Source organism: Microtus oregoni, unplaced genomic scaffold, assembly GCF_018167655.1.
Source record: "Microtus oregoni isolate MIOR12 unplaced genomic scaffold, Mior012 000000F_ref0000247, whole genome shotgun sequence".
Lineage (NCBI taxonomy): Eukaryota > Metazoa > Chordata > Mammalia > Rodentia > Cricetidae > Microtus > Microtus oregoni.
Genome location: NW_024543059.1, coordinates 2606664 through 2857309, shown reverse-complemented (window position 1 = coordinate 2857309; position 250646 = coordinate 2606664). Strand labels below are relative to the sequence as shown.

The 250646-nt window shown below is 45.0% G+C and overlaps 6 protein-coding genes across 7 annotated transcripts; 4 read left to right on the top strand and 2 right to left on the bottom strand.

The window, feature by feature from the left end:
* The first annotated feature begins 20952 nt into the window (after nt 1-20952).
* LOC121449500 (BTB/POZ domain-containing protein KCTD14-like) lies at nt 20953-27318 on the top strand. The gene is made up of 3 exons (XM_041653970.1): nt 20953-21158; nt 21565-21676; nt 26196-27318. The coding sequence occupies exons 2-3, from the start codon at nt 21566-21568 to the stop codon at nt 26844-26846; spliced, it is 762 nt and encodes a 253-aa protein (XP_041509904.1). The 5' UTR covers nt 20953-21158; nt 21565; the 3' UTR covers nt 26847-27318.
* Nucleotides 27319-32444: 5126 nt separating this feature from the next.
* Nucleotides 32445-89554, top strand: LOC121446933 (integrator complex subunit 4). Its single transcript, XM_041649835.1, has 23 exons — nt 32445-32632; nt 35732-35926; nt 38551-38668; nt 41742-41848; nt 46298-46483; nt 47408-47458; nt 48435-48523; nt 49735-49855; nt 51924-51995; nt 52525-52699; nt 54399-54604; nt 58610-58752; nt 62720-62835; nt 64885-65018; nt 66231-66388; nt 73641-73734; nt 78066-78146; nt 79117-79247; nt 80176-80235; nt 83477-83636; nt 83797-83940; nt 86818-86938; nt 89165-89554. Exons 1-23 carry the CDS (start codon nt 32579-32581, stop codon nt 89341-89343), a joined length of 2895 nt encoding a protein of 964 aa, XP_041505769.1. The 5' UTR covers nt 32445-32578; the 3' UTR covers nt 89344-89554.
* Nucleotides 89555-96238: 6684 nt separating this feature from the next.
* On the bottom strand, nt 96239-114452 carry LOC121449828 (mth938 domain-containing protein). 2 transcript variants are annotated; one of them, XM_041654503.1, is made up of 4 exons: nt 114339-114452; nt 105734-105883; nt 97631-97726; nt 96239-96416 (listed from the first exon to the last, which is right to left on the bottom strand). In XM_041654503.1, exons 2-4 carry the CDS (start codon nt 105863-105865, stop codon nt 96276-96278), a joined length of 369 nt encoding a protein of 122 aa, XP_041510437.1. In that variant the 5' UTR covers nt 105866-105883; nt 114339-114452; the 3' UTR covers nt 96239-96275. The 2 variants fall into 2 exon arrangements, with proteins under 2 accessions (XP_041510437.1, XP_041510444.1); XM_041654510.1 differs by having other exon boundaries at nt 114275-114410.
* Nucleotides 114453-114560: 108 nt separating this feature from the next.
* Nucleotides 114561-216834, top strand: LOC121438835 (remodeling and spacing factor 1-like). The gene is made up of 16 exons (XM_041639343.1): nt 114561-115071; nt 150236-150327; nt 170547-170639; nt 173344-173549; nt 182125-182279; nt 190865-192639; nt 194748-194951; nt 200332-200436; nt 201621-201700; nt 202937-202991; nt 204327-204436; nt 206011-206078; nt 207906-208113; nt 209510-209739; nt 212415-212603; nt 215831-216834. The coding sequence occupies exons 1-16, from the start codon at nt 114882-114884 to the stop codon at nt 216397-216399; spliced, it is 4329 nt and encodes a 1442-aa protein (XP_041495277.1). The 5' UTR covers nt 114561-114881; the 3' UTR covers nt 216400-216834.
* On the bottom strand, nt 137682-138836 carry LOC121438915 (high mobility group nucleosome-binding domain-containing protein 5-like). Its single transcript, XM_041639455.1, has one exon. The coding sequence runs from the start codon at nt 138834-138836 to the stop codon at nt 137955-137957; it is 882 nt and encodes a 293-aa protein (XP_041495389.1). The 3' UTR covers nt 137682-137954.
* A 10404-nt stretch (nt 216835-227238) lies between the features above and the next one.
* LOC121452793 (methylosome subunit pICln) lies at nt 227239-248505 on the top strand. Its single transcript, XM_041659054.1, has 7 exons — nt 227239-227477; nt 233825-233961; nt 240416-240517; nt 241295-241402; nt 242458-242631; nt 245300-245391; nt 247828-248505. The coding sequence occupies exons 1-6, from the start codon at nt 227353-227355 to the stop codon at nt 245365-245367; spliced, it is 714 nt and encodes a 237-aa protein (XP_041514988.1). The 5' UTR covers nt 227239-227352; the 3' UTR covers nt 245368-245391; nt 247828-248505.
* The last annotated feature ends 2141 nt before the right edge of the window (nt 248506-250646 follow it).

Here is a 250646-nt window from a genome sequence, read left to right as displayed (position 1 = left end):
ACACACACGCACGCGCACACACACAGGTACAGGAGCACCCTATGGGTAAAACAAACAGTGCCGTCACACCTATCTGCCCACAGAGGACTTCTGGAGATGGTTTGAAAGAAGAACATCTCAGAAATGGGCTTCAGAGCATTTAAAATGGGGGCGGCACACCCAGCCTTAGCATAAAGATGACTGACCCCACCTCAGACCCTCTGGTGAGTTTGGGTCCCAAAACACTCTCACTTCAGCATTGTGACCCGAGGCCCCACAGCAGGAAGCATGGTGATCCTGCCGTGCCGCTGGGCTCCCTGTTTGGAATCTTAAACCCACACAGGTGGAGAAAGTCCGCTCCCTACTGCCCTGTGCCTCATGAGTCATCAACACGGTGTGATAAAGCCGGGGTGACAAAGCCTCCAGACAAGCTGACTCCTGGAAGCTCAGACTGCCTACGTCCTGCTGGGTTGGCTCTCCGTTCTATAATCTGTTAGCACTGCCTTGGGAGAGGCAAGATCACCTTCGTTTAATTCCCAATTCCCCAGGCTGGCTGGTCTCTTGTAGAAACAGTGACTCACGCAGAAGTGGTAGGAGAGGACAAGGAGCTGCAGGGAAGGAAAAGAAAGAAGGGTGGATCCAAGGGAGAACACAGTGAAAGGAGAAGGAGACAGAGAAGGGGCTTGGGGGAGGCAGAACACACAGAGAAAAGAGCCTGGCGGGCAAAGACCAGAGTTAAAGCAGTAGGGGAAGCCAGTCCTGGTGACACACATTTTTTTTATTGATTTTTATTGAGCCATACATTTTTCTCTGTTCCCCTCCGCACCTCTCCCCTCCCCTTCTATCTTCCCGCAAGGTTCCCATGCTCCCAATTTACTCAGGAGATCTTGTCTTTCTACTTCCCATGTAGATTAGATCCACAAATGTCTCTCTTAAGGTCCTCATCATTGTCTAGGTTCTCTGGGATTGGTGCCACACATTCTTTTCTTTTTTTAATTATTTAACTTTATTTTAAAAGTACATTGGTGTGAGGATGTCAGATCTGGAACTTGAGCTACAGACAGTTGTGAGCACCATGTGGGTGCTGGGAATCGAACCTGGATCCTCTGGAAGTGCAGCCAGAGCTCTTAACCACTAAGCCATCTCTCCAGCCCCGGTGCCACACATTCTTAATGCCACATTTGAGAGGCAGAGGCAGGCGGATCTCTGTGAATTCAAAGGCAGCCTGGTCTGCATATCAAGTTCCAGGCCAGTCAGGGCTACACAGTGAGACCCTGTCACAAGAAACAAACAAACAAACAAACAATCAGAAAACACCCCCCCCATACACACACACACAAACCAAGCAAAATCATTAAAACAAAAAATTAAAGGGAGAAAGAGAAAACAGAAAAGAGAGGAAAAGGAAGCGTGGGCACTGGGGAGGACTGTGGGCCTGGACGTTGGAGTCCTCCACAAGAATGCTCCTGCAGCAGATCCAGCAAATCACTAGAGACAGGTGGGGAAAGCTTTGGCTTGGCTGTTGGTCTGGCTGTCAGCCAACCTGGCTTGCAGTGCATCCCTGTGAGGGTCAGTTTGTAGGGATTGGTTCTTCCGGGTCCTGAACTCAGATGGCGAGGCTTGAAGGCAGCACCTTTACCCACAGAGCCATCCTTCTGGCCCAGATAAACCGATGTGAAAACAATTGTCTGTGTGGTACCAGAACATGAGGCAAAAACAGAAACAGGGATGTCCGCACGCTGTGTCCCCAGAGGGTGGCATAGCAGTCCTAGGAATTTTTTTCTTTTCTTTTTTTCTTTTGAGACAAAGTTTCTCTTTGTAGCCTTTAAACTCACTTTTGTTGTTGGTGGGTTTTTTTTTTTATATTTATTTTTTATGTATACAATATTCTGTCTGCCTATATTCCTGCTGGCCAGAAGAGGGCACCAGACCTCATTACAGATGATTGTGAGCCACCATGTGGTAGCCGGAAATTGAACTCAGGACCTTTGGAAGAGCAAGCAATGCTCTTAACTGCTGAGCCACCTCTCCAGCCCTGTTGTTGGTTTTTTTTGTTTTTTGTTTCTTTTCCAAAGACAAGGTTTCTCTGTAGCTTTGGAGCCTGTCCTGGAACTAGCTCTTGTAGACCAGGCTGGCCTCAAACTTCACAAAGATCCGCCTGCCTCTGCCTCCCGAGTGCTGGAATTAAAGACGTGTGCCACCACCGGGCAGTAGTCCTAGTAATTTAGCAACAGGATAAGGCCCTCAAAAAAGTGCACACTCTCTGCACAGGCACTTAGACATAAGGAATGCTGATTGCGTTGCTGCATACGCTACAAGGAAAGGGAGAAAATAGGAAGAAATGAAATGTAGCTTCATCCATTTAAGACAGATTCATGTAACACAGCCATATAGGTACAGTGTTGGTGCAGAGTTGGGGCTGGGGCTGGGGCTGGGGCTCATGTTATGTCTCGGACTTGGAAAAAATGGCTTGCTGGGGTGTTCATTAACTTGTCAAAATGGATGCTGACCACCAGGTTCTCCCTGCATCCCTCAACCCCTACCTGTCACAGGGTATGGCTGGCATACCCTGCCCCCTACCCTAAACTTCTCCAGCCCAAGCACTGGCCTTTCCCTTCCCCCTGCTGCCCTTCCCTATATAATCCAACCATTTTTATTACCTGTTCTTTTTCATCCACCCCTCACCCTCCTGGCCCCTTGGTCTGGCTCTCCCCTCCCCCATCTCCTCACATGGCTCAGGTCATGTCCACTCTGGACTCTCCCAGATGTCCCTGCCTCTGGCTATATCCCCCTTTTATCTACTAAAAATCTTCTCCACCATACCTAGGAGCCGTCATGTCCTTCCTTTTTATTCCTTTTTATTTTTCCTTTCAGCTCAATTGGTAGAATGCTTGCTTGCCTAGCATGTGTGAAAACCTGGGCTTAATCCCTGGCACCCAGTGGCACATGTCTGCAATGCCAGGACTTTGGAAGGTCATCCTCAGCTCTGTAGTGAACTGAAGGCCAGCCTGAGCTACATGAGACCCTGTCTCAAAGCCTAAGGATAAAGGTGGGGAGTAATTCAGAGGGATACGGACACCCTGGCTTCCACGTTCGTGCTCACACAAACACACATGTAGGTGCATGCGCACCCACACACCCACGCCACATATGTGTACCAAAAGATAACGTTTCTAGTTTAAAAGATTTTACTTATTTTTATTATTTTAAAATTTAGTGGGAGCTGGGCAGTGGTGGCGCATGCCTTTAATCCCAGCACTAGGGAGGTAGAGGCAGGCGGATCTCTGTGAGTTCAAGACCAGCCTGGTCTACAAGAGCTAGTTCCAGGACAGGCTCCAAAACCACAGAGAAACCCTGTCTCAAAAAACCAAAAAAAAAAAAAAAAAAAAAAAATTTAGTGGGCCTGGGGAGATGGCTCAGCAGTTAAGAGCACAGGCTGCTCTTCCAGAGGACCCGGGTTCAAATTCCAGTGCCCACATGGCAGCTCACAGCTGTCTGTAATTCCAGGTGCAGGGGATCTGATATCCTCATAAGGACATACATGCAGGCAAAAACATGAACACCCAAGAAATATATATATATATATATGTGTGTGTGTGTGTGTGTGTGTGTGTGTGTGTGTGTGTGTGTGTATAGTGAGGAGGGTTATGTACCTAGGAGGCCAGAGGCCCCGCACCCCAGGAATTGGTGTAGTAAGCTGATGGGACTCTCTGATCAAGGTGCTGGGAATCAAACCCAGGTCCACTGGAAGAGTGCTGTATGCTCCTGAACTAATCATGTATTTCTCTAGCCCCAAATCAATATTTTTTTCAAATAAAAATAAGGAGGTCAGACGTGGTGGTACATATCTTTAATTCCAGCACTCAGGAGGCAGAAAGAGGTGAATCTCTGAGTCCGAGGCCAGCCTGGTCTACAGAGAGTTCCAGGACAGCCAGGGCTACACAGAGAAACCCTGTCTCAATAGAGATAATAAAGTTCTGGGGAAATGTCTTAGTGGTCAAGAGTGTGTCCTGCTCTTACAGAGGACTGGGGTTCATCCCCCAGCACCCACGCCAGCAGCTCACACAGGCCTGTAACCCTAGCTCCTCAGAGTTCTGATCCCTCCGTGGGCACCTGAAGACACACACAGACACACACACACACAATTAAAAGCAATAAAAATAGAAGTGCTGCCAGGTGGTAGTGGTACACCCCTTTAATCCCAGGGCTCAGGAAGCAGAGGTAGGCAGATCACTGTGAGTTCGAGGCCAGCCTGGTCTACAGAGGGAGTTTCAGGACAGACAGGGCTACAAAGAGAAACGCTCACATCGAAAAATCAACACCAAAAAGTGTTGACACAGGTTTGGTAAGTCCTCTGTTCACGTACTTGCAGGACAAGAACAGTACAGTGCCAGGCGCAGGGGCAGATGCCCATAATCCCAGCTCTTGGAAGGCTGGGACAGAAGGGGTGGGAGTTTGAAGTCAGCCCAGGGTACATAGTAAGGGCCCTTTCATAAATATGTAAACAGATGACTAAACAGAAATAAAGAAAAAGAAAAGAGAAAGATCCTTCAAGACATGGGGAAATCCCGTGTGACTAGGTGAGGAAATAAACGTGCACCCGTATGTATGTGTGCCTTTAAAACCGCATGATTCAAATGTTCCGTGACAGGGTGTCACTAACTTCCATCTCCCCACCCTGCTCAGAGTCATCTTGAATTTCAGCTCCATTCCACCCTTGGTAAATTGTTTTAATCATCTAAAATCCAGATTGGTTCCTCCCTAGGAGCCCGGTGCTTTCCCTGTGGAGTGAATTTTCTCCAAGTCTCTGGCAGGAGGCCAACTCCCGCTCTTGGCTCTCACTGTGAAGTCCAGTAATTGAATTCACCAGAAAACTGCCTGTCTCCATAGCAGCGGGGGTCATCAGCTATGAGCCAGGTCAGGGCTTTGCCCCTGGGGCATCTTGGGTTGCCGTTCTCCAAGAAAACAGCTTACAAACATCTTCATGACGGTTCCATCGGAGCAAGCAGTGACCCTCCCCAGCTATGGTGACTAACCCTACGATGAGCAGTGTGGAACAATATTCCCGAGGGTAAAATTAGTGGCATCTGTCCTTTAGCAGTAGCCACAGCTCTCAAATTGGGTTTTAAGGCCACAAAACAAGGAGGAAACCATGTCTGCTACTGGAAACCTAGTTAACCACCCCAGACTCGTGGATCAAGGGGAGCCTGACACCTACCACTTTATGAAACCAGTACAGTGCCTAACTACATTCTAAATATTTGTCCTGATGCTCTCAGATAAGTATAGCTCTCTCCCCTCATCAAAACAACGTCTCCTGGCAACAGATAGGGACCATGACAAGAAACCACACGAGATCTAAGAACACAGAACACGTGACAGCGTGCTCCAACCCAACAGGTAAAACTGTAAGAGTCACCCTGTCTCGAAAAACCAAAAAAAAAAAAAAAAAACTGTAAGAGGAGTCAGAGAAGCTGTGCCCATGAAGTCTTAGCAACATGGCTGATGTGGGAGTGTCATATAGCAATCTGTTGATTTCACTGGTTAAGCAATAAAGAAACTGCTTGGCCCTCATAGGTTAAAACATAGGTGGGAGGAGTAAACAGAACAGAATGCTGGGAGAAAGAAGCTGAGTCAGGGAGTCGCCATGATTCTCCCACTCCAGACAGACGCAGGTTAAGATCTTCTCTGGTAAGCCACCTCGGGGGCTACATACATTATTAGAAATGGGCTAGTCCAGGTGTGAGAGTTAGACGAGAAAAGGCTAGATATAATGGACCAAGCCGTGTTTAAAAGAATACAGTTTCCGTGTAATTATTTCGGGGCATAAGCTAGCCATGTAGGCAGCCGGGGTGCCAGGGATGCAGCACCGCCGCTCCTACTACAACACATGGCCGCCTAAACACGACCTGAGCAGGGATGGCATCACTGGACTTGATAACAAGGAATGTGGTGGCTCCTGGGGCAGTGGTTCTCAGCTTGTGGGTCATGAGTCCTTTGGGTCATAGGAATTGCATATCAGATATCGTGCATATCAGATATTTACATTATGATCCATAACAGTAGCAAAATTACAGTTCTGAAGTAGCAATGAAAGTAATTTTATGGTTGCAGGGTCACCATACCATGAGGAACTGTATTAAAGGATCCCAGCATCAGGAAGAGAACCACTGTCGTGGAGCCTCAATCCTAGACTGAGAACTACAAGCTAACTACTAAGGTGTGATGAGAGCAGGAAAATTAGTTTTACTCAAGGAAGAGCCTCCAAATTGGTTAACCAAGCCAAATGGTCATCTCCCAAAAACACACACACATATATAACTATATGAACCAAGCAGATTGTATTCATATATTTAGGAATACACACATATATTTATTTATGTACATATATATTTATATATATATAACTTTTATGTGTTTATCTATATAAAAGTTTATATATATATAAAACACTATATGTGTGTGTATAGTGTACATGTGCGCTTGTGACAACAACAATTAAAGAAATAGAGGTCATGAAAACAAGGAGATGCCAGACAGTGGTGGTGCACGCCTTTAATCCCAGCACTTGGGAGGCAGAGGCAGGCAGATCTCTGTGAGTTCAAGGCCAACCTGGTCTACAGAGCGAGTTCCAGGGCAGGCTCTAAAACTACAGTGAAACCCTGTCTCGAAAAACCAAAAAAAAAAAAAAAAAAAAAAAAAAGAAAAGAAAAGCAGGCTAGAACCAAGTCAACCTAAAACTCTGTGAGATTTATTTGGGAGCTAGGTGGCAGTGTCCCCTCTGAAAGAAGAGTAAGAACAAACAAGATTCTCCTGCCTTCACCCAATAGTAACATTACTCTGGCTATTGTCTTTAAGAAAGCTGCACCCCTGAGCCTTGGTGCTGAGAGTTTTCAGGGGCAAAATCCCGTTCTGGTGCCAACTAATAAAGTACTTTAATTCAGTTCTCTATTTGTGGAGATCTGTGACTTTCTCACCTGGATTATTTGACAGTGAGCTGCCATGTGGGTGCTGGGAATTGAACCTGGGTCCTCTGGAAGGGCAGCCAGTGCTCTTAGCCACTGAGCCATCTCTCCAGCCCCTGTAGACAGGTTTCAATGGCACAGCTTCCTAACCTTTTTTTTTTTTACCTGTAATCCCTTTCTGCCCAAGAAATTTTTACAGGACCTTGGTGTGCAAATATATAAAATAGGTATATGAATTAAAACATTTGTTACTACCATTACTGAACATAAAGAATTATTAATCATAAATAATTATTTATTGAAGTAACCCTTCAAATGTATTTATTTTGTGTGTTTATGGTTGTGTGTGTTATAACATGCATGTGGAGGTCAGGACAGCTTTGAGAAAACAACTCTTCCGGGCTCCAACTCTGGCCATCAGTTTCAAAGCTAAGCTCCTTCATCTACTGAGCCATCTTGCCTGTCCAAATAAATTTATTTTAAATCAATTATTTGTCATGCATACAGTTTTATTGCTCATTAAAGATAAAAACAGATTTTCATATCAGTGAAACAGATTTCATTGTCTTTATGCGAGAAATTAAATTATGGCTAAAGTTTGTACTGTAAGATACAGAACACTGTCAAGTTTCCAGGTGACTGATATTTTGATTTTTTTTTTAACTGTTGATGCTGAGAATGTCACTTTGCATAAATGTATATGAAGACTATGTTTAGGGCCACTTCTGAATTTGTTGGAAATTCTTACTTAATCCTAGCATTTAAGAGGAGGTTTTAAGCATTTGAGCCAGGAGGATTTCAAATTGGAGATCTGCCTTGGCCACACAGTAAGACGCTATCTTGAAAATAAGCAACCCAGCATTGCTTAGCATCTCAGAAACTCACCTGAGAGGCAGAGTTTAATTTTTGCTTGTTTGTTTGTTTTTTGAGACAGGGTTTCTCTGTGTAGCCCTGCTGTCCTGGCACTCACTCTGCAGACCAGGCTGGCCTTGAGCTCTCAAAGATCCACCTGCCTCTGCCTCCTGAGTACTGGGACTAAAGGTGTGCACCACCAATGATGAACCATTTTATTATTATTATTAATGTGTCTATGTGTGTATATGATGTATATGTTTCTCTTCATGTGTGTGAATATGGGTACAAATGTGTCATGTCTGGTGACACCTTCACCCCTATCTTGTTTGAATCGGTCTCTTCGCCCACTGCTATGTATGCCTGCAAGTGTCTTAGGAATTCCCACCTCTCCGTAGAAGTGCTGGACTAATAGACACACCACCAAGACCTCCAGCTTCACATGGGTTATGGGGATCCAAACTTAGGTCCTCACACTTCAAGGCAAGCATTTTACCCACTAAACCGTTCCTCCAGCCCCAGGCAATGATTCTGGTTCTTTGAGATAGGGTCTCACATAGCCCAAGCTGGCCTTGAACTCACTAAGAAGACAAGGAGGACCTGGAGTTCCCGACCCGGCTGTCTCTGTCTTCCAAGTGCCAGGATTACAGGGATGTGCCAGCAAGTTTAGGCTTTTAAAAGAGGACATTGCAGGTTCTGAGAGCCAGAAAAGGAAAGAAAAGACCACCCCCCCCTCCACCCCAGGTTCCAGCTTGGGCTTATGTACATGTCTGGGGACTTAGTAGAAATCCCCCCCCTTTTTTTTAAATCATCAGAATTTGGTAAGTTGTCCTGCATGTTGGACTTGGAGTCCTAGGAGCACCATGCCCAGTATCTGGGGTTTAGGTCCAGCCCTTGGGAACTTGGTGAGTAGGTTGCTCATAAAATAGCCCTGAAAAGAGAGCTGAGAATCCTTACAGGTCACAGACCAGGTGGACTCGGACCTAGAGACTGAGAGCAAACAGGGGAGAGTTTAGGTGCCTGGCCTGGCTTGGGATGGTCTGGGAGTGGCTGACTAGAGGAGAGTGTCCACAGTGGACACTGTTTGCTCTCCAGGTTTCTGTTTGTCCAAGAATGAGTCACAGGACTTCCATTGGCCAGCCCTGCCTCTTGTATCGTGGTCAACCCTGAGTGAGGGACAGGAGAATGAAGCGTTTGTGACAGTAGAGGGGCTGGTGTTTGCAAGCCAGCTCACAGCTGTGTGGCTGTCTTAGTCGCTGTTCTACTGCTGTGAGGAGACACAATAACCAAGGCAAGTCTCATCAAAGGAAGTGTTTAATGGGGGGGGGGGTTGCAGTTGGGAGGGTTCATCCATGATCATCATGGTGGGGAACAGTCAGGCATGGATGGCATTGTGACAGGAGCTGAGAGCTTGAGAGAGAGAGAGAGAGAGAGAGAGAGAGAGAGAGAGAGAGAGACAGAGAGAGAGACAGAGAGAGATTGCTGGCCTGGTGTGGGCTTCTGACACCTCAAAGACCACCCCCAGTGACATACCTCCTCCAACAAGGCCACTCCTCCTGATCCTCCCCAAGCAGTTGCACCAACTAGAAACAGGGTACTCAAACATGTGAGCTATGGGCACCTTCTCATTCAAACCGCCACAGCGGCATACCATACAGGATATGGAGCCAATAGGGCAAAGCCTGTAAAACGGTTGGCACACACAGGCACCCCAGTATTTCTTCCTTTCCTTGCCATTTTGAGCTTACTGGGGTGGTCTGAATGAGAGTGGGCCCCATAGGCTCATGTTTGAATACTCGGTCCCCAGTTGGTAGAACTGTTTGGGAATGATTGGAAGGGTGTGGCCTCATTGGAGGAGATCGGGAGTGGGTGCTGAGGGTTGAAAAGTCTCACACAATTTAAGTGATTTTCTCTGCCTTGTGCTGGTAGATCAGGTTGTAAGCTCTCAGCTACTGGCCCAGGGCCGTGCCTGCCTGCTGCATGTTTCCTGCCGTGACGATCATAGACTCCCATTCCTGGAACCGTAAGCCCCTAATAAACTCTTCTATAACTGGTCAGAGTTGTAGTGTCTTATCGCAGCAAGAGAAAAGCAGCCAAGACACTTAGCAAGTGTTTCTCTGAGGCCTGACTATAGCAAGACCAAGCCCTAAGACGAGAGCAGAAAGGAAAGTTTGCTATCTACCTTATATAGTTCAGGATTAGTCAGGGAACACTGAAACCCACAATGGCCTCACACTCTGTTTCTTTTTTCTTTTTCTTTCTTTTCTTTTCTTTTCTTTTTTTTTTTTTTTGGTTTTTCAAGACAGGGTTTCTCTGTGGATTTTTGGAGCCTGTCCTGGAACTAGCTCTTGTAGACCAGGCTGGTCTTGAACTCACAGAGATCCGCCTGCCTCTGCCTCCCGAGTGCTGGGATTAAAGGCGTGCGCCACCACCGCCCGGCTCACGCTCTGTTTCTTAACGTCACTGAGAGGATCCTTTAGTGGCGTGTCCAGAAGCCCACCTCTCCGGTGATTCTGGGTTGTGCTAATAATTGACAGTAGCCATCACAGACACGTAGAGCCAGGGATATGTGGGTTTCCAATCATAATTCCACTGCTTAGCCAGTTGTGGAACACTAAGTAAATATTTTCAGCTCTTGTGCTAGGAATAGAGCCCAGGGTTACATACATGCTGGACCAGAGCTTATCCCTGAGCTGGGAATAGAACCTGGGGTTAAACGCGTGCTGGACCAGCGCTTACCCCTGAGCTGGGAATAGAACCCGGGGTTACATACATGCTGGACAAGTACTTTACCGCTGAGCTGTAGCCTTGGTGAGTCCCTTCACCTGCTTAGGCCTCAGTTTTATCTCTTATAATATGTAGCTAAAAGTTCTACTTTACAGAATTGTGATGATGGAACCAAGCCATGTACATAAAGGACCCTCCTAGGGACTGACATAAAGTGAGCACCCAGTGAAGATCTATTTCAGATCTGGAGAGATGGCTCAGCAGGGAACTGTGTTTGCTGAGCTGGATTTCTGAAACCCATGTCAAGACAGAGAGAACAGACTCCATGGGTTGTCCTCTGATTCCCATATGTATTCTGCAGCCCACAAGGCCCCCATAATAATAGCGGATAATAATACAGTAACTTCAGATAATAATGTTCAGAAGGATCGTTAGACTTTTCTGTTGCCTTGATAAAATACCACCACCAAAAGCAACTTACATATGTTCATTTTGTTTATATATGTTTATGTTGGCCTAGGGCTCCAGAGGGCTAGATGTCCAGGTGGAGAAGGCATGATGACGAGAGATCAGAGCAGGAAGCTGAGATCACATCTCAACCTTTCTACAGGAAGCAGAGCAAACCAGAAGTGGAGGGAGGCTAAAAACTATCAAAGCCGGTCCCTCGTGGAATTCTTCAGAGAAGCTTCATGTCTTAACTATTCTGTAGCTTCCCACGCCCTGGGGACCAGCTGTTAAATGAGACTATGGGGGACATTTCTCACTCAAACCACAACAGCAGATTACAGGGATCTGCTGGTCAGTTGCCAAAAAAAAAAAGCCTCGCAACTACAAATGTGCATCCTTACAGTCTGGGGCCTTTGTCCAGGACAGGAGACCCATCCTAACAGTAAGCACGTTGGGCTGCTGTGATGGCTCAGCAGATAAGGGCGTTGATTGCTCTTCCAGAGGACCCAGATGTCATTCCCAGCACCCACATGGTGACTCTCAACCATCTGTACCTCCAGTTCCAGGGCATCCAATGCCTTCTCCGGCCTCCAAAGGCAGCAGGCACACATGCTGTGCATAGATATACATGCAGACAAAGTGTAGTACACGTAAAATAAAAATTGAAGAAAAAGGGCTGGAGAGATGGCTCAAAGGTTAGAAGCACTGGCTGCTCTTACAGGTCCTGAGTTCAATTCCCGGCAACCACATGGTGGCTCACAACCATCTATAATGAGATCTGGTGTCCTCTTCTGGTGTGTGTGCGTGCAGGCATGCAGGCTAAATGAATAAATAAATAAATAAATAATTTTTTTAAAAAAAAAATTGAAGAAAGCCGGGCGATGGTGGCGCACGCCTTTAATCCCAGCACTTGGGAGGCAGAGGCAGGCGGATCTCTGTGAGTTCGAGACCAGCCTGGTCTACAGAGCTAGTTCCAGGACAGGCTCCAAAGCCACAGAGAAACCCTGTCTCGAAAACCCCCCCAAAAAAATTGAAGAAAGAAAAGGCTTTAGTCTCTAAGACTGTTAGAACTGAGTCCTCACTTTGGTGACTATCAGCCAACGAACACAGCTGGCTTTGTCTCATTTACAGTAATCTTTGGTACTTTTAGTTTCTATCTCTGAGGCTGCATCCTTTTCACCATCTTTAAAAATCCCTAGTATTAGCTGGGCGGTGGTGGCCCACGCCTTTAATCCCAGCACTTGGGAGTTAGAGACAGGTGGGCCTCTGTGAGTTCAAGGCCAGCCTGGTCTACAGAGCAGGTTCCATTACAGGACAGGCTCCAAAGCTACATTGAAACCCTGTCTCGAAAAACCAAAAAAAAAACCTAATAATAATCCCTAGTACTGTGGCAGTGGTGGAACACCCACCTTTAACCCCAGCACTTGGGAGGAAGAGGCGGGTGGATCTCTGTGACTCTAGGATGAGGCTGGTCTACATAAAGAGTTCTAGCTCAAACAAACCTCTAGTAGTAGAGGTCAGGCAGCTGAGCCGTACACATCCATCTCCTACCAGCTTTGCTGTCCCTTCAGTATGTGGTCATGATGATGACGGTTGCCTAGGTTACCGTGGGTCATGATGATGACGGTTGCCTAGGTTACTGTGGGTCATGATGATGATGGTTGCCTAGGTTACTGTGGGTCATGATGATGACGGTTGTCTAGGTTACTGTGGATTGTGATGGCGATGGCAGCTCCCGGGTAACTAACTCTACAGGGACTGGAAAGTTGCTTTTAAAACATTGATTCTTTACCTGTGATGGGAAACCTTTTGATACCAGAAGCTGAATCTCAACCTTAAGTCATACCAAGGCTACCTACCACATCTGAGCTTGCATCCCATGATCAGGAATGAAAACTGACCACAAATATGCAGGTCTCTGATGACTTCATCTCCACATCTCACCTTTCCCCATGCCTTAATTTACCTCTTTGTTTATTTCACAGATATCCTAAAACCATACCCTGAATGTCTCCCTCGGGAAGACAGGAGTGAGTACTGGTCTCCCACCTCAGGTGCTCACTCACGCTGCCTTGCTCACAAATAAACTCTTTCCAAAAGCTCATTCCGGCGATTGTCTTGCTTCATGACGCATAAAATCGGCTAGGATCGTTAGCAGGAATGCTATTTTCTTAAGCTCCTTTATTAATTTGTTGCAAAGACTAAATAAGATAATACATGTAAACAGATAAAACAAAAGACAACACCCGTGAAACAAAGGGTAACACACCGGGCATTTTGAATTCTCCTGGCAAGGGTGTTCTTAAGTGTAACAGGCCCATAGGCATAGGAGTACCCGCGACCTCCCAGCCACGTTCTGTTTTTCTAGCCAAGGCTAAACTGACCAAGCTATTAATTGACATTAGTGCTGGTGACTGAGCCTAGCTTTTAGTACGTGCTAAACAGGCGCTCTATCACTGAGTTACATCCCTTACCCAAAGACCCGCTTCTCCAGAGGGGACCTCGCTAGATCTGGGGCCTTTGGAGAGGATGCTCAGACGTTCTTTCTATGGCAGCCTATGTGGATGCCTGTCTGTACCTGGGCACTGACAGTACGTGCTCCCCAGATTCCTCCCAGATATTCTGTAGGGGTATCACCAAAGAGAGTGAGGTCCCATAGGTGTGTGTGCGTGTGTGTGTGTGTGATGTGTGTGTGTGTGTATGTGAGAGAGAGAGAGAGAGAGAGAGAGAGAGAGAGAGAGAGATTTGTGGGGTAGTGAGTGACCAAACGCTACTGTGCATATTCAAAGGTGAGAGGGCAGCGGTATAGACCTGACTCTCTCTATCTGCCTTAACTGGGTTTCAGGGCTCGAAATCAGTTCGCCAGGCTTGTCAGCAAGTGCCTTTTCCCACTGAGCCGTTTTGCCAGCCCAGAACTTCCCAGATCTAAAAGGATATTAAGATTGTAGGTAAAAAAAAATCCCCAGGCAGGGTGCGTGGGCTTTCCTGGGAGAATAGAGGACCCTCTGATGTGATGATGGTTCACAGGAACCCTACATGGTTTGGGTTCACGTACGGCCTTTCTGGACAGAGGCTGCCTCAGCCAAAGGTGATCAAAAGAGAGTGCACACATTTCTTCATCTCCCACCACAGACTTGCTCTTTCTCTTCCTCCGAACTTAGCACCTCCCTCCTGCCTCAGGACTCCGAGTCTTATGTGCCCCCACCCAGCTTTTCCACTTAGCATCTCTTCCCTTTTGAGACCTCACCTCCCAGAAGTCCTCACTGCTCTGCCTCACGGCTAGCCCATCTTTAAAGGACATCACAGGTTATGTTCTGAGCTGACTGCTAGATTTACAATGATAAGGTAAAGCCGTGGGTTACGAGTAGAAGCTGAAACATGATTCTACTGTAAACTGTAGTCTTGCTTCTAAGAGTCTCAGAAAACTGCGTTTGGAATTATGTATCTGGAAAAAGCGTAGGCCATGACTGAAGGTCATGTACACTCAGGCATGGCCCATTGTGGGGTTTTTTTTTTAAGATTTATTTATTTATTTATTATATGTACAGTATTCTCAGTATTCTGTCTGCATGTACGCTGCAGGCCAGAAGAGGGCAACAGATTTCATTACAGATAGTTGTGAGCCACCATGTGGTTGCTGGTAATTGAACTCAGGACCTTTGGAAGAGCAGGCAGTGCTCTTAACCTCTGAGCCATCTCTCCAGCCCCTCCACTGTGGTCTTAACACTATTATTTAAAATGTCTCTGTATAAAAGCAACGTTCGCATTGTGTAGGCAAATTTCACACCATTTTATTAGTTGTGCTTGGATTCTTGATTCCCTGCTGGTGTGAGACTTCAGACTCCAGAGTGAGGGGCGCCTTTCTTTTCCTGTGCCATCTCTGTTTTCCCTGTCCTTCAGGTCACCTCTGCAGACACTCAGGTGTCTGTGCTCTTCCTCTTTTAAAATAGAGATACACCTGTAAGAGCTCACACCTGTAATCCCAGCACTTGGGAGATGGAGGCAGGAGGTACAAGAGTTCAAGGACAGCCAGGGCTATGTGAAACCCTCTCTCAAAAATAGTAAATAAAAAATAAAAGTAAAAAAGAAGGAAGAAAGGAGAAAGCGTTCTAGTACCCAGTACCCAGGAGGTGGAAGCAGGCAGGTGAATCTCTGTGAGTTTAAGGCCAATCTGGTCTACATAGAATATTCCAGGACAGCTGGGATTACATTGACTCTGTTTTAAAAGGAGGCGGGTGGGGGGCTTGCTTAGCTTGTAAGAAGCCTGAGTGTGAACCCCAATACCTCATAAGCCAGATGTGGTGACATGCCTGAGTCCAAGAGGCAGGAGGATCAGAAGTTCAAGATCATCCTCAGCTACATCGTAAAGTTTAAGACTAGCCAAGGCTAAAGACCCTATCTCAAAAAGAAGGGGGGCAAAGGAAGAGGAATAGCAAAAGGAGAGGGGAGAGAAGGGGAAGAGGATGGGGGGATACAGAAGGGGGGAGAGAGAGAGAGAGAGAGAGAGAGAGAGAGAGAGGATTGCAAATGAATCTCGATTTCAATGGTGGCCTGATCTGTGGTGCACGGTATAGTCCAAGCATCCAGAAGGTTGAGGAAGGAGACTTGCAAATTCAAGACTAATTGGGTTACCTAACAAGCCAGACCCTGCCTAAAACAGAAAACGGAAAAAGACAGTACTTGCTACCTGCGCAGTTCTGAAGATTAAATGGGGTAAGACGTTCCTGGCTCCTACGCACAAGGGCAGGACAACCTGATCTAAGCCCGAAGCACTCCCTAAGGGCTATTTCTCAAACTATTATCGAACAGAGGAAAGGGAAGTGGGTAGCCGGGGGTTGGCAGGGTTGTGTCCCTCAGTGAGGCTCACAAAGAGAGCCTTGTGTGGGAGTGGTGGACACGATGCCTCTTGAGGCATCTGGGCTCAAAGCTGCCGAGCCTGGGCTGGGCATTTTGCCACAGGTAGCTTTCTGAGGGCCCTTTCATCTGAGCCCCAGCTGCCACTTGACTGGCTGGCATGAAGCCCAACTGCTTGGGGAGTATCGGGACTGGCAGCTTTGTCTCGGGAAGAAGAACAAAGGGCTGGGGTCGGTGGGAGGAGGGCAGAAGGGAGCAGCGCTGTTCGCTTGTTCTCGGAACTAGGCCAGAGGGAAAGAAGACCCAGTCACAGACAAGGGCATGCAGCATTTTGAATTCTTTTGTGGCCAGAGCACGAACCAAGATGAGATTACAAGGACGCGCTTTCAGATAATGCCCCAACCTCTACCGTGTTATACAGGTAGAGAACAAAAAACAGGGACTGCCAAAATACTGAGACCCAGTGGCAAAGCCAGAGGCAACACTCAGGTCTCTTGTTTGCTACAGACTCTGAGAGAGGGGTCACGGCAACAGAGGTGTATCTGAACTGTGAGGTTAAATGCGCTAATGAATACAAAAGTTGGGACGGGGCGGGGGGGAGGGGGGCGACTAAATCCATTTTCAAAGCTCACTCTGAGCTTTCTAGGCAAAGGACACTCAAAGTAGAAGGGGCAGCAGGAACAAAGGCAAGGAGAGCAGACAGCTGGATTGGGGGAGACAGGAAATGAAGCTAAAAGCTGTTACTCAGTGTTGCGCCCTCCACTCAGGGTTGAAGGTCCTGGCGACTGCTGGCTCCCTGCGGGAATCATCCCAGTCTGCCATTAATCCCTCTGGGAGTCCAAATGCTTAAAGCAACGTGCTCTGTGGACTGTATAAATCAGGGAATCGTGACTCTAGGAGATCATAGCCCCGGTCTACGCGGCTTGGCCATTTTTGCCGAGGGATGTTGCTGGAGACGCATACCTTGCCTGTGGCTGTGGATTGGGTATGAGTGGTGTGAGCAAACGTGGCTTCAAGTGGCGATGTTAGCAGTTGGTTGAATCTTTAAAAGCTAGGACCTGAAAGGAGGCAGAGACAGAGACCCACATGGGAGCACCGGACAGAAATCTCAAGGTCCAAATCAGGAGCAGAAGGAGACGGAGCACGAGCAAGGAACTCAGGACCACGAGGGGTGCACCCACACACTAAGACAATGGGGATGTTCTATTGGGATCTCACCAAGGCCAGCTGGCCTAGGTCTGAAAAAGCATGGGATAAATCCGGACTAGCTGAACATAGCGGACAATGAGGAATACTGAGAATTCAAGAACAATTGCAGTGGGTTTTTGATCCTACTGCACGTACTGGCTTTGTGGGAGCCTAGGCAGTTTGGATGCTCACCTTATGAGACCTGGATAGAGGTGGGCAGTCCTTGGGCTTCCCACAGGTCAGGGAACCCTGATTGCTCTTCGAGCAGATGAGGGAGGGGGACTTGATCGGGGGAGGGGGAGGGAAATGGGAAGCGGTTGTGGGGACGAGGCAGAAATCCTTAATAAATAAATAAATTTAAAAAATAAAAAAAAAAGTAAAAAAAAAATATATATATATACATAAAAAAAAAAAAGCTAGGACCTCCCTACTGGAGGTCGTTGCTGACCTCTGCCTGGTCTCTCTCTGGGTTTTGTGTGTAAAGTGTGATCTCTCCCGTCTCACGTGTTCCCCTGGCGCCATGCACCATAATGTGACCCAGCCAGGGGAGTCCTCACCCGAGACTGAATCAATAGGGATTTCTCATCTAGCGTCCTCCAAAACTGTGAGCTGAATAAATCTCTTTTCTTTTTTCTTTTCTTTTCTTTCTTTCTTTTTTTTTCTTTTCTTTTTTGAGACAGGGTTTCTCTGTGGTTTTGGAGCCTGTCCTGGAACTAGCTCTTGTAGATCAGGCTAGTCTCGAACTCACAGAGATCCGCCTGCCTCTGCCTCCCAAGTGCTGGGATTAAAGACGTGCGCCACCACCTTTTCTTTTCTTTTCTTTTATTTCTTCCTTCCTTCCTTCCTTTCTTTTTTTGTTTTTGTTTCTTTGGAGCCTGTCCTGGAACTAGCTCTTGTAGCCCAGGCTGGCCTCAAACTCACAGAGATCCACCTGCCTCTGCCTCCCAAGTACTGGGATTAAAGGCATGTGCCAAACTACCACCAACCAGGCAAGTCTCTTTTCTTTATAGAACACCTAACTTCAGAAAGTTGGCTATAGTGACAGAAAATGGATCAATGCACTGTGATACAAAGTAATTAACTCTTCATGGTCAAGAGAGAGGACGAGTGAGAGAGAAAAGTCATTGTCACAGTAACTTTTGTTTTGATAAAACTCTGACAAAGGCAAGCTAAAAGAGGGTTTATCTGGCACCCAGTTCAGGTTGCAGTCCATAGTAGAGGGGAAGTCACAAAGACAGGAGCCCATCTAGGCTAATGACCAACTGATTTCTCAGTCTTATGCAGTGGAGGATCCCTTGCCTAGGGGATGGTGGCACCCATAGTGGGGGGATCGTTTTACTTCAAGCTACTCATCTCAATTCCAAGGTCGTCCTAATGTCTGTCTAGCAACAGAATTACAGTCACAGAGCTCAAAGTTGGCTCTGGAAATCTATATGGTCTTCATTTCATTTCTTCACACTTCATTTCCTTGCCCATAGATATTTGTTACATAAGACACAGCGTTCAAACCGGGCATGGTGGCACACACCTTTGATCCCAGCACTCAGGAGGCAGAGGCAGGGGGATCTCTGTGACTTCGAGGCCAGACAAGAGCAAGCAGTCTACATAGTGAGTCCCAGGACAGTCAGGACTATAGATATACCTTGTCTCTCCTTCTCTTGTACAACATTCTAATGAAAAATCTATTCGGGTCTCTCAAAAGTGAATATCATCCTCCATCAAGACCGAGCTTCCCTGCCACTCTTCTCATCAGCCTTTCTAGATTGTTCACGTTGAAAAGCTGACTTCTTGCTTTTTCGTTTTTTCACCTTTTTACTGTAACTAATGTCAATGCAAAGATATATTAACAACAAAAAGTCTCTCCATTCCTACACCCAACCAACTGGATAACGGCAGTTAACACTGGTTTCTATTATTTCGATAAAGACCATGATCAAAAGCAGCTTGGGGAAGAAAGGTTTTATTTGGCTTATCTATCCCAAGTCACAGTTTATTGAGGGAAGCCACCACCACAGAAACTCAAGGCAGAAAACTGGAGACAGGAACTAAAACAGAAGCCGCGGAGGAACACTGCTTACATTCATTTAACTTAATTGGCTTGCTCTGCCAGGCTTGCTCAATTTGATTTCTTATATACCCCAGGACCACCTGCCTGGGGATGCTATCACCCATAGTGGGCTGGGTTCTTCCGCATTTACCATCAGTAAAGAAAATCCCCCACAGACTTGTCTGCAGGTCAATCTGATGGAGGCATTTTCTCAATTAAGTCCCCTCTCTCCTGCTAGAAGAGGACAGCAGAGTCCCCGGAACTGAAGTTAACAGGTAGTTGTGAGTGTCCTGATGTGGGTGCTGGGAACCAAACTCTAGTTCTCTGAAAAAGCAACAAGCGCTCTTAATTGCTGAGCCGCCTCCCCAGTCCCTCCCTATCTTCTCAACAGACACACAGCATTGCAGGGCAAAGATAGACTGAGGTTTACTCAGCTGCTAACTGTAGCTAATCTGGCTAACACAAACAGATCAGTGGTAAATATATTCATACAAAATGGGCCTTTTTTTTCTGTTGGGTGGATAACCAAAAGTGGGTTTTTTGTTTTGTTTCGTTTTGTTTTAGATGTTGTGCCCAAGTTGAGAACCCTCAGAGAGACCACCACCGGAATCCAGTCAAGTCAAAAACGCAAAAGCAGGGTTTACTCAGCACACTCTCCAGCCAGGCTGGGGACCACAACACTAGATGCAGTGCAGTAGGGAGGAGACCCCCCTCATCATCTGGGGTTGACATTATGAACTGCAAACTAGGTTCATTTAGGGTCAGTTCACTAGACGCAAGGTGTGGGCTACTTCTGCTAGGGACATTTCATAGTTTGTGCTTTTGCAAAGGTTTCTGTTTCCAGCTAACTCTTGATGCTATAAAGTATCTTGAACCCAGAGCCCTAACCAACTCCTGATCAAGCAAAGTTTCTTAAAATTTTCCATGTCTTTACATAGAGTCGGTTATATTAACGTCTAAAGATTACAGCAGTTCACATTCCAACCAGCAAAGTTTGAACACTCCTTTTCCTGCCTCCCAGACTTCACAGGCTTTCGCTCTCACAGTTCCCAGAAGAGGAGGGAGTGGGTGTGGCTTGTCTCTTAAAGGGACAGGACAGATCATTACACACATCATTGCTCCTTCAACTGCGTTAGTTTAAATCCTTCTAAGCTGCAGAAGGGCTTATTTTGGCTACCTTAGTGTTGCATTTTTAGAGGTTTTATTGGGCTCAAAAAATCTCCCTACTCAGCCAGGTGGTGGTGGCGCACGCCTTTAATCCCAGCACTCGGGGGAGGCAGAGGCAGGTAGATCTCTGTGAGTTCGAGGCCAGCCTGGTCTAGAAGAGCTAGTTCCAGGACAGGAACCAAAAGCTACGGAGAAACCCTGTCTCGAAAATAAAAATAATAATAATAAAAATCTCCCTGGTCTTTTAAAACATTGTATTTTCTTATTCTTTACTCACGTTTGGGTTTAGGTGTGGTTTTGATTCTGTAGATGTGTTTAGGACGGGGTCCGGTGCATGTTAGGCAATGCACTACCACATACCCACACCTGCAGCCCGTGTTTTAGATGCGCTCTTTCATTTATCTCATGACATTAAATCCGTTCACCCTGTACATGAGGGGCCCGGGCTTGTTTCTTTTGACTTTTGTTTCCTATGACGGACACTTTGTTTCTTTTAGTGGTTGTTTGTGGTTTTGGACAGTGAGCTTCTTTGAGGACTCCTTGCTATCTGTGTACATTCTTTGAAAATTGGTTTTATTATCTTTTTATGGGACACACACACACGGCGGGACACGAACACGGTGGGACACGAACACGGTGGGTGTCATTTTCTCCTTCCTTCCCGCTTTCCTAGCTCTCTTCTTTGTGGGTATTGTATGTTTTGCTATGGCTCAAACCAGACTTCATACAGGCTAAGCAGTGTGCTGTCACTGAACCATGCTCCAGTCTCTTGGGTTTTATTTCCTTTGCCAAGTGTGTGATTGCAGCGTCTAATCAGTTTCATTTGAATCAAGTGTCTGGCTGTTGTCGCTGCTGATGACCGTACTGGGCTCCCGTAGTGTAAATATGTTTTAGAGAAGACTTTTCTCACTCAGAACTAAGGCATGGAACAGGTAAGTTTCACAGCGCTTGCCTTGAGTGGCAGCATTTTTTTTTTTCTTCTTCTTACTTACCGTTTTATAGTCTCTGGTCTGACATCTACCCTCTGAGAGCCCCGGGATTGTCTCCTAGTACCACTTCCCTAAAAGATTATAGATTACTTGAAGTTGATGACAGTTCAAAGACCCAGTGGGGTCGGTGCTCAACACCTCAGAGGGCTTTTAAGCCAGCTAAACAAGCAAGTACTACAGATGTTTCACAAAGGAGGCAAGGGGAGGCACAGAGTTTCTCAGGGGCGTGGAGTCACGAGCCTCTCTGGCTGGGAAGTTTTCGACACGTGGCAGGACTGTGTTTCCCGCCCATAAGTTATCAGCATAAGGCGGTGCTGTGTGGTCATTCCGAGCTGTCCTTTCCCACCAGGATGAGCCTGCCGGCAAACCAACTCAAGGAGCTCAGCCAGGAGTCTCTGCCCGCCAACCAACTCAAGGAACGCAGCCAGGAGTCCAGGATCTTGGGCTTTGACCCGGACATTGTAAGTGCGCTCAGGGCTGCTCCTGTCGTCCTGAACGCCCCACCTCCAACCCCCGCCAGATGCTTTCCTAGCTCCGTTCCGTTTTCATTCGCCCACCCTCCAGTAGTCCCCCTACCCCCACCCCGGGGAGCATCTTCTTACGCCTGTCAGTAAACTCCTTTGATACCTGTGCGGTCCCCCCTCCCGCTCCACCAAGCTTTGTGCCTTCTCTCACTTGCTCTTTTCTTCCCTGGCTCACCTCACTTAGTCTGTGTTAGCTCCTCTGTGTGTCCCCTCTGAAAACCTCTGGCTCTGCATAGTCCGGGGGTGGGGTGGGGAGGGTACTTCAGTCAGTCCTTTATTCTGCCTGATAGGGGTAGCCTGGCCAGCTCCCGTACTGTCCCTCTGCCCCAAAGAGTGCCCTGCTTACTTGCCTTCTCTCATGGGCTGGGTGACAGGACTTTGGGAGCACAATGGCATTTGCTGTGTGCAAAGCCAGGAGGAGGAGAAGGGAGAAAGAGTAACTAATGAGGATAACACTGGGGCTATTCTCACAGTAGTGCTAGACCCCAAGAAGGAAGGGTGGGCATTTTATTGAAGAAGTCTATACATGTCCACACAGGAGAGCACACACTCAGTTTTAGTTCATAGATCAAACGCTCAAAGGCTCAGGATGTGGCTCAGTGGGAGGATCAGGACATAATCTCCAGCACTGTCAACAAAACAGGAACAAGAATTAATAAGAATCATTCTTTAACTGAATTCCACAGCACATACCCACAATCCTGCTTGGGCTTCTGGAGACTGTCTTTAAAAACAAAAACCAAGCCAGGTGGTGGTGGCACAGGCCTTTTATCCCAGCACTCGGGAGGCAGAGGCAGGTGGGTCTCTGTGAGTTCAAGACCAGCCTGGTTCACAGAGGAAACCCTGCCTAGAAAAACTAAAAAACAACAAAAACAAGCAAACAAAAGACCAAACCAACCAAACAACAACAAAACAAAGGCCAATGTGAACTCTGTCAGGACACGCTCACTCTGTCAGGACACGCTCACTCTGTCAGGACACGCTCACTCTGTCAGGACACGCTCACTCTGTTAGGACATGCTCACTCTGTTAGGGTGGTTGCCTAAAATAAATAAATAAATCAGAAAACTCAATGAACTTCCCCAGAGTTTTAGTTGAAATTAAAGAAGAGACAGCTTTGAGAATGTGGTAAGTAGGTGGCATGCCACCCCCCCCCCCCATTTAGTGTAGAAGTTAGCCCCTAAAGGTGCCTGCCTCACTTAGTAGCTAACAGTAAGTCTGGGTGCACACTGAGAGAATAAAATTCTTATTCTCAACAGCACTGAGTCAGGGGAGAGAGCAGACCCAGAAGCAGGGCAAGTGGCTCCTTCCAATAGTGTGATGATTATGTCATTGCCGGCTGTTTTCAAAGCTACCTGCCTAGTGTCAAGAGGCAAGAGGTTCAGCACTCAGGGTGTCCATCGTTCCTGCTCAAGAAGGGCTTTAGTAGCTGGGTGATGGTGGCGCAGAACGCCTTTAATCCCAGCACTTGGGAGGCAGAGGCAGGAGGATCTCTGTGAGTTCAAGACCAGCCTGGTCTACAAGAGCTAGTTCCAGGACAGGCTCCAAAATCACAGAGAAACCCTGTCTCGAAAAACCAAAAAAAAAAAAAAAAAAAAAAAAAAAGAAAAAGGGCTTTAGTGAGTTCCTGGGTGAAGGCCTTTCAGGGAGCCAGCACTGAGCTTGATGCCAGGTAGGGCAAGATCTGCGTTTATCAGAATACCAGGTCCTGCTGCGGATTGGGGCCAAGGGTAAACTTCCTTCATTCTAACAGGTATTCATCGAGTGTCTCTGGTATGCTGAGCCCTGCTAGTGGGTGCTAGTGTCTCTGGTGTGCTGAGCCCTGCTAGTGGGTGCTGGTGACTCGTATGGCAGAGAGGAATAGCGTTCCCCTTTCAAACCTCCCAGTCTAATGGAGGATGAGGACACAGGAGATCCCAAGGGAGAGGCTACTGTAAACTTAGAATGACTTGTCACTCTGGGATCATAAGACCACCGTTCTGGAAGGCCCCTGGGGAACCTTTAATCCCAGGTAGAGGCACAAGTATCTCTGAGTTCAAGGTCAGCCTGGTCTACAGAGTGAGTTCTAGAATAAACAGGACTATACAGAAATGCTGTCTCAAAAAAAAAAAAAAAGAAAGAAAGAAAAAAGAATTGAAAAGAGAAAGAAAAGAAAGATGGGTAGACTCAGTGATAGGAAGCAAGCCGTAAGAGAGTGAAGTCCTGAGGGCTTGGGACCCCAACCCACCATGTATAGAGGGAGGGCTGCAGTAGGTGATTTTGTTCTGCTTTGCTAGAGGCCAAGCAGTAGGCCTGTTGCAAAGAGCATGGGTAACCTCAAGCTATTCAAGTGTTTAGTGCAGGAGACTCAGGTTTGCTTCAGAGAAAAGGAAATCTGGTTTGAGTGTGCAGAATCGATCCAGGGGCAGGCCCTAGCAAGGGCCACAGAACTTAGCAAAGCAACAGGACTGCCAGGACTTGGTGGTGAGTAAGTGTGTAGGGGAGACTAAGATCAAGGAAAAACCACATTATGCTGGGCTTCTGACTCAGCTAACTGGGAAACAGCAGAAGGGGTCAATGTTGGGGGCCTGAGAACATCTGAGTGGAGATGCCACTCATTCACTCAGCTGGGGGAGGGGAGGCTCAGATAATGTATAAATGCTGGGTAGACCCAGGAAGGTGTAGGGACCCTTCTGACCAAACTGGGTGAGAGATTAGCCAGGTCCCTCCCTGCATCTCCATGGCTGTCACAGACTCCACACCCAGCAGGTTCCCCCCAGAGGCAAAGTCTCTGCCAGCCACTCACCAAGGCTTTCCCACCCACCCAGGAACTGGCAAGGGGATTGGTAATAAAGATGAAAAGGGGCCTTCCTCCAGAGAGTAAAAAGAAGTTCATCGTTCTAGGAGCACACTGGGCAGTGTGTATGGATGAGATAGGAAGCTAAGATTTGCACAGAGGCTGGGAACTTTGCGGAGAAAGAATTTTTTTTTAAAAAAAAAGACACAAGTCACAATCCCGGAGAACCTAGACAACAATGAGGACCCTAAGAGAGACATACATGGATCTAATCTGCATGGGAAGTAGAAAAAGACAAGATCTCCTGAGTAAATTGAGAGCATGGGGACCATGGGAGAGGGTTTAAGGGGAGGGGAGAAGCAGGGAGGGCAACAGAGAAAAATGTAGAGCTCAATAAAATCAATAAAAGTAAAATAAAATAAAATAAAAAAAAGACACAGAATAAAGAAGCTTGTGGACAGGGCTGAGGTCTTATAAGATAAACTAAACAGCGTCGCGCAGGGTGGTAGAGTAGGAAACTAGTTTTGCTTTGTTTGAAATGGGGTCTTGTTGTATAGCCACGGCACAAACACTCCTGAGCCTCCTGAGTGCTGAATGACATTCGGGCTACCACAGCTTAGCTAGGAAAATGGTTTCTGTAAATTAGCTTCAGAAAGGACTCCTTTGGGTTATTGCTTTAGTTTTTTGAAACAGGATTTCACTGTGTAGTCCTGGCTGTCCTGGAATTCACTCTGTGGACCAAGCTGAATTTGAACTCAGCGAGATCCGTCTGCCTCAGCTTCCCGAGTGCTAGGATTAAAGGTGAGCACCACCACTGCCCGGCTGGAGAGGACTTTTGAGGCGACTGGGTGGATTAGACTTTGAGAGTTGGAAAGATTTGAGTTCTCTGTGTCCATCTTGCTTCCGTTTTCACAGAGGTCAAGGCTTAAGGTAAGGAGTGAGCTTCCTTCCCCAGGCAGGTTGCTAACATGGGCTTCAGTGAGGCAGGACTTGGCATGGGCTGGGCTGGAACACCCACCCTGACGTGAGTTAGACCGTCTGGTGGGCATTTGATCCTAGCTGCACTTCATCACTTCCCTGGTCTATGCATCTTTCCTCTGGGTTTTCTTTATCTGTAAAATGAGGGCACTGAGAGGACCTAGAAGCTGAGCGTCTGCAGAATAGGAACTGCCAGCAGAGTGATTTATTCAAGGTTTAGTCTGTAGCTCCTTGAGAACTCCCTGCTCTTTCGAGGTGATCTCAAGGTTAACCAAACAGCCTTGCCAAGGGGCCTTGAAGTCTAGGGGAGGCAGACATTCTGAGTTTCCTTTCCTCAGCTGTATGATCTGGCTCCTTCTTCTCCTGCCACCACCCCCACACAGCTGAAATAGCCCCTGTAGGACTTGTTGACTTGGTAACTCAGTGCTCCCCACCCCAGCAGCTGGCTTGTTTTGGGGTCTCCTAATTCCAGGACAGTACTTAAATCCTAAGAGGCTGTGAGACAGACAGGTTGAGAATGAGGCCATGCCTACCTCAAAATGAAGGACCGTCCCCATCACTGGCCCCCACCCTGATCTGTACTTGAACCTTCAGGTTGGAAATGCAGCCTTCACTTTTATCACTGCAGACAGCACCTCCCCTGGTAGGTTGTCGCAGTGTGTCTCCTCGACTGTTGGTTCACGCCGCCGTTTGTGTCTGCAGGTAGTGGAGCTGAACGTAGGTGGACAGTTCTACACCACCACTATGGGCACCCTGATGAAACATCCAGGCTCAAAGTTCTCTGAGATATTATCCCGATCAGCAAAATTCTACAAGGATGCCCACGGCCGCTTCTTCATTGATCGCCCTGGCACCTACTTCGGGCCTATCCTGGACTACCTACGCACTGGGCAAGTGCCCACAGAGAACATTCCTGAGGTTTACCACGAGGCTAAGTTCTACCAGATCCATCTCTTGGTGAAGGTTTTGGAGGATATGCCCCAGATCTTCGGTGAGCAGGTGGCTCGCATGCAGTTCTTGCTGGGAGTGCCAAACTACAGGGAGAACCTGGAGGTCCTGTTACACCTGGCTCGGGCAGAGGCCGTGGCAATGCGCTCGTCCAAGGTGGTGGTGTGTGTGGTGCACACGGAGGAGGAGGAGGCCAAGTGCGTGGAGCCGCTGCATATCCTGGAGGCCAAAAAGACACCCGTCGTCAAATTTGGGCCCTGGAAGGCAGGCCCTGGGTCGGAGGACTTTGTGTACTGCCTGGAGAAGGACATTAGAGCCAAGGGGTATATGGTGTCCCCTCAGAGGTACCATCTGAGCAAGGACCCCTATACATGCTTCTGGATATTCATCTTCACTTGGTGGTGATCCCTAGGAGTGGGGGCTGTTTGTTGGTGGAACTTGTGAAACCAGGTGCCACCACAAGCCAAGTTCTAAAGCTGGGCCTGTAGCTCCAGTACTTAGGAGGCTGAGGAAGACTAACCACCATGAGTTCAAAGCTAGCCTTGGATATAGATTGAGACCCCACCGAGACAGCTCAGGAGAGGTCAGACTGTCCTGACTCCACACCTGTTCCCCTCTGGAGCCTCATCCTGCTGCCTGGAATAAAGTAGGGTTTCTCCTGTCTTCTGGGAAATGAAGCTTATCAAATGTTTAACAGATCAAAGGGTTCCTCCTTGCTTGCTGGGAAATAACCCTGATACAAAAACTCCTCTAGCCTGCACCTGGTGTGATGTCACTGTGTTTTGTCTTTATAAATCCTGTAGTGCTCAAGTTAGGGGCCAAAAGTTCTTTGCGGCAGGACTGTCACCACAGCCACAGATTAAATAAAGGATTCTGATCTGGCCTCGTGTCTGTAACTTCCTCCAGTGGATTGTAACAGTATTTTTAACACAGTAGACCTTGCCTGGTGGTCCATACCTTTAATCCCAGCAGGTAGGCAGAGGCAGGTGGATCTCTGGAGTTCAAGGTCAACCTAGACTACTGAGGGAGTTCCAGAGCAACCAGAGCCAGACAGAGAGCCCTGTGTCAAAGAAAAATAACCACAAAAACAAGCTGGGCAATGGTGGCACATGCCTTTATTCCCAGCACTCTGGAGGCAGAGACAGGCGGATCTCTGTGAGTTCCAGGCCAACTGGGTCTATAGAGCAAGTTCCAGTACAGTCAAAAGCTACACAGAGAAGCCGGGTGGTGGTGGCTTTTGACTGTACTGGGGAGGCAGAGGCAGGAGGATCTATGTGAGTTCAAGGCCAGCCTGGTCTACAAGAGCTAGTTCCAGGACAGGCTCCAAAGCCACAGAGAAACCCTGTCTCGAAAAACAAAAACAAAAACAAAACAAAACAACAAAAAAAAAAGGCATGAGCTACAGCATCTAACTCACTTTAGTCCTTTCAGGGATAAAAGAGGAAAACTTATTTCCTGGCTTATTAGTTGCTTTCCCGTTCCTACACTAAAACCACAGGGACCAAGGCAACTCATAGAGTCTTACGGTTCCAGAGGGATAAGAGTCCACTGGGACACGGAACTGTGGTAGGAGGCAGCATATGCAGTGACAGGGACAGCTGAGCTCACGCCTGGAACCGCAAGCAAAAAAAAAAACAGAGTGATCCGGGAATGGTGCATGGCATCTAAAACCTCCCAGTGACACACTTCCTGGAGGAATCCAGGAAGACCACACCTCCTTAATCTATCCAGTTGGTCTCTTCGACCGGTTCCTTGCATGCTTGCTTTATGAAGTAATGGATGAGCAAAATGACACAAAGGCAGGTTGGAGGTTAGGTTCTGCAGTGTGGACTTCAACCTTGCCACTGACATGTCTAACCTGCCCACAGCGAACACTGAGGCTTACCTTCTGAGAGTACATCACTTTGCAGGGGACTCTTATATATATATATATATTTATTATGTATACAATATTCTGTCTGCATGTATGCCTGAAAGCCAGAAGAGGGCACCAGACCTCATTACTGATGGTTGTGAGCCACCATGTGGTTGCTGGGAATTGAACTCAGGACTTTTGGAAGAGCAGGCAATGCTCTTAACCTCTGAGCCATCTCTCCAGTCCTGCAGGGGACTCTTTAGCAACAACGCTGACCTCAAACTTGCTGTCGCTAAGGACGACTTTGAACTCCTGACTCTCCTGGTTCCTCCTCCCAAAAGCTGGTATTCTGGGCATGGGGCACCACACCTGGTTCCTTTGGGGATGATGTGGATTGAACAGAATGCTTCCCACATGATAGACACCCATTCTACCAAGAGAGCTACCTCTCCATTCCACAGGCGCTCTGTGGTGGCAGATTTATTTCACTGCCAATCAGTCAGCTCTGCTAACTCTTAACAAACTGTTGGGAGACATGCCGGCATTTCTGAGCAAATGGCACTGACAGCTTTGTTTGATGATGTTTACAGATCTGCTGAGAGGCTCGGAGCAGTTTTACTTTCCATAACGGGGTAATAAAACCAGCACAACCCTCCCTTCTTGGAGCTCTTTCAGGGTGCTATGACTCTTTGCCATGGGTGGGAAGGCATGGTTGTTTCTGGGCAGTATAACAAAGTCTGTCTCCAAAGGTGTGCGTTAATGCTCAAGTCAAATCTATTATATCGTTACTTCTGCTACATTCTGCCTGCAATTTTTAATGCCAACCAGAATTCAAAGGCTGGGGAGATGGAGTCTACTTTTCTTTTCTTTTGTTTCAGTGAGCCGGGTCTTACTGAATGGCCAGAAACTCCTTATATAAACCAGACTGGTCTCAAACTCTCACAGAAATCTGTTTGCCCCTGTCTCTGGAGTGCTGAAATTAAAGGTGTGTGCCACCCCACCCGGATGACCCTATCTTTTAATGGAAGAAGTCTTAAAGTCACATCGACAGGGTTACACATAGAGCTAGCAGCAGGATCTTTGCTGAGAGAGCACACATGTAAACACACACACACACACAGAGTGAAGTCTAAGGAAATGGAGCTTTTATGCTTTTTAGACAAAGAACAATAAATCTGTGAAGGATGGCCTGATAATTGAAGACACAGATCAGATGACAAGCCCTAGAGACGTTCCTCAGAGACATGTCAGGGAAGAACGGAAAGCTAAGAGAAGAGGAAGGCTACTTCACAGTTTACTCCAGTTCACCGCAGTTCCAATTGCCAGTTTCTAGTGGCTAAAGCTTGGCACATGAGTGACATTCCTCCTATGGTGTTCGTTAGTGCGGCTTTTTACAGAGGTGTGTGTGTGTGTGTGCGCCCGCGCGTTCGAGTGTGCTTTTGAGACAGGTACTCTCACTGGACTTATTGATAATTTGGCTAGGCTGACTGCCCCGTAAGCGCTAGGGTTCTGCTTGTCTTTGACTTCCTAGAGCTGAGGATACGGATTCCCACCTCTGTGCCTGGCTCTTGTATCGGTTCAGGGGTTCCAGTGTGCGGTAGGTACATAACTGACTGGGCCATCTCCTTAGTATCTTCTACTCGGCTGTGTGTGTGTGTACACACACACATGAGAAGGCCAGAAAATAACCTTGGGTGTCCTTCCTTCAAATGACCAGGACCTAGATTTAGACATCCGGTACCCAGAACCGGTGTGGTGAAGCACGCCTGTGATGTCACCGCTGGATTCGGAGTCAGTCTAGCCAAAACAGCATCAGGGTCAGGGGTCAGTGAGAGATACTGTCTCAAGAAGCAAGGTGGAACCGGTTGAGGAAGATACCCAACACTGACCTTCGGCTTCTATAGCTATCCATGGACACACCACTCATACACACAAGAATTTCACTGTTAATTTTAGTGTTTGCCACTAATTCGAGGAGCTGAAACCTTCGAAATCTTTTCCTTAGGCTGCTTTAATAATATGGAACGCTTCACGAATCTGCATGTGCTCAGCTCAGTATCATTCCAATTTTATCCTGAGGTTGTTTGGTTTCCCATCCGTAGGATGGCCTTGAATTCACTATACCGAGAGGGCCTTGAGTTCTCCAGCTCCTGGGGGCTGAGGTTACAGATTGAGGCACCACACTTTGTTTTGCTTGGCATGCAAATGGTTTTCAGCATGGCATTTCCATAATCGTGTCATTGTGTTTTGACTGTATTAATTTTTTGAACCACTACTTTTAGTTTCAGTTTTGTTAATTTTCCACATAAAATTATGGTTAGCACATGCTTGCCTTAAACTTCTTATAAAGCTCAGGCTAGCCACTAAGAGTCTCCCTGTGGTTGGGAGTATGGGACAAATCCATCTAGCTAGTGGTCTTACATTTATTAGCAATTGGGTTTGAGAGGATAGCCAAATATTGGAATAGTAAGAACAGCTACTATTTATTCAAGAAACGGTTTGCTATTTCCTTTGACACAGCATATGCTCTGCTGTCTCTGAAGTCTGAGATATCGTCTTTTTCTATGGAAAATTTACCCTTAAAAAAAAAGGGGGATCTCTGTGAGTTCAAGGCCAGCCTGGTCTACAGAGCGAGTTCCAGGACAGGCTCCAAAGCCACAGAGAAACCCTGTCTCGAAAAACGAAAAAAAAAAAAAAAAAGGGCTGGAGAGATGGCTCTGCAGTTAAGAGCACTGGCTGCTCTTCCAGAGGTCCTGAGTTCAATTCCCAGTAACCACATGGTGGCTCACAACCACCTGTAATGAGATCTGGTGCCCTCTTTTGGCCTGCAGCATACATGCAGATAGAACATTGTATACATGAGAAATAAATCTTTTTTTTTTCTTTTTGGTTTTTGAAGACAGGGTTTCTCTGTAGCTTTGGAGCCTGTCCTGGAACTAGCTCTTGTAGACCAGGCTGGCCTTGAACTCACAAAGATCGGTCCACCTGCCTCTGCTTCCTGAGCGTGTATCGCCACTTCTCTGTGGCTTACCAGCTAAAGTTCCAGTGTCTTGTCTCCAGTGGAGCTACATGGCTTCTTCTAACTCTGCCTCCTTTCTCCAAGCATTCAGTTTAGTTTTCCCCGCCTACCTAAGTTCCACCCAATCAACAGTTCAAGGCAGTTTCTTTATTCACCAATGGTATTCATAGCATAGAGGGGAATCCCACATCAACAGAGCAAGTTCCAGGACAGCCAAGGCTACACAATAAAATCCTGTCTCAAAAACAAAATTACAAAGAGAGGGAGAGGGAAATGGGAGGTGGTGGCGGGGAGGAGACAGAAATCTTTAATAAATAAATAAAATTACAAAGAGAGAGAGAGGGAGAGAAAGAAGATAACCTTTGATGTGTTTGGGTCCTTGTACTTACTAACCTCCTGTTTCCTCCCCTAAATATCCCATATTAACTTTCTTTTCTTATAAGTTGTAAAACTTCACAGTACCACATACATTAGCTTATAGGTTGTTCTGGTTTCTCTACTGTTTCATTCCATTGTAAGCATGTTTTTGTCGGGTTACGCATGATCGGTACGTTTGTACCAGAGGCTCAGAGGGACTTTGGCTTCCTCCTCAGACTCAAGATTCTTTCCACTCCTCCACAGCTATCAGAGGAAGTGTTGGTTCCTCTCCAGAGACACGGGGAGCACAGCACGCTGACCCGTCCGACAGAGGCTTGGTCCCAGCATTCTTGAATCTTTTATTTACTTTTTAATCTACTTATTATATGCATGTCTGCCGGCCAGAAGAGGACGCCATATCTCATTACAGATGGTTGTGAGCCACCATGTGGGTGCTGGGAATTGAACTCGGGTCCTCCAGGAAAGCAGCCGTTGAACCATCTCTCCAGCCCAGCATTCTTAAATCTTTAGTCTTATAGTAGTATCATTCAGGAAAATGATCTCAAACCTTTCACTAATGCTCCAGGAAGCTTTTGCCTATATTTTGTGTGGTTTCCAGGTTTTCTTGTTTCTCAGGACACACCTCAGAGTTTGACGTCCAGCTCTGCACCGCCCGCCTCAGCCTTCGACTCGGTCCCGCCTTCAGGACGCGCCCGGACTTCCGTTTCCGCTGGAGCCAAGGCAGCCGGGTGGCCGGGGAGTCGAGCTTCAGGAAGCGGCCTCTCTATCCTGGAGCTGCAGTGCCTTGTGGGATCGCGGCGGAGTTTGGGGTGACAGAAGGGATCCCCCCGCCCCCGCCACGCGCGCTCGCCCAGAGTACGGAAGCCGAGAGGGTCTGGCGCAGCCATGGCGGCGCACCTGAAAAAGCGGGTGTATGAGGAGTTCACGAAAGTGGTTCAGGTAAGCGCTGGCAGTCGGCGCGGGAAGGTCGTCCTCGCCTCAGGCTGTGCTTCCACAGGGGCGTCCAGGCTCACGTGACCCGGTCCGGTTCCGGCTGCGCGTCGGGGGCGTGTGAGGTTGAGGCCGCTGGTCTCGCGTTTAGTCTGACTTTTTTTTTTTCTTCTTTCTTTTTTCTTTATTTTTGTTCTGGGGATAGAATTCAGGGTCCTACGCGTACTAAGCATCACTCTACCTCTGAATCACACTCCCAGCCCACTTTAGAAACAAGTCACACACACCAAAAACCACACACCATCACCAAGATTATTATTAGGAGAAATAAAGTGCCGTGTAATTTTTCAAACTCCCTTCTCGGTTACCTTACTCTGATCTCTCACCGCTCGGTCGTGCCAGATCGGGTTCCGTCTGCATCCTCCTGTCCTCAGCTGGTGGCAGAATCCCCCTAACTCTCGCTCCCTCGCTTCAGAGACAAATGGGAAAATAAACCAAGGAGTCTGTAGAATTCTGGCCCCAGACAGAGCAGGCGAGAGTCACAGGACTGCCTCTTCGTCCTCCTCCGTCGGAGTTTTTGAAAGATAGGTGGACCAAGCCCTGTCAGGACAGTCACTGTTCTGTAGCGTGTCTGTAGAAGAGGTGAATCTTCATTCTGCATCTCAACCTTCCGTATCTATACATGTATATATAAAATGTGATGCAGCATTTAGATATTTTTCTTTTCTTTCTTTTTTATTTATTTTTATTTCTATATTTGTTTTTTAGAGGCAGAGTTTCTCTGTGTAGCTTTGGAGCCTTTCCTGGAACTCACTCTGTACGCCAGGCTGGCTTAGAACTCACAGAGAGCCAGAACAGTGTGTCAGCGCCCCTGGAACCGGAGACTGGAGTTACAGACTGTTGTGGGGCACCGTGTGGGTGCTGGGAGTGTGAGAACAAGTGCTCTTAGCCCTCAGTCATCTCTCGGCCAGGCGGTGTTGACACACACCTCTAATCCTAAAACAGGAAGCAGAGGCAGGCAGATTTCTGAGTTCAAGGCCAGCCTGGTCTACAGAGCAAGTTCCAGAACAGCCAGGGCTACATAGAAAATCTCTCTTGGAAAACAAAAAACCAACCAACTAAAGACAAAGTCCTTATAGAGCTCGGGTGCCTCAGACTTGCTGTGTAGCTGAGGTTGACTATTAGCTTCTAAGCCTGCCTGCACTCCTGTTTATGCAGGGTTGTGGATTGAACCTAGGGTCTCGAACATTCTAGGCTTTACTCTACAAACTGAGCTACATTCCCAGCAGCCTCTTGTGATAGCTTCCAGGGAAATTAGTTCTGAACTTTGGGTCAGGGGGTCCAGCTTTCCAGAGCTTCCGCACCCATGGCTTCCTTTCTGGAATTTTTGATTCTGTATTCCTCCCTTCCCTCTCCCCGTATCTTTTTTTTTTTTTAAACTATTTATTTACTTATACAATATTCTGTCTGTGTGTATGCCTGCAGGCCAGAAGAGGGCACCAGACCCCATTACAGATGGTTGTGAGCCACCATGTGGTTGCTGGTAATTGAACTCAGGACCTTTGGAAGAGTAGGCAATGCTCTTAACCACTGAGCCATCTCTCCAGCCCCCTCCCCGTATCTTCATTAAAGGGTTATTTCTATTTGTGTATATGTCTGTGTGAATGTGTCCCATGTGTTTGCATACCACTGCAGCTGGAGTTAAACATACTTGTGAGCCACCTGACCCGGGTGCTGGGAACTGCACTTGGGTCCTCTGAATGACAGCCAGTGCTCCAAATCACCAAGCATCTCTCTAGCCCCACCCCAGTTCCTTTCTGTTGTGGAAAGTATAGGTGGAGCCTAACAAGGTTGATTGCTTTGTTTTGCTTTTTTTTTGTTTGTTTGTTTTGTTTTTTACGTTGGAGGCATTCAAAGCAATTATGTTGTTACATAGTGTCGCTGCTTTCTCCCCTACATCTCTGAACTTATGCAGATGTCTGTTTTACACAAAATGTATGCCATTCTCCATTTCTTTGTGTCCTGTATTCCGAGTGGCTCTGTGTTTTTGCTTCAAGACCTGACTGAAGGTTCAGGTTAGTTTCTGCTGCTGCTCCCATGCCGCTGTGCTGTGCTCTCCTGTTGGCTCCTGTCACCCGGTGCTGCTCAGGTGTCAGTGTACGTGCGTCCCCACCAGCATGTTCCCTGATGGCAGGAGTAATGGGACCTGGCTCCCTAAAACAGTACTGACCACGGCAGAGATTATTCCCTTCCTTACATATCCCCTGAGAGAAAGTCAGTCCTCGGTTTTGAGCCAGCTGCAGTCCAGGTAACTCTGAGAACTAAATCTGGTGTCAGAGCCTCCCACCTCTGCCTCCCAGGCGCCGAGGTCGCAGGTGTCCACACGCAGCCGGCAGAAAACTCACTTTAAAGTGTTGTGTGCACAGTTAGCACAGAGCGAGGAAGTGAAATCTTTGTCCTCTTGGTGCTTCTTTCTTTGTTAGGAAAATGAGGAGGAAGAGGGGACCCGTGTGTGTCTAGTGCTTATCACATGTATGTACAGTCAAACAGAGTAATTTACGTTTCTCACGGAACCCCTTGAAAGGGTATTGGCATGCTCTTCATAGAGAGGAGAAAGCGTCAAGGAAGTAGAATACTCATGATTTCAGAGCTGCTTTGTTCATGTCATATAATGTTCCTGACTACAATTTTCCTGATAGAGCAAATTTGAGGGAGATGATTGCCACCTGCCCTAAAATAATATGTTAGAGAATAAAGAAAATTAGTGATTATGACATTTTTCTATACCTGCATATTTTGTTAGGACTTAAGGAACTATAGCAGCATTTTTTTAAACATTTACTTCTTTTGTACCTCTGTGTGTGTGTGTGTGTGTGTGTGTGTGTGTGTGTGTGTAAGAGTGGGTTCTGGTGATGGAACTCAGGTCACTGGCAGGCTTGGTAACAAGCACTTTTACCGACTGGGCCATCTCACTGGCCTTATGATACTGTGTTTCTGAAGTTCCATTAGCTAAGCGCGTGTGTTAGAGAGGAAAAATTATTTCCATCCGACGAGCCCAAGTTAAATTTGCGGTCTCTGTTTTCACATCTTCTCTTTGCCTTCTTACAGCAACAGCAGGAGGAAATCGCCACCAAGAAGCTCCGGCTGACAAAGCCTAGCAAGTCTGCCGCCCTCCACATCGACCTGTGCAAAGCCAGCTCCCCAGCAGACGCTCTGCAGTACCTCCTCCAGTTTGCCAGGAAGCCCGTGGAGGCTGAAAGCGTGGAGGGGGTAGTCAGGATTCTCCTGGAGCATTATTATAAGGTAAGCAGTTGGTGGGGTCCCTTGTCAGAGCTGGGCTGTGCCTGCTTGCAGAGTGGGTTCGCAGTGCCAAGAAGCAGGAAGGTATTCCTCTTCGAGGCACCATGGATGCCAAGATGGAGGCGAGGTGCGCAGTCTGCAGAAGCTTGCAGGGTGGTTAAGTGGAGACAGACATGCAAATGGCTTGCCCAGAGGACAGTGAACTCTACGTAGAGCGGAGTGAGGGCACAAAGGAAGAGTTGGTGTCAGCCGTGTCTCTTCTGTGTTCCGCCCATTATCCTGCTGTCCTGTTGATTTAAGGCCTTCACACCTGCTCTAGTCGCCCTCTTAACAGCGCAGGGTGGCGTCAGACCCCCTAGGACTGGAGTTATCAGAGGTCCTCTGTAAGAGCCGCAGCTGCTCTTAACTGCCTAGCCATCTCTAGCTCCTATTTATATTCATTTTGGTTTTTCGAGACAGGGTTTCTCTGTAGCTTTTGGAGCCTGTCCTGGAACTAGCTCTTGTAGACCAGGCTGTCCTCGCACTCACAGAGATCTGCCTGCCTCTACCTCCCAAGAGCTGGGATTAAAGGCGTGTACCACCACTGCCTGGCTATATTCATTTTTGCAATGTGTTTGTCTTTATACTAGCTCTGGCTGGCTTCAAAGTACAAAGTACTGTCTCTTTCTCTCTCTCTTTTTAATTTTATTGATTGTTATTGAGCTCTACATTTTTCTCTGCTCCCCTTTCTGCCTCTCTCTTCCCCTTCCACCCTCTTCCAAGGTCCCCTTGCTCCCAATTTACTCAGGAGATCTTGTCTTTTTCTACTTCCCATGTAGACTGTCTCTTTTTTTTGCACTTATACTTTAAGATTAATTTTACAAAAATGATGATTTCAAAATAATGTCATACTAAATGCATAGCATGCAGGATCTTCGGTCTTCTAACCATATCTGTTTCCTTCCCCTTGCTTGAGGCCTAGTTGTGTCTGGTTGCTTCCTCACAAAATAGATGGGCTGGGTGTGGTGGTGTATGCCTGTAATCCCAGTGCTGGGAAGGTTGAGGCAGGGGGATTAAGAGATTGTGGCCAGCCTGGCTACACAGTGAGCTTCAGGACATCTTGAGCTATAGAAGCAGACCTTATCTCAGAAAACCAAAACCTAGGCCAGGGAGGTTGGTTTAGTGGGGTAAAGGCACTTGCTATGTAAACCTGATGTCCTGAATTTAATTCCCAGAATCCACATAAAGAAGCTGGATGCTGGCAGGGCGGTAGTGGCGCACACCTTTAATCCCAGCACGTGGGAGGCAGAGGCAGGTGAATCTCTGTAAATTCGAGGCCATTCTGTGCTACAGACCAAGTTCCAGGACAGCCAGGGCTATTACATAGAGAAACGCTGTCTCAAAAAACCAAACCAAGCCAACCAACCAAACAAACAAACAAACAGAAGCTGGATGCCGTGGCACATCTGTAATCCCAGCACTCCTATGGAGAAATGGAGGCAGAAGCAGGAGAACCATCTAGAAGTTTGTAGACCCATTAGCTTGCAGTGTGTAGCACAACAGAAACAAGAGAGACCCATTTTCAACAAGGTGAAAGCAGTGAGCCAACTCAGAAGTTGTCTTCTGACCCCCACACATGTGCTGTGGTGCACTTGTACCTACATAACACACACAAATAAATGGGAAATAAAGAAGGAAAGCACAACCCCAAATATGTAGGTGAGGGGTCGGGTGGTGTGATCACATGTGGATGGCAGTCTGATTTCTTCCAACCCCGGTTTAAATACTTTGGTCACTGGCATAGAAAGATGATTTAATGTCAACACTGATGAGGCACCCCCCCCCCCAAGTTTGTATCTTCATTTATCTTCTTCTCAGTGCTGGTGTTGCACCTCACTCTTGACTGTACAGTGTGGGGAAGAAAGGGGAGAAACTTCCTACCACAGCCGCCTTGGCGACTGACCCCCTGCTCGTCAAGCTGACAAGACATCTTGTTGTTGTTTTTCCTTTGCAGCTGATCAGTTCCACTCTCCTGTCCCAACCTTCTAAACAGGATCTGGTGATCCGCAAATGTTGGTGATGTGGGTTCTTCCTAGTGATCACGGTGGTGGACGTCACTCCCACTTTTTTTTTTAATCTGTTTCTTATGTATAGTGTTCTGCCTGCATATATGCTGCAAGCCAGAAGAGGGCACCAGATCTCATTACAGGTGGCTGTGAGCCACCATGTGGGTGCTGGGAATTGAACTCAGGACCTCAGGAAGAGCAGCCATTGCTCTTAGCCTCAGAGCCATCTCTCCAGCCCCTGGTCACTCCCACTCTCTATGACACTCCATGAGCTGTGGTTCCAGCAGCGATGGTATCCAGTGCCTGCCTTGTCCATGGGGAAAGCGGCTCTGACATCCATGTCAGCTGCACGCTCTTTTAGTGGTAGTAGTTAGCAACATTAGGAAGACATAAGCATTTTCACTTGCAGTACGGGGTGTCACAGTGGTAGAGGACGTGTCTTGAGTTGTATGAGTTATTTTTCAGAAGGGAAGCTCTAGTATAGCTGGATCTGTGAATTTCCTCTGGGTGTGGGTTTCCCATGTTCTGTGTGTTCAATAGCTCAGAGCAGAACAGCAAATGACAGTTGCTTTTTTTTTCTAGGAAAATGATCCATCTGTGAGACTGAAAATTGCATCATTGTTGGGCTTGTTATCAAAGACGGCAGGATTCTCTCCAGACTGCATAATGGATGACACCATTAACATCCTACAGAATGAAAGTACGTTGTCACTTAAAGGCTGTGTGGTCAGAGCAGAAGTCTAGTTCTTTACATACATAAGAATTTACAACCAAGTTTTGTGTTGGTTGTTATTAAAAGAAACTTTTTTTTTTTTTTAAGATAGGGTCTTGTCTGGATGGTGGTGGCGCACACCTTTAATCCCAGCACTGGGAGGCAGAGGCAGACCAATCTCTGTGAGTTCTGGGCTACAGAATGAGTTCCATGACAGGCACCAAAGCTATACAGAGAAACCTTGTCTCAAATAAAAAAATAAAAATAAATAAAAAATAACTCCAAGTATTCTATGAGAGGGGTGGTTTTGGTTTTGTTTGTTTTGGTTTTTTTTTGTTGTTGTTGTTTTGGTGTTTTTAAGACATGGTCTTACTGTGTAACTCTAGCTGGCCTTGTACACACTATGTAAACTAGGTGGGCCTTACACTCACTTACTCTCCTGCCTCCTTCTCTGAGTGGTAGGATTAAGTGTGGTTGTGTGACTTGACACAGGCTTGAGTCTTCAGAGAGGAACGAGCCTCAGTTGAGGAAATGCCATGAGATTCAGCTTTAAGACATTTTCTTATTTCGTAATCAGTGAGGTTGCGGGGAGGGGGGCAGCCCATGGTAGGTGGTGCCATCCCTGGACAGGTGGTCCTGGGTTCTGTAAGAAGGTGGGCTAAACAAGCCATGGGAAGCAAGCTAGTAAGCAGCTCCCTGCCCCCATGGCCTCCGCATCAGCTCCTGCCTCTGGTGATTATGCCCTGCATGAGTTCCTGCCCTGGCTTCCTTCAGTGATGAACAGCAATGCTGAAGTATAAGCCAAATAAACCCTTTTCTTCCCAACTTTGTTTGGGTCGTGGTGTTTTGTTGCAGCAATAGGAACCCTAACCAAGAGAGGTGGAGTCAGGTGTGGAGGCTAAGTCCTAGAGGGAGGGTGGACCTGGAGCTCAAGGTCACCCTTAGCTAGGGGTGTGTCCCAGGTCAGCCTGGGCTGTGGGAGGTAGGGTAACAAGTCTATGAAAGGCAGAGATCTGGGGATGTTTAAGGAACTGAATCGCATTTTTTGACACATCAGCAGAGAGTGGTAAGATACTTTGAAGTCAGATGTTGGTCTTGAGAGTTGAGGAATTGAATGGTATTTTAGAGGGTGGACAATGTGAAGGTTTTAGTTGAGGGCTTACAATGACCAAACCAAATTTTGTAAAGTATTTGGTACCTCTGGGGAATTTGGTTTGATATTGGGGCATCATTTACTGTCCCTGTGGAAATGTCCAGACTGTAGTGGCATTGTTGTGTGTGTATGTGTGTATGCCACACGTGTGCAGGTGTCCTTGGAGGCCAGAAATGGGTGTTGGCTCCCTGGGAGCAGAATTACAGGCAGGCAGTTCTGAGCTGCCTGATAGGGGTGCTGGGAAATGAGTTTCAGTCCCTGGGGTGGGAGTACACTCTCTAGCCCAGGATTCAAGATTTAGATTTGATTTTTGATTTGTTAGCTTTTCATGGATGTTATATAAAGTTGTCTTTCTAAGGAAATAAATCCGTTTGGTGGCAGTGGGGATGTTTTTGCCTCTTGTGTTTCCTGACATTTCCTTTCGTATCTATGGCTTGTGTCACACTTGAGCCCTTTCTGCAGTTTGAACTGAGGGCCTTGACATGGTGGACAAGTGTCCACCACAGAACTAAACTCCTGACATGCGCAGGAACATTGAACTACCTGAAATCCCTTATAGCCACCAACATGATGAGGACTGCATTCTGAAGACGGAAGGACATGCACACATGTGTGTGCTTTGTGTGTTTGCTCAAGTTTTACTACTGCTTTCACATGTTTTCCTTATGAAACAACTCCTGGTCACCTTAGGCAGTGATTTCAGCCGGCAGCAGATCTGTGTAATATTCACTGTCAGACACCCAATCCATCAGGACATGCACACAAGTAAAGACGTTCCAGAAGGGCCTGCTCGGAAAGAGGATGATCTGGTTGAGAAAACTGACACAGAGTTTGTTTGTTAGCTGTGTTACTTTTAATTCGGCTCTTTGCCTTTGACTGGGTATTTATTGAGCACATGATGAGTTGTTGAGATTTTGAGACCGTGGAGGGGTCTGAAGCATGGTCTTTGTCTTCAAGTGTCTTTCTGTTTCTGGTTCATGTGGTAGGAAAGAGAGTGAAGAAGAGATGGGCAGTTCTCTTGGGGAGCAGGACAGACTCTAGACGGAGTCACACTCAGGATTATTAGGATCCCCTGAAGACTGGGAGGACACCTCTGGGTAGTCAGGAGGTTGTACTAGATGGCACCCCTGTAATCCTGTGCAGGAGGCAGAGGCAGCAGGATCGGGAGTTCTGCATCTTCTGTTTTAACTGGGAGTCGGCTGCCCCATGAGACCCTGTCTCAGGCAAGGGGAAGAGTTGAAAACGTGAAGAGAGAGCTACCCAGGGCAGGGTAGGTGCCGTGGGAGGCCTGTTGTTTTGTTGTAAAGTCTCTTTCTCTCCTCACATGACCCCCACCCCTCATTTTTTTCCAGAGCTGAGGATTGAACCCACGGCCTTGTGCTTGCTAGGCAAGAGCTCTATCACTGAAGCTATATCCCCAGCCCCATCATGTACCTTTTTTTGTTTTCTTTTGTTTTTGTTCTTCCAAACAGGATTTCAAACTCAGAGATCTGCCTGCCTCTGCCTCCCAAGTGCTGTAATTAAAGTCGTGACCTCCATACCCAGCTCAGAGTACCTTGTTTGTTTGTTTGAGTTTTGACACAGGGATGTTTTCCTGCTTTAGTCAACCTTTCTGATTCACCAGCCAAGCCCTAGTTCCTTGTGGAAGGCTATTGAATTCATCACATACTAAATGTTTTTGGAGGACCTGCTTTGTGCACGGGACTATGCCCAGTCCTGTGGAAGTCTCAGATTTTCAAGACTAGGTTCCTTTGAATATTTAGCTTTTAGTTGAAGGGATGAAAGTAGGCAGTAGAATATACGTGACAAATTTTAATAAATAAATAAGAATCAACATTTCTCCCAAAATCAGTTAGTGTTGGCAATGATCTCTAGGAGTTTTGTAACCCAGCCTTTTCTCTTTCCTAGAGTCTCACCAAGTCCTGGCTCAACTGTTAGACTCTCTGCTTGCAATAGGCAGTAAACTACCAGACAATCAAGCTACCCAGGTGCGCTTAGTGGATGTGGCCTGCAAGGTAAGAGTATACTGGTCTTTGTTCTTGAACCAAGAGCCTGTGGGAGCTTTGTGAACGCCGCTGGTGTAGTCTCTGAGCGAGAAGGGTAGGGCTCACGCTCTGACTGTGAACACTTCCCGGTGTAGTCTCCAGAGGAGGGAAGGACGCTCTGACTGTGAACACTGCCCGGTGTAGTCTCCAGAGGAGGGAAGGACGCTCTGACTGTGAACACTGCCCGGTGTAGTCTCCAGAGGAGGGAAGGACGCTCTGACTGTGAACACTGCCCGGTGTAGTCTCCAGAGGAGGGAAGGACGCTCTGACTGTGAACACTGCCCGGTGTAGTCTCCAGAGGAGGGGAGGACGCTCTGACTGTGAACACTGCCCGGTGTAGTCTCCAGAGGAGGGAAGGACGCTCTGACTGTGAACACTGCCCGGTGTAGTCTCCAGAGGAGGGAAGGACACTCAGTGGCTGAATGCTGCTCTCTTTAGTCGTTGGTGTTGGGGGGAAGTAAAGCTAAGTGCGGTAGTTATTCCTTAAAACAAGCGTGTTTATGTGTGTGTTAGGTGGGGAACAGGAGAGTCATGGCACATACTGGAAGTCAGAGGACACCTTGTAAGCGTTGGCTTTCTCCTTCCACCTTGTTGTTTTCAAGATTGGTATTGAACTTGGCTGCCACAGCCTTTGAGCCAACCTACTGGCCCCACTGTAATGATTCTTGTGAGAAATCACAGTAATTGGGTTAAAGCAGCGGAAAGATGGACCATGTGGGTAGATTGTGAGAATCATTTAGAAAGTTGTCTTAAATTGATTTAGTTTATTTATTTATTTTTTTCTGACCCAGGCTGTTCTAGAACTTGCTCTGTAGACTAGGCTGGCCTCAAACTCACAGAGTGTCATTGCCTATGCCTTCCAAGTGCTGGGATTAGGACGTGGACCACCATACCAACCTGTCCTTACTTTTGATATAGACTACTGCTGTTACTCAAGATGTGGTTTGGGTATTTACTGTTAATGTGGAAATGGTGGCACTTTGTGACCTGACAGAGTGCACAACAGGCGACTGGCACCTGGGTGTCCTAAAGTGTGTGTGTGTGGTTGGGGAGGTGCATTGCCTGTGTGTGCCCGTGGTTGGGGAGGTGCGTTTGCCTGTGTGTGCCCGTGGTTGGGGAGGTGCATTTGCCTGTGTGTGCCCGTGGTTGGGGAGGTGCATTTTCCTGTGTGTGCCCGTGGTTGGGGAGGTGCATTTGCCTGTGTGTGCCCGTGGTTGGGGAGGTGCATTTGCCTGTGTGTGCCTGTGAGTGAGAGGTCCCGCCCAGGTGTCCTTGCCTGGCTGCTCTCTACTTTATTGTTGAGACAAGGTCTTTTACTTGGAGTTGTCTCTTCTGGCCTGTGAGCCCCTCGGACCCACCTGTCTGTGCCCTGCTCACCGGGTGCCCCTACAGGGCGGATTGGAACTCGGGTCTCCGTGCTTGTGTGGCAGTCAGTTTATTCACTTAGCCATTGCCCCAGGTCCGCTTGGCAGGCTTTGATGATGACCTTTCGGGAAGGACGTCATCATAGAATTCTGTTTGCTGCCTGAAGGTATGGTTCAGTGTGCTAAGATGGAGTAATATGTTGGTTCTGTACCGCTGTTGCCTGGCGGCCTTGATCGGCTAAGGTGTCAGTGCAGACAGATGAGGTGTGGGTAACAGGTGTGACTCACCTTTCAGGGGTGATTCCGTTACCAGTTTGGCTGTGAAAAATGAAGCTTCTATGCGCAGTATAAATAAGTCACTTTGAAAAACTGATGGTCATTATCTGGGTTTTACTCTTCTGTTCCACTGTCGTATTTTCATGGATATTTTGACCATTTCTATGTGGGGCTTTGTGGAGACATAAGGGTAGGGTTTAACATTTACAAAAATATTTCTCTGTGTGTGGGGGGGACATGCACAAAGGTCAAGTCAATAATTTGTGGAGCTGGTTCTCTCCTCCCAATTTTTTTTGTTTTGCTTTGTTTTATTTTTTTTTTTATTTTTTGAGACAGTGTTTCTCTGTAGCTTTGGAGCCTGCCCTGGAACTCACTCTTGTAGCCCAGGCTGGCCTCGAACTCACAGAGATCCGCCTGCCTCTGCCTCCAGAGTGCTGGGATTAAAGGCATGTGCCACCACCACCCAGCTTGGATTTTTTTTTTCTGATGAACCATTTGAAAGTAAAATGTCAACATGATGCCTCATTGATCTAGAACACTCAAGTGTGTGTCCATGAAGACCCTGGGAGTGCCCCAGAGTCAGCACTGACTGTGCGTATAGATCTAGAACACTCAAGTGTGTATCCGTGAAGATACCGGGAGTGCCTCAGAGTCAGCACTGACTGTGCGTATTGCTAGTGTGTAAGCTCCAGGCTCTGGGATTTGCCTGCATAAATGTCTCTTAGAGAAAGAATCAAGCACTCTAGAGAGCAAGCTCCAGTACAGCCAGGGCTACACAGAGAAACCCTGTCTCAAAAATCAAGCCTGGAAGTGGTGGTAGTGTTGGACTCTAGCGCCCAAACACCGAGAAGGAGTCGCCCCCAGAGACCATCTCACACACCACAGCCGATGCAAAAGCATGAGGATTTTATTAATTCTGTCATGACAGGGTCCCCCAGCATTCGGGAAGCCAAGGGACCCCGAATAGCTGGTACAGTCTACTTTTAAAGGGGCCACAGAAGCAAGGGGGGTTGTTCTTTGACTATTCTGATTGGCTTATTTGAAAGGACTATTACCAATAATTGACTGGAGAGCTGTTGCCAGATCAGATGAGGTAAGAGGTCATTTTGACCCCATTTCCCAGGGGACTGAATCAAAACATACATATATGGGTAATTGTTCAGGAACTGAGTATGTGCGAGTGTAGCTGTTAGGTCCTTGGTTCCCAGGGGAGGAGGGGAAGCACTATGGCACAGAGGCTGAGAGGATTCAGAATTGTCAAAAATGGCTTCAGGATTGTCTTAAAGTCTTACATTTGGTGCGTTGGCCGGGAAGCCGAGGGACCCTGTCATGACAGAATTAATAAAATCCTCATGCTTTTACATCGGCTGTGGTGTGTGAGATGGTCTCTGGGGGCGACTCCTTCTCGGTGTTTGGACGCTAGAGTCCAACAGTAGCTTATGCTGGGAGTGGATCTCTGTGAGTTTAAGGACAGCCTAGCCTATAGAGCAAGTTCGAGGACAGCCAAGGCTACTGAGAGAAGCCCTGTCTCAAAAAGGAAAAACAAACGAAGAAATAAAAAGGATTGGTTCAGAGTACCTTTAACTCTCACATGTTAATGGTCATCTTGAGTTTGGAATAATTCCTGAGTATCTTCTTGATTTTATAACTTGGACATTTTGATAACTTAGGAACTATTACTTTGTAGAACATCCTTGAATTTGTATTTGCCTAATGAGTTCTCTTGATTATATTAAAACTGCCTTATCTTTCACAAAAATGCTGTAGCCCTGAAGCAGTCATCACTGCATAGTCTTAGGGATACATTGCTTTAATTGCTCAGTGCTGATGATGTTTACTTTGGCTTTGGTTCACTAGTTCTCTGCTGGCTGCCTTCTCCGCTGTCAAGTTACTCTCTTCCCTTTGAAATTGTGTGTTCTGATGCCAAAGTTTCAGTTTTCATAAGTTTTGAACTTATTATTTCTACTCAGTGGAATGTAATCTCTTACTGTTATTTCTCCGATTTGACTAAGTGGGCAGCTCTTCAAGCTTGTGTGTGTCCTTTTGACTTCTCAACACTGTTGTATAGAAGTTACTTACGGGAGTTACGGGAGATACTCGGATATGTCTGTGCTGTGTCTGCGCTAGCCCTTTTATCGGCTTCTCTCCTAGTGGAGAATCAGCGTCTGGAGATTTGTCTCCTGTGTCTTTCCAGATCCTGCCATATTGCAGTCAGTATCAGCTGTCACTGTCCTTTGTCCTGTTTCAGTATCGCAGGCTGTGACAGCTGACACTACCTTTGCATGGGCTGTGCTGGACAGGATTGAGCCCACAGCCATGCAAAGCCAGCCAAGTGTTCTGCTGCCGAGCTAAACCCTGGCCCTAGAACTGAAGAGACTCTATGCCACATCAGAGAGAGAAGGAGACAGTGACAGAGACGTGGGATGGGCAGAGGACGAGAAAGAAGGTGAAGGGGAACTGTAGTGCTTATTTTATTTTTTTTTTTTTTTTTTTTTTTTTGTTTTTTTGTTTTTTCGAGACAGGGTTTCTCTGTGGTTTTGGAGCCTGTCCTGGAACTAGCTCTTGTAGACCAGGCTGGTCTCGAACTCACAGAGATCCGCCTGCCTCTGCCTCCCGAGTGCTGGGATTAAAGGCGTGCGCCACCACTGCCCGGCATGTAGTGCTTATTTTAAATCAGTGACTTCACACAGAGGAAAAAATTAAAAATTTGGACTTGAAGGAAGTAGGTAATTTGTTTCCTTCTTTCCTTCCTTTCTCTCTTTCTTCCCTTCTTTTGTAGCACCTGACAGATACATCCCACGGTGTAAGAAATAAGTGCCTGCAGTTACTTGGCAACCTTGGCTCTTTGGAGAAAAATGTCACAAAAGATGCTGAAGGCTTAACTGCCAGAGATGTCCAGAAGATTATCGGGGATTACTTTAGTGACCAGGACCCACGTGTCAGAACAGCAGCTATAAAAGCCATGGTAAACATAATTAAAAAAAAAAAAAGTAATCGGGGACAGTTCCATTTCCTTTGTTTTTTTGTTTTCTTTTTGTTTTGTTTTTTCAAGATGGGGTTTCTCTGTGAATCTATGTAGCCCTGGCTGTCCTGGAACTCACTCTGTAGATCTTGTCTACCTCCGCCTCCCAAGTGCTGGGATTAAAGGCGTGAGCCACCCTTGCCCAGCTTTCTCTCTCTCTCTCTCTCTCTCTCTCTCTCTCTCTCTCTGTCTCTCTCTCTCTCAGTAGGGACTGACTTTGTAGCCCTAACTGGCCTTGAACTTGGGTCTGTCCTCTTGATTTAGCCTCACACCTGGTTCATCTCAAGATTATGCCATATGCTACTTTGGATATATTCTGAAATCCCCTAGTGCACTCCTTATTGGTGGTGGCCTTATAGAATTGAAGACACAGGTTCCCGTATGCCAAGTGTGCTTTTCTTTTGGCTCCTTTGGGCCCCTTCATCTCTATCTCTGAAGGAAGGAAGATAGAATCTGTGTCGGAGCTCTCCTTCAGCTCTCCTGGTTCCAGCAGGAAGGTGTATGACTTGGTTTTATGGACAGTAGGCATCCCCTAGGTGGCCCTTCAGAAAGGGCGATGGGATCCGAGGGAAGTTGCGGTGACCGTTTGTTCCCTGGGGTTCTTTCTCCTTGGACCCAGGACTTTGTAAATGCTAGGCAAGTATTCTACCGCTGAGCTGCAAGCCCGGCCTTCTCCCTTTTCTTTCTCACCATTATTTTATGCTTCTCTAACATTTTTGAGATTGTCCTTGGGTTGGAGTTAAGTGTCTGAGTGTTTATGCAGGAAATGTCTCTGTTGAGTACTGATTCTGTTAGTCTGATCTGACGTGATACCCTTGGGAATGTGTGGAGATGCCGGGGAGACTTAACTGCATTTTTATTCTCTAGCTGCAGCTCCATGAAAGAGGACTGAAGCTACACCAGACGATTTATAATCAGGTACCTTCAGGTGATCGGTGGCCTTCTGGAAGGGGAGGAGGGTCATGAAGTTGGGGGGGGTGGTCTTGCACCATTTCTCAGAATTTGAACTCATGAGGGTGATCAGTGGCCACATTTGTTGGGTGGCTGTGAAGCTATATCTAAAACATACTTTTGAGAGCAATATGGGATATATATGTAATTAAATAGTGCTAATGCATGTAAAAAGACTTGTCTGTGCATGAATACTAAACACATGGAGAAAGTATGATTAGAAGTAAGGAAAGTGGGCTGGGGATGTAACTCCATGGTAAAAAGCCTGCCTAGCATGCCCAAGGTCCTGGGTTCAATTACGTACTAAAAAGTAATAATAATTAGGGCAAGTTTTAGTCTTCCTGATCTCTCTTTGGCTGGGCCATAGTCCACATCAGTTCTGGCACCAGTGTGGTAAACTGGAATGTTTCTGGAGGGTGACTAAGACCACAGATGGCACATGAGTGTAGTATCGGATTATAAACAGGAAAAAGGCGTGATGGAGTGGTGGACAGGCTGTTTGACAGCTTAAACAGATGCCTTAGAATGTGATGTTTCTGCTGGAGGATAATTGAGTGAGTCTAGGGATCAGCAGGCTAAATCCACGCTCAGGTTTTGTTAGCTTACTGACTAGCTTCATCTCTGTGAAAATTACAATTGTCTACATCTCTGGGACTGATGTGTAAATGTCGTTGTAGTACTATGGGCCTTGAGTACTCTGACTTCACACGGTTGGATGTTATTTAGATGTCTGTCCCTCTGTGTGGTTCTGCTTTCCACATGGGGCGTGATATTATACCTGAGATTACGAATGCCAAGATTCCTTTGTTAGGCGGGGGTTTAAGAAATGAGAAGCACTCTGAAGTACTTTGATTGGCACCCTTACCCTGCCATCCTGTCTTCACTTGGGAAGTATTTGGAATCACCCTGAGAACAGAGACTGACGGCCACTCCTCCTTTGCAGGCCTGTAAGCTGCTGTCAGATGACTACGAGCAGGTGCGCAGTGCTGCGGTGCAGCTCATCTGGGTTGTCAGTCAGCTCTACCCCGAGAGGTCAGCACACAAAAGCTACCTGCAGAAAAGTGGGAATAGAGGGGGCGGACACAGGCCTTGACTGCAGACTACCATGCACTGTGTACTGTGTGAAAGATGCCTTTGGGTCCCTGCATCCTCATCTGCAACTGAAGGAACTGAACTGTGTCTCTCAAGTGCCTCTCTATCATTTTTTTTTGAAATAGGCAGATATGCCGGGTGGAGGTGGCTCACGCCTTTAATCCCAGCACTCGGGAGGCAGAGGCAGGCGGATCTCTGTGAGTTCGAGGCCAGCCTGGTCTACAAGAGCTAGTTCCAGGACAGGCTCCAAAGCTACAGAGAAACCCTGTCTCGAAAAAACAAAACAAAACAAAAATAACAAAAAACAAAAAAGGCAGATAGATAGAGAATGAGAATAAGATTTTGGTGTAGTTTGATTTAGGCCAAATGTCATAAGTAAAAGATACCAGGTATGTATGTTTGTGGGCATGTGTGCCACATGCATGTGGAGAGCAGAGGACACGGTGTAGGAATCATTTCTCCTTCCACCATGGAGATTCTGGGGGTGAAGCTCAGGTGGTCAGGTGGCAACAAGCACCCTTACTTTCTGAGCCATCTACTGGCTCTGGCTTAAAATATTTTCATAGCACTGAAATTATTCACAGTGATTCCTCGAGATGGAGATTTATATTTATTCTATTTAATAGAAGGGTATTTTCTGTAGGAGAAAAAGGGGTGGTCATTTCCTTTGCATTAAACTGTTATCCAGAATTGGAAAGCCGGAATGGATTGATAAACCTATAGGAATGAGCTCCATTTATAGTTATTGGGGTCTCTCTCTCTCTCTCTCTCTCTCTCTCTCCCTCTCTCTCTCTCTCTCTCACACACACACACACACACACACGTCTATCTAGAATTAGCTTTATTCGGATTCAGGCGTATAGTTCTGTGTTATGTAGGTGCTAGGGATTGAATGAGGGCTAGCACGCACTCTACCACCGACCTGTAACCCTTCCCCCACCAAGTTCTTGGTTTCTTCATGAATCTGAAAACTGAACGCACTGAAAGTTTGCAGTGCAACTGAAAGCCGCTGGATGTTCTCCCTGGGTGTGTGTGGTGTCTTCAGTCGAGGATTTCCTACATACGGTTTTCACTGGTCTCCTCAGAGCACCGAGCCTGCAGGCTCATGTTTTGTCATATGTGGTTTCTCCCCACCTTTATTTTTTATTTAGTATTGTTCCAATACCTTCCTCTAATGAAGAAATTCGCTTAGTTGATGATGCATTCGGGAAAATTTGCCACATGGTCAGTGATGGCTCCTGGGTAGTTCGTGTTCAAGCGGCAAAGCTATTGGTAAGTTACAGTTTCTTTTTCTATTTTTTTTTTCAGACTTATTTTACTTATTAATGTGTGCAGTATTCTGTCTACATGTATGCTTGTATGCCAGATCTTATTACAGATGGTTGTGAGCCACCATGTGGGTGCTGGGATTTCAACTCAGGACCTCTGGAAGAGCAGGCGGTGCTCTTAACCTCTGAGCCATCTCAGCAGCCCAAGTTACACTTTCTTTAATGAACACAATGCTTGTTAATTTTTACAGACATTCTGAGAAACTGTAGATAGGGTCAGATATGTTGTATTTTTAGAAACCACATAATTTCTCCAATAGCTTACCCCCCCTCCTTTTTTATGCTGTACGCTTCATTACTGTGTTTATTTGTGCAAATAGGACTTACAAAGCAAGCATCGGTTCACACTCTAAGCCTAGACTGTGATACTACCATACCCACTTCCCTGCAAAAGTTCTGGGCATGAGGCGGGGTCAGTGAACAAACAAATGTGAAAAGGAAAGGTAGCTAAACCCTTTCCACTCAAGATCAAGAGCACTCAATGTCCTTTGCCATGTGGAGCCAGGGACTGAACTCAGGGCTACAGACTTGATGGTAAATGTCCTACCCAGTGAACTATCTCATTAGCCCATACATTTTAGTTTTCTTGCCTATAAAATAAAAAATGTAATACCAGATTGAGAGTTTAAAAGGGTTAAAGATTGCCTACAGAAAGTATACCTATGAGAGAGTGTGTGTGTGTGTGTGTGTGTGTGTGTGTGTGTGTGTTTCTAGCTGGGCGGTGATGGTACACACCTTTAATCCCAGCACTCAGGAGGCAGAGGCAGGTAGATCTTTCTATTGAGGCCAGCCTGGTCTAGAGTGGGTTCCAGGACAGTCAGGGCTAAACAGAGAAGCCCTGTCTCAAAAAACCAAAAATAAATAAATGAATAAACAAATAAGGTGTGTTTCTATATAAGAAAGAGGCATAACTATGTGTAAATATGTACATTTATGAATGCTAATATATATGACTAAAAGCCTAGTTGTCTAGAAATGTTATAGATAGTAGCAACTGTAATTGCCAGTGTTGTTAGCAAGATTGGATTATTAGTCATTTTTTAATACCAACACAGTTACTTAATTTGGAGCTGTGTAGATTTAAAGTCATTAAAGCAGGGTTATAGAGATGGCTCAGGGAAGCGGCTGAGCTTGTTGAATTACGGGAAGGGTATGAATTGACTAGAGTAGCAGGGGAAGAAGACAGAGGTTCCGCGTGCTAATAGGCCAGACAGAAAACCTACCAGTGGTGGTGAGATGCTTGAGGAGAAAGCAGGTTCCTAAGAGGTTAAAATGAAACAATAAGGTGTTAGAATTGTCTGTGCTGCACAAAAATGAAAAATTCCAATCCTCATTATAGTAAAACAAAAAAATTCCACACATAGGTTGTTTTGGAAATTGAAGACCATTCGAGAGAGATTGGGTTATTATCATTATTTATAACTCCTCAAAGAGGTCTTTTTGGTCTCCCAAAGTGTGACTGCCAAGTATATAGGAAGGATAGAATAAGAAGGAATGGAAGTTAGGCCTGCTGGGAAGTGGAAACACGAGCATCAGGAGTTCAAGACCAGCCTCTAGTAGTGTGTTCCAGCCTGGACTCTATGAGACCTTGACCAAAAAGAAGGAAGGAAGAAATGGAAAAAGACAATGTGGAAGGATGGCCAAACCAAAGGGTTCCTGCAACTTAGGTTTATATTCCAGCTCTGGAATTTGTGATGTTAGTTACTTAATATTTGCATGCCCCTTCCCCATGCATAAAATAGTGGCGTTTACTTCATACTGTGCTACTGAGGATTAAATGGGTTGAGATAGGTAGAAAACTTTCAGAACAGTATGTAGAACAGAGTAATTTCTACCTAAGTCAGAGGTAGCTTCTATTACTGTTGTTCATATTTTTTACAGTATATTCCTGATGATTTAGAACCTATAGGCATCTTTACTGGCAAGAATCACGTTACCTCTATGCATTTCCTTGTAAACTTTGAATGTTAAGGCGATGGCTAGAATATGCTTTGGGTTCTTTCTTTTTACAGGGCTCTATGGAGCAAGTCAGTTCTCATTTCCTGGAGCAGACTCTTGACAAGAAGCTGATGTCAGATCTAAGGGTAACTTGAACTCTTTGTTTACACTGGGTTTCTATAATCGATATCAGTGTAGATATATGGTGGGTGGTGTTGATTTAATTTAGCAGTCCATGTATTTGCTGCATTAATATAGTTTACTAGATTATATTTTAATTCAAAATCACAGTACCAAATTACAAGCTACATCATGAATTTTATCCTGTAAAATAATTTGTAAAGGTTATGTTAAACCAAAAAGAGGTAGGATTTACTTTCTGCTCCTTAGACACTGCTGGAGACAGTGTTTGAAGAGGCACTGCTCTTGCCTGGCTCTCTGGCTCTCCTTTTTGATGTCTAATGTAAGCACAACCACCTGTCCAGTCAACACTTTGTCTAGGTTACCGGAAACTATTACAGACTTGTGAACTTTTGTCTCATTTTAAGTTGGGTTTGCATTTCTCTGCTCTGAACTGTCTGGTTTCTCCAAGAGCAGTTTTGTTGCCTACTTTCTCTCGGCTTTAGGTGCACCTTGGTGTTCTTGGCAAGTAGTAATTATCGTCATCTTCTACAGAGGAAACGCACTGCACACGAGCGTGCCAAGGAACTCTACAGTTCAGGAGAGTTTTCCAGCGGCAGGAAATGGGGAGATGATGCTCCCAAGGAAGAGATAGATACAGGGGCTGTGAACTTGATAGAGTCGGGAGCGTGTGGAGCCTTTGTCCATGGGCTGGAAGATGAGATGTACGGTAAGTACGGCTTTGATTACCAGGAGTTCTCGTAGGAGTCCTCGTAGGAGTCCTCGTAGGAGTCCTCGCGTGCTTTGCTTTGTGTCAGGGTAGGAGAGGACGAGCGTGGCTGAGACATCTGTCCTGCCGTACGGCTCAGCAGGTGCAGGTGCTTCCCACACGAGCTTGGAGACCTGAGCATGAGCTCCAGAGCCCGCATAAAAGGTGGGAGGAGAGCTCTGACTCCATAACCGTCCTTTCACCTCTACACACAGATAAAATTTATAAAGTGTATCTTTTCATTTAGCCTTTCCTTTCGAGACAGGGTTTCTCTGTAGCTTCGGAGCCTGTCCTAGTACTTGCTCTTATAGACCAGCCTGGCCTCGAACTCACAGAGATCCTCCTGCTTCTGTTTCCTGAGTGTTGGGGTTAAAGGCGTGCACCACCACCTCCCTCATTTAGCCTTTTGATCACTGTGTAAAGAACCTACTATGAAGGAGAGGCTGAGGCCAAGCAGTATGATGCAGTGGTTAAATTCAGATGTCAGCGTCCTATAAAATGGGGATGGTGATGATAATAAGCTTCTTTCCAAGCTATAGAAATTAAATTAGATTCCATGTGCATAAAACACTTGGCATGATGCATGATCTATTTGTAATAAGTACTTATTAATAAAAGTCTTATTAATAATAATATTTAGTTACTCAGTAAGACAACAGGATTTCAATTCAGTTGTGACCACAAAATCTTTCTTCTATCTTCCTTTTGCTTTTGTGAAAATTTTTGTGTCATATTATCTGTCTATCTATCTATCTACCTACCTACCTACCTACCTACTTACCTACCTACCTACCTACCTACCATCTACCTATCTGTCATCACTCAGTCTATCTAGTGGAGTCTCGGTGTATAGCCCTGGCTCACAGAGATCAGCCTGGGATTAAAGGTGTGCATAGCCACTCTTGTCCAGCTGTTATTCCTTTAAAGGTTTTCTGGTTCCACAAATGCATACGATCCTGAGGTTTTCTGCAGTGCCCTCTGCACCTCTCCTTTCCGCTGTGTTTCACCGTGAGATGTAGCTTCCCGCTTCCACTTCCCGCTTCTCCCCCTTCAACTCCTTTCCTACCCCTTTCCTGCTCCCTGTCCCGTCTTCCTTTTCTCTCTCTTTTTGTAATTCTAACCTTAGAACAATTCGGTTAGAGAGGTGAAGGTGTAGCTTGAGTTTGCAGAATACATGCATCAGGTCCCTCCACATGGTTTGTGCTGAGTCCTGTCTACATAGGAGCAGCAAATCCCTTAACCACACACAGGATGATGCTAGCCTGGGATTACAGGTGTGGGTCCTGGGGTTTTCTCTTCCCTCGTTGACTTTGTGATAAGTAAATTCATTTTGTCAATTCTTTGCTCTAAGATGGTAGCAGCTAGCATCAGTTACCTAGCACCTGACGCTTCAGTGGTTTTCGTGTAGTCGAAACACTGAGATAAGGCGACACCCTGTGGGCAGATGTGTGACTTGATCACTTGCACATGGAGTAAGATGGGCCTTAGTCCTTGGGACACAAAGCCCATGTTTGTGCATCGCTGTGATGGTGGCAGAAGAAGATGCCACAGGGAGACTCTAGGGTGAGAGGCGAGTAGAGAATAAAAATGCACGTGCGAGAAGGAGTCTGTTTTTCTGGCTCTTGAATAACGTTCAGTTCAATTTTTGTTCATTTGTTAGAGGTTCGCATTGCTGCTGTGGAGGCTCTCTGCATGCTGGCTCAGTCTTCACCCTCCTTTGCTGAGAAGTGCCTTGACTTCCTAGTTGACATGTTTAATGATGAAATTGAGGAAGTGCGTCTGCAGTCCATACATACCATGAGGAAAATCTCTAACAATATCACCCTCCGAGAAGACCAGCTTGATACCGTCCTGGCTGTATTAGAGGTGGGTGTTTCTATTGTCATTTCTTTTTTTTTTTTTTTTTTTTTTTTTTTTTTTGGTTTCTCGAGACAGGGTTTCTCTGTGGCTTTGGAGCCTGTCCTGGAACTCGCTCTGTAGACCAGGCTGGTCTCGAACTCACAGAGATCCGCCTACCTCTGCCTCCCGAGTGCTGGGATTAAAGGTGTGCGCCACCATCGCCCGGCTCTATTGTCATTTCTTCGTCAGATACCTGTGAGGCCATCCCCCTTTAAAACCAGGTATTGTGTTGGGCACTGGTCAGTACATCAGGTGGCAAAGCTGTGCCTTCATATCCGACTCCTAAAGTGGGGCTGGAGAGTAGCAGGAAATCTGAGTAAGCTTATTATCTCTGTGACCAGGGAAGGGACTGAAAAGAGCATCTAACTTGAGGTGCTGAGTCAAGGAGACCAAGCACAATGCACCGAGGACATTTTAAGGAGGAAGGGTAGGAGGTGTTTACTGTTGAGGAGGAAGTGGTACCCTTGCCTAGGCAGAGGGAAAACAGTGTGATGGTCTCCAAAGATCCAGAGGCTGTAAAGTATGACAACAGGAATTCAGAGACGTTCACTGCAGTGTAGTGTACAATTGAAGACCTGAAGAGAGGGCAGGGGAGCATTTGTAGATGAGGCAGGGGAGCACCTGTAGATGAGGCAGGGGAGCACCTGTAGATGAGGCAGGGGAATACCTGTAGATGAGGTGGGGAGCACCTGTAGATGAGGTGGGGAGCATCTGTAGATGAGGCAGGGGAGCACCTGTAGATGAGGCAGGGGAGCACCTATAGATGAGGTGGGGAGCACCTGTAGATGAGGCAGGGGAGCATTTGTAGATGAGGCAGGGGAGCACCTGTAGATGAGGTTGGGAGCACCTGTAGATGAGGCAGGGGAGCATTTGTAGATGAGGCAGGGGAGCACCTGTAGATGAGGTGGGGAGCACCTGTAGATGAGGCAGGGAGCACCTGTAGATGAGGCAGGGGAGCACCTGTAGATGAGGCAGGGGAGCATTTGTAGATGAGGCAGGGGAGCACCTGTAGATGAGGCAGGAGAGCACCTGTAGATGAGGTGGGGAGCACCTGTAGATGAGGCAGGGGAGCATTTGTAGATGAGGCAGGGGAGCACCTGTAGATGAGGCAGGGAGCACCTGTAGATGAGGCAGGGAGCACCTGTAGTTTTGTAGAGAAAGAGTAATTTGTCTGAAGCCACATAGTCAGTTACATGGTTGCTTTGGGTATACAAAGACTCACTCCCCAGGCTGTAGAACTCATGGTCTGGAGTTATTTTTCTTTTCTTTTTTTTTTTTAATATATATTTATTTATTAATTTATTATGTATACAATATTCTGTCTGTGTGTATGCCTGCAGGCCATTAGAGGGCACCAGACCTCGTTACAGATGGTTGTGAGCCACCATATGGTTGCTGGGAATTGAACTCAGGACCTTTGGAAGAGCAGGCAATGCTCTTAACCGCTGAGCCATCTCTCCAGCCCCTGGAGTTATTTTTCTGAAGTGCCTGGATCTTTTCGTTGCTGTATTTCGAGACAGGGTTTCTCTGTGTAGCCCTGGCTGTCCTGGAACTCACTCTGTAGACCACGCTAGCCTGGAACTCAGAGAGGTCTGGCCTGTCTCTGCCTCCTGAGTGCTGGGATTAAAGGCCTGCGCCACCACTGCCCAGCTCCATGTCTTTGTGATTCTAAGAAGGCAAATTTATGCTGTTTGTGTTTCCTGTCATCAGAGGCCTTTATTCTTTTTAGTTTCTTGGGTTTTTTGTTTGTTTATTTGAGACCAGGCCTTACTCTCCTAGCCAGACTGCTCAGAACTCACTGACCTTGAACCCAAGGACATCATTCAGCCTCCTCAGTGAAGGGATTACAAACTATTCTTCACTCTGCTGGTCCCGGCTCCCGCACATTCACTGTCCTGTCAGTGATTGGAACGGTGTCAGAAGCAGATCCCTGTTCTCACGGAGCATAATTTCAGTCTCGAGGGGTGAACATTTCAGGTGGTGACAGATCTGTGCAGAAGATAAGCAGTCTACACGTGTGGGGGTTTTAAGATACATCATCTGGTTACTCAAGCTTCTGAGGAGAGGATCCTTACAGGGCAGAGCAGCCTTTCCTGTGCAGACCGAGGCAGAGAACTGCTCCTGGAACAGCTAAGGGACAACAGAGTAAGAGTTCGGTCTTGGTGGAACCTGGTGAGAAAGGAGAGGTCGTGAAGTGGATAGGCAGGGGCAAGCGGCTTGTGCGCACTGAATCTCACTCTAAGCATTATGGGAAATTGTTGTGCAGAGAAGATGACTATAGACTTGCCTCTCTTTCAGCTTTCCTCATTCTTAAAGCCTTTATGGAATTTATAGCAGATACATTGTTACATCCTGTCAATCATTTGATGCATATTAAATACCAGTCCCACGTGTCTCCCCTTTAGTCTTCTTAGTTTATCATGTCTAGCATGTTGGTCTGTCTTATCTCCCTGATGAGATCATTAACTCTGTAGTGGAGTCTCTAGGTGATTCCTTTTGTTATGTTCTTTTCAGGCTCCACCTGGTGACGTAGTCATAGTGAGTGCACAGCAAGTATTTCCAGAAACAAACCTGCACAAGTTATTCCTAAAACTGGCTATTATATAGTGCTTAAGAAAGACATCAGTACAGCTTCCTGCTGTCAGCAGTGGAGATTCACTCATCTGGGAAACGTTACCTTGTGGTTAAGTTGACAGTGTTTAGAGTCAGGCAGATCTGAGTCAGCTCCTCAGTCCCTCTCTTCAGTCTTTACTTTGTCTGTTGTGTGCCAGGCACTGCTGTAGGGGAGTTAAGACAGTGAGTGGAAGCCATGGTCCTGCTCTCATGGGAATACAGCAGTCAGGAAAAGGATCTAAAGTTGAACTCAAAGAGGAAGGAACTAGGCACCATTTTTGCAAGACTTGTCCACGGTGGAAGAACATTCGAGGCAGAAGAGGAGCAGATTTAGACCTGTGGAGAATGGCACAGCTGTCAGTGTGCTGTGACGTGTGCTGGAGGGAGGGAGCAGCTCATGCAGTCTTGGTGCTCATCTGTTGGTCTGTATGGCCACACAGATGTCCACACTGTTTTATATATGATATTATATGCCTTTATGGTTTTTATTCCTTTAATTATAAAACACTCACCTCATCCTAATGGTCTTTCTTTTTTTAAACTTGTTCCCCCTCCTTTAGTATGGGTTCTGTTATATGTCTTAGGCCGCCCTCAAAGTCATGATCTACCTGTGACTCTCACGTGCTGGGACTGCAGGTGTGTGAGACCACATTCAGCATGACAGTTGTCATGGAAGGTTTCAGACAGGGAGGAAACGGAAGGTTAAAGAGCAAAAGGCCGGGCATGGTGGGTCAAAGCTGTAATCCCAGTACTTAGGAAGAAGAGGCAGGAAGATCAAGAGTTCAGGGTGAACCTGGACTATATGATATATGAGACCCTGCCTCAAAACATGGAGAAGCCAGGTGACGTAATGCATGCCTTTAATTCCAGCTCTGAGGAGGCTGAAGCAGTTGGGTCTCTATAATTCGAGGTTAACGTGGTCTACATAACAAGGTCTAGACCTACCAAGACTACATAGTGAGAGAGACCGTGCCTTATAAATAAACAAGCAAACAAACAGAAAGAAAATAGAAGAAGGCAAGGCCCCTTCTTAGATCAATAAAATGAGGTCTTTCCCTGGAGTTTTTTTTTTTTTTCGAGACAGGGTTTCTCTGTGGCTTTGGAGCCTCTCCTGGAACTAGCTCTGTAGACCAGGCTGGTCTCGAACTCACAGAGATCCGCCTACCTCGGCCTCCCGAGTGCTGGGATTAAAGGCGTGCGCCACCACCGCCCGGCTTTCCCTGGAATTTTAGTTAGCAAATTTCTAAATATTTTTTCGAATGCACACCCTATGTGGAAAGGTAGTTATAGACAGGGGAAGGTAGGTGGAGCCTGAGTTTGCTAGCAATCTCTATTGTTAATTATTTCCTTTCTTTTAAGGACTCGTCCAGGGATATTAGAGAGGCCCTCCACGAACTCTTGTGCTGTACCAACGTTTCAACAAAGGAAGGCATTCATCTTGCCCTAGTGGAGCTGCTGAAAAACCTAACCAAGTACCCTACCGACAGGGACTCCATATGGAAGTAAGGGCACTTACCTCATTTACCGAGTCCGTCATACGGTAGTAACCAACTGTACCGCTTACATGACTAGGTGCGGTCCTCAATCTCACCTCTGATAGACGCTTGGTTCATCTTTTTTTATTTGGTTTTTCAAGACAAGGTTTCTTTGTGTAGTCCTGGCTGTGCTGGAATTCACACTGCCTCAGACTCCACCTGCCTCTAATTTCTGAGTGCTGGGATTAAAGGCATGCGCTACCATCACCTGGCTAGCTTTTCCGAACTCTTATTAAAAATCTGCTTCCTAAAATGAATATCCCATATCAGGTTCCCACCCATCCACCTGGTAAGTATGTCGGGTAAGGTCAGACTTTAGGGTTGGAGAGCTGACGCCGAGGTTCCCTTTTCTCGTACACTGCCCTTGTCTGTCTGCACATGTCCAGCACTACAGCCATCAGCATTGCGCTCAGGCAGAGCTTGCACTTGACCTACAAACAAAAAATTCTATTTGATCTACGAGTAGAAAATTTCAGTTTTTTCTCCACTAGCTTCACTGGCTTCAGCCACACTATTAATACTGTTTATTAACCTCTCTCTCTCTCTCTCTCTCTCTCTCTCTCTATATATATATATATATATATATATATATGTATGTATATGTATGTATATGTATATATGTATATATATGTATATGTATGCATGCATACCTGTATGTGTGCACTGTATATGTGCAATATAAAATATATGTTTCAGGTTTTTACATATTTCACTGGACTTATCTGATGAAGTCATTCCAAAAGGGGGGATTCATGTTAAAAGAAAAACTACTGAGCTGGCGAGATGGCTCAGCAGTTAAGACCACTGGTTGCTCTTCCTGAGGTCCTGAGTTAAATTCCCGGCAACCACACGGTGGTTCACAACCATCTGTAATGAAATGTGGTGCCCTCTTCTAGCACAAAGTTGAACATGCAGATAGAGCACTCATATACATTAAACAACAAACAAATAAAAGTTTTTTGGAAGTGGGGAGAAAAAGGAAAAACTGCTAAGTTGGCTGTGGTAGCACATGCCTTTAATACCAGCAGAGGCTGGTGGATCTCTGAGTTCTAGGCCACCCTGGTCTACAGACTAAGTTTCAGGACAATCAGAACTACACAAAGAAACCATATTTGACAAAACAAAAAAGAAAAGAAAAGGAAAACTCTTAATGATTACCCGTGGGTTAAGTAAGGTGCTGGAGGGTATGTACACACAGACCTCTATTGATGTCAGTGTCAGGTAGATGGTAGAGAGCCTGTCTTTGCCGTGTGGTAGCCAGGCAGTCTGCCACCCCGCCACATCCTCAGCTCCTGGCAGATGCAGGCTGTGGTGTCTCATTCTAGATCACGTTTTAAAAATTGTAGTTTGTATTTTTGTGTTTGTGTGTGTGTGTGCGCGCGCGCCATCGTGAGTGTGGGAAGGCCAAGGGACATCTGTGGGAGTCATTCTCTTCTTCCACCACGTGGTTCTGGGGATTGAACTTGGATTGTATTTCAGTGGCTGTAGATCACAGTTCTGATGACCGCTTTTCTGTTTACCGTTTCCCTGTGTTTGTGCAGCCCGATTAAGCTCAGTTCAGCATGGGGTGGATACATGGTGGTTCCCAGCTCTGTTGGGAAGTGCGGGACCCACAGTGAAGGATGGCCGCACGGTGGAAGCTGTTATTGGGAGATGTTTGTATTAAATAAGATTTGTCAGGGCTGGAGAGCTGGCCTTTGTGCTTCCTTGGGACTTGGCTTCTATTCCCGGCACCCACATGGTGCTCACAGCTGTCTGCACTCCAGTCCTCAGGCGTCTGGTGCCCTCGTGTGGCCTCCGGGGTCCTCGTGGTGCGTGGTCGTCCATGTAGGCAGAACAGCCCATGCACATGAAACCATTTAAAAAAAGTTAAAGCAGAAACAAAAGTTTAAGTAAAATATAAAAATAAAAAATATTTGTGACTTGGCACTTGTGACTCATGCCTTTAATCCCAGCACTTGGGAGGCAGAGGCAGGCAGATCTGAGTCCGAGGCCAGTGTGTTCTACAGAGTTACTTCCAGGACAGCTAGGGCTGTGTAGAAAAACCTTATCTTAAAACTCCAAAAGAAACAAAAGAAGAAATATGATGCTGAAAAAGTACTTTCTGTTTTTTTGTTTGTTTTGCTTTTTTTTTTTTTTTTTTAACAAATGGTCCCTAAAGCGTTTTTTGTTTTTAGGGTATTTTTTTTTTAATGTATATGAGGGTGTTGTCTACATGTGTGTATATCCCATGTAACCCTGGTGTCAGAAGAGAGTGTCAGATCTCCTGGAACTAGAGTTGCAGATGGTTGTAAGCTTCATTGTGGGTGCTGATAAAGTCAGGTCCTCTGAGAGAAGAGATGTTCTAACCAGCCCTGGTCCTGGTGTTTCCTCTCTTCTGCCAATCCATCCGCTCCTGGTCTCTGAGTCCTGTCGCGCGCGCACGTGTGTGTGTGTGTGTGTGTGTGTGTGTGTGTGTGTGTGAAAGTCAGTGTTGGGTATCTTCCTCAGTGTTGCTTCCACTTTATGTAAAATTTTAAAATTATTTTATATATTGATGTTTTGCCAGTATGTATGTATGTCTCCATACCACATGCATGCCTGGTGCCCTTAGAGGTCCTTAAAATTCCTGGAACTGGAAGGTGCCCTGTGGGTGCTGGACTCAAACCCTGAGTTGTCTGGAAGAGCAGCCAGTACTTTTAACCATTGAGCCATCTCTCTGACTCCCTTCACTTTATTTTTTTGTGACAGGGTATCTTACAGAATCTGGACCTTGTTACCTGGATTCTCTGTCCAACAAGCTCTCAGGGATCAGCCTGATTAAGTCTGCTAAGTGCTGGGATTACAGGCACTAACTGTTCAGTTTTGTGTTTCGTTATTGTTTGCGTGGGTGTTCAAGGCATCCATCCAGGCTGTGTGCCAAGCTCTTTACCACCTCTTCAGCCCTCTTTGTAATTCAGTTTAGCCAAACTGTTAGCAGGTCTAACCCAAAACTTATAAAAAAAAATAAAAACACACAGTTTCCCAGCACTCGGGAGGCAGAGGCAGGCGGATCTCTGTGAGTTCGAGACCAGCCTGGTCTACAAGAGCTAGTTCCAGGACAGGCTCCAAAACCATATAGAAACCTTGTCTCGAAAAATCAAAACAAACAAACAAACAAACAAACAAAAAAACACACAGTTGCCTCGTGTGTAGTTTTACACAGCTTGGAAAAGTCCGCCCCTTTCACTGTAATAGCTATTTTTTTTAACTGGGTTCTTACTAATGACACTCTTAAAAACTTTGCATTTTTTTTTCTCATTTAAACCCTGCTTTATGAACAGCCTGCCCAAGGCTGCATGGTTTTAGGACATCCCCTAGGATATCAGTTGTGTTGTTTTGACTTCAAGTTAAAAATCAAAAAACAGAAAACCTGGCTCAAAACATCTTAATAAATCTAATCTTTACATAGCAATCCATGAGTGAGCTTCAGGACTGACCATCTCGTCAGGCTGAGAGTCCTGGTTGATGAGCTCACAGTTGCCAAACGGTTGCTTCATAAGCCAGCCTCGGAAGACCCAGAGAAAGAGATGCCCTCGTGTGCTTCTGTGTGTGGTTAGAAAGTCATTACTGACAGCTCCCAGCAGACTTCTCATCTTGCCCCAGTGACCAGAACTGAGTTACTTGACTGTTAGCGGACCAGCTGCTGGGAAATGGGCGGGTTGAGCCGAAGCGGACAGCCCTGGAACTGGATGGTCTTTGTCTTAGCATCTTACCGTTGCCCTGGTACCTAAGGAGTCAGTTTTCTTGACAGGAAAGCTGGAGGAACTGCATTTGAGCTCCTCTGTTCTGTAAACGCCGTTTCTAGAGGAGCCAGCTGAGTTCCTGAGGGATTGGTGATGTGCCTGAAGTTGTAGAGTGTGGAATGTGGATGAGACACTCGCTAATGTGCTGATGTCGTTCCTGTTCGTTTCAGGTGCTTGAAGTTCCTGGGGAGCCGGCATCCGACCCTTGTGCTTCCTTTGGTGCCCGAGCTCTTGAGCACCCACCCGTTTTTTGACACTGCTGAGCCAGACATGGATGACCCGGCGTGTATCCTCTTTGCTGGGCTCAGGTGGGCCCTGCAGTCGTAGCAGAGATCTGAATTGTACTGGTAGTGCCAGAGAGAGAGGTGGCCATTCTCAGCCTTCATTGCTTTCATCTTTGCCATTTAATAGCAACAAGCATTTTTGCCTTTTATTTACCCCTTCTCGCATTTCACATATTCATTATATATTTTGTACATTTTATCACTAATTTGCCACACAATTTTATCTTTGTTATTATTTTATTTCTTTATTTCTTTTAGTTTTTCAAGACACAGTTTCTCTATATAGTCTTGGCTGTCCTGGAATTTGATTTGTAGACCAGGCTGGCCTCATCAAACTGCCTCTGCCTCTTGAGTGCTGGGATTCAAGGTGTGTGTACCAGGCCTTTTCTTTTGGGCCACCAGGCAGCTCCCAAATCGTGACACAGAGACTACTTATTAGTTATGGATGCTCGGCCTGGCTTAGGTTTGTTTCTGGCTAATTCTTTTAACTTAAATTAACCTGTTTCTCTTTATCTACCTTTTGGCTCTGGCTTTTTCTCTTTCTTACTCTCTTTCTGTCTGCCTTGCTTTCCTGGCGGCTGCTGGGCCTCTGCCTGGGCCTATCCCTCGTTCTCTCGTTCCTCCTCCAAGCCTCGATTTCTCCTCCCATTTATTCTCTCTGCCTGGCAGCCCTGCCTGACCTCTCCTGCCTAGCTATTGACCGTTCAGCTTTTTATTAGACCAATCAGGTGCCTTATGCAGGCAAGGTGAAACAAATGGAACTCTTCTTTTCATAATTAAACACACATCCTACATCGTTAAACAAATGCAGCATAAAAGATGTAACGCAGCTCGACATAGTTAAGGTGATCTCCACAACAGGTGTGTGCCACCACTGACCCTTGAAAAAATTTAAGTTCTGTTGTTATTTTTAGTTTTATTTATTTCTATGTGCATTGGTGTTTTGCCTGCGTGTAGATCCGTGTGAGGGTGTTAGAAGCCCTGGAACCAGAGTTACGGAGAGGCAAGAGCAGCCATGTGGGTCTGGGAATTGAACCGGGTCCCTGGAAGAGCAGCCAGGGCTCTTAACCGCTCAGCCTTCTCTCCAGCCCCAAGAAACTGAGTTACTGAAAGTAACTCAAAAAGATCAGATCTGGGGGGCTGGAGAGATGCTGCTCACCCTTGTTTGTAACTCTAGTTACAGAGAATCTGGCAGCCTCACAGAGACATAGCTGCAGGCAAAACAAATTCAGTACACAAAAAATACATAAATATATTTTTAAAGGCAATTTGCCTATTAAAAAGAATGAGATCTATCCCAGCTGTTGACATCACACCTGTGAAGTGATGTAGGACTTTCCCATGAGGCAAGCCACATCGTGAGGCTGTACAGGTCTGCCCCTAAAGCTTACACGTCTGATTTTACAGCCTGTGTAATCCGCTGTGTCTTGAGCCATGCTTCGTTTGGCCCGAGGGAGGCGCAGTTCTGAGCTAGGCTGCATGCTCACTATGCTTGTAGTTCAAGTTCAGTGGGTTTTGATTTCCTCGTGTAGCATGATGTGGACTTGGATTGTTTTCTAGTAACGGTAGTGTGTTTACCCCAGTACATTATCACTCTCCCTAGGCTCCTTTTGCTTCATATGCAGACCCAGATCCTCCATGAGTTTTAGGGATCCTTATTGGAACATAGGACACACTGAAACTAGTGAGGACAAGGGGACCATTGCATCCTCCCCTAAGTCTGCTTGTTTTCACCATCTCTTGGAGTTGGTGTATTTGCTTAGACAGGTATTATCTGCCTCACTTTGGCCTCGAGCCTGGCATCTGCCTCGACCTCCTGAGTTCACAGGCACACCCCAGTACGTTGTGTGGTTCTGAGGATTGAACCCAGGGCTTCTTGCCTGTTAGGCACGCACTCTACCTACTGGGTCGTACCTAGCCCTGAACTGCAAATCAAAATTGTTTTGATTATTGGGAAATTGTGGCCTTAATGGGAACTTTGGCGGTGGGAATTAAGGCAGCAGACTATGTATGTATGGGTTTCTAAACTCACTTAACCCACTGTGCACCAGACATTGCAGTTTTAGTTCTTATCTTCAATGCTGCTAAAACCTGCCCTACAATGCCGGCGCTGTTCTCCGACCACACCTTCAGGCACTACGCCTACCTGCGAGACAGCCTCTCTCATCTGGTTCCTGCCCTGAGGGTAAGCTGAAAGTATTCTGCTTTGTTGATTTACGGTGCCTTGTGGTGGTTAAATAGCAGACTATATGGTCTACAAAAATTCATCCGTCCACCATTCTCTTTTTATCTTGGACTTTCTTATTGTGCTTTAAACAGTTTTTGAGATGATCTCTGTTGCTTAGCTCAAATTTAAAATCCTTTTTTTTTTTTTTCCAGGATAGGATTTCTCTGTGTAAATAGTCCTAGCTGTCCTGGAACTCACTCTGTAGACCAGGCTGGCCTCGAACTCACAGAGACCTGCCTGCCTCTGCCTCCCGAGTTCCACCCCTGCCCAGCAAACTTGCAATCCTTTTCCCTCAGTCTTCCTATACTAGGGTTATAGGCGTATGCTGCCGCGCTGGACTTCTGTGCCTGTGCTTCTATGTTCACATCCTCCAACCATGTCCCCCTTCCCCGCTCCCTCCTTCACTCACTTCTCTCTGTGCTGAGCGTGCAATTAAGGATTAGTTACATAATGTTAGGCAAGAAAAAAAATATATTTTAGACTGGAGTAAACTTGTAATATTTATTTTTACATTATGTAATTTGTGTGTGTGCAGAGCACACACATGCTGGGCATGCGTGTGGAGAAGCCAGCTGGTTAGTGGGAATCAGTTCTCCCTAGGGTCTCTGTATGTGGGTAGTCAAAAGACGTTTTGGAAGTTGCCTCTCCTGCCATGTCAGGGACAAACTCAAGATCTCAGACTTGACGGTCAGTTTCTTTACTTACTAAGCCTTCTCACTGGCCCTCCATCTCTTTCTTAAATCTTAGAAGTTACTACTTCTAACGATTAGAACAGGAATTACAATTACCTTCCTATAAAACATTTTACAGCATGCTTCATAAGCTGATTTGGGAATAAGTCATCACACTCCCATGAAATGAAACACAAGTCTTAAAAATAAATGTAACACACAGATTAACTTTTAGTACTATTCCTAAGCTCAGCAACAGAAATATGATATAATTCTCTTTTCCTACTATGGTATTGGATAGGCTGGGTTAGCATTCTCATTTATATTGGTGCTCGCCTTCCTAGTCTTTTGCCTTGTGTTCTTCCCCTCCTTTTTTTCCCTCCATCTTTCCTCTCGGCCTCTGTTGCGTGTCTGCGTGTGTGCGTGCGTGTGTGAGTGATTGGCCATGCCATAAGCCGACCACAGGATTTGCTGATACTGCTGTTCCACTATTTTTTAGTTGCCAGGGAGAAAACTGGTGTCATCAGCCGTCTCTCCTGCCATCACCCCCCATGAAGACCCTTCCCAGCAGTTCCTGCAGCAGAGCCTCGACAGGGTGTACAGTGTTCAGCACCTAGACCCGCAGGGGGCCCAGGAGCTGCTGGAGTTCACCATCAGGTGAGCCATCCTTGTCTGCTTCCTCTGACAGCTAGCGTTTCTGTCCTGCTCAGCCTGATGGCTTTGAATTCCATTGTTAGTTATCCAGATTCTCTGAGTGTTGGCCTTTACTCCTGAGTGGTTTTGAGATTTTATTTATACTTAGGTTAGATTGTAATTTTTTTTTAATATTTATTTATTATGTATACAATATTCTTTCTGCATGTATGCCTGAAGGCCAGAAGAGGGCACCAGACCTCATTACAGATGGTTGTGAGCCACTATGTGGTTGCTGGGAATTGAACTCAGGACCTTTGGAAGAGCAGGCAATGCTCTTAACCACTGAGCCGTCTCTCCAGCCCCTGTAATTGTTTGTTTATTATTTTTTAGTGATGTTTTATTCATGAGTCAAAGAGTAGAGCAAATAGAAAAAGTTACAAAGAGCTTACACCTTTCATCCCAGCTCTTGGGAGGAAGATCCAGGCAGATCTCTGTGAGTTCAAGGCTAGCCTGGTTTTTATAGTGAGTTCTAGGACAGCCAGGGCTACATAGAAATCCTGTCTCAGGAAAAAAACAAAAACAGTTAAAAAGCAGGTATTTTAAACTTTTCTTTCTTGTTAGATGAGTAACAGAAATGCAGAGAAGCAGTGGTTTGACGAGGCAGGAGTTTCACCCTCCCTTGGGCCTGCAGGGCTGAGATCATCATGGATCCAGGCTCACTTTTCCTGTCTGTCCTCTGTTCCTTGTCTTCCCTTGCCTGACAGTTCACTCTCCTTCTTTCTAGTCTGCTTTTGCCTGTGAGAGAAAGGAAAGGGCAAGAAAGGGGCTTCATTCTGTTTGGCTTATTTTGAAAGGTAGGCCCCAGAGGTGCCTTTAGTGTTCTGTGTTGACTGGAATATAAATCATGTGGTTATATCTAGCGTTGGCGAGTCTGGATCAGTAGTTTTTGTCCTAGCTGACTAGTATCTGGGTAATAATGGCACTAGTATCTGGTAATAAAGGAAGGTCCTGGGGAATACCCGATACGCTCTGCTAGACCACGTGACCCATATCTGACCAACCCTTTTGTACACTGTGGGCGGCCATGATTGGGAGCCACGCTCCCCTGCTCTTGATAGCTCATGTGCAGTGAGCCTCAGCGCTGTGTTTTTCTCTTCTCCATGATAGTGTTTAGTTTTGGAGGCCACTAAAAGAGGCTGCTGGCCCTGAGCCCAGGAAAATAAGCTGATTCCTGACTCATTCCCATCTAATTAAGCATTTAGGGCTTGTCCTTGACAGTTTTGTTTTATTGGCACTAAAGCAAATGCAGAACGCATAAAAACAAGTCGATTTAGTTTTTAGCTGTGCTGTGACTGTTAGTAGGTTCTCGGTAAACACCTGCTGGGGTGCGTTCCCTTCGTGATCTGGTGTTTTTATTTATTTGTGGTTTTTCATGTGTGTGTGTGCGTACTCCATCCCACATGTGGAGATCAAAGGCTAGCACGCAGGAGCTGGTTCTTTTTCCACTCTGAGTCCTGTGGACTGAACCCACATCATCTGCAGTAGCCCTTGTATCTTTAAGTGACGGCCCACTGCGCTAGTGCTGTGGCTAGCCCTGGGCACTCCCCGGAGAACTTGGGAGAGAAAGCAGCTGTGAGCCCACTCTGCTCAACAGGCATCCCAGTTTGCTAGACATGTCAGGGCCAGGGTCTGACTCCCAAGTTTGTGTTGAGGATTATGCAGTCATGAAAGATTTCCTGTGTTAAGTAGAGATTAGGTCAGATGATCCCTGAGGTAAGGGCCTGAACTCAATGCCCAGACCCTTAGACCAGTGCTGGGTGTTGGTGAGCTAGGGACAGTCAGAGCCCTGGGTCTAACCTAATTGGTGAGCTCCAGGCCAAAGACAGACTCTGTCTCAAAGGAGGTGAATGGTGCTGTGGATGACACCCGGAACACACCTGTGCACATATGTAAGCACGCGTATGTACATTCAAAGAGTGATGATTCCTTGAGACAGGGTCTCTCAACATAGTCCTGGCTATCCTAGAACTTACTATGTAAACTAGGCTGGCCTCAAACTCACAGAGATTCCTGTCTCCATCTCTCAAGTGCTAGGAATAAAGGCACCAACACACCCAACTTCAAAAATTACTATTTTTATAGTTGCTAAAAAGTGTTAATTGGCTTTTTATACAGAATAGTCAACCAGGGCCACGTTTTTGTTACTGTTGATGTAAAACAACTTTCCTGTCGTAGTCACTGCCCTTGCAGCCAAGTTCTTGTATCTGTGGAAATTTGGACATGGTCCAGTACGAGTGCAGGGAAATCTTATTTTATTTTATTTTATTTTATTTTATTTTATTGAGCTTTGCATAACTACTTTGTCTTCACCACTGTGTCTGGGGTGCCTTCTAGGAACTTGGAAATGCTTGTTATAAACAATAGTGATGACTTCAGCAGAGCGATGCCGTTTTAGAGACATGGTTTACTGCTTTGTGTCTAGATGCTCAGATGATGACTTACAAAGGCCTGATCTCCTGGATTCTGTGATGTCACCAGTGCCCATGAGTAGACCAGGCTGGCCTCAAACTCACTGACATCCACCTGCTTCTGCCTCCCAAGTGCTAAGATTAAAGGCGCGTGCCGTCACTGCCTGCCTGGCTCTCAGAGCTTTTTAAAAAATTAATTATTGGGCTGGAGAGATGGCTCAGCGGTTAAGAGCATTGACTGATCTTCCAGAGGTCCTGAGTTCAATTCCCAGCAACCACATGGTGGCTCACAACCATCTGTAATGAGATCTGGTGCCCTCTTCTGGCCTACAGGCAGGATACTGTATGTGTGTATGTATGTATAAATAAATAAATAAATAAATCTTTTAAAAAAATAGTTTAAAAAAAATTAATTACTCATTTATATGTGCATTGGTGTTGGGTCACCTGAAACTGGAACCACAGATGGGTGTGAGCTGCCATGTGGGAATTGGGAATTGTGTATTTACATTCAGCATGACAGCACTTCTATAAAAGAGCTGGGGTTTATTCATGCACACCCTGTATTTTCTTTTGCCAGGTATTATGTTAGTAGGAGAGGCATAGTGGTAAACAGATAGTCCCTATTATGAGGGCTCTTAGTTTCGTGAGAGTTAGTTGGATAAATAGAAAATATAGAATTGTACTTTGCTACTATAGTAGATAAGCAGGGTCTCTAGAAGAAAGGAAGGTTCACCTAAGCCTTCTTTGAATGGGAAGCAGTTCTCGACCTATAGGTCGTGACCCCTTTGGAGGTTGAATGACCTTTTCACAGGGGTTGCCTAGGACCATCGGAAAACACAGATATTTACTTTACGATTCATAGCAGTAACAAAAGTACAATTATGAAGTAGCTACAGAAATCATTTTATGGTTGGAGTCAGCACACCATGAGGAACTGTATTAAAGGGTCACAGCATCAGGAAGGTTGAGAACCACTGATCTAAGAGATGACCTGAAGTCAATCAGGTGAGGGAGGGAAGAGTATCACTAACCAGATGTGGAGTCCTGAACTAAAACACGGCCTTTCTAGCTTCCTATCTGGTTAACGGTTTGTCCGGAGTTCAAACCTTCAGCATAAGGAGAGGTGAAATCCAAAGCACAAGCTCAGATCACAAAGAGAACGACTGTAACCTTGATTTTTAGAGCGTAGAAGAGGTTGAAAGGAAAGTGTAGCCAAAGACATTTGATCTGTACATCCAGAGTATTTTGTTTTTGAGACGAGATCTCTGTTGTGTAGCCCTGGATATTGGAGCTTGCCATGTAGATCAGACTGGACTTGAATTCATAGAGGTCTGCCTACCTCTAACCATCTCCTGAGTGCTGGCATTAAAGGTGTGCACCACCATGCCTGGCTTTTTTAAATGTTTATTGCCTTTATGGACCAGGGGTTGCTAATGTGTGTTCTGAGAGGGGCATTGTTGCCCTGCCAGATCACATTGTAGAAATATGGTTCATTATAGCTGTTTTTCGGTTTGTTTTGTCTCATTATTATTTGATATGTTTCATAAATTTAAAAAATTAATAGCAAATAAATAAATGGAGTGTTTATTATAGGTTAATGATCAAAAGAAGAGAGTTTTAGACTCAGACAGGCCTGGTTTGTGTCCTCTTTTTGACATTTTTTAACTCTGACATTGGGCAGACCACATAATGTTAGTGTTTGGTTTCATGCTCAGTGGAACGGATTAGCTACAGCTCCTGGAGTGAGGAGTAAATGAACTCCGATAAGGAAATGCCTAGCTCAGTACAGCTGCCCACAGAAGGTGCTCTTTGTGCCATCCGCTGAGAGAATCCCGTCTTCTGATGGGCGTCTAGACTGCGGCTTCCTGAGGCTTGTGGGCAAGAGAGGTGCACAGAGGAAACCCGGGGACACAGAGCGTTGTGCCGGGGGCCAGCAAGTTTCCACTTTGCCTGTCCTGTAGGTGAGGCTTCTTGTGGCTGATTGGGTTGCACTGAGAGCAGCGGTTTACACCGCAGGGCAGGAGACTAGCGTCAGCACATGATCAGCCTGGCAGTGTTCTTCTAGTAGTAACAGGGCAGAATCTTGCTGACAGTAATTGCTTCAGAAATAGAGTGGTTCTGAACGTCTCTGTGATAAGGGAACTGCAGAGACTAGCTGGCCACCAGAATCCTGCTTCATGGATGCGGATAGCCCAGAGTCTTTTGTTTTGCGTGACTGACATCAGGATGGACCAGGCCACTCAAACACATGAGATGATGTTATCCATGGACACTCATTTCTTCAGTCCTGGCTATCAGTTGCTCTGTGCGTGCTTGTGGGCACTTCCTTCTAGTAGCAAGGCCTCTAGGAAGCAGCATCAATTATCCTGGGTTGCCGTTGAGGTTGCGTAAGGTTGAAGAGAGGGGCTGGTTCAATGGACAGTTGTGTACAGCCACAAAAGTCTGCTGTGTCCAAAGCAGCTTCTCAAGTGATCCAAGCCTTCAGCTTTCCTACGGTTTCTGTTTTTATACAGAATTTTTATTTTGCCATTGAAAAATAATGAGGCACCAGATGGTGGTAATGCAGGTCTTTAATCTCAGTACTTGGAGTTGGGGGCAAAGGCAGGTAGATTTCTGTGAGTTTGAGGCCAGCCTGGTCTGCAGATCGAGTTCTAGGACAGGCTCTAGAGCTACAGATAAACCCTGTCTCAAAAAAAAAATCTTAAAAACAAACAAACAAAAACCCCATAAAACTAGGAGTCAGCTCTATAACCCTAAAACCTGACTGTCCATTTCCAACAGAGAACATGGTATTTACCCGGTGGGTGAGTGGGAGTCTCTAATCTAATATATGATATTCATTTTAGGAAGCGGATTTTTAAGAGTTTGGAAAAATTAGCCAGGTGGTGGTGGCACATGCCTTTAATCCCAGCACTCAAGAAGTAGAGGCAGGAGAATGAGTTTTGAGGCTCGCCAAGGCTACACGGAGAAACCCTGTCACGAAGAAAAAGAAGGAACAGAAAAATAGCTAGGGAGATAACTTTCTTGCTTTCTGTGCAGGAAAGATCCTGAGTGTAGATCTCTAGCATTTATATATATATATATATATATATATATATATATATATATATATATTGAGATGTAGTTCATGTGCCTGTAACCCTAGCTTTTTTTTTAAATATTTTTTTATTATGTATACAATAGTCTGTCTGTGTGTATGCCTGCAGGCCAGAAGAGGGCACCAAACCTCATTACAGATGGTTGTGAGCCACCATGTGGTTGCTAGGAATTGAACTCAGGACCTTTGGAAGAGCAGGCAATGCTCTTAACCTCTGAGCCATCTCTCCAGCCCAACCCTAGCTTTTGAGAGCACAGACAGGAGGGTCCCAGGGGCTCATCCATAGGATGAGATGTACTAGATGACTTAGTTGGATCTGACTCACTACCTAGAAGTGGATTCGAGGATGTCTTCCCTTAAACAAAATCAGGTCAATTAGTAATGAAGTGGAGAATGGCTGAGTATGTATGCATAATGTTTATAGATTTTATCTTTCATGTGTGCATGTTTTGCTTGCATATATCTGTGTGTGTGTGTGTGTGTGTGTGTGTGTGTGTGTGTGTGTGTGTATATATATATATATATATTATATGTACTACTTTTGTGCTGCTGTTTTCTGGAGGTTATAAGAGGTTGTTGGGTTCCTAGAACTACAATTAAGGATGGTTGTGCACACACCTTTAATCCCAGCACTTGGGAGGCAGACTGATCTCTGTGAGTTTGAGGCCAGCCTGGTCCACAGAGTGAGTTCCAGGACAGCCAGGGCTATACAGAGAAACCCTACCTAGGCGGGGAAAAAGAGGATGATTGTGAGCTACCATTTCGGTGCTGAGAACCAAACTTGGATCCTCTGCAAGAGCAACAAAAGCTTTTACCCGCTGAACCAGCTGTCCCCTGTGTATTTTTACCCATGGAACTTTGAAGCTGTTTTACTGATGATAGTTTACTTTTGTGTATGGGGTAACTTTTGGGAATTGGTTCTATCCTTCCACCATGTAGGTAGGTCCTAGGGATCAAACTCGGGTAGTCAGGCTTGGTGACAGGTGCCTTGTAACCTCCTCAGCCGTCTCTCTGGCCCTCTCCTCATGTACAGTTCCTACATAGTTGGGGTCTTATACTTTATTATCAACTTTTGTTTTGCTTTGTTTTTTGAGACTGTTTTATAATCCTGGCTGTCCTAGGACCAAGCCGACCTCAAACTCACAGAGCTCTGCCTGCCTCTGCCTCCAAAGTGCTAGCATTAAAGGCATGCGCCATCACATAGCATTATCAACTTGTTTTTTAATAGCTGTAAAATATATACATACATACACATATATATACATACATATATAAATATATATATATATATATATATATATATATATATATATATATTTCTTTTTCGAGACAGGGTTTCTCTGTGGTTTTGGAGCCTGTCCTGGAGCTAGCTCTTGTAGACCAGGCTGGTCTCAAACTCACAGAGATCCGCCTGCCTCTGCCTCCCAAGTGCTGGGATTAAAGGCATGAGCCACCACCGCCCAGCTAGCTGTAAAATATTTTATTGGATGTACCATAGTATACTTAGTATTTCTGTCATAGATCTTTAGTCACTGCGGTTCAATGCAATAGTCCACATGGCAATGAATATTGTGGGGCATAGGTAATTTCTGCTGTGTGGTCAAACAGTGTGACGTGATCTCCACATTACTTGTTACCCTCTGCACTGTCTGACTTGCTGTTTTGTGTCTGAGTTGTTTGTGTTCTGGTTTTGTTTTTACTATAGAGATCTGCAGAGACTTGGAGAACTTCAGTCTGAATTGGCAGGGGTGGCCGACTTCTCTGCTGCCTATCTTCAGTGTCAGCTGCTCCTTATTAAGGTTTGCTTGGATTCAGTGTTTATGGATTCTGATGCGAAGAATGGACTTGAATGATCAGCAGTGTTTGAGACCCTAAGTGGAAAAACTGTTCTGTGAAGCCATCCAGCAGTGGGAAAATCACATGTCTCTATTGAAATAAGTGTGAACACATACAGTGTCTTAGGTAGGCTTCCTCTTGCTGTGAGGAAAGACCATGACCAGAAGGAGGAAAAGGTTTGTGTGGCTTGCACTTCCATCTTGTTATCACCGTTCACCATTGAAGGAAGTCAGGACAGGAACTAAACAGGGCAGGAACCTGGAGGCAGGAGCTGATGCGGAGGCCACAGAGAAGCTCTGCTTTCATGGCTTGTTCAGCTCCTTTCTTATAGAATCCAGGACCACCAGCCCAGGGATGGCACCACTCACAATGGACTGGGCCCTCCGTCATATATTAAGAAAATGCAGCTGGGCAGTGGTGGCGCATGTCATTAATCCCAGCACTCGGGAGGCAGAGGCCAGTGGATCTCTGAGTTCGAGGCCAGCATGGTTTACAGAGAGAGAGGGAGGCAGAGACAGCAAAACCAAAAAGAAAATGCCCTACAGCCTTGCCTACACCTATGAAAGCATTTTCTCAATCAGGGTTCCCTCCTCTCAGATGACTCTAGCTTGTGTCAAGTTGACATAAAACTATCCAGCACATATGGGAAATTTAATTTTAGGAGAAATCTTTTATCGTTCTCAAATTAGAACAATAGGTGTGGTGCTGCACGCCTTTAATCCCAGGACTCTGAGCCTGAGGCCAGCCTGGTCTGCACAGAGAAACCCTGTCTTGAAAAACCAAACAACAACAAATTAGGGCGGATTTTAAGTTTTAAATCCTGAAGATTGGAGCAAAGGCTACATAGCTTAGATGGTAGAATACCTGCTTAGCATTCCCAAGCCCCGGGCTTGATCTCAGCACCAGATAAACAGGAACACTATAGTCCCAGCATTTGGACCGATGGGAATTGGAGACAGGAGGATTCGGAGTTTCAGGACAATAGACAGGTCCTTATAAAACCCTGTTTCCAAAAGAGAAGGATACTAGGGTCATTAAGTGTTTGATTTAGTGGGATTAGCCTCATATTTAAACTTTCATACTATTTTCTTTCTGTTATGCCCAAATCCGCGAAGTTCCCGCAAAAACCAGCAAGGAAACTGAGTCCCATATGTAAAAACAAAGAGCCTTTATTTTAGTCAAGTTTGCGAACTTGGTCTCTCCATGTCCAACGTATTGGAATAACTGGAGAGCCCTGAGCTCAATTAGAATAGGGTTTTTATAGTAGTAAAGATGGGGGTGAGGGTTTTCTGAGGTTCCGGACTTCTGATTGGCTGACATTTGTCTAGGGGTGTCCTGGTGAATGTGCACTGGCAGGTGATCCTATCTACAGCGGTTGGAATGTTAGGCATTTCCTTTTCTAAAAAAAAAAAATCATTCATTCATTCATTCATTTATTATGTCTGCATGTATGCCTGCCCGCCAGAAGAGGGCACCAGATCTCATAGATGGTTGTGAGCCACCATGTGGTTGCTGGGAATTGAACTCAGGACCTCCGGAAGAGCAGCCAGTGCTCTTAACCTCTGAGCCATCTCTCCAGCTCTAGGTATTTCCTTTGAATGGTCTATTCTTGGGCGGTGGTCAGGTCCTGGCACCAGGTATTGCCTCAGGGTAAACTACCGAGACTCAGGCCTCTTATTAAATTTATCCAGTGCCGAGTTCTACTCTGGCATGTGATAGCGGTTGGAAATAAGAACTTGCCTTGGGTGACCTGTCCTTTCTTAGCTTATCATGGCTGGCCCCCACACTTTCTTTCTTTTTTGGTGAAGAGGGGATGGTGGTGTTTGAGACAGGGTTTCCCTGTGTAGCCCTGGCTGTCTTGAAATTCTCTTTCTGTAGACCAGGCTGACCTCAAACTCACAAAGATCTGCCTGCCTCTGCCTCCCGAGTGCAGGAATTGAAGGTGTGCACCACCACCTGGCATGCTATTTTCTGAACTTGCTTTTGATTTTGTTTGTCAAAGGCTAATTCATTTCTCTTAAAAGGGCCAACCTCCCAGGCCTTTGTTGGCACAGACCTGTAATCTGCCCGTTTGGGGGACCAAAGCAGCAGGATTCATTGCCAGCCTGGGCATCTTAGTGAAACTACCTCCATACTAAACTTGGCTGGCGATAGAAATGAGCAGCAGAACGTTTCCTTTGCCTGGCGCATGTGAGAGCCACTTGGAGACAGGAGAGTGGGAAAGGGAATAAAGGACAGGTTGCTGGCGCGAGGCCCTGTCTTATTGAAAAAAGCAAAACAAAATCCACTTTTGTTAGTAGCAAAAGAGGGGATTGAGAAGACATTGCTCAACTGTGCTGATCACTCTTGTTAGCCTAGAACCTGAGCCAGGAGTGTGTTTGTGATAGGGAGGAGCTAATAAATTGTGGCTATTCTCAGCCGTATGGTCTGTGGTGGGCGGGAAAATACTTACAGTATAATATTATGTACTCAAAAAAAAAATACAGAAGCATTCTGCTCCAACCACACTTATGTAGAAACTTGCACATGAGAAATAATTGGAAGTAACAGTTTTCTACTGCTGTTCAGTGTGGTGCTTCCAAATAGGTGTGGCCACTGATCCTTGGTGCAAAGTACCCACTGGACTGTTGAGACTTACTTTACGTTGCAGGTGTGAAAGGGAAGCCAGCTTGAGGTAGCATAGGGTAGAAAGTACTGAGTTATTGATTTATTTAGCAGTTCACTTAAAGCATTGCTTACACTACCAAGCATGTCTTCACTCGCTACCTGGAACCGAATGACCTAGAGAAATAGCTAAAGTAACTGGTCATTGCCCTTAACAACCTGCTGACTGCCACCTACTCTTCTGTAAAGTCTTGCTTGTTGGCCCCAGCTTGTGGTTTTAGAATATGAATTGAGAATACCAACTGGGCCCTGCATCGGAGCCTTTCAGGACCTGTCCTGGCTTCGGTCCACTGATGACATCTCCTGTCTTCTTCTCTCGATGGTGCCAGCACTTGTTCTTCTCAGAGAACCCAGGTTCAGTTCCTAGTGCCCACAGTACCCATAGGTTGCTCTCAACTGTCTAGAACTCCAGTTCCAGGAGAGCCAGTGCCCTTTTCTGCCCTCTAAAGCCACCAGGCGTGTGTGTGGTGCACAGACACAAAACAACAATAACAAAACAGAAAAAGGTACCACTTTTGTTAAAATGGCAGTATACTGAATTAAATAGACTCTATACATATTCTTAATTTTTCTTTTCTTTTTTCTTTTTTCTTTTTTTTTTTTTTTGAGGCAGGGTCTCTATGCTGGCCAGGATGGCCTTGAACTCACAGAGATCCACCTGTCTCTGCCTCCTGTGTGCTGGGACTAAAGGTGTGTGCTACACACCTGGCCCAAGTAGACTATATTTATTTTAAACATTTTTACTGAGCTGGGCATAATATTTCATACCTGCAATCCCAGTACTCAGGAGTCTGAGGCAGGAAGGTTGCCAAGTTCAAGGCCAGCTTGGACTATAGGATGAGACCATGTTGAAATAAACACCCCCAAAATTTAGTTTGCCAGTGTGTTTTCTGTTATAAACGTGCCTACTAGAAAATTGAAAATGACGTGTGTGACTTGCGTTTTTTAGACAGGGTTAGTCTGGTTTCTATGAAGTCATTCATTGCGCTGTTAGAAGGTCCTTGGAAGCCAAGTTTGATGGTGCCTACTAGAGAAGTTGAGACAGGAGGATCATGAGTTTGAGGCAGCCTGGGCTGCATCCATAAGGTCACCCTTTCTGAAGAAAAGAACAGGAAATCAAAAGATGGAGAAGAAACTCCCTGAAATAAACCCACAGCAGAGATAGGTGGAATTGGTACCCAGACCTGCGTAGGTGATAGAGAGGGGTGGGGAGTGACACCTGTGGCTCTCAGTGAGCGCTCTGATTGGAGAGAAGCTGGGAGAGGAGGCTCTAGGAAAGCTGCCCGGCTGGGAGTTTTACACATTGGATAGTGGTAGGGTGTGTCAAAGGACACCACACATGGGTTGGAATCTCAGTTGGAAGCCGGACAGTTTAGGCTGCTCGGGTTAATGCAGTGACCCTGTGAACAAGGCCCCAGGGCCCAGCGTGCAGCAGCTGATTGTCCTGCTAGTCATCTGAGCGCCAGCTGTCGCACACCTCTGCGGTAGGTAGGCAAGGCTTACTCGCTTTTAGACAGTGCAAGGAATGGGAGGAAACCCGCAGTATGCTAAATTCTCAATCAAAGCACAGATCTCAATTCTGTGTCCCTTTTGTGACCGCTGTGCCTGTCTCTCTCGTTTGTCTGAGTAGGCTTTGCAGGAGAAGCTGTGGAATGTGGCTGCCCCCCTATATCTAAAGCAGAGTGATTTGGCCTCAGCAGCAGCAAAACAGGTAAGCATATGGAGAATCCTCAGTCGGACGTCTGTCTGGGATCACTGGGCTTCTGTGACTTCCAGGTCTAATAGAAGTTAGTGAAGGGTTGTGCGGTGACTGTGCCCAGCGCTGGGCTCCAGAAGACCAGGGCTCGAGTTCAGGTCTCCTCCACCTTACGGGCTGATAAATGAACAAGTTATCTGAGTCTCTTGGAGTTTCATCCTCTGTACAGTGTGGCGGCTGAATTGTGTGATTTCTGAAATTGTTCTAACATATCAGTTTGTGGGCCTGGGGCGTGGCTCAGCAGGTCGAAGTATGTAGGCCTGATGACCTGAATTCAGGACCTGGAACCCATATACAGAACCCACACTCTCTCACACAGTTTATGTGATGCCATTTATATTATTGCATGTTTCAAACATATTAAAATCTAATAAAAATAGTTGTAGATCTTTTCTCTAAAGTGCATGTAAAATAATTTTGAGGTGGGATTTTGGTTTTTTGCTTTGTTTTGTTATTTAAGTCGGTTTCCCTGGGGCTTTTGTTGTCCTGGAGCTTGCTCTGTAGACCAGGCTGACCTCAAATTCACAGAGATCCACCTGCCTCTGCGTCGCAAGTGCTGGGATTAAAGGTGTGCGCCACCAACGCCTGGCAATTTTGAGGTTATTTTAATATTTTTAATTCTTTAATACTTTCATAGAGTGTATTTTTATATTCATCCATACTCCTCTTCCTAACTTTTCCTAAAACTATCCCCACCTCTCTACCATCCGATTTTGTTTCTCCTTTTTTAAAAAAATAACCTGTTGAGTCTTGTTTGTGCTCTGTCCATACCAGGGTTAGGGCCACCCACAAGAGTGTCACTAGCCTGCCAGGAGCCACACCCTTCCTCAGAAGCCATCAGCTGTCTGTAGCTCCTCAGCTAGGGTTGGAAGCTTGTGCAGCCCTCTCTCTCCTGTGATCTTTTACTGATTGTCTTTCCTTACAGATCATGGAAGAAACCTATAAAATGGAGTTTATGTACAGCGGGGTGGAGAATAAGCAGGTGGTGATCATACACCACATGAGGCTCCAGGCCAAAGCCCTGCAACTGATAGTCACTGCACGGACCACACGAGGGTAAGGGGCAGCTGATAGTCACTGCACGGACCACGCGAGGGTAACGGGCAGCTGATAGTCACTGCACGGACCACACGAGGGTAAGGGGCAGCTGATAGTCACTGCACGGACCACGCGAGGGTAAGGTGCAGCTGATAGTCACTGCATGGACCACGCGAGGGTAAGGTGCAGCTGACAGTCACTGCACGGACCACGCGAGGGTAAGGCGCAGCTGATAGTCACTGCACGGACCACGCGAGGGTAAGGTGCAGCTGATAGTCACTGCACGGACCACACGAGGGTAAGGTGCATGTTGTATGGAGAGGGCCTGCTTTGGTCCCACCTGGCTAGCTTACACCCGAAATAATCACACAGAAATTATATTAATCAAACACTGCCTGGCCCATTAGCTCTAGCTTCCTATAGCTAACTCTCACATCTTGATTCGACCCATTTCTAATAATCTGTATGACACCACTGGGAAAGATTCAACATGTCTGACCTGGCAGCTCCATGGCGGCTCTCTCTCTGCCCTTCCCAGCATTCAGTTCTGTACTCCGCCTATCTAAGTGCTGCCCTATCAAAAGGCCAAGGCAGTTTCTTTATTCAACCAATGAAAGCAACACATAGACAGAAGGACAGGTGCACACTGGACAGAACAGGTGTTCTCCTGAGGACACCGTGGATACAGTCACCGCTCTCTTAAGGCAAATGATGAGGAAGATATAGGGAAGTCAGCTAAGAGATGTGCAGTCTGCTTCTTTCACTTTCAGGAAGTCTCAGATCAGACCCGTGCCTGACCTCTAGCCACAGATACGACTCCTGGCCTTGTGTTCCTCAGAGAGTCTAGGAGCTTGTCCATCTTACAGTGCTTGGGTTTCGGGGTTCTTGTCCTCACTCCTTCGTTCATGGAGTGACAGGTTTTTTACACTTTGCTTTTTTCCTGCAGAGTTGACCCCTTATTTGGAATGTGTGAAAAGTTTTTACAGGAAGTGGATTTTTTTCAGAGGTGAGTATTTTGTAACTCTTACGATGGTTTCTTCATCTTGTTTATGCAGAAAGTAACCTAACAGACGCCAAACGAGATCACGTCTTTTACGTGCTGCTGAGCTGCCCATCACCTGTTGTCAGTGTTTTCCTTAGTGGTGTATAAACGTTGTGAGTCTAGAGCTTCGAAGTAATAAATAATAAAAACATCAGGGCCATTTGGATTCAGCCCTTAGCTGAGCTACAGAAAACAAGTATGAATCTCTACAAACAACAACAAATTATTCTTTTAATTCCTTTTATATTTTTGTTTGAGATAGGATCTCACTGTGTTGCCCGGACTGGTCTTGAATTATTGATCCTCCTGCCTCACCTCTTGAATGGTAGGATTGCTGATATGTACCAGTGTGCCTGGCATTGTTCTTTTGCCTTTTTGAGACAGGGTCTCATGTACTCTGGGCAGGCCTTGAACTTGTATAGCTAAAGCTGGCTTGAACTCCTGATCCTCCTGCCTGTACCTCCCAAGTGCTGGGATTATGGCAGTTGTTCTTTAATTCCGTAGGTAAATAATAACAAGCCAGGTGTACTGACACATACCTTTAATGCCAGCATGGAGACAGAGGCATGGGGATTTGAGGCCAGCTTGGTCAACATAGTAAGTTCCATGCTAGCCATTGCTGCATAGTGAGACCATAGAGAGATGGAGAGAGAGAGAGAAGAAATAAGTAGGAGTTAGAGAAATGGTTAAGAGTAGTCACTGTTCTTTCAGTGAAATTGAGTTTGGTTCCCAGCACCCATACAGAGTGCCTCACAATTACCTGTAACTCTAGTTCCAGGGCTTTGATGCCCTCTTCTGGCTGCTGCCAGCCCCTGCATTCATGTGCACATACCCACACACAGAAATATGCACACATAATTAAAAATATATGTGAATCTTCTAAAATAACAGAATGAATGTGTGGAATAAATGTGTCTCAAGATGGGCACCATAGGGCACGTCTGTAATCCCAGCTGATCTGGATGCTAAGGCAGAAGAATCACTTGAGCCTATTATTTCAAGACTAGCTTGGGCGAAATATTGATTGATTATGTGCATGCATGCTTGCGTGTGTGTGTGTGTGTGTGTGTGTGTGTGTGTGTGTGTGCACACTCAAGCATAGGGGATCCAGGGGCTAATGTTAGGTGTGTGCTTAACAGATGTTACTGTCCACCTTATTTTCTGCAACAGTCTCACACTGGACCTGGAGGACGTTGGTTTATCTAGGCCAGTGGCCAGCAAGCTCCAGGGAGCCTCCTGTCTTAACCTTCCCAACACTAGGGTTACAGGGGTCACTGCCACTCCCTACCTTTTTACTTGGGTTCTGGGGGAGTGGAACCCAGGTTCTTGTCACTTTAAAATGTTTCTCGGGGGCTAGCGAGAGGGCTCAGAGGTTAAGAGCACTGCCTGCTCTTCCAAAGGTCCTGAGTTCAATTCCAGCAACCACATGGTGGCTCACAACCATCTATGAGACCTGGTGCCCTCTTCTGGTGGACAGGCATACATGCAGACAGAACATTGTATACATAATAAATAAATAATAATAAAAAGTGGGTATCAGGTCCATCTACTATCGTCTGGATCTACTCTTAAAACATGCAGTAGATGATCAGAGGGCTTGATGGAGTTAAAGTAGTGAGACTGAGCTTGTTTCATGTGAACAGTTGGGTTTTTCATGGCGGGGAGCATAGTAGCCAACAGGCAAGCATAGTGCTGGAGCTGTACCCTAGGTCTCACATCTTAAGACACGATTACAAAGTCTATAACTCCAGTCACAAGGGATCTGACACCTACTTCTGTCCTCAGTGGACCAAATACACACATGGTACACAGATATACAAGCAGATAAAACACCCATACATGTAAAAAAATAAAATTTAAATATTAGAATAAAAACAAATTTTTCCCCCTTTCACCATGTAACTGTGGCTGTTACAGAACACTGTGTATACCAGGCTGACCTCAAACACACAGATATCTGCCTGCTTCTGCCTCCTGAGTGGTAGGATTAAAGGTGTGTGCCACCATAATCTGTCAAAAATAAATCTTAGCAAAGTCCTTTCACACTTGATGGAGGACACTGCTATACTCTCAGCAGTTGAAAGACCAAGGCAGGAGGATTGCATTTCCCTGGGCTATAGTGAGACACTCTCTCAAACCACAGCAAATCATAGCAAACCCCCGGGGCTGGGATACAGTTCGGTGGGAGAGGCCCAGGGCTCAATCCCCAGTGCTACAAATGGGTCGACAAAAACCCAGCTGTTCCTCTTGCTTATTATTATTAGCACGATCCCCAGACTTAGAGTAGTACCTGGCACTTGATGGAGCCTCCTGTATAACATTTCCAATTAATTAGCGAATCTATGAAAAGAATGATAATAGCGTAATGATCAAATACACTCATATAAAGCTCTCAGGTGTATGCCTGACACTCATGGTTACTCATTAACAGAGCCTCAAATTATAGCCCAGGCTGGCCTTGATCTCTCAATAGTCCTCCTGCCTTAGCAGAATCCCCCAAATTCTGAGATTATAAACATTAACCACCATACCAGTGAAACAGGCTGTTAAACAAAAAACCAATTTTCTGTGTGTGTGTGTACATGTTTTATATGTGCCAGATGTTGATGTAGAGTGTTTTTTAATGATTTATGATATGTACAGTGCTCTATCTGCATGTATGCTGCAGGCCAGAAGAGGGCACCAGATCTCATTACAGATGGTTGTGAGTCACCATGTCATTGCTGGGAATTGAACTCAGGACCTCTGGAAGAGCAGGCAGTGCTCTTAACCTCTGAGCCATCTCTCCAGCTCTGAGTGTTTCCATCAAACACTTTCCACCTTATTTACTGAAGCAGGGGCACTTACTAAACCTGGAGTTTGCCAGTGAGCTTGATCTGCTGGCCAACAAGCCCTGGGGATCCTCTTACTTCTGCCTTCCCAGTGCTGGGATACAGGTTCATGCTACTGCTCCTGTCTTTGTTACAGATTCTGGGGGTTAGGTTTAGGTCCTCATGCCTGCAAGGCTAGGGCGTTATTGACTCAGCTGTGGCTCTTTGGCTGATCATGGTGCCCCGGCAGGCTGATCACTGTCCCTGTCAATTTCAGGCACGATCCTAAAGCTCCTCCCATTTCATTCCTCTTCCTGCTTCAGGGCTGGCAGAAGTGTGGGCTTAGCTAGCCTGGTGAACGAGTGTGTGGTCAGTGCTTCTGTGTGTTCACACAGGTGCTTCGTTGCCGATTTGCCCCAACTTCATGACAGCTTTGTGGACAAACTTCTTGATATTATGCCCCGACTCATGGCGTCTAAACCTCTGGAAGTGATCAAAATTCTGCAAACAATGCTGCGGCAGAGCACCTTCCTCCATCTCCCACTGCCGGAGCAGGTCAGAGTCCACGTGCCCTCGCCCATCTGTCCTGACACTTAAAGCCACTTAGTTCAGTGAGCTTCTGTGACCAGGGGAGCAGTGAGCTAGGGTCCTTCCTCGGACCACCCCTCTGAGCTTTCTCACTGGCCTGAACATGACCATATTTTCTTGTTTACAGATCCACAAAGCCTCGGCCACCATCATCGAGCCCGCAGGCGAGTCAGACAACCCTTTGCGGTTTACGTCTGGGTTGGTGGTAGCCTTGGATGTGGACGCAACCCTGGAACATGTGCAAGACCCTCAGAACACTGTTAAGGTCCAGGTGTGTTGGGTGTGGGCTCCGTGGTGTTTACACTGACACTGTGTTGAAGCCTTTAACTTTGGTTCTTTTGTCATCTACTTGAGGGACCAAGACTGAAAAGGGACAAAAAGAGGTGCCATGGCAGGAGCCAACTCTGCTCTTGAGCAAATTAAACTCTAAACCTCAGATTCTACATCTGAAAATAGGAATAGCAGACATTAGCATGAAATGTGTATAATGCCCTCAGAATCCAGGAAGGTTTTACTTACTAAGGATCTGTATAATGCAGACTTTAGATTTAATCCTTTCTACACACACACACGCTGAATGTATCAGTTGTAATAAACAAGTTCTATTGGTTGGTCAGGTGGCAGACAAAACTCATAGATGGGAAGAAATGATCATGATCAGGAGAACACATTTTTCCAGCATTAGATAAGCTAGAATCACATGAGAGATGGGGTAAAGCCGAGCCCACAATCCCAGCTTCCTCCACCTCTCCGTCCTTCCTGCCGTCCATCTGTGCATTTCGTGCTTGCTTCAGTGCAGTGCTCAGTGCGGAGGTTGTGGGTCGGGCTGTGTGGTGCGCTCAGTTTCACTGGGAGCCGGATCAAGGGGCCGGCAGTTAGAAGTGGAGGTAGGTGCTTCAGCAGGCACAGTTAAGCCTACTGTGCTGAAGGTGCTGATGCGGTACCGCCTGACAGGGGACTGGCAGAGGGTGAGGAAAAGCGGAGAGTGAGCCCCTGTTGGTGCAGGTCATGAGAGGAGAGGGCGGTCTGAGTTACTGTATTTTAGCCACGGCAAAAGGAAATACATTTTTAAGTTGTTCTGGAATTCAGAATATGATTCATGCTGGCCATTTTCTTCCCCTCACCTGCTTGGGCCACAGGTTTTTAAACTCCTGAAGGAATGTTTCCGGCAGCTGTTAGACAGCAGAGTCCAGACTTTGACAGGGAACTTGGTTCTGTTGCTTTGTGCCACTCCTTTCTTCCTTACCCCCACCCACTTTTACTACAGAATCTCTAGACCAGGCTGACCTCCAAGTCTCTAAGAATGACCTTGACCTTCCAATCCTCCCATCTCTGCTCACAAGGGCAGTATTGTGGGCATATGCTGTTTGGGGTCATGTATGAAATGATAATTCATATAAAACAGGCAAGCATTCCACCAGCTGAGCCTTATCTGTAGTCCCTTCCCTTTTAGAAGTCATTTTTTGGTTATTTCAGACATGGATGCATTGCCCTATTCCAGTTCCTCCTAGACACTTACTCCATTATCCTCCCAACTTCTCCTCTTCTTTTAAGTTAACCCACTGAGCTGTTAAAGATAACGGAGTTCTGGAAACTAGGGCCCCTACAGCTTTCTTCTGCCCTAGGATGGGGCCGCAGAGCCTAGAAGCAGAGTAGAGAGAAACAGCTTGTAATTATCTTTGCTGTGACCAAATACCTGAGAAAAGCAACTTGAGATGGAAGGAGTTGATTTAGCTCGTGGTTTCGAAGGTTTCAGCCTGCAGTTGCCTGGCTCCATCCCTGTAGGCCTCAGGTGAGGCTACAGCCTCATAGCAGGGGGTCCAAAGAGGACAAAGCTGTTCAGCTCATGACTTGGAGCAAGCTGGAACGGAGGAGGGGCTGGGGACATGACAGGCTCAGCCTTGCCCCAGAATACATGAAATTACAAATCTCTCAGGGGTTTGAGCCCTTGGTTAGGTCAGAGTCCTAATGATCCAGTCATTTCCCCAAAACCCTGCTTCTGAACACTACTTTACGGACTAAGCTTTCAGTATACAAGTTTAAGGCTAGTGTAGGCTACGTAACAAGATTGGATCTCAAAACAGTCACAAAGATGGCTTAGTGAACAAGAAGCTAAAAATCACTGGAGCATAAAAATCTCGGTATAGCCACACATTCCTGCACGCTGCCCAGGGGGTGAGGGAAATGCCTTGAAAACAAGGTGGAGGGCATTCTGGTCTCTGCAGTATCCCCTCCCCCCATACCCAAACACAGCAGAGAGAGGGAGAGAAAAATAAACATAGACCTGTCAGTCCTTGGGAGGGCCCAAGATGCTCAGAGAGATGAAAGATTTGAGCCAGCAGACAAGACACAAACTTCCCTGGATTTCGTGGTTGAAAGGATGATCCGAGTCCTCTCTGTGTGCACAGAGCTGGTCCAGTCCGTCCTCCTGTCTGCTTGTCCCTGTGTCCTGTAATAGACTCTGCACAGGCAGCTAGGGCCTCAAGCTATTGAGGGAAGAATTCTGTGTCCCTTGGAGAGATGTGAAGATTTGGCTAACGATGCAAACAGACCCCCTCTTTCTTTGAGTGCTCTCTGGAGACTGCTTCAGAGCCGAGGAGGGAAGTCCTTCCAGCGCTGTGACATTGTTCTCTTTAAGAAATATTTACGGGGGCTGGAGAGATGGCTCAGAGGTTAAGAGCACTGCCTGCTCTTCCAAAGGTCCTGATTTCAATTCCCAGCAACCACATGGTAGCTCACAACCATCTGTAATGAGGTCTGGTGCCCTCTTCTGGCCTTCAGGCACAATGCAGAAAGAATATTATATACATAATAAATAAATACTTTTAAAAAAAAAGAAATATTTACCGCATACTGCTTCTAGTATTGCCTACCACCACCACCCTATTTTTTTTTTTTTTTTTTTTTTGTCAAATTTTTGAGACGGGGCTTCACTGTGCTGCCCTGGCTGTCCTGGAGTTCACTTTATAGACCAGGCTGGCCTCGCCTCTGCCTCCCGAGTGCACCACCACTGCCCGACATGCCTTGTTCCCACTTAAGAAGCAGATTTTTATGATGGCTAGGGTCACCTTTCTACTGCTGACTTGGGGTTCACATCTGTTTTCTTGGCTCATGTGTCTTCTGTGGTCCCATTTCTGTAATGCTTTAGGTCTTGTACCCTGATGGCCAGGCTCAGATGATCCACCCGAAGCCAGCAGACTTTCGGAACCCTGGCCCCGGCCGGCACCGCCTCATCACTCAGGTGTACCTATCCCACACTGCCTGGACAGGTGAGTCGGCGGGCTGGGGGAGCAGGAGCATCTCCGCACTAATCTCGCTCTCTGCCCGTTATGATTGTTTAGAGTGTCACTGGGCAGCCCTGGCTGGCCCAGAATTCTGTGTAGGCCAGGCTGGCCTCCAGCTCTGCCTCCCAAGTACTGGGATTAAAGGCATGTGCCGGCCAGGCATGGAGGCAGAGGCAGGCGGGTCTCAGTGAGTTCGAGGCCAGCCTGGTCTACAGAGTGAGTTCCAGGACAGCGAGAGCTACAGAGAAACCCTGTCCTGGGGGCTACTCTGAGTGAACTGGATCTCTTTTACGGAAGGATGTCATAAGCTCAAACATTAATATGTTTGGACTGATTTGCTGTTTGCACGAGGAACAAGGTTCCATTAGAAGACATAGGGGACTGTAGAGCCGAGTCTCATGGGGATAGACTGGGCTGCACACGAGGAGACTAACTTTCCTGCTCTAACTATTGCAGGAAGTGGAGTCCATAGCTGCTTTGGAGGTCAGGATGCTACCTTGTAGAGAGCTAGGACTCAGAGTCGGGGGTTCAGATCCTCCTTTATGTGTGATTCTGTCGACCTTACTTGATTTCTCCTTTTCTTTAGGATGGGAACCATTCTTCTAGGAAAAACGGATGCGTTGTAGGGCTTGTCTCGGGTGACTTTCACTTCTCCTCTCCACCATTGCCTCTCTTTCTCTCTCTCTTCTCCCTTCTCAGTGGCATTGGCTTGAATTGCCATTCCTATCAGAAGATGGTAAGGGAAGGCAGAATGGCTCTCTGCCCTCCCGACTTGCCCAGGATTTGGCTCCTTGAAGTGCTGTGGTGCTCTCTGAGATAGACCAGGAGTCCTGATGACAGAGCTGATGCTGGGCTTGCCCTGGCTGCACCCCGAGTGGGAGATAGTTCTGGAAGTCTGGGATTGGCATAGTGCTTATGTCATGACCACACTCATGACTGAGAGGCCCTGTGGTGTGGGTGTGTACGCTGCATGGCTGGAGCTGAGGCTGCACTTAGTACTCCTGCTGAACTCAATGGGCCCAGGAGGAGAGCAATGTAGACCTCGAGAGACCAGAAAGAGTTGGAGAGGCATTCGGAGTCCTGGAGCCTTTGTCCTGGTTGATTGTGAACCGTCCAGCTCATTCTTACCCTCCGAACTTTTAGCTGGAAGCTGATCTTTAACCCTTACACCTAAGTAGGGTGCATGCAAGTTGATTGTGTTCTGTGCCTTGCAGTTGCCAGTAGGTCCTTCTGAATGTCTCTCCCTCTCCTTTGTGGAAGCCATGTGGTTAGCAAAAGACCAAACTCAGCTCAGTTGCTCACAGGGTGGATCTGAGCAGCCACTTAGAGCTATCTGAGCTCCTGAACTTTTTTCAAGATTGTGACTCTTTTTTTCATGGTGTGGCAAGAAAAGAAGTCCTGGGGTTTTATGCTTGGCACAGAGTGGGTTTCTATTCCAAAGCCTCCCTGCCTTCTTCCCTCAGTGCATTCAAGCTCAATTAGAGCATGTCCTATACTCCTTGTCACTCAGCCGAAACAGCCAATGACTCACAAGGGGTTTGTTTACTCTCAGGAGGCCTGCCACAGACAGGCGGCCGATCTGCAGTGTAGTGTGTGAAAGAATCAGAAGGACTCTGCTGTTTTAAATCCCCGAAACAGGTTCCTTTCCACTGGTAACAAATTTTCTGCCAGAACTGTTTCTACCTTGAACCTTTCCTTTCCACTAGAAAAGGCAGGTCCAAGATGCACACAGACCACAGTCACAGCACCGACTGCGTATCCAGCACTGTGGCCTCCTGCAGATTTCTCTCTGGTGCCCTCGGCAGCTGTGGCTCTGAGTGGCAGAAGCTCACATGGAGGCAGTGGCATTACATCTGCAGCCTTGGGGCCAGCCTCAAATGATTCGGCTAGAAAACTGGTTTCGTGTTTGAGGATGAAAAGGGATGCAGACATAGGAAAAGCCCATCTTTTGTTTTTTGAGATAGCATCTCACTATGTAGCTCTGGTTATCCTGTAACTCACTATGTTGACTAGGCTGGCCTTAAACTCACAGAGAGATTTGCTCGCCTCTGCCTCCAGGGTGCTGAGATGAAAGGTGTGGGCCACCTCCATTTGATGTGCTCCTCCCCCAGCCATGCAGCCGGCTTTGATGGCCCTTCATTTGCAGCTTCATTTGAATTCCTAGAAGTTACCGAGTGGTGGAGGATTTCTTGTTTTATTTTTGTTTTCCAGAGCCATGCCAAGTGGAAGTGCGGCTGCTGCTGGCCTACAACTCTGGTGCACGCATCCCAAAATCTCCATGGATGGAGGGTGGCGAGATGTTACCACAGGTGGAGACCAGCATTGAGGGCACCATCCCTTTCAGTAAGCCCGTGAAAGTTTACATCATGCCCAAGCCTGCAAGACGCTGACCCCAACCAGTTTTCACAGCCATGGCCTAGGAGCCCTTTCCGGGTACCCGTGAGCAGAAGCCTGTTGCGTCACCTGGAAGTGTGTAGGTATGAAGAACATGCCAGCCTTACAATCCCTTTCAGTACCGTACACAGGGTCAATCATTTTTACATTAATAACAGAAATATTCTGGTTTATCTCTTCCGTTCCCATAATAAAGTTGAGAAAACACCTAGCTGTTCTAGTTTCTAGTCTTAAAAAAAAGCCCATAGCAGTAATAACACCTGTTAGTTCTGAAATGTAAGACATATGGTCTGATTTTCCAGGCATTTACAACTCCTGGTTATTCAAACCATGGTCTTGTTTCTTGAAGTAACAATTTCTTTGCCAGAGTCAATGCCAAAGCCATTTAACAGCTGTATATCACCACTGAAAGGTTCTGAAGGGCCTTGGACATCTGTTCAGGCAATGGACGGGTGAAGAAAGGACAGAATAGCAGGACAGTAAGTCATTTTTATCCTGGATGAAGTCTCGATCTTGCCTGCATTGCCCTTGGAATCCCTTCGCCTTTAATAAAGGCATGAGGACCATATTTGGGGAAAGCAGGCCGTGCTGTGGGAAGAAAGGAAGTCCTGTCTGGCAGCACCTCTGCTGCATTGGAGCTGCAGGAAAGTCCAGGTGAGGTGGACTAAGTGGGTGCTGCAGAGAGGCTGACTGGGAAGCAGGCCCGTGCTGTGTGCGTGTGCCATCCACATAAGGTTGGGAAACTGTGCTGTTAATAGTCAAACTTGTATTCGTTCAAATCTAAAAGGATTCCAGAGGCCCCAGCTGTTCTGCTCTACTGCCCCGCTATGGGGGAAGTATACAGGTACTCTGGGCACGTGGGGAACCACATCCACAAGGCAGCATTGCTGGCAGCAGGCCCAGCAGGGGTGTTGCCGGCAATGTGTGAGCCTTGTCTTAGAATTGGGCATTATGATGGGAATGGGCTACTTAGCATGGTGGTGCTTACCTGTGATCCTAGCACTCTGCAAGCAGAGGCAAGTTAGATCTCTGTGAGTTCAAGACCAGCCTGGGCACATAGTGAGTTCTAGGACAGCCAAAGCTATATAGTGAGGCCTTGTCTCAAAAAAAAAAAAAAAAAAAAAAAAAAAACAAGATCTGTGGGGGTCTTTTGGAGGGGGGTGTGATGAGCTGTGCAAGCATGAGTTTAATTCTCAGCACCCCATAAAAGCTGGGCGTGGTGGCGGTGCAGCCTAGGCAGGAAGGTCCCTGCAGATTCTGTCTCAAAACTAAGGTGGGTGGGTATGGCGTAGTAAGCCTTAAATCCCAGCACTCTGACCCACCTGAGCAGATGGGTCTCAGGGTTCAAGGACAGCCTGACTGAATTCAAGGCCCATGAGAGTTACATAGTAACACCCTGTCTTGGAAATAACAAACACTGAGATGGCTCACAGTATAAAAGTACAACCCAAGCCTGACATCTCAGTTTGATCCTGGATATGGTGGCTCACATCTGTAATCCTAGCCCTCCTAGTGCAAGACAGGCAGAGACAGGATCACCCAGAAGCTCAAGGGCCGACGCACTATGTACAGTGTGGAAGAAATGACAGAGTAAAGAAGAGAGCCAACTCCTGCCAGCCTCCTCTGCTCTCCACACGCACACTGTGGGACCTGCGTGGGCACACTCAAACCATACACATATACGATGATAAACACATTTTAAAATAGATTGGAGGGACTGGAGAGACGGCTCAGTGGTTAAGAGCATTGCCTGCTCTTCCAAAGGTCCTGAGTTCAATTCCCAGCAACCACATGGTGGCTCACAACCATCTGTAATGAGGTCTGGTGCCCTCTTCTGGCCTGCAGGCATACACACAGAATACTATATACATAATAAATAAATAAATAAATATTAAAAAAAAAATAAAATAAGCCTGGCGGTGGTGGCGCATGCCTTTAATCCCAGCACTCAGGAGGCAGAGGCAGGCGGATCTCTGTGAGTTCGAGACCAGCCTGGTCTACAAGAGCTAGTTCCAGGACAGGCTCCAAAACCACAGAGAAACCCTGTCTCGAAAAACAAAAAAATAAATAAATAAATAAAATAAAATAAAATCGATTGCATTTGTAGGGTATATGTGACTACCTGTGTGCCCGGTGCTCTCCAGTCCCCTGGAACTGGAGTTAAAAACAACTGTGAGTCCATGTGAACCAGCTCCTCCGCAGCCAGGGCTCTTCATTACTGAGCCATCTCCCCAGCTCCCAATACATGTTTTTTTTGTTTTGTTTTGTTTTGTTTTTTTAAGATGGGAAGCAATTGAGAACACTGAAATCACCTCTGGCCTCCACATGTATGCGTTAATCCTAGCACTTGGGAGACAGAGGCAGCCTGGTCTACACAGAATTCCAGGACAACCAGGGCCACACAGAGAAACCCTGTCTTGAAAATTAAAAAAAAAAAAAAAAAGACTTCACACGATGGCTGTCCAGCCATCCGGTGTGTTGTAAAGCAGGAATGAGCACATGTGCTGGCTAGTTTTGTGTCCACTCGACACAAGCTGGAGTCACCTCAGGAGGGAGCCTCAGCTGAGAGAATGGAGCTGTAGGAAGCAACAGAGCATTTCTTAGTGGCTGAGGGGGAGGGCACAGTGCACTGTGGGTAGGGACATTCCTGGGTTCCGTAAGAGCAAGTTGAGCAAGCCTCCATGAGCTCCTGTTTCCGGGTTCCCACCCAATGTGAGTTCCTGCTGTGCCTCTCCTCAGTGGACTGTGACTTGGGATCTGTAGGCCAAATAAAACAAACCCTTCACTCCCCAAGTTGCTTTTGGTCATGGCTCACCGCAGCAATAGCAACTCTAACTAGGACATAGGTCAAGCAAGGGCCATTGAATGAGATGGATTCGGTGACACGGGCAGTTCCTGCATCCACAGCCTGTCTTTTTTTTTTAATATTTATTTATTTATTATGTATACAGTATACAATATTCTGTCTGTGTGTATGTCTGCAGACCAGAAGAGGGCAGCAGATCTCATTACAGATGGTTGTGAGCCACCATGTGGTTGCCGGGAATTGAACTCAGGACCTTTGGAAGAGCAGGCAATGCTCTTAACCACAGAGCCATCTCTCCAGCCCCCTCCACAGCCTGTCTTGATCACATTTGGAACGCGGAGAGCTTAGACAAGTAATAGCAAAAGTAAGTGCACCACGAAGAGGTGAAGCTGGAACTTAGCAGCACGCGACTTTCCAGTTGTGCTTGGCGCTGTAACTCTTTACACGAACTAACTTCCAACTGCTCTACAAAGTAGTTACTCCTACCTTCATTTGGTAAACAAAATAATTAAAATTTAGAGAAACCAGGCCAGTGAGATGGCTCTTTCCATCAGGACAGCGTCTTAAGTTCTTTGGGACCCAAATTGTGAAAGGAAAGGACCTGCTCCTCCAGGTTGTGTTCTGACCTCCGTGTTCCCCTTCATGTGTGTGCCTGCTCTTCACCCCACTTATATATTAATCAAATTCTTAAAAACCCAATCAAAACTGAAATTACCTAACTTGCCCTGTGTCCCATAGCTCCCAGCTTGCACGCCTGGGACTTGTAGCCTGGTCACGCTGTCCAGCTCCGAGAGGCAGTAACTGCTATGGAGGTGGGAGGTGGGAGGGGAGCATCCAGGGAGTGGACTTTCCCCATCGGGCTTTCGTGTCAGAATGGTACAATACCCAGAAAAGACACCTACCATAGGAGATGGAGTTTAAAGACATGCTGAATGACAGCTCCTTGACCCTGAGCTGATGACCGGCTGGATGGTGGCAAAGATGAAGCGTTAAGACCCGTGGCTGCTGACTGAGCCCGTTATGGTGTAACATTTGAAGATCTAATGGAATAATACGCTGTAAATGGCTCCCTTTTAAAACTTCCTGCCAGGAGCTGGAGAGGTAGCTCTGGTCTGGTATGCTGCTTGTCCCTCCCAGCACACTTAACCGCAGGAGTGTGGATCCCACTATTATTTGGGTGACTCAAACACCTGTGGCTCCAGCTCCAATGACGCCGAAGCCTCTTTTGGCCTCCACAGGTGTCGGCACAATTTCACAGACAGGTGCACACACAAGCTTAAAAATGTTCAAATTTCCTTCCAGCTTCTCTCCATTACAGCTGGGAAACAGGCTTCTAGTGTTTCCTCAGAGTCCAGGCCAGGTCGTGTACTTTTCTTAAAGCCCCAGATAGACTTTGTGTCGAGGTGGACATACATTATAGGTATTATACTAGGTTTTGCCCTAGTGGCAGGATGCCTTTTTCAAAGCTGTGAGAACTGTGGGCTGCACTAGGATCTGTGAGTTTGCCGTGCTGGTGGAGTTTAGAGACATTGAGCAAATCCCGACAAGCCTGTGGCTGAGGAATTCAATTATTTGATGAGGTAGGCTCAACCTTGCACTCAGAAATGTCTGGTTCTAGGAAACACGAGAGCCTTTAGTTTCCTACATCTTCCTCCACACGTTCACTGACGGGAGACGATCATGGTGGCGTGTCTTTAGCCCAGCTCTTCAAAGCAAATCCTGAGTCCAGGCTTCTGAAGAGTTCACATGACACATGGCTGATTCTTGTCTTAGGAACCACTCAGGCCTCAGGCTAGAACAAATGAGAGCTGTGCTTCCTGCAAACTGAATCAAAGACTTAGAAGATTAATAGAGGGGACTAAGTATAACTCCACAGAACAGCTTCTCTCCGTGTTCTGTATCCAGCATTGGCCATACAGACTGGATTGGAAGCGGGTATTATTTATTAGCAGCTTTTATATGAAGGCTAATGACCCGACTGCCAGACACTTCTCAGTCAAAGAAGTTTTGTTTTTAAAGATTTATTTATTTATTTAATATGTATACAGTGTTTTGCCTGCATATCTGCCTGCAGGCCAGAAGAGGGCATCAAATCTCATTACAGATGGTTGAGAGCCACCATGTGGTTGCTGGGAATTGAACTCAGGACCTTTGGAAAAGCAGTCAGTGCGCTTAACCACTGAGCCATCTCTCCAGCCCCAGTCAAGGAAGTTTTTACTGCTTCCCCCACCCCCTTATGATTTCTTATTAATTCCATAATGACAATGCAGGTTGTGATGCAGTTATAACCATACCTGACTCAGTACCCACTGGAGCCATCTTAATTTAGACTGGGGGCGGGGATTACATTACCAGACATCCCTCATACCCACCCAGGACTGGCTTTATAAGCCGAGGGTACATAGTAGGAAGGTTCTGTCAGTCATCTGACAAGGGTACTAGGGAGGACCTCCCCAGATCTGCAGGGGCTGTCAAGTCCGTGAGGAACTCGCAGTGACCAGGGCACTAGGATTGCTTGACAGAGATGAAGACGCATGAGTAGAGCTAACCTGACCTGCTCACTTCCTGCTTCACTCTAGTTGTTTTTTCCTATAAAGTCCACCTTAAATTGCTCTCTAATCCACAGCCTGGCTAACAGCTAATACAGACGCCTAGCTGCACAGCCTGGGTAACAGCTAATACAGACGCCTAGCTGCACAGCCTGGGTAACAGCTAATACAGACGCCTAGCTGCACAGCCTGGGTAACAGCTAATACAGACGCCTAGCTGCACAGCCTGGGTAACAGCTAATACAGACGCCTAGCTGCACAGCCTGGGTAACAGCTAATACAGACGCCTAGCTGCACAGACTGGGTAACAGTAATCTACGGATGCCTAGGTGCACAGCCTGGCTAACAGTAATCTACGGATGCCTAGCTGCACAGACTGGCTAACAGTAATCTACGGGTGCCTAGCTGCACAGCCTGGCTAACAGTAATCTACGGATGCCTAGCTGCACAGCCTGGGTAACAGCTAATACAGACACCTAGCTGCACAGCCTGGGTAACAGCTAATACAGACGCCTAGCTGCACAGACTGGCTAACAGTAATCTACAGATGCCTAGCTGCACAGCCTGGGTAACAGTAATCTATGGATGCCTAGCTGCACAGCCTGGGTAACAGCTAATACAGACGCCTAGCTGCACAGCCTGGCTAACAGTAATCTACGGATGCCTAGCTGCACAGCCTGGGTAACAGCTAATACAGACGCCTAGCTGCACAGACTGGCTAACAGTAATCTACAGATGCCTAGCTGCACAGCCTGGGTAACAGTAATCTATGGATGCCTAGCTGCACAGACTGGCTAACAGTAATCTACAGATGCCTAGCTGCACAGACTGGGTAACAGTAATCTACGGATGCCTAGCTGCACAGACTGGCTAACAGTAATCTACGGATGCCTAGCTGCACAGCCTGGCTAACAGTAATCTACAGATGCCTAGCTGGAGGCATCCATCACCAGCAGCTGCTGCTTCTCCATCAGGTCATCCTTTCCCAGCTCCCCTCCTTGTGCTCCTGCTGGGCTTCTGGTACGTAGACCATGCTAGTCTGGAATTTGTGGTTTCCCCTCCCCTCTGCAGTGCTGGATTACAATTGTGTATTGCCCTGCCTGGCTCTCCCACACATCCTTAAGATTAAAAACTAAACTGGGCAGTGGTGGCGCACGCCTTTAATCCCAGCACTCACAAGGCAGAGGCAGGAGAAGTCTATAAAGCAAGTTCCAGGACTCTACATAGGCATGGCCATGTAAGTGATTCCATCTTGAATCCACCCTGCCCAAGCCCACCAACAAAAGTTGGCTTTATGGATAAAGGTTCCAAGGCATCAACTGTGATGAGACCTTTAATGCTCTGAACTTTTCCAACCTTTTCTGTATGAACCTAACAGGCTGCACTACTGAATTTCAGTAAGCTTTCTGATCTGAGCAACCCGGAGGGCAGGAACTCCGCCTTACTCTTCTGTCAGTCCAGCCCCAGACATAACCCCATGCTCAGAATGCACGGTGGGGGCTGCAGTGGAGAACGGTAAGAGAGACAGGCAAGGCATCATTGCTTAGTGATTTATTCCCCTCCGTGGGCTCCATCAGCAGGTGGAATGGAAGACGCCTCCCACTCTGACCCCTTGGGTAACCAAGGCATTATACTCCTTCACCGCCTGCTCCGTCTGGAGGACCCGCACATCAATGCCTTGTTTCTCGAGGTACTCCACAGTGGATGGCGGCACCTGGAGAGAAGGGAGAGAGATGACTAAGAAGGGGGAAAGGGGCCCCAGAGACTTCTTTCCTGTCCTAAGGCAAGTGTACTTCGAAGAATCAGAGCACCTGTCACTTCTCAGTCACCTGGAGCGTCATCACTCCAGCATGGGGCAGGGAGCCCCAGTGAGCTTCAGAAAAGCCTCTGAGGAGCTGGAGTCACAGTGGTTCAGAGTGTGTGCATGCGTGTGGCCGAGTTCACTCCCAATACCAGGGTGGGAAAAACAGACCACAGTCACGTGCTCAAAGGGTCTCATACCCATGCTTTAGCCCTGGTGAAAAGAAAAGGGGGATACGACATTTTGACTCAGCCCTGGATTGAAGCCTTTCCAGCAGTGTAACTCTGGGTAAGGAATCTAACTCAGCACTTATTTCTCTTAATTCTGTGTTTATGAATCAGGGATAGGGTTGTAGGCTATGATTTTAACATGCGTTACATTTATTGATGTTGTGGAACATTTGTTTAATGATGCAAAGATGGGTTGCAGTTTTTAATGTGTTTGTTTAACTCCCTGAAGCTGTGGTTCTTTGCCTGTCCAAAGCACCTGATTGGTCTGATAAAGAGCAGAACAGTCAATAGCAAAGCAGGAGCAAGGATAGGTGGGGCTGCCAGGCAGAGAGGGTAAACAAAAGGAGAAATCTGAGAGGAGGAGAAGGAGGAGCAGGAACAAGGGGAAGAGGACGCTAGGGGTCAGCCACACAGCCAGCAGAGGCGTAAGAGTGAAAATAAGGTATACAGAAATAGAAAAAGATAAAAGCCCAGAGGCGAAAGGTAGATTCAAGTTAAGAAAAGCTGGCTAAGCCGGGCAGTGGTGATGCAGGCCTTTCATCCCAACACACAGGAGGCAGAGGCAGGAGGATCTCCGTGAGTTCCAGGCCAGCCTGGTCTACAAGAGCTAGTTCCAGGACAGGCACCAAAAACTACAGAGAAACCCTGTCTCAAAAATCAAAACAAACAAACAAAAAACCAAAACCAAAAAACCACAGTCAGGGCTGGGCACAGACTTGGAAATCCCCTTCTGACAAAGTGGAATCATGTACACAGTCTCACGCATCCTCGGTCTCTTACTGCTCAGCAACGAGAGGGCATGACATGGAGCTGAACTCCAGCGAAGGAGGTATGTGTAAAGCTACGGTCCAAGAGACAATGTCTGTCCTCAGGAATGTTGCGGACACCAGAACCTACCTTCAGGGCCTCACTCATCCCTCTGCCAATCACCAGGGTTTGCACGCCCTTCTCAGCGACTTCCTTCACGTCTGCAGGCTGCACTCCAGGGGAATGCTGGGTATGGAGGAGAGAACAGAGGTACCAAGCTTTCTTCACAATAGAATTATTTTTTAATTTTTTTGGCCAGGCAGTGGTGATGCACACCTTTAATCCCAGCACTCGAGAAGCAGAGACAGGTGGATCTCTGTGAGTTCGCGGCCAACCTGGTCTACAAGAGTGAGTTCCAGGACAGGCTCCAAAGCTACAGAGAAACCTTTTCTAGAAAAACAAAACAAAACAAAAAAAAAAAAAAAGAAAAAAGAAAAAAACAACAAAAACCCAAACAAATGAGAGAGAGAGAGAGTGTGTGTGTGTGTGTGTGTGTGTGTGTGCTGCCTGTCTCAGAGGAGCCACGGGAAAATGCACACACAGGAGGTGTGATTACAGACTCTAGGTTTGTTTTTTCAATTTTAATGAAGTAATTTTAAATATTTTATTCTGTCCCCTCTCTTAGCCTTTTAGCTCTCCAGTGGAGGAAGGAGAGGAAAAGAAGATTTTCCTGTGGGGACTCTATAGAGCAATCACAGCTGTATCTAGTCATTAGGTTTCAGCCTTTCAGACTTCAAGGCTGCTCCTCAGCACTGGAGTCCAGAAAGAGCCTTCAGTAGAGCAGAAGCAGTGTGTGTCTGAGTTCAAATCCCAGCTCTACCACTGCCAGCTGGGTCCTCTGCGCCCAGGTCAGATTCCTTCTCTGTGCAGTGAGAATGAAGGCTTTGGTGCTTGCACTTCCCTGTTCTTCCCGCTTTTATTATTTATTTGCTTGCTTGTTTTGAGGCAGGGTTTCTTTATGGTTCCTTCCTGATGTGGGAGTAATTTCTTATTAATAAAGAAACTGCCTAGACCCATTTGATAGGCCAACCCTTAGGTAGGCGGAGTAAACAGAACGGAATGCTGGGAGAAAGAAGCTGAGTCAGGGAGTCGCCATGATTCTCCCACTCCAGACAGATGCAGGTTAAGATCATTCCTGGTAAGCCAGCTCGTGGGCTACACAGATTAATAGAGATGGGTTAGATTAATATGTAAAAGCTAGCCAATAAGAAACTGAAACTAATGGGTCAGGCAGTGTTTAAAAGAATACAGTTTCCGTGTAATTATTTTGGGTAAAGCTAGCCGGGTGGCGGGACACAGCCCGCCGCTCTGTATTTCAACAGAGTGGCGCCCAACATGCTAATGAACTCCACATAAAACCTGAGAGGGCTTAAAAAGGAGAGAGAGAGAATTTAAGACAGCTTTTTGCTGTTTGTGGGTTGCGTGCCGCAAAGAAATTGTCCTGACTCAACAGCAGGAAAAAAACTGGCTGTTTTAAAATGCCGGCTTTCTGGGCTGTGCCGCCATTGCGATCTCTGTCTGGCTCCTGTGGGAGACAAAGCTTTTAAATGGAACATTTGGAATAAAGCTCTACGGCTTGCTTGATGGCAATGTGGACTGCTGTGTGCCTAGAACTGTGTGTGGCTCAGGGGCACCAAATGGCTCTAAGGCAGGAGCGGCTTGGCTCAGTTCTGCCATGCTAAACTGTGCTGGTCTCAGGCAGGAACTACCGTAATTACCATAAAAACAGCGCAGTTAAGGTTTCAACTGGGCAGGACACAGGCGGTACCGTATTACCTGTACATGGCGCAACTTAAGTTTTTAAGAACTGCTTAACATTTTAAGAAATGCTCCTGGATAGTAAAAAAATGTTACAGATTCACAATAAAACAGATTCAGACATAAAAGACCACACTGTTGGATGAATACACATAGACTTGAGAGACAGAAGAAAAACAATATAAAAAATAAAGTTAATGGTTTAAAAAAAAAAGGTAAAGTCTTTAAAGAGACAGAGTACAGATAGTTAAGAGATTAAAAGAAATAAAGAAAAATAAGCCACGTAAAAATGAAAAATTCACAGAGAGTCTGGATTATGTACATTGTGTTTTCTTTAAAATTTTTGACTGTGAAGGAGCTAAGTACAGAGAGACATTTCATTCTATGGGCTGCCAAGTGGAACCAAAACGGATATCATGAGGGTATGACTTCAGAATTTGGGTCTAAGGATATGATGCTTTGGAAAGGGTCTTCTTTTGTTTTCACAGAGGACCAGACCCTATGGATTGCATCTATCCCGATATGGTATGATAGACCACGACCTCCCGAAAAGTTCCTGTGAACACCCTCAAAAAATTACTTCACTCAACTGGCAACTGAGATAAACCTGACACACAGGTTACACCCTAAATGATCTGATTAACAGCGCCCCCATTCAGCAGGAAGCAGTTTGGAGAGAAAAAACTGCGCCCATGTTCCCAAAATATTGTTTATAAATGTTCTTTTACATTTAAAGGGGGAAATGATATAGGTATGAGTAATTTGCATTGGTGTGGATTTTACAGTCAATTTTGTTATATGTATATGTATTTCTGATCTTGATTAAGGTATTATGATTGTGTAGTTCATTTAAAAATGTAATGTATAATTAAGAAATATAGGTTAATGGTTAATCATCGATAATAGTAAAGCTTGTAGTCATGTTAGTTAGATTTTCTAGATATATAGAGATACATTTCAGTTAGATAGACATTCTTCATATCTTTCAAAGACTGCAGAATATGGCATTTAATGTTTTAATAACTTAGGACTTTTCATGACAATGAGACATATCTGCTCCTGGTGGCACCAATCTACTTCGAGAGGAAGATGGGCATCGAAGAGGATCCTTATGGAGTTGGATAGCCATTTGGGCAAGAAACTGCTCTTGCCTGGACTGTTGCATAAAATGGACACAGAGAACCCGCAGAGAGAGGACTGCTGAACTTGCCTAAAGGTGAGACGGTCTTTTGGGGTTCATGACTCATGAAAGAGTCTGCGAGACATTCTGCAGAACACAGCAGATAGTGACTGAACTGTCTTTGAAATTTCCTGCTTCATGAAAATGTCTGCTGGATACTATGGGCCTGAAGGCTGAAGATGGATGCCCCAACCGTACAAAAGAACTTTGGGTGACTGTCCAGGCAGCGAGATGTCTCTGTCATTTCTAGAGTTTTCTTATTTCTTGTTTACTTAGGTAGTATTATATCCTTCTGGAGTCTTTGATGGAGTTGAAGAATGAATAGACAGTTATAGTTTTCCTTAGTTATGATAAAAGATAAAATAGATATAAATATTGAAACTGTAATTCTTGCTTGATAACTGTTTTGCTATATGTAATTTTACTATGTTAAAGTTAAAGCCTTTCTTTTTTGTTTAAACAGAAAAAGGGGAAATGATGTGGGAGTAATTTCTTATTAATAAAGAAACTGCCTAGACCCATTTGATAGGCCAACCCTTAGGTAGGCGGAGTAAACAGAACGGAATGCTGGGAGAAAGAAGCTGAGTCAGGGAGTCGCCATGATTCTCCCACTCCAGACAGATGCAGGTTAAGATCATTCCTGGTAAGCCAGCTCGTGGGCTACACAGATTAATAGAGATGGGTTAGATTAATATGTAAAAGCTAGCCAATAAGAAACTGAAACTAATGGGTCAGGCAGTGTTTAAAAGAATACAGTTTCCGTGTAATTATTTCGGGTAAAGCTAGCTGGGTGGCGGGACACAGCCCGCCGCTCCGTATTTCAACACCTTCCACCCCCAGCTCCAGGATTTTTTTTTTTTTTAAGATTTATTTAAAATAGCTATACAGTGTTCTGCCTGCAGGTCTACTTGCAGGCCAGAAGAGGGCACCAGATCTCATTACAAACGGTTTTGACCTACCATGTGGTTACTGAGAACTGAACTCAGTACCTTTGCAAGAGCAGCCAGTGCTCTGAATTGCTGAGCCTTTTCCCCAGCCCCCAAATATACTCCCCCTTCTCTCTCTCCTCTTCCACACTTCCACAGCTCCTGTTCCCAGAGGCTAGTCTCCCCCATCCCCTCCCTCCTTTTTTTTTTTTTATGACTTTTCTCTCAATTAAACCCCACCAAAGCGAAAAAAAGAAATCTTGAAATGAAAATTCATGTTCATACAAAAACTTTTTCAGCCTGGTCAACACAACAAGCTCCATGACATCCAGGGCTGCTACATAGAGAAGCCCTGCCTCAAAAAACCAAAATACTGTCCCTGGTGCATGAGCTGGCTTTTTGAAGCCCACTCCATATGGCAGGATGCCTTCCTCAGCCTTGATGCAGAGGGGAGGGGCTTGATCCTGCCTTGACTAAATGTGCCAGGCTTTGTTGACTCCCCATGGAAGGCCTTACCCTTTCTGAGGAGTGGATGAGGTGTGTGTGTGTGTGTGTGTGTGGTTTGGAGGGTGATGAGGAGGGAGTGGAAGGAGGGGAGGGAGGGAGAACTGTGGTTGGTATGTGAAATAAATAAAAACAACAACAACAGAACACTGGTTCTTTTCCAGAGGACCCAGTTTGGAGTTCCGGCATATATGGTGGCTCAGAACTGCCTGTAACTCCAGTCAAGGGGTCCAACGCCTTTGGACACTGCATGCAAGTGTTGCACAGAGATGCATGCAGGCAAAACACCTATACACACAAAATAAAATAAAAAATAGAAAAGTATTTGAGACTTTAAAAAGTTTATGGATTTGGTTTTATGTGTGTTTTGCATGTGTTTTGCCTACATGAATATCTGTGTACCAGGAGCATGTCTAGTGTCTGGAGGTCAGAAAGGGGTGTCAGATCCCCAGAAATGGAGTTACAGACAATTGTAAACCGGGTCCCCTAGAAGAGAAACAAGCGCTGACAACTTCTGAGGCATCTCTTCAGCTGCAGATTTTAATGTTTAAATACTGAACTTTTTTTTTTTTTTGATTTTTCGAGACAGGGTTTCTCTGTGTTTTTGGAGCCTGTCCTGGAACTAGCTCTTGTAGACCAGGTTGGTCTCGAACTCACAGAGATCCACCTGCCTCTGCCTCCCAAGTGCTGGGATTAAAGGCGTGCGCCACCACCGCCGGCAATACTGAACATTTTTAAGGACAAACTGGAAAAGGGACATACATGATCACAACTTTTTTTTGTTTTGCTTTTTTGAGACAGGGTTTCTCTGTAGCTTTGGACCCTGTCCTGGAACTAGCTCTTGTAGACCAGGCTGGCCTCGAACTCACAGAGATCTGCCTGCCTTTGCCTCCCACGTGCTGGGATTGATCACAACTATTTATTAAGACTATAAAAGAATTAATCAGACGCTCTTCTCAGGCCACACTCTCTGATCAATCTCAGATCCACCGTGAACTAAACTAATAAACATGATTTAAAAAAATTTAGTGTTTTTTTTTTTTTTTCTGGAGCTATAACCACAGTGAACATTTACTAGAATTACAGGCCAGGGTTGGAGAACTTCACCTTCCTTAAATAAATGCACTTATGCAAATTCCTGGACAGTTACTTCATTTAACAACGACTCGCAACTGTTTTGAACAGAGCCACGACCCCACCCCCTCCCCGACTCTTGGGGCGCACGTTGTTTCAGGGCAGTGGCTATCATGAAACAGGACCGCTGGCGGCTGGAAGTGCAGGGAGGTTGTCAGCAGGCAACACTGTGATCCTCGGCAGTCAGACTAGAGCTAGCGGGAACCCAGCAGAGCTGCTGCTTCAGTGAAACGCACTGACGGGTTCAGCCGTGCTGACCTGCAGGCCTACAGTGTCGTGCGCCAAGCAGTAAAAGATAACAGCAGGGGCCAGTGGATCCAGGCGCGGACAGCAATTACTCTCAGCTTCTCTGGGAACCTGGAATCGGAGCGGTGCTGTTTTCCACCTGCCCTCAGCTCCTGTATGCTTCCAGGTCCTCAAGGCAACCGAGGCTCTCACAGAGCATGATTCTGTTCTCTATTAAGAGGCTTTTTATCACACAGCCTAGGGCTGTGAAGCTCAGGTTTTTCTTGGGGGAAAGCTAATAATCGTAGCAGTGTGTTGACTGCTACCCAGTAGAGCAGCTAGACAAGAGGATTTCATCCTTTGTGGCTCAGAAATTTTATGATTAAACTGAAAAGGAAACATGGCTAAATTAAGCTTTCAAAGAACCTTTCCCTTCTGCACAGTAACAGGCTTGCATGGACAGCAGGAGTACTAGTCGCTGGCTGTACTGCGGTAAAGATGGCGGGAGTCTATGCCCTCTAGATATTGTCTGGGTTGTGTTCTCATTGTCCCTCGCCTGAGTGCCAGCCTCTCTGCCAATCTCGACTCTCCCAGGGCCCTGGCTCCTTTTCTGCCACAGTAAGGGTGAAACTTCTGACCACAGTTCTCCACAGTGATCTTAGCCTCCCTCCCTCCAGCTTCTGGCTATGGGAGCCCTGAGTGTCAGCAACCTTCCCACTGTCTCACTAAGAAGGCGGGTTGAAAAGGGTCTTCTGTTACATGCTTGCCCATGGCCGGCATGCCCAGGAATGGGGGATTCTGTGGGGCAGTGCATAAGATTCAGACCCAAACCGCACTGGCCTAACCCTGCTGCACTTGTAATACGGGATCGCCAGGCCCACATACAGCTTTGTTCTGAGGGCAAACCACGTCAGAAAGGAGCTGGAAGTCCAGTCCCGATGCCCACCTCTCCTTTCAACATGTGTGTCTAGGTCTCTTTCCTCTCAACCAAGCTGGTGTGGGAGGTCTCTCTGTCTCTGTGTTGCTCTTATTGGTTAATGGATAAAGAACGGCTTTGAGCCTACGGCAGGGAAGAACAAACCTAGGTGGGGAAAGGCAGGCTGTATGCTGGGAGGAAGAAGGGTGGAGTCAGAGAGTAGCCATGGAGCCACTGCTGGAGACAGACACAGACGTGCTGAAACTTTGCTGTTAGGCTACGACCTCGTGGTGATGCACAGATTAATGGAGATGGGTTAAGTGAATATGTAGGAGTTAGCCAATAAGAAGCTAGAGCTAATGGGCCAAGCAGTGATTTAATTTTTCTGTGTGATTATTTTGGGGCTAAGTGGCCAGGTGTTACAAGCGGCCCCTCCTGTAACACCAAGCCAGTAGCCTGATCTTGCCTATAGTTTTGCCGCTTTAGGACTGAATTCCCAAACAAATAAAAAGTCATTCCAGGAGCTGGACGTGCAGACGGAGAAAGTGGCATTGGCTGTTCACGGTTGCAGGGGCTCTCTTGGGGGTTAATAAATATATCCCAGAATTCCGAGAATAGCAACTGTACAAGTTCATGAATATGAGTGGAATTTTGGGTCCATTACATTGCATTGTGTAGTCTGTTGTGTGTGTGTGAGTGGGGGTTTTGCCTACATGTATGTCTGTACACCATCATGGGTGTTTTGCCTACATGTATGTCTGTACGGATGCTGGAGTGACAGATGGTTGTGAGTCGCCGTGAGAGCGCTAATCGAATCAGATCTTCCGGAAGAGTAGTCGGTATTCTCAACCAGCTTTCAGCCTTGCATTATGTACTTCAAAAGGGGCAGTTCAACGGTGATGAACATTCTTGGCAGAGAAGAGGAGGTAAGAAGTTACTTGGTCAACCTCCTGGAGGTCAGCCAGTCTATCACTGCAGCCTACTGGTCAACCTCCTGAGGTCAGCCAATCTATCACTGCAGCCTACTGGTCAACCTCCTGGAGGTCAGCCAGTCTATCACTGCAGCCTACTGGTCAACCTACTGAGGTCAGCCAATCTATCACTACAGCCTACTGGTCAACCTCCTAAGGTCAGCCAATCTATCACTGCAGCCTACTGGTCAACCTTCTGAGGTCAGCCAATCTATCACTGCAGCCTACTGGTCCACCTCCTGAGGTCAGCCAATCTATCACTGCAGCCTACTGGTCAACCTCCTGAGGTCAGCCAATCTATCACTGCAGCCTACTGGTCAACCTCCTGAGGTCAGCCAATCTATCACTGCAGCCTACTGGTCAACCTCCTGAAGGTCAGCCAGTCTATCACTGCAGCCTACTGGTCAACCTCCTGAGGTCAGCCAATCTATCATTGCAGCCTACTGGTCAACCTCCTGAGGTCAGCCAGTCTATCACTGCAGCCTACTGGTCAACCTCCTGGAGCGTCAGCCAGTCTCATCACAGAATCTCACTGGTCAGCCTCCTGGAGCGTCAGCCAGTCTCATCACAGAATCTTACCTCAGTTCCTGTTTCTCTCCAGTCCCAAGCCCGACTGCCTCCGGGCCATACTTTGCAATCCTTGTAGGTTGAGGTAGAGCCTTGCACTTTCATTTGCCCCCAAGAGAGGGAAGCAATTTTAGGGGAAGCCATCAGTAACCAAGCTGCAATCTGAAGTTAAAGAAAAAGGCGCCAAGTCAGTCACTAAGGAATGTTGAAAACACTCCAAAATCCAGAGATAGATGCCCCAATTCTCCACACGAGGTACCCTTCTCTAACAAGATTCTCACCCCATTGTAAATCCTCTCTCTCTCTCTCTCTCTCTCTCTCTCTCTCTCTCTTGTTTTTTGGGACAGGGTTTCTCTGTGTAGCACTGGCTGTTCTGGAACTCACTCTGTAGACAAGGCTGGCCTCAAATTTACAGAGATCCACCTGCCTCTGTCTTCTGAGAGCTGGGATTAAAGGTGTGCGCCACCACTGCCCAGTTACTGAGCATTTCTCTAAGACATAGACATTATTCTTGGGATCCAGAATCACGAAAGCACAGAGAGCAGAGATGACAAGTATTCTAAAGACTCCAGAGGTAACCCTCAGGATAAAGTCTGGAAATGGAGATTTAGTGACGTGTGGTGGTGTTCTAGGCAGAGTTCAAGACCACCCTGCTCTAGGAAGTGAGTTCTAGGACAGCCAAGGCTGGTGCAATGGCTCAGAGGTTAAGAACACTAGCTGTTCTTCTGGAGGACCTGAGTTCAATTCCCAGTAACTACATGGTGGGATCTGATGCCTACTTCTGGCATAAAGGCACTCATATACATAAAATAAACCAATCTTTAAAAAAAACTTAAAACAACAATGAAACCAAAACAAAATAATTAAAGTGGAAAAAAAGCTCAACACCTTGCTTTTGAAAATAAAGCATTTACTTGTCCCTCCACAATTAAAACTACTAAGTGCCTATTTATACACACCACTGAGTTCCCAGCTCCCAGGAAGTCCCCTATCCACATTCTGTAGGCACCTAAGTGCAACTGTGGGAGCCAGCCATGATAAGCTAAGTACGGGCAGGTCACCCAAAGGAAGTTCTTTACTTCCAACCATTATCACTTGCCATCTGTAAATTTATTTATTTATTTATTTGTTTGGTTTTTTTTCAAGACAGGGTTTCTCTGTGGTTTTGGAGCTTGTCCTGGAACTAGCTCTGTAGATCAGGCTGCAGGCTGGTCTCGAACTCACAGAGATCCGCCTGCCTCTGCCTCCCGAGTGCTGGGATTAAAGGCGTGCGCCACTGTTATTCCTTTGCGGAACTACAGTTCCCAGCGTTCCCCTGGACCACGGACACATTTCCCAGAAGCCTTTGCATTCCTCGTTAAAAGGCGAGGGTCGCTATGACCCTGTCCCTTTTTCCTCCCCCCCTCTCCTGTCGTGTCCACACACCTTTACCTGCCCGCTGTTACCCCTCCCCCATTAAAAGTGCACCCACGTAATGTCTTTACCCTCTAACCCGCAGACAAGAAAGCCAGTCAGAAATTAGGAACAACAGCCACCACCTCCCGGCTGTAAATTTAATTTAAATGGAGGCCAGGGCTACATAGAAGGATCCTGTCTCATCCAACCAATCAATCAACCAACAAATAACTAAATAATCCAACAAAGTAGTTCCTTTTTCAGAAACACAAGATAATTTTTTAAAACCTAAAACTACTGAGCATGATGGTGTAACCTTTGCCCTCGGCAGTCAGCGGAGGCAGCTAACTGAGGCCACCCAGGGCCACGCAGTGAGACCCGTCAAAAAATTGTTATTATTTTTACAGTCTGTGTGTGCAAGTCACATCGTGTTTATGTCGAGGTTAGACCTGCTTCTTTCCGGCCACCTCGTGGGATCCCAGGATGGAATCCAGGTGGTCAACCTCTATCCACTTAGCTGTCCCCTGTCCCTAAGAAAACTTTTGAGGAGCAGCAAAATGAATTATGGGAAATAGTAAACTGGTGTGAGCAGAGGATGCCTGTATCTGTGCCTTGGGACATGTGCTATGGCTTCTAACACAAAATGCCACAGGTGGCTTCAATGGCAGAACTTTCTTCTCTCACTTTGGAAAGCCAGAATGTAAGATAAATATGCCAGCATGGTTGGTTCATGGTGAGACCCTTTTATGACTTGCAAATGGTCACCTTGCTACACTCTCAGGTGGCCCTTTCTACAGCCACGCACATTTCAGTGCTGCTCCCTACCCTTTGTTAAAAAAAAAAAAAGGTTTATCTTTGTTTATGTGTGTGGACATAGGCTTGCACGAGCAAACTGCACCACCTGCATGCAGGAGCCCATAGTGGCCAGTAGAGGGCACTGGAGCCTTTGGAATTAGAGTTTCACATGGTTGTGAGACACTTTGCTTGCTGGGAACCAAACCGGGGTCTTCCGCAAGAGCAGTAGGCACTCTTATCTGATGCACCATCTCTTTAACTCCTTCCTGTCTGTAGGGAAAGGAGGAAGCCGAGTGCGGGATACTCTGAATGTACAGCCATTACAGGGATCAAGGCCTCAGACTCATGGGGAATTGGCAAAGTCTTCTTTCTTCTCCAAGTGTTGACGGACAACTGATCAGTGTGCATACTAGCAATGGTAGCATCCTTCTCCCTTCTTCCTGTTTCCTACAGAGAGTAGCTGACCCCTGCCCCGGGCTGTACATAACAACCACCACCCTGAAGTCCAGAAGTGCTGAGGTAGTTGTTGCTGCTGCTGGAGTACCGCCCACCTGCCCCAGCTTTTCTGTGTCCTGTGTGGGTCACTTTGGTATTATTGTCCTCTCCCCATTCTCTAGCCATCCCCAGCCAGCTTTCTAGATCTAAGCCAGAAGCTTCTCTGCACTTCTTTAAGACTGGGTCTCACTATGTAGTCATGACTGGACCAGAACTCGAACAGAAACTTGCTATATAGACCACTCTGGCCTAGAACTGACAGAGATGCTCCCGCTTCTGTGTCCTGAACTCTGGGATTAAAGGTCTGTACCACCATGCTCATTATTATTATTAAATTTTATGTGTATGGGTGTTTTGTCTGCATGCGTTTCTGTGCACCATGAACATGCTTGGTGCCTACAGAGGACAAAGAGCCCCTGGAACTGGAGTTACAGGCTGATGTGAGCTGCCATGTGGGTGCTGGGAATCAAAACCAGGTTCTCTGGAAGAGCAGCCAGTGCTCTTAATCACTGAGCCATCTCTCCAGTCCCCATTTTACATTTACATTGTAGCAAACATTACAAAGATGTTTGAAATCCTTCTGGTTTGAAATTAATGTTTAAACATCCTCATGGCTCAAAAGCCAATGTGTAAAATATATCCTAATGTAATGATATCAACATGAACAACGAACCAATTTCAGGATACTACAAGAGGCAGACCACAGTTCCATTTTCTGGTATGGACAGTAACTCTGTGAGGTTGAGCAGCTTGAAGAGGGTGGTGACTGCAACCTGGTCCGTCAGCCCATCTTCTCACCACACTGTCTGGATACTACAGACATTCTTCTGCAAGTCCATCAACTGCCCCGATTCCATCTCCTCTGCACTAAAGAGGTAGTGGCTTCCTCCTTCCATTCAGTTTGATAGAAATAGGAATGAGGGCTTCTTGGCTCTTCCTTAGTTGCTACTCTAGTTTCTTTGAGACAGGGTTTCTCTCTGTAGCCCTGGCTGGCTTTGAACTCGCAGAGATCCGCCTGCCTCTGACTCCCGAGTTTAGCTGGGACTAAAGGTGTGCACGCACCACCACACCTGGCCAAAGGTTTTTTTTTTTTTTTTCTGCATGCATTGAAATGAATGGTCCTTTCTCTTTATTCTGTTAATATGATGTAATATAGAGACTGATTTTTGTATGTTAAAGCAAATTTTGTATGCTTGGGATAAATTCCATTAGTTACTGTGTATATCATTACTGTGAAGTTGTTAATCCCAAAGATGGGAGGAGACACTGACCCAAATCATCAAGGCTAAATTAATTAAAACAAACAATTAATTAAAGTGATCTTTTGCTTTAATTAATAATAATAAAACAGGTTTTTTATTCACGTACATGGGGCTCAAGAGGCTGGACATGAGGAAGACAAGTTTTTATAGCTCGGGGTAGGAGATTTCCAGTTGAGGAATTTGGTGGGCACCCTGACTGGGTTATAGGAGCAGAATATAAGCAGAGTTAGTTCTAAGGACCTGCTCAAACAAAGGCATGACTGCAAGGTGGTTGAATCAAGGTAGTAATAGTAACAGGCAGTCATAAAAACGCTTTGACACAAAAACATGGTTACTGTTTCCTGGAACAAAAACCATTTGTAGTTAAAGTTACAGGTAGTGCATAGCCGGGTCCTTGAGAAACAGACTTAGTCATAAACAGGAATGAGCCAAGTTTGTTTTTACTATAAGATGGCTTTTTAAGGGGGCTGGAGGGATGGCTCAGGGTTTTAAGGGCACTGAAGGCTCCTCCAGGGCACCAGGTTCAAGTTTCCACATGCAGCTCACAACCGTCTGTAACTCTAGTTCCAGGGGATCCAGCACCCTCACAAAGACAAACATGGAGGCAACACACAGATGCTCATTTAAAGAAGAAGAAAAAGAAAAGATGACTTTTAAACCTAAAATGGAGGCAGACTGGTTCTTCAAAACAATACTTATGCTTAGTATTTTGGGATCCTGTTGAGAGACTAGGAGATGGACCTCCTGGTAGGCAGACAGACAGGGAGGGGGCCATGGCTAGTTAACAAAGGTGGCGAATTCAGAAGATGGCCAGAGTCTTTCTCACCTCTGACTGGAATAAAAACCCTACAGCTTATAACAAAGGCACCGTAGGCTTCTGCCTCTCACAGCAGGCACCCTGTGAGGGACTGGCCCAACAAGTTCAAGGCCTGCTCAGGACCTGCCACACAATGGTTCTCAGTCAACCATCCTAGCTTCCTACAAACTGACCAATCCTAAATTAGGGAGGAAGGCTCTTCAGAGGCTTTACCCTCCTCGCCCCCCTTCCCCCCTCCCCAGCACACAGAGAGACTGCATTTTTCAGCTTCCTGAGTCCTTCTTCTGCTTTATGGGGGCTTTCTTCTTTTCTGTGCCTGCTGTGTGTGTGTTTCCAACCCTCACTCAAAGTCTTTCTTCAGCTGCTGATTCTGTCGGTGGTGTTTAGATTTCTCTCTTGCTTCTTACCTGTTGCACCTCAGATTTTTCCTGCCTTGTAATTCCTTAACTGGGAGAAAAAAAATGACCTGATCAAGGCCCTAGACTGTGTCACTTCAGGACCCCAGACTGTGTCACTTCAGGACCCCAGACTGTGTCACTTCAGGACCCCTAGACTGTGTGTGTCACTTCAGGACCCCTAGACTGACTGCATTATTTCCCTTTTTAAAAATTCTCTTTCATTTTTAGTATAATTTTGATCTTGACGCACTAAATTGATGGTGAAAACACGCCAATGAGTCATGAGTCACAGTTTGAATCTACGGCTGTCAGCTGGGGGCATATTAGAAATATTTAAGAATGAGGCAGCATAAACACAGATTACATAGAAACGAAAGTGGTGTGCTGGGAGAAGTTCTCTTGGTATCTGTGTTGATATCCTATGGCTGCAGCTCACCGGAGCAGCACTGGACAACAAGAACGGCAGAGGGCAGAGGCATGCTTCGGAGGAGGCTCAGGGCAGGGGCTCCTCTACCACTAACATGTTAGCAGCTCTGTGGTCCACATCAGTGTGTAGGCCCCCAAACAGCAACAGTATCGTGGGCGTGTGCTGTTTACTGTTTTTCAACAACAGACTTCGTGAAAGCATGACCTTAATTTTGCTTTGTAGCAAGACATCTCTTATCCTTGGATGGATCTAATTTTCAGATCCACGCCCAAGGGCTGTGCTCTCATTCCAGTCTGGGTTAGAAAAGCAGAAGCCCCAGCCTTAGTTATCAGTCCCCTTTGGATAAGGCTGTGAATTAAGTATAGTAAAGAAAACGACAGCATCAAAGCCTATGCTTTTCTGGGATTTTTCAAGACAGGGTTTCTTTGTGTAGTCTTGACTGTCCTGGAACTCACTGGAGACTGGGCTGCCTCGAACTCATTAAAGGTGGAAGGAGTTAGGCAGTGGTGGCACACACCCTTAATCCCAAAACTCGGGAGGCAGAGGCAGGTGTATCTCTGTGAGTACGAAGCCAGCCTAGACTACAAGAGGAAGTTTCAGGACAGCCAGGGCTGTTACACAGAGAAATCCTGTCTCAAAATACCAAGAAAAAAAAAAAAAAGGTGGAAGGAGAGAAGGGATTCCATGAAGTTGTCTTCTGACCTCCAGGCATGCAGCACAAAAGTCTGCACACAAATGATATCTTAAAAGAATCATTATTCTAGGTAATAACTTTCTTTCAGAGAAATTTTTTCTTTTTTTTTAATATTTATTTATTTATTTATTATGTATACAATATTCTGTCTGTGTGTGTGTGCCTACAGGCCAGAAGAGGGCACCAGACCTCTTTACAGATGGTTATGAGCCACCATGTGGTTGCTGGGAATTGAACTCAGGACCTTTAGAAGAGAAGGCAATGCTCTTAACCTCTGAGCCATCTCTCCAGCCCCAATTTTTTTTCTCTTTAAAAACAAGTTTCTTTGATAATGAAAATGATACAGACCTTTATGATTTTTCCCTCTTTTTACCTGGAAATGTATAACAAGATTCAATGATTATCTCTGAAGCCCTTTTCCATGTTCCTGGCATAATCATCTGCCCATTAAAAGAAATCTATATTTAGTCATTCATTTTCTTATTTTATATGATTCATAATATATGTAGCTTTATATTAGCTTTAGGTAGTAGATATTACATAAGTTTTAAATATACCTTTATAACTTTGGCTTAAAGTAATAAATTGTAGGCTAAATATAGCTGCATTCAACTTAAATGATAGGAACACCTTTTCTTTATTTTTTATTTTTTTGAGTCAAGGTTTCTCTGTAATTTTGGCGCCTGCCCTGGATCTTACTCTGTAGACCAGGCTGGCCTCAAATTCACAGAGATTCGCCTGCCTTTGCCTCCCAAGTGCTGGCATGAGCCACCACCGCCCTACTGGAACGTCTTTTTTTGATAACAAGAAAGATTTGTTTATTTGAAACAGACTCTCACTACGTAGCCCTATCTGGCCTCAACTCAGAGCTCGCTCTTTCTGCTTCTGCTCACTGTCGGCTGGGATTAAAGGAGTGAGTGTATTTTAAAGTACATACAATGTGGCAGGGAATTACACTAACCACTTTATTGGGAATTATCCATGCTGGAGATACTATCACTTCTCTTTAGCGATGTTTGAAGTAATGGAGGAACTTCAGAAGGTTATAAAGTATTTAGGAGTAGGACTCAGGTGTGCCTCAATCCAAAATTCCGGCTGCTAGCATACATACATTGTTTCCCAAGCAGCACTGGGATTCTTTCTGGGAGAATGTTACATCTTACTCCTCAGTGGAATGGAACTCGACTTCCTATCAAACTTGCCGTTCTACGGTCTCCCAGTCCTGTACTTAGAGTCCTAGCTCACTCTCAGAGCCTGAGTTGAGCCCAGAGTCTTTCCTCCAGTAGAGCTTGGTTTCTCAGATTCTGTCGTGTGTGTGTGTGTGTGTGTGTGTGTTTCCTCACTAATGATTCCCCGCTGGTGAGCCCTGGGACTCTGTTGAGATTCGTGCGCTTCAATATTGTATAAGTTTCCACTAGGCAAGGAAGCTCTTTAAACAGGAAAGTAAAACAAAAATCGCATCAGGAAGTCCCTGAAACCGGCCAGATTCACCAGGTCCCTCCCTGCCAGAGTTAGCGATAAAAGCTGAGAACACCCCTCAGACTGAAGGAAGCTGGGCTTCACAGAAGACTCTGGGATCAGACCAGCTGCCTGGAAGAATTAGAAACCATCAGCTGAAGGGGTTCAGAGCAGAGTCTCTGGGAAACCACACTACTCTCCAACCTGCTGAGCTGTCTGCAGACTGTGCAGGGTGCTCCAGATGTTGGGAGCTGTCACCCATGCAGGGCTCCCAGCTTTCGGGATCTGTCACCGTGCTGGGTTCCCAGCTTTCGGGATCTGTCACCGTGCAGGGTTCCCAGCTTTTGGGATCTGTCACCAGTGCAGGGTTCCCAGCTTTCGGGATCTGTCACCCATGCTGGGTTCCCAGCTTTTGGGAGCTGTCACCGTGCTGGGTTCCCAGCTTTGGGAGCTGTCACCCGAGCTGTTGTGTGTCTTACAGATGCAGCTGTCTTTGAGTCATTTCTGCTCCTGTACGTAAACCCTCACCCATACAGACTCCTGTAAAAATAAAACTCATGGGTTCACCAAGTTGGACTTTGGTGCTATCTGTACTTTGGTCTGTCTGTGGGAGCCCTACCAGGGGCGAGGAGACCTGTGTAGTGTCTCCCCAGGAACAGCTCAGTCACACAACCCTCCGCAGAGGGCAAGAGCCCCTGGCGACCTTCCCGAGAGACTTTCCTCCACGGTCCCGCACCCGGCCACAACCGCACCTTCCTCCACTTTCTCTAACCGCTCCCCACAATCGCACTCCCAGCCGCCATTCTCTTTACCCTCCGTCCAACTTCCCCTCCTTCTCCCGGTCGCCTCCGTCCCCGGGTCCCGGAGATCACTCACGGAGCGCCGCTGCTCCCCGCTACTCCCCGCGGCTCCCGGAGTCCGCCAGTCCGGGCGCTTTCCCTCTTCCCCGCCGCTCAGCTCCCAGGCCTGGGGCGAGGCTAGTCGAGCGCCCCGCCCCTCACTCCCCATTGGCTGCCGTCCCGGCGAGTCCCGCCCCCCGGGCTCGCCGCCCGCCCCTCCGCCCCGCTCCCCTTGTTTTCATTCCCCCTGTCACACGAGGCCGCGGCGACCCCGAAGTGGGAGGGGAGAAGAAGTCGGCGAGGGCCGGGGACGGGAAGAGGGCGGAGAGCGGAGGCCCCGGAGCGCCTCTCTGGCCCCCCTAGCGCACGCGCTTCTCGACTGCTCCGGGCCGGCGTGGTATTGTGGGATCGCGGCGCCCGGGCCTGAGACGCTCGCCGCCGCCGGGCCGTCCACTCGAGAGAGCGATCGAGCGCCTCCTGTCGTCCGCACGGCGGCCCTGCCGGCCCTTGGCTCCCCCCGAACTCCTCCCGCCGCCGCCGCTCCCCCCCCATCCCCTCCTCCTCCATCCTCCAGTTCAAAATGGCGACGGCGGCGGCGGCGGCGGCGGCGGCGATGGCTCCTCCGGGCTGCCCGGGTTCGTGCCCCAACTTCGCCGTCGTCTGCTCCTTCCTGGAACGCTACGGGCCGCTGCTGGACCTGCCCGAGCTGCCCTTCCCCGAGCTAGAGCGGGTGCTGCAGGCGCCACCGCCGGACATCGGCCACGGAGAAGGTGAGCGATCGGCCCGAACGCCCGGCGGGAAGCGGCCCTGGCGCGCTCTGCCTCTCCGTAGACCTCCCGGGGCTCTGCGACCGGCTCCCCCTTCTCCAGGGACCGGGCTCCGCTCCGCGGATCCCGGGGAGAAGGGGGGGTCCCGGGTGCTGGGGAGGCGGGGCGGAGGCCCCCCCTCTAGAGCCACTGTGCCCCGCGGGGACGGAGGTGGGGGCGTCGCGGGCCCGGTGGGGGCCGGGGCCCGGGAGGGATCATTGTGCTGGGCAGACGCCCTGGGGCCGGGTCCCCCGCGCCGGTGTGGGCCCCCCCAGTTCTGATCCCCTTAGGTGGCGGGGGAAGGGGAGAGCAGGTTCCGGCCAGCCTTGCGCTTTTCTCCTCCCCCTCCTCCCTCCGATCCTCCCCACTGTCTCCGGGGAGGCCGGGCCCATCTTCTCCCGGCGCCCCCTCGGCTCACTCCACCTGAGTGGGCGGGGGCCGACGGACACTCCACTCTCCCTGTGGTGGGAACTCCCCTGAGAGAGTCGGTTCCCGTCTCTTCCCGTGCCCTGGAGGGCTGGTCTAAACCCCCAAACTCCTTCCTGGCCTTAGGGAGAGCTTCTCCGCTCAGGGAAGGGGGCTTCCCCCAGTCCCTCATCAGGAGGGGAAATGAAGTCGGCTCAGCTTCTCCACTCTGGGGAGGCAAGGGTTAATTTCTCCTCCTCCATAGTTTTCCTCCTCACCACCTCCCCCAAAATAATAGAAAAGCATCTCCCACTTTTCTCTCTCCCTTCCCCCCTATCGCAGCTACAGGGCTTAGGGGAAGAAGAAGTCACTCTTCCATTTGCAGGGTGGGGTGGGGTGGTTAGTCTGTAGGCTGGAGGAGGGGCGCAGACGGTAGGAGAAACAGTTGAAGAAGGTGCTTGTTGCTCATGTTTCTCTCTCTGGTGCCGCTGGTCTATTATTGGTGTTCGCAAGTGGTGCTCCTTCCACATAAGGCCACCGCGCGGGTGCAGGGCGCATGCTCTGCCCGGCCCCATTGAAACTTCCTGCTGCTGGTTCTTTTGCTGGAGCATCTCGAGCGCTGTGCTTGCGGCTTGCAACCCTCACGCACCGAGCGCTCACACTCTTCCCCTCCATTAATCCTGATCCATGCCGCTCCTTTTCTAGCACTTTATTTCCCTCGGAGAAGGCTTATTTGAGTACTCCGAACATTGCCTTTGTCTGGGTACAGCCCTTGGCAGAAGAAACGTTTTCCAAATAGGTCTTTCTCTGCTCCCCCCTCCCCATTCTTTTTCTTTTGATCTGAGTGTAGATGACCAGGGTGGGCTGGGTATTTTACAAGATATGATAGCTATGACCTTTCTAAGAAAGCAGAGTCGATTTTCTGTTCTCCATGAAAATGAAGTTCCCGATATGATGGATTTACATAGCTAGGGAAAGGCCCGAATATGAAGTTCTTCAAAGTAACCTGTAGTGAAAATGCGTAATATACGATGTTATCGAAGATTAACCCTAAGGCGGTTCTTAAGCTGCTCTTCACCTGTCTCTTCTGAGAAACGTCTCAGTGTTGCTTTGTCTGCCTTGGAACTCTGCACATCATGCTGGCCTGGAACTCCTAAAAGTCCTCCTGCCTCTGTCTCCTCCCATGTGCTAGGATTAAGGCGTTTGCGACGTGCCCGATACATCTCTTTACCGGTTCGCATTTTTTACACTCTCTCTGGCTAAAAAAAGGCTAATTTTTTAAAACTATGAAATTGGTGGACTTCATATTAAGATTTTCTGCAGAATTTCTTTAATCATTAAGCTTCTGATGTATTAATTTCGTTATTAAATTATATTTACATTCTTTTTTGAAGGAAATAGTTACTGTGAAGTAGGATACCTTAAGTTAAGTTTTAGGATACTTTAGAAATAATAGTAATTTATTTGTCAGAGAGAAAAATGTGAGAATTTTAGGGAAACTGATGGTAAATTGTTTTTAGAATTTATTTGGACGAAGTTAAGAGGCAGGCATGGGTGCCACTGCAGTTTGAATAGCAGGTAAGCCTGAGTTCCCCTGAATTTTGACCAGTGTACTTATTTTGTATTAATACTGGAAGAGGATGGTTTGATATATCTAGCGTTGAGCTTTGGGCCATCAGCTAAGCAAAAACGCAACAGAAGTTGGACTAAGGAATCATTTGCCTCAGCATTGCCATTGATATAGTTGCTAAGGATTGATAATAGATTGGGTCAAAATCTAAGAATAATTGTTAATTAATGTCACACTGTTCAAGACACATGGCAAATGAAAAGTCTCTCTGAAGGTGGAAGTTTTTCCTGTGCAGGAAAAAGATTTTCAGAATTTTGATGATGTCTCAGACAACTTACAATAGTTAAGCAGATAAGATTGACTCAGTCTTTTTTGAGAAAGAGTTTGGTAAGAGCTGAAAGACTGGGCTTTTGTGTTGAGCAATGTGATGTATGGTGGTAGAGCAGTTGTTTGGGTAATATGGACCTCAGTTTCTTTAGTAGACAAAGGTAATGGCATAGGACCAAATGAGGTGTTTCAGAAAACCCTTTCAGGAACCAGGCTCTTACAAATACTCCTGTATTACAAATCACACTAAAGATGTTTTTCAGATAAAAGATGCATATTACATTTGTAACTAGCCTTAAGTTTTTGATAGGTTGGGAGTGCGTAGCGGTGTCTGTGATATAGTCAAACAAATTTTGCTTTGTCTAAGTTTTATTTAAAAAAACAGTTCTAAGGGGGCTGGAGTGATGGCTCAGAGGTTAAGAGCATTGCCTGCTCTTCCAAAGGTCCTGAGTTCAATTCCCAGCAACCACATGGTGGCTCACAACCATCTGTAATGGGGTCTGGTGCCCTCTTCTGGCCTGCAGGCATACATACAGACAGAACATTGTATACATGATAAATAAATAAATATTTAAAAAAAAACAGTTCTAGGGCTGGAGAGATGGCTCAGAGGTAAAGAGCACTGGCTGCTCTTCCAGAGGTCCTGAGTTCAATTCCCAGCAATCACATGGTGGCTCACAACCATCTGTACTGAGATCTGGCGCCCTCCTCTGGTGTGTGGGCATACATCGAAGCAGAATGTTATATACATAATAAATAAATAAATAAATAAATAAATCTTTAAAAAATAACAAAACAAACAGTTCTAGTGCCATTTAAAAAGTTCTAATTGGGCCGGCCGGGATAGCTCAGGGTTTACTGCAAGCTGTCCTCTAACCTCTGCATGTGGTTTGGCACACAAATGCACACAGTAAATAAAAAGTTCTAATTTATATAAGTTTTATTTTTTCATAGTGTTGAGCGGCTCTTAGACTGTGTGTGTTTGTAAAGATTTATTTATTTATTATGTGCAGTGTTCTGCCTGCATGTATGCTGCGGGCCAGAAGAGGGCACTAAATCCCATTACAGAGGGTTGTGAGCCACCACGTGGTTGCTGGGAATTGAACACAGGACCCCTGGAAAAGCAGCCAGTGCTCCTAACCGCTGAGCCATCTTTCCAGGCCTTAGAGGATGGTTTTATGTGTCTTTTCCAGTCCTCTGCTCCCCCAGCTGGGATATGGAAGGAAGATAGTTCAGTTCTTGAATGCAGCATTTATTGAAGTAGAGTTAGCAGCAAGTTTACCAATTTGTCCATTTAGATGCTTTGTGACCTTTTTCCTAAAAAGTCGTTTGCAAGCTTTAATTTGGTACTGTGGCTTCAGATTAGGATGCCTTGTTCCTTAGTCAAGGAAGCTGCCATGGAACGGAAAATAGAGCCAGTCTCCATTCTAATTCCAAACATGACAAGTTTGTCCTGTGCCCCATAGTAAGATTCCATAGGTTATTCTGGTTGCTTAAAGATAAAATAAAACCATGAAAAATTTCAATTTTGTTAGATTCATTTTTCTTTTTTAGAAAGGAATTGTGTGCGTCTTGAGGGTTTTGCCTACCTGTTTCCACATGAGTGCATTTGGGCCTGGAGTACTTGGAGGTCGGAAGAAGGCGTCAGGTCCCTTGGAACTAGAGTTATAGATGGTTGGGAGCCACCATGTGAGTGCTGGAAATCAAACCCGGGTCCTCTGCAAGAGCAAGGAATGCTCTTACCCACTGAGTCATCTCCCCTGCCCCAAGATTCCCTTTTCAAATGGTTTCCAAGGACCTAATGAGTGGAGCTGGTGTTATTTTATTTTATTTTTTGGTAGAGGGCTGCTTCAAGGAGATTACTGAGACACCAAGGGTACCATGAATCTAAAAGCTTGGGAATCTGCTCTAGAGACTGTCGTTACCCTTTGGGTCTAGAAAGAAGCAATGACTGTCACTTTATTTTATACGGAGGAGAAACTTAGACGCAGGATAGATTTCAAGCACATCCCCTGACCATTGGTGTTACTCAGACTGTGGTTTGGAAAGCCCACGGAAAGTATCAACCATGATGAATTCATAGTTGAGACAGGGTTTCTCTTGTTTGTGACTCTGTGCAGCTTTGGGACAGTTTTTCTGTCTCGGCCTCCCACGTTGTCATTGGAGGGCTCCGGTTATAGATGTCACACCTGCCTTCTGTGGGTTCAGGTGATGGAACTCACTTCATGTACGGCCACCTCCTGGTCCCGGAAGGGGGGTCTCACTGTGGAATGCTAGCATTTATTTATTTACTTACTTATTTATTTAGAGGCAGGGTTTCGCTGTGTAGCTTTGAAGCCTGTCCTGGAACTCACTATATAGATCAGGCTGGCCTCATTCACAGAGATTTGGCTGCCTCTGTCTTCCAAGTTCTGGGATTAAAGGTGTGTGCTATGGTCTGGTGAGAATTATTTGTAATAATTCTTTGTGCAGGTGTGGTTTGAGAAGTGACTTATCTAATAATGATATTGAATAATGGTACAATGTAGCCATGTGTTTTTTGCATGATATTAAATTGAATTTTTTATTTTTGAGATGCTCTCATTATGTAGCTTGGTTAATTTGAGATTTCTGTGTATCTTAGACTGGCTTGGAGCTCTATAAATAGCTGAGAGTGGTATTGAACTTGTGATTCTCCTGCCTCAGTCTCCCTAGTTCTGAGAATGTGGCCATGCTTTTTGCTTGTTTTACTCTTTCCTTGCTGGGGCTCTAACCCGGGGCTTTCTGCATGGTGGGCAACTCTCTGCCGCCAAGCCACCCCCTAGCTGAAGCTCCATATATAGTCTAGTTCTGCAGTCAGACACGTATGTCACTGTATGTCATGTATGAAAGGGTGTGTCTTGAGCTGGAGAGATGGCTCAGAGGGTAAGAAGAGCACAGTGGGCTGCTCCTCAAGAGCTCCTGAGTTCAGTTCCTGGCACCCACTTGGTGACTCACAGCCATCTATAATGGGATCTGGTGACCTCTTCTGGCACGCAGGCACAAAACTGCGTACATAATAAATAAATCTTTAAAAAAAGGGTATGTCTTTTATATTTAATTCTAACTTTGTATTTCTGGTGCTTAATCAAATTCTGCGATAGTCCTTTTTTTGCATGCATTTAATGAGGTGAGAAGATGACCATTGTAACCAGTAATGCCATCTGCTTTTTTGAGGGGAGAGGAAGGGTTTTGAGACAGGATTTCTCTGTGTAGCTTTGGCTGTCCTGAATTCACTCTGTAAACTAGGCTGGCCATGAACTTACAGAGATCTGCCTGCCTATGTCTCCCAAGTGTTGGGATTAAAGATGTGTACTGCCCAGCCACCACCTCTTAATTTAAGCAGCTCTCAGGAAGTGGACCACGTGGGTTTATAATGGCAAGTCCGTGGCTTTACTGCAGACCGACCTGGGTTGGTTGAGAATTCCCAGACTATTTCTCCTAGCGGTCTGCTCTGTTGAGCCTGGGTGTCTCGTGTCTGACTGTGCAGTGTCATTTTATTTGTCATGGGATTGAGGTGGCCGGCAGTGACAAAGGTGGCGAGGAGGCTGTTAGCGTGGTCCTAGGGCAGGAGTCAGTTGCAACAGAAGAACTTTCTGCTAATGTGAGACTCTTAATGCAAAGTGGCCTGCTTTTCCAGTCTTCCAGTTGTTCAGATGTTTACTGTGAAGTTTACTGTAATCTGTCTTTTGGGGCTGTCCTGGTGACCCAGCAGTTAAGAGCACTGACTGCTCTTCAAAAGACCCAGGTTCAAGTCCTAGCACCCTCACCATTTGTAACTACAGTTCAGGGAATCTGACATCCTCTCTGGTCTCTGTAGGTAGTAGGCATACACGCAATACACAGATATACATGTAGATGAAACACTCATACACATTAACAGGGTCCTAAGGGACTAACTAGCTCATGGCATGAGGACCTTAGTTTATACCCTGAACACCCACATGAAAGCCTCGAGTATGGTGCAAACCTACAGCTCTAGTGCTGGTGGAGATAAAGGGGGCGGGGTGATGGGTGTGTCCCTGGGATTTGTTGGATAGCCCCAGTGAGTTCCAGCTTCAGTGAGAAACCTTGTTGAAAAATACGGTGGGGACCTATAGAGGAACACACATGACGTTCACCTCTGGCCAACACATGCACACTGGCCACACCAATAAGAAAGGTCTAATTTGTTTTTGTTTTTTTTGTTGTTGTTGTTGTTTTGTTTTTTTGTTTTTTGAGACAGGGTTTCTCTGTAGCTTTGGAGCCTGTCCTGGAACTAGCTCTTGTAGACCACGCTGGCCTCAAACTCACAGAGATCCACCTGCCTCTGCCTCCGAGTGCTGGAATTACTGGGATTAAAGGCGCCACCACCGCTGGCTCAAGGTCTCATTTGTTACTCACTTCATTAGTTAATGTGCATACTGAGCATCTGTTGCACGGTAGTTTTAGCAAATAACGTAAGGATATAAAAGAAAGCAAAAAATGTTAGAAATGGGTCTATTTTAAAAGATTTTCTCACTTAATAAGAAGCTAAACTGAGTTTGTATGCTGTCCTCTAAAGCATTTTCCCTCTGGGATTTTATTGAGTGGAGTCTTGGTCATAGTCTATACGCTGTAAACTAGAATCATCCCTCACGACTTTGGTGAGGCCCTGTGTGTGATGGGAAAGTAAGAGTAACTGGGCGTAAGGAGCATGTCCTCTGACCATGTCTTCGGGGAGGCTGTTGATGTGTGTTGCTAGACTTGAGAACAGATTTCTACTCTCTGCTTTATGGGGATGGGCTTTAACATAATTGTCTTTCATCTCCCGACTTTACTGTAATATAGATGCCATAAAAGATGATGCCAGGAGGCTTTTTCTGTTTTCCACCCAGGTCAGAACGTACATATTATCAAATACAGCTTGAGAAAATAGCTCCATGTAAGAAGTTATTTCTTGCCAGGAGGCAGAGGCAGGCAGATCTCTGGCAGCTCAAGGCCAGTCTGATCTGCTTAGTGAGTTTTAGGGCAGACAACGCTAAGTAGAGAGACCCTATCTACAAACAAAAAAAAACTAGTTATTTCTTTCAGTAAGTAGTCCTTGATTGCTAACTATGTGCGTAAATAAACTCTTGGAATGTGTTATTAAGCCACACAACTAATGTACTTGCATTTGGTGAGCTTATAGTTTAATAGTGAAGATAAACAATGAAGCTGTAAGATTGTTACAGGAAGTTACAGGATAGCCAAGGCTACAGAAATCTCAAAAAACCAAGAGCAATAAAAAGAAGATATATGACTCCAATTGAGTTATAGTAGCAACTCTACAGCTCGGTGTGTGCACTGTGGGAGGTACTTTTGTGTGCTTATGGATTTTTTTCTCTCTAGACAGTGTTTCTCTGTAGTATTGGGGCCTGTCCTGTAACTAGCTCTTGTAGACCAGGCTGGCCTTGTGTTATGGTAAAATTAAAATGCTGCAGGTCCCCAGTAGCTGCTGCAGGCAGCGGGTTCCCAGAGCAGCCAGTCCCAGGCAGGGACAGCACAGTTCCCCAAGTGACTGCAGTGGGCCACTTGCAGTGGGTTGCAGAGGGGCAGAGAGCCTTATGGTGGGTGAGAGACCTTGATGGGGCAGCGAGTCCCACGAGGAGAGACAGACAGATGGGCACGCCACGGGTGAGACAGACTGATAGGCATGCCATGCAGAGTGAGGTTGGATATTTATTTTTATATTTAATGTGTTATGGAGGGGAAAAGGGAGAAGGGCAGAGAGAGAGGGAGAAAGGGAGAAAGAGAAACAGGTGGGGGGGGCACAGCAGCAGCTACCTCTCTGAGAGAGAGACAGAAAAGGGAGGGACTCAGATTGGAAGCTAAAGATCAGCTTGCCTACACTTCGAATCACGGAGATCTGCTTGCCACTGCCTCCCGAGTGCTGGGACTAAAGGCGTGCGCCACCACTGCCCGGCTTGTGTTTATGGATTTCAAGTGGCAGCCTTGCCTATTTTCTATGCATCTTAAATACTTTTTGTCTCAAAAATTTCTCAGAATTAAGTAATTTTTAAAATGTTCTCTTTATGTGTGTGAGTGTTTTGCCTGAATGTATGTATGTATGTACCATATACAAGCAGTGCCCGCAGAGACCATCAGATCTCCCGGAATTATAGATGGTTGTGGGCCACCATATGGCTGCTGGGAGTTCAGCCTGGGTCATCTGGAAGAGTAACTGCTGACCCATATCTCCAGCCTCCAAAATAAATAAATTTAAATTCTGATTTTAAAATGCCTTGTAAATTTGGTCTCTTCTCAAATAAGGTCTTAAGGGTAATTTTTTTTTTTTTTGTTTCTCTCTCTCTGGAACTTACTCTGTAGGCCAGGCTGGCCTCTAACTCAGAGATCCACCTGCCTCTGCCTCCCGAGTGCTGGGATTAAAGGTGTGCATCATCACTGCCTGACCTAATGGTACTTTAAAAAAATAATTTGTGGCTTGTGTTTATTTTCTTAAACCTTTAACAAGTAATTTATTTCATGTGTGTCTCTGTATATGCAAATACAGCCACACTCATGGAGGTCAGAGGGCAACATGTAGGAATCAGTTCTCCTGTCTTGTCTGTTCCGGGGATTGAACTCAGGTTCTCAGGCTTGGCAGCAGGCGCCTTTACTTGCTGAGCCATCTTACTGACCCTCCAACTTTGAAAATGAGCGCTTATTTGTGGGCCAGTGGGTGGGCCCAGCTTTGCCTCTGCGCTTTATTTTTGTGATCTGCCCGGTCCTGTCCTGTTGATTAGGACCACAATTTTCTGAAAAGGCAGAGGAGGGGGCAGACATGGCTAGAGAAGCGTGCTAGTCTTCCCATCACTGTGACAAAGATACCTGAGTAAGCAACTTGAAAGACAGATGATTTTGGCTCATGGTTTGTAAGTTTCAGCCGTGGTCCTCTGGCTTCGTTGTTCTGGGCTGGTTGGTGGTCAGGCCTCATGAGGGAATGGGATTGTGGTGAGCAAAGCTGTTCTCTTCCTGTCAGCCAGGAAGAACAGGGTTGGCGGGGGGGGGGGGGAGGGGGGGATCTGTAGCACAAACCCAACAAGAAGTCCTCTCCAAAGACATGCCCCAAGTGAACCACTTCTTTCCCTTGGGTCCCAGTTCCTGACTGCTCGTTCAGCTGTGAATTCATTAATGCTTTAGTCCATTAGTGCTCTCATGATCCAGTCACCTCAGTGAGGGGAGGTATAATACCAGGCATATTAACACAATAAAAAATATGCATTAGGGGGCTGGAGAGATGGCTCATTGGTTAAGAGCACTGGCTGCTCTTCAGAGGACCTGAGTTCAATTCCCAGTACCCACATGGTAGCTCACAATCATCTGTAATGAGATCTGGCGCCCTCTTCTGGCGTGCTGGCATACATGGAGACAGAACACTGTATGCATAATAAAGAAATATATCTTTAAAAAATATGCATTAGGAAAGCCTCTGTTCTGTTCAGGGGACCTTTCCCATATGAGAACACGGGAGGGAAGTGCTCCAAGTAGAAGCAGCAGTGAACTGACGGCAGGAAAGGAGAGGATGAGGGCAGACCTCGACACAGGCCTCCAGCAGCAGGAAAGGAGAGGATGAGGGCAGACCTCGACACAGGCCTCCAGCAGCAGGCTAGCTTTCAGCCTTTCTACTGCACAGAGCTGACTTGAATTGTAAAATTAAGAAAACATTCAGAAGCCAAGATGTGGGTGGCATACACTCAGGAGGCAGAGGCAGGAAGATCAGGGATTCAAGGCCAGCTTTGGTTGCAGAGTGAGTTTGCGTTCAATCTGAGCTGTATGAGACCTTGCTTGAAAAAATTAGAAACAAAAACAAACATTGAGAGTGAAGGTTGAATCTGTATTCATTGTAGATCCCAAGCCTTTTTTTGTTCTTGTTTATCTTAGCAATTTTCCCAAAAATGAATTATAATTCTCTCACTTGCTTTTTTATATTTTTTGCATTTTATTTTTATAATAATCATACATTTCTTTGTTAATCACCAAAGCTTAATTAATAACAGTGGTTTTCTGAAGAGGCTCCCCAAAAGGGAACTTGAGCTGTGCCTATACGTTTTTAATCACAAATTTCCCATTGCAGTAAATGTTACCATCACCTACTCTAACTACCAATATCAGAAACCAAGGGCCAAGGCCAGATAGCAGCTGGGATGCTTTGTTGTTTATTGTCAATGCTTGTTGAGTCTGCTGTCCTTGTCCCCTTTGTGGGCAGCCACACTCTTCTGTAACCCAAGTCCCTGAAGGCGTGAAAAGTTCTTCCCTGTGCTTATGCCTTTTCTTCCTCTCCGCTCTAGAGCTGACAGCCCTCTCCAGCCTTGTTTCCTTGTCCGCTCACTGCACACGGAGCTGGTTAGGTCTGCTCTGGGAGCATCCAGTGCTCCTCTGTCTCCTCGGGATGATCCGGTTCCCTCTGTAGGTGATCAGAGTCCTTGTTGTACTTTTTCTCCTAGTCTAGCTGGAGAGGCTAAGCTCCTTGATGGGGGTGGGGGGGCTTCTTGGTTATCACCTTAACCCTGTGACTGATGAGGAATAGTGTTTAATAAATGTTTATGGTGTGAAAGCTTTCCAGTTTTTCTAGGGCCATATTCTACTCTAAAACTTCTTTTTAGATCTAACTTCTTTTTAGATCTAACTCTAATATAAATTCTAAACTATTCACTAAACACTTGTATTCCTAGCATACAAGAAAGGAATTCTTTCTATTGACAGGTGAAAGTAATTGACTTGTTGGTTAACCACGTCCATCTAGCAGTTTTGTGTCTTACTTCATTAGGTATGATATTGTGATTAGTGCGTGTAATTGGAAATGAAAACATACTCTGCAGTGATTTAGTGGACTCCGTCTGTGGCAGAATCTGGTCCATCATCTGTTTTTGTAAATAAAGTTTTATTACTGTACCGGCCTGTTTGTTTGTCCGCATCTTCTGTGACTGCTTTCAGATCGCTGTGGCAGAACTGAGTGCTCGTCCCAGATGTAGAGCCTGAAAAACAAAGTGTTTACTGTCTGGACCCTTCCCAGGAAAATAGTTCTTGATTTTCTATTCCAGTATGAAGAATGGAATGTATAAGAGTATTTATTTCTGTTGGTTAATACATACTTAGAATCAATATAATACAAACTAAATGCCTAGGTTCTGTGAGTGAAAATATCAGAATATCAGCATGTTTCCTTAATGCTAGTTTACATTTATACTCAGTTATTGGTCTGAAGCTTTTCTGTTAACAAGGTGAGACCTTTTGCTTGGAGATAGCTGCGGCTACTTCTGTACTTGTGCATAATTGTCGTAATGCAATGCTGGATGGCAGCCAAGTGGCCCAGTAATTGTCAGTAAGGGAGCAGATTTGTAGTCTTGCCATTAAACTGGCCTCCAGGTCTCATCCAAGACCGGAGATCTGGTCTGGAAGCATGCTCTTCATGTCTCCGGGAGGTTTATGTTAACTGTTGCTGTTCTCTTAGGTGAGAAAGGGTATTGAGAGTAAACCCTAAAACTGCTGTGTAGAAGAAGAAAGTTATGTAGAATGGGCTTTATTTGATTTTCGTCAATGTGAGGCTACTGCTGTGTAGAATACTAGACATGGAGTAGTAAAGGCTACTTAGGGCCACTTGAGAAACTGTTATTGATTCTGTCCTAATGCCAAGCCGAAGCTTGTTTAACTAGTTAGTGTATGGTGGTGCCAGCCTGAAATCTCAGCACTTGGGAGGCAGAGATATAGAAGATTGCCACAAATCCCAGCCTGGTCTACTTAGCATGTTCCAGGCCACACCCCATCTTGAACAAAACGAAAACAATTCATTTAACAGCTCTTAAAGAGAATGAAACTCAAACAGCTTTTGTTTGCTTGGTTGCTATTTATTTTAATTAATTTTTATTTATGTGTGGTGGTGTTTTGCCTGTGTGTATGTCTTTGTGAGGGTGTCAGATCCCCTGGACCTGGAGTTACAGACAGTTGTGAGCTGCCATGTGGGTGCTGAGAATTGAACCCGGGTCCTCTGGAAGACCAGCCAGTGCTCTTAACTGCTGATCCATCTCCCCAGTCCCTGTTTGCTTACTTTTTAAAGACAGTCTCACTGTGCAGATGTGACTGGCCTAGAATTTGTTATGTAGATCTAGCTGGCCTTAAATTCAGCTGACTCTGCCTTCAGAGTCAGGGATTAAAGGGCCTCAGTTTTCAAACATTTTAACAATGTTAATTTGATAGTTACGTATAGTTTTCTGTCTACATGCGTGCCTGCTCACCAGAAGAGGGCATCAGATCTTACAGATGTTTGTGAGCCGCCATGTGGTCCCTGGGGAATTCAGGACTTTGGAAGAATAGCCAGTGCTCTTAACCTTTGAGCCATCTCTCCAACCCCAAAGGCCTTACTTTCCATAACTAAATGATTATGCTTCTAGGAGAGCAGAAAACTTTGTATGTGTAGTAAAAGCACTGTGGCTCACCACATGCAGTAGTCTTGAATTTGAGCCCAGGTGTTCCAGGCTGTGTTTCTTGGGTTTGTGGCCTGAGGCATCTACTGGGGAAGTAGCATGGGATGAGGATTGCCAGAAACATCTCAGATTCATGACACTGCTTCATTTTTGAACTAAGTTTTGGTCATTGGGTGTTCAGAAGTATTTCACAGCCTCCACATTCAGTCCCATGACCCCATGTGGGTCCTGAGTTCCAGTTTAAGAAGCTGGGGCTTGTTGAGGGAAGGCATACTAGTTAGTGGCTTGCTAATGTATGGGGGTGGAGCGCTTGGTCATTAGTGTGTTCTACAGAGAGAGTGGAGAGACTTGGCTGTGAAGCCTTGGCCTTTGCTAATTTGAGTTATCTCAGAGGATTAGGTTTGATACTTTATTCCTTCTGTGCTGGATAACCTCAGTTGGCTTTACAAATGCAACTGTAACTTCCTCCATGCTTGGATGTTAACAGTCTTCCAGGAAAGAAATGGCAGGCTGGGCTTTTCCAGCCTGTGACCTTCCTTGCAGTTTGGAATATAGTAAGACTGTAACACATTGGAAAACTGTTACTGGGGACTGGAGAAATGGTTCAGCTGTTAAGAGCACTGGCTGATCTTCCTGAGGTCCTGAGTTCAATTCCCAGCACCCATCCATATGGCTTACAGCCATTGATAATGAGATCTTGCCCCCCTCCCCCCTTCCCTCTTCTGGCCTGAAGGCATAAATGCAGGCAGAAAACTACATAAATAAATAAGTTTTTGGTTTTTGTTTTGTTTTTTGAGACAGGATTTCTCTGTGTAGCCCTGGATGTCCTTGTAGACCAGGCTGGTCTCGAACTCACAGAGATCCGCCTGCCTCTGCCTCCTGAGTGCTGGGATTAAAGGCGTGCGCCACCACCGCCCGGCTTAGGCAATGTCTTTTTTAAAAAAAGAAAAAACTGACAAAATGTCTTTTTTAAAAAAAGAAAAAACTGACAAATCAACTAATAAAGGCTGTTCGCTTATTGTGGAGCTGGAGATGGAAGTCAGGGCCTGGTGCCTGTGAGGTGAACTTCCCCAGTGAGCCACATCCCCACCAGTGTGGGTTCCTCTTTATTCCCATTACAGAGTGCTGAGCACCGTAAGGAGTTAGGTGGAGTGGCCCTAACTTTGTCTGGGCTCTGGAGTCAGACATTCTATAACTTTTCTAATGCAAGCCAAATTTTTGAATCTATAGATTGCTTTTGGTAGAATTGCCGTTTTTACTATGTTGATCCTCCCAATCCAAGAGCAAGGGAGATCCTTCCATTTTCTGGTGTCCTCTTCAATTTCTTTCTTCAAAGACTTGAAGTTCTTGTCAAATAGATCTTTCACTTCCTTGGTCAGAGTTACCCCAAGATATTTTATGCTATTTGTGCCTATCGTGAAAGGTGATGCTTCTCTGATTTCCCTCTCTGCTTCCTTATCCTTAGTGTATAGGAAGGCCACTGATTTTTTGGAGTTGATCTTGTATCCTGCCACATTACCAAAGGTGTTTATCAGCTGTAGGAGTTCTTTGGTAGAGTTTTTGGGGTCGTTTATGTATACTATCATATCATCTGCAAATAACGAAAGCTTAACTTCTTCCTTTCCAATACGAACCCCCTTGATCCCCTGATGTTGTCTTATTGCTATTGCTAGAACTTCAAGCACTATATTGAAGAGGTATGGAGAGAGTGGACAGCCTTGTCGTGTTCCTGATTTTAGTGGGATGGCTTTGAGTTTTTCTCCGTTTAATTTAATGTTAGCTGTCGACTTGCTGTAAATAGCTTTTATTATATTTAGGTATGACCCTTGTATCCCTAATCTCTCCAAGACCTTTATCATAAAGGGATGTTGAATTTTGCCGAATACTTTTTCAGCATCTAATGAAATGATCATACGGTTTTTTCTTTCAGTTTATTTATATGGTGGATTACATTGATAGATTTGTGTATGTTGAGCCAGCCCTGCATCTCTGGGATGAAGCCTACTTGATCATAATGGATAATTTTTCTAATGTGTTCTTGGATTCGGTTTGCCAGTATTGAGAATTTTTGCGTCGATGTTCATGAGTGATATAGGCCTGTAATTTGCAAGCCAAATTTTTATCTTACAAATGTTGGTTGTGGCTGGGTGGTGGCGCACGCCTTTAATCCCAGCACTCAGGAGACAGAGGCAGGCAGACCTCTGTGAGTTTGAGGCCATCCTGGTTTACAGAGTGATTTCCAGGATAGGCTCCAAAGCTACAGAGAAACCCTGTCTCGAAAAACCAAATAAACAAACCCAAATGTTGATTTTAATAAGCTGGTTTATCTTTTCTGGTTTTTTAATCTACTCATAGTGTGGTTGGATTTGTCATGATAAGTGTACCTTACCGCATTCCTATCTTCTCATATTTTGGATCTTTTCATCCATCCTTATTATTGTCGTCCTTGCTCTTATGTAGTCACCTGTCATGTGGAAATGCCCAGGGCCTCTGCCCTGCGGATGGATGTGACGTCACTGAGGCCCCCCTCCGCCTTTCATTCTGACTCCCTGTGCTTTTCTGCTTGTGTGGGTGGGTAGAGCACATGGGACAACTTGTGGGACTGGGTTCTTGGCTGCCACTTTTTGGGATCGGGGGATCAAACTGGGGTTATCAGGTGTTGTAGAATATTATTTTAAGGTATGTTACTTTTGTTTATGCTCTGGAACCTTTGTTTAATGATGCAAAGATGTGTTTGATTTCATAAAATTCTGTGGTCAGGAGGTTGAGTCAGCAACTAGCTGACTGGAAGTTGTAGGGAGGAGCCAGAGGAGAAGGGTTTTTAAGGAGGGGCAAGGAATCGCAGGAGACACTTCTTGGGAGACAGGAGGAGGTGAGCTAGGTGAGCTGCTTGCTATTCAACCTCCCCAAGGAGCAGAATTCTACCTCAGCCTTTGAATCTTGAGTTCTCTAGAGGGACAGAGGCTCAGATAAACTCCGGTCTTAGCTTTGAAAGAGGCAGTGCCTGAGGTAAGAGAATCTCCTCAGGCTGTGGCCTTTGCGGCTGCAGAGCTGCAGTCACTGACTGGGAGAGCAGTAGCTTAAAGGGCAGAAACAGTGAAAGAAAAGAGCCATCCGCCTGTATGCAGTCACCCTTTCCTTTTGTAGATCTGTGTACTGTGCATGTAGTGCCTGTGGAGACCAGAAGAGGGTGTTGGATCTGCCAGGACGCTTGGTTGTGCGCTGCCATGTGGACATACGGATGCTGGAGAATTGAATCCAGATTCTCTGGAAGAATAGCCAGTGCTCTTAATCAATGAACCATCTCTTCGGCCTCTATGTTTTTTGTTTGTGTGTGTGTGTTGGTGTGATGTGGTGCACATTGAGGCCCGAGGAGGGCATTGAGTGGCTTCTTCTTTCTGTTTCCACTTTTATTTACTTACTTTTTGAGATAACCTTACACTGCTGTTTCCATTAGTTGGCTTACTTGGACTCCTAGGATCCGTTTGTCCCTGCATGTTCAGTGTGGAGGTTACGAGCACTTGTAACCATGGCTAGTTTTGTAGATAAATCTGTCATTTGGTGGTGCATGAGAATCCTGTAAGAAAGGAAATTATAAGCATAAAGAATAATGTGCCAGGTGTTGGTGATACGCGCCTTTAATCCCAGCACTCGAGAGAGGCAGGCCGATCTCTAGAGTTCAAGTCCAGCCTAGTCTACAAGAGCTAGTTCCAGGATAGGTTCCAAAGCTACAGAGAAACCCTGTCTCGACCTCCTGTCCCCCCAAAAGAATAATGTTAGACCTGTGAAAGCATTGTGTTATACTCTGACACCAAGAACAGAGATCCAAATTATGTCTAGCATTATAAGCTACCTTATCAAATTAATCAGAAAAATCTAGAGAATAGCTTGAAAAGAAGCCCATATGATTAGTAGTTGTGGTTTGAAAGAAAATGGCCTCATAGGGACTATTAGGAAGTGTAGTCTTGGAGGAACTGTGTCACTGTGGATGGAGGTGGGCTTGGAGGTCTCATATATGCTCAAGCCACACCCAGTGATCAGACCACTTCCTGTTGCCTGTGAGTCAAGATATAAGAACTCTCAGCTTCCTTTCCAGCACCATGTCTGCCTGCACGCTACCATGTCCCACTGTGATGGTTGTGGACTGAAAATCTGAACTGTTAAGACACAGTTAAATGCCTTCCTGTATAAGCTGGGCAGTGGTGGCTTACACCCTTAATCCCAGCACTGGGTAGGCAGAGACAGGTGGGTCTCTGTGAGTTCGAGGCCAGCCTGATCTACAAGAGCTAGTTCCAGGATATCTAGGGCTGTTACACAGACAAGAAACCCTGTCTTGGGAACAAAAAAATGTTTTTCTTTATAAGAGTTGCCGTGGTCATGGTGTCTCTTCACAGCAAAAGAAACTCGAAAACAGGAGTTCCAACATCTTGTAGAATGGAAACCCATATTTGACTTTAATAAGAATATAAATGTTGCCGGGTGGTGGTGGCGCACACCTTTATTCCCAACACTCGGGAGGCAGAGACAGGTGGGTGTTGGTATACAAAAGAGTTCCACCTGGGGCTGGAGAGATGGCTCAGCAGTTAAGAGCACTGCCTACTCTTCCAAGGGTCCTGAGTTCAATTCCCAGCAACCACGTGGTGGCTCACAACCATCTGTAATGAGATCTGGTGCCCTCTTCTGGCCTGCAGGTATACATGCAGACAGAATACTGTACACATAATCAATCAATCAATCTTTTTTTTTTTTAAAGAGTTCCACCATAGCCCAGAATGGAGTATAACAAAGGTTTATTTATCTGGGTATAAACTCACAGAAAGAGTAGTGATCTGCAGTCCTCTGCATGTGCTGGAACTCGAACTGAATCTCCAGCAGCCAAGAGACCTGTGCACACTTTTCGTCTGCATTTACAGTACATGAGACCATGCCAAAGTGGACCAGTATCTTAAAGGCTATTGGCTGAAGGAGTTCCCACGGCAGGTGGGTCTGTGTGGGTGTGAGACCAACTTGGTCTACAGAGTTCCAGGACAGCTGCAAAGCTACAGAGAAACCCTGTCTTGGGAAAAATAAAATGAAAAAGAATATAAAAGTTATCTCCTGTACAAATAGGAAGTGACTTAAGTCCCGAAGAAAACTTAAATGCAGTTCCTTCTTCAGGTGCGTGAGTGAGTCTGCTGTGGTCCCAAGGTTCAGTCACAAACACAGAGCCAAGTAGAGCAGAGTGACTTCTCCCTTGGCCCCAGGTATGCAGACCTGACTTCTATCTCCTTTTACCCGGTCGCTGGAGCTTTACTCTCTTTCTGGTGACTTCCAGATCTTTTCTCTCTGCCATTGTCCTCGATGGCCTAGGGAGGAGTCAGAGAGGATCCTTCATGTTTCCGTGGATCCATCTTCCCCTTTCCAGGTTTCTTCTGGAGAAGTGAAAATTGGGGAGGTTAATGCTTCTTCTGCAGCAAAGCCAGGGAGGTCAGAGTGTGCGTGTGAGTGCAAGTCTGTTGTTGGTAGTGATCCTATAACAGAAGCAGAATCTGAACCGATGTTGAAGGGTTCATGAACTAACTGTAATAGATGTTGCACCTGTTGAGCTGAAGAAAGAGAGAGTGTTTTAATAAGAGTGATGACTATCTGAACCACAAATCCCTCCTGTACCGTTAGACGAGCCGTCAGTAAAATACGTATTTATTCATGGAATGGGAGAAGGTTGGACAACTTTGGTAATCACAAATTCAGTTTATATGAGGACATCCCACAGTTTACCAGCCGGATAATGATTTCCTCTCCTTCCATACAAATGAAATTTGAAAATCCATAGAGTTCTGTAACACCCTTAAACCGATTGCTAGTTAAGGGTAAGTAGTACAGCAAGGCTCAAACCCATATAATTGTTGACATATAATTGTCCTCCCCTGACTTACTAATTGAGCAAGGAGGGTAAGGCAAGCAGTTAGTAGTTGATGGCCCTTGTGCTGAAATCCCTGTGGGAGGCAGTTATGGCAGGGAGAGATCCACATGGCACACAAAGGCCTGCTAGTCTAGATTCAGATAGCTGTAGTTCCTCTCTGGTGTCCCGACTGTCCAATGCCATCTCTCCTCCTAGAGTTCTAAGTAGATTGCTTAGTGTATAATTAGGTAAACATTTTGATTTTGCAGAAATTGCACTGGAAATACCAAGCCCAGCTCATGAGTCCAGGGAGGAATTGGGAAATGAAATCTGTTTCTCTTTGGAGCCCTAGCTAGCTTGCCTAGGTTGCGTGTAAAGTTCGCTTTTTTTGTAGGCTCTCCTCTCAATCCTCATCAAAAAGTGGAGAGAATTCAAGATTAGATTGATTATCAAATTCCTCACCCCATGCTTCAGGGTCATTTTCAGGCAATGGAGGAAACTGTCCAAAAGAGGCCCCAGTCAGGGAGCGGAGGAAACGTCATCAGCATAGTTATGGAGAAAAATATCTCTCTCTCTCATACTATAAATGATGACTGCCAACAAAAAGTGCATGCTCGCTCGCTCTCCTGGAACGCACTCTGGAACCAGGCTGGCCTTGAACTCACAGAGACCTGTCTCCCTAAGAGGACATTTTAGTTAGAGCTTCCTTTGAAGCCCTCCATACTGTTCCAGTTCTGAGTCCCTTCTTCCATTCCTAAAGACGACACTGAGATTGCTGGAGTGGTTCCCGCGTGCACGCTGACACTGTTGCGTGGTTCCTGTGTGCTCACACTGAAATTGCTGGAGTGGTTCCCGCGTGCGTGCTGACACTGTTGTGTGGTTCCCATGTGCCCACACTGAGCATGTACTTGCACGTCCTCAGACCCTGCTTTAACTCTGCACTGCACCCCCTCTTCCCGCAGTGCTCTTCACTGGCCTCAACATTACTGTGGTCCGTGCTGTGTCAGCCACTGGTTTCTCTGTACAGTGTGACAACAGTGTGGCTCTTTAAAATGGACAGCTACCTGTGTGTTCTGTTACCCTACAGCTGTGCTCCTGGGTGAAGTTGTCAGACTGGAAGAAGACGTGGTATGCCCAGCTGCTCTTCAGAGTATTTTATGATTCGTACACTGCCAGTTAGATGAGAGTTTTCCTTTATCCATTGATGGAGGAAGGTCATTGGCTAATAAAGGAACTGCCCTGGCCCATTTTATTGGTTAGAGGATAGGTGGGAGGAGTAAACAGAACAAAATGCTGGGAGGAAGAGGAAGTGAGGTCAGAGTCGCAACAGCTCTGCTCTCAGGAGCAGACGCCTGAGAGAGACGCCATGCCCCGCTCCCGGAATGAAGCTCCGACCCAGGATGGACATAGGCTAGAATCTCCCTGGTAAGCGCACCTTGGGGTGCTACATACAGATGATTAGAAATGGGCTAAATTAATATGTGAGAATTAGCCTAGAAGAGAATGGGCCAAGCAGTGTTTAAAAGAATACAGTGTCCGTGTAATTATTTCGGGTCATAAGCTAGCCGGGCAGGCGGCTGGGGTGTTGGGGACGCAGCCCCGCCGCCACCCTTATTACTTCAATCCATGTAACCAGTGTTTGTGTTTTCAAACTTTAAAGCTTTTGCTAATGTGGTTGGTATCTATTTTCACATGGTGTCAATTTTAGGAGGCTTGTCTTTTCCTGTTTTCAGACATGGTCTTTTGTGAATTGTTTTTTCTTTTTCTTCTTCCTTTTTAATCCCAGCACCTTGGAGTTAGAGGAAAAAATGGAAACAAAACCTGGTACTCTGAGAGAACAGTGAGCATACTCTTAACCACTGCGCTCTCTCCAGCCTCTCATATCGTTTTGTTTTGAGACAGGGTCTCACTATGTGAATGGCTGGCCTGGAGCTTGCTATATAGAGAACTTGGCCTCAAACTTGTAAAGAACTCCTTGCCTCTACTTCCAGAGTGCTGGGATTAAAGTCCTGTGCAGGCATGCCTGCTTTGTTTTGGAGTGAGGCACACTTCTCTCTGTAGCTCAGACTGAAGAGACACCATGACAGGCAACTCTTATAAGGGAAAGTATTAACTGGGGCTTGCTTATAGTTTCAGAGGCTTTGTACATTATCATCATGGCTGACTGCGTGATGCTTGAGAAGTAGCTCAGAGCTGCCTCCTGATGCACAGGTGGAGAGAGAGAGACTGGGCCTGGTATGGGCTTTTGAAACCCCCAAGCCCACTCCTAGTGAGGTACTTCCTCCAATGAGGCCACACCCCTAATCCCTGCAATCCTTTCAAATAGTGTCACACTGTCTGATGACTAAACCTGTGGGGAGGGGACATTTTATCCAAAGCACCACACCTGGGTTCCATCCCAGCACCACAAAAACGGGGCATGGGATTGGAGAGATTGTTCAGAGGTTAAGAGCACTGACTGTTCTTCCAGAGGTCCTGAGTTCAATTCCTAGTAACCACATGGTGGCTCACAACTGTCTGTAATGAGATCTGGTGCTGTCTTCTGGCCTGCAGCATACATGCAGACAGAATATGATATACATAATTAATAAATATTTAAAAAAAAAAAACGGGGCATGGTGGTGATGCTACCTACTACCCCGGAACTTGTTCTGTAGACCAAGCTGGCCTTGATCTACAGGTGTTTGCCACCACTGCCTGAAGTTACTTAAATTCTTTATCCTTGTTTGATTATGTCTTTCTATGTTGTGTATACTTCAGCTGTGCGTGTGTGTATATATATTATTCATCACATCTGGAGACGCTGTAGGCATATTTTCTTCCGTAGTTTTCACTGTCCTCTGCACATTTCAGATCACTCTATTGAACTTTGCACAGTTTTGTCACACACACCAGTAAGATGCTTGATTTTTTTTTTTCTCAGAAGACTTTCTCTCCCTGATGCATTTTCACAGTCTTAAATCCCTTTCAGTAACTTTTTTTTTTTTTAATTTAATTTAACCTTTGAAGATAAGAGTCTCATGCAGCTCAGGTTGACTTGATGCTCACTGCAAAGCTGAAGATGACTTCAGCATCTGGTCCTGTTTCCTCTACCTCCTTCCTCTTCCCAGAGGAGCAGGGTTAGATTCCCAGCACCCCCATGGGGACTCACAGCTGTCTGTAACTTCTGCTCCAGGAGATCCAGTCCCTTCTTCTGGCTTCCATGGACATCAGGCATGCATGTGATATGCACAGACATACATAAGGGAAAACATTCACGCACATAAAATTAAAGTAAAATTAAAAAATACTGAGTTGGGGTCTGCCAACATAGAAATCTATTCATGAATAAATTTACTTATTTATTATGTGTACAGCATTCCTTCCATGTGTGCCTGCATGTCAGAAGGGGGCGCCAGGTCTCATGATGGCTGTGAGCCACCATGTGGTTGCTGGGAATTGAACTCAGGACCTCTGGAAGAGCAGTCAGTGCTGTTAAACAATGAGCCATCTCTCCAGCCCCCATCAAAATATTCTTAAAAAAATGAACTCAGAAAAATTAAGCTAGAGAGTTTGCTGTGAGCCATGTCTAGTGAGGAGCGTCTTCACAGGTAAGGATAGAATCAGGCGGTGACCTGGCACTGATGGCCGCTGAGGAAATGGTGGACTCTGCAGTTTATGTTTGTAGATGTTTTATTATGATAATCCAGGAAGACTTTGTACATACACATATAATCAAAACTGCCCTCCTGAAACAAACGTTCAAATTTCTCCAAAAACAAAATTAAGATGTTATATTCTTTCCAAGCTACTAATACAGTTATATTTGGTAATGGCAATTCTAACTCTTAACATTAGCTGAAAAGAGTTGACCTTCTTTATAAAAGCAACCTAGAGAGCTACAGTAAAGTTGTACAAACTCTTTCTTTTGGAATTCTCCTAGTCTGCAAAATGATCATGTATAAGAATGAAATTGAAATGCTAAGATTTAGTATATAACTTACACGCAGTGAAATTCACAAAGTCACATGTGTACATTTTATATTTTGCACTACTCTAACCACAAACTGTATAAAGGTGTCATGTTAGGTGTTTCACAACTAATAACCTGTATGATGATGTTCCAAGATGGAATGATGCTAAAAGAAAAGTACTGCTTATAAAATATCTGGTAAAAGTTTTATCTCTATTAACATTACAACAGGAAGATGCATGTTACCAAATTATGATATCACATAGGGCAGTTTTAGACAATACCCAGAGACGCCTCTTTTTCTCCATCTTGTTTCAGATCTTTGTTTTCAGCTTCTTGTTCGGCCTCCACCTTGCTTTCATCATTTCCTTCACCTGCAGCCTCTTTGTCTTTGCCTTCTTCCTCCTGTCTCTCTTTCCCATCGTCTTTCTCCTTTCCGTCTTCCCCTCTCTGGCCTTTCTGTTCATCTTCCTCATTTTCCTCTTTGCATTTTCCACCTTCCTCTTCTTTTTCCTCTCTCTGTTCTTTAACCTCTTCCTCGGCTTCAGCTTCCTCTTGTTTGTCATCTTTCTCTTTTTCTGTCTTCCCATCTCCTTGCTCCTCTTTGCTGTCTTCTTTTTCATCACCTCCTTTGCCTCCATCATCTTTGTCCTCTTTTGCATCCTCACTTCCTGCTGCCTCTGGTTTCTCTTCCGGGACTCCTTCCCTGTTTTCGTCTTTCACCTCCTCACCTTTATCTTTGTCCGCTTCTCCATCTTCCTTTTTCTCTATATTTTGGATGTTTTCATCATCTTTTCCTTCTGCCGCCACTCCTTCTTTCTTTTCTCCTCCATCTTCTTCAGCTTCTTCATTCATCTCTTTTACTTCCTCCGCTTCCATCTTTTGAATGGGTGCCTCCATAACTTTGGCTTCTCCATTTTCAGCCCTGTCCATGTTGCACGCCTCCTGAACACCTTCGGGCTTGCTTTCAGGAACTGTTACAGCACCTGCATCCTTGTTTTCTTCCACTACAACATTCGTGTTCTTCATTTTCCTTTGAGTTGATGTTCTTTTAGGTTTCAACTCTGGTGTAAAGGGCACAGGCACAGCAGACAGTCGGGCTGATCTTCTCTTTGGCTCCTGACTCGCAGCACTTGTAGCCTTTCTTTTGGGCATTGTTGCAGCTCTCCAGGAGATCCTTAGGTGGGAAAAATGCCTAGACCAGTCTCCATAAAGGCGTGCGTCACTACCTGGCTATAAGAATATGCCTCAGTGGCCCTGTATGCAGTTGAAGATCCTGATTGTACAGCTCCTAGCAACTAAAGTTGCAGCTCAGTGGGACAGAGCAGATGGCACGGGCATAGCCCTGCACAGTCTGCAGTCCTGCGAGAGAGACAGGGGGAACAGTTTAAAGTATGTAATACAGAATAAATTTTTGTCTAGTAGTAAAAGACAGGAAGGGCATGCTGGGATTTATGCAAAATGTAGGATTGTAGATTTAATTATCAGCAACTGCATTAGATATATTTAGTGTTAGCAAAACTTTTCAGGTCTTGTCGTCAAAGTAGGATGTGTTGAAACTGATTTGCTGTTGTGTGAGTAGCTGCAGACAGTACAAGAGGGACTGAATGTAGTTATGTCTAGAACTCTGTAGATAATAAAATTTGAATTTCCTATAATTATCATTTGTCATAAACACTTTGCTTTTCCACCAAATCTAACTCTTTAAAAATGTGAAGAGGGCTGGGTGGTATTACGTGCCTTTAATACCAGCAGTCGGGAAGCAGGGGCAGGTGGATCTCTGTGAGTTCGAGGCCAGGCTGGTCTACAGAGTGAGTTCCAGGACAGCCAGTGCAGTTACACAGAGAAACCCTGTCTCAAAAATAGAAAATAAATAAATAAATAAACAGTGAAAATGTCTTGAGCTCAAAGACTTTATGAAAAGGGTTAGTTTCTTTTGCCCTGCATGAGGGAATTTACTAACCTTTGGTGTAAACTATTGGTTCTCAACTTCCTGATGCTGTGACCCTTTAATACAGTTCCTCATGTTGTGATGACCTCAATCATAAAATTATTTTTATTACTACTTCATTGTTGTAATTTTATTACTGTTGTGAGGCTGATATGTGACCCTTGTTGGGTCATGACCCACAAGTTGAGAACCACTGATCTAAACATAGTCCAACACCAGCCAGTCCCATATGATATTTAAATTATAACTGAAATCAAATCAAAGATGGAGGTTGTCCGAGTGGATAGGATTGCAAAGCCCAAGTACGTGTATTCAACTTTATACAGAAAGATACAAAAAAAAAAGATGCACATGCAAGACCCTGGATTCAATCCCGGACACCACGAGAAAGGAAAGGCGCATGAATGTTGGGAAAGGAATATGAAGTGGGAATACCTTCTAATTCCAGAAGTGAGTTCGTCAGGAAGAAAGGATCATTTTCATTGATAGCACAGTCGTTGGGTGTAACTGTTTTAATATTATCTTAAGTTAGACATGGTGACTGTTATTGCCAGTGACATTGATATTTGTATAGTACCTTGTCCAGCAAAGTAAAAGAAACAGCAAGGCTACCCTGCTGTTGGTGTATTGTACTGGTGAGCACTGTCCCAGGTGCTGAAGACAGGCCCCTACACTTCATCTCTGGAATTTGTGATGGACATTCTGGGCTACTAGGAGGGACACTGTCCTGAAAGTGATGTAAAAGAATTATTTCCTAAGGGGCATTAAGTGGCCTAACCCTGTGAGTGAGGTCTGGTGCTTAGGATGAACAAAGCCGTGCACGCTAGAGCTAGGATGAGGTCCAGTCACTAAACAAAGCTAGCACCTTTGCTCTGAGCTCTTGTTACACGAATCCAAGGAGCACTTTGTTGATGAAGCCACTCGGACAGTGACATTGTAGTATCTAGATTATAGAAAGGGGACAGGAAGGTGATCTGGGGGACATAAGAAAGGAAGTTCTAACATAGAACTAGCTTTCAAGGAAACTGCAGAAACATGAGGCATCTGAAGGAATTCAAAAAAGAAGCAAAGTTGCAAGGAGGGAACTGAGCTGGTCCACAGCATACTATGCTGCGCTGCAGCCTTAACTACGAGCTGGATTTTGTGAGTCCAGAGTAAATGGACGGGTAAGATAGTGGATGTGTGTTAGAGTGCACCCTGAGAACAAGGCTGCAGGACCGTGTTCCTTGGAAGGGACTTAAGCATGTTAGTCAATGATGCTTATTTATTTACATTTTTGGTGCTCTTGCGTGAATTCATTCACTCAAATAAAAGTAACCTGCAAATTTGTTTTATGCTTTTTTAAAGAGGCCTAGTCTTCGTAAGTTACCCAGAAGAATGTTTTCTTGTACAGAATGGAAGTTTGAGCTGGTCGTTGTCTTTGTGAACGTACCCGTGGTGCCCGTTTGCTGCTGGGACGGATGCCCAGCACAGCAGTCATCTTCCTTCCAATGAGGGCAGCTCAGTTTATGTCCATCAGTGAGACGAGCAAGGATGAGTAGGTTAAGTTTGCAACATAACTTATTACATGTATCTGTTGACTGTGTGTGCGCATGTGCACATCACACACATGGCATCCATGATGCATGTGCAGGTCAGAGACTTTTGCAGTTGGTTTTCTCCTTCCCAGCAATTGATCTCAGGTCGTCAGGGATGGCAGCAGGTGTATTTACTCAACAGCCTTGTGTAATAAAACTTTAAAAATTTGATTTGTAGACCAGTTTTGAACTCACAAAAATCTGCCTGCCTCTGAGTGCTGAGATTAAAGGCGTGTACCACCACCGCCCAGCTGATTATTTTTCTCTTTAATTATTATTTTATTATTATTTATTTTACTTTTTTCTTTTCCTTTTGAGACATGGTTTTCTGTGTAGCCTGTCCTGTCCTGGAGGAACCTGCTGTCGGCCGGGCTTCCCTCAAACTCAAGAGATCCGCTTGCCTCTCCCTCCTGAGCCCTGGGGTTAAAGGCATGCACCACCCCCACCCAGCTTTCTGTAATTCATTTTATGTATATGAGTGTGCATGTCTATGTATTGTGTTTGAGCCTGGTGCCCATTGAGCTCGGAAGGTGACATTAGATTCCTTGGAACGGGAATTATAGACAGTTATGACTTGCCATGTGGCTGATGGGAAATTCTGGTAGGGAGGACAGAGTCAGCCAGAGCCAGTGAGTTCCTTCTGTGGGCACCTGCAGCTGAGTGTCTCCTTTGAACTACAGGACTGTGGTGTTTCTCAAATTTGTCCCAGCCACAGGTTAAGGAGCTTGTGTCAGTTTCTGCCTGCGGCCTGGCTCCCAGATGTGCACTTAGAAATAAATGCCAGTCTCCAGGCGTCCAGAACATACTTGTCCTAAAAGTCCTGAGTACCAAGCGGGAGGGGTGTGTCTGCTGACAGCTTCTGCGGTGCCTGAGCCCGGAGTTCCGTTTAGTTTGTTTATGTAGAAGTTCTATGGTACTCACTAATTAACTTCTAGATTGTAATAGTGGTATTATGATCGTTTTTATTTTATTTTTTTGAGGTAGGATCTGAGGGACGGTTTTGAGTGCTGGGGTCACAGATGAGTGCCCCCACACCTAGTGTTCATGCAGTGCTGGGTATTGCTAGTCAGATTCTCCACCAACTGAACCAAATCCCTAGTCCCACGTCCCTATTGTGATTATTTTGAAAGAAGATTGAGCGCCAGTCATGGTAACAAGCTAAAAGAATGCGAGGCCTAGCGCAGGCCTCAGCGCTTTCCCAGGTGGTCTGAGTTATTGACCATTTCTTTGCTTTTCAGAAAGCGAAAATGATTGGTTGGAAGAGCTCTTGGAAAGAAAGTTACATGAGCACGTGACAACGATTTCAATTTCAGTCTCATTATTCTAAAACTCTGCTCCCCAACAACTGCTGGGCAGTAAATAAAGCTTCTTGTAACCAATCACTGTGTCTGAAATGTCCTGACACCTGTGACCAAGATAAAATAACTGTCTTTATAACTCTGAGTCAATCTCTGCTCATAGGTGTAGAAGAAATGTAAATAACAGACTTTTGAAGGATTGAGGAAGAGTATGAGCTGCTGTAACTTTATACCATCCCAAAGGCTAAACAGACGGCTTAGTGGTTAAGAGCACTGGGCTCTTCCAAAGGATCTGGGTTCAATTCCCAACCCCCACGATTCAGCTCACAACTGTCTGTAACTCCAGGTCCAGGGTCTCTGACACCCTCACACAGACATACATGCAGGCAAAGCCCCAGTGTATACTAAATTTAAAATTTAAATTAAAAATCATAATTTAAGCAACAGACTAGGCTTGCAGAAGCAGCAATATTTAGAGTTTATGATATAAAGATGCACAGAAAAACATCAGTGTGAATTGCCTTTGGGTAATTGAGTCAGCTACATAGTCTGGGCTGCGGCCGCTTAGGCTCCATACCTTTGTCCTCTAGCAGGGTCTTTATGACCGTACATCTCAGACCTTTTCTTTCTGCCTTGGAATCTTTCACAGAAAGGGATCCGATAATAATTTGGGCTATTTGGAAAATGTTGTAGTTGACAAGTGAGTACAATTAGAGCTGGTCAGTTTATAGAAAATGATCGTGTGATTTAAGAATATAATTGATACTTTTAGCCAGGCACACGTCTTTAATCCCAGGACTGAAGAGGCAGAAGCAGGCTAATTTCTGTGAATTGGAGGCCAGCCTGGTCTACATAATGAGTTCAGGACAGCCAGAGCCACATGACATAAGAGACCTTTGTGGTTAAGTTTATTAGCTACAGTGACGGCCCTTACGCAATGGCGTTTGTGCAGGAGCTGCAGCCTGAAGGAATTCTGTTCCTTGCTATTAAGGTAAACTTTATCTAAATCTAAAGAACTCACAGTTCAAGGTTTGAGGTGGAATTCTGCTACTCAAAGAGGCAGTATAGCAAGTAGCTAACTTCTCCCTTTCCTAGTGTCTTCCAAACTACCCAGCATCCTTCTCTCCAATCCCCCCTTAGGAACCCCTGCTGCACGTGGTTCCTCCTTACTCCTTCTTGTCATCTACTTGTGACTCAGCCTCCTGCGTGCAGGTTCATTGTATTTAATCAAACACATATTTGAATCGTTAACAAAGGTGGTATGAAAAGATGCAACACACATCAATATTCCCCAACAGACCTTGTCTCAGAAAACCAACAAACCAACCAAACAAAACTGACACTTTCATGTCTACTGAACTAAATTAAGAACTAATAGAATTGGTGTTGGCAGAGTGGCTACGCAGGTAAAGAAAGGTACTTGCTGCCAAGCCTGGTGACCTGAGTTTGATTCCCGTTAGCCACGTGGTGGAAGGACAGGGCTGACTCTGGCCAGTGGTCCTCTGACCTTCACACACACTTTTTCTTTTTTTTTTTTTTAGATTTATTTATTGTGTATACAGTGTCTGTATGCCTGCAGGCCGGAAGAGGGCACCAGATCTCATCTTGGATGGTTGTGAGCCACCACGTGGTTGCTGGGAATTGAACTCAGGACCTTTGGAAGAGCAGCCAGTGCTCTTAACCTCTGAGCCATCTCTCCAGCCCCTCACACACACTTTTTCATGTGACCCCTCATGTGTGTGTGCGCGCACACACACACACACTCACTAAATAAATATACTTAAAAAGTTTATAGAATAAGTCAAACTAGAAAGCTTGGTTCTGGCTCTGGAGAGGTAGCTCAGCGATTAAGAGCTCCTGCTGCTGCTCCTAGAGAAGGCTGGAGTTCAGTTTTCAGTAACCATGGTGGCTGGCTCTCGGCTGCCTGTAACTCAAGCTCCAGTGACCTCCTTTGGACTCGGTGTACTTACACTCACATGTCCATACTCCAACACAGACACACACAGATACGAAGTCAAAATATAGCTTAGTTCCTCACTTTCATTAGCCATGTGTACAGAACACGCCATCCATCATTCTCTGGTGTTCTCGTGTGTCTGAGTGGATGTCGTGTACAGAACACGCCATCATTCTCTGGTGTTCTCGTGTGTCTGAGTGGATGTCGTGTACAGAACACGCCATCATTCTCTGGTGTTCTCGTGTGTCTGAGTGGATGTCGTGTACAGAACACGCCATCATTCTCTGGTGTTCTCGTGTGTCTGAGTGGATGTCGTGTACAGAACACGCCATCATTCTGTGGTGTTCTCATGTGTCTGAGTGGATGTCATGTACAGAACACGCCATCATTCTCTGGTGTTCTCATGTGTCTGAGTGGATATCGTGTACAGAACATGCCATCATTCTCTGGTGTTCTCATGTGTCTGAGTGGATATCGTGTACAGAACACGCCATCATTCTGTGGTGTTCTCGTGTGTCTGAGTGGATGTCGTGTACAGAACACGCCATCATTCTGTGGTGTTCTCATGTGTCTGAGTGGATGTCGTGTACAGAACACGCCATCATTCTCTGGTGTTCTCATGTGTCTGAGTGGATATCGTGTACAGAACATGCCATCATTCTCTGGTGTTCTCATGTGTCTGAGTGGATGTCGTGTACAGAACACGCCATCATTCTGTGGTGTTCTCGTGTGTCTGAGTGGATGTCGTGTACAGAACACGCCATCATTCTGTGGTGTTCTCATGTGTCTGAGTGGATGTCGTGTACAGAACACGCCATCATTCTCTGGTGTTCTCATGTGTCTGAGTGGATATCGTGTACAGAACATGCCATCATTCTCTGGTGTTCTCATGTGTCTGAGTGGATGTCGTGTACAGAACACGCCATCATTCTGTGGTGTTCTCGTGTGTCTGAGTGGATGTCGTGTACAGAACACGCCATCATTCTGTGGTTTTCTCGTGTGTCTGAGTGGATGTCGTGTACAGAACACGCCATCATTCTAAGGTGCTCTGTTAAGCAGCTGCTTTAGAGTGTGCAGTACCACATTGCGGCAGTTCTGCTAAGGATAAAGAGAGAGCTAAGCATGGGATGTACCGCTAAGCTTTCTATCTCCCAGCCCTTTGGTTTTCCTTGTGAAGTGTTTCCCTGTTTATCTGTTAATATATTCAGTGCCCTTAAAGATCATCACATTTCAGTTCTCTTTGCAACCAAAACTTAAATAAATTTACTTACTATCTTAGTCTGTGTTCTATTGAAGAGGTACCGACCAGAGCAGCTCTATAAAGGAAAACTGAGTTTGGCTTACAGTTCGGAGGTTTAGTCCGTCGTCACGGTGGGATACGGAGACTTGCAGGCAGTTGTGGTGCTGGAGGACAGGCAGTTGAGAGTTCTAAGTACAAATCCACAGGCAGCAGGAAGAGAGAAACTGGACTTGGAGTGGGTTTTTGAAGACTCAAAGCCCACCCACAGTGAGACACTTCATCCAATTAGACCACACCTCCTATTCTTTTCCCATAGTGCCACTCCCTGTGAGCCTGTGGGGCCATTTTCATTCTAATCACCCTCCATAGTTACTAAAGAATGTGTGTCAGGCTGTACTCTTCCACACTGCAGGATCACTTCCATGTGGCTTCCCGTAGAAGAGCCAGCACCCTGATTAATTCAGTACTTATACAGTTAAATCAAAATAAACAAGACTTGTAAACAGAATGAAAACCATGCTTTTGTGTGTTGATTTTTGACCTATTAAAAGTAATGCCAACAGAATAAAAATCTTCCATGACTTCTGTATGATGCGCTGTCGGGGGGTTATGTTTAGAAACTGGTGTCAGAGTCACCACTTGGTGCAGGCAGTTTGAACAGTCTCAGAATAAAAGACATACTGGCATTGGAAAGTCCGAGACTTGCATTCCCCAGTCTTTGAAAGATGAGTATGCCCAGCACTCGGGAGGCAGAGGCAGGCGGATCTCTGGGAGTTCGAGGCCAGCCTGGTCTACAAGAGCTAGTTCCTGGACAGGCTCCAAAGCTACAGAGAAACCCTGTCTTGAAAAACAAAACAAAACAACAAAAAAGAAGAGTATGACTCGCATAGGGATTTGGTAATGAACTGGAAGGCTTCCACAAGGCGCACATGCAGGGGCTAGGGCAGGGTTAGTGGGCAGCGAACAGACTAAAGTGGTTTGTTCCCTTTTTGGTTTGTTTGTTTTTGTGTAGCCTTGACTGTTCTGGAACTTTGTAGACCAGACTGACCTCAAACCCAGAGAGATCTGCCTGCCCCTGCCTTCAGGAGTGAGCCACCCCCTTTGTCAGACCAAGGTGATCTCTGTTGAGGATTTCCGTGTAGTTGTAAGAGAAAGGGGTTGGCAGTTGGGCCGTGGTGCCTCACGCCTTTAGTCCCAGCTCTCAGGAGGCAGAGGCCAGCGTCATCTACAGAGTGAGTTCTAGCACAGCCAGGGCTGTTACACAGAGAAACCCTGTCTTGAAAAACCCGGAGGTGGGGGTGGAAAGAGCAAGGGGGGGAGGTGGAGAGAAAGGGGGTTGGGAGTTAGGTTGGGAATAGTCGTCAGGACATAAACTGAAGTTTGCAGTGCTTATGGAGCTGAGGAGACAGTGCCAGCTGCTAACTGCGGCCTTACCACGCTTTGTGAACTAACGGGACGAAGGGCGACCCTAAGGTGTGAGGATAGAGGATGAAGAGGACAGACTATGGCAGCAGGCCTGCGGTGCAGTAAATTGGGTTTAGAAGGTGGCAGGTTGAGGTGTAAGTCAGTCAGGGTAAACTGAGCTCTGAATGTTCAGGAACTGTTAAAGGTGATCTTAGTTTCCAGTATCACGACAGAAATACATCAAAAGTGTTTTAATTTTATATAGTATTTTGCCATTTCAAAATTCCAGGAGATTACCAGAGTCTTTTAATACAGATTAGAAAGTCAAGGTTCCTTTAGGACCTGACCACCCACATAGATTGGAAGGACTGGGAATTGAGCCCTCTTTGGATTTCCTTGAACTGTTTTGGCCTCTTGGGTTTTCTAAGCTCATACCTCGCTGGGCTTTCTTGACTTTGCACCATCAGGCTTGATCAGCCTTTTGTTGAATTTATTTCCTACAAGGGCTCTCAGTTCTGCCCCCTGCTGTGTCTGCTGCCCCTTCACATTCAGGCCTAGCCAGGGACTCTCGTCTTCGCAGATACTTTCTGGAGTTAACTTCAGATTTTTCCCTTGTACTCTACCTCTTAAAGCAAATGAAAACTTTCATTTTGAAATCTAATTTCCTCTAATTCAGTCATAAGATATTTCTAAAATACAGAGCAGTCTCCCGCTTTAACATGAGACTGTCTTCCTGGTAGAGCCCCTGTCTGAAGTCTGTAGTCATTCTCTGTTCTTTGGTTTAGCTGTTTACGTGTACCTTGTTTCTGTCTGGAGTTCCCCACTCTGTCCTCGGCTCGCTACTTCGGGTTTTAGGGTAATTGTCTGTGTTATCTGTGACTGCAGGCCCAGCAGGACCCTTAGGGTTGTTAGAAGAGTACATGTTACACTTCCGAGCTGTCTCAAGCTAGCAGTCGAGAGAAGGAAGGACTGTAAAGATTAGGACAGCACCTCCCACTCTGAGCATTTGTAGCCAACACCTGTTAGATCAAATACATTGGAGAGTGTTGCAGGTATTCTTTCTTAGATACTCATTGTTGTTCCTAATTTCTGGCTGGCTTTCTTGTCTGCAGGTTAGAGGGTAAAGACATTACATGGGGAAGAAAACACAGACACGCGGAGGTCCCACGTGGGTGCACTTTTAATGGGGGTGGGGTAACAACGGGCAGGTACAGGTGTGCTGACATTGCCGGGGCATAGGACCCTCGCTTTTTAACGAGGAATGCAAAGGCTTCTGGGAAATGTGTCCGTGGTCCAGAGGAACGCTGGGAGCTGTAGTTCTGCAAAGGAACAACGCTCATAGCATACCACAAGGGCGGGTAACAATGCTCAGACAAGTCTTGCTGCAAAAGAACATTTTTGGTCTAGCCTTTTCTTTTCCTTCCCTCCCTTCCTTCCCTTCCCTTTCCCCTTTCCCTTCCCCTCCCTCCCTCCCCTCCTCCTCCTCCTCCTCCTCCTTTTCCTCCTCCTCCGTCTTTTTCTTCTTCTTTTGTATTTTCTTAGTGTATATATTTGATTATGGAAAAAAATTAGATAGGGTACCTGTAATTTCTTCAAGTTAATAGTGGCATTTTGGATTTGGGAAATACAAAATTTGGCAGGCATATCTGTTCTATATTTCCCTTTGGTCTAATTAATATAATTTAAAAACAATCAAATCATACCTGGGGGATATTTAGAGGAACTCTGGCTGTTTGCAGTAAGAACAGAGAACCTAAGGGAAGATAGAGCAGTCTTTTGAAGTTTAAATAATAGTTCAAAACCCAGCAAGGAAGGTCTAAGAAGCTAGAGTTCCTCTTAAAGAGGTTAAAGCTGTCTGATGGTTAGTCCTATTCAGAGAGTGGAAGATACGTTTTTTTTGTTGTTGTTGTTGTTTTTTTGGTCTGGCAAGCAGGAGAGGAATCTTTAGAATGTTACAGAGAAGTTTAGCTAGTCAGATAGGAGTTATACTTGAAGAACGTTTTTTAGTTTTAGGTTTTTTTTTTTTTTTAAAGATTTATTTATTTATTATGTACACAGTGTTCGGCCTCCATGTATGCCCGCATGCCAGAAGAGGGCACCAGATCTCATTACAGATGGTTGTGAGCCACCATGTGGTTGCTGGGAATTGAACTCAGGACCTCTGGAAGAGCAGTCGGTGTTCTTAACCTCTGAGCCATCTCTCCAGCCCGGTTTTTTTTTTATTAAGTTTGAACACTGTTAGACTACTTTATAAAAATCCACCAATCTGAGATGTATATTCTTCAATTCTTTTCTCACTGTATCAATCTATATCTTGGTCTGGAATTCTGGAATCCAAGTGTATACCATGAGGGACTCTAAGGAATTTTAGTTGTTTAGTTAAGTGCTTTTATTTGATGGTATTTACTTACTGTATTACTGGGGCTTGAATCTGGTGCCCCTACATGCTAGGCAAAGCGCTTTACCCCATGCTACATCTCTAGACATAGTAAAAATAAATAAGCAGCCCTGCTTTTTGAAGTGGTTTTCTGTTCGCAGGAAAATGAAGCAGAAAGTTCAGAGCCATTGACTTTGCTCTCCCTCTCACCTCCCTGTGGGGCAAGCACTGGGTGGGGCTTCTGTAACCATTAAACTCCTGTGGCTTACTGTAGCTTATAGTCGGTTTCATTCTTACTGACAGTTTGAAATGTGACTTCCCTGTTAGGTCTCAACTGGAATTTAGTCCTTTCCCCTCTAGTTTAGGCTTCTAAGGATTCAGGGCTAATGAAAGAATCAGCAACATTCTGTGTTTTAAGAAAAGATTCAGGGGGCTGGAGAGATGGCTCAGTGGTTAAGAGCATTGCCTGCTCTTCCAAAGGTCCTGAGTTCAATTCCCAGCAACCACATGGTGGCTCAAAAAAAAAAAAACCATCTGTAAAGAGGTCTGGCGCCCTCTTCTGGCCTTCAGGCATATACACAGACAGAATATTGTATACATAATAAATAAATAAGTAAATATTTAAAAAAAAAAAAAAAGAAAAGATTCAGGACTGGAGAAAGTGGGTTTTTATTTTCGTTTTTTTAAAATCTTAAATGTTTGCAAATATTTTATTTTGTTGGCTAACAGAAGTTTTTCCTTCGTTTTAAGTACCAAAAGAATTGGTGGAGCTCCATTTGAAGTTGATGAGGAAGATTGGCAAATCCGTTACAGCAGACAGATGGGAAAAATACTTGATCAAGGTAACTGTGCAAATTACCTTCTCTGCCACTGAAATACTATCTCATTGAATATGAATTGATGTTTGCATTTAGTAATATGCTTTTAAATCAATTTATTAGAGCTACAGAATATGACTGCTCTGTGTTATTATATTGTATAAGTTTTTCTTTGGCAGTGGTTATTTTGTAAGTTCGTGTTGGGAAACATTACATGTTTAGTATTGTTTTTTTGGGGAGAACTCTGGGGCATTCTGGATAGCCTTGAATTTAAGATACTCCTGCCTCACCACACCCAGGTAAACGACAGCTTTATTATGCCTTGAGCATGCTCAACAGAGAACTCTTACAGTGTAGCAGTCTTAATTTCTAAAGTTAGCTTTAAAAGTTGTATCTTTTTTGTGTGCTGAGGTTTTTGTTTTGTGGTTGTTTTTTAAAACTGAAGTCTGTGCAACGTAAACTGGATTTGAACTCCCACCTCTGCATCTGTAACCTCAGTCCTGGGATTGAGTCCTGGAATTTGAACTCCCACCTCTGCATCTGTAACCTCGGTCCTGGGATTTTTTTGGCACCTGCCACCGCTTCTACATTTTCTCTCATTCATTTTTTAAAATCAACTCGAACAAATAAAATATTTTTGTTTAAATCACCCAGAAGGTAGAGACAGAACCTGAATTTGTCCCTGTTTTGAAAGAGAAAATCTTGAGACTGGAGAGATGGCTCATCAGTTAAGAGCACTGGCTGCTCTTCCAGAGGTCCAGAGTTCAATTTCCAGCATCCACATGGTGATTCACAATATGGTTCTGGTCTGCATGTATATATGCAGAATAGTTATTTAAAAATATTTGAGGTGAGGGGAGAGAGAGAAAGAATCTCTAAAATCTGTTAGGTCAGTATGACAGAATTCTAAATTTTCTATCGAGACAAAAAGTCAGACGTGTAATAATTAACAAGACAACCTGGGTAATCTCAGCTGTAGGATGAATCCTACTAACAACAAAACCATTTCCTGTGTAGGATGACCTTGAAGTTTTCATCTTTCTGCCTCTACTTCCAAGTGGTGAGATTGTACATATGTTCTACCATATGGTGCTGGGGACAGAACCCAGGGCTTTGTGCCCGCTAGACAAACGTTCTCCAGACTAGTTCCATCCCCAGTCCACCTGTTCAAACCCATTGTCCAGAACTGCATGCAAATGAAGGGCTGCATGCTTAAGGAAGCCTGAGCTCATATATGTTGTGCTTTATTTACATGTTCGGTGGAATATTCTTCCCAGTGGGAGTATTTTGACTTCTGTAACATACTAAAGTGTTAGATTATGATTGAAAAAGATTTTTCTTGTCTACTTTAAAAACAAAATTCCAATCAGCTAGCGAGATGGCTTGGTGGGTAAAGGCTCCCAAGCCTGATGATCTGACTTTAGTCCCTGGGTTCTGTATAGTTAAAGGCCCTGAAAGTTTTCCTCTGACCTCCCTCTCACATGGGAAACCACACAAAACAAATAGATGTAATACAACTTTTAATGTACTGTATCATTCCTTTTTTTTTTTTTGGCAGGGAGATGTGTATGATTATAGGGTGCTGTGGAAAGAGGACTCATTATAGATAAGAACTCTTGTTTTTATAATAAGCACCATGTATACTATTTAGGTTATCTTTGTTTCATTATTTACTACTCCAGATTAAGTGATAGGAAATGATGAATAGAATCAGTTCAGTTTTTTTTTTTTTTTTTTTAAAATCAAATTAGGAATTACAAAGATCACTTCCATCATCTTCTGTTGGCTGCAGTGGTCAGAACTCTGACCAAAGCCAATGGGGGAAGGAACATAGGCTTCCAACTCTAGGTTTGTCTAACTTTTGAAAAATATCAATATAAAATATATTCACTGATCTACATATATGAATTCATATATCAAATTCATATATGTAGATCAGTGGGTAGAGTCCGGGCAAACAGAGACCCTGTGTTTGATTGATCCCAGCCACTCCAGAGGTGTATGTAGGGGGATCACAAGACTTGAGATTGGTCCTCTCTAAATAAGCTAGTTACAAGTCCACCTGGACTACGTGAAAGCCTGTCTTCAGAGCAACAAAAGGAAAGATAGATTTTCTTCACAAACATGTGTACGTGCACACGCATGCACTAATTGACACATATATTTAATCTAATTTTAAAAATGCTAATAACAAACAGGCCAGTCAAATGGCTCTGCAGGAATCGGTGCCTGCTTCCAAATTTGATGACCCAGGTTTATTCCCAAGACACGGGGTAGAAGGAGAGAACTAACTCTGTCAAGTTATCCTCACCTCCACCTGTGACCCGTGATAGGTGTGTACCCACACATAGGCATGTGCACACATGCACACACGTACATGCACACACTAGGTAATTTTCAACATGTTAAAACATAAAATAAAGCAATGTAAAGCCTTCTTAGATTTTCAAAGATTTTATGTAATGGTCTTTTCTAAAAGAAAAATTAGGTAATGTTTAATTAAGTTGTTGGAAACATTAATCTATAAATGATGAATGAATAAATTTTTAGCTATTTCAAGTGCTTTTTAAATTACCAGTAAAATCAATGTTTTTGCATTTGCAAAATGACTAATGAGAGATTTGGAGCTTAAAAAGAGATGCTGCGATATCAGAATGCTGGTTTTAACATAATATTTAAAAGAATTATAAGGACTTAATATCTGTATATATATTAAAGTTGTTTGTATTTATTTATTTATTTATTCTTTTGGCTTTGTTTGTTGAGGCAGGGTCTCACTTTGCAGTCCAGCTAGGCTGGTCTTTAAGTTGCAATCCTTCAGCATCTTGAGATTATAGGTATACTAAGCCTGGGTAAAAGATTTTTTTTTTTTTACTTTTCTAGCTTTTTTTTTTTTTTTTAATGTTCTGAGAACTGGGGTAGAAGTAAGTATCTTGTATTTTAATCCTGGCTCTGTTACTAACAAACTTTAGTATTTTGAATAAATTAATATCGTAAAGAATTGACTCTTGATTGTTCTCAGGCTCTGTAGGGTGCGAAAGTAGAGGTGAGGGGGTTTCATTAGCCCTGTGATGTGGCTCTAGCTCAGTCTGAGTGGAGCTGTGCTCACACACGAGAAGTGAACTGTGTCAGTGCACGCAGAGTTGTGCAGCTGCATCGGCACCGAGTCAGAAGACACTCCCCTGCACTTTATGGTCTAACTTATGATATGTAAACGGAGTCATACAATATACAGTCCTCTGTGTTCGCTTTTCTGCTAGTGCTGTTGTGCTTATGGTGCTATGTGGTGGCCCCTATGTAGTTCCAGACCATTTTCATCACTGAGGAGACTTTGTATCTCCTAACGACTTCTTTCTACTATAGCCCTGGCAGGTGCTGATTCGATTTGGCTTGGAGAATTTGCTTGTTCTTGACTCTTTCTGAAGTGGAGTCTTAGCGCACTGTTCTTACATCTGTTCTCTTCCACTTGGCTTGATGTTTGCAAGGTTCATGCATTTTTTGGCTGTGCTGGTACTCTGTTTATACTTAATGATATTCCATTTTACGGTTAGGGCACATTTTATTTAATCATTTATAGGCTTATGATATTTGGCTTGCTTCCATCTTTTGCCCACTTTGGGAAGTGGGCAAAAGTTGCAGTTTGAACATTTGTACAAATTTGGGGGTATACAAGTGATTTCATTTTGTTATGTAAGTACTGTGTCATGTAATAATTCTGTATTAACTTCTTGTGAACGTGCTGGACTCTTCTATGATGACTTAATCATCACTCTCTGTAGCAACACACTTACTCATTTTATAGAAACCTAGTATGTTTGTATTGCTCTAATAATTAGTATGTTGAACATTCTTTTCATGTGTTCTTGCCTGTCTTTAACTTCTTTGTCCTTGCCAATTTTTTGAATTGGTCGTTTGTATTGGTGCTGTTGTATATTTTTTGTATAGTACTTTGTTTGTTTGGTTTTTTGAGACAGCGTTTCTCTGTAGCTTTGGAGTCTGTCCTGGAATTCGCTCTGTAGACCAGGCTGGCCTCAGACTCACAAATATCCACCTGCCTCTGCCTCCCAAGTGCTGGGATTAAAGGTGTGTGCTACCTCCGCCCTGCTCTTGCATGGTTCTTTATGTGGTTGCATTTAACATACATTTGTACTTGTAATTAATTAAATTATTTTGCACGTATTGTGTTTGTCTCATGTCTGTGCACCATGTGCATTCCCGGGCCACTGTGGTAGTTTGAATGAAATGTCCCCTGGATTCTTGGGCATCTGAATTCTAGGTCTCTAGTTTTTTTTTGGGGTAGGTTTAGGAGGTGTTGTCTTGCTGGAGGAGTAATAATGTCACTGGGGGCAGACTGTATTGTTTCCAGTGAACTCTCTTAGCTTCTTCTTTGCTGTTTGTGATGTGAGTTTTCATTGCTGCTCCAGCTGCTCTGTCTGCCACTGTGCAGGCCCTGTTACTATTAACCCTAGCCGCCTAAATCTAAGCCCAAAATAATCCCTTCTAGAAGTTGCCTTGGTTATGGTGTTTATCACAACAGTAGAAAAAAATTTGAGAATCCTTTAAAGATTTTCAGGGCCTTTTGCTATTTTTTTTAAATATGTATTTATTTATTATGTATACAATATTCTGTCTGTGTGTATGCCTGCTGGCCAGAAGAGGGCACCAGACCTCATTACAGATGGTTGTGAGCCACTATGTGGTTGCTGGGAATTGAATTCAGGACCTTTGGAAGTGCAGGTAATGCTCTTAACCTCTGAGCCATCTCTCCGCCCCCCCCCCTTTGCTATTTTGAATTAAGAATTTTCAGTTCTGGTCAGCAACCTGGGGAGGGAAGGGTTTGTTTTGCTCACACCACTGATCAGTCCATCACTGAAGGAAGCTAAAGCAGGAACTCACTCAAGCAGAGGCCATGGAGGATGCTGCTCACTGGCTTGTTCTCCATGGCTTGCTCAGCCTGTTCTTACACAACTCAGACTGATTGCCTAGGGGTGGCATCACCTGGAGTGGGCTGGGCCATTTCACATCAACATTAATCAAGAAAATACTCCATGGTCTTGCCTAGAGGGCACAGCTTGATGGGAGACATTTCCTCAGTTGGGGTTCCATCTTCTGAGATGACCCTGGCTAGTGTCAAGTTAACAAAAGACTAAGTGTGGTATGTTTACTCTATGTGAAACTCCCAGCTCAAGTTTCGTATTGGCTCAGGTTATAATATTAAGCCTTTCCTTTTTAGCCACTGTTCTCTGTGAATTTTTACAAGTGCTATTGGTAGTCTAGAGTAGGAACTAGCAAACTGTAGCCAAATTCTACCTGTTTTTGTAAATCAAGTGTGATTGGAACAGGACAGGTATGCTGTGGAGGATGATCTGTAGTTGACATCAGCTCCGGTGCCAAGCCACATAGTTTAAGTGATTGTGTGTGCATTGACGTTTACCATGTTTGTTGTTAGCTCTCTGCAGAGCATTGAGTGGTATCTGGTCCAAAGAGAATATAGAATAAAAATGCTAGCAAACCACCGATCAACTGATGTCAGGCGTATGGAAAGAACAAACATTTCTCAGAATAGTGGCCCACTCAAGTGTTGTCACTAAGTACATCAAAAGCCAGCTTTATTCTCGTCCAAACCTGCTGCACCTGTAGAACCCATGATGTGTTCATGTAGAACCCATGTGTATTCACGTCACCATCAATGTTTTCAGCCTGAAGCAAAATGTAGGCACTGTTCCCCTACACTCCAGCAGCAGCCAACTCTTATCAGGCTCCTTCCTGTCTCTCTGGTCTCCTTTCCATAGCCCCTTCGTTCTGCTTAGTTCATGAAGTTACGACCCCTTGTCTGATTCTTCACATTCTCCCCCTTTTCAGTTTGGACCACCACCCTATCCTTGAACCATTTTATCGTCTCCTCACTGGTGAAACAGTGTGTGTGTGTGTGTGTGTGTGTGTGCGCGCGCGCGTGTGCAGGTATGTATGTTCATCTCTGTGTGCTTGAATGGAAGCCAGAGTAAGCTAGTTTTAACATTCTTCTGCCTCCTCCCCTTGAGGCAGGGTTTCTCACTGAACCTGGAATTTTCAGCTAAGCTGGCTGGGCAGCAATCCCCGTCATCTTACTGTCTATAACACATACTCATACAGTTCAGTTCCCCTCCTCCCTTCCCCAGTTCTCAGCAGATGCTAGTGTTGCAGGTTTGTGTGACTACGCTTGGGATCTGAACTCAGTTCCTCAGTCCTGCACAGCAAGCTCTCTGACCCACTGCGCCATTTCTCCATCCCCGAAAGGGACTTCCTATACACAGAAAGGATACTATAATACTTTCCAATTCAGAAATTTTTCCTCTCACAAATTTACTGTGTCTTGAACCTGCCATCTTTCCCCTAAGAGTTCTTGCATTCTCCTGGCACACTGGCCTATCCCTTAGGCCTCAGCTTGAGCATTTCTGTCTCCTTGAGCATTTTCCCAGGAAGGTGTTCCTTAGCTTAACTCTGTTGTAGAAGCCATTGTTTGAATTTTCCTCTGTGGACTTGGTATTAACTTCATTATGGAAACTATTGTATGTGTTTTGTTTTGTTCTGTGTTTTCTCTGAGACAGGACCTCACTGTGTAGGCTCAGGGCAGAGTCCACTGCCTAAGCCTGGTGCTGACATTACAGGAGCCAGAAGACCTGGTGTTTTTATAATGTGTGGTTTTTATAATGAACATTCACTGTGCGCTGGTGAAAACTTTGAATTTTCTTTTGTGTGATTGTAACTTTGAAACAGATTACCCCTGTTTTGTGTATAAGGAAATTGGATTTGAGAAGCTAAAAAACTTGTATAGGCCCACATGGCTAAAAATGGCAGAGCCAGCTTTTCATTGACACCTTGGACTTGCTGACTGGGGCTTTGGTGGGACATTTGTCTTACTTCTGGACTTTGTCTTGAGTGCTTACTTCTCTTCACCTTTAAGTAGTGATGCTAGGTTAAACAGTCACGTAGACAATCCCCGTTTTCTTGTGTTTGTTTTCATTTGCTGGTGGCAGCCAGGCCTGTGGTCATACCTGACCTTTCTTTGCTCTGTACTGTTTTTCTTGTAGTAGTGCTGTGCGTATGTATTGCTGAGAGCTGTCTCTTTCTTTGAAGTAACGGGATATCATGAAATCAGAATTTTGTTTACAGACTAAGCATCTGGCATTTCCTTGCCTCCTCAGCCTAGACTCAGCCAACCACACTACTGTTGCTGTTTGTTATGTCTTCTTAGTGTGTCTTTAAACAACTGTAAGACAATTGTATAGAGTGAGCAGGCGCCTGTTAGGAACTGCCGGTAGCACAGCCTTACCTGTGTAAGGTACCAAGAGAGAATGCAGTGGAGAGGCTCAGCAATCATGTCATATGGTGAGAAACCCACAGTGAAGAAGCCCTGTGGGAATGTTTTCCCCTTGCCTTTTCCTCCCCCTCCCCCTTGCCTTTCCTTTGTGCAAAGTAGAACCAACAAGATCCTGATCCCTGGTAGCTGGAGAGGTGTCCAGCTTTTGTTTCATGTCTTGCACTGTCTGACATACATTGTCCAGAATTACACAAAAAAGAAGAAAACCCATGAATTTAATCTATTTATGTTTTACTTTTAAGATAGACCCTCACAAACATGGTGAGGGAGAATTTAAACTAGCTGATCTGCTAGGACATGTTGACTTCCTGCTTGGCTGAGGTCTTCACATTCTTTTCACTTGGCAAGCCACAGAGAAATTTCTCTGTCACCAGGCTCTCTCTTATTCATCCAGGGAACTCTTCCCGTTGCCCTTGGTTGTTAATGATTTCAGCCACCACAGTGATTTCAGACAGCCTTGATGAGAGATGATAGATGCCACTGGTAGTATCTGTGCCTGTACTTTCCTGTGGCCCTGCTCCTTTCAGGGCAAGGCCTTCAAAGTAGCAGGGAAAGGGATTGTAAATGAAGCTATCCCAGCTGGAGAGATGGCTTAGCTGTTAAAGCCTGGACTCACAACCAAAACTAAAGGAGCTATCCTGGCTAGGGGGCAGTGGTACACACCTTTAATTTCAGCACTTGGGACAGGCAGAGCCAGGCAGATCTTTGAGTTCGAGGCCAACCTGGTTGGTCTACAGAGTACGTTTCAGCACAGTACAAAGAGAAACCTTACCTTGAAAAACATACATATGTTTGTATGTACATATGTACCTAAATAAGAGACTATCTTCTTTTTTCTTTTTCTTTTCATTTTTCTTTTGAGAATTATTGCTATTATTTTCTTGATGTGTATGGGTATTTTGCCTGGTTGTATGGCTGTGTGTCATATCTGATTCCCAAGGAGGCTAGAAGAGGGCATTGAATCCCTTGGGACTGGAGGTACAGTTGTCTGTGTGTCTGTCTCTCTCTCTGTAGTGGGTGGGGTTGGGGGAGATTTTATCACGGAAGCCTTCAGTGTCTTAACAATGTTGATGTCCATGATCTGTGCTCACACCTGAAGTCATGTGATGTCTGTGGCCTGTGCTGTCTTCGGAGTCCATGAGGATGGTAATAAGTCAATTATTTTATAGGCTTTTATGCAAAAGGATAATGAGAAAATAATTTAATTTGGATTAAGGCACTTGGCAGCAAGCCTGGTGGTCAACACCCACCTCTACACATGTTCTGGGCATAGCTGTCCTGACACAGAATAAATCAGTAAACATGTAATAGATTTCTGCTCTTCCACAAGAAGTAACCCCTTGTTTATCCCTCAGAATAAACGCAGGGGCCACGGATGGTGCATGCTTGAAACCCTAGCAGTGGGGAGGTTGAGTTCAAGGCATGAGGGTTATGAGTTGAAGGCAAGCCTGGGCTGTTTAGTGAGACTTTGTCTCAAAAAGCAACAACAACAACAAAAGAATAAATGGAAGATAAAAGTGACAATTTTTGTAAATAAATTTGGTTAAAAATATGGTCTTGATCTAAATAATCTCAGAACATGTCACTGTTCAACTGCCCTCTCTTCTTTCCGTGATTACTTCCTGCTGCCCTCCCCTCCCCTGCGCTGGGCACCAGCCTGGTTTGCGCCTGATAACTGTACAATCACGGAGTCACACCCATCGCACCCCCGCCTGTTGCTTTTATTCTCTGGAAGCTGTCATCCATCATGAATTAATAAGAGGCATCTTTCATTGTTTGATAATTTGGTCATATTTGATGAAAAGTAGATGTTTACAGCTGTGTTCTCCAGAGTGAAACAAGATTGTTGCTCTTAGTTTTTGTTTGTATCTTACACTCTCTGTGGAGTGTTAAACTGAGATACACTTCACATAACAAGATACACTCCACCATTTACAGTGTGTGCTTCACTGTCCTTTTGTAAACGCCACGATCATCAAACCACTGCCGCACTTGAATTCTGCGAGATTTCTGGCCCTGGAGAGAGAGACGTAGTGTTTGTCATCCGTGGTCCTAGCCCTGCACTGCACACCCCACCCTCTTAGCTCCCAGCCTTTAGTCAGCACAGCTCCGCCTTCCGTCTCCACGAGTTTTCCAGTTCTGAACATTTCTTACAAAGGGAACCCTAACTCCTGGCCTCGGTGTCTGTCTGGCTTGAGTTGGTCTGAAGTCTTAAGTCTGTGCACACTGTGGTGTATATTAGTGTTTACTGCATACCATCCAGTGTTTGCTTGCTACCACCTTTCTTTCTCTACCAGTTTCTGAACATTTAAGTTTCCTCTCATTTTGGAGGGATAACGTTGCTATGAAAATTTGTACACACGATTTCATAGGAAATATATTTTCATTTGTGTGTTTCATACCTAGGAGTGAAGGGGTCATATAGTGATGTCCGTGTTTACCTTTTTGAGGAACTACCAAATGGCTTTCCATAGTGACTAGAGCATTTTACATTCCTCCTACACAAAAGAGTAAGCGACAGTTTATTCTGGAGCCACTCTGAGTGATGGTGGCTCAGGAAGACAGGTTTAGGTTCCCCAGATTGCATGTTCCAATGTGGAAGCAGTTTCACAGGGGTTTTATGGTTTCATAGAACCAAAAAGACATAAATTGAGGCAACTTTAAACTATGTTGGTGGGTACACAGCAGAGGTGAGGACAGAGAGGCAGGAGGAGCTATTCTACGGGCCTAAGATGCTATCTAATGCCATTTTTACCTCTTGGATTGGTAGAAGTTGGTGTACTGATAGGTTAGTAGCTAGGAGTATTTTTTATTAATTATCACAAGGGTTAGTTCAGATACAGAAGCGGGCAAGGCGTGACTGCTCTAGAGAGCTAAAACTAGCCCAGGATAAAGCAGTTAGCCTCTGAACCTACCAAATTCTGACCTCCCCGCAGCACTAAAGTCCCAGCTGGTCCATCAGTCTCTGCAGACACCGATTTCGCCCAGGAGTTTTGTTCACAGCCAGACACAGCTTCTTTTCAGGAATATTTTTTTTTAACACCACCAAAATTTTTTAGAATTCTGTTTTTTCCATAATGTAATAATGGCTGCTGGTGTTTGATAACTTTCTCTTGGTGCTGTGCTGGTGTACATGCAGTGAGTGTCATTCAGTGCATGCCACCTTCCAGGTCATATACACGTGTGTGTGTGTGTAGAACAGAGAGAGAGAGAGAGAGAGAGAGAGAGAGAGAGAGAGACAGAGAGACAGACAGAGAGACAGAGTCATATACATAACTTCTGTGGTGCTCTGAGGAACACAGAGGATGGCAAAGCCAGGAGCGCTCATTGCGTCTGTTCTACAGCATGGGTGCTCTGTCCTCACATGGAGCAAAGCCTTCTCACATGCTCTGTGTTAATATAATCGTGGCAGTTACTTTTCTTATCACTGTGAGATTGTACCCAGGAGAAGTTAAGGGAAGTTTTGGCTTATACTTTCAGGGGTTTCAAGTTCATCATTTTAAGGAAGGCGTGGTAGCAGAAGTGGCTCAGTCCTTGTTTGCAGCTAGTCTTCTAGCTGGACCAAAAAACCAGAAAATGTCCAAAGGTTTCATAACTACACAGTACACTAGGTGGGAACCAAGTGTTCAAACACATGGGCTTGTAGGAAATAGTTTATGTGTTACACATATGAATATCGGCAAGAGTACCAGATTTATAATGAGAAAGCAGCTGGCTCTCTTAATTCCCAAGTGTAGAAGTTAATTGCTCACTAAGTAAAATTTAATTCTTGTTAAATGAAGCTGTATGAATGCCCTCAGCATACTGTAGTCAGATTGTTGGAGCCCAGCAAGTCTGTATGAATATTAGCAACAACTCGTAAAAGAAACAGCACCATAATTTTAAATAAAATTTTCCCCTTTTGTGGCATTCATTTCTTCACAAATTTACTTGAATTTTGCCCAAATTATTTATGCTTGTGGATATAGTAATGCTCCGTTGTGCTTCCCGTAGTTTTCTATGTGATGCTGTGTGAGCTAAGGTGGTTTAGTGATGGATTCATAGTAGCATTCTTAGTGCTTGATTCCTGCTGAGCTGAGAATGGCAGAACACAGTATGTATAGTGATCATTCATTTACTGTAGTGGTTTTATATCTTTTGACTGTATCTATTATGTTAAATAGTACTTTTTAAACTACAATTTGCAAAATAGAACATGTATCCTACTTCATACCTCAGAGTGGTTCAATAATGTAAGGCCTAAATCTATAAAACTCTTAGGGGAAATCTTTGTGATCTCAGGTGTGATACTAAAAGTATAGGCAACAAAAGGAAAAATAACTAGACTAGATTTAAAACATTTGTGCGTCAGAACTTTATAAAGAAGGTGAGAAAGGCCTGTAGAGTGAGGTTCTTCATGCTGCAAATTATGTGCCTTGCAAATCTGGGATGTTTATTCGGGAATATATTAAGAGCTCCTATTCTGGGCGCTGGTGTCACATGCCTTTAATTCCAGCTCTCGGGAGGCAGAGGGAGGCTGATCTCTGTGAATTTGAGGCCAGCCTGGTCTACAAGAGCTAGTTCTAGGACAGCTAGGACTGTAACAGAGAGAAAGTGCTGGAGAGATGGCTCAGTGATTAAAAGCACTGGCTGCTCTTCCAGAGGACCTGAGTTCCATTTCTAGTACACAAGGCAGCTCACAGTTGTCTGTAACACTAGTTCCAAGAGAATTGACACTCTCATATAGACATATGCAGGCAAAACACCACATTTAAAAAAAAAAAAAAAGACCTCCTAAGGGCTGAGGAGATGGGTGGGTGAGTAAGCACTTACCCAGAAAGTTTGAAGACCTGAATTTGGGCCCCCAGAATCCATAGAAATGTCAGGTGCTTATGGCAACCTGCCTATAATTCCAGCCTTGGTAGGTGGAGACAGTCCCCAGGTCCAGCAGCTAGTGAGCTAGCCTTGTCAGCAGGCTCTGGGCTCGATGGAGAGACCCTGCCTTAGTGAAGGATTCCTAGCAAGAACCTCAGTCTGGCTTTGACATACGCTCAGCACACATGTATGTGTCCCACCCACATGTATATTCATATACATGCAAACATGCATAAAAACATTTGTGTAATAAAATATACACACACATAGGGAAATGGGGGAGATAAAACAAACTGGGGAGGTAGCTTAGCAATTAAAAGCACTTGTTGCTCTTGCGGAGAACTAGACTTGATTCCAAGTACATACCGAATGGTGGCTTATAGCCACCTACAATTCCAGTTCCAGGGGATTTGACATGCTCTTCCGACCTTCACGGACACTAGGTATGTATGTGATGTATATACATGCATATAGTAGCAGTCATCACGTAAAATAAATCTTTGAAAAGTTCCAAAGGTGGGGGCGGGGCGCATGACTCCTAAAATTCAGCAGAGAAAAGACGCCCTTTCAGAGATAGACCGACGGTTCCCATCTGCTCCCACGTACTTAGGGTGCAGCCCAGTTGCTAGAGTGATGCTTAGCAATGTGTGAGGCTCGGGGTTGGAGCCTGGGGTGAACCAGATGTGGTGGCGCACAGAGGCAGGGCAGTCAGAAGTTCAGGGTTATCCTTGTCACAGAAGTGTGTGCGGCCAGCTTTGTCTTTATGGGAGTGTCTCCCCTCTCACCCCCTCCAAATTAAATAGATAAAGTTGCAAAGAGACATTTCAGCAGAAGATGTTCAGGAAGTACATTTTCTGGAAAGATGCTCAATTTCATTAGTCAGGACTTTGTTTTGAGACAGGTTTTGTGTAGGCAAGGCTGGTCTCAGACTTGCTGCATAGCCAAGACTAGCCTTGGCCATCTAGCATACTCCCAAGGGCTGGGATTAAAGTTGTTACCACCATACCTGGCAAAAAAACAGTCTTAAGCCAGCAGTAAAATACCTTCTATACCTTAAGGTATCTATTTCTAAGGCAGGGCTATGACAATGTTAGGCGGCAACTCAGTCCCTTCCACCTTCTTCAGGAGAATCTTTTGTGTCCTCGGACATCTAAAAGTCGGTTTGCTGTATGGCTTAGAAGCCTCACTTGTACAGGGACTCAGATACTTTTATGCTGATGGTTATTGCTGTGTTATTGACTAGAGTCTACGGGTGGAAACAAGATATTCATTAGAGATGCATTCTAAAGGAAAACCTGAGAAAGAGGAGCAGGGACAAGTATTCTGTGATCTCATCACATGGACATTCTAGAGTAGGAACATTTATGTAGTCTGAAAGTGGATTATAAGCTTGCCCAAGGCCGTGTGAGGTGAAAGGATTTCATGGTTAAGGCAGTTATTTGAGTTGTGAAATGGTGTGTGGGTGTGCCCGCACACTTGGGAATTCATGCCTGATGAGTGTACGTTCACGTGGAGGTCAAGGTTCATGTTAGATGTGTTCCTCAGTTGCATTCTCCACATTATTTTTTAAAGTAGTCTGTTACTGAACCTAGAGTCACTCAGCTAGGCCGTGTCACCAGTGAACTTGGGAATCCGCCAGGCTGCCTCTCCAACACTGGGATTATGAGCGCCCTGGCTTTTTTTTTTTACATGGGTGCTGAGGTCCGGACACATAGCTTCAAGCTTTCAAAGCTTGCACTATTTCTCTACCCTAAGAAATGTTTAAAAATAAAAAGTAATAGTGGCTGCTCAAATCCTGAGTAAAATTAATAAATTTTATTAATGTGGAATATATAGTTGAAAAGGTTTAAAAGGGTAAATTTTATCTTAAAACATGTTATATAAAATAAACTTAATATATGTATATAAGCATCCACAATAAATAAAATCTAATATAACAGGTTTCTCTAGATTTAGCAAGACTCTTAGCTTCAAAATATTCACTTTTGGTGCTGGAAAGAGCTCAGAAGGGACAGAATCTCATCACCAAGGCTGTGACCGACCACTTGACACAGAGAACTAGCTTCTGAAAGTTGTCCTCTGGTCTCAGGATGCATACTGTGGTGCATGCATGCATGGGTGCAAGTACACACTCATGCACACACAGACACGCAAATCATTAAATGGAAACACATCATCTGTAAAAAACAATCACTCTCAGACACAGGACTAGCTGGGAGAGAGGGGACTGACATGGATGGGAGGAGAATGGCAGACGGTTACAGAGAGGTCGATGTGGCCACAATGCATCACCTACCCTACAGTAAAGACAGTGGAACACAGCCCCTAAAGCAGTAGGTTATATATTTAGTTTGGGGGTTTGGGGAGATGGGAGGACCCAGGGTTGGTTCCCAGCGCCCACATGATTGCTCACGACTTGCAGCTCCAGTCTGGAGCGTCTGGAGCTGTGTTTGGTCTTTACGTGCACTGCAGGCACATGGCGGTGTGTATTCCTGCAGACAACACACTCATTTGTAGGAATAAGATAGAATAAAACAAATGGTAAGCATTATGAAATGCATCATGTAAATATATAAAAGCATAATGAAATCTATTATCATATTAATATATGCTAATAACATTCCAAATTCACTATCATCCTGGACGTAGAACATAACATTAGAAGTGGTTTAGCTAAATGTGTGGTTAATCCCCAGAAAATAAAATTGGGAAATTAAAATGAATCAATAATTAATAACTGTATTTACATCTTAAACATGTTCCATCCTCATGACTGAAGCTAGTATTGGAAAACAATATTTACCTACATTTTAAAGATTATTGGCATATTTTTTTAACCACCTCTTTTAACTCCGGCTTGTGTTCTAATTGATTCTTCTTATGGCTTTCTAGAATTCTTTTCAGGTTTGCATATATGTAATGGAGGCATGGCACAGCGAGTATGTGATTGGCACATTCCTTATCTTTTATTTGCCCCAAACCTCCATTTACAGAAGAAGAATCTGCAAGTACAAGTCGAACAGGTGGTTGAGTCCACAAAGTCTCCCTGCTGTGGGGAGAGGCAAGCTTTGAATCAAGCTGTGTGCTTTTAAACCTCTATGGAAGTCCAACCCTCCATCAGTAGACAGACAAAAGTGATCAAAATCAGGGCAAAAATTAGTGAAATGGGGTGTAAGAGAAGAATATAAAGGACCAGTGAAAAAATGTGGGTTTTTTTGTAGTTTTATTCTTAGGGTACACGTGTGCATGTGTGTGTAAGCCATTTCTGTGTGGGCGTCCATATAGGTCAGTGCCTCCGTTCACTTTGATATTCTCTCTCTCTCTCTCTCTCTCTCTCTCTCACACACACACACACACACACACAAATAATAAAAGCAGTTTTCTATGCTCCAGCTCCTTGATGGGTAAAATGTCACTACTCCTTCTGTTCACAAATGTCACTACTTGAATAAACCTTTTTTTAGGTTTCTCTTCCTCCATTGGCTGTATTGTTATTTCTGTGTTCTTATTTTTGTAGACTGTCGGTCGGTTGGTTGGTTGTTGGTTGGTTGACTGATCAGTTGGATTTCTTGGTACAGAGACCATTTCTTTTTTGTCATCGGTTGGTTTGACTTGGCTTAGGACAAGATCTATGTATTTCAGGTTGGCCTCAGACTGGCCCTGTAGGATGCTGTTGAGCTCCGACCCTTGCCCCAGCCTGCCAGTGCTAGGATTGCAGGTGTGCGCTGCCATCTGGCTTAGCAGTGCTGGAGGTCGAACTTTCGTGCAGGCACTGTCAGCCGAGCTCCACACGCAGTCCCCAGAGATCACCTCTTAGTTCACCTTTCCTGCCCTGCACTAACGTGAGCTGAGCCACTGCAGCCCTCCTGGACATTTACGGTGCCAACAGTGTAGAGAAGGTCATGGCTTAGTTTTGGTAAGGAAAAATTTAAAAACCTGTAAAAATACAAAACTAGATCTCTTGGTACATGAAATACATGTTTAACAGTTAATAAGAGTAATGCTGATATTCCTAAATTATTAGGCAAAATACAGCTTCTTTGCCTCATTTCTTTCCCAACCCAGTCGAACATTTTAGATTTTTTTTTTTTTTTACATTTATAAAGTTGCTGCTTTTTCCAGGTGTGGTGGCACATGTCTGTAATCTTAGGACTTCAGCGAAGAGGCAGAAGGTCAGGAGTTCAGAGTCAGCCTCAGCTTCATAGTAAATTTGAGGCCATTGTGTGCTACATGAGACTTTCTCAAAATAACAAGATTAAAACATTTTAAAATAAGCCGGGCGGTGGTGGCGCACGCCTTTAATTCCAGCACTCGGGAGGCAGAGGCAGGCGGATCTCTGTGAGTTTGAGGCCAGCCTTGTCTACAAGAGCTAGTTCCAGGACAGGCTCTAAAGCTACAGAGAACCCCTGTCTCAAAAACTAAAAAAAAAAAAAAAAAAAAAAAAAAAAAAAATTAAAATAAATTAGACAGTGTTTTTGTGTTGTGTATGTATTTACAAGGAGTTCGCAACTTATCTTAATTTTAAAACATTTTACTACTGGAAAGTGAAAGCCGTGCCTTTAGGCCCTGCTCCAAAGCTACAGAGAACCCCTGTCTCGAAAACTAAAAAAAAAAAAAAAAAAAAAAAAAAAAAAAAAAATTTAAAATAAATTAGACAGTGTTTTTGCTGTTGTGTATGTATTTACAAGGAGTTCGCAACCTTTCTTAATTTTAAGACATTTTACTACTAGGCCCTGCTCCAATTGTCTAGTTCCCGTCTCCCCTGGTATCTGAGTTGGTTTTCTCCTGCTGTGCAGTTTCTGACAAGCAGCTTAGAGAGAAGGAGTTTGTCCTACTGCTGAAGTCAGGCAGCAGGAGCTGGAATCCGCTCTTCCCATGGTATCCAGTCAGAGATGGCATCCTAGGCTCAGTTCTCCTTCTGCATTTATCTGGGCTGGGATCCCTGCTAGGGAATGGTACCATCTGCAGTGGGTTGTCCTCCCGCCTGTTTATAACCGGGATAACATGCATGTCCTGATGATGGAAAGTCTGTCAAGCTGACAGCCTTGATCATCACACCTACCAACTGCTAACCTGTTTTCTGTCTCTGAATTTGAGTTTCAGTGCTTTAGACATTCTGTATACATGGGAATCTATAGAATCTTCTTGTAGGTATCCTTTGGTGTAGTTTCTTGCATTAGCCTTTTTTCCAGATTCATCCTGGCAGCCATATGTATATCATTTCTTTATTTTTGTTGTTGCTGTTTTGCTTTTTTTTTTCTCCTTTCTTTTTCTTTGTGGGGTGGGCAGTGGGGATAGGTCTAAGCCTTCCCACTCTGCACAGCTGAGTCACATCCCCGGCTATGCTCCATCCTTGTCATGGCTCTGTAAATTTCCATTGTGTGGACCAGTCTTTTGTTTTCGGTTCATCTGTTGATATTTGGGTTGTTTCTACCTATTAACTCTTGGGAACAACAGTGCTCTTTCTTCCATGTTTTACTTTTTCTATTTAAATTCTTAGAGTTACTAAGTCGTGTACTAGGTAACTCATTGTTAGTGTTTGAGAAGCTAGCCACCCGTCTAGTGCTGCCGTAAACATCAGCACTGTTAGTACTGGGAGCTGGAGTGACACCTGTCCAGGCCCTGTGTCGCCTGTGCGTTTCCTTTAACAGCATCTGTCAGGCTTTTGTTTACTTTGATACATTAATATAGACACATCTATATATACACAGAACAGCGCTGTCAGAGTTGTGGCATATCAGGAAGTGGGGAATTTATCCTTTTTGTGAAGCTTTCGCCATTTTCTATATAGTTCTTATCACAGTGTTTTCCTGCATTGACCTCCTGGTTTGTTGTTGTTGCTGTTTTGTTTGTTTGTTTGTTTGTTTTTTCCAGTTGGTAAAAGATGGCACTAGGGAAGGCTGGGAGAGGTAACCCTTCTAGGATGTCCATCCTAAGCTTATTCCTGGATTAAGAGGGCTCCTAAAGCTGTTTCTGTTGTCTGCTTGTGTGTTTCTCTCTGTTTTAGCCAATGCCCTGGCTCCAGAATAATTTCTCATCTTATTAGTTCTATTGCTCAGAGCTTTGTTTTTACTATTTGTTTCCTAATTTGCAAAAAATAAAACAACAGTAAAAACGATAAATTGCGTAATTGTTTTATGTCCACTTAACAGTCCCTAAGATCAATACTATTGCTGTGTGTGGTGTTGAGCACTTGGGAGGCAGAGGCAGGCATTGTCTGAGTTCAAGGCTAGCCTGGTCTACAGAGTGAGTTCCAGGACAGCCAAGGCTACGCAGAAAAACCCTGTCTCGAAAAACCAAACAAACCAAACAAAAAGGATTATGATCATTATTATTCTTAGTCTCCTCTTATTGCTGAAAACAAATGACCGGATAAAAACCACTTGGTCAGAGAAGTCACACTCTTGGAATTCTTCAGAGGAATCTCTCCTAGCTTCTAAGGAATGAGTCTAAACCAAGAATTCTCCTGTGATGATTGCACTTCACTAGCTGTGTTGTGTGAGACCAGGTGTCTCTGTGTCGTGAAGGCTCTCCTGAACCCCTGTGCAGATCACATGCGTGACTGTCCCGCACCGCGCCCCCCCTCTGTGCTCTGTGTGCTGGCACCCAGTTCACAAGCTTCGGGCAAGGGGCTGGAGGTTAAAATACAGACACACACAGACAGAGAGACAGCCACACGGGTCATTCTTGAATTCCCCAAGAATGCCCCCTTTATTGTGTTCAGGGGCAGATTATATAGAGATAGCCACACCCCAGCCAAAGCCACCAGAAACCACTCTCCTGCCATGAGGAACTCCTGAAGGTCTCGTGCTCAGAGCAGCTGTAGGCACTCAGATCAGGGGATTACAAGAAATTCAGGATCTGGGGTCTCACTGCTCCCAACACGTGACCTCACACCCAGACTGCATTGACTGTCGAGTGGAATGTGTCCGTGTCACCCCTTCTGTCCCTTACGTGGCTCTGAATTATGTAGGGAAAGAATCCTGATCCTCCCAAGGTTAAGTCTATCACCGAAGCCTTCAAATGCGGAGCAGCGGTGTTTGCACTGGTCACTGGTTTGAAGAGAGGCTCTGTTAAGTGTAGTTATAGAGTCTGACGTGGTTGTGAACTTCCTTCTAGTGTTAGAGATAAACAGACTGCTACTCTTGCCTTAACAGAAATTCAGCCTTTAGAGAGATGATCAAATAACTACTCTCATGTGGAAAAATACCCGTAAAATACACTTAAAGTTGTTGAATACGGTAGAATACAGCAGAGATTATTTTTTTCAAGTTATTGTTGCTGCTTTTTAGATTTATTTATTTTTTATACATATGAGTGTTTTGCCTGCATATATGTATGTGTACAGTGTGTGTGCCTGGTGCCCTCTGAGATTGAAAGAGGGCATCAGATCCTTTGGGACTAGAGTTATAGATGTTTGTGAGCCACCATGTGGGTGCTGGGAACTGAAATGGGGGCCTCTGCAAGAGAAGTAAAAGCACTGAGCCATCTCTCCAGCACCAGGTTCTGTCTTAGTTATTATAGGCATAGTATTAGTAAATGTTTCTGTGACTCTAAGCATTATGAATTATAGGTTGGAATTGGATTGGCATGTCATTTCTGAACTCTTTCCTCTATATATGTGTATTAATAAGAATACAACATAATCATAGAAGACAACCAGTATTTATTGCCATTCAACTTGATGATCCTATGACAAAATGGCTAGGAAAACCAACCTAAATAAGGACAGATTTATTTTGGCTCTTAGTTTCAGAAGTTTTGGTGCACGATCTCTTGGCCCCACTGTCTCTGGGCCTGCAGTGAGACACAGCATCATGTTGGTGCGTGTGGTGTAGCAGTCTTTTTCATCCTCTGGGAAACAGGGATGACCGTATGCCTTTGAGTGACCAGCTTCTACAGCTAGCCCTCACCTACTCAACTAATAAGCGTTCAGTACCTGAGCTATTGGGGAGCATTCCAAATCAAAGTATAACAAATGGCAACCAAATTTGTTTTCATGTATTAAGCTATTCATTTTCTCTTACAGATATGCCAAGAGTTTAACAGTGCCTGGGCGTGGGAGATGGAGAAGAAAGGCTATCTTGAGATGAGCGTGGAGTGCAAACTAGCACTCTTAAAGGTGATGCATGCGTTTTCTGTTGTAGTTATGTTTTTAAAGTTGACTTTTACCCCTAAATTACAAAGTAAAGAAAGCAAGACAGTTCAATGAGTAAACATACTTCCACCAAGTCTAACACCCCAAGTTTGCATCCCTGGAACCCCATGGCAGAAGGAGATGTGACTCTGTCTTCACATGCACACCCACATGTCCGCAAGTGCACCCACAAATAAGTGGATTACCACAGGTAACAACAGAGTTTGAAGGAAAAAGAAATTTAGTGTGAGTGCACACGATGTAATCTCAGTAATTGGGAGGCTGATTCAGGAAGATCTTGAGTTTGAGGCCAGCCTGGGCTATTTCTTATATCCGAACAGAGGGCAGGAGGTGGGCAGTAGGGTGGACATTTTATTTTTAGAGGAACATTCTTGATTTTCAGTGTCTATTCTGGGCTGGGGAGGTAGCTTTGCAGATAAAGTTCTTACCTGACAAGCATGGAGATCAGAACTCAGATCCGCAGAACCCACTTAGAAGCCAGGTGGTGCATCAGCCTACCTATAGTCCAGCCTTGGGAGGCAAACTGGACAGATGGTACTCCCGCAAAGCCTGGAGCACAGGCAGGGACCCTGACTCAGCAAAAAGTGGAGAAAAGTCTAAGAATCCAGCTTCACATTAGCCACTGCCTTCCACACACACACACTTGCAAAGAGTGCACATGCACGTCTCACACATAAAAGTCAGTTCTTGTCTTTACTATTTTTAAGGACTGTCTTTACAGTGTATCCAGTTTTAATTATTTCTGATTGGCGATACAGTAACAGAATAGGGAAGCAGTTGCTTTGGGTGTTTGGTTCACTGTTCCAGTTGTCAATCACTATATACTACAGACTGGTAAATAAACAACAATAATAATAAAAATAACAAATAATTAATCATTAGTAAAATTTTAAGTACTCATTGCTTTCCAGATAACTAAGTGCATACCACTGTGTTAAAGCCTTCATGTAACCAAAAGTATTGTTAAAATGGGTCATCTGAGTCTCAGCATAGGGTTGCTTCTACGCTTGAGTTTTCTTCTGTTTCTTTTTATTTCCCACTTACTAAGCCATGGTCAGTAGAGGGACGCGGCTGCTGGGAGAGAGTGAGTGACCTTCGTGACTGCCTCTCCACGGCACTGTATCGGTTGCATCCTTACTCAGGAGGCCTCAAGGGCTTTTGCAATTCTCTTTTTGTTCGTTTGTGATCCTTTTTTTGTTTGTTTTTTCGAGACAGGGTTTTTCTGTATAATTCTGCCTGTCCTGGAACTCGCTCCGTAAACCAGGCTGACCTCAAACTCAGAAATTCGCCTGCCTCTGCCTCCTGAGTGCCAGAATTAAAGGCGGGTGCAGCACTACCGCCTGGCTAAGTGATTCTCAATACACACCAGATGTGTATGAGATAAGACATGGCGAAGGAATAGCTGTCACTGTATTGTGAAATGCTAACTGCTCTTCTAGCTCACTGAAAAGCCTACTGGATGCATAGAACAGACCTTCTGAGCACCTGTTCACTTAGCACTTATATTTGTGTTTTTATGTGTCTGAACCTGGATTACTATTTTGTCTTAAATTCTCTGGCTCAAGCAGTCCTTCTCCTGCAGCCTTCAGAGTAAAGGGGAAAAAAATTAGGATTTAAAAAAATACTGCCTAGAAACAAAACATGAGAGTTTGCTCAGAAATGTTTAAGTGGAATGACACAGTGATTCAGCACCCCCCCGCTGGGCGTGAGTCCTGTGGGAATGAAGCCAGTGCTAAACCCATACTCGTGTTCTCATGTACCCTGCAGCAGTAATCACAATAGTGGTGAACCTTAGTGAATATGAAATGCATGGTGCACATAAACATAATGGGATGCTTTGTAGTCTGAAAACAAGTGCTGGTCTGTGGCTTAGGTCTGAAGATGTGAGCTCCATCCTGGGACCCACATGGTGGAAGGTGAGAACCTGTTCACACTTGTCTTCTGACCTCTACATGCAAGCATGGCACATGGATGCCTTCCCACACACCTACAGAAAATAAGTCAAAATATAATTTAAAACATTTTTAAATCAGGAGGTTATTATATTTAGTAAGCCAGGCTCAGGAAGAAATTACACCATGTTCTCATTTTAACATAGAGCCTTAAAGAACACAGAATACACCCATGGTGAGCCCTGGTCAGTGGAGTAGCAGTCAGACTGGAGAGATTTGGGGTGAACTTACAAAGTCTCAATTAGCTGTGTTGAAGGTGATACTGGAAAGTGATTGTAATTACGTAGCTGAAAATAAGCGTTCTCCTAACAAAGTATGCTTGAACAAATCATTCTGCATTGTCTATAAACCATATATGTATGATTTTTATTTGCCAATAATATTAATTCTTGAAAAAATGAGCTAAGATTTAAATAGAATGTTATATAATGGTATAATTGAAGCTTTTAGTGCACATAAACTTACCATTTTAGGAATATAATTTATATATAAGTGGTTGTTAAAACTCTACTCTTGTGTAAAATTAAAATGTTACATTCAAATTTGCCTATTATGTTGATTATTTCAAGCAGATTCTACATAAGAAACTGGAAGAGTAGTGAAGAACAAATGAACTCTGTGATCTTGCTGTGTCCCTGACCACTCCTGAAAGGGCAGGATGCTTGTTGGAGAAGTGTTTGTATGGTATTTTAAACCACAGTGTAACTGTTTTTCAGTATCTCTGCGAGTGTCAGTTTGACGACAATCTTAAATTCAAGAACATAATTAATGAGGAGGATGCTGAAACTATGCGTCTCCAGCCAATTGGGCGGGATAAAGATGGCCTCATGTACTGGTACCAGTTGGATCAAGACCACAATGTCAGAATGTACATAGAAGAACAAGATGATCAAGACGGCTCTTCTTGGAAATGCATTGTCAGGTACAGCATCTTTACTTCTTCTCTATTGGAATGTGATCTGTGAGTCCAGAGCGGTCTTCTTCTTAAGGAGAATTGACAAATGAATTTAAACAGCGTATCATTCCATATCAGGACATATGCTTTTGCTCAAAATGTTATAATCTGAATGTTAATGAATAAAGTATATGCATGGAAGAAAATATTCTTTGCTATGAATGTAAGAAAAGCATTGTTTAGTTCTCTGAGTATCTCAGTCTGAACAGTTTATCTGCCGTCTCTTTCTTGCAGTTCTGAAGTGTTTGCTTTTGTTCTATAGCCTTACATTTTTATTTCTCATTTGAAATCTTACATCTTGAAATGTTTCGTCTTTTGTTTTTTTAAGTAGGTGAGTGATGTCGAACCTTTGCAGATTATGTTTGTGTTTTTAATTTTCTATCTTGCAGTTTCATCATTTATCAATATTTCACTAGTAGCCACATTAGTAATTTTAGAAATGTTACTGATTGATAAGGTAGGAAAGGCTCATAAATGCCTAACTGCTGGCTGTAAGGAGCTGCAGGACGTGAGCCTTCCCTGTTTTTGTTCTTAGCATGTTTTCATTAGTCATTACTAATCCATTCACAACATTCATTTTCTTAGTAAAGTACAGCTTTCATTCTAAAGAGTAAGTGTGCGTTGAGGGAATTCACAGGTGTTATTAGCAGTTACTGCACGGTTCTTTTTTTCTAGGTTCCTCAACGAAAGTAAGCGACAAACTCCTAAGACATAATGCATTCACGGTTGTTCTCTGAATGTAGACTTCATGTGTTCTGCTGCAAGGTGTACTTCTCTCCAGATAGTGTTGCATACTCAGAAAAAATATTCTCTCCTGCTTTGTATATCAAAAAATATATTGCCAGGCGGTGGTGGCACACGCCTTTAATCCCAGCACTCGTAAGGCAGAGGAAGACAGATTTCTGTGAGTTTGAGGTTTGAGGCCTGCCTTCCAGGACAGGCACCAAAAACGACAGAGAAACCTTGTCTTGAAAATCCAAAAAAAGAAAAAAAAAAGGAGAGAAAAAAAGTACAGCACAGAAAAGTAATCATGTTTACTGTTCAGTTAAAACAATTTCTCATGCACACTGTTCAGTGTGTCCATGATGTGGTTATTTTAGTTAATATGTGTATTTACGGATCCATCTTTTACCACATATAGGCATATTCCCAACAGTTATGTTCCTGTGCTTCATTAACTTTTGCATATGCTTCTGTGCATTGGTGTGCATGTATGTTGTATGTGTGTGAGCACACCTTGTACATTAATTCAATTGCCTTCCACCTTGTTCATTAAGGCTGGACTCTCAGTTGAAGTCAGAGCTCTCCAGTATGGCTAGTATGGCTAGCCAGCTTGCTTCAGGGATCGCCTATCTCTGTTTCCTGAGTCTGGGATTCCAGGTTCTGGGATGCCATGCCCACTAAGCATTTCTGTGGATTCTGGCTGTGAAAACTCTGGTCCTCATTTTTTCCTGGCAAGCACTTTACCCACTGAACCATCTTCCCAGCCTTATGTTATGATAATGCTGCCTCCCTCCAAGCTGTTACGAGAACTATATGAAAGACTACACTGGGACCATATTGTATGCTCGGTGAACATTTGCTCTTTTCTTCCCCTTTTTAAAAAAAAGAATATGTCACATTAAAAATAAATTTCTTTATTATTGTATGTGTATGCGTGTGACACATGCATGTGCCACAGCTTACGTGTGGAGGTCAGAGGACAACGTTGGGGAGTTGGTTCTCTCTAGGGATTGAACTCTGGTCCTCAGGCTTGCGCTGCACACAGTGGACCACAGACCCTTGCTCTTCCTTCAACTTCCTAACCCCAGACGTGACACTGGTGTTTTTGTTAAAGAAGTACTTATCAGCTGATGGTTAAAATTCTCGTAGTGTTTCTCGCCCCTTTCAGCCATAACTAACTTCATTTCTAGTTGCTTCTGGCTGCAGAAAACAAGGACCAGCTGCTGGGGATGTGGCAGTTCCTTGAGTGCTTCTTCAGATACTCAGTCTTGCATTCAGTCCTGGGGGACACTTTCTTATTAGCCTAGGTGGAAACTGGAGGGTCAGAAATTCAGGGTTATCCTTGGCTACACCGCATATTTAAAGCGAGCCTGGGCTACGACTTTGTCTCGAAAAAGAATATGAAAATCACACAGAACCAAAACATCAAAACCCAAAACTAAACCAAAATTACCTTTTCATGTGTTAGTCTGTATTTCTGGTAAACATGGAATAATGTGTCTACAGTCTGTGTACAGAAGGAGCGCCCATGAAGAATCCCTGAGCAGTTTTCTCGTGTTGACTGCAGGGATTTGTTTAGTGAAGTTGTAGCAGGTTGTTTTTAGCCTTTATGAATGAATGAAATTGATGTTGGCTAGCCTTGAACTCACTGGGACTGTCTGCTGCCTCCTGAGTGATGAGATTAAGAAGGCATGTGCCGCCAGTCCCACGTGTGTTATTAATCATTGTGTTCAGGAGCTCTGACCACACAAATGTAGACATGTTTGGACCATTTAGAAACACTGACTTTAGTTACTAATGTCTGCTAATCCAGGTTTAGACACGTGGTGAACATAGGTTTCTTTACTTCACTAGGCGGACTTGGTGGGCACCATACTAAAAAAATTCAGAATATGAGGGCAGTGAGTAGCTTCACTAGGATTCCTAGCTGGGTTCTATGCATCTGTGAAGTCTCATATGTTGTATAGAGTGTATCTTTTGGATAACATTGGTTTTCTTTAGTTTTTGTTTTTTCCAGACAGGGTTTTTCTGTGTTGCCGTGGCTGTCCTGGACCTCACTCTATAGATCATCTGGCCTTGAACTCTTAGAGATTTACCTACCTTTGCCTCCCTAGTGCTAGGATTAAAGGCATGTACTGCCACTACCTGGCTTCCTCAGATTCTTAATGTCAATGAGATGCTTGTGACGTGGTGTTTTAACCAGCTTTTAACTTAGTGACTCGCTGGAGCTACTGTTGGTAAAGGTTATGAACTGTCTTGTCTCCTAAGTCTTTCATATTATGAACATTAAATATGAAAGTGTATTTTAGTTTTTTCAAAAAGTTACCACTTTGGCCATGTGTGGTGTAGCACACACCTTTAATCCCAGCAGAGACAGGCAGATCTTTATGAGTTTGACACCAGCCTGATTTACATAGTGAGTGGAAGGACCCCTAGGGCTCTGGACAGAGTCCCTATCTCAAGACAGGAGATGAGTGCTTGCCTACCTCACGGGAGGCTTTGGATTTGATACCCAGCACATTCTCCCTAAAAATGTATTACTGGGTGACTGGGGGTATAGTTTACTGAAGGCTACTTGCATAGCAGGTGTGAAGCCTTCAGTTCAACCACCACTAACAACTTGCACTAACCACATAATATGTATAATTAATATATATTGGTTCACACAATAATGTGAGGTGTACTCTTGATCCTGGTCATACCTGGAATGTAGTTAAGTTCTGATCTCAAACCTGAAGAGAAAAATACTTAGCACAATAAGCTCATTGTGGGAAGAACACTAATTGATTAGGGAAAATATTAATTGAAAGATGTAAAGTATTGATGCAGAATAAGATGTCTCTCTTTTTTCCTTCCTTCCTTCCTTCCTTCCTTTGTTTTTTATTTTTTTATTTTTTTGGTTTTCCGAGACAGAGTTTCTCTAGCTTTGGAGCCTGTCCCGGAAATAGTTCTTGTAGACCAGGCTGGTCTCAAACTCACAGAGATCTGCCTGCCTCTGCCTCCCGAGTAAGTGCTGGGATTAAAGGCGTGCGCCACCACTGCCCAGCAAGATGTCTCTCTTTAAACATATAAAAGATTAATTGGGGGAGATCTGTGGTGGATTGAAAAGGCTGAGATCACGGTGCTGAGCTGAGTTCTGGAGAAACAAGAGCACTTACTTTTACATTAGAGAGAAGTGACTGTGTGTGGCTGATAGGTGCTATCAGGGTTTTCTAACTAAACCTGGCTTATGCAAAGTGAGTCTTAAAAGAGGCGCTGATCTTAGGGACTCGGCCATGAGGGAAAGCAAGCAGAGTACAATTTTGGCTTTTTTGTTTCTTAGGCCACACTTAGGTTTTTTCTTAACTAGAGGAAATGAAAGGCTAGTTTCCTTTACTTGAACCAGATTCTTTAAAGTAGTACTTTTCTCTTGCTGTTGTTTGAATAACTTTTGTTTTGTTTTTTGAGACAGAATTTCTCTGTGGGACGGTTCTGGCTGTCCTGGAACTCACTCTTGTAGACCAGACTGACCTCAAACTCAGAGATCCACCTTGCTCACTATCCCCCCCCCCCCCCCCCCCCCGAGACAGGGTTTCCCTGTGGCTTTGGAGCCTGTCCTGGAACTAGCTCTGTAGACCAAGCTGGTCTCGAACTCACAGACATCCACCTACCTCTGCCTCCCGAGTGCTGGGATTAAAGGCGTGCGCCACCATTTCCCGGCTTGCTCACTGGTTTTGAAGTTCTTTTTTGTAATCTAAAATTACCGCTGAACCTGAAAGGCCCCCAGATACCCTGTGAGCAGCCGAAGGTTATGTTGCTGTGAAGCTGGGCGTTGGTGTACAGTACCATCCAGAAACTGTGGCATTGGGATGAGAGAGCCCAAGAGTATAAGGATGACTTTCCAAAACTGTGCCAAGAAATGGTGATGAGAAGTTACAGGAGAGAGCAGACAAATGATGGTCTTCCTCGTATAGAAAGGGCCCATCCCTCAGAGTGCCCCTGCCACTTAGTGCTGTGCGACCCCGTAACTAAGGGAAGCTCAGGACTGGTGAGAGTTGACGGGCTGACTACAGAAACACAAGGAAAGACTAAGAATTAGTGTCTGAAGATTTGAGTTGACTGAACATCTGATCATGAGCTATCGGAGTTTCTTGGCGGACCTGTCCCATGCCTTGCTGTTGCTGATTCCGTGGGACAAGTCTCCCTGCTGGGCAGTCTGTGCTTCTGTAGCACATGCTCAGAGTGTGACTCAGTACTGGCTGCTATGGATTCCCTCTACTCTGGTTCTAACAAAAGGCAAGGGTTACTACAGACATCTCTTCTCATTTGTTTTAAAAAGAATTTTCTTCACAGTAGCTCACGCTCATATGACAAACCTGGACTAGATGATGACCACAAAATTTTAGTGTTCATTGACAATTCTGCTTATTCTAGTTCAAATTCTCCAAAAAAACCCTTCCCTCTTGTCATGCCCTTGTCCTCTAAGTGGAACTTCATAGTTCCGTCCTTAGCTGAAGAATAGTACTTTTCTTTTTAAGCCACATTAACAGCAGCTAACAGAATCGTGAGTGTGCAGAATGTCTTCAAAAGGGGTTTCTCCTTCCTTCCTTCCTTCCTTCCTTTTTTCTTTTCTTTTCCCTCTCTCTGTCTTTGTCTCTGTCTCCCTCTCTCGACAGGGTTTCTCTTTGGCTGTCCTGGAACTAGCTCTGTAGACCAGGCTGGCCTCAACCTCGCAGACATCTGCTTCCCTCAGCCTCCCAAGTGCTGGGATTAAAAGTATGTGCTGCTACTGCCTGGCCAAAACAAACTCAGGGCATGCCTTAAATTCTAGCACTTTAAAGATAGAGGCAGAAAGATTAGAAGTTCAGGGATATCCTGGGCTTCATAGAGTTTAAGGCCAACCTGGATCCAAGAGACTCTGTCGCCAAGAAGTAATGGAGGAAGAGACTTTGTATAACTTCCATGCTGTTACAGCACGTGGAACACAGCAATTAAAGACATCCTTGTGCTGACTCGGTGCAGGTTCTGCTCTCCAGGTGTATGGAGTGGTGGTGATGCTCAGCATGGGGATTCTGCTTATCAAGGAAAATACCTTGAAAAAGTGCTCAAATTATCTCATGCATATGATGTGTTTTGCCTGCGTATATGTCTGTGCACCACATTTGTGCCTGGTGTGAAACGAAGCCAAAAGGAAGTATCAAATTTCCTGAAGCTAGAGTTACATGTGGTTGTGAGCCATCGTGTGGGTGTGTTGGAAATCTCACTGGGTTCCCAGAAGAGCAGCCAGTGCTCTTAACCACGGATTCTGCTCCAGCTCCTCTCCATCAGAGCTTCCTTCTTATACCTGACAAATCAAGCAGGAAACAGTGTGAGGCTCTTATAGTAAGCTGGAATAAATAGATAACAATTTTTTAAACATCAACACTGAATTTCCAGTTATTTATTCATTGGCCCCTGATGAAATAAACTGTGAACCACCGTGACATTGGCAATGGTGGTGGAGAAGATGATGTTAGTAACCACAGAAAAAATATTTGCACATGGTAGGGGGCTTAGAGCCATATGCACTCATAACAAAAGAAATGTCCATTGAAAAATCAGATTTCTAAGATGAAACAATCATGGAAGAAACTTTGCGTGTGTGAATTTGCATTGGTGGGTGCTTAGTGAGTGTTTGCGTAGAAGGGCAGGGGACAGCACCCTCGGCTGTTGATCCTCCAGTGCTAGTGCTGTCTCCTTAGTTTTTAAAAGAATTTGTTACTAGCCTGGAGCTAGGTTCTATGACCAGCAAGCCCCAGGAAGACACACATATATTTCCTCTCTTGCTCTAGGGTTATAAGTGTGTACCACCATACCCAAACCTACTGACATTGATGGAACAGAACTCAGTCCTTATGCTTGTAAGGCAAGCACATCACTGAATTATCTCAGCAGCACTTGGGAAATTTTGGGAGGAATTGGGTTAACGTATGTTTTCATTGGCATCCTCCTCAGTTTCTGGGCCTGTGGTAAGAGAGCATCATGGTGGTATGAACACGCCATAGAGTGTTGTCTGAGGTGTCTATCCTGCCTGGTTCCTGCAGTCATTAAGTCCCAAAGAAATCACACAGAGGTCTATATTAGTTATAAACTGATTGGCCCATTAGGTCAGGTTTCTTATTAACTCTTATAACTTATATTAGCCCATTATTCTCGTCTATGTTATCCACGTAGCTCACTACCTTTTTCGGCAAGGCATTCACATCTTGCTTGCTCTGTTTGGATCACGACTGCAGAATAAGCTTTCCTCTTCCCAGGGTTCTCCTGTTCTCATTGCGCCGCCTCTACTTCCTGCCTGGTTGTCCCACCTCTACTTCCTGCCTGGCTACTGGCCAATCAATGTTTTATTAAAATACAGTTGACAAGGTACAGACCATTGTCCCACAGTAGAGGCCGTTTCTCTCATTCTGGACAGCATGTGTAGAGGGGCTACAGGAAGGTACCAGAGCAGGCTACACAATGCTCCACTGCATACTCTGAGTGACCAGCTGCCTGCTTCCTGCCACCTCCCAGTAATGCCATCGCAGTAGGACTTTAAGAAAAAATTAACCCAGAGATTAGATCATAACCAAATGCCCACCAATACTTGGATCTGTGGGAACATTTCAACAGCCATCCAGCAGAATATCTTCTTATCACTAAGGAAGGGACTCATTTCTGGATCCCTCAGTTGCTCAAGATTTTCCTTGTCGCCTTAAACAAAGAAAGCCCAGCCATATGTGACAGCACACGCTAGCACTGGGGACAGTGACATAGAAGGATTGAGAGCTCGAGATCAGTGTGAGCTGCACATTGGGACCCTGGCTCAGATGTGTTCAGATGGGAACAAACTGTGCAGAGGTCTCTTACCATTTTTGGTCCGTAATGGCTGAGCCATCCCTTCAGCTCTGTTGGCCACAGAGCAGCACCACAGGTAGAGATTGAAACCTGCCATGGGTTGCTATTAAGTGGCTGATATTGGCACTCTGGAGTCCTCTTCTGCCGCCCGTGTCCCTGAACAGTCTCTGGAATATAAGAAAATAATGATTTATCAGTAGCATATAAACTCAGACAAGTATAATGTTGATGTTTAACACCTGTAGGTTGCCCACATGGTAGAGATGGTAATGTCTTTACTTCCTGCTGGCACAATACACACTGTATTTAATACGATAAATTACTGAAAATACTGTGTAAAGTTACCTACAGATTATATTTCTAGGGTTTGCATGATACAGAGTCTGGGGGGTTGGCTGAGTGGGTGAGTGCTTCCTGCCCATGTGTGAGGACTGGAGTTCAGATTCCCAGCATCCATGCAGGAGCTGGACCAGTGGTCGGTGTCCGTAACCCCACCACTGGTGTGGGGATGGGGCACGGGGCAGAGATAGATGAATCCCTGGACCTATATAGAAGATGGCATGGAAGGTGACTAAGGAGAAAACCCAACATACCACACAGAAAGTGAATTGTCAAAAGAGCCACGAGCAAGGTTCACACTGCTTCCTTAAAGATTATAGAATCCCTGAGGGTCCGCACTCTGACTCGCTTAATGTTGTAGTGTGGTTGTTCTCATCCAGTGTCGTGTGTTGCCGTTCTAGTCAGTAAGGAAAATGTAATTTCCGTATGATGAAAATACATTTTAATGAATGTTCTTTTCCAGATACTTAGCTTTAGAGTCTGGGTTTTGTTAGGACTGCTCCTGGGCCTTTGATGTTCTTAACTGTGCTGTTTTCCCACCCCATTTTAATGTCCAGTAGGTGTTGTTCACAATTCACTAGACTCAGAAAGATTTTTATGCTGTTTTATTTTCTCCCTTGTTTAGAAATCGAAACGAGTTGGCTGAGACTCTTGCACTCCTGAAAGCACAAATTGATCCTGTACTATTGAAAACCTCTAGCCAACAGGAAGACTCTTCCCGGGAAAGTCCCACTCTAGAGGATGAGGAGACTAAAAAAGAGGAAGAAACACCTAAACAAGGTTTTTTTTGTGTGTTTTCTTTTGCTTTCTTTTGTAATCTCTTCTATTTTCTGCTCCTCCACCAAGCTGTGTGCTCCCGAATTTTACCTCAGTTTTTCCAATTGAGAGCCATCCTGTAAAAGACTTTATTTCAAAAGAGGGAGAAAAAGAAATGTTTGCTCTTTCGGACATTTAAGAAATATAAATGAAATATGTTCAAATCACTAACGCGGTGTCTTACTGATTTGAGAATCTTGATAGGTGTGGTGCCGCTCACCTGTGCGCTACACACTTGGGAGGCAGAGGCAGGAAGTGCTGAGTTCTGAGGTGGCCTGAACCAAAATGAATGCTAAGATGTTTATTGAACTGGTTGGTCAGAGTGAGGAAAGCTGTATCAGAGGCTTGACAGTTTTAATCATTTTTAGGTTTATAGGGTCTGGGGCATTCAGATCCTACATTTATTGACATCGTGGTCCTCGCTCACTAGATGTCTGACCACGTTGAACATTGCGTCCCTGTGCTCTCTGTCTGCAGCCCTGGATTCTGCTTTCTGTCTTTATGGATTTGATTACTGGTCCCCTTGTTTCGCTTCATGTGCTGTCTTCAGGCGTCCACGTTAGTACACGCGTCATGGTAATAGTTCACTGTGTATGCCCCACGTTTTGTTCGTCCTTCCTCCTTCAGGCTGTTGTGAATAACTCTGCTGTGGACGTTCTAATACAGATCCCTCTGAGCTTGTACATGAGCTGCATGCCCACAAGTGAAACTGATGATCATACCGCTTCATTTTTGGACGCTCGCCGTACTATTTTCATTTTCTTTTCTTCTTGAGATAGGGTCTCACTGTGTTGCTCTGGCCGCCCTGGAACTCACTCTGGAGATCAGGCTGGCCTCAAACCCACAGAGATCCACCTGCCTCTGCTTCCTCAGTGCTGGGATGAAAAGTGTGCGTCCCTACTGCCCGACTTTAGTTGTGTTTTTATTGTTAATGCTGGGGAAACATTTGCGTGCCCCGTCGTGTGTTCTTCCATGTGTTTTTTCTTTTCTTTGATGATTTGGAGAAACTATCCATAAAATAAATCCCTATATATAGGAAACATTGCTTGAAAACAGACAATTAAACGTCCTTATAGTGAAGTGCTATTTCTGTAGTGAAATTCTACTTATCATGCTCATTTGACCATTGTTTCTATGACTTTGAGTTCTGTTGGTAGTTTCACTAGTTTGCTGCGTTTTCACAGATAGCAGATACTTGGGCTGCTTTGTTAAGGTGTAATAATTTTGAAGTACACCTTTGTATTCTAGGGGGTTTGTTGTTTTGCTTCTTTTAGCAGCTCGCTCTTAAGCATTAGTTCTGGTTGTTCACTTTGGTCATCCGTCCATTCCATGTATTTGTTTATTTCCACCCACAATAAGAAAATCAAAGGGGTTGGACATAGGCGGCACACACTTTTAGTCTGGGCACTCAGCAGGGGGATTGAGGCCAGCTGGGACTACATACTGAGACCTTGTCTCAAAAAATAAAAAGATCCCTGAGGGGGCTGGAAAGATGGCTCAGTGGTTAAGAGCACTGACTGGTCTTCCAGAGGACCTGGTTCAGTTCCCAACACCCACATTACAGCAGCTCACATCTTTACGCCAATACACAGTAAAAATAATAATAATAATAATAATAATAATAATAATAATAATAATAAATGAAACAAATGACTCATTCTTTCAAAAAAGTTAAAGGAGATGGCTGGACACAGTGGCTAACAGCCGTCTGTAACTTTAGTTCCGAGATGTGTAGTGTGCTATTCCAACCTGAGGACTCTGGGCATGCACATGGTCCACAGATATATATGCAGACGAAACACCCATGCACAAAAAATAAAAGCCACAAAAATTATGGGTGGGAGCAAAGTAGAATTTTTTTTTTTCTGTGTAGCGCTGGCTGTCCTGGTACTCACTCTAGCCGCCACAATGGCCTCTCCCAGAGATCCGCCTGTCTCTGCCTCCCAGTGCTAGGACCACACCCAGCTGCAAAATAAAAATTAACAGGAGTAGGAGGCTTTAAATTTGATTTCTTTAAAAAACATTTTAATTTATGAGGCTGGAGAGTTGGATCAGCAGTTAGGAGTACTTGATGCTCTTCCAGAGGACCCATAGTAGATTCACAGCAGCTGTGTTGGGTCACTGGTGCTCGCGTGCACACACCTTCTGCCCCCGCCCCCCCCCAACCCCACACAAGCTTACAAAATCAATTGTAAAGGTTTTTATTCTCGCGGGAAGGACGGGGTGCCACTTTGTGAATATGGAGGTCGAACGACAGCTCTGAGGAGTTGTCTCTCTACCTTTACACAGTTGTGGGGGTTTTGAACTTGGGTCACTAGACCTGCACAGCAATGTTCTTACCTGCTGAGCCTTTATGCTGGATAATTAGTTGTGTAGTTTAAAATTCAAAGCAAATTATTAGTTTGGTAAAGTTTTTTTTTAATTTTATTAGTGTGTGGGTGTGCACATCACTTTTCTCTGCCGAGCTCTTGCCGACCTTTCCTAGTGTACAATTCAAAAATTCCCCTGTTGGGCTCAGAGCAGAGTGGGGAAGTGATCTACAGGAGCGCTCGCTGTCCCCTTGAGGACATTGCTGGTACTGTATTGACTGTAACTATTGATGCCCTTTTGCTAAGAACCCATGTGGTGCTGGCCCACTTGTCCGAGTTCTACATGGGAGGGCAAGGCGTGTAGACGCTGTTTCTCCTTCCTTCCAGACAGCCGTTCCCAAGCACTACTCAGCACCTGCTGCTGTGGTGCATCCTAGCAAAAAGGAAACGGCTCATGGGAGAGAACTCTCTGGAGGGAGCAGAGGAGCAGGATATTGGAGTTCTGGTCTCTGCTCTTTCATGGCTCCTAAGTAGAAGCGCAGTGGGGAGTACCCGAGCTTAGGCGAGATTCCAGGATCAGCATCGTGCACTGCAATAAACAAAGACAGAATCAACAGAACTTTTCTGCGTGTCTCGTCCCGACAACAGAATGTTTATTTTTAAAGGCTTCTCCTTTTCTCCTTTCTGAAATGAGGTCTCTTACTGTATTATCCCAACTAGCTTAACTCTTGGACTCGGGTTGCTCCCAAGAAAATGTTTCTTATTCATTTGTTTTTATAAATATTGGGCATCTTCTATGTACGAATCATAGTTTCTTGCAAGGAAGCCCCATAAATCAATCACACTGAAACCTACACTATAGTGGATAAAATAACTGATTGTTTGTCTTTTACTCGAGCCTCTTTTGTTCTAAAATGAATTGTATAATACTGAATTGCATAATCTGCAGCATAAACTTTATTAGTTAAACATTGCTGTAAGTTTTCAGGGACTCAAGTGAGTATCAGAATTGTAGGTAATGCTGCAACTTACGTATGTTACGTAAAGTTTTTCCATACAGGTCAGTTTTAATTTATAGATTATGGACAGTGAAGAGGTAAGAAGCAGTAAGAGAGAACCCTGGAGCAATATGCTGAAGTGAGTCACGTGAATATAACCTCGGCTTGCTCACCCCACTCCTGCAGGACCTTTTTCCTTTAGGATTGTCCTTGAATTAGGTAGCTGAGGCCCCAGATAGGAAAACCACAGATAAGGGGAGTTTACTAGATATAATTACTTCATTTTTCTAGGGCTTTCCTTAGGTTACCTAGTCTGTTTTGGTCAACTCAGTATTCTAGCTGAGACTGTGTGTTCAGAGGTCAGTGCTGTTTCTCCACTTAACTCCCGTTGAGCTGGAGTGGCTGCCGAGCAAGCACCAGTGGCACTTTGGGATCTGCCACTCCAGCTTGGGCTGAGGGCAGACGCGACAGGGCCCGGGTTTTCCATGGCTGCTGGGTGTGGGAAACTTTACCTAGACTGAGCCCTCTCTTCCCAGCTGTTCTGTGCCTGGCGATGCAGCGACTGTGATGGGACCCTGGGTGAGAGGAGAGAAATGTAGCTTTTAGTTGGTCACTTTACCCTCTTGGGTGTCAGCACACATTGCTGTGGACTTGGTAGAAGTGTGAGCAGCCTTCAGCAGCGAGTGATACAGTTGCAGTAAGAAGGCAGGGCATGACAAGGTTTTAAAAGTGTGGTTGCAATTTGGAAATTAGGCAAAAAAGAGGAGATGGTGGATCAGCACTAGAGAGAATTTTGAAGCCATTCTTATCAGTCAAGTAGATCTTTAATAGTTCATCAAATGGCCATCCTTTAGACTTGCCCTCAGCAGGATAATGCATCATTTCTGTTTCGTGGGTGTTAAGGAGAAGCACATTACTATAAGCTTGTGCACAAACCCAAAAATGACAGAAAATAGCTTTGAAAATTTACCAGCAACTGAATACTTACATAATCAGAATTGTATTTGACAAATGCTCAATTTTCTTAAGGGTGCTGTCCGTAAGCTCCCCGCCACCCTCGGCCCAGCATCTCCTGCTGCCGCCTGTGTCTTTAGGTCTCACCTTCACCTTTTCCTGTTCCTGGCCTAATCGTGCAGGCCCTGCCTCCGATGCTGTGAAAGGCCTGATTGTACTCTGAAGTGAGCCTTTTGATCCCCTTTCAATTGGCCACTTGTATTGGGGCCATGCACAGCACATGCTTTTAGCTGCCTAATGGCTGAACTTTAAATTCCAAATGATGGTGGACAGAAAGCTAAGGTTCTGGTCCTGTTCAAGTTGTTCAGAGTGCAGTCCATGTGTTTAGGTGGTGTACTTCTGGGAGGTTACAGTGCCTATAAAGAAAACAGTACCACTTAGTGCCCATTTTACTCTCCGTTATATACAGTGTTCTAATTTGGAAGGCACAAAAAAAATGCTAGCCTTGAGCTTGCAATCCTCCTGCCTCATCCTCCCAAGTAGCTGGTATTTTATAGGCCTGCACCTGACTTTAGACCATCATATTCACAGCAGCAACGAGATACCATAGTCATGCTTGAATAGCACGACCTTAGCATGGAGTAAGCCTCCATAATGCATGAGGGTAATCATGGCACCCTAGGCAACAACCAAATCTGGCCTGCCACCTGTTATACTGATTAATGAGTTTGTAAATTTTTGAAACTAGGCAGAGTGGTGTGCATTGATAATCCTAGCACTTGGGAAACTGAAGCAGGGAGTTTGTTCTGTATAGTGAGCTCCAAGCCCTCCTAGATTACATGGTAGAACTATCACAAAACAGAAGGGAACAATCTGTTTGTTGTCTGTGCCTAGGTCTCAGAATACTCCTGGGTCTTTCCTAAGCAACTCCATGGCAGAGGTCACAGATGTGGATCACTGCCCAGCTGTTAGTTCATTTTGGTTTTGTTGTTGTTGTTCTTTGAGGCAGGGTTTCTCTATGTAACTGTCCTGAAGCTGGAATTACAGGTGGCTGGTTGTTGTCTGCTGTGTGGATCCTGGAAGTCAAACCCTGATTCTCTAGAAGAGCAGCCAGTTTAACTGCTGAACCATCATTCCAGTTTTACCCATCTCTACTAACCCCTCTTTGTGTTGAAATTACATTTATTGTGCGCGTGTGCACGCATATACACACTGTTCAGATATGGAGATCAGAGAACAGCTTGCAAGAGGTGGTTCTCTTTACCGTGTGAGTTTTGGGGTTTGAACAAGGTCATCGAGTGCCTTTGCCTACTGAGTGATCTCACCGCCCAGTAGTGTGCCTGTTTATGTCATCTAGATGAATGCAAAGTTAGTTAAATACATGAATACTAGATCTGGAGGGATGCCTTTGAGCAGGTCCAATTTGTATTGTTCTCCTGTGATTTGTTTTTAAGTCCCAATTGTCCATCTTGAAAAATGTTCAACATACTTTGTTTATTTGATGTGTAAAATGAGACACTTCCAAGTTAACGTAGTAACAATGTAGGGCTAATTGTTACCGTTTAATTACAGGTTAGTATTAATAGGAATGGTCTCTCAGTATGTGTATATGGGGTTTAGTACTGATAACATCATATTGAAGGAAATTCCTTGATCTTGAACAAACGAGTGGTCACCTTAAATTGAGTTCCTTCTAACTTGATTGTAAAGGATATTATATATTTATTATAGAAAATTTGAGGACAAAGCAAAACAATAATAATTAATAGTTATACTAAAATAAATTAGGTATTTATTATTTTTAAATATTAAAATAAATTAGGTATTTATTATTTTTAAATATTAAAATCTCAAGGTCCAAATCAGGAGCAGAAGGAGAGAGAGCACGAGCAAGGAACTCAGTACCGCGAGGGGTGCACCCACACACTGAGACAATGGGGATGTTCTATCGGGAACTCACCAAGGCCAGCTGGCCTGGGTCTGAAAAAGCCTGGGATAAAACCTGACTCGCTGAACATAGCGAACAATGAGGAATACTGAGAACTCAAGAACAATGGCAATGGGTTTTTGATCCTACTGTACGTACTGGCTTTGTGGGAGCCTAGGCAGTTTGGATGCTCACCTTACTAGACCTGGATGGAGGTGGGTGGTCCTTGGACTTCCCACAGGGCAGGGAACCCTTATTGCTCTTTGAGCTGACGAGGGAGGGGGACTTGATTGGAGGAGGGGGAGGGAAATGGGAGGCGGTGGCGGGGAAGAGACAGAAATCTTAAATAAATAAATAAATAAGAAAGAATATTAAAATAAATTAGGTATTTAGTAATTACCCCATAACCAAAAGGAAAATCACTGTTGCTATTATGATTTAGTTCTTTCTGGTCTTTAGTTTACTTTATTTCTGGACTGGTTGCTGTTGCATTCATTTATTAGAATTATGTGATAAAGAGTTTTATGTCTTATTTTTGTTCTTAACATCCTTTTCTCTTCTGACCATTTTCCAATGTGTTTCTTCCTTCAAGAAGGAAGTTGTGGATGTAAAGCAGAGAGTTTGGTGCTGGGTGGTTTCCCTTTTACACCGTCGGTACAGCCTCATGCACAAGTGCCTTTCACTGCAGCTAGACTACTTTTGAATTGCACGGTTTTTGATAAATTATATAGTTCAGGTAGTTCATTTTTACTTTAAACGGGTATTGACCTTGACTTCACTATGACCTAAACCTGAGGATAACCTTGTACTTGTGATCCTCCTCTGTCTGCATCCCTGACGTGTGTGGTGCTGGGGCTCTGTGCATGCTGCCGACTGAGCTATCCCAGCGTTTTGAACATTTTACCTACTGTGAATTTTTGGTCTGTAGCCCTGTATGTTTTAATAGCGTTCTCTGTTACTTTCAGTATTCTTTAGTAAGTACACTTGAGCACAGCCTCTGAAACCTGTCGGATCTTGCATGGCTCTCACTTTCTCACTTGTTCACGTACACTTTTAAAAGGGCATTGATGGGGGCACAAAAGGTGGCTTGGGAGTAAGAGCAGGCGCTGCTCTTGCAGTGGACCTGAATTTTGTTCCCAGTATCTAGGCCAGGCAGCTCATGACTGCTTATAACTACAGCTTGAGGGATTTGATGCCTTTCCCTCCTTCCATGTTTGCACACACATAAACGGAATTAAAAATAAGAAATAAGTATCTTTTAAATTGTTACTGTTCGTTTGTTAGTTTTACATTTAGGCTACAGTTTGTTGCCATTGCTGACCTAGTTTGTTCAATTAGGTCAGCAGGCGTTTTGCGAGCCCTGTAGGTAAATAATCTATGATTCTGCCTCCGAACAGTTAAGTCTTAGACTAGTTGAACAAATAGATGTGTGGATAAATAATTAGGGTTCTGAGTAGTAAGTGCTGCAAAAAACATACATCTAGCAACATGTAATAAACACAGGACATCATTCTTTATAGAGCAGTACAGAGTTACAGCTTAAGTAGAATGGGTGTTAATTGCACTTGAAAGTTTGAACATTTCGCCAGTAAAATGGTCATTATATCAGCCAACCTTGAGAGCTTACTTAGGCCACTTCTGTAGACCCTCTGTGTGATATTGCACTTGTATAATATGTATACATGATGCATACAGATGGCTGCAGATACGCAGACAGTTTGCAAGTATGAATAAGGACAGTGGTGACGTACTTGCCTGACCTGCCCAGTGCTCTGGGTTCTGTCCCCATAGACCATCAGCGAAAAGTGCTAATGTTTCGGGGACAAAAATGGGATAATATGACCCCAACTTTTGTGGAAAATATGCAGAGATAGATAGATTGATTGATAAGATAGATGGACAGACAACAGATGGAGCTACCTGAAACCATTGTCAGTGATTGCCTGTGACCATCAGGCTCATGGGTATTTTTCTTCTTTTCTTTTCATTTTCCCTCCACAGTGCTCATTGCTTTGATGACCTGAAATACTCAATGACTCACACACAAGACCATTTCTCACTTAATTAAAAACAAGTTGACCTTTTGGGACTATTTCATGAAGCTTTTCTATCTCATCTTTCTGAGATAGCCCTTGAGATGAAATCAATTACTTGAACTGTTTAAACATTTGCATTCCTTCAAGAACACCAAAGCTAAATGTAGAAAGCAGAAACCTGAGTCTGTATTTTATATCTAGAGATTGTGACTCAAAATATCCTATTACAAAAGACTTCAGCTTGAAATTGAAATAAGTATTGTAATTGTCTAAGATGTTTTTAACCTCAGAACTTCCGGTCATGTGAATTCTTTTCTGATTCTAGAGGAATCGAAGGAAAATGGAAAGACGAAAGGTGATGGGCAGCCAGGAGATCCCATCAAGCGCTCTGTGGCCAATGTTCTAGAAGAGACAGCTGTGAAGACGGAAAAGGAGGACGGAAAGGAGCTCGCAAAACTGCCTGTCATTGTAAAGCACGAAAAACCTCTGCCAGAAATAGAGGGGAAAAAGATCATCAGGGAGGAAAGCGATTCCTTCAAGGAAAATGTCAAACCCATTAAGGTAGAAGCAAAGGAATGCAGAGTGGACTCCAGGGATCTCAAGGGCAGCTCGGAGAGACTGGGCACACAGGAGCCCGAGCGAGTAGACTTTGGTGGCAGCATCCGATCTTCTCAGGACGTCCCAGAGAAATCTTCTGAGGAAACAGAGAAGCTTAGAAATGACCAGCAAGCCAAGATACCACTCAAAAAACGTGAAATTAAGTTGAGTGATGGTTTTGACAGACCTCTGTGTAAGTCAGCTACTCCAACAAAAGAAGTTTTGAAAGATGAAATAAAGCAAGAGGAAGAGACTTGTAAACGGCTCTCCGCCACCAGTGCTCTGAGTCACGAAGGGAAACAGCTAGTGAATGGGGAAATTAGCGATGACAAGCTAACTCCAACTCTTAAGTCAGAACAGATGGAGATGCAGCTTTGTGAGACAAAGGAAGATGGTTCTAGCATCCCCTCTAAGGACGGAAATGGTGCTGAGAGCTTCAATTCTGTCCCAGCAAGCTCCAAGATAAGTGAGCTTGAGAAAGAAGTCCCTTCAGGAAATGGTGTAGATAGCTCTGTATCTACCGTAGAGAGCCTCAGTCAGAAAGGAAGGTCAGAGGAGTCTGAGCCTCCGAATGTGGAAATGCCTCTTGAGCCTTTAGAGACAGCGACCGATCTCTCTTTAAAACCCGCGCCATCTGCCACTGAATCCTGCACGGCAAAAGTCGAAGAGAAGGCCCCCAAAAGTAAGAATGAGAACCACACTCCAGGCATAGAATGCCTGGAAAAGGTGGAGAAGGCCAAAAAGACTGTTTCTGATAAAGAAAGGCTGAGTCCAATACCCGAAGAGGCTGTGAGGAGTCCTCGAGAATCAGAAAAGCCAGGTCCTTGTGACGTGGCTGAAACTTCCCTCCCACCCGAGATGACTGGCCCCAAGGAGAAACTGGCCTCAGAAAAAAAAGAATGTCTAGAGAGAGGGTCAAGTGAAGGTCAATCCCTTGACAATTCAAGCCCAGAAATTCTAAAAGAGGATTCTGAGTCCAGAAAGGTAGAAGCGGCTAATCTGGACAACGTCCAGGCCTCTGGTGTGGAGGGTACTTCTGAGACCAGGAAGGTAGAAGCGGCTAGTCTGGATAATGTCCAGGCTTCTGAGACAAAGGGCTCTGCGCAAAAGAACAAATTCAAATATAAGTTAGTTCCTGAAGGAGACAGCACTGCTTCAGAAAACACAGAGATCACCTCTGAAAGGCAGAAGGAAGGCATCAAGTTGACAATTCGGATATCTAGTCGGAAGAAGAAGCCAGATTGTCCCCCACAAATTGTAGACTCTGAAAACAAGGAAGAGAAGGTGGGGAAGGAAGAAGAGAAAACAAGCATGGGGCGTACTTTAAGAAGGTCTCCAAGAATATCTAGACCCACAGCGAAAGTAGCTGAGATCAGAGATCAGAAAGCCGATAAGAAGAAAGGGGAAGGAGAAGATGGAGAAGAAGAAGCAGCTTTGCAGAGAACAGACAAGAAGGATCACTTGAAAAAAGCCGAGAAGGATACAAGTTCTAAAGTGAGCAAGGTAAAACTTCCAAGTTTTCAGGATAGAAAATTTCAAAAGACTTTATTAGCCTCTGTTTGATGTTTGTGTGTGGGGGTCAGGAGAGCAACTTGCAAGAATCTTCTCAACTTGCACACTTCACAGGGGGGGGTCACATTTAGACCACCTGGCTTGACAGTGCCTTTACCCGCTGAGCCATCTCACTGGCTACCAAGTTTTCAGTTAGATATTCTTTTTGCATATGTAAGTGTGCGATGTATGTGTGAGTCCATGTGAAGGCGCATGTGTGTAAACGCTGGGTGGCTTCCTCCTCCCTCTCCCCCTCTGGGTTCAACTAGGCTCACTCGGCAGCTTCAGCAGTCCCTCTGTCTCCATTCTGAGCTCTGGGCGCCAGAGCCGACTGTCATGTGGGTTCTGCACATCCAAACGCAGGTCTGCAGCCAGTGTGCCTGACATTCTACTGTGCCATCTCAAGAGCCTTGTGTTCGCAATTTTAATTAGAAAACTAATGTGTATCTAATTGTTTATAGATTTGCGTTGAAATAGCCACTCCGAGACAACTAGTCCTGAACCTTGCCTTTGAGTAGTTCTCTCTTAGACTTCTTGTTCTGTGGGTACACTCTATAAGCTGTCCCACTACTCCTGGGTCGGTAGAGTGCTAACATGAGCCCCCGCGTGTATCTAGTAACAGTGGGGTGTACATTGTTTCGTTTCCTATTTCCAAGCGTTCTCGTGTATGTTTATGAACATTCATAAAATTTTTAAAATAATTGGATCACACCTATTTGTTGTGCTGAGTTTCCCACTCCACAGTGATGTCTCTATTCTATGTCAGGAGTTACAGTCTACTTTATTTCCTAGTGGCCACATAGTGTTTCATAGTGTGGATATACCTCAGTTTATTTACTCACTCCCTTATTGATTGACATTTAGGTTGTTTCCCATTTTTCACTATTACAGGCAATGCTGCAGTGAAGATCCTTTTGGACAGAAGTGAGTATTCCTTTAGAATAGACTCCTAGAATTGGAACTACTGGGTCAACGGGCATGTGTACTATCAAATTGATAGTCACTGTCACACTGCCCTCCAGAAGCCCCGTTAGTGAACCACCCGGTACCAGTTTGCCAGAGTACCCATTTTAACATCAGTTTTACAGGCAGGAAATTTCTTTTCTAAGACCTTCTTAATTTTAAGCAGACTTTAGTCCCTGGGAGTTTTCTGCTCCTTTTTTTTATTTAAATGGCCAGGTTATTATCCATTGTCAGTCATACTTTGCTCCTTGAAATATGGAATTTTAAATTCTTTTGAAAACCTTTTTTCTTTTGTTGGAATTACTGTGTTCTTTCCTAGATACCTGTAGCCTAGCAGTGAAGTAGGAGGAAAGACTGAAAGTAGGCAATAAATGGCTTAGCGTGTTTATCCGGGCCTACATGCAGCCCTGACCTGCTTCAAAAGTTAGTTTGTGATATATAGGGTTATAGGTTTGTGTGTGTGTGTTTATGTGAGTGTTTGTTTTGTTTTGTGTTTTTTTAAGACAGGATTTCTCTGTGTAACAGCCTTGGCTGTCATAAAACTCCCTTTATATTGTCCAGGCTGGTATCAAACTTACAGAGCTCCTTCTGCCTCTGCCTCCCAAGTGCTGGTATTAAAGAAGGGTACCACCATGCCCAGCCTTTAGAGTTTAAATTATTTTTTTTTAAAAAAATAAATCTGTCAGTATATCTTCCTGCTAGTGATAGAGCCTTTAACTGTTCGTGGCCTTTGACCCAGAATCCTGTTCAAGGAATTTATCCTAACCAGACATGGATGTGCATTAACATCTGTGCGCTGCACTGTGAAAGTGTGAAGATGGGAAACAACCACCCGATATGGGAATAAGATGATATGGCTACCTTTGGCATATCCAATAAGACATAATGGTCATTATGTAATAGAATCCCATTTTAAGATCTCCCAAATACAGAAAAATATTAATGAAACTTACCAGAACTTATTAATAGACAGATCTGATGACAAGACTATAACATATTTCATTCTTTTCTTTCTGTATCAGCTAAATATTCTCCAAGGGACATGTAGTCTGAAAAAATTCTTATGTCCAATTATGTCATCTTTTGATTTCTGTAAGGTAAAACCCAAAGGCCGAGTCCGCTGGACCGGTTCCCGGTCGCGTGGCAGGTGGAGATACTCCAGCAATGACGACAGCGACGGCTCTGACAGTGAGAAGTCCTCTGCGGCCTCGGAGGAGGAGGGAAAGGAGAGTGAGGAAGCCGTCCTTCCAGAGGATGATGAGCCCTGCAAGAAATGCGGCCTCCCGAACCACCCAGAACTCGTATGTACCTGCACTAGTGAGCTCGGCTCAAGGCTGGGCTGTGGCTATTTGGAGGGACCTACTGCCTCTAGGTTTGATTGTGATTTGAATTTTGTTTTGTTTTTTGAAACAGGATCTCACTGTTAGCCCTGGCTAGCTCAGATCTCATTACCTTGCTAGTTAAGGTTAACCCTTGTCTTCCATTTCTATTTCTGTGATAAAGCACCGTGGCCTAGGAAGCATAACAAAGAAACCTTGATTATGCTGTGGTTCAGAGGGTTAGAGTTAATGACGGCCGCGTGAGAGCCTGGCTGGGGCAGCAGCTGAGAGCTCACAGCTTGATCCACAAGCAGGAGGCAGAGAGCACACTGCAGATAGCCTGAGTTTTTTGAAACCTCACAGCCTGCTCCCAGGAACATACTTTCTAATCTCCAAACAGCTACTACCTGGGGACCAAGAGGTCAAGTGCTTGAGACTGGGGTTGAGGGGAGTGGGGAGAGCAAGCATCTCCTTCAGACCACCACAGCTACCATAATGACCAGGGCTGTGAAAGTTAAGGCTTCTGTGTTGAGGACGTTTGAAGATTTGATCTCTTGAAGATCTCTTTTCTGCCCTCTATCTAACTCAGAGAATCAGCTAGACTGGTGTTTGCCAAACCATTTCCTAATTCATTTGTTCATTCATTCATTCACTAACATTTATTTTAACTATGGATTAAAAAGTAAAGAAACTGGGGACAGAAGTAAGTGAGGAAGTAAGTGTAGCAAGCAAAAGTGACAGCAGAGAGAGCCAAAGGATTTTCGTTTATCTAATTATAAGTAGCTGGAGAGCCCAGTTCTGTTTGCTATTGTCAAGAGAATGACATTAGAAACTGAAGCTCTACAGTCTGCTGTGTTTCGTATGTCCTAGACTAGAAGATAATCCCAAATCAAAATTAGAAGCAGTAGCTGGGCGGTGGTGGCACACACTCAGGAGGGAGAGGCTGGCGGATCTCTGTGATTTCGAGGCCGGCCTGGTCTACAGAGTGAGTTCCAGGACAGCCAGGGCTACACAGAGAAACCCTGTCTCAAAAAACAAAAAGAACAACAAGATTGAAGGGCTAGCACTCCACTGTTGTATTCGTCCTGGTGAACAGAAAGGCAATAGATTCCGCAAACTTGCAACTCTTGTGATTTTGTTTTTTGTTTTGTTTTGTTTTTTCGGTTTTTTTGTTTTTGGTAAAGTAATGGATCTTTGCCTGAGACTTGGAAATTCTTTTTTTGTTTATATTTTTGTTTTGTTTTTTGAGATAGGGTTTCTCTGTGCAATAGCTCCAGCTGTCCTAGAACCTGCTTCATAGACCAGTAGGCCTTGAACTCTCAGTCTTCCCAAGTGCTCCGATGCCAGGGTTGTGCCGGCCGCCTGGTGGAAATTCTTAGGTAGTAATAGTTGCTCAGTGAGATTTGTGGCTTTGTTGTGGTGTAAGCAAGTCTCCTTATAGAAGTAAATGAATTTGTCAGTTTTATTTTTAATTGTCTTAATTTGAAATTTAGGTTATTTTTCTGTAGAAACATGTGATGAGTTGTAGTCGTATGAGCGGCGGGGCTGCGTCCCCAGCACCCCGGCCGCCTGCACGGCTAGCTTTACCAGAAATAATTACACGGAAACTGTATTCTTTTAAACACTGCTTGGCCCATTTCTATCTAGCCTCTTCTAGGCTAACTCTTGTACCTGGACTAGCCCATTTCTAATATTCTATGTAGCACAGCTAGGTGCGCTTACCGGGAAGATTCTAGCCTACGTCCATCCTGGGTCAGAGCCATCGTGTGTCTGCCCGGGAGCGGGGCATGCCATCTCTCTCGGAGGTGTCTGCTCCCGAGAGGAGAGCTGTCGAGTCTGAGCTCACTTCCTCTTCCTCCCAGCATTCTGTTCTGTTTACTCCACCCACCTATGTTTTAACCTATGAGGGCCAGCCAAGCAGTTTCTTTATTTTTTAACCAATGACCTTCCTCCATCAATGAGTGAGGTTGGTGCTTGCCTCAGTCCACACACGCCAAAGCTACTGATCTTACAGTCGCTGTACACCACTGATGCAAGTCCACATATGTAAGTCCTTCCTTTAGTAAGACCAGTGGTGGAATGAACCCTGTGATGCAGGATTAGGGTTGGAAGAATTGTAGTGAGTTCATTTTAATATAGGTAGAAATGCAGGTGTGTGTGTGTGCATACATATGCAGTTATTACCTACTTAGTATGCTCTTCTCTGAGAGAACTTGATACTAGTGGCAGGCCACTGCAGTAAGCACTCAGACTTCCCAGATCTTGGTTTCTCAATTCATCTAGAATAAAGCAACCAGAGTTTATTTATTTTATTAATTCTCACCCAGCGGGAAGTGTGCAAGATGTGTCGAGAGCACCCTGTACCTGCCAGGAAGTAACAGTGCTTTACAAACAGCATCTGATAGACAGGCCCCAAGGACACAGAAAGAGCTTGTGGATCCATAGCAAGAACTGCTCCAAGAAATGAAACAATAGATTTTAATTACAATTCAAAGGAGAAGAAATGTTTCTTAGTTTATACTGATGGGAATAATTGTGTAGACAAATGAGTAGTGGGAGGAACTCCAGGAGCTTAGGAGGTCTGAGAAGGAGACACAAGCAGAGTCCAACAGACATCACTGTTTGGAAGCAGAGCTCGGAGAGAGCGAGAGATTTACATAACTCGATTATCTTACTTTAAAATACTTACAAATTTATTAGCTACTGTATCCCTAAATCTTCTGGTCCTCCTAGCCCTAGAAAACTTCAGCCTCTTTCTTTGAGCATCAGCTGGATCTTCATTCTGTTTGTTGTTGTTCATGTGTTGTTATGGTGATTTGCGTGCATGCTGTTCTGTGTTGTTCATGAGTTGTTATGGTGATTTGCGTGCATGCTGTTCTGTGTTGTTGTTCGTGTGTTGTTATGTTGATTTGCATGCATGTTGTTCACTTGAAACTTCTTTCCTAACTCGTGGATTATTTTTTTCTGCCCTCGCTTTCCTAGTAGTAGGATTACAGGCATTAGCCAGAAGGTCCAGTGGGGTTTATTTTGAGGTTAGACATATGGAAAATAAACAATGTAACTTCTAGGTAGAAAAATAAATAGCTACTTCTTTAACTAAGTTATCAATATTAATATCATCAGTAATAATCTGTATTGATGTCATATATTCCTTGTGTGGTAGTTTGAATAAGGATGGTCTTTATAAAACCTAGTGTGGTGGTCCACACCTTTAATCCCAACATTCAGAAGGCAGAGGCAGGCAAATCTCTGTGAGGTTAAGGGTAGCCTGGTTTACAGATTAAGTTCCAGGACAGCCAGGGCTACATAATGAGTCCCTGTAGAAAGAAAAAGGAGTCGTGCTAAGTTTACGGGCTGAAGAAATGGATCAGCAGTTAAGAACACTTATAGTGCTCTCTTCTAGAGGACCCCATGTGGTAGCTCCTAACTGTTGGTAACTTCATTTCCAAGGGATCTCGTGCCCTCTTCTGACCTTCACTGCCCCTGCACACAAATGGTGCACTTGCATGCACAGAGGCAGACACACACAGGCACATTAGATAAGGAAGAATGGCTCTAGGCTCATGCATGTGAATGTTTAGTTGCAGATAGTGGAAGTATTTGAAGGATTATAAGGATTAGGAGATGTGGCCTTATTGGAGCAGGTGTGGTCTTGTTGGCGGAAGCGTGTCTCTGGAGTCCAGGCCCAATCTCTCTTTCTGCTGCCTGCAGATCAGGATATAGAACTCTCAGCCACTTCTTCAGCACCATGCGTGTGTGCTCCCGTGCTTTCTGCCGTGATAATGGACTAATCTCTGAATCTTTAAGCCAGCCCCCTAACAAGTGCTTTTTTATAAGAGTTACCTTTGTTGCGGTGTCTCTCCACTCAGCAGAACATGGACTAAGACACCTTGCTGTGACAGAATGAGCAGAACGCTCTTCTTTCAAACATGGGTCCCCAGTGTAAACATTTGGAAACAAACCCAAATTCAGAATTGTTTGTGAAGTGTTTGGTTTCTAATATTTTGCAGACTGTCAAGGTCACACACACATATCTGTTGTCCCTAAGAATGAGAGTAGGGAAATGTAGTCAAGTACAGTACAGTCGAATAACCTTGGATTCATGGTCAGAAAAACAACAGTGCTGTTCGGCAAAGGTCTTATGAGACCTACTGTGTTGGTGCTCAGTTTGAGTTTTGGCAGAGATGGGTAAGATTTTAGCTTTGTAACTGGTCACGCTGGCACATACCTCTAACCTCTAACATTTGGGGGCTGGAGCAGGTGGATTGAAACTTTGAGGCCAGTTTATATCAAGACTGCCTCTCAGGGAAAAAAAGAGTTATAGCCTTTAGGAAAGTTGAAGGAAAGGCATCTGTGGATGCTGTAATATCTCTGTAGTCCACCTATAAATCTAAAAATGCTTTCAAGGAGATACTTTTTTATTTAAATTATTACCAATAGCCTGTGGTATGTTAAATAACTGCCGTCTAGACTTCCTTGCAGTGACACTAAAGGTAAAACTAGTTGGTGGGGATGTTAGTGTCTGAGCAGGATGAGCAGGACGGCTCTGACCCTTCAAGTCCTTTCCTGTGCGTCAGACGCTTCCTTAGCTGCATTACAGAAAGAAGATCTGTATTTCTTATGTGTAGGCAATTGAAATGCATTTAAAATAGAAATACTTTATAATTCTCTTCATGCTAGTATACTTTATGATACTTGAATTTTAAAATTCTGTTATAAAGAATGTAAGATTATCCTTATGGCAAACTAAAAATTGATTCCAGTTCAGAAAAAGGGCTTACTGTATTTCACTGATTTCTACATTATGAAATTTTCTTGGGTTGTCAGAGGGAATGCTTTTTAATTTTTAAATTCTTTTTGCTTTGTTTTGTTTCTGTTTTTGTGTAACAGGGTTTCTATGTGTAGCCCTGGCTGTTTTTGAACTTGCTTTATGGACCAGGCTGGCCTCTGACTCAGAGATCCACCTGCCTCTGCCTCCCTAGTGTTGAGATTAAAGGCGTGCGCCACCACCATCCAGTCCAGCTCAATGTAAAAAAAAAAAATAATTTTCCACCCCTATGTGTCATTTATTTCATTCTCTGTCTTTATGCAAACACCAAATGTTCATGGTAGTGTACTAAGAAATACTGAATTGTCAGTCTTCACGAGGAATGGTGTCATGGCTGTACAAACTCAGCACTGTGGAGGCTGAGGCAGGATATCTATCACTGAGAGCTTGAGGCCGACCTGTGCTATGTGTACTGGCCCAACCTGCGCCATTAATATAGTGAGGATTGTTGAAAGAAAAGGAAGGAAGGAGGAAGGAAAAGACCATTATTTTAACAAAATGCAGATTGGTTGATATTGCTGTGGTTTATTTCAGATTCTTCTGTGCGATTCCTGTGACAGTGGCTACCACACCGCCTGCCTCCGTCCTCCTCTGATGGTCATCCCTGATGGAGAATGGTTCTGCCCTCCTTGCCAGCATGTACGACCCCGCCTAATTCTGTGTCCAGCCTCAGTTTGATATTCAATACATTACTAATACTTTTTAGCAATCATAAATGCCTTCCTGTTCAAAGCAGTTGTTAGTGTCTGCCTTTTGTTTGGGTCTCTACCTTATATTCTTATCTTAGGCTTGCCTTCTGTCTTTCTATAAGACTTCTGGCTTTTGTAGAACCATCTGTTTTCTACTCAAATTTATAATAAATATAAATAACTCCAACTTTGTGTGTGTGTGTGTGTGTGTGATGAATGAAAGTGAAATGAATGTTTCTGTAGTTTGTCCATTTTTAAACTCTCACTTTTCATTACTGTATCTCTTTTTGTGGCCAGCACTGGAAGATTCATTAGTCTGTTGTGTGTTCACAAAGTTTCTTGTAAAGCCAGAAACAGTAGACTTGTTTGCTGCACCAGTTGTGGGCTTTGTTTTACAAGGCCAACTTTATTTTGCTTTCACCATAATGTCTTTATGCCGTTTCTGTAAAGTTACCTTGTCTTGCTCAGCATGGCTCAATCTGTGATTTTTTTCTTAATGCTCTGTTTTGATCCAGTTACCATGTAGCATTGTTTGTGTATTTTTATATTGGCATTATGCTTTGTCATATATAGTTCTTTCAGAATTATTTTGATAGCCTTTGTCAGTATAATCTTGTACTGAGCAGGAATGGATGAAATGCTCTTCTGATAGTGAAGGCAGATCAGCACAGCAGACCAGCACAGCATGTGTCCCTTTGCTTTGTTCTTTGTGGAGCCGTGTTTGTTTGGCATGCTTTCATATTGAAGCGCTGTGCTCAGTATCTGTGAAGTGGGTCCTGACCACATTGTAAACAAAGCATTTTCAGTGTAGCCATTTTCAGCGCATAAGGCTTATTATTATTAAACTTATAAAAATAGTAAGGGCTGGAAAGACGCCTCAACGGTTAAAAGTGTTGGCTGTTCTTCCAGAGGTACCTGGTTCAATTCCCAGCACCCACGTGGCAGCTCACAACTGTATGTATTTTCAATTTCTTGGAATCTGACACCTTCACACCAATGCTCATAAAATAAAGATAAAATAAATAAATAATAATAAGCCTTAAGATTAATAATATTTTATGTGATGTGTGGTTGTGTTGTTCAAAATAATATGTGTGTGTGTATTATATATATATATATTTATTTTTCCTTTAGAAACTACTGTGTGAAAAATTAGAAGAACAGTTGCAAGATTTGGACGTTGCTTTAAAGAAGAAAGAGCGTGCTGAGCGAAGGTAAACTGATATATGTGTTAATGTTTTCCTTGGGAATTTGGCAGTAAAATTGTTGCAGTTGAGATGAACATAGCCATCTAAATCAAAGACTGGCAGCCTGTAGCAAGTCAAGTCTGGTCTGCTGCTGCTTTGCATTGCCTTCTCAGAATGGTTTTCATGCTCGTAAAAACATTGCTGTAGAATCATTTCGTGATGTACGGAAAAACATGGTATTTCCCGGCTGCCCAGCCCATAAATAGGCTTATCTAGAACACAGTTTTGCTCATCTTTTTGTCTGCTTATCAAGACTGCTTTGGCTCTACAGCAGTGAACTGAGTAGCTCAGTAAGATCCAGTAACTTCCCACACGTGAAATACTATGTGTCCTTTTATACACAGATTTGCCAACCCCCTTGTAGAGTATCAGAGTCTGCTGTGGAAAAGCATTGTCCTACATCTTGTGAAGGAAATGAACTAAACTATCATTGAACACTGGAAAATTATAAGATCCTGCTCAGAATTATTTACTCATATTATCTTTGTCGGGGGATCATTTAATTACTGATAGTAAAATATACTGTTTGATTCTGTCCCTAGAGGGCAGTCTAAAACAGTTGAGGTCGCTTCTTTCAGATTTAGAATGAATCTCACTTTCTACCAGACAACACAGAGACCCAATGGGATGAGAGACAGAATGTTGTAATAAGGCTGTCCAGCCCAGAAATAACCACACAGATAGTGTTTTAATTAAATCATTGCTTGGGCCATTAATTCTAGCTTACTTTAACCATCCTCATTATTTTATAGTAATGTTTATTACCATAGACTTTTTCCCCCCTCATGAGACAGGGTTTCTTGTGTGCCCTGGCTGTCCAGGGAACTCACTCTGTAGACCAGGCTGACATCAAACTCACAGAGATCCACCTGCCTCTGCCTCCCAAGTGCTTGGATTAAAGCTGTGCGCCACTACTGCCCAGCCATTACCATAGACTTATAATTGTATACTACACTCAGAACATTTCCCAGGACATCTAATTTGCAAAGATCTAGTTTGTTTGATTTAGTCAGAGTTAGCTTTCCAAATCTAACCACCATGTCAACTCATAGTTTGAAGTTTGTCTATTGTAGTTCAAAAGTACAGCCTTCATATAGGTAAGAAAGTTTGTGCTTTTCATCAGTACTATTTACAGTGATATTTTCATACTGGTTTTATTTATAGCAAATCTTATTTTGCGTCTTTGTTGTTTTTGGTTTTAAGGAAAGAACGCTTGGTGTATGTTGGTATCAGTATTGAAAACATCATTCCTCCACAAGTAAGTTTCAGAATTTTGTGTGTGACTGTTTTGCCTACTTGTGTAGTTTGTGACCTCATGTATGCCTAGTGCCCACAGAGGTCAGAAGAGGGGCGAGATCCTCTGGAAACTGGAGTTAGGAGTGGCTGTGAGCCACTTGTGGGTGCCAGGATTCTAGCCTGGGTCCTCTGAAGAGCATCTAGGGCTTCCCCACTGAGCCATGTTCAGTCCAGGACTTTTAGTGTTTTTAGAGGAGACGCACTATAGTTTCTAAAGTTTAACCCAGTTATATGCCATTTTAATATTTAACATGCCTGTTCTATTAAAGCACATGGAGAAGTAACTTCTCAAATTATTATTTATAAATAGATAACTCAATATGATTATCATATTCAAACCAAATTATAGCTCATTGCTTTGGGGTAATGTTCTATTGTTTCTTTTGTTAATGGAGCAATTTGTGGTTAGCTTTATAATGTATGTGCATAAAATAGCTAAAGAATAGCTTGGGAATATTTTACTTTTAATTTGGTACCATTGAAACTTTAATTTTTATTATAATTTCATTTCTTTGAAGAATTACCATATTTCCATTCGTTAGTCTATAATTCAGCATACCTCATGAGTGAATGTACATGAAGTATAGTTTCCAACTTGACTTTGTTGTGGTTCTGTTACTGTTGTTGATTTTAGATGGAGTCTATAGCCTGGCTAGCCTGGGACTCAGATCCACTGCCTCTTCCTCTTAGACGCTGGTTTTGAAGGCTAGGATCAGATGTGTGAGCCACAACATCCAGCGGTTTCCAGATGAAGTTCTGTTCATGATTAAATCACAGCTTTAAGTAGCTTGCCAAGTTGTTCTTCAGTCTAAATGAAATCATCCTATGAGTTCAGCATCTATATCTACTCTTAAGTTTTCTGTGTTTCAAATTTAATTATTGGTTAAAAGATCGAATTGGGCCGGGCACTGGTGGTGCAAGTTTTTAATCCCAGCACTTGGGAGGCAGAGGCAGGAGGATCTCTCTGAGTTTGAGGACAGCCTGCTCTACAGAGCAAGTTCTAGGAATTCTTTTTTGGAGTGGAAAAAAACCAAAAAACATTAAATTGGTAGAAAATTTTCATTTTGGTTATTTTAATAGCAAACTGTTGTAAACTCAGAGAAATATAAGAATTTCAACACATAAATACCTCACCTATTTGACTACCAGTAGTTTTAATTTGTATTAGTTTTCCTGTCTATATTCATTGTAGTAGATAATCTCACAGTTTTTAGACCATGTGTGTTGCTTAGATAGAATATTAAAGCTGCTCATTCCAAGGACTGTTCCTGTCACACCTTTATGTTTATTTTTAAAGGAGCCAGATTTTTCTGAAGATCAAGAAGAAAAGAAAAAAGATACAAAAAAATCCAAAGCAAACTTACTAGAAAGGAGATCAACAAGAACAAGGAAATGTATAAGCTACAGGTATTAAATAAAAGAAAGTTGTTAGAGTCCTTGATCCTCAAGGCTTTTTCCCGTTAGACGAGTGGGTGGTTCTCCCAGCGTTCTGGTTTGTAACTGTGATGTGTGTCACACAACACACACCCACGCAAGCACATTTCCATATTGTTAGCCTGGCTAAGCCAGTTCATCCTATGGTCACATAAGCCCTAAACTAAGCTGCTGCTTTCTTATATAGCGATCTTAGGGATCATCTCTTGTTCCTTTTTTCTTTAAACCAGAGGAAATAGTCCTTTAAGCAAAAGTACATTTTTCTAGTTGTAAATTTTGCCCCACCGTATGTGAATTCCTACAACAAAGTTATTTACAATAGTAATGATCCCTGGCCTTTATGGAACAGTAATTTTATCCAGATTACTTTACCACGACTTAAATGATTAGAGGTCAGTCTTTAGGCTCAGCTCGCCCACCTGCAGGTGTTTGTTTCCCAGCTGCCCAGAACAACGCAGGCTTTTTATTAACTAACTCTTACATCGCCGGGCGGTGGTGGCGCACGCCTTTAATCCCAGCACTCGGGAGGCAGAGGCAGGCGGATCTCTGTGAGTTCGAGGCCAGCCTGGTCTACAAGAGCTAGTTCCAGGACAGGCTCCAAAGCCACAGAGAAACCCTGTCTCGAAAAACCAAAAAAAAAAAAAAAAAAAAAAAAAACTAACTCTTACATCTTAAATTAACCAATTCCTATTATTTTGTACTTTACCACAAGGCTCATGGTTTACTGGAAGGTTCCAGGGCGACTGTCTCCTTGGCTCCACCTTCTTTTTCCTCTATTTCTGCTTGGAATTCCCACCTTGCTTTCTTCTGCCCTGTCATAGGCCCAAGCAGCTTCTTTAGTATTAACCAGTAAAAGCAACACGTGTCCAGAAGGACATCACATCAGGTTCTGTATCCCAGGAATGGCTTTTATGTTTTTGTGATTGAACCATGCATAAGGGACATTTCCGTGTCTGAAGTTTTGTCACATGGCCATCGTTATTTATTTGACATTTGTTTTACAGATGGCACGTTCAGGACTTTATAATCCAGAAAGCTAAAGTTTACTATCTGGTGGTGTTGGCTGTCTAGCGAGTGTGAGTGCAGAGTGCCTTCCGCACATGCTGATGTGTCCTCCTGTGTGGAAATGCCACCAGCTGCATAGCTCTCAGCGTGAATGATCCACAGTTCCAGAGGCTTGACAGATCCACAGATCCCGAGATCACAGTCCTGACAGACTGGGAATTTGTGGGGACCTGGTTCTGACTTTTCCTGGGCACCTTCTCTGTGCTCTCGTGGTAGCTGTTCCCTAGGACAGATCTGGTGTCTGCTTCTTTACCTATAGGGCCGTTCTCTTGCTTTAACTTCTCATGGCAGAAGAAGCCAAGGCACTCCTGGTTTCTCTTTTTTTCTTCCTGTTTAATCATATTCATGAGTGACCCATGCCATTGACCGTCACATATGAGTTGGGTGGGGACACCAACAGACTCTTGGGGCCACTTTGTGTAGGTAGTCTTTGGAAATCAACACAGATACAGTCTACAATCTGATTACTGTGTTCATTTTAGGTTTGATGAGTTCGATGAAGCGATTGATGAAGCTATAGAAGATGATATCAAGGAGGCTGATGGAGGGGGTATGTTTCCCATGTATTCCTCTTCACGTGTTTTTCCCAGCAGATTACCCCTCCCCAGTGCTAGCACTGAATGTACTCAAGTAATTTGCTGACATGGTGATGGTGCATTACATCAGAACTGATTACTAATTTTTGTATGATCTAATACAAAATTTTAAATTCCTTTATCAGTCAGTTTATGTCTGGTTCTAATAAGAATACTCCGGAAGCTTTCCTATTGTCTTTGCAACAGCAAAGCCTCAAAAGTTACTCATTTATTTGCCTTCTCTACTCTTTCTTTGTTTTGTTTTTTTGTTATGTTTGTTTCTATTTTGTTTGATAAAGGGTAGCTTTCTGTAGTCCTGGTTGTTCTGGAGCTCTCTCTGTAGACCACACCAGTCTTTAGTTTACAGAGATCCTCCTGCCTTTGTCTCCTGAGTGCTGGGATTAAAGACCTGCGCCATGACCGGCCTTAATTGTCTTTAGAATAGCACTATAGAAAATTCATAAGGTTGTTAAAGTGTTATTTAGCCAGGTACTAATGCTCTGATGTAGAACTTTCTGGTTTCTCTTGTTATTTTGAAAATTTCAGAATGGATCAATAAACAGGTTTTTTTTGGGGGGGCGGAGTTCGACACAGGGTTTCTCTGTAGCTTTGGTGCCGGTCCCAGAACTAGCTCTTGTAGACCAGGCTGGCCTCGAACTCCCAGAAATCCGCCTGCCCCTGCCTCCCGAGTGCTGGGATTAAAGGCATGCGCTACCACCGCCCGGCTAATAAGCAGATTTTTTTATAAAAAAACTGATATTATAGCTTTTCAGAATTGCGTCTTTTTTTGTTTTGTGTCTTTTTGTTGATACTGTTTTGTTTTTTTTTTTTTTGAGACAGGCTATCTCTGTAGCTTTAGGGTCTGTCCTGGAACTCTCTCTCTAGCCCAGGTTGGCCTCGAACTCAGAGATCCGCCTGCCTTTGCCTCCCGAGTGCTAAGATTAAGGCTTACGCCACCAAGTCTGGCCAAAATTGGATCTTTTATTTACATCTTTATCAATTTTTTTCTGTCCTGACTCAGGAAGATTCTTGAGCAAATGCTAACACGTTTGCGGCTTCTTTTCCAAGTAAGGAGAGTGACGGCAGCTGGACAGCTTTGTGACTGCACCAGAAATCTCCGAGCTGAGTTCTTAAGAGATGGTCGTGCCAGGCACTAGTGGCTCATGCTTTTAATCCCAGCACTGCCTTGGAATGTGTGAACACACACACACAAATATAAAATAAAATCAAGAAAGAACTGACAAACTGTATGAGGGTCTAAACGGATGGCCCCAAGATAAAAACCCTTGTTCTTACAGAGGGCCTAGGTCAGGTGCCCAGTACCCACTTGTAACTCAAAACCATGTTAACTCTAAATCTAGGGAATTCAGATTTCTCTTCCGACCTTAGGTACCAGTCATGCATGTACTACACACACATACATGTGAGCAAAACACTCAGACAATACAATAAAGAGTATTGGGCTAAGTAAGCTGATACAAATCTGCAGATCAGGGGGACGAGGCACAAGGATCACAATTTCAAGACCAACCTGGGCTGCACAGAGAGGTTTTTTTTGTTTTGTTTTGTTTTGTTTTTAACAGCCCTCCACCAAAAGGCAATGAAATAAAGGGGGGAGGGAGGCATCACGAAGTGATCTATCAAATCAGAATCTAGATCGGGACCTTCTGCACTGTGAATGTGTGTTTAGTAAGATGGGCGTGTTAATTCTTTCTGTAGACATTGTCAGCTGACGTTGTAAGCAGCCTGCACAGTTGTAAGGAAAATAAAGCAGATAAACATGCAGTTACCTCTTCTCTCAGGGGTTGGCCGAGGAAAAGATATCTCCACCATCACAGGTCACCGTGGGAAAGACATCTCTACCATTTTGGATGAAGAACGAAAGGAGAACAAACGGCCGCAGAGAGCAGCTGCTGCCCGCAGGAAGAAACGCCGGCGACTTAATGATCTTGATAGTGATAGCAACCTCGATGAGGAAGAGAGTGAGGACGAGTTCAAGATCAGTGACGGGTATGTGGCTGGATCTGGGTCCTGAGAGCCTTGGCTGTGCTAGGTTGTGGCTTTCAGTCTTTGTGTACATGGGCAGTCTGGATTTTCAAGATATTTAAGGCAGATTTGAGAGTCCTCATTTTGATTCATTTTAGAATAAAATTAAAGCTATGTTTATGATTGTTGAATATTTAAAATTGTATCTAACTTTGATTAACTATTATTGAAGTTTTATTTATTGACGTCTTTCTTTATACTACCTTCTCTTACCCAGTCCATCAGTGGTTTTTAATCAAGTGTGGGAAATTATAAGTAGTTACTGTCTTCTCTGCTCTGTAGAGGTTATAAGGGGCAGGTAATCCAGTGTTAGGGTTAGAATGCCTTCTCTGCAGAGCGCATCTGAACTGTACTGTAGTGGTTCTCCTTTTCACTTTGTCGTAGATGTAGTAGGAAGTGTATAAACCCCAGAAAAGGTGCCCTGCACTGCCTATAACATAGAGGAAAGTTAGGGTACATTTGCGGTGGTTGGGGAACCCTCACTTAAGAAGACATGTTAAGATGAATATTCTGAGCAGGCCCATGCATTTAGAGAGTTTAGGGTGAGAGAAGTAAGCAACCTGAACAGAGAAGCTCCTGCCCAAGGTGGAGGAGAAGTTAGGAAACTTCCTGAGCAGAAAGAATATAGGGATAGAATAGACAATGCTATGGTGAAGCCACAACCAGAACATAAAAGAGAGATTATGGAGTGAGGTCTTTCTATTTCTCTTCTTTTGTCATGCATACAGATTTGAACTCTGTCCTAAAAATGTTAAAACAACAACAACAACAACAACAAAAAAACCCAGAAAAAAACACCCAAAGATTTGAGGTGTGAGGTGAAAGGAGTTTCAGGATGCATACCAAGCATCTGGTCTGGGTTATTGATGGGCGAAGGTTCTCAATACCTGATAGCTGAGCATCCAGTCCTGCCAGACTGACTTTAGTTCTTAGAAGCCATCTAAGACTGGGAGGACAGCACCTGGACAAGTTGTCGGCTGGCATCCGCATGCAGCACAAGTAACCCGTCCCTCCCCATAAGCAGTCAGCATTTTTATATTGAAAATGTGTGAAGAGGGGCTTGGGAAGTAGTGTTGGATTTAAGATGCCCCCAAAGAGGCCAGTGAAAGAAGTTTATGTGTGAAATTTAGTTTCAGTTGGTCTTCACAGCTTCTAGAAAGAGAACGGTAAGTGATAGGATATTTGTTTTATAGATGGGAGTTGACATAATTTTCCAAGTGTGCCTTTAAAATTGCTTACTATTGCATGATTCATTACAGCTTGTGTTTGGAACTATGGTAACTGGTTTTCACTTCTAACTGTGCCTTTACAAACAAGCCCTGAGTGCACCATTGTGACATGTCCGGGTTTTCCTGCACAGGTCTCAGGATGAGTTCGTTGTGTCTGATGAAAATCCAGATGAAAGCGAAGAAGATCCGCCATCTAATGAGGACAGTGACATGGACTTCTGTGGCCGCAGACTGAGGCGGCATCCGTCTCGGCCAATGCGGCAAAGCAGGCGCTTGCGGAGAAAGACCCCAAAGAAAAAGTACTCTGACGATGACGAAGAGGAGGAGGAGGAGGAGTCCGAGGAGAACAGTAGAGACTCCGGTAAAATGCCTTTTGTTGTAGCGAGCAGCTCCATTGCTCTGTGACTTCCGCAGTTACGTGGCGTTGGAATTGTCCTTAGCTGTGACTGGGGCCTCCTGATGAGACACTGGAGTCCTTTTCTGATGACTTGCTTGTCACTTTTTTTTTTTCACCCAGAGCACATCTGAGAAAATTCATGTCAGTTAATGTGTTACCTTCATATCAGTTTTAGAATGTTAATGATAAATCCTTTTGGTACTAAGTATTTTTGAGAATAGTTTGGGGCCTGTCCTGGCACTCTGGAGACCAGGCTGGCCTCAAACTCACAGAGATCCGCCTGTCTCTGCCTCCCAAGTTCTGGGATTAAAGGCGTGCGCCACCACCACCCAGCACACCAGGGCTTCTTAAGCATTCTGCTTGCAAAACTTTTATTCCTGAGATGCCTTTACTCAACTTCTAGTACTTATGTATATGAAACAGATAAAGTGAGTCAAACATTGACTGAATAAATCTTAAAACTATTTTTCTTTTTAGTGATTTTTCTTTGCTTTGTTGTTGTGTCTGTGAAAGGGTGTCCAATCTCCTGGGACTGGAGTTACAGACAGTTGTGAGCTGCTGTGTGGGTGCTATGAATTGAATCTGGGTTTTCTGGAGTCATCTATCTCTCCAGTCCCAAGTAAATGTATTTTTAAACCAGGTGGTTGTGGTGTACATCTTTAATCCCAGAACTCAGGATGCAGAGGCAGGCAGATCACTGAGTTTGAGGCTAGCCTGGTCTACAGAGTGAGTTCCGGGACAGCCAGCACTATATAGCTAAACCCTGTCTTGAAAAACAAAACAAAACTAAAAAATGTATTTTCAAAGATTCTTTTGGTTTGGACTTGGTGGGCCATGCCTATAATCCCAGTTCTCAGGAGGTCAAGGCAGGCAGATCATTGTACATTCAGGGCCAGCCTGGTCTGTATAACGAGTTTCAGGCCAGCCAGGGGTACATAGTGAGACCCTGTTGTTAAACAATTAAAAAAAAAAACTTCTGACCAAAAACATTGTTAAGTGAGTGTCAGGTGCATATTCCTGAGCCTGACAGCTTTGTGTTTGATCTCCAGGACCCTTATGGCAGAAGGAAAGAGCCAATTCCCTTATGCTGTCCTCTGACTTCCGCATGTACGCACGAACAGGGAGAGACAGAGACACAGAGAGAGAATAAATAAATGGGGGAAAGTTTAATAAAAGTTATTTTGGAAACCTAATTTTGCATGCTATTGATAACAGATGTGCTTAGTTTTATGTGAGGAAAGCCTTTCTTGATCAGGTTGATGCTGCGCATCAGAGACATTTTCCCTGCCAGCCGGGAGTGCTGCCTCTCAATGCAAATGGGAGGAAGTGTCTTTGAGCTGGTTTTACTGGAAGTTCTATTCTAATTCACTCCAAAAGTCATTTAAGTATTTTTGTTATAAAACTCAATTTAGAATTCAGTCAGCATTTTTAAAAATCAAAACATTCTAACAATGCAATCCAAAAACTAATTTGGTAATTACAAACTGAGGAATGATAATAGAGAAATATTAAAAGAACATGTTTGCTGTGATTAAACCATTACTTTTTTTTTTTTTTTTTTTTTTGGTTTTTCGAGACAGGGTTTCTCTGTGGCTTTGGAGCCTGTCCTGGAACTAGCTCTTGTAGACCAGACTGGTCTCGAACTCACAGAGATCTGCCTGCCTCTGCCTCCCGAGTGCTGGAATTAAAGGCGTGCGCCACCATCGCCCGGCCAAACCATTACATTTTTGAATATGTTTTTTCCCTTTGAGAATTTCATAATACAAACATAAAATGTACTTTGATTATATTAACTCTTTCACTTCTCCCCAGCTCCCCCCAGACCCACCCTCTCCCCTCTTCCAACCATATGGTATGCCTTTTTCTTTTATTTATTTTTTAAGTCTACCAAATCCAATCTGTGTTGCTCGTGAACTTGTGAGTTTCAGACCATCCATTGGAACATGACTATCTGGGGCCACACCTTACCACAGATGTGATTCTGTTTCCCCCAGAAGCCATCAGTCCCTCTTGAGTCCTTCAGCTCGTGAGCCCTTTCCTCCTGCATGCTCGAATGTTTAGCCTTGATAGTGTACAGAGATCCCTAGCTCTGAGTTTAAGTGCACTGTCCTTTTCCTGTCCAGAGACCAGTGTGGCTCTCGTCCCCACCTCTGTCTCCTACAGTCTTCCCATCCCTCTGCTGTGATGGTCTCTGAGCCTTGTAGGAGGTGGGTGTCCTGGAGACGTCCTGCTGTGGCTGGGCACGCCAGCTTCCTCTCTGCACGCTGACTCACTGGTTGTTGTCAGCGGAGTGCGATGTGGAGTGTTCCAGAATAGGAGTTACAGCTTTCCTCTTTCTCACTGCTGGGGACGGAGCTATGGTGGTGTGCACCTGTAATCCCTGTTCCCAGAAAGTGGTGCCAAGAGGAGCAGAAGTTCGAGGCCAGCCTGGGCTCAGAAAATCCACAAGTGTACATTTGTGATATTTGGTAAATTAATTTTTATTGAAAAGGAAATAAAATTTATAAAACTTATTCAACAAAAATATTTACAACTGAGCTCAATTAACTTTATGATTTTATAGCCTGAACCTGTTAAACTACCAATGGATTTAAATTTTGTTGTTCTTTGTTCCCCTTCTTTTTCTCCCCTCTAAACAGAAAGTGATTTTAGCGATGACTTTAGTGATGATTTTGTAGAAACCCGGCGAAGACGATCAAGAAGGAACCAGAAAAGACAGATTAACTACAAAGAAGATTCGGAAAGTGATGGTTCCCAGAAAAGTATACGACGGGGTAAAGAAATCAGGCGCGTCCACAAGCGCAGGCTCTCCAGCTCAGAGAGTGAAGGTGAGCAGGAGGGTTTCCCCGTGTAGCCCTAGATGTCCTGAACTCACTCTGTAGACCAGGCTGGCCTGGAACTCCAGAGATCCACCTGCCTCTGCCTCCTGAGTGCTGGGATTAAGGGTTTGTGTCTCCTGCCTGGCTGATTTTTTTTTTTTATGCATATAATCACTAGTGTGATTGGAATAAATCCTAGTACTTTTACCCCATTTATTAATTATAATTTAAATAAACCACTCTTGATAGAATGCTACATTTTTTAAGTCATTCCTATTTATTCATGTATTATGTGTCTTTGAGTGCTGTAGTTTCATGTATGCTTACATGACAGAAGAGGGTGTCAAATCCCACTATAGATGTTTGGTTGTGAGCCACCCTGTGGGTGCTGGGAACTGAACTCAGGTCCAATTCCTGGAAGATCTTCTGGTGCTCTTAACTGCTGAGCCATCTCTCCAGCCCCGGGATGCTAGTTTTGATGGGTTCCGTTCTATTTAGTTCTTCTGACTTGCTTTGTGCCTTACTCTGCTCCTTGTTGTTGCTTTTGCTCTATTTTAAAATCCCTCTCGTGCACTGAGTAGCTAAGCACGTTCACACCCTGTTAACTGTCGTCCTTCCCGACTTCACTGCATTTCCGCTGGGGTCTGTTGTATGTAACCCCATGAACTACACTATACAGAAAAGGCCTTGAACTGACAAGAGGTCCGCCTGCCTCTGCCTCCCAAGTGCTGGGATTCAAGGCATGAATCACCACCTGGCCTTTATTTAATTTTAATTAATTTAAAGGAGCCACATGACTAGTATCTGCTATATTACGTGAATAGATCATTGTATGGATTAGGGATATATTATGTGTGAGATGGGAAGTATTTTGAACTTTTTGAGCAGTGGAGTCATACAACCTCAATGTGGGTTCTAAGTTGGTAGAGTATCAGTAAATTGAAGAAGATGAACAAGGCAGTAGCTTGGGGAATTATGGTCCAGGGATGAGATGATGCTGGGTGGAGCTAGGTCCACAGTTGTAAGAGGAAAAGGTATCAAATTAGGGATAGTTCTGTTTTTTAAGATTGACTTTTCGTTATTTTGTGTGTTTGTGCCTGTTGTGTTTTTGTGCACGTGTATATATACTAAATACATGCTTAGTGCCTGTGGACACCAAATGGAGTCAGATTCCCTGGAACTGGAATTACATGTGGTTGTCAGTTAGAGCTGGGAACTAAACCCGGATGCTCAGCAAGAACAGCAAGAGGTCTTGATTGCTGGGCCACTCTTCCAGCTTTCCAAGGATAGGTTTCGATGGTGGACTCAAAGAAATCAAGAACTAAGCAGCTTTAAGAACAAAACTGCCGCCGGGCGATGGTGGCGCACGCCTTTAATCCCAGCACTCGGGAGGCAGAGGCAGGCGGATCTCTGTGAGTTCGAGACCAGCCTGGTCTACAGAGCTAGTTCCAGGACAGGCTCCAAAGCCACAGAGAAACCCTGTCTCAAAAAAAAAACAAAAATACAAAAAAAAAAAAAAACAAGAACAAAACTGCCGTAAGGCCTTTGGGAGTTCTTTTGTTTGCATTGAACTGAAGAGGCCGTTTTAGATATCTAAGCATACGTGTTGAAGAGGCATTTGACTAATCTGTAATTCAGCAGTTGCCTAAAACAAGAGCCTCCTCAGCTCGTCGGTGTGTTTGTAGGGACGAGACTGGGTGAGAGGACTCACAAAGCAAGCACAGACCACAGTAAGACATTCACAGTCTCCCAGAATGCCAGAGGCCGTGTAAATATACAACATATGGCGATTGATAATTCAGATGTCGACCCACCAGAGCAGTGACGCTGATGGAGGTTGATCCTGCAGGACCATGGATTCTGGAAACTGTGGCTCGCATTTTCTAAGGCAGCTTGGTCTCCCAGTACCTGTCCTGTCGTGTGTAATGTCATGTGATGTGTATGTAATCTCATGATTACATCTCGGTCTTACGGGCACATATATCTGTGGATGGTCAGGAAGATGACTTTTCATTTAGCAATCAGTTTTGGTAGATAGAATATATGCTACAATAACTTGATCTGTTTGTCCCATGAGGGCTGTAGACACTTAAAAGCCTGTTTTGTTCCTTTTACTCAGGCTAACTGTACAATTAGCTCACTTCCACCTCAGAGTAAAGTCAGAGTCCCAGATGTCTACCGAGGTTGCTACACAAAGCACCCTAAGGAAAGCATGCCAAGTGTGCTAACAACTGATTTATGTCTCAAAGTTTGTCACTAGGCACCGTGCCCCCCTTACCCCCAGTCCAGTCCTAGTCCTGAAACCTTGAAACCCTTGTGTTTACATGGTAAATAGCTTGACTCCTTAGTCGCTCATCTTAGAAATGTGCTTTTGACCAATGAGAGGTAACTCTTGTAATTTTTTATTACCGCTCTAAGCACCCTGTGGGAGGAAAGTTTGGAGTCTAGAGGAGAAGTTAGGAGGAATTAGAAGTAGGTGAGGAGAATTAGAACAGAGAGAAGTATTGGAACCAGACGTGAGTGAGAAAGTTTGTTCACTCACAGTTCCCTAACTAAGAAGTTCCTTTCGGTTGTAGCAGCCATCTGAACCCTGAAGTGGGCTTGGGGCTGGATCCTAAAGTCCCTCAATACCAGAGGAGTTTAGTGTCTTCAAAGTTGTTTGGTGTTCAGTGATGCCTGGTAATTTGCTTTGGTTTTTGGTGTTTTGAGAAGGATTTCATGTAACCTGGATGCCCTTGTGTCTATGATCCCCCTCTACTTCCCGAGATGGGGATCACAGTTGCGCACTGCCATGCCTTCCTGCGACTTTAATCCTCCCTCCTCACATGTTTACCCAGCCCTCAGTTAGGAAGAGAGGACTTTCTCGGTTCTATCAGTTTACCCTCGCCTAACTCAAGGACCGTCAGATCCTCTTCTTCCGCTCCCCCAGAGAAGTCAATAAACAGTAGATCCTTTTGAGACAGGGTTTCTCTGTGGCTCTGGATCCTGTCCTGGAACTCACGCTGTAGACCAGAGATCCACCACCTGCCTCTGCCTCTGCCTCTCGAGTGCTGGGATTAAAGGCATTTGTGCCACCACCGCCCGGCCACAGTAGATCTTATTGAGCATTGTTGCAGTTGGCGGTGGGAGTTGGATATCTATCAGTCCGTTTATTGCAGAGCATGGTGGGAAAGATAAGCGTGCTTAAACGTGTTTATGGTTAATTGTGTCAACAGCTTAAATTTTGTTTATTCTAGAGAGCTATATGACCAAGAACTCTGAAGATGATGAGGTCACAAAAGCGCCTAAGCGATCTGTTCGGAAACGGGGCCGAAGCACAGATGAGTACTCAGACGCAGATGAGGATGATGAAGAGGAAGGCAAAGCATCCCGCAAGCGGCTCCACCGCATTGAGACGGACGAGGAGAGCTGTGACAATGCTCGTGGAGATGCAGAGCTGCCTCCCCATGACAGCCAGCCCAGGGCCCTGCCCTCAGAGCAGGAGAGCAGCAAGAAGCCCTATCGGATAGAGAGTGATGAGGAAGAGGACTTTGAGAACGTGGGCAAAGTAGGGAGCCCATTGGACTACAGCCTAGTGGACTTGCCTTCCACCAACGGACAGAGCCCAGGCAAAGCCATTGAGAACTTGATGAGCAAGCCAACTGAAAAGTCCCAGACCCCCAAGGACAGCGGCACGGCCAGTGCAAATCTAGCCCCCAATGGGACAAGTGGTGGACAGGAGGTGGGGGCCCCAGAGGAGGACGAAGATGAGCTTTTGCGAGTGACTGACCTTGTTGATTATGTCTGTAACAGTGAACAGTTATAAGACTTCTTTCCATTTTTGTGCTAATTTATTCCACGGTAGCTCTCACACCAGCGGGCCAGTTAGTAAAAGCTGTTTAATTTTCCTAGAAAACGCTACTACAGAACGACTTTTTACAAGAGAAATTTCAACAAATCTTGAAGTCTTTCTGTGAAGTGACCAGTTTTGAACTTTGAAGATTAATAATTGCTGTAAATTCCTTTTGATTTTCTTTTTCCAAGTTCATGGTCCTTGGTAATTTCATTCATGAGAAAAAAATCTTATTATAATAACAACAAAGATTTGTATATTTTTGACTTTATATTTCCTGAGCTCTCCTGACTTTGTGAAAAGTGTGGATACGAATGCATTCCGAATCTGTGAGGGCCCAAAGCAGAACTTAGGGCGGGAGAAGCACCTGTGCTCTAGCTTTTCATATTAAATATATATTATATTTAACACTCATGGCATAGATGGTGATTAACAAACTGTTTAAAGGTCAGTCTACTGTTGCAGTTTGAGAATTGTAGATATAACATCGTACATACGTCACTTAGTAGTAGCCTTCGTGAAGTCAGTTTGTTTGCTCTTGGAGTCACCACGCATTAATAAAGAAGAGACCATGGAAGTACATTCTAACAACACTTTACCCTAAGTTTCTGTTACAGTAGAGTTTCTTGTTTAAAAGAAAATCAGACACACAAAACCATCTGGAAAGCATCTGTATAGGAAATGGTATAACAATGCCACGGCAACCAGATCATGCTAGCAGTGAGTCTGTAGTAGCTCGTGTGCACTGTGTCGGGTGGGGAGCTGGTGCAGAGTGAGTGTGGGCTTTCCTACCGTGCGGGTACACTGTTAGCTCTCCCGGCCATGTGGTGTTAACTAGCTGAGATGTGATTTGAATATGATCATCTAAACCTAGCCCATGTGGAGATGCTAAGCTGACAGTGGTCTGTTAGCACATCTGAAGACCCAGAAGGGATTTTCAGGTGAGCTCTCACTGGTCTGTTCTTACCCTTAAGTATCTACTTCAAATTGAAGTCTACAAACAAAGCAGTTCCTTTGGGAGGTTTTTAGTTTTGAGTTTAAGCATGTTGTGTGTGTGTGTGTGTGTGTGTGTGTGTGTGTGTGTGTGTGTTGGAATTTTCTGTCTGCCTGGATACATTAGCAGGACTTGAATGTAGTTCTGGCATTTGGCCATTCTGTACGTCTATTAAAATCCATTGATAGTCATACAGCCAACAGAACTGCGAGCCTCTGGTTTGCTTCCGTTCAAACCTCCACACTCTAAGGATTCGCCCTTTGCTTCAGGAATCGGCGGTTTCTGATGAGCTAACGGGTCATGGCTGGCACTAAAACGGGAACCTGATCTTAGTTTCGGGCACAGCCGTAAGCCCATATAGCTGTAGCATTTGTGATTCTTCCCGCCTGGCACGGCCGAAGCCTTCAGCATTGCATCGGTGTGTGCCTTTGCCCAGGATCCAGGTTCTCTGTTCCAGTGTTGAATGTTGCCGGCAATAGACGGACCGTATCTGCTGCTGGCCCAGGGAACATCGTTCTTCTTTCCGATTAAGCATTGTATGTAATAGCCAGTGTACAGTAGACCACTTCTTTTTTCATCACTAAGAGCTGCCATTAGACTTGCATCATAAAGACCTCTCTGGAAACTTTGTGCTCCTACTTTCTGTTCCTCGACAGATACTGCCCTTAAATCTTGGCCTTTAAAGTTTAGTGTTGATTTTATTTTTTCCGTTACTGGATTTCTGTTTCACTTTAGTTCCGGAGAACTTGACCGATAATATTTTTGCTTTGATTCTAGTGATGTACTTGTATTTGCGTAACAATGAAACAGTGAAAGCAGCTTAAAGAAAACCCAAGGATGCAGCTGCTGCTACAGGACCATCTGTGGTTCTTTTTACCGTGCAACAGTTTTGTGCTGGGAGGACGGGTGGGCTGACATTCGCAGGAAGGACCGGAGGGAGCCACACTCGCTTTTAGCTGTTGTTTGAAAACCAGACAAGTAAACCCTTAACTGTCTAGAACAGAAGAACTCCTACTTGAGCATGGTAAGTGGTTCCTTTCCCCCAGTCTCAGAAGGTCTCAGCCCTGCCACCAGAGAGAGCCACCCTGGTGTAGCAGCTCTCCCTGTACTGTCTCCCGCTCTGCACATACCAGCTCTTGCATCCACCTATCAACTCTCACCATTTATGCAGACGATTAGAAGCCGCAGACGAGTAGCTAATGCAGCAGGAGCGGAATGTGAAGTAACTTCTGTCACGGAAAACCCACGGTGATTTTCACAGTAAAGACTGAGTTTCCCACTTAGCAAACGTCCCATTGGCGGGTTCAGAACCACTGTGTGCTACCTGATCCTCACTAAACTTGAGTGTCTCCCTTCTAAACTTGCATTCTCACTAACCAACTGGCTATCAGTAGTAATCCGGGCAGCTAATCCATACGAATTCTTAGTATCCAGAGAGTTCTGCTGCTTGATTTTTTTTTTTATTGTTTCTATTCATGTTGGAGATCGAATCCAGGTCCTCATGCGTGCTGGGTAGAACTCCTGCCGTGTTTAGTGTTTAAGACTCTGTCCCTCAGAGTCTGTTATCTCTCAGAAATACTCACTTGGAAGATGCTCCCAGTGAGGTTTCTGTTGCTGCTGTCAAAATAAATGTGTATCAAAAAATCCCAGTACAGCCATTGAGAATTGGAGGATGGAAAGGCAAGCAGTAAGTCGGGTCTTAAGGAAGTCAGGTTACTATCTTCAATCCTTGATAGATGCAGGTTCTCAACTGATCTGTAGAATGTCCCCTTTAGTAACACCAGTCACTCCCTGGTACCTTTTGAAATATTAGCATTAAGCTTGTCTCAGACTCTTAGTCTACAGCATAGGCGTCATGGGAAGATACAGTAGTATTCAGAGGGTTTACTTTGCCATAAAGTTTGAAGACTCGCCAGATTTGAAACAGCGTAGGAAAAGGACTCAGACCGTACTGGTGTGATGGCATGTTGGTGTTTATTGTTACTGCAAAGTGATGTTTCCAACAGAACACACAACACAGTGAGGCTTCCTTGGCATCATCCAGCTTGTCAAGGTTGCAGATTCAGAGGATAAAGAAGAATTTCATTAAGAATGAATTCATGTTTACTGGTAACTTATTTTTTAAAAAGTGATCTGCCAAAGAACCAAGAACTTCAGATACTAATGGATGGCATTGTTGTGGGGGGGGGGCGGGGAAGATTGCTAACAATGTTATTCTCTTTTCACTTTCTAGTGGCTAGGGCCTATCCTATATCACAGACATTTAGGCAGAGTACAGATACTAAGGAAAACGTGGACACTTGTTTAATTTGAGAGTGGGAAGGATGGAGAATGTGCTGGTAGTCAGCCTCATTTGTAGGCAGAGGTGCTAGCCACTGCTAACTGTTCTCTCCGGAGACAAAACAAATCTTAACATTCAGATAATGCTGTGACTCCACGCCCCGCTGCCAGCCAAGCCGCTGGTCTCTGTTCAGGATAGTGTGCTCGCTTTAGAACAGGTGTTCAAGAGTTTTCTTACGGGGAAATGTGCATACACACAACTTCCTGGATGACTACTAGAATCCTGAACTCATCATGAACTTACTTATAAAATATATAAGGTAAATAGTTGTGACAAAATTATGAATATGATTCAGTTATAGAAAGTTTAGAGAAATAGTTTTTCTTGTTGGTTTGGCATTCTCAGAATATATTTCTGGTTCTCATGGGAGTCAGAGAATGCCAAGACCACGTGTGTGCTGTAATCTACATAGTCCTTGTCTGTGTTCATATGGTCCATTAGTGAACTCTCCGAATAAATCCATTCCTGTTTTATCCTCCATTCCCGTTGTAAACCGTGGAGGTGGCAAGCTAACTGCTGGTGTATGTTCTTACTGTTTGTCCCCGATCCTGAAGGAAGAGGCATTTGCTTTCAGTGGCTTTTGTTTTATTTTATTTTTATTTTTTGGTTTTTTGAGACAGGGTTTCTCTGTGTAACCCTGGCTGTCCTGGAACTCACTCTGTTGACCAGGCTGACCTCTGACTCACAGAGATTCACCTGCTTCTGCCTCCTGAGTGCTGGGATTAAAGGCGTGCACCACCACCACCCAGCTTCAGTTTTTAAACTTTGTTATGTCTCTACTTAATTTTCAAAATATTTCAATCCAACTTAAATGAGTTAACACCTTTGAGTGCCAACGTTTGCTAGGTACCTGGCTGCATATCACTGAGGATAACCTGTCGCCATGGAACCGTCGTAAGCCAAGATAAGGCGGACCTGGTCCGGAAGCACCAGATCGTGCGCACAGCACCTGCTGCTCACACCAACCCTCTCACACGTTGCTTAGAACAGTTCCCTTGGCATTTCCGCCCCTCAGGCCATGTCCACACCTCCCTGCCCTGTTTCGCATGTGTGCCACTTTGCCGGGGAGACCTGTTCTGGAACATTCGCTGCGCTCTTTTCAGTTCAAAGTGTTTTTATCTTGCTGTTTTAGATGTCTGTCCTATACACAATATATGCGAAAGAACATATCAAATTACCAGAGGAATGGGGATTTACTAAGTTCTAGACATTTTGAATGAGGAAAAAAAAAGGAACTATATTTGTGGGTTTGTTTTCTTTTTCTGCCAAACTGGTACAAGCTAGAAAATGTGCAGAGGACTTAATAGCCTGCCTTGTTCTTTTTGCCACTGGATGATTTACATTAAGAACGTGCTGGTTTAACTCTATTTTCTTGACTTTCATCAGTTTCAGGAGTCTGACTTAAGTGTTTGGGGTTTGTTGATGTGTATTTATTGCGTCCTGGTCTTAGGCCAGGGGGCTGCATGTTGTGTTTGTGGACGGCCAGAACACAGTCATTGTGGGACTTAACGGCTCGAGATCTTCTAAATCATTTAACTTATTTTGTACGTTGCAAAAAAAGAAGAAAAAGTTTATTTTGCTTGAGAGTCACATTTTTTTATAACTGTACAGCTTTTAAGGGACGGGAGGTGGGAAATACCCTAAAATAGGATGTAGATTTTTACAGTTGTGTTTATGCTAGAACATCTACAGGAACATTATGTAATTAAACCTCAAATTGTTTAACACCTGTGCCGTGGTCTTTTTCGTTCTGTTGCCCAGGCAATCAGCGGCATTCTTTCCGTGCATGGCTTCTTGCTGCTTGTCTAGGGTATTGTTGGCGTTGGTGTGTTTTGTTCTTGATCGTAGTGTATGGGTTCCTTGCCTAAAACTCCCATGGGGTTCCATGTGCACTTTAAGGAATGGACTACGTTGAGATGGAGGTGGGAGTGGGGGCAGGGCTAGGAAAGAAGGAGAAACTTAAACTGTTTCACCATTCCGTAGACTTAGCCAACTTGCTGAGACTTGGCAGGAAGGGACACCACGTTCAGTTTTTCAGTCCCCCTCATTTGGTAATTTTGGTCTCTTGACTTCCGCTGGCAGCCGTCATGGCACATTCCACCACGCTGCCACCACACCTTCTGCCATTCTAATTTACTACCTGTAGAGCATTAACTTGTTTGTTTTCAAGACAGGGTTTCTCTGTAGCTTTGAACTCTGTCCCGGAACTCTCTCTGTAGACCAGGCTGACCTCAAACTCGCAGAGATCCGCCTGCCTCTGCCTCCTGAGTGCTGGGATTAAATAAAGGTGTACGCCAGCCCTGCCTGGCCCATAACGATTCCTATAAGGAATTAAACCCATCTCAATGTGTCATGATTTCTAAGTAACCTTCACCTGTTGTCAACTAATTTGGGAAATAATTTTCTTTGCTCTCTTCACCCATTTGGAAACTTAGGGACTATGAAATTCAATGTGAAGAGTACACATTCGAGATAAGAGTCTGTAAATTGTCTTACTTTTGAATCTTGCTTTATTTTATAAAGTAGTAACTAAGTTCCAGGAAGCATCTAATCAGAACGTGTCTTGGATTTTCCGATGTGCTTTTATAAAATACTTTATTTTCCCTATGCATAAAATAAAAATAATTGGAGTGGTTCTCAAAATACTTTTTTCCCAAAAGAGCTGAGGCAGAAGCTCCAAGATTGGTACAAGACCAACTCCTGGTGTACTCAGGAACGTGCCGTTAGCCAGAGCAGAACTGGAGTCACTCCCACACTCCTGCAGGTGTGAGTCAAGGGCGGGAATCTGAAAACTGGAACCACGATTCTCATATCTAGGAAAACCTGTGTCTGAGAGGTGCGGCAGACCCTGAGAGCTCAGAGCTTCAGGAGCGCTAGAACCGCAGTGCGTATTCAACGTGAGAACCAAAATATGTTGTTGCTGGGGCCAATATTTTTGTTAATGAAATGTTGAATGTCTCCTTACAGTCTGATCGAAATTCTCAGTGTACTAAGCCAGGCCTAAGCCATTTTACAGCTATTGGCCTAACTGTAACTTTTTTTTTTCAAAATGTTTTATTATAATACTTGTCATTTCTTTTACTTAATATATGTCAATTGTCATAATAAAAAGTTTAAATAAGTTGATGTACTTAGCATTGTGTTTGAAATTTAGTTTATGTTAAATTTTGTGGCATTCTAGGAAGCTCAGACTTTTCAATAACTGGCTCATAAAGGGTTAAGATGGCCCGTATCCCCCAGGAATAGACTCAGTATCTGTGATCTAGAAAGCCAATCTGAAGCTAGATCAACTCTCAAAACAGTTTTTCCGGCTGTTCTTCAGCTAGGTATACAAAGGGACAACACCACCCACGGTTTCTGTCACTTAGTCTCTGGAGTGTTGACAAACACATCCCAGAGGCCAGGGCTTTGATCTGCCATCCTTGGGAATGCAGCTACCCTAGAAGTCAGCAGCACAGGGCAAAGGATTCCTTTCCCGGCTGGGGTGCAAGGTGTGTGTGTGTGTCATCTAAATTCTGATGTTTTTCTTCTCTTAAAATACCTGAAGTTTTGTTTTGTTTTAGCCAGCAAACTAGCAGAATTTATCAGTACTCAAAATCCTGACCCTAGGGCTGGAGAGATGGCTTAGAGGTTAAGAGCATTGCCTGCTCTTCCAAAGGTCCTGAGTTCAATTCCCAGCAACCACATGGTGGCTCACAACCATCTGTAATGGGGTCTGGTGCCCTCTTCTGACCTGCAGGCATACACACAGACAGAATATTGTATACATAATAAATAAATAAATATTTTTTTAAAAAAATCTGACCATAAACTACGGATTATAATTGAGGAAAAATGCTAATCAGGGTTTCACTAACTGGAAAGAACGCTGGTGATGGAAAGAAAATGGTCAGTTATATTTACACTTTGAGAGTTTTAAAGAAATCAGCTAAGAAGTGTCCCGAACGGTTCTGTTTTGTTGTTTTAATGTTTTTATTTTATGTGTGTGGGTGCTTTGTCTGCATGTACCTTCATGGTGCCTTTGGAGGTCAGAAGAAGGCATTAGATCCCCTAAACTGAACAGTTGTGAACCACCACGGAGGTCCTGGGAATTGAACCTGGCTCCTCTGGAAGAGCCAGCTCTTAACTGCTGAGCCGTCTCTCCCAACGACAGCCCTAACAATTCAGAGTCTTAGCTGAGCATCGGGCTAGGCTAGAACATAGCTGTTAACTGTTATCTTAGATTAAGAGACCAGAGGATGGTTTCCTTTTTTCCTTATTTTTTTTATTCTTTCTGTTTTTTCGAGACAAGGTTTCTCTGTGTAGCTTTGATGCCTGTTCTGGAACTTGGTCTGTAGACTAGGCTGGCCTAGAACTCACAGAGAACTGCCTGCCTCTGCCTCTCAAGTGTTGGGATTAAAGGTGTGTGCCACCAATGCCTGGCGAGGATGGTTTCTTTTTTGAAACTAAGATTTTATTCACTAAATGGTGATCATTTAGTAGAAGTGGAATTATAATAAAATGATTTTAATGAAATTAAGTGTTTCCTGTTAGGACCCTTATGGGTGAGGTAAATGCTTATGTAATTTTGATTCTTTGATTAATGAAGGTCTAATTGACAATCAGAGAGGAAAAACACTAAAGGATGTGTGACCTATGCAAACAACACTAGTGCCTACGGTCATATCCCATGGGAGAAGCTGGCTAGACCCTACAGTACATGGTCACAGTATAGGCCACCCCGTTTCGTCCACTTGACCAGAGTCTCCACGAAGACTTTGCAGCAACCCCTGTCTGTGTGTCCCTCTACCTGGTATCTTTCCTATTGCCTTTGGGTCTTCCACCCCCTCTGACTCTGGTTTCAACTCTTCTGTGTATTCCTATGCAGGATTCTTCCTTCAAGGTTGAAAATGGGTATGTTGCCATTTAATGTCTTCTAATGTTTTTGCTTGATTTTCAGTGTTTAAACTGTATTTAGAAGTTCTTACAAAAGTAAAACTAGTTTCTGAGAGAAATTCCAAGAAACTCACAGGCTTTGTGGAGACAAGTGAATTCCATCGTCAGAAACAACTGTTAGAGCCGGGCGGTGGTGGCGCACGCCTTTAATCCCAGCACTCAGGAGGCAGAGGCAGGCGGATCTCTGTGAGTTCGAGGCCAGCCTGGTCTACAAGAGCTAGTTCCAGGACGGGAACCAAAAGCTACGGAGAAACCCTGTCTCGAAAAAAAAAAAAAAGAAACAACTGTTAGATACAGCCGACAGAAGACGACTTGCTCCCTCCTCTCTAAACAAAACATTTTATTCTACTTGATGATAAAACTTCATTAGGACATATGGCTGGAATCTAACAGTAATTCTTACCTCATAACAATGGGTTTGTAAACTTAATTCTCTTACCAAGAGGCAGGACCTGTCATCCATATGGGCCTGTCAATTGTTTTCAGGTGAGGTTTACATTAAAATACTGGAGTCTGAGCCAGGTGGTGGTGGCTCACGCCTTTAATCCCAGCATTTGGGAGGATAGGCTCCAAAGTGACAGAGAAACCCTGTCTTGAAAAACAAAAACAACAACAAAATTCTGGAGTCTGAATAAAAGAACAGGAATAATTACCAGGTCATAGTGGTTCTGCATCAACAGCACTCAGGGGACCACAAGGTGAAGGCTAGCCTGGGCTACACAGTATAGGAGGAGCAAACTCTACAAGCCTTCCGTTTTCAGTAGGTAATGCTGATCTGTTTGACACCTCTGATGAAACACCTCCTCTGCCTGGCGCTATAGCGAGCGCTTGCAGGGTCCCTTGTCGGGCTGAGATCTCGTGATCTCTTCAGTCATCTTGAACGAAACGTTTTGCCATTGGGCTATCACTATGTAAAAATGAGTAAGGCAAGTTGACAAGAAATCCTATAGTGACTTTAGCCACTTCTGTCATACAGGGGGATTCCATTTCTGAGCAAAGCATTGGTTTCATCAATAAACATCTTAGGAAAAATCTCAGATTAATTGTTTCTCAAATTAGATTCATATGGTTTTTCTTTTCCAGGATTGGGGCTTGAATGCTAGGCTAGTGCTCTGCCTGAATTCCTTCCATCTGCTACCCTCGGAACCCATTCTGAAATCCTCTTTCTGAATTCTCCGACTTCGAGATATAAGCCTACACCTACTCAACTTTTGAAATTGGAAATTTAGAAATGATACTTCATCTCTCTTCTTGGGTGCATCTTCACAAACCCTTTTTCTCAATCTATATCCAAAGGGTTTTAACCTTCAGAGAGCGCTGGACTCTCATCCCCACCCTTATAGCCACGTTCTCATCCAAACCAGGGCAGCACCTTGTTCATGTCCGGTGGTGTCTCCCTCCTTGTCTCACCACCAACAAACTAACCAAATTTAAAATCTTAACACTTGGGACTGGAGAGATAGGTCAGCCTGCGAGAGTGTCCCACACAGGGGGGTTCACAGCACCCCTGCAGAGTGGCCACAACTGCCTGGAACTGGAACTCCAGGAGATCCAATGCCCTCTTCTGGGTTCTGTGGGCGTCTGCACACGCACATACTTGTTTTGTTAAAAGATAAGAATAAATCTTAAAAAAAAATCTCGCAAACTAAAGACTCTCGACTCTCCCGTTAAGAAGATACCAAGAAGAAAAAAATAGGAAAAAAAACACAAAACTTATCACATCCTACATGCTATGTCCTCCAGCCTAAACAGTCTTAACCCCATAGCTATTATGTAATGGTCAAAAAAAATAAGTGGAGTTTAGAGATCGGCTGACGACTGAATTCCATCCGTCCTCTCGGTCTCTTCTTACCAAACTCTAGCTTGTGAGTTTAATGCCTCAGGTCTCATGTGTCAAATGGGGACAGTAATAGAAAACTTGTTCATATCATAAAGAAAAAACTGAGTTGAGCAGGTGCGGTGATGCTTGCCTGTTATGTGTCTATCGGAGATCATCCTGGGCAGCATAGGGAAGCCCTTTCTCAAAAAACAACACACAAAAAGAAGAGATAAAAGCGCTTAGCCGTGCGGTACACAGGGCTGAGTCGCTGAGCCCGTCAGGCTCCACCCTAGCGCCCCGGAACCCAGAGTTGCAGATGGAACGCTACCATCCCTTTCGGCTCTGTCTTTTGACTGTCATGGTAACCTCTTTGTGCTCCTGGGGCCGTGCGGGGACCGAGACGGAGGTCTGGGGCTTGGCGGTGCAACCCGAGGAGGCGAGAGCCGGGAGACCCGTGCACCCCGCCTGCGGACCTCCGGGCGGGCGTGGGTCCCAGCTCCCGGGCGTCCTCCTCGGCCCCGTGCCCGCTCTCAAGCCACGCCACGATGACCTGGAGATGGAACCACGGCGACGACACTCGCTCCTTCCAAACCTCCGAGGAGCCGGATGGGGGGGGGGGGGGGGATCCGTACCACGTGACAAAAGCCAGCCTGGTCGCGGCGGACCTCCCGGGCGCCTAGACCGGCCCGTCTCTATGGTCACCGGCGCGGAGGAGGTTGTCCTTCCCGGGGACGACTACTGCTTCCGGTCCAGCTCCCGCGCGCCGGGCTCGCTCTCCGGGATCGCGGACTTCGGCTTCCTCGGGCTGTGCGGCGCCGCGCTCCCACCCGCCCCGCCATGAGCTTCCTCAAGAGCTTCCCGCCGCCCGCGTCGGAGGACGGGCTCCGGCTGCAGCAGCCCGACACCGAGGCGGTGATGAACGGAAAGGGGCTGGGCACCGGCACGCTCTACATCGCCGAGAGGTAGGGTCCCCGGGCCGCGGCGCTGACCTCGCTCCTCCTCGGGGCCGCTGCGGGCAGCGCCGGGCGACGCCGCAGGGGTGGAGGCGGCGAGGGAGGCCCGGCTGCCAGCCCCGCTGCCGACCTCGCCTGGCTCCGTCACGACCCGTTCCGTGTACCGGCCTGTGTGCCGGAGCCCGGCGCGTGCTCACGGCCGGAGTTTGCAGTTTGCAGAGCCTCCGTTAGCCTCCCGGCTGTCTCGCGAGCTGGGGGTTCTTCCTGCGTAAGGTCTGTGGGTTCGGAGTGATCGCGTAGGGTGTAGGACGTTTGGTTAATGAGCATTGGGGTTTTTTTTTTCCTGCTGTAGATGTGGGTGGGGGAAAGAAGCATCTTGAGGCCCACGCAGGGCGGGGTCATAACCTGCCGAACCCGACTCTGGATGAGCGGGTCCTGGAAGGAATCCTACTTTGATGTGACTACCTGCAGCACGTTGTACTCTGACAGTAAGGTAGACTGTCCATTAAATAAACACGTACACACACACACTCCCCCTCCTCACCTCTCCACCCCCTTTCCTGTCCTCCAGACCTTCAGGTTTACCTTTTTGCTATATTCCGGTTGTCGTCCACGGAGGACAGCCTCTGCTTTTAAGAGCTCGTCTTAAACTTTGGGCCTGACCAGAAAATCCAGGCTAGGCCCCTTATTTCTGTCAGTTTATTATTAACATATATAGGAGAGAGAGAGAGAAGGGGGATTTATTATAGGATGACTTATAGGGTGTGGTCCAGCTCTTCTGACAAAGTTGCTCAGTTCAAAAGGCTGGATCTCTCAGCTGGTCTTCAGTAGATGCTGGAATGATCTGTGTTCGTCTTCCTGCTCCAAGTTCCAGATTAGAAGCGGATCTTCCTACTTCTAATTAAGAAAAAAAACCCTCTCTCACTGGTGTGCCCTCCTCCATTTTTGGAATTTAGTTAATTCCAGGTGAAGTCAAGATGACAACCAAGAATGGCCATCACACTATGTAAAAGGGATTTTGTTTATTTTTGCTTTTTTGAAACAAGATCTCTGTGTAAAACCTGGCTGACCCTAAACTCACAGAGATTCTCCTGCCTCTGCCTCCTAAATGCTAGGACCAAAGGTGTGTTCCCTCACCACACCTGATGATCTTTCTATAATTCCTTGGCGGGGGGAGGGGCTTATATATGATTCTGCATATTGGAAAGCTTAACGCTTACTGAAAAGGCACAAGTGTTGTTAATACGTGTATGTCTTATAAAGATCCCTGAGGGCTGGAGAGATGGCTCAGGGTTTAGTAGCATTTGTTGCTCTTGCAGGGGACTCTGGTTCCCAGCACCCACACGGTGGCTCACAATGGTCCCTAACTCCTGTTCCAGGACATCTGCCACCCTCTGACCTCTGGGCAGCAGGGACACACGTGGTGCGCATACGTGCAGGCACAGCACTCATACACATCTATCTGAAGAATCATTAGTGGCTAACAGTTTGCCGTTTCTTAAGCTGTACATGCCTTCTGCCCGCACACGTCAGTACTTTAGCGTGCACCTGAGAAGACGAAGAGCAACCTTACAGTTGCCGTGTTCAGAAGGTGTATCTCATTTTATGACATTATTTTAAGGTTTTATTGGCAGACTCTGAATGTTTCTCTAAGACATTTTTGGAAATGTCCAAAAACTACGAGACACATGCATATGAGTTAAAAATTAAATACTGCATTTCCGAAGCCTTGCCCATCTCTAGGCGTCCTCTTCCCTCCCTTCCTTGGTCTGATCCCCTTTTGTCTTTTTTTCCTCACCTGGCATTTCCTAGTCATGGTGAGATTGAATTACTGGCAGTTCCCCTAGCATTACGACAACTGGTGACTTCGTCTGTGTCGACGGTGTGCGAGTGTGTGAGTGTGTGTCAGCCGGTGTTCTGATAGAACTGGGATGTTTAGGAGGAAGGGCAGAAACGAAGTTCTTTGTGCTGGGACATGTGTGTATCTTACACAGCATACGTGGTATGTATGTAAATACTGCCAGTGGTTCTCCATGGGAGGAAATGAAGGAGAACGTGGAAAGATCCCGGCTGGGGAGCAACTAAGAGCTTGCTCGTGAGCTTGGTTGGCAGTATTGTGTGTGGCCTTTTGGAAGCGTTTAGGACGTTAGCCAGAGAGAAATGGTGTTGGGTTGGCTTTTAGGAAGTGGTTTCTTGCGTGTGTCTGTAGAGATGCAGACTCCTGGGCTCATTTTCAGGTTAGGGGTTTGTTTCGTTTTCAGTTTTATTTTATTCCGTGCGTATGAGTGCGTGCGTATGAGTGCTTCGCCTGCATGTATGTGTGCGCACCACATGTATGTCCAGTGCCCACTGAGGTCAGATGAGGTCATTGGATGCTCTGGAGTTTTGAGTTGTGAGCGACCACGTGAATCCTGAGAGTCAAATCGTGGTTCTCTGCAAAGAGCCACGCGTGCCCCTGAGCAGATCTCTCCAGACCCCACAGCTTAGTGTTTATAAGAAATTGAGTTCTAAACCCAACAAGGAAGATAAAAAGGCACAAGTGGTTCAAAATAAGTTATTTAAGATGGGTGGGATTTGTACTTAAGATAAAATTAGGTACTTTGAACTTAGAAACAATGTTTTTTTGTGTCTCATTCCAAAATTAATTTTAAACCAATTAAACCAATACAACTTCAAGGTCTCTTTTACTTTCCAGTGCTGTTTTTAGCCCTTTACCAGAAATAAAAGACACAGATTGTCCTTACTCATAAGTATCTGAGCTTAACAAAACATTTTCAATCTGTGTTCACTACTCTTAGAGTTCTAGTCCTTGCATTTATGACATTTGGGTTTGGTTGGTTTTTTTTTTTTGTTGTTGTTGTTGTTATGACTGATCATAGTTAATTTTGGTTTTGGAGTACTTTTCTTCTAGAATATGTGAGAAGAGACAAAACAGAATTAGAAATTAAGTCAAGTATTTCTTTCAAGTGCCAAATCCATTTCTCTGTGAGCGTCTCAGAGCCCATAGGAGCACTGTACTGAGACAGCATGTTGTGTCCTAAGGGGCTCGAGAATGATTTCAGCCTTTAAACCAAAGGCCATAATGTTCTAGGCACTGATTTGGTGTAGATGCCAGCTTTTCCACCGCCTGGTGGAGTTAGTAAAGGTTTATGGCTCTGAATATTTGAAATTATTTTGGACTGGTAAATCTGGAATGCTCCATTCTAAACCGTAGTCATGTCAGGAGATTTCGGAGGTGAGAAAGGGAGCGTAGTTTGACGGGGCTGTTTCTTGGTGCCTGTGAGCAGTGTGTCTTTCCACATGAAGAGAATGGCTGTGGTGGAAGGTACATGCAGCGCACAGTTACATAAGAAATCTGTTCCTTTGGAAGCAGTGGGGATGAAATAATTCCTCAAACTCTGTAGGCCAGGCTACCCTTGAACTCACAGAGATCTGCCCACCTCTGCCTCCCCCAGTGCTGGGATTAAAGGTGCGGGCCACCACTTGGCAATTCCTCAAACTTGTATCATTTTGCTATTTAGTATCACTTTAACCCTCTTTACTTTTTCCAAGTAAGCTTAATGTGTGGAATTCTTTCCAATAACTTCCTTGTAGTGATACTTCATTTCTATTTTAATAAATAAAGCTTGTCTGAAGATCAGAACACAAAACAACCACACTAGTCAGCCATAGAGGCCAGGCGGTGGTGGCGCAGGCCTTTAATCCCAGCACTAGAGAGGAATATAGGGTGGGATGAGACAGGAGCTCCCTCCTTCAGTCTGAAGATTTCATAGGGGCTTGACTGCTGTGCTTTTCTGATCTTCAGGTTGAACCCCAATATATATCTCTGGGTTTTATTATTTGTGCTACATGGCATCTTTTCTTGCTTTTAATTTTTAAATACACCATTAAATAGTATAGCTGGATGGGCCGGCCTGGTCTACGGAGTGAGTTCTAGGACAGCCAGGGCTAGTCAGAGAAGCATTGTCTCAAAGTGCGACCCCTCCCCCCAGATCTCAGTATGCTTACAGAGTTGTGCATTTACCACAGTAGTCTGACATACGCCTTAGTGAGGATGTGATACACGAGGGCCATATTGTTAGACGTGGTTTACATAGTGGTGCTGAGTTCGAGGCATAGACTTTAGTGTCCTTTATTAAACTATGGTTTGGAACTCTCTGCTGTCGTTGTTCCTGCCTAAAGGAGGTCTTGGCGCTCCGGTTGTTTATTTTCGTTTAGTTGTCTGGGTTTTCTTGTTTTTTCTTTGTTTTGTTTTTGTTATTTTGGATGGGGGCCTTATTATGTAGCCCTGACTGACCTGCTATGTAGAACAAGCTGGCTTTGAACTCACAAAGATCTGCCTGCCTCTGCCCTCCAAATGCTAGGTTTAAAGGTGTGTGTCACTCACTACCTTATTTTGAGGCCTGGAATTTGTCAAGTGGCTCAGGTTAGCCTTGCACTTAGCAGCAGTGTGCTCCATCAGCCTCCAGGGAGCTCATATCATGGTCAGCTGGTCAGAGATGTAGAGAAAGTGAGGTGAAGCTGGTGTGGGCACAGGCTTGTAATCCCCACACCTGGAGTGTGGCAGAGCATGAGGAGGGTCTAGAGTTCAGGACTGTGGCTGGGCAGTGGGGAGCAGGCCTTATCCCAGCGCTGGAGGCAGAGGCAGAGGCAGGCGACCTCAGTGAGGTCTAAGACAGCGAGGGCTAGAGAGAGAGAGAGAGAGAGACCCTGTCTCCCAGGGAATAGAAGGTTGGTGGCCAACCTGGGCAATTGAGGTCAGCATGAGCTAAACATCAAAGCTCTGGAAACAAGAGGGAATGGGGAGGCCGGGAGGGAGGGAGAAGATACAGGATATGTATGTGTTCTGCTGTTCTGTAGAGGGGTGTCTCCATCCCTCTAACTTCTGTGTTTTAAAATTTTATTAGTATATATTAGTTGTATAAAAATTCCCTCTTAAAGTATCAATTTTGACATGGTTTACATGGCATACGACTTTTTCATTTCATTCATAGAAGTTGATGGTTTTTATTGTACACTCATATTCGCACTCATTTTAGAACATTTTTTGTTGTTGTCCTCCCCCCCCCCCCCAAAAAAAAACAGTACTCATTGGTAGTCACTCCCTGTTTCCTTTCAGCCCTGCAAATGTTTTTGTGGCTTCTTTGGGATCTTGCCCCTGCCAAGGTCTTCTCCCTGCTTCTCTGCTAAGATTGTACAATTCATAGTGGAAGAGAGGCTGCCAAGAAAAATCAGGCATTACCTGTCAGAGTTCAACATAGTGGCTTTGGTCATTGTTTCCTTTCTTATACCGATAAAATACTTGTGCCCTTTTAAGGAGAAAGTATTTCGTGGCTTTTTGTTTTTTGTTTTTTTCCGTTTGTTTTTTAAGGTGTTATTTTATTTTCATGGTATCTTGCCTGCATGTTTGTCTGTGTGTCACTTGTATCCCTGGTGCACACAGAGGCCAGGAGAGTGTGTCAGGTCTGCAGCTGTATTACAGATCATTGTGAGCTCAGAATCGAACCTGGGTCTTCTGGAAGTGCTCTTCACCCACTGAGCCGTGTCTCCAGCCCCCTTAGACCTTGTCTACTAAGGTAGTAATTAAGTTTTTGAGTTGTGATTGTAATCATGTCTGTTTTGTGTGTCCATCATCTATCCCCAGTTCCTGTGCATGCCCGCCCACGGAGGGCTGTGTTAACAGTTTTGAAGTTAAATAAAGAGATGGAAGTAACAGACTACAAACATGATTCCTTAGCATATTAGTGCTTCTGCGTTCCCAAGCACAAGATGAGTAGGAACAGGCGAGGTCCTTGTAGAAAGGAGGTCTCATGGATCTATTTGGGGCTTGACTAGGTAGAGAGATCTGCACAGCAAAGAGGGTAGCTGGAGACATTCTAAGCAAGAATAGCACAAAAGAGACGCGGGTAAGGGCCGAGAGCTGTTAGGAGCACACGCTGCTCTTTCAGGGGACCTGAGCTGGATTACCAACACCCACATGGAGGGTTCACAGGCCCCCCCCCGCCCCACTCCAGCTCCAGGGGTCCTGATGCTCTCCCGGCCTCCACCAGTATCCACATGCATGTACACATAGAGGAAAAATAAACAGAGATGACTTGAAAAAAATCACCTCTCAAATCTTTTTGAATTTATAGCTAGAGGAAAAGAAAACGTGAAAGAAAATTCAGTTCTTGTAACTAGTTTTTCTTTCTCTCTTCTTAGTGTTTAGTTTTATTTTAAGGAATATTTCTAATATTGTCAACAAACTTGCATTGCTTTCTATGCATAAAAGTATGTAGGTTGAACCTTTATAAGTTTTGGGATATTAAGTTAGGATTCAGTTTTTAAAACTAATCTGCCTAACCCCTGTTTTTCAGCCGCCTGTCTTGGTTAGATGGTTCTGGACTAGGGTTCTCACTGGAATACCCCAGCATTAGTTTACATGCGGTCTCCAGGGACCCGAATGCTTACCCTCGAGAACACTTGTATGTTATGGTGAATACAAGATTTGGAGGTATGTATGATAGAACTTAACCCAGCCCTTCCTCTGATAGCAAAGTGTATTTTAAGGGGTATGTTTGTTTGTTCGTTCTGTGATAACGTCTTGCAGGTTGTTCAGGTTAGCCCTGAACTCCTGTAGCCTTCCAGATACTGACACGTTAGGGGTGTGCCGCCTTACCAGTCTGAAAAGCAACCTTTAATGATAATGTAAAAGTTAATTCATTGACTTACATTGGGTAATATTGTGTTAAACAAAATTAATCACCCTAAAGTAATTTGACCACTTGTATTGTTTTAATGGGTATTGGTTTAGTGTGTATATCTGCCTTTTATTTTCTCTGTATTTGCCCTTAGAATTCTTCAGTTAATATGAATGTTTTTACTTTTTTGTTTTAACTTCTTATTCCTTCTCCTTCTAAAGGTACTTCAGAGATATGAACCTGTAATTTTGTCTATCCAGAAAGTTAAGATAGAATTGTTTTATTCATTTATTTTAAAGATGAATATGGAGGTGGAGATTATTGCCTGCATTTGTATCTGTGTGCTGTGTGTGTGACTGATGTCAGCAGAGACCAGAAGAGGGTGTAAGATACCCTAGAATTGGAGTCACGGACTATGTGTTTGTCTATGTGAATGTGTGCTGCAAGTGTGTGGGTGCCAGCAGAGACCAGAAGAGGGCATTGGATTCCTTGGAGCTGGAGTTACCGGAAGTTTTTAAGCTAAACAATATGCATTTCGGGAACTGATCTTCTAGAACAGTGTATTGGCTACTTTTCTGTTGCTGTGCCAAAACCCATGACTAGCAACTAAAGAAAAAAAAAACTGTTTAATTGGGCTTAAAGCCAGAGAGCTAGAGTCTACGATAGTGGAGCAAAGGCACGGCAGCAGGAGCAGCCGAGAGCTCACATCCCAAACCACAAGCAGAGGCAGAGAATGAATGAAAATGCGTGTATGTCCTTACAGTGCTGAAGCTTGCATGGGCAGCCTGTGTGTGGTGGTGCTGTTGAACTCGCCCGTGTTGGGGTTCATGGAGATGACTGACCAGGTCTCTTCCTCGAGGGCATCAGATCTCATTTTACATGGTATGAGCCACCTGTGGTTGCTGGAAATGGCAGGGGGTTTTGAAACCTTAGAGCCTATCACCAAAGACACACCTCCTCCAATAAGGCCACACCTCCTAGTCCTTCCTAGCTATTTCTTTCCTCCACATGAGGACCAAGTGTTTAAACAGATGAGCTTATGAGGCCCTTCTCATTCAAACCACCACAGGCAACAAGGCCCTTAACGACTGAGCTATCTCTCTAGGCCCAGAACCGCTTTTATTTTGTTATAGTAGTGGTTCTCAGCAGGCGGGTGGGGAGAGTTTTATGTGCTGCCGTTGGTTGGTGAAATTATAATTGGAGGAGGAGGGGTGCTGCTGGCATCTGGTAGATGCCAGATTCCCTGCAAACTTCAGTAGCGGCGCAGTTCAGAAGCCCTACGTTGGAAGGTTCCCAAGTTTTACTGTTTTTGAAAATATAATAAGTTGTTAAGATAATGGGTAGCTTTTCTCAGAAATCTTGTGTAACAGACAATCCATTAGTTTGTTCCTGACACCTTCAAATTGGTTTTTTTTAGTTCCTGATTTTATCATTTGTATTTAGTTGTGAACACTAATTACTGATTTTTAGAACTCTGGCAAGCCATGCATTATTAAGTGATATTGACTGATCAACTATCCAAAAATATTTTCTCTATAAGATTTCAAATTCTTGCTTTTGGAAAGAGTTCAAAAATAGATGAAAATAGGAAGTTTGAAAAAGGATAAGGGAATGTAAAAGTTGTTCGATGTAGGGGTGCAGCATGATCTAGCGAGGTGTGAAGCTCAGTTGACTCACTCAACAGAGGGAAAGAAGGAGTTTGGTGTGTGTGTGTTTGTTTGTTTATGGCTCACAATTTCAGAGGTATTTCAGTCCTCCTTGTTGGAGAACACATAGCAGCAGGCCTGTGAGGCAGCAGCTGTGCACTTGGCAGAGAACCAGGAAGTAGGCAGAGTAGCATCAGAACCAGGGGTGGGTAGACTCTTCAAAGACCCGGCCCTAGTGCTGCCCTCTGGGCAGCAAGAGTTCAAAGCATGGCTGTCGTAACATTTTAGAGCCCAGCCATAACACTAAGTAAATGCAGCTATGATTTCTATAACTTGATCAGCATACTCTTGCTATGACAAAAGACCTTACTTAGATAACCAGTTTAATAAGGGGAAGGCTTATTTTGGCTTATGAGTCATAGATTTCAGCCAATACACATTTGGCCCTGTTTCTTTTAACCTGTGTTGGCACAGCGTATAATGGCAAGAACACGTGGTTGAGCGGACTTTAAGGTAATAAGTAGAAGATTTGTTCATATTTTGACAGCCAGAAAGCAGACCCGGAGTCCCTGTTCCCCCCTTTAAGATAAGCCTCCAGTGACCTAAGTTTCTCCATGTCTTCACCTCCTGATGACTTTAGCGCCCACTAACACCACAGGCTGCTGACTAAACCTTTAATATGTGGGTCTTTAAGATCACTCAAGATCCCAGCCCTAACAGTAAGTAAGAAAATTAGGTGTTGTTTAAAATGCAAAACTTTAAAAGTAACGCTGTCTGTCAGTTCCAAATGCGGATGTGTTGGAGTCAGGGTGTGACTCAGTAGTATAATGTGTGTATAGCATATGAGAAGCCCTTTATCACCAAAACACCAAAGTAAATATTGGTATATAATGCCCTAGAGAGAGAGTCAGCATTGGCACTGAGCAAAGGTACTTGTTTGGCAAAAGTCTCCTGAGGTAGGGGTAGGGGTTCAGTAATAATGGATAAAAGGATAAAGCACCCCAGAAAGTAAACTGTGCCTCACTTGCCAGGTCAGCCATTTTCTCATGAGTCTCAGTTTCATTTAAAAAAAAAATCTCACTTTCCACGTGGTCTCCTGAAGAATTCTCCTGACTCCCAGTAGCACCACAGGCTACAGATGAACCTTAGTGATCAGATTGGAGCCCAACGCAGCGCCTCACATATATATATATATATATATATATATATATATATATATATATATATATATATATAAAATACCCCTGGCCTCACCAGTAGACCCTGCATTCCTCTCTATTAGTGATCAGATTGGAGCCCAACGCAGCGCCTCACATGTAATATACCCCTGGCCTTACCAGCAGACCCTGCATTCCTCTCTATTCATGACCATTGTTAATAGTGGGCTCGGTGCTTACTGTGTAAGCATGGGGGCCTGGGTGTGGGTTTTCAGCCTCCACATAAGAACTGGGGGAACAGAGGCAGATCCCACAAGTCTGCTGACCAGCCCTTCTCCCCAGATCAGTGAGCCCAGGGCCTTATCTCAAAAGGAAAAAACGTAGAGAGCAAAGGTCCAGATTCAACTTAGGGCTTTCTTACACTTGTGTGCAAGCAAGCATGCCACACACCCCTCATATGCACATATCCCCCACCCCCCCCCAGGCAGTGGCTGTTTCTGGGAAGATCTAGAATCTAGGTTCCATCTCTGCACTTTGAACTATTGTTAGACCAGAATGTGTTACTATAATTCTTCAATGCAGTACTTCATTATAGAACTGTAACTGTAATTACACCGTGTTTTTACAAATGCATCAGCAAACTTTGGAGATGGTGACCACCCAGTGATTTAGAATTTTCCAGTGTGTGCATTGGTCTGCTTGGTAGCTAAAGATTTGTATACTTAACAACGTGCTACTGAAAACAGCACGGGAAGTAGCCTTTGAAATCTGTTACTTAAAGGTCTTATTAATGGCCGCTTCTGATTTAATTTCTGCTTGTCTATGTTTGCATACTATTCTACCCCGAAAGCACATTAAGTAATTACCACATTAGTGGATGCCCCTTGTTTACCTTGCCAACCTTACTGTTGGAGAAAACTCAAAGATATTAGTAACATACACTTCTGTATATCTGTGATGGTGTTTCCAGAGACCTTTAACTAAGGGGGTGGGGGGGAAGCAGCCTCAGATGTGGGTAGCACTGTCGGTAGGCTGGGTGCCCAGATGGAACGAAAGCATTCTCTCTCTCCTCGCCTCTCTCCCTCCCCCTCACTTCCCCTGCTCTCTCTTCTTTTCTATGCTCTGCTTCCTGCTGCTGTGAGGGAAGACCTCTGCTCCATCTCACCCACTCTGCCGTGATTCAGCTCCCTAACAGTGCAGCCAGCTGACCACGGTCAGCCTCTACATCAGCCTCTGACAGCAGGAGCCACACCAGGTTGTCCTCCTTCCTGTTGATTGATGGCCCAGTATGTTGTCATGGTGATGGAAAGCTGACACTCCCTGCAAGTGGATTCACCGTGTTAACAGTCCTTCCACTTTTTATCATCTGTGTAGATGATAAAGTTATTTTAATGCTGCTTTAAATGTAAAAGTTTCTTCTTGTTTGCCGTAGCTAAGGATTGAGCCCAGGGCTTTGAACATGCTAGGCAAGCCTCTGCTGCTGAGTCGCCACTGCTGGCACCTAACTTTGACTCTTCTTCCCTCGCCTTCCTGAGCAGCGGGGACTATAGGCATGCTCCACCACGTCTGCTCAGTTTGTACTGATATTTGTGTGTGTGGTGTGTGTTTGTGCATGTGGAGGGCAGAGAAAGCTTGTGGGTTTGGTTCTTTCCTCCTGTAAGTGGGCTCTGTGGGTCAGACTCAGTATTGTCAGGTGTACGCAGATCTACCTCACCAGCCCTTAATTTGCTAATCTCAGCAAACATGTTTGCTGTTCGTGGGTCAGTTTAAATATTTGATTGACCTGTTTTTTTTACATTATAAAATCGTTCAAACATAGTGAAAACAGAGTATTTGTTATGTGTTTGTTTGTTTATGGTTTTTCAGGGCGGGATTTCTCTGTGTAGTCCTTCCTGTCCTGGAACTCACTCTGTAGACCAAGCTGGCTTCCAACTCAAGAGATTTGCCTGCCTCTGCTTCCTGAGTGCTGCGATCAAAGATGTGCACCACCTGACTAGAGTAATTTGTTAATATTCAGTATCCAGTGTAAATCCTGTCTCTTTTCCCTGATTACTATACATTTTTAAGGGAAACTTAAGTAAATACTGTTGAAAGCTGCTCTGGGGAGGGCAGGGTCTCTGTGTCCTGGCATCCACTGTGTAGATCATGTTGGTCTTGAACACACAAAGGTCTACCTGCCTCAGCTGTTTTGTGTGGACCCCCATTTCATCCTCTACTGTCTTACTCAAGTTAAACGATATTGTAAAGGTAGTGTATCTGCTTCCTATACGTGCTGCGTTTTGGTTTATTGTAATTTTATGTACGTGAGTGTTTTGCCTGCATCTGTGTATATCATATGTGTGCCTGGTGCCTGTCAAGGTCTGGAAGGAGGAGGTGGATCTCCTGGTACTGGAGTTACAGATCGTTGTGAACTGCTGTTGGGCATCAGCAATCAAGCCTGGGTTCTCTGCCAGAGTATCAAGTGCTCTTAACCACTGAGCCGATTCTCTAGCCCTCCTATATATGCTTTTAACTTTAACTGAAAGTCTGTATGCCTCCAACAAATGTAACGGTTTTATGTTTAAGATTTTAATTAAATGGTATTATATATTCTACAGCTAGCTCTTTCATCCAGTCCTTTTTAAAGGTCTCTGTGTCGATGCATATATAACACTGTTGGTTCATTTTCCCAGTGAAGGGCTTAAACCCAGGACCTGCTGTGCAAAATGACCCCTCTACCACGAAGCTATTATTTTCGGCTAATTCTCATTAAACATTTTTATCTATAAACTGTTCATTTATCTGTTGGTCAGTTAGCTTTCGAGAACTTGAAACCGTCTCGCTTAAATAGTGCTGTGTTCTCTGTGTGTTACCAGTGCCTGCTGCTGAGCACAGCCCTGGAGCCTTCTCCCACTCTGAAGTAACCATCAGTAAAAATTGAATTGCAGTATTCAGATATACTAATAAATTTCCTAGCCTATTGGTTAATTAATTGTTTTTTCGAGACAGGGTTTCCCTGTGTAACATCCTTGGCTGTCCTGGAACTCTATTTGTAGACCAGGCTGACCTTGAAATTATAGAGGTTCACCTGCTCCTGTCTCCCGAGTTCACCACTACCCAGCTTAATTTTTTTAATGTACATATGCGCATCTGTTCCTCAGATATTTCAAGCACACACTGCTGTGAGTGAATCTAGCTTCAGTGTCCTAAAATGTCAAATAAATATTTAAAAGTTTGTATTCCTGAGCTAGATCAACAGATAGGTCAGCAGTTAAGACCTCCCGCTGCTCTTTCAGAGGACCAGAGTCGGGTTTCCAGGAACCATGTCAGGTGACTCAGAATGCTTCTAACACCAGCTCCAGGGCATCCTGGTGGCCTCTTCTGGCTCCTGGGTGCACGCAGTGCACATAAGCTTATGCAGATACACATAAGGCGATCCTTAAAAACTTCAATGTCTAAAAAGATTATCTGTATTCCTCTTATAGAAGAATCAAAAGACTCTCTCTCTGATGAAGATGAGGAAGACGGTGATGACGATGTTGAACCCATTACTGAATTTAGATTTGTGCCCAGTGATAAGTCTGCATGTGAGTGTTCTGTAATATTGATCTTCTCCGTGTCCTTCCCCATTGACACACCCCTCTCACCTTGTTATGGTCGCCTCCATCCTATGGCCTCCTTATAGGCACTGGGAGTGGGTACTTAGAGTGTCACAGATGCTGGCTGTAGTGGTATTGCCGACAGCATGGCGCCTGCTCTGCTCTGGTAAGGAGGGTTCTGGTCAGTGTTACTGGCGGATGCTGCTCACTGAGTGTCACCTGTGGGAAGACTTCCAGAGGTGGGCATGCCGAGACGGATGGGAAGTACCTGTCATGTGACAGGAGCCTCGACCTAGTCAGCAGTGTGACCAGTAACTCTGGCCTTTCCCTCCCTCCCTCTCTGGCTCTTTCTTTTTTTCTTGTCAGGATCTCTCTTTCTAGTCTTAGCTGTCCCAGAACTTGCTATGTAGATGAGGCTGGCCTCAAACTCACAGAAATCTCTGTACTTCTGCCTCCTGAGAGTTGGGATCGAAGTCATGTGCCACCACACTTGGCTTGACCTATTCTATTAAGTCTAATCACCCATGGAGAGACCCTAGTAATATCTTGAACTCCTTGTGATGTGTTCGTTGTCCCTGTCTCCTTTGTAATAGGCAGTGCGCTTTCCGTGATCAATTTTTATTTGAATTTTGCAGATTTTATAAATATTGTTACCCTAGTAAACCTTCTGTCTGCTTTTAAATTGGTTGGCACTGGTGTTTGTTCTAAAACCCCGAGGTGCACTGGGAAAGGACACCTCAGTAATGGCGTGGTGTCTTTGCGCAGTGGAGGCCATGTTCACGGCGATGTGTGAATGCCAGGCCCTGCATCCAGACCCGGAGGATGAGGACTCTGACGACTACGATGGGGAAGAGTACGACGTGGAAGCTCACGGTTGGTGGCCTGGCACAGAGTAACCAGTGTGGGATGGTCATAAACAACGGGAAGGGTGCATTGGCACTCAGTTGGGGAGTGGCTGAGAAACAAATGGGAAGCCGCAATCAAGGGCACACTGCAGACTGAGTTGGCTGCCCACTCTGCCCATCGAGAATCTTCATTATCTCTTTAAAATTGTTTTTATATGTGCTCACCACGTGTGTGCTTGGTGCCCTCAGAGGCTAGAAAAGGATTTGAAACTCCTGGAACTAGAATTGGAGATTTAAACTGCCAACCGGGTGCTGGGAATCAAATCCCAGTCCCCTGCAAGAGCCCCTAGTGCTCTAAGCCAGGCATTTCTCCATGGTCCTGCTGATCCCTTTCTCTGTTCAACTATGGACAATGTCATTCCCCCCCCCCCCCCAACCATTCTTTTGTCTACAAATATTTCCAGTCCTTCCCAGACCAGGATGCTTTCACTACCTCCTGTGCTTGTAGCCTGAGGCGCAAACTGGTCTGTTTGCATTCCCCTCTGGTCTTACGCAGGTCAGTGTGGGTATCTGACGTCTTCCTACTTAGGAATCCATAGCTGGATCGTTCTTCACAAACATAAGTATCTGCTCACTTCTTAGAGATTTTTTTTTAAACTTGGTTTTATGTTTTGTCCTTTTTGTGTTTTTTAGATTTTTTTTATTTCAGATAATGTTTTAATAGAAATAAGTTAATTCAAAAATCCCTTCAGTATCAAAATATTTTGTGTTTGCTTGTAAAGTTCCCACCTTGGAATAAGAAGGGAGTCCCTTATTTTAGAAACACCCCCTTTTCCTTGTAGACCATAGACAAGTCCATTCTCTCTGCACTAAGACTCACTAGTTCTTACCTGTTAAATGTTTCTCATCCTAGAGGGCACAGGGACAGTTTTTCTTTTCTTCAACCTCTTTTAAACAGTGGCCTAATAATAAATTTTGGAAGTCTTTCTGGGAGCCTATCCATCTTGAGCAAGTGTGTTATTGATTATCCCTTTTGCTTTTCTCACTGTTGTGTAAAAGCTTAACAGCTTTCTGTTTGTTCAGAACAAGGGCAGGGGGACATCCCCACGTTTTACACCTATGAAGAAGGACTGTCTCATTTAACCGCAGAAGGGCAAGCCACACTGGAGCGGTTAGAAGGAATGCTTTCCCAGTCCGTGAGCAGCCAGTATAATATGGCAGGAGTGCGGACAGACGATTCCGTAAGAGATTATGAAGGTGAGTTCATCGTTCTCTTCCGGGTAAGCAAATGGCTGTAAGGGAAATCATAAACAAAGTTTTCTGTTAGAAACTGGAAGGCAATGAAATGCCACAGTTAACTTAAAAATACAGGAAGCAAATGTAGAATTCCTAGAACTGGAATGTTTTTGTTGTTGTTCTGTATCCTGTGCACCCTGTCTCCCCAGCTGTATCAACTGCACAGATGGTCTAGGGCCAGCAAGATGCCCTCTGGAGGAGGTGTGATGGGAGGAGAAAATTGACTGTGTTCCTTTAGCAGCAGAATAGTAGGGCCTCCCTAGGGCCTGCGCCTACCCATCCACAGGCTCTAGGTCCAGTTCATCTCGTGGAACAGGTCAGAAATCCAGTCAGAAAGTGTGGTCTCCTATGACACTCGGGCCATGATCGCGCCAGTCGGCCTGTCTTCCCTGCTACTGTGGATAGCACCTTCTAGGACTGTGATAGCTAGCCGGAGAGATGCTTCCAGGTTGGTGTCAGCTTGATTTCTCCGTGGATGTGCTGTCTTCAGCGAGAGGCTACTTTTTTCTGGCTTTTCAGTAATTGTTCATTTGGTGGCGGGAGAGGAAGATGCACATGGGCGGTGCGTGCGTTACACTCAAAGGACGGCCTCCTTTTGCTGTTCTGCATACTCTAGGTGTTTGACCTTTAAGTTTGGGGTGATTCTCCTGTCTGTCCCCCCACGCCCATCTGTAGCACTGTAGGAATGCTAAGATCCAGCTCTGCATGGATTTCCAGGACCAGCTCGGGTATCAGGTTTGCACAAGTAGCACGTTGGCTGAGTCATTTTCTAGCCTCGTTACAGGTCGGCTCTGAGGGATGACATCCTTTACCAGGGATTGGCAGTGCTGTACCTCTGACTGCAAGCTGACGATGTGCCACGCCTGGATTTGATGTTTACTTATGTGTGGGGGCACACACACACACACACATATTGAATTCTTCTAACAACTCGAATAAAATTATGATTCCCATTTTACACATAAGATAACTGAGACACAGAAGGAAGCACTGAGAAGTGGTGAGAGGATTAAGTGAGCCATTACACAAGTACGCCTGCCACCGTCCTAAGCACCTCTTGCCTTTTGTATGTGTTTGCTGCGTGTTACTGTTTATGCCCTAGTAACACCATAACACCTATTACTTCTAATGATTAAAGGATATGCCTGAAATGGCTTTCTGTAGCTTTTCTCCTGTCGGTGCGCTTACACCTCTCATAATGCTGTGATTGCTGTCTCCATGCGTATAGCACATTTGCCTGGAGCTCTTGGATTTCTGGACTATTGGATTGGGGACAAGAATTGTGTCTTACCATGCTGGTCTCAGACTAGTAAGCTAAAGTGATCAACTTCCCCCCTACCTAGGTGATAGGGTGCAGGGGCCTGTGGGCAGAAGTCTGGCTGGTGAAGACTCGGGCGGGAAAGTAAAGAAGGCTGCTCTAGACACTGCCCTGCAGAGCACACGTGCTGCTGCCCTCCTCCCACGCCGTGTGTGTGTGTGTGTGTGTGTGTGTGTGTGTGTGTGTGTTTTACCTGCATGTGTGTCTGCACCACTTGTGGTTGGTGTCCTTGGAGCAGAGGGTGTCAGATCAGCTGTGATCTGCCGTGTGGGTGCTGGGAGTCGAACCTGAGTCCTCTGAAAACGCAGCTGGAGTTCATCGCTGCTGAACCACCTCTCCGGTCCTCACCTTTGCAGTGCCTTTAATTTGTCCAACAGTGAATACTTAACACGGTTCTCCATGCCTGTTTGAAAACTCCTACCAGGCAGACATCCTCAGGAGGTGAGCCTAGACTACACTGAGTTTGAGCCATCCTAGGTTATATAGCAAAACATTGTCCAGGAAAATTTAAAAAGAACAAAAGGAAGGAAAGATATAAATTGACTTCTACCTAGAATTTCTGGGATGTGTGTATATATGCATACATACATGTATGTGTGTGTTTAGGTGTTGATGCTCTGACTCACAAAGTAAATGCTCACTGTTTGGACTGACTTTAATTTGACTGCATGTCTGCACCACTTATGGCTGCTGTCCTTGGAAGCCAGCAGAGGGATCAGGAGCGTTTTCCTTTCGGTCTCTTTTGGGTAGTTTAGTTTTCAAGGTATAAAGTGTGGAGTGGAGTGTGAGGTAGCCTGGTGTGCTGGGCGTCCCTGCAATTCTAGCACATGAGGAACTGAGGGCAGCCTCAACCACAGGAGACCCTCTTTCAGAAACAAAGCAAAATGCCACAGTTTTATTTTAATTTTATTTTTTGAGATTACGTCTCACGTGTAGCTCTGGCTGGCATGGCACTACACAGACCAGGCTGGTCTCGAACCCACAGTTCTGTCTGACTCTGCCTCTGCAGTGGTGGGACTAAAGCAGGCACCATCATAGCCAGTTTTTTATTTTTTTTATTTTTATTTTTTTTGGATTTTCGAGACAGGGTTTCTCTGTGGCTTTGGAGCCTGTCCTGGAACTAGCTCTGTAGACCAGGCTGGTCTCGAACTCACAGAGATCCGCCTGCCTCTGCCTCCTGAGTGCTGGGATTAAAGGCGGGCGCCACCATCGCCCGGCATATCCAGTTTTTTTAAAGTTAATTATTGCCAGCAGAGGGTGCTGGCGTCCTCGTTGAGCTTCCTGTCTGAAGTGCAATCCTTTTCTGTTCAGATGGCATGGAGGTGGATGCCGCCCCCACGGTTGCTGGGCAGTTTGAGGATGCAGATGTGGACCACTGAGGATGCTGCTGCTGTTGCTGCACAGTGAGTAGCTCCTTCTCCTTTGTCACAGCACAGGGAATAGTTCATAATTTAAGAGCTCTGTGTGAACTCTGTAAGGTAACAGTTTGAAACATGGCGCCCATCTCTAGTTACTGAAAACTGCATGTTTTTTTCCCTGAGAAATGAGAAAATTGTAAGCACTGTAATGTGGTTCATTCTCTGCCGAGCACTGCCCTGGGGATGGAGTACATGTGTGGCAGAGACGTGACTGATGTTAGCAACCGATGGTCGCGTCTGTGCAGACAGGCCTCCCTGCTGGCTAGTGCGGGCATGACGCCTGAGCCTGTCCTGGTCTGCCCGTTTGCCTTAGTTGGTCCCTGTTCATGGTTTGTTACACCTCACGGCTTTTCATTCACGGAGGAATTAGCCTAATCGCTAATGATAATCTTGTATTGCTGTCCCTCTTTCTGGGAGCTGTAGGGAGCAGATTGTCCCGGCCATTACTTCCTGGGTGTTTTCCTGTCTGCCCTCCATGCTTGACATACTGGTTTCCTGGCACATTCTGGTGAGCTCTGCCTCAAGTTTGTCCCCGAGTATTTGCTGCTCTGCAAACCCTGAGACGTGTGTTGCCCTTTCCCAGTGTGAGTGTTAGACTGACTTCGTTAGGTAACTGAAGGTCAGGGACTGGCAGCTGCAGAGCCCTTTCTTAGAATCACAAGATTTTCTTGGTAAAATTGTTGTTCTGTCCTTCCTTCTAAATACCGCCGTTTCCCAGCCAGTGTCCTCCGGGTCCTTATGTTTATTAAAGCACGTATCTTCATGACAAGACAGCATGTGTGTAGCTGGCCGTGACGCTCCGCTCTTACCAACAGTCGTCTGGGTATCTCTCCCTGTTGTGGTTGGGACTCAGTCCCCTCAGCCCTGAGGTGGGGACAGCTCCCTCTGTTACTTGTTTTGTTTCATGTTGGAAACCAGCTTCATCTCTGACTGCAGAGATGTCTCATGGCTTAGCAGCACTTGCACAGGCATCTGTGAAGTCCAGTTCCAGAGGATCTGATGCTCTCTTCTGCCCCGCAGGCCCCACAGGCACAGCATACGCATCCATGTAGGCAAACACATACACATAAAAATAAAGTTATTTTAATTCAGTGTTAACAATTATTGTAGCTGTGAAACTGTAAATTTTAACATTGGCTTTCTATTCTTCTAGTATGGTTATCAAAAATAATAATAATAATAATAATAATAATAATAATAATAATAATAACAACTTTGCTGGGCGATGGTGGCACTCGCCTTTAATCCCAGCACTTGGGAGGCAGAGGCAGGCGACCTCAGTGAGTTCCAGGACTGTTCCACAGAGAAATTCTGTCGGGTGGGGTGGGCAACAACTCAAAGAAATTCTGTGCTTCTGTGGTTTATATCTCACCCCATAAATACTTTCCTTCCTTGAACATTGCTGCTTCCATGCAGTCTGCGGTCAGCAGCATCCTCCTCTCTTCCCTCGGTGGCCTCGGTCACTGGCGCTCAGGTAGTTCCCAGCTCTCACGGTTCCCGGTGCTGCTTCATGGAGAACCAGGAACTGCCTGCTCCCAGTGTTGTCGCCTTCCTTTCCTGTGCAGACACTGCCTGCATGTCTGCCTGCACACCACAAGGGGGCACCAGATCTCATTGCAAGTGGTTATGAGCCTCATGTGGATGCAGGAAATTGAACTCGGGACCACTGGAAGAGCAGGCTGTGCTCTTAACTGCCGAGTCATCTCTCCAGTCCCCTCATCACATTCTTAATAATTTTTTGTTCTGCCTGTGGCTGACTTTTTCTAAGTGTATTATTGTCCTGGAAGACAGGTTTTTTTGTACAATCTGGCTTTCCCATTCTTCTCTGAAAAAGTGGCTGTTGAGAGATTCTCATTCTGTTTGCGGCTGTCGTGAGAGACTGACTTGGCACATCACTAATGGTTCCACACTGGATTCTTAGATTCTTTGTAATGGTGAAATAACCGTAAAATTTCTACAGATTTTCTAATGAGCGGCTAGTGTGTTTTCTGCTCATTTTATTGTCTCTGCTCAATGTCAAAGAAATAATATATTCACAAATTTTATTCATGCTCATCTGAGTCGTTGACCTGATTTCCAAACAATGTCGTTTTAATCATTTAAGATTATATGTGCTTTTAAAGCCTGAACAAGGGCTAAGGTGTTTTGTAACCATTGCTAATTTAAAACTCACGGCTCGGTGCATGAGATAGGGTACACAGGACTGCTGATCACAGCTCCACCCATGACACACATATGCACACGCCACCCGTGCTCCTCTGCACACGCTGCATACAGAACATAACCGTTCCTTGGTTTCCTCGTTTATAAAGTGGGGTGATAAGAGCTTCCTGGAAGGGTTATTACAAGGCCTGAGAAACAAGAAGTCTGGAACCCTACTAGGCTGTTAGTGGTACTAATTATAAACCTTTTGTCTTTCAGAGTCCCTCATAACGGTAGGCGGGAACTTGGTGCCTCTCCCACTCCAGAGTGGGCCGGTGAAAGGCTTCTTCCTCTCCAAAGCCCACTTTTCAAGACAGACTATACTGGGACAGCAAATGTCACCAGCGAAGAGACCTTTGTCAACAAAGGTGAATTAACTGAGCGGTGTCTGTAGCTCTCGTTCACCCCCAGACCTCCTGTGGCTAGGCGTCTCCTGGGTAGACCTCAGTTCCTGGCTTTGCTCTGTGCACGTCTGTCAGCTGCAAGCCTGCGTAGTGAATACAGAGCTCACCCTGTGTAGACTGGATCAGAAAGATGCTGAAGCTTAGACATCTCAGACGTCTGAGGCCTAAAAGAACTCCTGTCCCTAAGACGAAAGTACAGGCCTCACGGGGTAGGCTCTAGCGTTTCCACAGAGGCATTGGTCCTTTACTTTAGGCTACGCCAGGCCACCTCTTGAACCCCCAGCGATTCCTTGCCAGGACGCAGTACTGCTGCCCAGCTTCTGTTCTTCTCCTTCCACTGTCGGCCCTGTCCTGTTCTCCCAGCGAGGTCCTTGACTGTCCGCTCTTAGCTTTCTGTAACAGAACAAGTAGTCTGTAATGGAGTCCGCAGAGTACTCTTCATGAGTCTTGTCTTTGTAATAGGTAACAAATAAATCTAGGTTTTCTATGTCTTTGTGTTTTTGTTCTTGACTAACCATTAATGAGAAAATTTTTTACTTTACGAGTTTTGCCTCTGTTTATGAGTGCATCCCATGCATGCCTGGCACCCACGGAGGGGCTTGGTACAATGGACCTGGAGTTAGAGACACTTGTGAACTGCCATATAGTTGCTGGAACTGACCCTAAGTCCTCTGCCAGAATAGCAAGTGTTCTTACCTGCTGACCCCTCTCTCCGGCCCAGAGTTTGCTGCTCTTTAGAGGTCCTGAGTTGAGTTCCTCCAATCTATATTGGGCAGCTCACAGCTGTTGTAACATCAGCTGCAGGGGATCTGACTACCTCTTTGCTTCCGTGAGCACTCGAATGCACATGGGAAGACATGCAGCCGTACACGTGAATGAATGGTAAAGTGATGCTGGGCAGAGATTGGTTGGTAGAGTGCGGGTCTAACTGCAGGAAGCCCTGGGTGTAGTTCCTAGCGTTTTGTGAACTAGGCCTGGTTAATATGCCTGAGGGCCCTGGCGCTCGGGAGGTCATGGCCAGCTAGGTATCACAGAGATACTCGGGGGCTAGAGAGGTCTCCGCAGTTAGGAGCTTGTACTGCTCTGGCAGAGGATCCAAGCTTGTTCCCAGCCCACACGTCAGACAGCTCACACCTGTATCTCCAGCTCTGTAGGACCCGACAGCTCTGGCCTTCGAGGCCTCTGCACTCGCCTGTGTCCGTGGAAACCTGAGGCTGCCATTATGCTCTTCCTCCCCTTTTCTCAGCATTACTATTTTTTGAGACAGTCTGAGTGGATAGCCCAGGCTGGCCTGAGACTCACAGGGATCTGCCTTGCCTGCCTGTGCCCTCTTGTGCTAGAATTAAAGGCGTGTGCCACCATGCTAATTTTTACTTTTAGTTATGTGAATGGATATCATCTGTACATGTGATTATAGGTGTCTACGGAGGAAAGAGGGTGACGGATCCCCTAGACCTGGAGTTACAGGCAGCTGTGGGCTATTTGATGTTGCTTGGAACTGAACTTCAAGAATAGTATGCACTTTTAACTCTGAGCCATCTCTCCAGCTCCGTTGACCTTGTCTCTTGAGACAGGATCACTCACTGAACCTAGAGCAGCCTGGCTGACCAGCAAGCTCCAGGGATCCTTCTGTCTTCTAGTTCCTGCTCCTTGGCTCACACTCCCCCTCTCAACTCTAGAGTTATAGATACCATGTCCCACTCCTACATGAGTGCTAGGATCCAAACCTGGGTGTGTGTTTGTGCAGAAGGCACTTTGTAGACCCAGAAATCTCCCAGCCCAGCTTCAGTTCCTGTTAGGGGCATGAATTTATAAAATATGTAACTTCTAGCGCGTCTTCCATGAGTCTTAACACGTGTGAAGACTTGCCGATGCTGCCCGGATCAGGGACGGTCCTCATGTATCAGCCCTTGCGGTACAGTTTCCATAGGGACCTGGATAGTGTTCGCGAGGCTGAACTGCATAGTTCTAGCTTCTGCCAGTTTTTTTAGAGATATTATGTATCTCTGTCTGGTCTAGAACTCAGCGATCCACCTGCCTCTGCCTCTGTCTCCCAAGTCTTGGGATTAAAGGTGTGTATCTCTGTGGCTAGCTCACACCTGAATTTTCTGTGTCCTTTGAAAGAGGGTATCTGAGCGATTTGGGGTTGTCTGCTGATTAGTGTTGGGTCCCACTAAGGATACCCCTCAGTCCAGCATTCTTTTCACCAATCTTCTTACTGAGTTTCTCATCCTGAAAAGTAAGGCCCCCCCCCACAAAAAAATTTTCTTTTTCTATCTTTTTTTTTTTAAAAAAACAAGGTCTTTTTTTTTTTAAGATTTATTTATTTATTATGTACAGTGTTCAGCCTTCATGAATGCCTGCAGGCCAGTAGAGGGCACCAGATCTTATTACAGGTGGTTGTGAGCCACCATGTGGTTGCTGGGAATTGAACTCAGGACCTCTGGAAGAGCAGTCAGTGCTCTTAACTGCTGAGCCATCTCTCCAGCCCTTTTTCTATCTTTTTAAGACAGAATTTTTAAACCAGGTGAGAGGCCAGTTGACAATAGAAACTAAGCAGAGACTGCTCATTTGTTCCCGGTCGCCCAGACCTGAATAACCACACAAAACTATATTAATTACAACACTTTTTGT

What these genes read in the sequence shown, in the direction of transcription:
- LOC121449500 (XM_041653970.1), top strand. Translation starts at nt 21,566, where the DNA reads ATGAGCCTGCCGGCAAACCAACTCAAGGAGCTCAGCCAGGAGTCTCTG. An exon ending in TGGGCTTTGACCCGGACATT is followed by an intron (nt 21,677 to 26,195) that starts GTAAGTGCGCTC and finishes TTGTGTCTGCAG; the next exon opens with GTAGTGGAGCTGAACGTAGG.
- LOC121446933 (XM_041649835.1), top strand. Translation starts at nt 32,579, where the DNA reads ATGGCGGCGCACCTGAAAAAGCGGGTGTATGAGGAGTTCACGAAAGTG. An exon ending in TAGTGGATGTGGCCTGCAAG is followed by an intron (nt 41,849 to 46,297) that starts GTAAGAGTATAC and finishes CTTCTTTTGTAG; the next exon opens with CACCTGACAGATACATCCCA. An exon ending in AGAACACTGTTAAGGTCCAG is followed by an intron (nt 83,941 to 86,817) that starts GTGTGTTGGGTG and finishes GTAATGCTTTAG; the next exon opens with GTCTTGTACCCTGATGGCCA.
- LOC121449828 (XM_041654503.1), bottom strand. Translation starts at nt 105,865, where the DNA reads ATGGCTTCCCCTAAAATTGCTTCCCTCTCTTGGGGGCAAATGAAAGTG. An exon ending in GGAGAGAAACAGGAACTGAG is followed by an intron (nt 97,727 to 105,733) that starts GTAAGATTCTGT and finishes CTCCATACCCAG; the next exon opens with CATTCCCCTGGAGTGCAGCC. An exon ending in GGATGAGTGAGGCCCTGAAG is followed by an intron (nt 96,417 to 97,630) that starts GTAGGTTCTGGT and finishes CCTTCTCTCCAG; the next exon opens with GTGCCGCCATCCACTGTGGA.
- LOC121438835 (XM_041639343.1), top strand. Translation starts at nt 114,882, where the DNA reads ATGGCGACGGCGGCGGCGGCGGCGGCGGCGGCGATGGCTCCTCCGGGC. An exon ending in GGAGAACAGTAGAGACTCCG is followed by an intron (nt 209,740 to 212,414) that starts GTAAAATGCCTT and finishes CCCTCTAAACAG; the next exon opens with AAAGTGATTTTAGCGATGAC. An exon ending in CTCCAGCTCAGAGAGTGAAG is followed by an intron (nt 212,604 to 215,830) that starts GTGAGCAGGAGG and finishes TGTTTATTCTAG; the next exon opens with AGAGCTATATGACCAAGAAC.
- LOC121438915 (XM_041639455.1), bottom strand. Translation starts at nt 138,836, where the DNA reads ATGCCCAAAAGAAAGGCTACAAGTGCTGCGAGTCAGGAGCCAAAGAGA.
- LOC121452793 (XM_041659054.1), top strand. Translation starts at nt 227,353, where the DNA reads ATGAGCTTCCTCAAGAGCTTCCCGCCGCCCGCGTCGGAGGACGGGCTC. An exon ending in GCCCAGTGATAAGTCTGCAT is followed by an intron (nt 240,518 to 241,294) that starts GTGAGTGTTCTG and finishes GTCTTTGCGCAG; the next exon opens with TGGAGGCCATGTTCACGGCG. An exon ending in TTCCGTAAGAGATTATGAAG is followed by an intron (nt 242,632 to 245,299) that starts GTGAGTTCATCG and finishes TTTTCTGTTCAG; the next exon opens with ATGGCATGGAGGTGGATGCC.